General features: G+C 44.9%; 1 protein-coding gene and 1 pseudogene across 1 annotated transcript; one reads left to right on the plus strand and one right to left on the minus strand.

Moving 5' to 3' along the window:
* Positions 1–21,757: 21,757 nt before the first annotated feature.
* LOC144693323 (regulator of G-protein signaling 6-like) lies at positions 21,758–212,744 on the minus strand. The gene is made up of 16 exons (XM_078563120.1): positions 212,666–212,744; positions 119,053–119,103; positions 117,581–117,687; positions 112,551–112,602; positions 101,655–101,719; positions 101,414–101,490; positions 97,633–97,714; positions 95,786–95,860; positions 93,082–93,180; positions 92,679–92,740; positions 89,537–89,647; positions 82,665–82,790; positions 48,383–48,569; positions 43,794–43,883; positions 41,960–42,013; positions 21,758–27,587 (listed from the first exon to the last, which is right to left on the minus strand). Exons 1-16 carry the CDS (start codon positions 212,742–212,744, stop codon positions 27,537–27,539), a joined length of 1,368 nt encoding a protein of 455 aa, XP_078419246.1. The 3' UTR covers positions 21,758–27,536.
* LOC144693510 (small ribosomal subunit protein uS17 pseudogene) lies at positions 151,953–152,441 on the plus strand (annotated as a pseudogene).
* Positions 212,745–288,358: the final 75,614 nt, after the last annotated feature.

Below are 288,358 nucleotides of genomic sequence, written 5' to 3' on the forward strand. Positions count from 1 at the left end.
TTCATAAAGAAATTAAAGACTTTTGAATACAGCTATTTTTATAAGCAATTTATTATTTGAGTTTTACATTTTAATTGTTATATAGGTCAATGATTTATATTAATGGAGTATACAGAGTGAATATAAACCATATTGCTTGAACCATTAATGTATCAAATCATTGAATATGGAGTCAAGGCGAGTCTTTTCCAGGGTATGCATACCATGACGGTCCAATTTGTAGACTTTCTTAGATGTCAGCCATGGTTCAGTGGCAGCACTCCCCCCCCCACCCCCCCCAACCCCAAGTTAGAAGGTGTTGGGTTCAAGAAATTAAAGGAATCTAGACATCTTCAAAGATCGAGGAGGAGTTGGCATGACTTTAATACCCTCTATTTCATGTGGATCGGGATATCTGCCAGCGCTGGAATAAATAGCACTGAAGAAATTGATCTGCACATTGTTGCATTTCAGACCATTGAATACCAATCCTTCATTATGTGCCGCTTACATCAATAAGTACAGATTATAGTCATGTTCTTTCTTGCTTTGTTTTCCCACAACAGCTATATCATCTGCTTTGCAAATGCATCCTGGCACAGTGCATGTAATGTAGTCCATGTGAGCTTGAAAGAGATCCTGGATAACAGCCCAAAAAGGAAGTTGTTGAAAATAGTATCGTCCAAATGGAGTATGAAATGTAGTAAGCTCTTGGGACTTCTTTACTTAGATGAACTGACCAATACCACACTTGGCATCAAGCTTCGAGAAGAATCCTGCACCTGCAAATTTCGGATTTAACTCTTCTCATGTAGGTATTTTGTAAGAACGTTTCAAAGCTGCGTTTCAATGTCATGGATCATGACATACTCTCAATAATCCGTCCCTTATGACACACAATTGAGCTGCACCAACCTCTGTGCTTCTCTACTCTTCTAATGTTGCTGTCTTTCTCCATTTTGTCTAGTTTGACCTTTAGTTTGTCTTGTATATAGGTGCTGTACTTATGTGGGGGATCAATTTACTGACTTGCATTCTCCTGCAAGTATAATGTTGCACTCCCTTGAAACTGCCAATTTTGTCAAAACATTCTGGATATTTCGATATTAAGTCATGAACTGAGGTGGTAGGAATAGTTTCCAACATTATTTTGTCCTGTGATGTCTGACCAATTCAATGAATTATTACTAGTGTGTGGTCACGACACGCGGGTAGATCTGCAATCGCTGGGCCTTCAACTTCCATGATGTAGAACATCTGTGACATCCAGGAGGATTGATTATACTTACACTCCGGGACTATGGATCCTGTGGATGGAATTACTGAACAGTTGTACGCTGAAAGTTTCACAGTAGAAGGTTTCGCCATGGCCTTCCATGTCTGTGGATACATGTCTTTTAGAATTCAGAGGTAGTATGTTGGTACTTGCCCCTGTGTCAATCTTGGCCAATAATGAATTGTTACCAACTTTCTTAGGGAAAATAATTCAAATCTTGGCAAACACTTCAGACTGTGTGATGGTATCTGTGTTTACCACGAGATTGACGTTGTGAAACGTGCTCACTGCTCTTCATCTCATCATGCACGTTCATTATTTTCTGGTTTGTCAATCACCTTATGTATTTGTTTCTGATGGGATACCAGATGGCCATTCTTATTGCTTGAATGTGTACAGTCTATTTGGATCAGTGCGCAGCTCTTTGTAGCTGCATCAGCCTTTGCTCTACTGCCCTGCCGCTGCCAATGGCCCTTTCTGCCACATGCCTTGCAGAATTAATGAAAAGCTGGACATTTCCTTGGTGCATGCAGAAGACCACACCCACTACGTGTCTTGCTAGGTTTGGGTGTTCTAGTAAGTGTGTCAACAATTGGGTTTGTACTTAGGACCTGCAAGCTTCCTCAATTTGTAAGGATCGCTTCATACTTGCATCCTTAAGTAGGTCTTCAATGCTGTACATTTTGTGCTTGTCTAGTAGATCTCTCTGGAACGCTTGCCTAGGGGTGGATGAGATTGCCAACTCAACAATTCTGTCTCCCAGCTCTGCATTTGAAAAATCATAATATGTACCCTTTTCTCTGTAGGTTGCTGTCAAAATGACATGAGCTCTAGACGATGAATACAGAAGTTTTAACCTGATTCTGAACTGGTCTTCCAATGTAGTCCAAATCTTTTGGGGGATCCTTTAGCTCTTCTTCTGTCAATCCTGGCATGTTCAACCTGTGTAGACCTCCATTCCCAGTTGCTAGGTGAAATTTTTGTAGCTTGCTTGCTTGGTTCAGACACCTGAATCAATAAGACCTCTGTACGTTGTTTAAACTTTTCGAATTTGGATGGTAGGCCAGCTGCATCCCAATTCAAACTGGGGAATTTTGTGGACATTCCAATAATACCCCTTTGACCTACCTTCCTTCTATAATACCTGGGATGAGTGTTGCTTTTGTGCACTTTTCTGGAGCTCAGCCCACAAAGATGAGTTGTGGTGGGAATACACCACGGAGTAATGGCATCTTTACTTTCTATTCAATTTATTATTCAGCAACTCTGAAGTCTCCTGTTATAATCGCAACCTTCTCTGGCCTGATTTTTTAATTACCTCTTTTCTTTCTTTGACACTCCCTTGCTCTCTATTGATCCAGCCCACACCCTGGTCACTCGCCTTTTCTGACTGAGCTAACCCGGTGCTGGTCCTCTCGATGTGCTGTCTCACTTATGGAACTGACAGGCTATATGCTGCAATTTCACCATCAAGGATCAGTCTGCCTACCAGCTCTTGAGCACAAGCTCGAGAGTGACAGAATGAATCTACAATTGGAGAGGTAGGGATTAATCAAGGACAGGCAGCATGGTTTTGTTAAGGGGAAGTCATGTCTGACCAATTTGATTGAATTTTTCGAAGAGGTGACCAGGTGGGTGGATGAGGACAATGCATTTGACATAATCTACTTGGACTTCAGCAAGGCTTTTGATAAGGTCCCACGTGGGAGACTGATAACGATGATAATGAAGGTAAGAGCTCATGGGATCCAAGGCAATTTGGCAAATTGGATCTAGAATTGGCTGAGTGGCAGGAAGCAGAGGGTGATGGTCAAGGGATGTTTTTGTGACTGGATGCCTGTGTCCAGTGGGGTTCCACAGGGATCAGTGTTGGGTCCCTTGCTGTTTGTGGTATATATAAACAATTTAGACTTGAATGTAGGAGGGTTGATCGGATAGTTCGCAGATGACACGAGAATTGGTGGGGTGGTAAATAGTGAGGAGGATAGCCTTAGATTAAAGGAGGATATAGACGGGCTGGTCAGATGGGCTGATCAGTGGCAAATGGAACTTAATCCGGATAAGTGTGAGGTGATGCACTTGGGCAGGACAAACAAGGCGTGGGAATACACGATGAATGGTAGGGCCCTGGGAAGTACCGAGGATCAGAGGGACCTTGGTGTGCATGTCCACCAGTCCCTTAAGGTAATGGGACAGGTAGATAAGGTGGTTAAGAAGGCATATGGGATACTTGCCTTTATTAGCCAAGGCATAGAATATAAGAGCAGGGAGGTTATGCTGGAACTGTATAAAACGCTGGTTAGGCCACAGCTAGAGTACTATGTGCAGTTCTGGAATCTGCATTATAGGAAGAATGTGATTGCACTAGAGAGGGTGCAGAGGAGATTTACCAGGATGTTGCCTGGGCTGGAGAGTTTTAGTTGTGAGGAGATATTGGATAGACTGGGGTTATTTTCCCTGGAGCAGAGGAGATTGAGGGGGGACACGATTGAGGTGTATAAAATTATGAGGGGCATAGATAGGGTAGACAGGAAGGAACTTTTCCCCTTGGTGGAGGGATCAGCAACCAGGGGGCATAGATTTAAGGTAAGGGGCAGGAGGCTTAGAGGGAATGTGAGGAAGAATTTTTTCACCCAGAGGGTGGTGGGAATCTGGAACTCACTGCCTGAAAGGGTGGTAGAGGCAGAAAGCCTCATAACATTTAAGTATTTGGATGTGCACTTGTGATGCCATGGAATACAAGGCTATGGGCCTAGTGTTGGAAAATGGGATTAGAATAGTTATGGCGCAGACTTGATTATGTGATACAATTCCCTTCTAGTGATGTCGTGTTGCTATCTCTTAAAGGCATATTACAACAGATAGGATCCTTAATTTTTTTTAAACAAGGGCACAGAGTATAAAAACCAATGGATAATGCTCACCTTATGCCATTTCTTCACTGATGCTGGACCGAAATTCTGAAACTCCTTCCCTTACAGCACTGTGGGAGTAACTTCACCACACAGATTGCAGTGGTTCAAGAAGAGAGCTTATCACCACCTTCCCAACGTAACTAGAGATGGGCAATAACTCCTGGCCTTGCCAGCAATACTCAGCTCTTGAGAATGAATATTAGAAGATAAAATCCAAGGACACAAACTACTGTGCTGTCTATACATTACAACAGCTTGCATTCATGTAGCACCATTAATACGTTAGAATGTCACAGGCTGTTTCACAGGACAAAATGTGACACTAAGAAAAGGAAACATTAGAACAGATGACTGATGTAGCAGTTGAAATAAACTGCTTTCTTCTCGATCAAAATCACAAAGTTTATGATGATGATTGAAAACCTCGATTAGATTCTGGTCTGGAACTCACTCCCGGGCATCCATTATTCTATATATAAACCACCTGAACCCCTTGATTAGATTCTAGCCTGTAACTCGCTCTCTTTTTATATTTTGCTTGTATATTTATGCAGGACCACCTTTACGGAGTCCAAATTTGATTGATGTAACTGGACCAACTGCTGAGATATATTCGGTAGAAAAATATCTTTCAGATGTTGGAATTTTAATTATTGTGCCGGGATTTAAATATTCAACAGGAACTGGAGAGCTATCTGGATGTTTCGTTAAGTGCCTGAAGCGAGGACAGGAACAAACAAAAGTAGTAATTAGATATCCTGAATGGAAATAATTTCAAAACTAACTTCAGCAAAAGAAAAGAAGTTGTGTTGTGTTTCTGAAGTATTTGCTCTTAAACCTTTGGCCTGCTTACTGATTTTTTTGCAGTGCAAAAGTTTACTATTTAATTCACACTGGAACAGAGCTAGCTCTGAGTGAGTCCGTCACTTGCGAATACCACAAAACCCTGAAGCCAGGCGCACATAACTGTGCCATTGAGAAGAGCTGGCACATACTGACGTGATCAAAAGCTGCAAAAACGTTAGTTATGCTCAGTGGCAGCATCGATCAGAGTAAAAGCCCTACCTCAGCTCTTCTCTGTTCTGTCTTTTCCTTAAGTTACCAGGATAATCATGGCTGAGGTTTTAGTTTTACTGCCTTCTAACTTAACTTGGACAACTTGAACACAGGAAGATAGAATATATATTTAAAAAATCTACTACTTCCTTTCATGGGATGTGGGCATCACTGGCAAGGCCTGCCTTTGTTGCCCATCTAAATTTGCCCTTGAATGAAGTGGCTTGCCAGGAGGGTAGTTGAGAGTCAACCACATTGCTATGAATTTGGAGTCACATGTAGGCCAGACCAGATAATGATGACAGATTTCCTTCCCTAAAGGATATTAGTGAACCAGATGGGTTTTTAATGACAATTCATGGTTATTGTTGCTGATACTAATTTTTGTTGCCAGACTTTTGTTAATTAACTTTAAATTGTTGGGATTTGAACCCATTTCCCGAGAGCATTAGCCCAGGCTTCTGGATTACAGGTTGTCTCTGATGACATTATCATGGCGCCACTGCCTCCCTCCCTCCAACCTGCCCCATCATTCAATCAGATCATGACTGATCTGTATCTTAATTCTCTCTACCCGCCATGGCTCTGTAATACTGAATAACCAACAAAAATCTAACAATCTCAGACATAAAGTTCTCAGTTGACCACAAGCCTCAACAACTATTTTAGGGGGGGAAGAGTTCCAAAGTTTCACTAACCTTTGTGTAAATTAAGTGCTTCTCTGACATTGCCCCTGAATGGGCCCAACAACAATTTTAAGGTGAGCCACCTTGTTCTTGGTTTCCCCACCAGAGTTTTACTTTAGCTAACCTATCAAAATCCATTTTACCAATTTAAACACCTCAGCCAAATCACCTCTCAATCTTCTAAGCTCAAAGGAATGAAAGCCAAGCTGTAACCTGTCCTCATGAACCTTTTTAGCCTGGTTTTATTTCTGATATGGGCCCAATCACATTTGCTGCCACTTTTTATCCTGGCGCTCAAGTTGATGTTTCGTCCTATAGTGTGGTTCCTCTTCAGGAACTGGGTGACTCACATGAGTGGTTGTTCTTCATCCGCAGAACCCAGGTGTTACAGCCCATGTCTATCCCACCGCCCCCTCATACCATCGGGTGGTCTGTTTACAGCAGGCGCTATCTGATTGCAGTATAAGATGACAATCTTGTCTGAATTTTTATCATCCCCAGTCTCCTCAGGTTGACACATGAGGCCAATAACAAAATTACCATGGACCCCACCTCAGCCCTTGGGGAGGGATGGAGCCTGAGGCCCTCCTAGTATGTGTAGAGAACTCAACCCAAACCCAGCCTATGTATCTACCCTACTTCAGCACCTCTTTTGCTGGGTTCACTGCTTTCTGTCATTGCCCATGGTGGGGCACAGCAAGATCTGTTAAAACACACTGGTTACCTTAGCCATTGGCACTGAAAGAACTTACATTTATATAGCACCTCATGTTTGCAATGTAGGAAGTGCGGAAGCTAATTTGCACAGCAAACTCCCACAAATACCAATGAAATGTCCTACTGCTTGGCTGATAAATATTGGACTGGACACAACGGGCACTCCCCTGCTTGTTATTTTTGAGTCATTCACGGAATGTGGGTGTCGCTGGCTAGGCAAGCATTTATTGTCCATCCCTAATTGCTTTTGGGAAGGTGGTGGTGAGCTGCCTTCTTGAACCGCTGCAGCCCACGTGGTGTAGGTACACCCACAGTGCTGTTAGGGAGGGAGTTCCAGGATTTTGACCCAGCAACAGTGAAGGAACAAGGGTATATTTCCAAGTCAGTGTAACGTGTGGCTTGGAGGGAAGCTTCCAGGTGGTGGTGTTCCCATGCATCTGCTCTTTTCCTTTTAGATGATAGCAGTCATGGATTTGGAAGATGTTGCTGAAGGAGCCTTGGTGAGTTCCTGCAGTGCATCTTGTAGATGGTACACACTGCTGCTACTGTGCAGCAGTGGTGGAGGGAGTGAATGTTTGTGGATGGGGTGCCAATCAAGTGAGCTGTTTTGTCCTGGATCGTGTGTCGAGCTTCTTGACTGTTGTTGGAGCTGCATTCTTTAGGCAAGTGGAGAGTATTTCATCACACTCCTGATTTGTGCCCTGTAGATGGTGGACAGGCTTTGGGGAGCCAGGAGGTGAGTTACCCACTACAGGATTCCTAGCCTCTGACGTGCTCTTGTAGCCACAGTATTTATATGGTTAGTTCAGTTCAGTTTCTGGTCAATGGTAACCCCAAGGATGTTGATAGTGGGGTGTTCAGTGATGGTAATGTCATTGAACTTCAAGGGGCAATGGTTGGGATGTCTCTTGTTGGAGATGGTCATTGCCTGGCACTTGTCTGGTGCGCAAGTTACCTGCTACTTGCCAGTCCAAGCCTGGATGTTGTCCAGGTCTTGCTGCATTTGGACATGGACTGCTTCAGTATCTGAGGAGTGATGAATGGAGCTGAACATTGTGCAATCATCAGCGAACATCCCCACTTCCGACCTTATGATGGAAGGAAGGTCATTGATGAAGCAGCTGAAGATGGTTGGGCCGAGGACACTACTCTGAGGAACTCCTGCAGTGATGTCCTGGAACTGAGATGATTGATCTCCAACAACCACAACCATCTTTCTTTGTGCTAGGTATGACTCCAACTAATAGAGTTTTCTTCTGATTCCCATTGACTCCAGTTTTGCTAGGGCTCCTTGAAGTAACAATCGGTCAAAAGCTGCTGTGAAGTCAAGGGCAGTCACTCTTACCTCACCTCTGGAGTTCAGCTCTGTTTCCATGTTTGAACCAAGGCTGTAATGAGGTCAGGAGCTGAGTGATCCTGGCAGCACCCAAACTGGGCGTCAGTGAGCAGCTTGCTACTAAGCAAGTGGCGCTTGATAGCGCTGTTGATGACCTCTTCCATCACTTTACTGATGATCGAGAGTAGAGTGATGGTGACGTAATTGGTCAGGTTGGATTTTTGCCCTGCTTTTTGTACACTGGACATACTTGGGCAATTTTCCACATAGCCGGGTAGATGCCAGTGTTGTAGCTGTACTGGAACAGCTTGGCTAGGGGCGCAGCAAGTTCTGGAGCACAAGTCTTCAGTACTATTGTCGGAATACCGTCAGGGCCCATAGCCTTTGCAGTATCCAGTACCTTCAAGTTTTTCTTTATCACCTGGAGCGAAGTGAATTGGCTGAAGACTAACCTCTGTGATGCTGTGGGCTTCCGGAGCATGCCGAGATGGATCATCCACTTGGGACTTCTGGCTGAAGATTGTTGCAAATGCTTTAGCTTTATCTTTTGCACTAATGTGTTGGGCACCCCCATCATTGAGGATGGGATTATTTGTGGAGCCACCTCCTCCAGTGAGTTGTCTAATTGTCCATCACCATCACTGGATGTGGCAGGACTGCAGAGCTTAGATCTGGCCTATTGATTGTGGGATCGCTTACCTCTGCCTATCACTTATTGCTTATGCTGTTTGGCACGCAAATAGTCCTGTGTTGTAGCTTCACCAGGCTTGCATCTCATTTTTAGGTATGCCTGGTGCTGCTCCTGGCATGCCCTCCTGCACTCTTCATTGAACCAGGGTTGATCCCCTGGCTTGATGGTAATGGTAGAGTGGGGGATATGCCGGGCCATGAGGTCACAGGTTGTGTTCGAGTACAATTCTGCTGCTGCTGAAGGCCCACAGTGCCTCATGGATGCCCAGTCTTGAGTTGCTAGATCTGTTCTAAATCTACCCTATTTAACACGGCGGTAGTGCCACACAACACGATGGAGGGTACCCTCAGTGTGAAGATGGGATTTTGTCTCCACAAGAACTGTGCAGTCGTCACTCCGACTGATACATTCATGGTTAGATGCCTCTGCAGCAGGCAGATTGGTGAGAATGGGGCCAAGTGTGTTTTTCCCTCTTGTTGTTTCTCTCACCACCTGCTGCAGACCCAGTCTAGCAGCTTTGTCTTTTAGGACTCGGCCAGCTTGGTCTTTAGTGGTGTTCCTGAGCCACTCTTGCTGATGGACTTTGAAGTCCCCCACCCAGAGTATATTCTGCACCCTGGGGGTGGGCGGCAGTACGTGGTAATCAGCAGGGGGTTCCCTTGTCCATGTTTGACCTGATGCATTGAGACTTCATGGGATCCAGAGTCGAAGCTGAGGACTCCCAGGGCAGCTCCCTCCTGGCTGTATATAACTGTGCCACCAGCTCTGCAGGGTTTGTCCTGCTGGTGGGACAGGACATAGCCAGGGATGGTCATGGTGGTGGTGGTGGTGTCTGGAACATTATCTGTAATGTATGAGTATGTCAGCTCTCCCAATTTTAGCACAAGCCCCTAGATGTTTATATGGGGGACTTTGGAGGGTCAACAGGGTTGAGTTTGACAACGGTGCCTCTGTTGATGCTGGATGGTCCATCCCAATTCATTCCTTCTAGACTTCCTAGCAGTTTATTACAACTGAGTGGCTTGCTAGGCCAATTCAGAGGGCAATTAAGAGTCAACCACATTGCTGTGGGTCTGGAGTCAGATGTAGGTCAGACGGCAGATTTCCTTCCCTAAAGGACATTAGCGACCCAGATTTTATTTTTTCCCTGACAAGTAATGAATGGTTTCATGGTCAGCATTAGACTTTTAATTCCAGATTTTTATTGAATTCAAATTCCACCATCTGCTGTGGTGGGATTCGAGCCCAGGTCCCCAGAGCATTACCCCGTGTCTCTGGATTACTAGTGACAATGCCACCACATCACCGCCTCCCCTATTGTCTACAAATATTTCCCTGGGAAATTTTACGTCCGACTGAAAGGGTAGCTCGGGTCCCAGTTTAACATCTCACACAAAAGATGCCACCTCCAACCAGCAGGCCACTGCCTCAGACCTGCACTGGAGTGTCAGCCTAGATTTTGTGCTCTCAGATTCCAGTGTGAGGATTTGAACCCATAGCCCTTTGACTCGTAGGCAAGAGTGCTAACCACTGCGCCATGGCTGGCATCCAAGCCACATGCTGCTTGCAGCTAATCAAATCAACACTGACCGCCACTGATCATGAATCATTCAATTGTACAGTGCAAGAGGTGGTAAATGGAATCGAGGCAGAAACACTGAGCAGCTTTTAATGAATTGGATTTGTTTTAGCCTCGTTGATTTATAAAACTGAAAAGATATTTCCTTTGGCGCTAAACTTACTGCACCGGTGCCAGAGAAGCAAAATATGCAGACTGGCCATGATCTTTCTTTTAAAAAAGCTGCCGACGTTTGTAAACTTCAATGAATCCCACAAGACTGCAGGAAATGCGTAAAACAACATCAAAGGGAAGCCATGGAATGGGATTAAATCTGATTCCTGAAGGCACAGGGCAGGTTGAAGCAGTTCTCCTGCACCTAGAAGGGATTGGGGAAAACCTGAGGAAATTTGTATTTTGCTCGTGGTCGGCTACCGCTGTGGGCGGTGCCACCTTTTTGGATGAGACGTTGAATCTGAGACACCCTCTCGGGTGGATGTATAAGATTCCAGGCCACCATTTTAAAGAAGAGTGGGAATGTTTTCTCTGCTGTGCCAGCCATTATTTATTCCCTTCGTCAGAAGCACTAAAATGGATTATCTGGTCATTTACCACATCGGTATTTTTGCGATCATGCTGTGCACAAATGTTTTTTTCCCTTCTTCCCATCACAGTGTCTTTAAGGTTAAAAACACAAATGCCAGGTCAGGCCTCAGGCCTCGCACATTGCAGGGCACTAACTGAACTACGTAAGCAAATATTTGCAACCAAAAGCTCGATCAAAGAGGTAGTTTTTAAGGCGCATCATAAAGGAGGTGAGACATTTTGTGGCAAGTTTAGGGATGAAATCTCAGAGCTTAGAGCCTGTAACACCCAAAGCGAGACAGCCAAAGGCATAGCTGCCCGTGGTAGTGATAGAAATCGGTGATGCACAGAAGGCCAGAGTTGGAGAAGTGTAGACATCGGGGAGGGTTGTGGGGCTAACCAGAGCCTTATAATAACTGTAACATAACTTCCATCACTTTTTGTATTCTGGCCTCTTTAAGCCTTTACTCTGCAGTGGTTTAGATCTCTTTGGAGCACTGCTTCCAGTTCTGGGCAGCACACTTCACAAAAGATGCATTAGCCTTGGAGGGGGTGGCGTGCCAATTCATTAGAATTGTACTGGAGCCTAAAGGGTTAACTTAAGAAGGTAGATTGCATAGACATGACTTGTTTTCTCATGGATATAGAAGATTAAGGGGTGGACTAATTGAAGCGTTTAAGGTGATTAAAGGATTTGATAGGGCATCTCTAACTGGGAACATTCGCTCCTGTCACTGGCTGTCTCAACACTGGAAAGTGGCCTGTTCTGCTGACATGAAAATTCTTTCCCTAACAAGCAGGAGTGGACTATTCAACAAGAGGTAAGGGGTTTGTGGCTGGATCTGATGGGAAGAGGGGAGGAACGTTAATGCTTAGGGCTCCCAACTCAGATGGACAGGGCCGAGGACTCAAAACATTCGAACTGCAGAGAATGTTCCCTATTGTTGACATGGGGTTGGCAATGCGCTGACGTTTCATGGACTAACTTGACCTTCAAAAGATCGGACGCAAGTGGACCGTGGCTTGAGCCCATGGGTTGACATGGGGTGGGGGGAACTTGTTAGTAAACCTCCTTCATTCAAGGCACCATTGTCCCAGCACGATTAGAGTGAGGACGCATTCCACTGCAGATTCAGAAACACTATGCCATTGCTATGGCGACCAGAAAATATGGCTGGAAGCAGAGGGGAAAATAGGCCAGGAAACAAAGGAAAGCCACCCCACACACACTGATGGGGATACAATAATCATGCCCCAGCAATAGGGATCAGACATTGCTTCTCCACATGTTCTCAGCATCAGACCGAAGGCTGCATAAATAATAGTGCTGGTAGTAGAAAGTCTAGGAGCCAGGGGGTGATGAATGCATTAAACACTCTGATACAGAGGAAGCTAATGCATACTGAAAAGTGTGTCACTGAGCGAGAATTGGGTGTATTAAACAGTGTGTTACATAGGGCGAGCTGTGTGTACCAAAAAGTGTGTTACTGAGGTGCAACTGTGTGTACTGAACAGTATGTTCCACAGGGTGAGTTGTTCTGTACTGAACACTGTGTTCCACAGGGTGAGTTGTTCTGTACTGAACAATGTGTTACACAGGGAGAGAGAGAGAGCTGTGAGTACTGAATTATCTGTTGTGCAGTGAGATGTGAGGAGTCACACAATATGTTGGCCGACTAGAGGTTGTGGGTGCCATTATTTGCTTGTGAGAATGGTTGTAAAGAAGAAAGCCAGAAGCAAAGAAAGAATTTAAGCAGTTTAAAAGGGTGGTTTTGGAGTGAGGGTTTTTTTTAAAGCCTTATTTCATGGTTTTATTTTACATTACTGCATTCCCCACTGATTGCAGACTTTGCAAAATTTTGTTTTGTAAAAGGAAATGTTTCAAGAGAAGAGGGGGCTCGGTTTTGTGCCTGGTGCAGGTGCTTGATGTGTTAACTCAGCATTTGGTCCTAATGTTAGGCTGCCATCTGCAGTCTGCTGCTTCCACTCGTATGCAGTGTTAGAGGGGGAGTGTTGCAGACTGGTTATTTGTCTTCAGTTGAATAGATAAACCAAGGCCCCATTGCCCCTCTGAGGTGGAGATAAAAGATCCCGTGGGACTTTTCAAAGATGAGCAGGGAGTGTTCCTGATGGCCAATATTTAACCCTCAACAACACTGAAGCTCTTTATTCAGTTTATTTTATTGTTGCTTGTGGGAGGTTGCTGTGTGTTGATTGGCTGCTGTACTTCCTACCTTAGGAGTGACTAAAATTCAAAAGTACTGCATTGGCTGTAAAGTGCTTTGGGAAGTTCTGGCAGAAAAAGAGAGTTGCAAAGAGCAAGGGAGTCCTTATCCTGAGCCGGCAGGGGAAGCCCACTGGATTTCCCCGTGATCCAGGCCAGGTCAGCCATTCTCAGAGTCAGGAATTTAGATGCATCTGTCACCATGGGACCCACCTATCATTTAAATGTCCCCATCCTTCTGTCAAAGTGCCTGTGGAAATATGGTCATTTTAAAAAAATTATTGTTCATGGGATGTAGGTGTCGCTGGCTAGGCCAGTATTTATATTGTCCATCCCTAAGTGCCTTTGAGAAGGTGGTGGTGAGCTGCTGCCTTGAATCATTGCAGCCCCTGTGGTGTAGGTGCACCCACAGCGCTGCTATGAAGGGAGTTCCGGGATTTTGACCCAACGACAGTTGAGGGAACGGCGATATATTTCCAAGTCAGGATTGTGCGTGACTTGGAGGGGAACTTCCGGGTGGTGATGTTCCTATGCATCTGCTGCCCTTGCCCTTCTTGGTGGCAGAGGTTGTGGATTTGGAAGCTGCTGTCGAAGGAGCCTTGGTGAGTTGCTGCAGTGCATCTTGTAGATGGTACACACTGCTGCCACTGTGCGGCAGTAGTGGCGGAGGGAGTGAATGTTTAGGGTGGTGGATGGGGTGCCAATCAAGCGGGCTGCTTTGCCCTGGACGGTGTTGAGATGCTTGACTGTTGTTGGAGCCACACTCATCCAGGCAAGTAGAGAGTATTCCATCACACTCCTGACTTGTGCCTTGTAGATGGTGATAAGATCCTAAGGGGTCTTCACAGGGTCGATGTGGCAGGGATGTTTCCTCCTGTGGGCAAATCTAGTACTAGGGGCCACTGTTTAACAATAAGGGGTTGCCCATTTAGCACAGAGATGAGGAGAATATTTTTTCTTTCAGAGTTTGAGGAACACTCTTCCTCAAAAGGCAATGGAAGCAGAGACGGAATATTTTTAAGGCAGAGGTCAATAGATTCTTGATAAGCAAGGGGGTGAAAGGTCATTGGGGATAGGCAGGAATGTGGAGTTGAGGTTACAATCAGGTCAGCCATGATCTTATTGAATGGCGGAGCAGGGTCGCAGAGACCTACTCTCGCTCCTAATTTGGATATTTGAATGACTGAGCTTGGGAAGTCGGGAGGTGAGTTACTCGCTACAAAATTCCCAGCTTCTCACCTGCTCTTGTAACTACAGTATTTTATATGGTTGGTTCAGTTCAGTTTCTGGTCAATGGTAACCCACAGGATGTTTTCGCCAGGATGGGAAAGGAGGCAGGGTGCGAATCACACAGGCGGGAAACCCAAACTCAGCAGGGCCATTTGAACTCAGTGCTGAGCTTGAACAGACCCCATTTTTGCTGTAGCAATGGCCTTTAACTTACAGCGTAAGAGTTATGAATTATTAGAGTGGTCATAAATGCTCTTGAAGTGTGGATAAGGTCTGTAGAACTGTCAAGCTGTGAAATTATTTCAAAACCCCAGCCCTCTAAAAATGAAAAATGTTATCTGGGGCTGAGTTAGTAGCACTCTTGTCTCTGAATCGCTAGGTCCTGGATTTGAGTCCCGCCCCAGGGCTTCAGCACATAAAATCAAGGCTGACACTCCATTGCAGTAATGAGGGAGTGCTGCACTGTTGGATGAGACATTAAACCAAGGTCCCATCTGCCTGTTCAGGTGGATGTAAAAGATTCCATGGTACTATTTTTAAGAAGAGCAGGAGAGTTATCCCTGGCATCCTGGCCAATATTTATCCTTCAATCAACATCGCAAAAAGCAGATTATCTGGTCATTATCACACTGTTATTCACTTGCATAAAAAAACTGTTTGTGAAGTACTGAGGTTAGTCTGTGATGCCAACACAACCAAATCAGAAGCAGTAAAAAACAGCCTGCCTGTGTCAGTGAGAGGTTAAAAGTTAAAAGCTCTAAAGTTATTTAAATCCCCAGTCCTTAAAAAAAAAAGTCTGCTTATAAGAGTGAGATTTGGAAAAGAAAATCTGGTCTTGCAGTTACCATAGCTGTTTGTTGACATTACCTTAAGGGCTGTCATTAAGGCTTCGTTTCACAACCGTTTGATTGACAGCTCAAAGAAGTTATTAAAGGATTAGCTGCCTTTGATGTGGGGTCATGAATATAAGTCTGTTTATTTTTATAAGAGATTAAGCATTTGAGGCAATTTAACTGTTTTGAATGGGATTTCATGAATTGGAATTTTTTAACATAAAGTTTGTAATAGATATTTAGAACGTTAGTTTATTTCATCTCAGCATGACCCCTGAGTTCTGTCCATAGTGAATACTGGGTGAGTTGACATGGAGGGTGCAAGGGCAAAAAGTGCTGGGTGGATTGGCATGAGTTGACATTAAGTTGATATGGAGGCTATGAGGGGCCATTGGGATGGGTTGGGGCATGGGCTGGCATGAGTTAGAATAAAAAGGGTATGGGGAGAGTGTTAGGGAGTAAGGAGTGTTGTAATATGCCTTTAAAGGATATCAGCATCGCATCACTAGAAGGTAAATGTGTCATGCGATCCAGCCTTAGTTTCACTTTTGCTTTGAGTAGAGCATGCACACACAACTCTGATGCCTTCAAGCTTCACACTTACATATAACTGTTCTCATGTTACTAGTCTTAATAAATGAAACCACAACGTGTTTACCCAATCCTTTATGAGTGATTGTTGCCTTGTGTCTTGTACAGTAAATAAGATGAAGGTATTATGTCATTATAATAACACGACACGTGGGTGTGAGGGGTGAGGACTAGAGGACCTAATATTTAATAAAGCAACTCGGACAAAGAGCTGGGTGATTTCCCAGCTCTCACTACCCAACTCAGGAGCAAAAAACCAGGGCCACTGTGTCCATTACAGCTGGACGATTGGCAGTCAGAGTACACGGGTTTAAAATAATCACAAAAGAACCAGAAGGGAAATGAGGAAAATATTTTTTTTACACAACAACTTGTTACAATCTGGAATGCAATACCTGCAAGAGTTTTGGAGGCTGATTCAATAGTAACTTTCAAAAGGGAATTGGATAAAAACTTGAGGGAGAAAAATTTACAAGGTTATTGGGAAAGTGCAGGGCAGTGGGGCTACTTGGGCAGATCCTTCAAAGTGGCGGTACAAGCACGATGGGCTGAATGGGCTTCTGTGCTGTATAATTCGATTATGTACAATGGGCACTCAATCTGATAATGCCCCAAAATTCACATGGACCCTCAGTTTTTCTCTAGGCAAGTTATTTCCTACAATACCCCTTTTCTCTGTCACTTTTGGCAACTTGATCTTGCCCCTTGAGGACACCATTTAGGCAGATCTTGCTCTGCTACACTGCAGGGGGTGCCATTCTTCAGGTGAGATATCAAAACATTTGTTCTTTCAAACTAAAGACTTAGGAGTGGAGGGCATTGTGGAATGAAAATCTATGTGACTGATATCGAGGAGTGTCGCAGCTAGAGCCCTCTGGCACTGACCCCAACTCGATATGGGGTTGGGTCCCCCTTTAAACAGTATCTGTATCACAAGTACTGAGTGTAGCAGGCGCGGGGAGGAAATAGTAGCAGAGCACCACCATTACAACAACAATCTGCAGTTCTATAGTGCTTTTAATGTAGTAAAACATCCCAAGGTATTTCACAGAAGTGTAATCAAGCAAACCGTGACACCGTATGGAAGTAGATATTAGGACCAAGACTTGGTCAAAGCGGTAGTTTTAGGAAGAGTTTTAAAAGAAGTTTGAAAGGCAGACAGAGAGGTTTGGAGAACGAATTCCAGAGTTTAGGGTCTAGGCAGCTGAAGACATAGCTGTCAATGGTGGAAAGATGGAAATCGAGGATGTGCAAGGAGTCAGAATTGAAGGAGTACACCGATTTCAGAGGGTTGTAGGGCTAAAGGCAATCACAGGGATTGGGAGGGGTGATGAAAATTGGGAATGGATAAATGCCTGGACGCTCCATAAGTGGACTATAAATTCCTCCCAGAATAAGAGTGACTACACTTCAAAGTAACACACTGTGTATTATGTTCTTGAGAATGGTTTGACATGACTGTAAATGCATAAGAGCTTTGGAAATTGGAGCAGGATCAGGCAATTCAGCCCCTGGAGCCTACTCTGCCATTCAATCAAGTCATGACTGATCTGATCATGGGCTCAACTCTACTTTCTTGCCTCCTCCCACATCCCTTGACTCCCTTGTAGATCAAGAGCTTTCTGAGGCATAGAGTCCCAAAGTCGCACAACCCACTGAGAGAAAAAAATCCTCCTCAACTCTGTCTTAAAAGGGCAACCCCTAATTTTAAGACAGTGCTCCCCAGTTCTGGACTCACCCAAAAGAGGAAACATCCTTTCCATATCCACCTTGTCAATACCGTTCAGGATCTTATACACTTCAATCAAGTCACCCATCAGTCTTCTAAACTCCAATGGAAACAAGCCCAGTCTGTCTAACCTTTCCTTATAAAATAACCCACTCATTCCAGGTATCAATCTAGTAAACCTCCTCTGAACTGCCTCCAACACATTTACATCCTTCCTTAAATAAGGAGGCCAAAACTGCACACAACACTCGAGTTGGGGCCTCACTAATGCCCTGTATAACTGAAGCATAGAATCCTTACTTTTATATTCAATTACTCTCATAATAAAGGATAACATTCCATTGGCCTTCTTAATTACTTGCTACACCTGCATACTAACTTTTTGTGACTCATGCACTAGAATACCTAGATCCCGCTGCACCTCGGAACTCCCCAGTCATTCTCCATTTAAGTAATACTCTGCTTTTTTATTCTTCCTTCCAAAGTGAACAACTTCACATTTTCCCACATTATACTCCAACTGTCAGACTTTTGCCCACTCACTCAACCTATCTATAGCGGTCTGCAACCTCCTCACGTCCTCTCCACAACATACTTTCCTACCTATCTTTGTGTCATCTGCAAATTTAGCTACCATGCCTTTGCTCCCCTCATCTAAGTCATTGATATAAGTTGTAAAAAGTTGAGGCCCCAGCACAGACCCCTGCGGGACTCCACTCATCACATCCTGCCAGTCAGATAAAGACCCATTTATGCATATTCTCTGTTTTCTGCCAGCCAGCCAATCTTCTATCCATGCTAATATCTTACCCCCTACACCATAAGCTTTTATTTTCTGCAGTAACCTTTAATGTGGCACCTTATCAAATGCCTTCTGAAAATCCAAGTATAGCACATCTACAGCCTCTCCTTTATCCACAATGCATGTTACTACTTCAAAGAACCCCAATAAATTGGTTAAACATAATCCCGCTTTCACAAGACCATGCTGACTCTTCCCAATTACCTTGAGTTTCTCTAAGTGCACAGCTATAACCTCCTTAATGATCGATTCTAACACCTTCCCCGTGACCGACGTTAAGCTGACTGGCCTATAGCTTCCTGTTTTCTGCCTGCCTCCCTTCTTGATTAGAGGGGTTATATTTGCTACTTTCCAGTCTGATGGAACCTTTCCACAATTTACCGAAAGTTGGAAAATTAACACCAATGCATTAACTACTTCATTAGCCACCTCTTTTAAGATCCTCGGATGAAGTCCATCAGGATCCGGAGACCTATCAGTCTGCAGCACCATCAGTTTGCTCAGTACTGCTTCCCTAGTGATTGTAATTTCACCAAGTTCCCCTCTCCCTTCCACCTTCTGATTTATAGCTATTACTGGAATATTTTTAACATCCTCTATAGTGGAGACGGAAGCAAAATATTTGTTCATTTCATCCGCCATTTCCTTATTATCTACTATTAACTTCCCATTGTCACCCTTTAGAGGACCAACACTTAATTACTGCTTTCCTTTTTAGTTACCTATAAATGCTCTTGCTATGCATTCTTACATTTCCAGCTAGCTTACTTTCATACTCTAATTTCTTACTCTGATTAACCTTTTAGTCATTCTCTGCCGTTCTTTATATTATGACCAATCATCTGTCTTGCCACTCATCTTTGCTCAGTTATATGCTTTTTCCTTAAGTTTGATGCTTTCCCTTATTTAGTTAAACACGGATGGTGGGTCCTTTCTTCAGAATTTTTATTTATAGTAGAATATACTTATTCTGAGTTTTCTGAAATATCTCTCGCTTAGCATAGTATCCCAGTTCACTTCAGCTAGCTCAGCTTTCATGCCCACATAGTTGCCCTTATTTAGGTTTAAAATACTGGTCTTAGACTTAGACCCACTCTTCTCACCTAGGTGTGCCTTCACTCTGAGGTCATTAATTAATCCTGTCAGGTTACACAATACCAAATCCAATATAACCTGCTCTCTGGTTGGTTCCAGAACATGCTGCTCTAAGAAACTATCTTGAAAGCATTCTATGAACTCCTCATCCAGGCTACTACTGCCAAATCTGATTTTTCCAGTTTGTATGTAAATTAAAGCCACCCATGATTATTGCCATCCCTTTATCACCAGCACCCATTCTTCCTGCTAAAGCGCATTGCCTCACATTTTCCCACATTAAACTCGATTTGGTAATTTTATGCTACCAAATATTTACCAATTATTTACCAACCACTTATTCAACCAATCTATATTTCTTTGCAGTCTGTGTCATCCTTACAACTTGCTTTCCCTACCTATATTTGTATTGTCAGCAAATTTGGCCACAATGCACTCTGTCCCTTCATCCAGGTCATTAATGTAGATTGTAAACAGTCGAGGCCCCAGCACTGACCCCTGTGGCACTCCAGTCGTTATAGTTTGCCAACCTGAAAATGATCTATTTATCATGACTCTGTTTCTTGTTAATTAATCCTCTAATGCTAATATGTCACCCACAGCACCTTGGGCTCTTATCTTGTGTCATAACCTTTTAGGCGGCACGTTATTGAATGTCTTTTGGGAATCCAAATACACTACATCTACAGGTTCCCCTTTTACCAACCCTACTTCTTACATCCTCAAAGGACTCGAATAAGTTTGTCAAACATGATTTCCCTGACACAAAAACATATTGACTCTGTTTGATTTTATTATGAATTTCTAAATGTCCTGCTACTACATCCTTAATAATGGATTCCCAATGACAGGTGTTAGGCTAACTGACTTGTAGCTTTCTGCTTTCTTGCAAGTATGGATACTCAGTAATACATTGACAATCTGAAACCTACTGGTAATGGAATTCTCTTTGTAAACGACATGATTGCGAGGAAATTAATCTCCCTCTTCATTACTTATCACTATGTTTACCTCATTTTTATCTCTCTGCTCTTGTTCCTCAACACCCAGTTTAATTGGTGGTGCTTCCTATTTCTCACTGGTAAATGGGGGTAGTTTAGTCAACATGTAAAAAGCAAATATTTATGCCTCTAAACACTGAAGATGGTGAATATGGGAGAGAGTTTGATATATCTTGAATGGTGAGGCTTTATATTAGAAGATTGAGGTGTGGATCCACTCTGCAATAGAATGATAGTTTGAGGGATTAATCTGTTGAGCTACAGAATACTAGACTGAATGACAGATAGATTTGTTATAGACTGGCAGATCCATGTATTTTTCGAAAATAAAAGACAGAAGTAAACCAGAAGGAAGTCATTAACATCATTAACACCGCTGCCTGTCCAACCTTAAGGTTGGTGGGCAGGCAAAGAGCCCAGACGGCCTTCGTGTTTTCCAGGAAACCTCATCCACGGGAGGGATGAGGTTTCCTGAAGGTTTTATAAAATTAATAAATAAATTTGGTGAACTTGACAACCATGTCCCAGCTCATGTCACATGAGAGGACATGTTTAAATAATTTTTTGCTTGAATTTTTGCAAACTTTTATTGCCCATTCAATCTCCCTGAGGCAGCGCCATGCCTCACAAAAGAGCGCAGGCCCCCGACTCTCCCTCCTCCCCCCCCACCTGCACAGGTAGCGCTGAGCACTATGGAACACGTATTATGGTGGGCGGGCCTTAATTGGCCCACCCACATTAAATGGCAGTGCCCAGCCAATCGCGGGCGGCGATTGTCTCCGTGCCCATCCCCGCCCGTTCCCGCCCAGCCTGCCCGATGTAGGTAAGATTCAGCCCATGGTAGATGAGGTTGTTTCCACTGATTACTGAAGCCTTATACAATCCAATTGAAACTCAGAGCACAGTCACAATCATCTTAACTTGAACTCAAACTTCTGTACTGCAAATTCAGAGAAGCTCTTCTATTCGCCCCTTCACCTGAAGATGTTGACTCATGCAGGGTGATGATTCTATTGGGGTTGACCTCATGGCTATTCTTTACTCGTGAGCTAAGATTTCATTGCAAGGACCAACACAGCCAAATTCAATCCTGCCCTCATCTGACACCCTCTCGTGCACTTCCGAGTTCCAGTGGACAATGATCAGGTGCAGTAGCTCTCCTTAGCTCGACTCGACCATGACCAATTTTGGTGACCTGACGACTATCAAGGCTGACAGCGACTCACTCAGTACGGTCAACCCTAGTACCATTCTGGCTCAGTGCAACACTGGGTGCTACACTTACCCACTGAACCAACATGGGGAGAGACTACAACATAAATGCTGATGGATCACACTGGATGGTTGTAGGCCTCTCTCCTGAGCTAACTGGAGCTTCAACCAACTATGGGGAGGAGCCTATATTGTTCCAATAGGTTTGATGAGAAGAGTAAACAGTGAATCACATCATATATTGCCATTTGAGTCAAGTTTATTTATAAAAACATCACAGAGTGACACAGCAATTGCTCAGGTTTTGGTGCATTCCACTAAATTACCAAACAATCAGAAAGCTTTGAAGTGCCAAACCATTACAGTCTTTCCATCCAGCAGTAAACTGTTTTTCCAGAAAACTGGAAGAGCTACTGTACATATTTTACATGCATAGTTTTGTGCTAGCAATTTTGTGCTTTCAAATGGAGTGATAAACCCAGTGGGGAGGTAATGTTATGAATGAACGCTACATTTCCTAGCAGGAGTTTGGAATACAGGAATAAAGACAGAGCGTGGCTTCAATGCAAGGTTCAGTTGGTGAATTTTGCTGCTACATGGATAAGAGGCTCATCATTAGCATTACTGAAGTTCCCTCTCAGAACAAGGCATCCGTGCCCCTTGACAATTTTTTCTAAGCTTGTTCACAATGCAAACTATCGTACACTTATGAGGATCTTCCGGATTTCACTCAGGAACAGGCTCAGGCTTTGTGTACCTGTTCCACCATAGCTGACCTCAACTGTATTTACCTGCCCTTTCTCTCGATACCCTAACAAAAATCTGTCAATGTCGGTCTTGAAAATTTCAAGTGACCCCTGCATCCACAGCTTTGTGGGGAAGAGATTTCAACGCCTTCATGATCCCTTCTAATGTTGCTTTGAGCCTGTAGTAGGTGCACAACAGAATCCTGGGATCTTTCTACTGGGCAGGAAACCCTAGTCCCCATGCCCCTATAACAGCTGGAAGCTGGTATTCATGGGGTGAAAGGGTGGGGTGGGGCGATTGAGGGTGTAGTGCTTGACATTGCCCATGGCGTTCTAATGTACATTGTCACAATACCACTTATTGAGCCACTTAGTTCCTTCTCATCGGGACCTATCATGGCTACCAGTTCTGTGGGTCCTCAGAGACCACCTCGATTGTCACTCCAACAGCACCAATTTGCATTTGTATAGCACCTTTCACATACAAAAAAAACAGCCCAAAAGCAATTCACAGCAGAGTTATGAGTCAACATTTGACATAAGTCACAGAAGGGCACTTGCCTAAGTGTGCAGCTTGTGCCAAATTATTGAAAGATTTGGAACTGATTAAGACATTTGATTACAAGAGATTGAGTTGATAAACTGCTTCATGAAGACAAAAGTAACAACTGATGGGAACACCAGTTAATCTTTCCTAAAGCATTTTTATCAGATTTTCTTTGGAGTTAGTCTCTGCTATCAAATTGCCTAACTCCTTTTCAAGACCATGGTTACCTTAGGGCTCTATCTCAATGTTGCAGCAGCTTGCTGCTTTTGACAAAATATCCAGCACATCCTGCATTCATAACTCATTTTGCTACAGATATTAAAATCTAAAGGCAGATTTTTTACTGCCGGCGGGATTTTCCTGACCCGCTGAAGTCAGTGGACTTTTGAACTGCTCGCCACATTTTACAGCTCTGCCCGTAAAATTCCGCCCTAAGTTTCTGAAGATATATCCACTTAAAATAAAACATGTTTGTCTTTTCTTTGACTGGAATTTTGTTTTGTTTTAATTTTCTGAAAAACAGTTTGATGATGGAAAATTTTCCTGACTCCAGTTAATTGATGGCTGTGGCTCATTGCCAGGGTTAAAGGGCATGCTTCAGTATATCGAGGCGGGTTCCCTACATGACATGACACCGTCTCCCATGCGGCCTTCTCATGGTTATAATGCACATTGAGTGTTATAGATAAAATGTGCTAAAAAATATAATGACAGATTATCTCCATAACATACTTAACTGCAACAATGACTGTAGGACAAACCTTTAACATAGTTTTAATTAGAATTGCTAATTGTGCATTGAACTGTACAGCCCTATCTCCTGCTCCCTTAAATGACACAAGCAAGATGAAGCAAAGAATACAATTTTTTTTCCAGTTTTGTTATATGTACATGCTTCAATTTATAATTTTTTTTTTACATGTTTTTCTACATATATATGTAAGTGGAGATTTTGCTGCGATATAATTTTCAAGAACACAATCAGCTATAAAATGTTCTTCCTGGTCTGTCAGTGAGACTTAAAGCAGTTAGTTTCCTCTGTTTTATAAGATGCTGCATGTGCATCTAACCTTAAAAAGCTGCATTGACATACCGTTATAATATGTCTTTCTAAAGCGAATACTTATTGAAATGCAGTAATGATTAATTTTAATGGCATTGTCTGCTGGACCAACGTTGGGCAGGATGCTGCGAGAACTCACTCTCTTCAAATATTTGCGACGTTGCCTCAGTTTAAATCCAAGGGGGCACTAACAACAATGCTGCTCTCCCTCAGTGCCGCACAAGAGTATTAGCTTAGATTGTGTGCTGAAAGCTTGACCAGGTAGGTGGGTCCTCAGTTTATCATTTCTTGGGAGAAGTGTACAATACTAGAATGGCTATTTATTTTTTTCAAGATGGCTTCTACCTTCCCAATTATTGCCAGCCTCAAAAGCAAATCCTGAATGAAAATATCAAACCTAGGGTGCAAAAACTCCCTCTTCCAAAGAACTGGTATCACATTAACTGTGTTTCTCAGAAGTTTTATTGATCATAGCGAACCACTGGTAGTGGCTGTAAGTGTAAAAACAAACGTTTTAACCTTGTTGACTCTGAGTTTGGCGACTGACACAACAGAACAATGGATCTTCTCCAATCACACAAAAGTTTAATTTGTTTGAGTTAATTCATTGTTTAATTAAAATCATCCACTAGTAAGAAGAGGTAGGGAAAGGGAGTGGAGTTTTTACAGTGTGTACAGGAATCCTTTTTTACCCCAAATGTGAGAAGCCAATCAAGGGAGGAATCATTGATTAACCTAATAATGAATAGCGAACCAGAGCAGATAAGAAAAGAGAACATAATGGAACATTTAGGCAATAGTGATCACAACATAGTAGGGTTTAAAATAAAGGTTGAGAAAGACCTAAGTAAAACGAAGATCAAAACAATAGATTGGAAAATAGCTTGATTGTAAAGAATGAAAATAGTGTAAGGGAAGGTAAACTGGAAATAAAATGGACAAATAAAGAGAAAGAACAGCAGTGGGAAATATTTAAAATGATCAATAGTGTTGATGGGTAATATATTTCACTGAGAAACAAGAACAAACCAACTAATAATGACATATCATGGATGAATAAAGAAATAAGGGTAAAATTGAAACTGAAGAATAAGGTGTACATTAAGTCCATCGACAATAAAGGAGAGGATGACATTAGGGAATATGAAGATTAAGGAAATAAATTAATAAAAAACCAATGAAGAACACAAAGAGAAACTAAAAAATTAAACTATCAAGGAATATAAAAAGAAATAGGGAAAAGTGACATAAACAATCAAAGGTAAATACAGGTTAGGGATACAGCTACAAAGGTATGCACAAGGTACTCACACCTAAGGACAGGGAAATGATCAAAACATTGAATTGTTACTTTGTCTCTGTATTTACCTGGGACACTAATGACATTAGATGATACAAAGACATTGAAGAGAGGAAGAGGGAAGATAATTGATAAACTATTTAAACTTAGAGGGGTTAAAACCCAAGATCTGGAAGGAGGCATCTGCACATATTAAAAGAAGTTAGGGGAAGGAATAAATGCATTAGAAAACACAATAGTGCCAAAGGACTGGAGGACAGCTAATATAATTCCTATATTTAGAAAGAGAGATAGAACAAAGTCCAGGGAACTATAGACCACTTGGCTTAATACTGGCAATAGGGAAGATGATCAAATCTTTACTTAAAGTTGTAATTGGGAATCATCTAGGAACTGAAAATATAATAAATAGTCAGTCTGGCTTTCAGAGGGATTTCATGCTTGACCAACCCTCTTGAACCTCCTGAAGTGGTAGAAAATACAAGCGTAATATAGTAGATTCATTTTGAAAAGGCCGTTTGATAAGGTCATGGAATCACAGATTGGTTATGCTGCAGAAGGAGGCCATTCAGCTCATCATGTCTGTACCAGCTCTCCAAATGAGCATTACGACTTAGTGCCATTCTCCTGCCTTTTGCCCTGCCCTAGCACATTGCTTCTATTCAAATAATCATCCAATGCCCTCTTGAATGCCTCAAAGGTGCTGCACAGCAGACTCATGACTGAAGTCAGAGAATGCGGAGTCAGTGGACAAATAACAGACTAGAAAGCAAGCTAGCTACAAAACAGAAAACATGGGCTAAGGTAGTTCCTCATACTGGCGAAAGATGGGAAATGATGTTCCACAAGAATTGGTGTTGGAACCACAGTTGTTTCCAATTTACATAAACGACTCTGGAATCAGAAGTACGATTTCAAAATCTGAAAATCACGCCAAATTGGGAGTATAGTTAATACTGAGGAAGGTTGTGACAAAATACAAAAACATTTTAATAAACTTGCAGAATGGACATGTAAATGGCAAACGAATTTCAATATGGACAACTGAGAGATAATGCATTTTTGATAAGGCCTTTTCCTGCGCTATAAATTATATGCAATTCAAGTTTAATTCATTTATGTTCTGTTTTATTTAATTAAACATATCTGTGCTGGAGAATTTCCATCCCTATACCATTTAATGGAATAAAAGTTTGACAAGAAACAGGAGACCTCCCTGAGGTTCATAAGAAAAAAGAAAAAACTTGTATTTATTTAAAGGAGAGGATGACATAAGGGAATATTTAGCGCATTTCACGTCCTTAGAATGTCCCAAAGCGCTTCAAAGACAACAATGTACATTTGGAAGTGTGGTCCATATTGAGTCTGCAAACACAGCAGGTCCACCAGCAATAAGGTAATTGCCCATTTAATCTGTTTTGGTGATGTTAGTTGAGGAACTAACATTGGCCAGGATGCATATTTTCCTAGGGCCATTTTTATCTCTGCGTTCGTCAAGTTAGATTGCAGTCTGCCACAAAGTACTTACAACTATCAGATCAGTAAGATGTAACAATGTGATTATGAAGTCGGGCTGCAACATAGCTAGTTGGTGCCTTTGTATGCTGTGGCAATGTTCAAATGGCTCCTATGATTAATCCTGAGCTGACGGCTGATTCATGATTTTGCACGATTTCTCTCCTTGCCCCAGTCCTCATCCATTTAGATATTGCTTTACAGTCAGCCAACATTGAACAAAAGATCCTTTTAGCTCCAAAGTACTGTTAGTGCTGCTCCCTTTTGGCCAACAGAAGGTGTGTTAATTACCATCTACTCTGTTTCTTTGAGATGCTTGAAGACTGAGGAAGAAGCAACATCTATGATAGACAATTGAGTTGAAATGTGAAGCTGTCAGCAATCTACCTGCTGGAGATGGCTTGTCAGCTGTGAAGAAGAAGCAGTAAAGGAAATGACCTAAGCGCTAAGTCAGCATGCAATTCATAAATCTCTTGCTAACACGTATTTCTCGACTAAACGGCGACTGGCTACAATCAGAACCTAAGAATTTATGAGTGTTTCACTCTCCCGCCCCCATCCCTCCAATCAGATGGTCAGAAATTATTTTATAGTTTCACTGACAGCCAGCAATTCAATTTCTGTTCCGTCACACCTGGGACTAATCCATCGTTCCTAAAAATAGATTTTTCAATGACGTTTGCGGTAACTCAAATTCATTCTGCACAGAGGAAAGGTTAAAATGTTCAAAGATGATCTTTTTGTCTAATTGTACAGTGCGACCCTTCACAGTGGCTCCTTCAGATGGTGACTCCCAGGAGTGCAGGTACAAGCCCTTCCCTTTCTGCAGAAGGCAGCTCTGGACAGATGTCAGGAAGATTGCATGAGACCAGTAAGACGTTTAGCAGTCAGTGACTTACCCTAGAAAACATAAAATCAAGTTTAAATACATTTAACAAAGAGTACTAAGATTCATTTATTGCTGATGGATGCACCTATTAACCATTGATATTATCAGTGTTGTCACAGGTATTTAATGTGGGCACGTGAAATTTCCGTGCCATCCTCAATTCAAAAATCTACTGCACGACAGTCAGCTTTTCTCTTTGAATCTTGAGCTGTGTTGGAGGAAGGTTCGCTTTTTAGCTCTATAATAAGGTAGGATTGCATTTATGTTAAAACTTACCATATCTCTCTGCTTTTCACACAATGGGTTAATTTAAAATGCTGTCACTGTTGTGTAAATCACTCATTACGTGAACCACAGCATCTGTACAAGCAACAAATGATATGAAGGACGAGCTGCATCATGTTGGCCAAAACCCCAGAAGAACACATGGCTTTTCAGCTAATGACAAGGAACCTTTCACATTCACCTAAAACAGTAGACGTGGAAGACAGGGCCTCAAATAAACATCTCATCTAGGGAGTGGCATCTCCAACAATGCAGCACATTAACTTGCAATGAGATTCCAGTCTAGATTACAGCCGTGTGAACCAATGTGAATTGGAGTGAAGCCTGAACTCCCAAACTGTCACTATTGGTGAAAACATGGGAGACTTATAAAGAAGGCAAATGCACATGGGATACAGGGTAATTTGATAAGGTGGATTCAAAATTGGCTTAGTTGTAGGAGACAGAGGGTGATGACAGAAGGATGCTTTAGTGACTGGAAGCCAGTGTCCAGTGGCGTACCACAGGGATCTGTGCTCGGTCCCCTATATTTCATCATTTATATAAACGACATAGATGACTATGTGGGGGGTAGGATTAGTAAGTTTGTGGATGACACAAAGATTGGCCGGGTGGTTAACAGTGAGGTTGAGTGTTTTGGGCTACAGGAAGATATAGACAGGATGGTCAAATGGGTAGATAAGTGGCAGATGGAACTTAACCCTGAAAAGTGTGAGGTGATACACTTTGGAAGGAGTAATTTGACAAGGAAGTATTCAATGAACGGCATGGCACTAGGAAGTTCCGAGGAACAAAGGGACCGTGGCGTGTGTGTCCATCGATCTCTGAAAGCGGAGGGGCATGTTAGTGGGGTGGTGAAAAAGGCATATGGGACACTTGCCTTTATCAATCAAGGCATAGATTACAAAAGTAGGGAGGTCATGTTGGAGTTGTATAGAACCTTGGTGAGGCCACAGCTGGAGTACTGTTTGAGGTTCTGGTCGCCACATTATAGGAAGGATGTGATTACACTGGAGGGGGTGCAGAGGAGATTCACCAGGATGTTGCCTGGGATGAAACATTTAAGTTATGAAGAGAGGTTGGATAGACTTGGGTTGTTTTCATTGGGGCAGAGAAGACTGAGGGGTGACCTGTTCGAGGTGTACAAGATTATGAGGGGCATGGACAGGGTGGTTGGGGAGCAGCTGTTCCCCTTAGTTGAAGGGTCAGTCAAGAGGAGACATAAGTTCAAGGTGAGGGGCAGGAGGTTTAGAGGGGATGTGAGGAAAACCTTTTTTACCCAGAGGGTGGTGCCGGTCTGGAATGCACTGCCTGGGAGGGTGGTGGAGGCGGGTTGCCTCACACCCATTAAAAAGTACCTGGATGAGCACTCGGCACGTCATAACATTCAAGGCTATGGGCCAAGAGCAGGTAAATGGGATTAGGCAGGTAGGTCAGGTGTTTCTCACTTGTCGGTGCAGACTCAATGGGCCAAAGGGCCTCTTCTGCACTGTGATTCTGAAAATGCTGGATGTAGTCTAAGGGGCTGGATTAACCATGGTCAAGAGTTTTGGGATGGCAAGGTTTCTCTTCCCGCCGTCCGAGGAATTGGCGGAGAACACATTCATGCCGATACTGCCTGCCCCACAGCCGATCTGATTGGCTGGTTGCTCTCTAGTCCCCGCAGTGACTGAAGCTGCAGTGGACAGGACTGGGACTGCGAGCAGCCCCCAGAGCCTAAGCCCTGGGATTCCAGGGTGCGGTAACTATGGGGGTCTCAGGGCAGGATGGAGAGATGAGGTCTGAGGTGGCGGGCAGGGAGAAGTGGGGGCGTTGGTGGAGAGGCTGGGGGTAGGGAGCACCTGCAGGAACCAGGCCTCCTGGGGCCTGCGGCCGATGTTAAAGGGAGGCTGCTGATGGAGGTGCAATCCCCAAACCCCCCCTTCCTGCCCAAGGCCTGAACAGGTTACTTTTTGGGCTTCCTCCCTGCCCTGAACTCCTCCTGCCAGCCTGAAAATTGAGGCTGGGCTGAAAATGGCCCTTCAATGGTCAATAATCAGCCACTTAAGGGTCTCAATTGGGGCAAGGGTAGGCAGACTGGCCTGGGCCTTGCCTGTCCAGTGCAAAATAGCAGCGTGGTCGTGGTGGGTGGGTGCCCAATGGGAAGGCCACCTGAAAAATTTTACAGCCACTCCCCATCTACAAACATGTCAGCTGGGGAGTGTAAAATTCTGCCCCACAATATTAATGCACACTGACTTAACTAGTTTTCCAATGTTGTTATTTGTATCAATACACAAAATTCAGTCAAGATGGATATTAGAGGCTGAATGAACAAGCCTGTGAGGAATGCATAATAATGAAAATGCTGCTCACTTTTTCTCCGTGCATGGATTTTAAAACAGAAGGCCAGTCCTTCCACCCAGTGGATGGGCGGGAAGGTCATGGTGATACTGGAAGTTCCTGCTCACACTGTGGAGGCTTGGCTTCCAGTTGGATGGGGAGCCGGTTGGGTGAGGGCTGTAGGTTCAGGTGAGTCTGTGCCAAAGTGGGTGTACAAGGTGTGATGGCGTTTGGGTGGGGGTGGGGCAGGGCGGTGTCAGTGTGTGATCTCAAAATTGGGTTATGGAGGGTGGGGGTTCAATTCGGGGTAGGGGGATGCATCTAAACAGGGTCGATTGAGGATTGAGTGGGCAGCAGACCTTGGGCTTCCATTGGGTGCAAAATGGCAGCCTTGGGGCTGGAGAACTGAGGTCTGTGGTGCAGTTGGGATCAGAAGCCTGAAGGGAGTTGAGGACTGAGGAGGGAGGATTGGAGGTCTGGTAGTGGGTCGGCTGGGGACCTGGTTGAGGGGGGGGAACGGGGTTAATCAGTGGCCTGGAGGTGTGGAGGGTGGGGGGGAAACAAGGAGGGTCTCATGGTTGGGAAGAGTTTGGAGGGCTTGTGGTTGGGGGAGGACATGGAGGGTCTTGGGGAGGAGGGATGGTGAAGGCTTCTCAGGAAGGTACTGTATCTGGATCCAGGAGCGAGGTGCAAAGGCACTTACCTCCACCAAGTCCTGTCCTCGATGAAGGTGCCGGGTTCCCCAAAACTTGGGAAACCCGACTGACTAGAGTTAAAGATGAAAAATTAAATGACAGTGAGGCTCGCAACCTTATTATCATATTTAAATTTCCAACCCACCTCCTCAGTGTGGGTTAGCTGCCCATCTACATTCTGATCCCAGTTAAAGCCGGAAGTGGGCAGGTTTGGGCCAGGAAGCAGATTTTCCAGACTTTTACTCCTTACCTGACACAAAACTCTATAATTTTGGGTAAAAATTCACACCAATGGCTCCACACCCATTTTTCAGATGCGACATAGGTGCCTAAAACTCCAATAAGTGCACACTTGTTATGAGCTGGAAGTGAACTGCCCACTGTATCGGTGCCCAGAGACCCCACAAAATAACAGGTGTTCATTCCTGTGCATGTGCAAATAAGGAACCTAGCATTTGTTTGAGACCTACTGCAAGATTGGGTTGCCCTGAAAGCAGCCAGCATCAGGCACTCAAGGAAACCAAGTCTACATGCAGCTTAACCAATGGTCATCAATGGAAACACTGGAGGCCATCACCTGTCAAAAACACTTTCTTGACTGTGGAAGCAGGAGGGCTTCCCCTGGATTCACTGCAGTCCTACAGACCATCACCTTCTCTCTCAATCACCTTCCTAATCAATTCCTTCCCCACGCCTAGTTTCCTTCCCGGTCTCCATTCTCCTTCCCAGTGCAGAACTTCTTTTCTCCCCCTGGTTCCCCTCCCCACCCTGCTCTCTCCTTCTCCCCAATTTCCTTGCTTTCTGGTATTCTTCCTTCCCCGTGCTTTCTCTCCTTGGGTCTACCCGTTCAGGCATCGGGGTTGCATTCTGTACTCAGTTGATTCTGGCAGGCCAGCACAAACAAACTTCTAGGCCCTAGTCCTTTTGGCTGGAAAGCTGAAAACTGACTATTTGATGAAAGAGACTGGGCAGAGAAGTACAGTCCAAACACTTTTGAAATTATACTGCTGTATTTTCTTTATCTAGATTAAACATATGGCCAATGATTCACAATGGAATATGTTGGCTTTCCAAGTAAGCTTGGGATTTAATCCCTCAATACACTGTTTCCAATAATAAGTAACAGCGGGTTAATGCCAATTTGATTGCTGTCTGTACTCATTCAAAGGAAAATGGGTACCACATTAGCCTGCTTTTGAACCAATGTTCAGTCCTTGGGTGCTACTCTGTCATGGTAGCTGATCTGATCCCTCGTGTCTCTTATTATTCTAGGAGGGATACCATTCAATGTGGGAATCTGAGTGATATTTAATATCTCAAAGACAGGAATGGGCAACCTAGGCTAGTGAATGGGCTGCATGAGTGGCCCTCCTACATCTCAGTGGGCCGTGAGATTGAAATCGCACTAACCGTGACCCCATAAAAACTTGTGGGCCATGCCAATGGAACCACAGCAGTGCTTTGATTGGACGCAGAGGAAGTGCACGGCTCTCACAGTCAATGTTGTGTGCAATCAGCGTGCACCTCACTTCACGTTCCCTTGCTTTGCGTGTGCATCACTTTAGTAACACCAGTAGGAAAAAAGCTACGTGTTGAGAAACCAGTGGAATCTGGTGGCCCTGTGCGTGGGGAACGGTCAACAAAATGTCCCACGGGACTCACTCAGAACCCTAATAGGCCGCATGTGGCCCATGGGCAGCAAGTTGCCCACCTCTGGTCTAAGATGTCCATCTCATTGAAGTAAGTCTTTGGTTTTGAATTATTCCGGACATAGAGGACATATTACTGGGGTCCTCCCCAGGATGAAGCAAACATTCAATATTGTATCTTTAAAAAAAATGTTCAGCCCTGCTACTGTTCTTAAGAGTTCAGATCTCTTCTTTGACTGCCCCTTAACTGGTGTGGATTGAAGGAATATCTTGTTGTTGTGTTCAACATCCACAGCAATGCTTATTTTCACTATCCTTTATTCATTCCCTTCATTTTCTCACAAGACATTTGTAGATTATTTTCCTTGCTCAGTTTGGGGGAGAGACTTTGTGAAGTAATTTTTCAAAAACTGAAAGGAAGCATACGGTGGATATGGAATGCTGGAAGAGAATTAAGCAGTAACCAGAGAAAATGAATAGAAATTGAAGATTTGTAAGTAGCAGAAGAAGTCTAAAGGGTGCACCTTCTGTTCAATTTACATTAGTGCAAAATGCAATCATAAAAATATTTACATTATTCAGAAAAAAAACTAACCACCTGTGCCCTAAGTAGTCCAATTTATTTCTTTTCTTTTTTGATTTCACTGCTGGTAATCTGAAATAAAAACAGAAGAAGTGCTGGAAACACTCAGCTGGTCAGGCAGCACCTGTGGAGAGAACCAGAGTAAGCGATTCAGGTCAATGACCCTTCACCAGAACTGAGGAAAGATAGAATTGTAATAGGCTTTGAGCAAGTGAGTCCAGAAGGCTGCAGAATTCCGGATTGAAAGAGGAGGTGCTGTCCCTCGAGCTTGCGTTGAGCTTCATTGACATAATTGAACAATGAACAATGCAGGCCAAGGACAGAAAGGTCAGAGTAAGAGCAAGGTGAGGAATTGAAATGACAAATGACAGGAAGCTCAGGGGAAGCATATTCAGGTCGGCGTGCGGAGGCGGGTCCCACTCGCCGACGGGTAAAATGATGCACGGTGACGTCGGGCGTGCGTCCCGACATCACCGCGCGTCATTCCGATCCTCAGTTCGGCGGGCACACAGCGGAGTCGGCTGCACGCCTGCCGAACTGTCAAAGGCCTATTAAGGCCAATTAAAAGCTAATTAAAGTAATTAATTGAGCTGCCCGTCCAACCTTAAGGTTGGCGGGGGGGCAGGCGAAGAGCCCAGGCGGCCTTCATGCTGGCTGACCAATCACAGGCGGCAGACTGTTGCGTGGCCACTCCCGGGCCCGCCCCCTACGCCTGCCCGACAAGGGGAAAATCCTCCCTAATGTTTTGAGTCGAATATGACTCTTCTGTTCTGACGAAGTCATGTTTGACTTAATGTTTGACATACTTAACTCTGTTTCCCTCTCCACAGATGCTGCCAGACCTGCTGAGTATTTCCAGCACTTTCTGTTTTTATTTCAGATTTCCAGCATTCTCAATACTTTGCTTTTATCTACATTAAGAGTCTCTATACCTGCTGAATTTCTATCTTGATACAGAGGCCCAGATTTTCACCAAGATGGAGATGCTCTCTGTCTTGGCTAAATTCCTGGAAATGGCCGAATTTTCTAGAGAAGTAATGTACCCCTATGAATATAGTGTCCCAGGACACCTTTGGGAGAAGTAAGGAACCCTTTGGGATTGTAAGAATTAAACATGATTATGCACCCTGAGCCCAGCATTTCCCTCCTTCGCAGGGGTAGGATTGGAGTCAGGCTGGGGTTCACGTGTGCACAAATTGTGGAGGCAACTGGCCATTTAAATCACCAGCTGCCTCCACTGACTTCTGATTTTTGACTGCGTGAATCCTGGAGTGCACAGCGCAGACCAGGTAAGAGGAGGTCTGAACTTAGTAGATTCTTTGGATAGCCAGGGCACTGTTTTGTCTAGGGTCCCAGGACACCTTTGGGAGAGGTGAGGCATCCTTTGGGATTGTTAGAATCCACCATGATCATGCACCTTTTATGCACAAACTCATTGGAGCTGTCCAGCTGCCAAGGAACTGTCAAACTGTCAAGGGCCAGTCCAACTATCAAGGAACTGTCCAGTTGTCAAGGCACTGTGTAGCTGTCCAGGAAATGTCAAAGCTGCCCAGCAAGTGTCCACGGATGCTAGGCATAGCATGGAGGGGGTAAGGGCAAAGGGTGGTGTGTGCAGGTCATGGGTTGGCATTAGTTGGCATAGGGGGTATGAGGGGCCATGGGGTGGTTAGAGGGGCATGGACTGGCATAGGGGAATGAGGGGCCATGGGGATGGGTACAGGGTAATGTGTTGGCATAGGCTGGCATGGATTTTTTAAAAATTATTCATTCATGGAATGGTGGGCTTCGCTGGCTGGGCCAGCATTTATTGCCCACCCCTAGTTGCTCTTGAGAAGGTGGTGGTGAGCTGCCTTCTTGAACTGCTGCAGTCCACATGGTGTGGGTACAGCCACAGCGCTGTTTGGAAGGGAGTTCCAGGATTTTGACCCAGCGACAGTGAAGTCACTGTATATATATTTCCATGTCAGGATGGTGAGTGACTTGGAGGGGAGCTTCTAGGTGGTGGTGTTCCCATCTATCTGCTCCCTTGTCCTTCTAGATGGTAGTGGTAATGGATTTGGAAGGTGCTGTTTAAGAAGCTTTGATGATTCCTGCAGTGCATCTTGTAGATGATACACACTGCTGCTACTGTGCGTTGGGGGTGGAGGGAGTGAATGTTTGTGGATGTGGTGCCAATCAAGTGGGCTGCTTTGTCCTGGATGGTGTCGAGCTTCTTGAGTGTTGTGGGAGCTGCACTCATCCAGGCAAGTGGAGAGTATTCCATCACTTTCCTGACTTGTGTCTTGTAGATGGTGGACTGATGTTGGGGAATCAGGAGGTGGGTTACTCATCGTAGTATTCCTAGCCTCTGACCAGCTCTTGTAGGCACAGTATTTATATGTCTAGTCCAGTTCAGTTTCTGGTCAATAGTAACCCCCAGGATGTTGATAGTGGGGGATTCAGTGATGGTAATGCCATTGAACATCAAGGGGCGATTGTTGGATTCTGTCTTGTTGAGATGGTCATTGCCTGACACTTGTGTGGTGCGAATGTTACTTGCCACTTGTCAGCCCAAGCCTGGATATTGTCCAGGTCTTGTTGCATTTGGACATGGACTGCTTCAGAATCTGAGGAGTCACGAATGATGCTGAACATTGTGCAATCATCAGCGAACATCCTCACTTCTGACCTTATGGTGGAAGGAAGGTGGGAATATATAGGAAATATGTGGGGGGTGGGGTGAGGACTGGAGGGGTGTTTTTTCTTTTATTATTTATTTAAACACACTGCCGGAGCACAGGGGTAGTAGGCCTTGCGCCCAGCCCATTTCCCCACCCGACAGCCTCCGCATTCATTCAGGGGTCACACACCCCAACTCAAGGTTGGCTGGTTGATCATCAGCACTGCAGACCTGTCAGTTTAAAGCAAGTTACTTTAGAATCAGATTGACTCTAAAGAGGCTCCACTTACATGTGATGCACTAGGAGGACATTATATAATTAAGAACAATTCCAAATTAGTGCCTATTAATGTATTTATATCGGCTGCATCAAGCTGTGTGTAGAGCCTTGGTACGCAAACACCAAGTATCACTACATGCTGAGATTCTACCGGTCCCTGGTGTTGCGAAGGATGGGTCTGGCCACCCTGCTGCGGAACGCTCCAAGTAATTGTACCACCTGTCCCTCGTGGAAAAATCTATGCAGAGAAATATTTTTGACCACAAGTCCCTCAGGCAGTGGTTGGCACGTGACGTCCTAGGGGCCCTGCAGGAAAAGGAGATGGTGGATCCTGTCGGATGGTTCCCTGAGCAGACTGCCAAAGACATTTGGCAAAATGCCTCATCACCAGAACTTTCCAACAAATACCAAGATGTAAGTTGGCTGGTGGTGAGAAAGGCCCTCCCTGTCAGATCCTTCCTACATACCAGGTGTCTTAACCCCTCTGCATGTTGCCCTCGAGGTGGCTGTGGTGGGGAAGAGACCGTTGTTCACCTCCTTGTGGAATGTGCCTTTGCAAAGAAGGTCTGGAGAGAGGTGCAGTGGTTTTTGTCGAGGTTCATCCCGAGCAGTGCTGTGACACAGGACTCTGTACCCTATGGGCTGTTCCCAGGGACACACACCGAGACAAATATCAACTGCAGTTGGAGGATCATCGACCTGGTGAAAGATGCTCTTTGGTCTGCCTGAAATTTGTTGCACCCCGACCAAGTGTTGCAGACTGGCACATTCTAAGGTCCAGGCTTACGTACTGAAGGGTGCTTGGGGCAGCCATCGCAAAGGTGCAACGGGGAAGGGTCGCTGTCTAAGACCTTTCTGCCATAGTGCACCGAGGGGCTGGGAATTGTTTAGACCCCTTGGGCTATACGGCTCACAATGAATGTATGCATTGAATACTAAATGTATCATAATTGTATTGAAGCACCTCAGAGTGCAACATGATGTATGTTGATAACTCCAATCCCATTGCACTGTCTGACTGTCTGTAATGACCATATTAAAATGACTGTAATATTCATTGATTGTATTGAAGCACCTTGTGATCCACGTGTAAAAGTTGAATCTGATTCTACTTTTTGTGATGGCCATTTAGAAATGTTTTGTAATGTTCTTTCAGATATTTTATGAATAAAGTATATTTTTCCAAAAAAAAAAGTTTTTTATTCTCCTTTCCTTGGCAGATAGAATACAATGTGGCGAAGTGTGAATCCACTTGGGCTGGAAAAATAAAAAAAGCAGAATATATTTTGAATGACAAGAGACCGGGAAATGTTTGCATCCAGAGACTCCCGGGTGTTCTTGTACATGAATTGCAGAAAGTTAACATGTACGTACAGCAAGCAATGAGGAAGTCAAATTGGCATGTTCGTTTTTGTTGCAAAAGGATTGGGATGTTAGAATAAAAATGTCTCGCCACAATTATATAGGGCATTGGTGAGGCCACACCTGGAATGCTGTGTGTAATTTTACTCTCCTTACTTAAGGAAAGACATACTTGCCCTAGAGGGAATGCAAGAAGACTGGTTGTTGGGGTGTGGGGATTGTCCTGTGAGTAGAGGTTGAGTAGACTGGCCTATATTCCCTGGAGTTTAGAAGAATGGTGATCTAATTGAAAAATATAAAATTCTTAAAAGGCTCGTCAGGGTAGATGTGGAGAAATGTTTCCCCCTGGCTGGGGAATTTAGAGCATGGGGTCACAGTCTCAGAATAAGGGACTTGGCCATTTAGGACTGAGATGAGGAGAAATTTCTTCACTCAAAGGGTTGTGAATTTTTGGAATCCTCTACCTCAGAGAGCTGTGGATGCTCAGTCATTGAGCACTTTCACCACAGAAGTTGATATATTTTTGGGTACTAAGGGACGTATGGAACATGGGAATTGTCCAGGAAGGTGGAGTTGAAGTGGAAGTTCAGCCATGATCATATTGAATGGCGGAGCAGACTCAAAGGGCCAAATAACCTACTCCAGTTCCTATTATAAAAGCAAAATACTGTAGATGCTGGAAATCCAGAACAAAAACAAAAATACCTGGAAAAACTCAGCAGGTCTGACAGCATCTGCGGAGAGGGATACAGTTAACGTTTTGAGTCCGAATGACTCTTCATCAGAACTGCTGAGTTTTTCCAGGTATTTTTGTTTTTGTTCTAGATTTCCAGCATCCGCAGTTTTTTGCTTTTATCTTAATGTTTAATTTGACTACCACTTCTCTTCAAAGAATATCTACCTTAAAGAAGTATTGCTCTTCTCTCCGACAGGATTTCCGTCTCTCTCTTTTGCTCAATTCACCTTCATTGCTTTCCATTTCTCTCCTGGTGTTTGGCAAGGTGTTTACTAAAACTCGCTTTCACAGCCATATTTCCTTTCTCAGTGACTGTCTCCGTCTCCGACTTACCCCACGTGGATTCCAACTGAAGTACCATCCCTCATGTTTCGAACCCACCCAGGATTACATGTACCTCCGGGACATACAACGCTCCTCGGACTGCTGTTCTCGTCACATCCTGAGATCCACACTCAGTGCCATGCGCCTCCATATGAACACACTCGACCTCTCCCTCCAGCAGCACCGACGCACCCTATTTCTAAGCTGTCGTTGCCCCCGGTTTCATTTTATTCTTCGTTTCATTCGACACCTCAACAAGAAACTTTGTATCTTTCTTTCAGATGCAAAGCAACACAAGCTCCAACAACTCATTGACACCAACGCCCATCCAGGACCCTCCACCCCTGCCCGTCCCACTGTCCCCACCCCGTCTTCCAATCCCAGCCCCGGCTGTGTATTCACCACACCCCCTGACCTTCCCCTCTCTGATGCTGAATATTCAGTGCTCAGCAAAGGACTCAGTTTCATACCCTTACGCCCTCACCTCAATGAATTTTGGGCTTGGCACGATGCTGAACACTTCTTCCGCCGCCTTTGCCTCCATGATCACTTCTTTGGGCAGGAGTCCTCTCCCCGATCAACAGATCCTTTTACCTGCCTCCAATATTCTCCCTCCACTTGGACCCCTCCTTCTGGATTTTTACCTGCTCTTGATCTTTTCATTGAGAACTGTCGGCGTGTCATCAGTTGTCTCGATTTCTCTGTTCCTCTCACCCACTCTAATCTGTCTCTTTCTGAACTTGCTGCACTCTGTTCGCTCAGGTCCAATCCTGACATTGTCATCAAACCTGCTGACAAGGGTGGTGCTGCTGTTGTCTGGCGCACTGACCTCTACCTCGCAGAGGCTGAGCGTCAACTCGCAGACACTTCCTCCTACCTCCCCCTGGACCATGACCCCACCACTGAACATCAAGCCATTGTTTCCAACACTGTTACTGACCTCATCTCCTCTGGAGATCTTCCCTTCACAGCTTCCAACCTCATAGTCTCCCAACCTCAGACGGCCCGCTTCTACCTCCTACCCAAAATCCACAAACAGGACTGTCCCGGCAGACCGATCATGTCAGCCTGTTCCTGCCCCATGGAACTCATTTCTTGCTATCTTGACTCCATTCTCTCTCCCCTTGTCCAGTCTCTTCCCACCTACATCTGTGATTCCTTTCATGCCCTACATCATATCAACAATTTCCAGTTCCCTGGCCCCAACCACCTCCTCTTCACCATGGATGTCCAATCCCTCTACACCTCCATCCCCCACCGGGATGGTCTGAGGGCTCTCCGCTTCTTCCTCGAACAAAGGCCTGAACAATCCCCATCCACCACTACTCTCCTCTGTCTGGCTGAACTTGTTCTCTCACTGAACAATTTCTCCTTAAACTCGTTTCACTTCCTCCAAATAAAAGGTATGGCTATGGGTACCCGCATGGGCCCCAGTTATGCCTGTCTCTTTATGGGGTATGTGGAACATTCCTTGTTCCAGTCCTACTCAGGCCCCCTCCCACAACTCTTTCTCCGGCACACCGATGATTGCTTTGGTGCTGCTTCATGCTCTCATCTGGACCTGGAAAAACTTATTAATTTTGCTTCCAATTTCCACCCCTCCATCATTTTCACGTGGTCCATCACTGACACTTCCCTTCCCTTCCCTTCCTTGACCTCTCAGTCTCAATTTCTGGTGATAGACTGTCCACCAATATTCATTACAAGCCTACCGACTCCCACAGCTACCTCGACTACAGCTCCTCACACCCCGCTTCATGCCATTCCATCCCACTCCATCCCATTCTCTCAATTCCTTCGCCTCCATCGCATTTGTTCTGATGATGCCACTTTCAAAAATAGTTCCTCTGACATGTCTTCCTTCTTCCTCAACTGAGGTTTTTCACCCACGGTGGTTGACAGGGCCCTCAACCGTGTCCGGCCCATCTCCCGCGCATCCGCCCTCACACCTTCCTCTCCCTCCCAGAACCATGATAGGGTCCCCCTTGTCCTCACTTATCACCCCACCAGCCTCCGCATTCAAAAGATCATCCTCCACTATTTCTGCCAACTCCAGCATGATGCCACCAGCAAACACATCTTCCCTTCACCCCCCGGTGGCTTTCCACAGGGATCGTTCCCTCCGGGACACTCTGGTCCGCTCCTCCATCACCCCCTACACCTCAACCCCCTCTCACGGCACCTTCCCATGCAACCGCAGAAAGTGCAACACCTGCCCCTTTACTTCCCCCCTCCTCACCGTCCAAGGGCCCAAACACTCTTTTCAAGTGAAGCAGCGCTTCACTTGCACTTCCCTCAATTTAGTCTACTGCATTCGCTGCTCCCAATGCAGTTTCCTCTACATTGGAGAGACCAAACGCAGACTGGGTGACCGCTTTGTGGAACACCTTCGGTCTGTCCGCAAGCATGACCCAGACCTCCCTGTCGCTTGCCATTTCAACACTCCACCCTGCTCTCATGCCCACATGTCCGTCCTTGGCCTGCTGCAATGTTCCAGTGAAGCTCAACGCAAACTGGAGGAACAGCACCTCATCTTCCGACTAGGCACTTTACAGCCTTCCGGACTGAATATTGAGTTCAACATCTTTAGATCATGAACTCTCTCCTCCATCCCCACCCCCTTTCCGATCTCCCTTTTTCCAGTAATGTATATATATTTTTCTTTTCCCACCTACTTCCATTATTTTTAAATGTATTTCCATCCATTGTTTTATCTCTACCTTTTAGCCTATTTTGATCCCCCCCACCCCACCCCCACTAGGGCTATCTGTCCCTTGCTCGTCCTGCTTTCCACCCTTAATATCCCCATTTGCACATTTCTTAGCTAATATCACCACCGTCAACACCTCTTTCTCCTTTTGTCTATGACATCTTTTGGCAATGTCCACCTATCACTGGCCCTCTATCCAGCTCTACCTGTTCACCCCCCCACCCCCCGGGCCTTAAACCAGCTTATATTTCACCTCTTTTCTATTTTTTCTTAGTTCTGATGAAGAGTCATTCGGACTCGAAACGTTAACTGTATCCCTCTCCGCAGATGCTGTCAGACCTGCTGAATTTTTCCAGGTATTTTTGTTTTTGTTCCAGTTCCTATTATTATGTTCTCCTAAAAGTGCTAATGCTTACAAGAGTCCATGATTACTGGGAATGCTCTCCCAAGTGGTTATCCTTCACGTGTGGAGCTAGACAGTGAGTGCTGCCAGGTTATTGGACAATGGTGCTATTTGCCTATAGCTCGCAATGTAGAGCTCTGACTGCGATTACCTAATTCAGTGTACACAAGGCACGGTAATTACAGTTGTGCCTGGCCGAGTTCCACATTGAGTGGAATGTCTAGCATCTGAGCCATTAATCAAGCGTTGCTTTTTACAAAGAATACCATTTACATCTTATTTACACATCATTAAGCTTTTCCAGCTCAGAGGATGATTGTGGGCCCATCAGTACACACACTTTATGTCAACAGAGCTGTGAAACCCTTAACTTACCACACTGCGAGTGAATTTTTCCAGCGAGGTTCTGCGACCCTGCTCATTTTCAGGCTTGAGGGGAGGTGGCCGTGGTGGGGAGGTGGGGAAGAAAACAAAGCAGAAAGAATCACAACAGGAAGACCAGAATAATGTGTAGCAAAAGTGATACAAAGATAATCAGTGGAGGGAAGTTAAGCCTGAGATACAGGCAGCTCCAATGGAGCAGGGACACCAATTGATGTTTCAAATGAGGGGCTTACATTGCTTAAATCCCTGTTGGCCCGACAGGAATAACAAAGAGCAGTAAAAAAAATATCTACCATGAATAAAGAGGATGCTTTGTATCATAACTAGAAACATTTCTATGAGTTGAGTAGGGTAAAATGAGCCTTAGTTTCTCTCCCTGACCACCAGCCAGTCACATGCCAGAAGTGCACGTGTGGGCATGGCGATCCGTTGTGATGCCTCCTGCAGTTGAATAGTCTCTTATCACGGACTCTCAATGGTCACCCATGAACAATAACCAATTGGAAACTGGGCTACATGTTTGGCACCCAGGAAAAAAAGTTACCCTCACTAAGGGAGGGGAAGCATAGGCACAAAATACAAGATTAAAGCATTTTATTAAAAATTACTGATCTTAATAATTCCTGATGGCCTCATTCATGAGGCAACTTGAAATGCTTTTCAATTGTAGTTTGCTCTGCAGGCCCAAAAGTTAAATGTTCAGTTCTGATTTCTAGATGGTAATTAGCTGTTTTTAGGGGCCAGACAGGCAGAGTCCTGTTACCAGGCTGCTCAGTTTCTTTGCCTTCATTTTTGATCTCGCGGGTCATGCATCTCCTAAGGGATCATCTCCCCACTGAGGCCACATTGGAGCTCTGGGGATGAAGATCAACCCAACTCCTCTAGGATGATCCCTGAAAGCCAGCCAGCTAGTAGCACAGCTAAAAATGTGCCCTCTGCAGTGTTACAGATCATGCTTGGGCCACGGAGGACACATTCCACCAGATTCTACGTTGTTCAAATGAGTGTTTTTCCCTCTTGTTCCACCCCACTCTGTCCCAACTCTTGCTGAGGTGCAGTCCCACAGGCCCTCATGCTTTCACCCAGGTTTTTTTTCCTTTACTCCTTTATGGGATGTGGGCGTTGGGCTTTGCTGGCAAGGCCAGCATTTGTTGCCCATCCTTAATTGCCCTTGAATTGAGTGGCTTGCTAGGCTATTTTAGAGAGCAGTTAAGAGTCAACCACATTGCTGCGGGTCTGGGTCACATGCAGGCCAAACCAGGTAAGCATGGCATATTCTATTCCCTAACGGACATCAGTGAACAACCAATAATAGCTTCATAGTCAGCATTACTGAGACTAGCTTTTTAAATATATATTCCAGATTTTAATAATTGAATTTAAATTCCAACAACTACCGTAGTGGGATTTGAAACCCTTTCCCCAGCCTAGGCCTCTGAATACTACTTTAGCAACATTACTACAATGCCGTGATCTCCCCACAATCCCGATTGCTCTAATTTGTTTTGGACAATTCGATCATGAAGGGCAGCACAGTGTTCGGGTGCTATGCAGCCATTAAATTTGGAATGATTTGTTTTACCCCTTTCCTACAGGTTCCATGGCTCATTGTGACAACCCAATAGCTGCTCCTGCTGTGATGGCTTGGTGGGGAATCAAATGTGAGACCTCTGGCCTTTGAGCCTTAGTAACACATTAACACAGTGCATTTAACCAGTCAGCCAAAAATGAACTTTACTGGACAGCAAATCAAAGGATGTAATCACAAATAAGGATCAAAATATTACTTCCAAATGTCAGTAGGCACAGGATTCTTGGACAATACCTTCTTCTTAGCTTGTAAAAGCTCCTGATAACCATTGGAACGCAGAAAGCGAGCATAACTGTCACTTTTCATCAGTTTATAGATGTGTTCCTGAAAGGCAAGATTAACACTATTTAAACTGCTTCCACCCCATCACTGATCACATAACCGTCCATCTAGGATTTCTTGGTATTTAACAACATGTACCCACAGTAGAGTCAAACTCATTCCACGTTATCAGTGTGACATCTGAGGTATTTTAGTTCCTGGGGCTGAGGGAAGCTGGGGGAAGGGGGCAGTGGGCCAGCTTTATGTAGTTTAGAATTATGTGGTCATGGCTGCTTGCTAGCACCAAGGTAAATCGGGGGGAGGGAGGGGGGCAAGGGGAGGTGGGGGGAGGGGAAGGGTCATTAAAATGCAATGAGGGCCTGAACGACATCAGAGGACCTCGATTACCATGCATTGGCTGCATACAAAAGGACCTAGATAAGGTGTCAGTAGGCAGGAATCGAGCAGGAACGGGGCAGTATGTCTTGGCTTAACTATTTAAACTGAGTTCCTACTGCATTAAAATTCTCCCCATGTCATGCTTACAAACAGAGCTTAGACCAATGGACTGTAAGCAGTTAATCTGTTTTAATATAAAGCAACAGTATCGTATCTCTTTGGTCAGTGAACCATTTCATTTATAAATAGCTCTGGGACAGCATCATAAACTATAAAGTGGCCCAGCCCTGTGATAGGACCATAGAATAGTTACAGCACAGAAGGAGGCCCTTTAGCCTTTCATGTCCATGCCAGCTTTCCACAAGAGCAACTCAGCTAGTCTCACTCCCCCTGCCTTTTCCCCATTGTTTTAACCGTTGGGACACATATTTGACATCTTGTACATTCTGCCAAGCAATTTATCACAATCAATGTTCAATGTTACCTCAAGATTACATTAACCCAGAGAATAAAGCACAGTCAGTCAGTCAGTAAGGGTCACAGATTGTTTAAAGAAACAATCATTGAGCCTTTCACAGGCGAAAAATGGCGTTGAAAATATGTCTCAGCAGCAGCAAGTAGATCATCATTGCTTCAGGCGTCTCAAGAAGGGCCACACTAATATGTATAATTATGCCAACTCTTTGAGTGCTTCTATTAATTCAGAGTAAATGTACAACAGTACCAATATATAGAATCCTGAAAAATAATAACAAACATCTATCTCAACATTATCATTGCAATACCTTAAGATCGAATGCAACATTTGTCCAATTCTTCTCTTCTTACCCATTTCATTTTCACTATGATATACTTCAATGGCACATATGCAGTGGGAATAGTGGCCTGCATTCAAGCTACTGCACGGGTTGATGGGGGGAGGGGAGGGGTGGTGGTTGGCAGTGTGGTGAGCGCATGGAACAAAAGAATTGTTTAGTGAGACCATGGGGTTTTTTTGCTCTTATTTCCTTCCTGGAAACACAGGGAGGAGGGGGGGTGTAAAATGGTCGGCTTTGGTTTGGGAAGAAGGCTGAAAGGTTAAAAAAGCGAAGCAGAAACCCAACCCACCTCAAATTTTCCCACTTCCGGTTTTAACGGAGTTTGGACAAGAGGCAGTCAACCAGATTCTGGAATGCCCCTCGCAGTTTGCAAGTTAGCAAATATAACATTGCAATTCAAGAAAAGAGGGAGAGAGAAAACATGGAACTACAGCTCAGTTGGCCTGACATCAGTCGTCAGGAAAGTGCTGGAATCTATTATTTAGGAAGCCTTAACAAGGCACTTAGAAAAGCATAGCACAATTAGACAAAGTCAGCACGGTTTTATGAAAGGGAAATCCTGTTTGACAAATTTATTGGAGTTTTTTGAGGATGTTATTCATTGGGTCGGTAAAGGGGAACCAGTAGATGTAGTATACCTGGATTTCCAAAAGGCATGCAATAAGGTACACTGCTTCCAGACACTTCCAGACAATTTCCTATCCATGTTGCTTTCTCTTTTATTCCATGAGCTCCAACTTTTCTCACAAGTCTGTTGTGCAGTACTTTATCAAATGCCTTTTGGAAATCCATGTGCACCTCATCAGTAGCATTACCCTCATCAACACTCCCTGTTACCTCATCAAAAAGCTCAAACAAGTTAGTTAAGCATGGCTGCCCTTAATAAATCTGTGCTGGCTTTCCTTAATTAGCACATATTTGCCCAAACGACTATTAATTTTGTCCCAAATGATAATTTCTAAATGTTTCTGCACCACCAAGACTGGCCTGTAGTTGCTGGCCCTATCTTTACACCCTTTTTTGAATAAGGGTGCAACATTTGCAATTCTCCAGTCCTCTGGCACCTGAGTCTAGGGAAGATTGGAAAATTATCTCCACAACAGTCTCCACAGTTTCCAATCTCACTTCCTTCAGGATCCTTGGATGCATCTCATCTAGTCAACTTTAAGTACAGATAGCCTATCCAATTCCTCATTCTTATCAATTTTAAACCCTTCAGGTGTCTGAACTATCTCCTTTCACCATGACCTGGGCAACATCATCTTCCTTGGCAAAGACAGAGGCAACATATTCATTTAATACCTCAGCTTGCCACCTCCATGCTTAAAACCCTTTTCTGGCCCCTAATCGACCCACTTCTCTTACCACCCTTTCACCCTTTATATTCCTGTAAAACACTTCTAGATTCCCTTTTATGTTAGCTGTCAATCTCTTCTCATACTCTCTCTTTGCTTCTCTTGTTTGCTTCTTCAATTCCCCTCTGAATTTTTAATATTGAGCCTGGCTCTCAAATTGTGTAATCCGCCTGACAAATGTCATAAGCACATTTTTTCTACTTCATCTTAATTTTTCTCTCTGTCAACATCCAGGGAGCTCTGGATTTGGTTGCCCTTCCTTTCCCTTACGTGTGAATATGCTTTGACTGTATTTGAGCTTTCTCTTCTTTAAAGGCAGCCCATTGTTCAGTTACAGCTTTGCCTGCCAATCTTTGATTCCAATTTATCCTGATCTAATCCATTCTTACGCCACTGAAGTTGGCTTTCCCTCAGTTAATTATTCTTACACGGGACTACTCCTTGTCCATTTCCTTAGCCAATATGTACCTTATGGTATTATGATCACTGTTCCCTAAATGTTCCCCTATTGTCTCTTGATCCATTTGACCTACCCCAAAAACCAGGTCCAGCAGGACCTACTTTCTCATTGGGCTGGAAACATATTGCTACAGAAAATTCTGCTGAATACGCTTTAGGAACTCTTGCCCCCTCTGCCCTTTACACTATTACTATCCCAGTCTATCTTTGGATAATTAAAGCGCCCCCCACCACCCCCCCCCCACCCACCCACCCACCCCCCCCCCACCCACCCACCCACCCCCCACCCCACCCACCCCCCCCACCCACCCACCCCCCCCCACCCACCCACCCACCCCCCCCACCCACCCACCCACCCCCCCCACCCACCCACCCACCCCCCCCACCCACCCCCCCCCACCCACCCCCCCACCCCCCCCACCCCCCCCACCCCCCCCACCCACCCACCCACCCCCCCCACCCACCCACCCACCCCCCCCACCCACCCCCCCCCACCCACCCACCCCCCCCACCCACCCCCACCCCACCCCCCCACCCCCACCCCCATCCCACCCCCCCACCCACCCCCACCCCACCCCCCCACCCCCACCCCACCCCCCCACCCCCACCCCCATCCCATCCCACCCCCCCACCCCCACCCCCATCCCCACCCCCATCCCCACCCCCACCAATTCTATAATTCTCGCACTTTTCTGTAATTTCTTTGCAAATTTGTTTTTCTACATCTTTCCCACTAGTTGGCGGTCTATAGACTACACCAGGCAATGTAACTGCACCTTTTTTGTTCCTTGGCTCTAACCAGATAGATTCTATACTTCACTTCTCTGGGGAATTCTCTCTCTCCAGCCAATGCTAATCGAGCAATTCACTGGCTGCATGGCTATTTGATGGGGAGGAGGTGTTGGAATCAGGGGGCGTCTGTTCAGATGCATTTCCTTCCTTCTGTAGCTAGAGGTCACCTCCTGCTTAAGAGGTACTGGCTACCTTTAAGTGGTGCCAGGGGCACCTGATTTCCATTCCTTCCCACCAAATAGATTTGCAGTTAATGAATAGCTCAGTAGTGCACAGCAATTAACTTGCAGCATGAATATTACTTACTGTCTGAGCCAACACTAATAATAGTGTGCAGGGCACGAGTGACTCATCCTGTGAGCACCCCGCCCCTTGAGCAACCCCCTCTCATGATCACCCCACCCCTTGATCATCCTGCCACTATGGTGCCCACCCCTGTGCCCTGCCCAAGTGCCCCAGCCCCATCATTCCACCTCCTTGATCACCCCACTCCTACATGCCCCTCCTTCTGATTACCCTGCCTCTTTAGCACCTCACTGAGTGCCCCTCCCCATCCACCATCCCCCTTAACTAATTGAACAGCAGAACAGGCTCAAGGGGTTGAATGTCCAACGTTAAACACTCAGGCACAACCAGCTGTTGTTTTCTAACCAGCTCATGCTGTGTGTCCTTAAAAAAATACTCCTGTGTTTGTTTTGTCATTAGTGCCATTAAACCTAAAAAATAAACCTGAACAAACCTGTGCATCTTCAAAGGTGTACCTTCCTGGATCCTTGACATTCTGACTGGTTATCTCATACGAATGGGAATCCAGGTTGATGGCACTGGGTGCTCCTGGAGCAAGAAATTCCTGCCAGGTTTCTTGAACCTTGTCTGGGACTTCCAGCAGGGGGCGTTTCTTCAGATCCTCTGCTGCCAACCAAAACCTGCAGAGGGAAGGAAAGGACATGGATTAAAACTGAGCCAAAAAATAATAATCTAAAGCAATTGATGAATCCAATCTTTCAATAACGGACAAGCGATATTATCACTTCAACATGTTAATTTCCCAAAGATCCATGTCATTGACTAAACAGATTTAATCGCTGGCCTTACCATTTGATACCTGATTTAACTTAGTAAAAAGTTAATGGAGAGCTGGTAATATACAAACATAATTGACAGATGATATTAATAAATATTCCTGAGGAAATGTATTATATAAAGGATAGGCAATGAGTTAGCAGAATATTCAAGCAGAAAACCTGTAATAATTGAAAGCCAAGTGTCCGTATCTCCATATTATCTGGATTTAATTTCATGGACTGCAACTTCCAACTGTCCATGAACAAACTATGGCCTTTCATAGTCTGAGGATCAACCCTCTCTCACACAAATGTCCGCCCACAATTTACATATTGGCTTTATATATAGAAAAACTTGTCTATTGCCTCTTTTGCATCCCTGGGAAGGATAGAAGAGAAAGCTTACTGATCGCTAGATTCTACCTTCTCTCTCCAAATTCTGGTCTATCTCAGCTATCAAGTTTATCAGCACTTCAATGGTTGTTGCGACTCTGAAAATTTTGTTTTTAGTTCCAAACTTACATCTTCCTCTTTATGCTCCCATCCTCTTCCGCACTATCCTCTTTATCACATGCTCTTCCTCCTATCATCACTCGCAGGTTTATCCTCATCCCCACTTTTGTCACCTGCATTTCCTCACTGTTCTCACTAACATCACGTGTTCTCCTGAACCCTTGTCACACCACTTCTTCACCCAGCCCATCCTTTCTTAGCATCTCAAAGCCATCAAACTCCTGGCCACGCGTCCTCCTGTAATCTGCTACATGCAGCAGGCCACAGGCAGGTCAGCAGAGAGGCAGATAGGTGGCAGGTGCAGTTCGTTTTACAGAAACGTGAAGTAGTGCATTTTAGGATAAAGAGCGCAGGGGGTGAAATCGAGCTTTGAAAAATGGATGCAAATGGAGTGGAAAATCGGACGGGTGGTCAGTCCGCCATTGCTGCTTTTGCACACACACCAAAGTTACATTTCACTTTAGTGACAGGAATGCAAGAAAAAGTGGAATAAAAAGGGTTTCTGGATTTTCTATACAGGAGCATTAAATACAAAAGCAAGGAAGTGATATTGAATTTGTACTAGATATATACACTACAACTGTAGTACTGGATGCAATTCTTAATATAGGATGAATTAAAACCTTGGCAATGATGCAGGCAATAATACTAGGAGTAGGACGTTATAGTTATGAAGGAAAGCTTGAAAATTGAAGGGTTTTCAATGGAACAGAGAAGGCTGAATGGATGTTCATAAAATTCTGAAAGGTTTTGAGAAGAAAATTTAATTTTTTTTTTCACTGGTTGGCAGTTTGGCCACAAAGAGCCAGGATTATCATGAAGAAAGAGGGAAAACAAATCATTATTTTACACAGGCAGTTATTAGAACATGGAGGCCTAGAAATTGAGCCACAAAGCTCCCATTTTTCAGGAACTACCGAGTCTAAGTTCCCAAAACAGCCGACAGGAAACACATGCATATATCAGGCTGGAAGTGCACCAACTGCCACATCACTTAAGGACAAACAAGAACTGTCGCCTATATCTGAAGCAGGTGTAAGGCCCTTTGCATATGCAAACAAAGGCCCTAAAATCTGCTTGAGGTCCCTGCTCGAATATTGAACATAAAAACATAAGGGCATAACCTCATTATAAAATAAAAATACATCAGAGAAGAGAAGCAGCTGGTTGTTGAGTAGCTGTAGTAGCGATTTAGTACATGTTATTGTCTCATAAATAGAGCCATGGCAGGGCAGCTTAGGCCTGTGGAATAAACATCCTGTTCCATGTGGGAACTCCCGGATGCTTCCCATGTCCTGGATAACTATACGCGCAGGAAGCATTCTCAACTGCAGCAGCTCGAGCTCTGGGTTTGGGGGCTTGAGCAGCACTGGCGACATTGTGGTGCATCCGTGAGGTTGGGAGCACCACAGATAGCACATTTAGATGTAGTCACTATGCAGCTTAAGGGTATTCAGGGAGAGAGGGAATGAGTGACTACCAGGCAGTCAATAAGGACCAGGTAGGTAGTGCAGGAGCCCAAGTGCTTCTTACTTTCCAACCAGTATTTAGTTCCAAAGAAGAGTCATATTGGAATCTAAGTGGTAACTCTGCTTCTCTCTTCACTAGACCAGCTGAGTTTATCCAGTACTTGCTGTTTTTATTTCCAATCTCCAGCATCCGCAGTATTTTGTTTTTAATCAGTTCTGAATAATGGTGTGAGTGATGGTTCATCCAGAGAGTGCAGGCAGAGCTAGGTCCATGGCACCACAGCTGGCTCAGCTGTACAGGGGGGCATGAGGTGCTCCTGCCTCGTTGCTCTTCTCTCGAGCCCTCGCTCACAGCGAGGGTTCAGGAGAGGGAAGAAGTGAGTGAGAGCATTTGAAAAAAATAGGATTGTAGCAGCTCCAGCTTGGCATTTCTGCGCCATAAGGACGTGCACTTCCATAATACCAGAGCTCCAGCTCAGATCGGGCCTGGACCTTGAACAGGAACGCAAGCCTCAGAGAGGGAACTGGCGAGAGGGCGAGTCAGGAAGTGGGAGTTCTGACACGAGGGTGGGTTGGGGAGGAGGAAGAGGCCACAACTCAGAGGGTTGGGGAGGGGAAGGAACTGCAGCGATCAGGAGGATCAGGGAGTGAGAAGTTCAGGAAGCAGGATCGGCAGTGAGCAGAGAGCATTTTAAGTAGAAAGTTACACTTCTTTTAAAATAAGTTTAAAAATATAAAAGCTGTTTCATTTTCCAATGCAGGAATTTACAGAATTACAGAATTTTAATGGCACAGAAGGAGGCCATTCAGCCCATCGTGTCTGCACCAGCTCTCCAAATGAGCATTATGACCTAGTGCCATTGCCCTGTCTTTTCCTCATACCCCTGCACATTGTTTCTATTCAAATAATCATCTAATGCCCTCTTGAATGTCTTGATTGAACCTGCTTCCACCACACTTCCAGGCAGTGCATTCCAGACCTGAACCACTCGCTGTGTGAAGAAGTTTTTAATCACATCACATTTGTTTCTTTTGCAAATCACTTTAAATCTGTGCCCTCTTGTTCTTGATCCTTTTATTAGAAGGAACAGCTTCTCCCTATCTATTCTGTCCAGTCCCTCATGGTTTTGAACATTTCTATCAAATCTCTTCTTAGCCTTCTTCTCTTCTAGGGGGACAATCTCAACCTCTCCAATCTATCTTCGTAACTGAAGTTTCTCATCCCTGGAACATTTCTTGTAAACCTCTTCTGCATTCTCTCCAATGTGTTCACATCCTTCCTATAATATGGCGCCCAGGACTGCACACAATACTCCAGCTGAGGTCCAACAAGTGTCTTATATAAATTCAGCATAACCTCCTTGTACTCTTTGTCCCTATTAATAAGGCACAGGATACTTTCTGCTTTATTAACTGCTTTCGCCATCTGCCCTGCCACCTTCAATGATCTATGCACATATATACCCAGGTCTTTCTGCTCCTGCACCCCATTCAAAAGTTCACTCCTTATTTTATATTGTCTGTTCATGTTCTTCCTACAAAAATGCATTACCTCACACTTCTCTGCATTGAACTTCATCTGCCACCTATTTGCCCACTCCACCAATGTGTTTATGTCCTTTTGAAGTTCTACACTGTCCTCCTCACGGTTTACAACACTCCCAAGCTTTGTAGCATCCGCAAACTTTGAAATTGTCCCCTGCACATCATGATCTAGGTCATATATATCAGGAAAAGCAAGGGTCCCAATACCGACCCTGGGGAATTCTACTACAAACCTTCCTCCAGCCCAAAAAATATCCATTGACCATTACTCTCTGCTTCCTATTCTTCAGCCAATTTTGTATCCCCATTGTTACCGTCCCTTTTATTCCATTTAGCAATGTAAAATATTGCAACTTAGAGGGTATAAGGTAATATTTGTTTTTTCTGATAAGGGAACCTAACTATAGTTTAACATTGATTCCTATGGGAACCGATGTTTCACTTAAAGTCGTGATTCTCAGGAATGCAACCACAACTTTAAGTGAGGACTTACCGTCCTACCTTTAACTTTCTTAGTAAGCCATGGCTGAGTCTTTCTTGCTGAGTTTTTGTTTCTCAATTGACTTTATTTTTGTTGAACATGTTGTATTGGTTCTTTAAATGTTCCCCACTGTTAACTTACTGCCATAGCCTTTAGTCTATTTACCCAATCAACATTAACCTGCTCTCACCTCATATCTAAGCAATTGACGTTGTTTGAGATTGTTGTTTGGGACTGGGGTATGTCACTTTCAAACTTAATATGGAATTTAATTGCATTATGATCACTTCTTCCCAGTGCATCTTTCGCTGTGACAACTGCCCTACTACATAATACTAGATCTAAAATTTAGCTTTATCTCTTCAAAGCAAAATACGCCAGATGCTGGTGATCTGAAATAAAAACAGAAAATGCTGGAAATACTTGAAAGGTCTGGCAGCATCTGTGGAGACAGAAATAGCAGGTCAATGACCTTTCATTGGAATTTTATCACCAGTTGGTTCCGTAATGTATTCTTCCAGGAAACTGTTATGAAAGCATTCCACTCAATCATTTTCCAGGCCACCAATTTGATTGGTTCAGTCTATATGAAGATTGAAATCCCCCACAATTATTATATTTGCCTTTGTTACAAGCGCCAGTTATTTCTTGCTTAATGCTCTCTCCAATGGTGTAATGACTATTAGAGGGCCCATAAACCACTTCCACCAGTGTTTTCTGACAGTGGCTATTCATAATCTCCAGTCATACTGATTCTGCGCCCTGATTTGAGGAGCCAAGATCCTTTCTCCCTACTGCCCTTAACCTATCAGGGCTACTCCTCCTCCTTCTCCACTTTTTGAAATGTTGTGTACCCTGGAACATTTATTTCCCAACCTTGGTCACCTTTCTGTAATGGGGATTAAATTTAAACAATTTATCTCTATTTGTGCCACTAATTCATCTACCTTATTGCGAATGCTTCACACCTTCAGATAAAGAGCTTTTAATTTTATTTTTCACCACTATTATTTTCATGGACTTTATTCGCTGATGCACTATTACTATTAAACTCTCTGCCTCTTCCTCTCCTACTCTGCTTGTCTTTACCCAAATCGCTTTACTTATCTATTATCTCAACTTTCTCTTTAGATTTCTAAGTCTCTCTTCACCTGAAACCTCCCCAGCCTTTTGGTTTAAAGCCCTATATAGAGCCCTAGTTATACGATTTGCCAGGACACTGATCCCAGCTCAGTTCATTAAGCACTCTGTTCCCCGATCAAACTGTGCTCCCCTCTGTTATCCTGAGGCAGCTAACGCCATCATGGGCTGCATTCATGGGTCCCAACCCAACTAAATGCTTGCCAATCTAGAAGGTAAGTAACTTACCTGAATGTGGAGTCGAGAGGGGCAGGATTACAATGATACTTTTCTAATACCATAACCGCTTGGCCACTTCACCTTGTGAGTCAAACAAAAAGCCTCTCATTTTTGTGGTAGCTGTAGAGCCCATAACTGGCAATGTTAGAAATGCAGGACCCTTTAACAGTAAACCAGGACAAGCTTCAGGGTGAATTTATTTTTTTATATTCGTTCATGGTCTATGCCACCATTTATTGCCCATCCCCATCTGCCCTAGTTCAGAGGGCATTTAAGAGTCAACCACATGCAGGCCAGCAGATTTCCTTCCCTAAAGGACATTAGTGAACCAGATGGGTTTTTACAACAATCGACAATGGCTTCACGGTCATCATCAGACTTTTGATTCCAGATTTTTTTTAATCGAATTCAAATTTCACCAGCTGCTGTGGTGGGATTTGAACCCAGGTCCCCAGAGCATTACCCTGGGTTTCTGGAATACCAGCCCAGTGACATTACCACAATAACACTGCCTCCCCCAAATTGAGAGCAAATGATGCTCATTGAAGCCTGTACTTAAGAGACAGGTTCTTCCCTCGTAAGGGAGGGCGGGTTTGCTTCTAGACAGGGAAAGGATCCAGAAGGAAAGAGTGGAAACTGGTATTTGTACTGAAGTATAACTTAATAATAAAATAGCTGTGATTCTCAGAATGTCTTCTGATGTCTCATTTGGTAAATGAATATCCACCTGTTAAACAATAGCCTGAGACGCCTTACAATGAAGTTGAAAATTGCTATCCTGTGCTCAGTTCAGCAGCCACACTCCTTGTTGATAAGTTGCTTACAAAACTAATGGAAGAGGAGGAAATGACACCTGACATGCTAAACCATCATCAAAAAGAAGCCAGAATACCAGTACAAATTGAGACAGTGCCTACTCTGCCACCAGGTCCGCCTCAGCTTGTACAACATTGACAGTCTTTATTCACTAGACACTCAACTCTCCACAAATGTCAATTTAACAATTGGTGCTCAGAAATATCAGGAATAACAATAAATCAACACAACAGCAGCTGCACACAAAATAGGGGTCAAGGAAATGTTTTGCAAAAGTGACTTTGTGTAAAAAAACACTTGTAACTCTTAAGTGCAATGCTGATCATTGAGTATGACCATTTGGATCCATTTCTATCAAGGTCTGCAATTAATAGCAACTTGGGTTTCAAGTGCCATTACTAGCTATTACTATTGTGACTGCTGGACTACTTCGCGCTTTGAAAGTTTAGAATATACTTAGTGCACCGATCACTGAAAGATCGGTGTAAAGCTGTTCAGATAGGCGAATCCTGGATTATGAAAAGGGCAGAAGTGGAGGGTTGGGTGATGCACAGATTACCTCTGGGATTTAGGTCTGAATTTATCTGTGTCAGCCATGGCTTCACTGGTAACACTCTCCTCTCTAAATCACAAGGTTTCAGATTCAAGTCCCACCCTAGGGCTTGAGCACAAAAATCAAGGCTGACACTGACACTGCAGTATGAAGGAATGCGCTGCCCTCTTGGAGGTGATAACTTTCATGTGAGATATTAAACTACAGCACTATTTGCCTGCTTGAGTGGATGTAAAAGATCCCAGGCATTGTTTGGTAGAAGAGCAGGGGAGTTATCCCTGGTATTGTGGCCAATGTTTATCCCTTAATCAACAGCATAAAAACAGTAATTATCACACTGCTGTTCATGGAGCTTTGCTGTGCATGAATTGGCTGCTGCGCTTTCTACATTACAGCACTAGCTACACTTCAAGAGTATTTTATTAACTGTCAGCACTTTGGGACATCTGGTGCCTGTGAAAAGTGCTATATAAATGCAAGATTTTCTTTTTTCTGGTTGGATGCAAAAAGAAGTTATGCAAAATGAGTAACATTCGCGCCACACAAGTGCTAGGCGATAACCATCTCTAACAAAAGAGAGTCTAACCATCGCTCCTTGACATTCAATGGCATTACCATTGATGAGACCCCAATATCAACGTTCTGGGGGTTACTATTGACCAGAAACTGAACTGGGCTAACCATATAAATACAGTGGCTACAAGAGCAGGTCAGAGGCTAGGAATCCTGCGGCGAGTAGGATTCACCTCCTGATTCCCCAAAGCCTGTCTACCATCTACAAGGCACAAGTCAGGAGTGTGATGGAATACTCTCCACTTGCCTGGATGAGTGCAGCTTCCAACAACACTCAAGAAGCTCAACACCATCCAGGACAAAGCAGCCCGCTTGATTGGCACCCCATCCACAAACATTCACTCCCTCCGCCACTGACGCACAGTGTGTACCATCTACAAGATGCACTTCAGAAATTCACCAAGGCTCCTTAGGCAGCACCTTCCAAACTCACGGCTGCTACCACCTAGAAGGACAAAGGCAGCAGACAGATGGGAATGCCGCCGCCTGGAAGTTCCCATCCAAGGGCTGAATTTTGCCGTCGGCGAGCAGGGGGTGATGTCATCCCCCCCCATTTAAATCTTCAGGAAGGCGGGGGCGCAGCAAAATCAGCTGCGGGCCAATTGAGGCCATTAACAGGATCATTAAAGCAATTAAAGGACCTGCCCGTCCAACCTTAAGGTTGACGGGCAGGCCAGGAGCCCCGGCGGGGAATAGAAAAAACATGAAACCTCATCCACCGGCAGGATGAGGTTTCATGTAGGGATTTAAAAAGTTTAATAAAGATTTAGTGTAGATTATGAACATGTCCCATCTCATGTGACATTGTCACATGAGGGGGACATGTTAAGGATTTTTTTTCTCTATTTTTAATGTTTTTAGAAGCGTCAGCGATCTCCCTGAGGCTGCACTTAGTCTCAGGGAGATGTGCGCATGCGTGAAAGAGCGCACTCTCGCTTTTGGGGAATCCACCCCCCCCCCACCGCCGGACGTCACGCTGGGCGGGACTTAATTGGTCCGCCCATGTAAATGGTGGCGGGGCCCGCTTCTTCGGCGGGGATCGGCTCCCCGCCCGCCGGAGATTGGGTCGGGCCCGCCCGCCCACCCGGCGGGCAGAAAATTCTGCCCCAAGCCACTCATCATCTTGACTTCAAAATATGTCGCCGTTCCTTAATTGTCGCTGGGTCAAAATCCTGGAATTCTCTCCCGAGAAGCATTGTGTGTGTACCTACACCACATGGGCTGCAGCGGTTCAAGAAGGCAGCTCACCACCACCTTCTCAAGGGCAATTAGGGATCGGCAATAAATGCTGGTTTAGCCAGCGATGCCCACATTCCATCCATGGGTGGCTGAGTATGGTTGGCAATCATCATCAGTACCCTGGAGGACTGCAGTCCTTCCTGGCTCCAGAGGTCTGCTAGGTTCTAATCTCCCATCGCCAGACATCTCACCTTGGATCCAACATGACCCCATATGTTTACCTTCCCTTCAAGGAGGGAAGTTAATAGTTGGTCATTATAACTTTATAAACTCGTTTGAACCAATGATAAATGAGTGCATTACAAATGGCTTGAATGTGTCAGGGTGCTGCCAGCACTCCCCTGACTACAGCCTTTGGGATGCCAACTATGATTGGATAGCACCTTTGACACCGCGACCTCCCATCTCTAATCGTCCCAACCTGACAGTCTCACAATTGGCCCAGCACATCCCATGCCAATTGGACTGTGACCAGACTTCCTTATCCAATCATATGATTCTTGATTGCTGGCTAAATATTCCTTTTACCCTAACTTTGATATCGTTGTAACTAATAAATAAACATGTTCAAAGAATTTGAAAAACTACATCAGCTTTGGAATACCCCTTACGAGGTTTGTCCCAGGTTGCTTGCAGCAGTGTCAGTCTGATCTATTCCTTTTCCCACATCCTATGGTGTGTCAGGGAGATTGTTGATTTTCATGCCTGTCTGTGCCGTGGATGATTGGCCATGAAGGATTGCCTGGAGACTGCCCAAGTGCATTTTCATTTCAACCCACACAGCTGGAAGTTGTAGGATGCTGTTTCCATTCAATGAATCTGGCCTGGATTCAAAACTAGCTCTGAAATATGTGCTAATCCTCCCTGCGCTATCCAGACTGCTTTTAAGTATGCCTGCTATTGAAATAAACCGCGTCTGAAAATCAGCCGCTGTACTTCAGGACTCTTTGGCTGGGATTTTCCAGTCCCGTGGTGGTAGGACCTGCCGCGGGAGATTCGGCGACCCAGCCATTGACTTTTGGCAGGACCGGATGATCCCGGTGGCGGGCAGGGACAGAAAATCCCACCCTTTGGTTTTTTTTACACCGGTTTGAATCCTTGAGTATTTAGAAACATAGAAAATAGGAGCAGGAGTAACGTCATTCAGCTCTTCGAGCCTGCTCCACCATTCAGTATGATCATGGCTGTTCCTCTATCTCAACACTGTACTCCTGTGCTCTCTCCACACCCCTTGATACCTTTAGAGTCCAGAAATATTCAATGACTTGGCCTCCATAGTCTTCTGTGGTAGAGAATTCCATAGCTTCACCACCCTCTGAGTGAAGAAGTTTCTCCTCATCTCAGTCTTAAATGGTCTACCCTGTATCCTGAGGCTGTGACCCCTTGTTCTAGAACCCCCAGCCAGATGGAATATCACTCCCGCATCCAGTCTGTCCATCCTTGTCAGAATTTTATATGTTTCAATGAGATCTCCTCTCATTATTCTAAACTCCAGTGAATACAGACCTAGTCATCCCAATCTTTCCTCATACAACAATCCTGCCATCCCAGGAATCAGTCTGGTGAACCTTCACTGCATTCCCTCTATGGCAAGTATATCCTTTCTTAGGTAAGAAGACCAAAACTGTACACTATACTCCAGGTGTGGCCTCACTAAGGTCCCCTACAGCTGCAGTAAGACATCCTCACTCCTGTCCTCAAGTCCTCTCGCAATGAAGGCCAACATACTATTTGCCTTCTTAACTGCTTGCTGCACCTGCATGCTTGCTTTCAGTGATTGTTGTACAAGGACACCTAGTTCTCTTTGTACATCAACAATTCCCAATCTATCACCATTTAAATAATATTCTGCCATTCTGCTTTTCCAGTGGATAACTTCAGACTTATCCACATTATACTGCATCTACCATGTATTTGTCCACTTGCTCAACCTGTCTACGTCACCTTGAAGCCTCTTAACACCCTCCTCATTGCTCAAATTCCCACCAAGTTTTGTGTCATTAGCAAACTTGGAAACTTTATATTTGGTCCCCTCATCCAAATCATTGATGTATATTGTGAATAGCTGAGGCCCAAGCTCTGATCCCTGTGGTATCCCACTAGTCACCACCTGCCACTCTGAAAAAGACCCATTTATTCATACTGTTTCCTGTCTGCTAATCAATTCTCAATCCTTGCCAATATATTACCCCAAATCTCATCTGCTTTAATTTTACACACTAACCTCTTATGTGGGACTTTATCAAAAGCTTTCTGAAAATCCAAATACACCACATCCATTAGTTCTCCTTTATCTATTCTGCTAGTTACATCTTCAAAGAATTCCAGTAGGTTTGTCAAGCATGATTTCCCTTTCATAAATTCAATTTGACTTTGTCTAATCCCGCTGATCTTTTCTAAGTGTCCTGTTATCACATCCTTTATAACAGTCTCTAGCATTTTCCCTTCTACTGAGGTTAGGCTAGCTGGTCTGCAATTCTCTGTTTTCTCCCTCCCTCCTTTTTTAAATTGTGGGGTTACACTTACCACCCTCCAATTTGCTGGAGCTGTTCCAGAATCTACAGAATTTTGGAAGATGACAACCAATGCATCCACTATTTCCATGGCCACTTCCTTTGGTACCCTGGATGTAGATTATCGGGCCCTGGGGATTTATTGGCTTTCAGTTCCATTAATTTCTCCAGCACTATTGTTTTAGTAATTCTAATTTCCTTCAATCCCTCCTTCTCACTAGACCCTTGGTTCCTTAGTATTTCTGGGAAGTTATTTGTTCCTTCCTCCGTCAAGACAGAACTAAAGTAGTTATTTAATTGCTCTGCCATTTCCTTGTTTTCTATTATAAATTCTCCTGTTTCAGACTGTAAGGGACCTACATTTGTCATCACTAATCTTTTTCTTTTTACATATTTACAGAAGCTTTTACAGTCTGCTTTTTTGTTCCTTGCAAGTTTACTCTCATACTCTATTTTTCCCCTCTTAATCAATCTCTTGGTCCTCTTTTACTGAATTCTAAACTGCTCCCAATCCTCAGGCTTGCTCCTTTTTCTAGCAACTTTATATGACTCCTCTTTGGATCTAATACTATCCTTGATTTCTTTTGTTAGCCATGGTTGAGTCACTTTTCCTGTTGTGTTTTGGTACCAGGAAGGAATGTATAACTGTTGCAATGCATACATTCGTTCCTTAAATATTAGCCATTACACTGCCATCTCAGTTTTCTGTATCCTCTCATGCACATGTTAAGCAAGGAACCATATTGCACAATAAGACTCTGGGTGTTAAACTGAGCGTGGCAAACTTGATTTGCCAATTTCATGCTTGAGCAATGCACTGGGTTTATGGCATTAGAATTCCTTTTTTGCAAAGAACATACGGCATAGAAACAACCCATTCGCTTCAACCAGTCCTTGCTGGTGTTTAAGTTCCACCCAAGCCTCCTCAGATTCTCCTCATCAAACGCCTTTAGCGGAACCCTCTATTCCCTTCTCTCTCTCTCTCTCATCTGTTTGACAAGCTTCCCCTTAAATGCAACTATGCTATTCACCTCAACTACACCTTGTGGTAAAGAGTTCCACGTGTTCACCACACTTTGGGTTAAGCTGTTTCTTCTGAATTCCCTATTTGGTTTCTTGCTGACTATCTTCTATTGATAGCCTCTAGTTTTGCTCTTCTACGAGTGGAAATACTCTCACCATGCTCACTCTATCAAAACCTTTCGGAATTTTAAAGAAGTCCATTAGCCTTCAATTTTCTATTTTCAGGCAAAAGGAAACCCAGACTGTTCACCATTTCCTGATAGAAAAACCTCAACATTTCCAACGTCATTTGTGCAATTTTTCCCCCCTCCTCTCCAGTACCCCTTGGTGGAGGGATCAATAACCAGGGGGCATAGATTTTAGGTAAGGGGAAGGAGGTTTAGAGGGGATAAGAGGAAGAATTGTTTCACCCAGAGGGTGGTGGGAATCTGGAACTCACTGCCTGAAAGGGTGGTAGAGGCAGAAACCCTCATAACATTTAAGAAGTATTTGGACATGCACTTACGATGCCGTGGCATACAAGGCTATGGGCCTAGTGTTGGAAAATGGGATTAGAATAATTAGGTGCTTGTTTGGCCGACACAGACTCGATGGGCCAAAGGACCTTTTTCTGTGCTGTAGGCCTCTATGACTCTATGGGTCTATGACTCTACCTCCAGTATATATAATATGGTGACCAGAACTATGATTTAACCAGGCTTCAATATAAGTTTAACATAACAGGATCACAGAATCTTCAAGGTGCAGGAGGCCATTCGGCCTATTGAGTCTGCACTGGCTCACTGAAAGAGCATTCTACCAAATCCCCCTCCCCTGCCTTATCTCCATAACCTTGCACATTCTATACATTTCAATTCTATCCCATTAGAAATAAATGTTAGAGTTTAGTTTGTTTTTGTTGCCTTATTGACCTGCACCAAGAAGATGTGTGAGGGTTTAAGATGTGCAGACTAAATGATGAACAGAAATAGGTCCTCCAGCAAAAAGAATGAAATATGAAGCTAAAAGTCGTAACATTTGCTAACTAGTCAAATAACTGTGCTACAGCAAGGGAACTCAGTGAAAAACTGGTGTGAGAATGGAAGGAGGAGTCTGCCCTGAAAAAGATGCCAAGAACAAATCTGGCATGAGAACAGGGGTTAGCCACTTGCCTGGTCTTGAGAAGCATGTAGCAGAATGGGTCCTTGAAAATTCTCAAAAAGGTTACACTCTCATCAGAAATGCAATGCGTATATGTAGTGATTATGGTTTTATTTAGTGTGTAATGTACCTTTAAGAATAATACTTGTTAGGCAAGGTCACATGATCTGTAGTAACCCATAGGAGAGTAGCACGGGTTACCTCAGCAGTCAGTGTAGAGATAGAGTTGGAGCTGAAAGCACACATGTAGTTGCTGCTGAGTATATTGCAAATAAACTTAATGTTTCCACCTAAGAAGTGTCTGCTGATCACTCTATCATTAACAGTACAACTTTGCCATCCTACAACAAACTGGCGATGAGAATAAAACAGGATTGAACAGGAGAAATCAAGTTAAAAAGAAATTGGCACTGTACCCTGCCCAGTGATTGTAAGTAGCAAGCTCTGTTAGAATCGAAGAGGTTATCCTCTCTCAAAATGCCACAGTTTTGGAGAACTAATCCTTTTGAACCAGCCATGGACGATTGGTCTCAATACATAGAACAACTCACGTTCTTTTTTCAAGCGAATGAGATTACGGAGGAAGAGAAGAGGCGAGCAATCCTCTTGAGTACTTGTGGGAGCAAAGCCTATGGTTTGATTCGAAGTTTGATAGCATCCAGTGCCCCAGATTCGAAGAATTTTGATGAATTGGTGGACCTCATGAAGGGTCACTTTCAGCCCAAGCCCTCAGTAACGATGCAGAGGTTCAGGTTTAACTCACAAAATACAGCACCAGGTAAGACAATTGCATGCTACATGGCAAGTTTGAAGCAGCTAATGGAGCATTGTGAGTTTGGTACAACTCTGAACAGCATGCTCAGAGGTCGTTTAGTATGTGGTGTGAAAGAGGGCACTATTCAGAAAAGATTATCATCCCAAGTGAATCTGAATTTTAAGAAGATGCTAGAGATAGCACTGGCCATGGAAAGCATAGTAAGAGATTCAAAAGCAATACAGGGTGCGCAAAATGGTGCTGTCTTCCACATTGGGCGGGAAACGTCAGCTGAAAGAGGCACAAAAAAGCAAGGCTCTGCCAAGAAGCAGTATACAGCCCCCGTTAGCCAAAGAATAAAGGAAAATAACTTAGCAGTGAAATCAAATAATAATTTTAATAGAGGTGGAAACAATCAGTCTTTTAGCAATTGGCAGTTAAAAAAAATCGAATGCTACCATTATCATAGAAATGGACATATGATGAGGCAATGCAAGGAAAGATTCAAGCAGGCTTGTAATCAAAAGGAGAAGCCCAATGAAATCTACAATGTAGAAGAGCCTGAAACAACAAATTCAGACATTTACGCGTTGTTTAATCTGAAAGTTGGAAAGACAGAACCAATGTTTGTGACAGTGAAAGTAAATGGCAAACCTGTTAGAATGGAAGTAGACACGGGAACTTCCACTACAGTAACTGAGGGACATACCTTCAGATATCTGAATAATGGTGAACATCAATTGAATTTAGAAGAAACAGCCGCCAAACTACAAACATATACGGGTGAAGACATTCAAGTAAAAGGCATAAGCAGAGTAACTGTCCATTATAGAAGCCAATCGGCAAAGCTACCCTTGATGGTGGTAGCAGGTGAAGGGCCAAGCCTCCTGGGGTGAAATTGGTTAAAGGAGATTAAGTTAGAATGATCTGAAATTTTCCAGTTGAGAGCAAGTGGGCTACCAGAGCTACTTAGAAAGTATGTCACCATCTTCAGGGATGAATTGGGGAAAATCCAGGGCCTGCAGGCCAAGATTCATGTGGATCCATAAGCAACCCCTCGCTTCATGAAGGCAAGACTGGTGCCATATGCCCTGCGAGAAAAAGTCAACATTGAACTGAACAGACTAGAGAAACTGGGCGTTAACACAACCTGTTCAGTTCTTAGAATGGGCAGCACCCATAGTCCCCGTCCTTAAATCCGATCAAAGCGTCCGAATTTGTGGAGGCCACACACTGATGGTTCATAAAGTAGCTAAGCTAGACAGGCACCCCATTCCAAAAATGAAAGACCTGAATGCAAAGCTGGCAAGAGGCACAATGTACACAAAGCCTGACATGAAGTCATGCTTATCAACAACTAGAATTTGATAATGTCTCCTGGGAATTTGTCACAATTAATACCTACAACGGGTTGTACCAATATACATGATTGCCTTTCGGTGTCTCCTGCATTCTCTACTCAAAAAAAAAACGTTGATCTTGGGAGGCGCTCCAGAAAGAGGTTTTCATAAAGGTGAAACAATTGTTGCACTCGTCCAATCTACTAGTGCATCATGACCAGATGAAAGAATTGGTGCTGACGTGTGACGCATCTCCCTACAGAGTGGGAGCAGTGCTCTCTCACTGGATTGACGACGGCACAGAACGGCCAATAGGTTACGTATCAAGAACCCTCATCAAGTGGAAAAGGGATACTCGCAGATAAAAAAAGGCCTGTCCATCATCTTTGATGTCAAGAAATTACACCTGAATGTACACGGTCGCCATTTTACAATCATTTGTTTTACTGTTGGATTTCTTAGACTCCTCGTTGGTACGTACTTGACAGATCAGAGACTGGACAAGTCGGGACCCAGTCCTATCTCAGGTACGAGGACAGGTGCTACATGGTTGGTCACAGGAGCCCATATCTGACTAAATGAAACCATACTTCAACAGAAGACATGAAATAACCAGCCAGGATGGCATCTTATTACGGGGAGCATGAGTGATAGTCCCTCCAACGGGAAGGGAGCCACTTTTAATTGAACTACACAGTGCCCATCCAGGAATTTCCCGAATGAAGACCATAGCATGCAGCTATCTATGGTTGCCTGGGATGGATGTTAAAATGGAGAGTTTAGTAAAGCACTGTGTGCAATGTTAGCAACTGCAAAAGTTGCCAGTGACAGCTCCATTACACCCATGAGAGTGGCCGGGTAGACCCAGGGTGCGGTTACACATTGACCACACTGCACCTTTCCTAGGAACAATGTTTCTGCTCATTGTCGATGCCCATTCAAAACGGTTGGACGTATATGAGGTGAAGTCACCAATGTTGGCTGCTACAATTGAGAAACTATGTCAGAGTTTTGCCCTTCACAGACTACCAGAAGTAGTCGTTTCTGATAATGGCACAGCATTTACGAGGGCTGAGTTTCAAGAGTTTATCAGTCTCAACTCATGTGAAACCTGCACCGTACCACCCTTCCTCAAACGGACTGGCCGAAAGGACAGTTCAAACGTTCAAGGCCGGCATGGAAAAGCTAACTGGCCATTCTTTAGCAACCAACCTAGCATGCTTTCTTTTTCATTACAGGACTACCCTTCAAACAACAACAGGTGTCACATCTGCAGAGTTATTGCTGAGGCACCGTCTCAAGACGAGATTGAGCTTAATAATGCCAAATTTAGAGGGGAAGGTGGAGAGGAGTCAGGGAAGCCAGAAAACTAGACATGACTGGCATAGTCATGAGAGGAAATTTACTGTAGGAGAGTCGGTATACATGAAGAACTTTGGGGAAGGACCAAAGTGGTTACCGGGTGAAATAAGCGCGGTGACTGGACCTCTATCTTACCGCGTGGCGGTGGAAGGCCGATCATCCGTAACCATGTGGACCATTTAAGAAAGACAGAGACAAATCATCAAGATTTGGTTCCACCAGTGATCATGACCAGTTCTACGTTTCTTGTTAAGGATACACAACCCGGGACTGATATGTCTGATGTTCCTGTAAGAGTTGAGGATACAGAACTGCAAGTGACCACCAAAGCACCTGGTGTTCAGACAACTCCGGAAAAGGAGGTTCCTGACAAGGAACCTGAAGTTGTGGAGCTGCAATGTTCCACTTGTACCAAGAAACCACCTGAAAGACTGGACTTGTAAATTTGTTACCCAGTGTAAATATGTTGTCTTGAAAAATCTGTTTTTGTAAATATAGTACGTATAGACGAGTTAAAGGGGAAGAAATGTAATAATTATAGTTTTAATTAGTGTAATGTACCTTTAAGAATAATACTTGTTAAGGAAGATCACATGATCTGTAGTAACCAATAGGGGAGTAGCATGGGCTACCTCAGCAGTATAGAGTTAGAGTTAGAGTTGAAAGCACACGTGTAGTTGCTGCTGAGTATATTGTAAATAAACTTTAAGCTTCCATCCAAGAAGTGTCTGCTGATCAACTCTATCATTAATAGTATAACTCGTTCACCCTACAACAAATTTCTAATATTTAATCATGTTACTGGTGAAGTTGAATGTTCACGTTATGTTTTATTGTTTACAATTTTGGAAGCAAACCATTCAAGCATGCTATGCCACTCATTTACTAAGAAGGGGAGGGATGTAGTGTATTGAAAATTGCACTGTGCATTTTTTCCACTTAAGGCTACTATGCACACATCAGCAGAGGGATCTGGAAGGAGAATAACGAAATCCATGTTTTAACAGCAAGCACAGTTTTGATTCTGAATCTTTCTTACTCTTTCTTCCCAAGAGCTTCACAGTGAGGAAGATGATTGGCTGCAGAGGGATGTTTCTGAAACCAAAAGCACCAAATCTGATCTAGAGTGGGATCCTTACAATGATGCCATAGCCAAAGCGACTGTTGAACTCTTTGCGTTGGATGCCAAAAGTGATGAATTTGATGTTTTTTAAAACATTTAAAACCCTGCATGAAACCTTATCCCGCTGCTGGATGAGGTTTCAGGTTTTCTCTATTTGCCGCTGGGGCTTCTGGCCTGCCCGCCAACCTTAAGGTGTCCTAGTGCATGAATCACAAAAGGTTAGTATGCAGGTACAGTAGGTAATTAGGAAAGCTAATAGAATATTAGCATTTATTGTGAGGGGAATTGATTACAAAAGTAGGGAGGTTATGCTTCAGTTGTAAGGGCATTGGTGAGACCACATTTGGAGTATTGTGTACAGTACTGGTCTCCTTATTTAAAGAAAAATGTAAATGTGTTAGAAGCAGTTCAAAGGAGATTTACTAGACTGATACCAGGAATGGGCGGGTTGTCTTGTGAGGGAAGGCTGGACAGGTTAGGTTTGTATCCACTGGAATTTAAAAGAGTAAGAAGTGACTTAATTGAAACCTTTAAGATCCTGGGGGGTCTTGACAGGGTGAATGTGAAGAGGATATTTCCTCTTGTGGGAGAATCTAGAACTAGGGGTCACTGTTTAGCTCATTCAAGACAGAGATGAGGAGGAATTTTTCTCTCAGAGTGAGTCTTTGGAACTCTCTTCCTCAAAAGGTGGTGGAAGCAGGGTCTTTGAATATTTTTAAGGCAGAGCTAGATAGATTCTTGACCAACAAGGTGGTGAAAGGTTCCCAAGGGTAGGCAGGAATGTGGGGTTGAGGTTACATTCAGATCAGCCACGATCTTACTGAATGGCGGAGCAGGCTCTAGGGGCCGAGAGGCCTACCTTTACACCTAATTCATATGTTTGTATGCTCTTATGACATAACACTTTCAGTTGCTAAGCCCCGCTCTCTGACTTATAAACAGGAATGTTTGGCGATACTCAGCATTTCAGGCAGCATTTATTGTGAGGAGAATTGATTACAAAAGCAGGGAGTTGACAGAGTTAACATTTTAGATCGATGACCCTTTATCAGAACCTGCTTAGTTGCGCACGATTCTCTAGCACAGCAGACATTCCTCTCTCTCCAGGCACCTCACATTGCCATCTGAACAGCCAACACTCATACTCAGATCCTGTTTCACCTGAAAGGAGTCCGTGTCCTGTGCCTCCGCCCTCACACCTTCCTCTCCCTCCAAGAACCATGATAGGGTCCCGCTTGTCCTCACTTTTCACCCCACCAGCCTCCGCATTCAAAGGATCACCCTCCGCCATTTCCGTCAACTCCAGCATGATGCCACCACCATACACATCTTCCCTTATACTCCCCTGTCGGCATTCCATAGGGACCGTTCCCTCTGGGCCAGCCTGGTCCACTCCTCCATCACCCTCAACACCTCACCCCCTTCCCACAGCACCTTCCCATGCAATTGCAGGAGGTGCAACACCTGTCCCTTTACCTCCTCCTTCCTCACTGTCCAAGGGACCAAACACTCATTTCAGGTGAAGCAGCGCTTCACTTGCACTTCCTTCAATTTGGTCTATGGAATTTGCTGCTCCCAATGCGGTCTCCTCTACATTGGAGAGACCAAACGCAGACTGGGTGACCGCTTTGCGGAACACCTTCGGTCTGTCCGCAAGCATGAACCAGACCTCCCTGTCGCTTGCCATTTCAACACACCACCCTGCTCTCATGTCCACATGTCTGTCCTTGGCCTGCTTCAATGTTCCAGTGAAGCTCAGCGCAAACTGGAGGAACAGCACCTCATCTTCCGATTAGGCACTTTACAGCCTTTCAGACTTAACATTGAGTTCAACAACTTCAGACCATGAACTCTCTCCTCCATCCTCACCCCTTTTTTATCCCCTTTTTTCAATATTCATTTTTATTTTTTAATTTTTATTTTTTAATCAACTTATTTTTATTTATTTTCATTTTTATTCATTTTTTTATCCCCACCTTTTTTCCTATTTTCGATATTTTTCCCCCTCCCCCTCCCCACCCCCACTAGGTCCATCTGTCACTTGTTCATGTTGCTCTTTGCAGAGAGCTTACCCTTGTCCTGCTATTATCACATTCTGCTTTCTGACCTTAATGCCACCATCAGCACCTCCTTTAGCCAGTACCACTACCATTAACACCCCTTTGTCCTTATGTTCATGACATCTTTGTCAATCGCTCCTTTGCCTCCACCTATCGCTGGCCTTCTATCCAGCTTCACCTGCTCCAGCCCCCCGTTAAGCATCTTCCCATGCAACCACAGAAAGTGCAGCACCTTCCCCTTTACTTTCCCCCTCCTCATTGTCCAAGGGCCCAAACACCCATTTCAAATGAAACAGCACTTCACTTGCACTTCCCTCAATTTAGTCTACTGCATTCGTTGCTCCCAATGCGGTTTCCTCTACATTGGAGAGACCAAACGCAGACTGGGTGACCGCTTTGCAGAACACCTTCGGTCTGTCTGCAAGCATTACCCAGACCTCCCTGTCGCTTGCCATTTCAACACTCCACCCTGCTCTCATGCCCACATGTCAGTCCTTGGCTTGCTGCATTGTTCCAGTGAAGCTCAACGCAAACTGGAGGAACAGCACCTCATTTTCCGACTAGGCACTTTACAGCCTTCCGGACTGAACGTTGAGTTCAACAATTTTAGATCATGAACTCTCTCCTCCATCCCCACCCACTTTCCGATTCCCCTCCTTTTTTTTCCAATAATTTATATAGATTTTTCTTTTCCCACCTACTTCCATTATTTTTAAATGTATTTCCATCCATTGTTTTATCTCTACCTTTTAGCCTTTTTTGATTCCTTCACCCCAACCCACCCCACCTCCACTAGGGCCATCTGTACCTTGCTTGTCCTGCTTTCTACCCTTAATTAGCAACTCCTAAGATAATATCACCACCTTCAACACCTCTTTGTCGTTTTGTCTGCGACATCTTTTGGTTATCTCCACGTATCACTGGCCCTCTATCCTGCTCTACTTGTCCCTCCCCCCTTAAACCAGCTTATATTTCACCTCTCTTCTATTTTTACTTAGTTCCGTTGAAGGGTCATTCGGACTCGAAACGTTAACTGTGCTCCTCTCCGCAGATGCTGCCAGACCTGCTGAGTTTTTCCAGGTATTTTTGTTTTTGTTACAGACTGAACATACTTGCTTGGATTCATTAAAAGAATCCAGGTCAAGTCAAATACTTCGACTTTGCTGCAGTCAATGAAATAATTGTAAATGAAGGTAAGACTGCCCTCCAGTGGTCTAAAATGTACCAAACCTTTGGCAGAATGACAAAAACTAATGGCCCTCAATTTCCCCAAATTCTCAGGTGCCCCAAGTGCACCTGCAGTGCGGTGAGAACTCTGTTTAAATGGATCAATGTGGTTTGCACTGTACTGAGGCAAACGTTACAATGTAGTGGTGGAGAGTCTAATGAGATTCATGATCTTGGGGAGGTAATTTTAACGTTGGGGACCATTTGCCATTTTATATGCTGCTCAATTTGGCCAGGTGACTGGAAAGCTGTCTGCCAGTCTAATCCTGTTGAGTAGGTTAAGTTACAGCTCTACTGATTTCAATCTTTGTTTCAAAATAACAAGATCCCATGCGGCTGTAAAGAAGCATTGCTGTAGTATTAGGGGATGTCTTTAAGTGTGCTTAACTCTTGCAGCAGCTTAATTCAAACCTTGTAAGCTAGTTGGTTTCCAAATGGTGAATCATAGCTTATGTGGCCAGAGAACAACCAAAGTCTGTTTCTATTATGAACCATGAGGGTAAAATATTCATTTGAGATGGTGGCATCTCCTCCTTTGAAGGGGCTAGGGATACAATTGTAAATGTGAATAAAACACACAACCGGGCTTCATCTTATTGTCGTGCTGGTTTTAAAGGTACAGCATTACCTTGCCTCCCAGCCAATGTCTCAATCTTGTACATGATCGTAACCATCATGGCTGCCTTTTGGTGCACACTGTCCATAACATGGCACCAAAAGCAAAAAGGTTACCGCATTCACAAGGAAGACAGGAAATGTCATGGGTGCTCCTCATTTCCTTGAATTACTGGGCATTGCCGAGGAGATGAGTAGACTTCTCAACAAGGAAAGAATAATTATGGCCCACAGATCAGATACATGACTCCAGTACTGAATCTCTCCTGCCCTTGGCATCGCAAGTCAAGTCAAGTCAAGCCAAGCCAAGCTGTTCTAATGAATCTTCAGTTCCCTTTTGCATATAATTCCTCTTCACTTATACACCTTCAAGCCTCTTTTAGTCAGGTGGTATTACTTATGGAAGCTCAATGAAGGTACGTATACAGTTGCTGCTCACATGCCTTAATTTCAGCACACTTTAGTCAGTTCCTAATCTGCGTTTGCCAATTTCATCACCAAGAAGGTGGATAACTTTCCAATCCAGCGGAGCCAGAATGCAGGTGCTGAATTCCTTGGGTCAGCATCCAAGTTCATTAATTTTACTCAGAGCAGCAGGATAGGAACATAGGAGCAGGAGCAGGCCATTCGGCCCCTTGGGCCTCTTCCGCCATTCAACTAGATGTTCTTCTCCCTCAACGCCATCTTCCCGTGTTATCCCCGCATCCCTCAGCATCTTTAATATCGAGAAACCTATCGATCTCTGTCACGTACAGCAAGGAAAATTTAAAGTTTTACTGCAAACTTCGAAAAAATTCTAGAACTGTCTTTAGAGGGCAAAAGTCTCTTTTTTGAAGGCTCCAAATGCACCACTGTTCTGAAAATAGACCACCAATCTTCCAAGCTCACAATATGATCTGCACATTTCAAGGGATTCACATGATCCAGATAGGGTGGACAGCAAGAGACCAGCAAATGATACCACTGTTTTTATCCATCAATGACTAAATCCTGCTCAATTTGCCAGTAGTGAACCACTGAGAAGCTTTTAACCAAGTGGCACTTTAAAAGGCCCAGATTTAACTAATTAGATGGGATAGTGAGCAGAAAAGAGAAGAGATCCAGCCAAATCATCCCTTCCTACTTGGTATATAACCTCTCAGTTCTGGTATCACCCTTGTAAATCTTTTCTGCACCCTCTCTCGTGCCACTATTTCCATGTTTATAATGCAGCTGTAAGAAATTGGGGCCTTTAATGAACTGGTATTTTCTGTGTAGTATACTACCCTTATGAGCTCAGCTAAACAGAATTATTGTCTCTCTGAAACACTCCTACTTCTAAACCGTCTCCAGAAACGGCAAGGTCACTTGGTTCAGGCTGCCATGTTGACATTCCTAAGTCGGTAGGATGGCATTCTGTGCAGCCCATTATCTATGCAAGTCTTTAGAAAAAGCCAGGATATGACCCTCAGCATGATGTAAACCAAAAAGCTGACCTCGAGCAGGGTGACGAACAGGGGAGGAGATAATGCCCTGACAGTTTGGGAACCTATCCTGTATCCATTGGTCAGAAGGGTTTGACAGTGGGCAAGCTACCAGCTGCCAGAAGAAGGGTATATTAGCATGTGCTCAGGGACAGGGGGCAGTGCTGATGAGGCGGCAGTGCTCGTCAGGCAGCTGCCTTCTTCAAATGGAGGAGGAAGAGGAGGAGGGAGACCAAGGGAAGAGTTTCCTGACGCTTCCACTAGAGAGCGGAATGCCACTATCACCCCTTGTAAACCTTTTCTGCACCCTCTCCATTGCCACTATTTCCATTTGAGATCAACACACTCTCTGCCAACAGCCCGTTTATTCTCTGGGATCAGTAGACTGCTCTCAACTGCCACGGGTCGTATACTTTTTCTGTCTAATTAATTAGTGCATCATACCTAAACTGTTGCTGCTTAACAAACTATCTTAAAATTACTTACGAATAGTCAACTGCCTACCTTAGGTATCTGTGGCCCCAAATCCAAACATTTTACACAGTGACCAAAATTATACACAGTACTCCCAAGTCTGGTCTAACTAAGTTTCAATACAAGTTTAACGTAACTTCTCTATTTTTCAGTTCTATCCCTCTAGAAATAAACTTTAAAGCTTGGTTTGCTTTTGTTATGGCTTTATTGACCTGCCGTGCAACTTTCAATAATTTACCTGCTTGTAACTCCCAGATCTCTTTGCATCTCTGCGCCATTTAGATCCTTCGTTATCCACCTTATTTTTTCAAGTCAAAATGTAATAACTCTCATTTCTGTATGTTAAAATTCATTTGTCCGTTATGTGCCCATTCTACAGGTTTATTAATGTCTTCTTGTAGTTTGTTGCAGGCCTCCTCAGTGTTGATTATCCCAATTTGATATCGACCAGAATCTTGTGGAGGTGATGGGATTTTGACCACTGGCTGGAGGGCTGGCAAGACCCCTGCATCACCTCTTTTCGAGGAGGCCTGCTGTATCTTGTGCCCATCAGGAACTTGACAGGCAAGCAGTGGGCCTTCTCCTGGGATCAAGGACCCCTGGGACGAAAGTTCCGCCCGATGAAAGCTGCTGGCCGATCAGAAACTGGCAGCTCTTCCATACTGAGCAGCACTCAGGATGCCTTGGATTGAGGATGGACCCAGGCACAGCTGAGTGACGGTACAACGGGGGATCGCGGTGTGGGGGTCACAGGGGTTGGCATCAAGCTCTCAGCGGATGATGCCCCCCCCATTCCCAATGCCAGGTCCCTTGATCAGGCGCTGAGTGACAGACAATAAGGGACCACTCCTCTCCCCCAATCAAGAAGCCCACAAGCAAACATGCCAGGGTTTGCATCTCGTGCTCCCTGCATGGTGAGCCCCTCCACCTGCCACTGGTTTAATACACCCGGTGGCAAAATGAGGTCCTTAAGTGGGCATTAATTTCCCATTTAATAGCCTCAATTGGCAGTGGGGTGGGAAGGCCTTCCACGAGCCTTCCCTCGTTAAAAGAAGTTTTGTTTAAAATAAATTAATAATTCTGAGTTTTTTGAAAGAAGCCTGGTCAGAGTCTCTTTTCTTCTGGGTACTAGAGGTGTAGGTACACAAGTGGTCACTTTGGTGGGAAAATTTTTACATTAATGGTACAGCCTGCGGAGTAGTGGGTCTTGATAATTCGTGCACTCCTCCCATCCCGGTGGTAACAAGTTGTTTAATGGCAGGAACTTAACCCCCTGTCTTTCTGCAATTTTGACTCTGTTCACAGTATGAAGTATTTTGTTATTGTAAAATTCAAGTAATTATACTTTCAAAGAATAACGGGCAGAGGTGTTTAGCATGAATGGACAGAGCCTGTGCGGATTTTGCACTGATTGCTGTCATAGTTACTGTTGTGTTGATGCTGACAAGAAACCAATGGGGTTTTCAGTTAGTGACAAGCAGAGCTGATTGGCAGCTCGACTGAAGCATTCAGCAAAACTGCAAACAGCTCAGGCAGATCTGCACTGTATGCCTCTGCTGGATTCATCATGAAAGCGATTGATTGAAATTGCCATTGAAGTTCACAAAATAGAATTAGCAGCTCTTATCAAGGGGAGCGTTTTGTTACATCAAGGCCCTGGACTGAAATTTAGGCTCGCTAAAAAATCTTGAAGTGCACTCGTCTTTTAAAGCAATGGATGAAAGAAAACTATTGTAGTTATTAAATATTGAACACTATGACTCTGTAATAACATAAATGGAAATGCTGAATAGAGCAGCAATCACATACTTTCATGAATTAAATGTTGATTCTTTGATCTCTGTAGTCGTAACAATTATGAAATAAATCACCCCCACTAAAAAAAAGATAATAATTGGCTTAGTCTGGAAGCTCGGGGGTTAGTTCATGTCCAGATCAATGATAGTGCACAAAGCTGGTGTGGTAGAGGACACAGAGGAGATATGGAGGCAGGGGAAGCTGATAAAGGGAGATATGGAGGCGGGGGAAGCTGATGAAGGGAGATATGGAGGCGGGGGAAGCTGATGAAGGGAGATATGGAGGCGGGGGAAGCTGATGAAGGGAGATATGGAGGCGGGGGAAGCTGATGAAGGGAGATATGGAGGCGGGGGAAGCTGATAAAGGGAGATATGGAGGCGGGGGAAGCTGATAAAGGGAGATATGAAGGCGGGGGAAGCTGATGAAGGGAGATATGGAGGCGGGGGAAGCTGATGAAGGGAGATATGGAGGCGGGGGAAGCTGATGAAGGGAGATATGGAGGCGGGGGAAGCTGATGAAGGGAGATATGGAGGCGGGGGAAGCTGATAAAGGGAGATATGGAAACGGGGGAAGCTGATGAAGGGAGATATGGAGGCGGGGGAAGCTGATAAAGGGAGATATGGAGGCAGGGGAAGCTGATAAAGGGAGATATGAAGGCAGGGGAAGCTGATGAAGGGAGATATGGAGGCGGGGGAAGCTGATGAAGGGAGATATGGAGGCGGGGGTAGCTGATGAAAGGAGATATGGAGGCGGGGGAAGCTGATGAAGGGAGATATGGAGGCGGGGGAAGCTGATAAAGGGAGATATGGAAACGGGGGAAGCTGATGAAGGGAGATATGGAGGCGGGGGAAGCTGATAAAGGGAGATATGGAGGCAGGGGAAGCTGATAAAGGGAGATATGAAGGCAGGGGAAGCTGATGAAGGGAGATATGGAGGCGGGGGAAGCTGATGAAGGGAGATATGGAGGCGGGGGTAGCTGATGAAGGGAGATATGGAGGCGGGGGAAGCTGATGAAGAGAGATATGGAGGTGGGGGAAGCTGATGAAGACTGAGGAGAAAGGGTTTCTCAGAATATTCCAACACCTAAATCAGCTATTTCATACATTTGGTGCATGAGGACTTCATCTGACAAGAGATCAACAACCACACTTCATGACCAAAGCAATCAAGATAGTCAACAAAATGGGAGGCACTATCGTTAACAAAAGACTAATAATTTGGAGGTCAAACCCATGTACTTTAGTTGTTCAACAAGTTGGTCAAATGGATATGAAACATATAGCAGCACGCGGATTAGGCTAATCCAATTAAAGACCCTCCATAGATTCGATTCAGAACAGAATGGCTAAATTGGCCTCCTCAGAAGAGGTAAGTGTGTGAGCCCTTCTCATCATGCTGTCTACTGCCTTATAACCTCATTCTTAGGGAAGTGGAAGTGAGTACTGGAGTGAAGATAGATGGGAGTAGCCCTTCATACTGATGCTAAGATATGTCTGTTGGGATTACTATCGGGATATTAATGTTCCTCTGCATTCACACGAAGGTGGCATTGAGCAACGGAGCAAAAAAGTTCATAAATAGGAATCACATGCAATCTTACTTGCCTTCCATTTAGTCTGAACCCAGTTGTTGAACCCAGTTATCAGGTTGCTTGATCTGCGTGAATACAGTGAATACTGGCACTTGTTCAATGATGTTCTACCAGGTTCACTCGCTCCAAACCTCATTACAGCCTTGGTTTAAAAATACTCAGAAGAGCTGAATTCCAGAGATCAGGTGACTGCTCTTGATATCAGGCAGCGTTCAACCAAATATAGACCAAGGAGACCTAGTAACTGAAGCCAGTGGGAAAACTCTCCACAGGGTGGATTTATACCAAGCACAAAGGAAGATGGTTGTGGCTGTTGGAGGCCAATCATCTCAACCCCAGGACATCACTACAGGGGTTCCAGAGGGTAGTGTCCTGGGTCCAACCTGCAGGATAAGGTGTTCAGTAGGGCAAGGGTTAATGTGGGACTGGAGAACAGTACCACCCACTGTGGGATGTAGAGAGTCACAGGATGGTAGACTGTCCGTGAAGTAGAATCTGGAAGGAGCTGGCATGGAGACAGAACCTATGCATGGCAGTGCCTTGAATATGAACATAGTTATGGGTTACCAATAAGCGGTTTATGTTCAACCATACGAGCCTCCAATCCTCTCTGTGAAACATCAAACAACCTTTACAACATGGTGGCAGCGAAGGTTGGACCCCGAAATCCCAGAGAACCTGGGGAAGGAATCCAGAATCTCAAAGCATGAAGAAGTAAGGAAACTGAAGCCTGACCTGAGAGAAGGGCACCTAAATTAAAGACACAGTTAGAGATCGCCTAAAAAGAAATTGGAGACAAGGTTGGGAAGCGCCTAAATAAAAAGCTCCATTGCAGACATGGAGGCTGAAGGACTCCACCAGGGCACATGGAGATCCATTGCCAGACCTGATCGAAGGCAGAGTCAAGGGATCTGGCTAGATCTAAAAAGGCTGAGCAAAATTTAAAAGAAGATTTTTAAAAAGGCTGTAAAGCAGCAAAAGGATCCACTGCGCAGATGAAACGCCAGACCTGATCAAATGTAGAAGCAGAGTCAAAGGACCTGGCCTGATCACAAGAAGGATGAACAAAGTTCAAAAGAAAAAGAAAGGTTGAAAAATAAAATAATCCACTGTGCAAATGAAAAGCCAGACCTAAGCGATGGCAGAGTCAACAAGACCTAGCCAAATCACAAGAAGGGTGAGCAAAATGATGTAAAATCAGTAAAAATGTTGAACTTACCTTTTAAAATAGGCAGCCATCAGAATCAGCACCTGCAAAGTGCAGCTAGACTGTAGCAAAGGTCCCAGCCGGCACCATAACACGAGGTGGCCGAGCTGAACTGAAAAGTAAACTTCATGCAGAGTTAAAAATCACCATTAAGTTGAGTCCCAGGCTTAGAGATCCAGGACCTGGCCCAAAAAGACTATTTTAAAGGTTTCCTGTGCAGTTAATAAGTTTTAAATGAGGGAGAAAAACAAATGGCCCGTTGGTGCGGCGGGAACCCGCTGAAAGTAACAAAACACAGGAAGAACAGAGAGAGAGAGAGAGAAAATCCAACAGCTGCGGAGCCACTTTGAAGGGAAAAAACATTTAAAGTGGTACTCACCTGTTACAAAAAAACCCACCATGGATAGAAAATTAAAACTTCCAGGTCAGTTTAGGCTAAGACAAGGGCCAAACCAAGATTGGGAGTCTCGGAGAAGAAAATTTTAGATTACAGGAGTACATCAGGATTAAGTAAGAAATTGGAAGAAGTAGAAGTTAATACACTTCTATACTTGTTTGGCGTATTTGTGGATGAAGTAATCCTAACAGAAGGTATAGGTAAATCCACAACCACATTTGGCGAGATGTTAAAAGCCTTTGACAAGTATTTTAATCTCCAAGTTGTGGATAGCACAGACTTTAAAATAAGGTCTGGAAGACCCTGCATAAAGTACCGTGGGAGACAGAAGACCCCAGAGTGAGGGAGACAGAAGACCCAAGAGGCAGGAGACAGAAGATCTCAGAGCAAGAGGGATAAAGGATCCCTGAGCATGGGAGACGAAAGATCCCAGGCTAAGGGAGACAGGAGACCCCTGGCTGAGGAACACAATACTCAAGCAAACCACAAGATGGTCACAGACCGTGTCGGTGTAATGAAGTGCACGAGCCAAAGAGTTTAGTGTAAAAGAAAGAAGAGGCTGAGAACCAGTCGAGAGGCTTAAAAATGGAGCTTTTTGAAACTGCTGACACATCACTGAAACTGCAACAGCAGGTAGCTGTGTGAAGCGAGCAGCTGGCTGGGAATGAAGGAAGGCTATCTGAAATAACCCAAAAGAAACAAAACCTGCAAAAAGAAAATGAAGCTATTCCACGGGAAAATGTTCTTATCACAGCTGAGTTGAAAGAACTCAACCAGAAGTACAGCCAAGCACAACAGCAGGCAGAAAATGTACTCAAAGAAGTTGCTGTCCTGAAAGACTCTTTGAAGAATCAATATGTAGCCCTGGAGAAACATGAAGAACTTAAAGGATATGGAATTCTACTTCAGTAAAAACAGTGTTGGAGCTATCAGCAGCAACAAAGCAATGCTCTGAAGCACAGCGTGAGTTAACAAGAGGTTACTGGGAAAATAAACAGTTGAAAGAACAGTGATTCGTCCTTCAAGATCAAATGCAAAAGGAGTATGTGACCCTTCAGCAGCATGAAGAAATGAAGACTGTCTTGAACAGCAGAATGGAAGAACAGCAGAAGAAACTCGAGGAGACTTTATTGAATGACAAGAAAACGCAAGATGAAGCAAATGAGCTTCGTAAAGAAAAGGAAAACCTGATGAAGGATCTTCACACGCTACAAGTATCCCTTAGGTCCAAGTTTGTTCCTCTGGAAAATTACAGAAGAGAAACAAAATTAATTCAATGTCACTCTGAACATACTGAAGAACCAGTTGGCAGAGAAGACCCAGCCATATTCAATATTCCAGGAGGAAGCCAAGAAGTAGCAGTAAGAAACTGAAGGGCTGAAGAACTGGCTGAATGGAAAAGAGGAGGCATTGAAAGGAAAGGCTGTAGAACTTTCCAGTCTGCGAGCGGATAACAAAGCCACAAGTAGCACGATTACAGAACTGAAACAATTTTAGACTTTGCTGGAGACAGACCTGGCCAACAGTGAAATCGAAATGAAGGGCAAGGACAAAGTTCTGTTGCAGACAGAGAAAAAAAGTATAGAAATAAGGTTGGAAAATGTAAGTTCAAGGAACTAGAATAAAAAGCACTGGATGCCTTAAACTTACTGAGAAACTTTGAGTTGCTGAAAAATCAAATGGCTGAAATTGTGAAACAAGTGGAATGTAGGTTCCATCTTTGAAACGTCAATATCCAGCAAGATGGACCCCATTGAAAAACAAAATCTTAGACCACTCCAGGGATCAATGGAGTGCACGTTCCCTTTGGAAGAAACGGGTCAAGCCCACAGCGTCAGAACAAATCAGATGGATTGTTGATAAAGAAAAATGCCACTTGAAGGAGCACAAAACGTGAAGCAAATGTAGGCAACCAAGAACTGGAAACATAGAGTACTACAATTTCAACGCCAAACCAACAAAGCAACTGAGACTACCGTTCCTCCAAATGTGACAGAATGAGATCTGGCAGAAGTGTCAAGCCTCCAGACCATCAGAATTTATGAAGTCAGAGACTTAAGTGGGGGAGAAGGAGTAACAAATAAAGTAGAGATTATATTTGGGTAAGGATTTCAGGGTGAGGTATAGGAGAAGGGTGTTTTGCAGAGCAAAGGTTAATGTGGGGCTGGAGAAGAGTACCGCCCACAGCATGGTGTAGAGAGTCACAGGATCATAGACTGCCTGTGGGGTAGAATCTGGAAGGAGCCAGCATGGAGACAGCACCCATGCATAGCAGTACCTTGGATATGTATATAGTTATGGGTTCCCAAGAAATTGTTTATGTTCAACCATACAAGTCTCCAGACCTCTTTGTGAAATGCCAAACAACCTTTACAACACAACCATCTTCAGCTACTTCATCAATAACTATCCTCCCATCATAAGGTCAGGATTGGGGATGTTCATTGATGATTGCACAGTTTTCAGATCCACCCATTGTTCCTAAGATACTGAAGCGGTCTATGCCTGCATGAAGCAAGACCTGGACAATATTCAGACTTGGGCTGATAAGTAGCAAGTATCATTCATGCCAAGCAAGTGCCAGGGAATGACCATCTCCAACAAAACAGAGTCTAACCATCTCCCCTTGACATTCAATGACATTACCATCTGTGAATCCCTTAATTAACATCCTTGGGTAAAGTGGAGGCGAAGGGCGGGGTGCCACTATTAAAAATAAACTCAACTGGACAAGACATATTAATGATATGGCTACTAGAGTAGGTCAGTAGCTGGATATTCTGAAGCAAATGATTCACCTCCTGACTGAACAAAGATCTCTCCACCACAAGGCACAAGTGAGCAATGTGATGGAATACCTTCCATTTGTCTGGTTGTTGTAGCTGGCAAGAACCACAATGCCATTCAGGACAAGTGCAGTCTGCTTGATCAGCACTCTATCCACCACCTTAATCACCCACTCTTTCATAATCAGAACACCATGGCTGTGGTATACAATCTAAAAGGTGCATGGCAACAACTGTCGCTTTCTTTGATAGCAGTAGCCAAACCCATGACCTCCACCATCTAAAAGCTCAAAGGCTACAGGCACATGGGAACACCACCACCTCCAAGTTCCTCTCCAAGTCGCACGCCATCCTGACTTGAAAGTTCATTGTTGCTGGGTTAAAATCCTGGAACTCCCTACCTTAAAGCTCTGTGGAAGTACCTACACCACACAAACTGCTGGACTTCAAGAAGAAAGCCCACCATCACCTTCTCCAGGGCAACTAGTGATAGGCAATAAATGCTGACCTTGTTAACGGTGTCCCTTCCAGAAAGCCAATTTTTAAAAATTAGTGACATTCCATATATCTACCTACATTTACCTCTGCACTAAAGGGCTGCTGTTGGGGTAAATACACCCAATATCTGATAATTATCCCTAAAAGATGGTGCCTTGGTAATCTTAGTCAATCTTAGTGTCTCATTCTCTTCAATAGCCCTGAGCACAAATTAGCAAAATGACTGCTAATCACTGAAGAATTGTCAAAAGCAATTCCTCTGAGTAAGTGTCTCACTGTCAATGCGTGCGCTAATATGTGCCAGAACCAAATATTTGGTCAGTTTTTCATAACTTTCAGAATACTCCCTAATTTTCAGCGAGTATATTTTTAAAATGTTCTCCCTTCCTTGCAATAGAATAGTCTGAGCACGTATGGAGCTCCTTTGCTTCAGGAAGTCACTTACTTTGGGCCATTTACACCAGAATATTTTCGAATGCTCCTGCAAAGGACAGCACCATTGGCAGACAAAGTTTGTTAGCTGGAACAGTCTATTACCAATCAGTGCCTAACATTGTATCAGTCAGACAATTGGTTTGAAGCAGTGGAAGCTCCGGACAGTTAAACTGCAAACGGAGGTCGTTAGCAAAACGCTGATATACTGGTTATTGGCCCGAATTTTACGGTCAGTGACAAAGCGACAGCGCTCACTGCTGACCTTGTCCACAAAGGTCCAACAATCTCTGTGGTGTGGATTTCATCTTTCCCCAGGTGAATCTGAATCTAGCACCAAGTCAAAGGGATCTCCAGGCATCCAACAACAGTGATGTCATCAAGCATGGTAAGCAGCCAATCGCACTGAAGAATTCTCAGGGACAGCAAAGTTGCAAGTAAAATGGGCTGATTATCCTTCACTTATTATCAGTTTTACATTGAGCTTAATACAAATTAGAAGCTGAAATATCATAAACAACCTAAAAGAATATCTTATTATATTAGAAACATAATTTTTTCGATCATAATGGAAAAACTTGACATTCTGCGAATATAAAATTAGTTCATAAGGCTCAGAGAGCTGTTCAGTATAGTTATACCTTAGTACATAATTAAAAACAGTTACATCTCATTAGGAAAGCATAACTGTTCCAGGAGGATTTAGCAGCGATATTACAGCATAAAGGGGGACGTTCTCATCAATTCAGTGATTTCTAAAGAGATTGGGGACTTCTACAGCACACTTGTGGAGGAGCAGGGAACCTGCGACAACATGCGAGGGTGCCAAAAATAATTGTCGGTTTCACAGGGTAATGGCAGCAATCACTGACAGCTTCACCGTCATTACAACTGTAAAATCCTGCCCATTATGCTGATGTACATAGACTCATTTTAGTAGCCTTGGATTATAAGCGCCCAGAAATAAAAACACTTTTCCAGCGTACAGCTCGACAGGCACAAAAGTCTCTCTATCCGCCAGGCAACAGCCTTCACAGCGAGTGTAAACAGGGCTTCTCAGCTGTAAAGGAGTTCACACACAAGCCTGATCTGGCTTCCACCTGCTGTTCACAAATGACCCCTTTTCAGGAGGAGTCACTGGGTAACGAGGGTGTGGTAATTCTGTCACTGAGGCTCACTGAACTGTCCAGCTGACTGAGATCAGTTAGCTCAGCACAGGTCTGGAATCAAACCTGGGATTTCTCAGTCTGAAAGGCTTAGAATGGAGTTACAACATTGAAGCAGGCTGTTTGACTCAACCAGACGATGTTGGTGTTTATCACCACAGGAACAGTAATCCAAATACACTCATCATATTTCGACACCCTTTTATTTCTTCTTACTAACCTCCTATCTAGCATATTCTGAAATATAGATATTGTCACTGTTTCAATCACTACCTCTGGTAGAGTGTAACCGAACCTCGAAACCTCCAGTGTAAAAAAAATTCTCCTGTACGCTCTCTTAAATCTCTTAAATTTCACCTTAGGTCTTCTTACATATCAGGTTAATGGGGTGTTTGCATTTCCTAATCTAATGTTCCTTTAATGCAGTGATGACCACTTTACCTCAGATTCTCGGAGCTGAATTCGGATTCTAGAAACTTCAGAAATTGTTCCCGTCCCGCAGGATCCTTTAGTACCTCATTGAAGGAGAATCCCCATCTCTTCACACGCTGCTGGTTGAGCTCTTTGCTTAACACACAAAGGAAAGAGGAGGGAAATTCTTTAATGTATTAGCAAACGTATCAGTACATTGTTTCCAAAACGAGATTCAGTCAAGGTAAGTGAGGAAAGAATTTGGATTTATAGAGCACTGTATCACATTCCCGCAGGATATGTCCCCAAACTATTCACATACAATGAAGTGTAGTTTTTTAAAATTCATTTTTACAGGGTGTGGGCAGCACTGGCTGGGCCAACATTTATTCCCCATTCCTAATTGCCCTTGAGAAGGTGGTGGTGAACTGCCTTCTTGAACCACTTGAACCATCTTGAACAGAGTTATACAACCATCAGTATAATTTGCACATTTCCAGATAAAAATGAACTTTACAGGACATCCATAATCCTCCTTAAGATTACCATGCCCTATGAGGACGTTGGCAACTGTGGACTTCCATTGGATTGGTCCATGATGATGCTTGGCTGCAGTGGTTTGCCATTGCCTTCTGCAGCATGGCTGACCAGGAAACTCTCACTCATACTGCTTGCCATCAGGCATACTGGAAGGATTGACAAGCCGGTAATTAACCTGTTTGGCCACAATACAAATACACCTTCTGTGGCCATCAACTCCTGAAGTGGGACTCAAACTGGGAGCTTCTGGCCCAGAGGCAGGGATACTACACTGTGCCACAAGACCTCATGACCCATAAGGCTCCCCACAACTATATTGATTGTTACAATTGATCAGGTTTGACACATATCAATAACGTAAGAATATGCACAGCATATAGTTACAGCTCTCTGTATTTTATACTTTAACAATTGACAGAACAAAAATAAATTTGCAATTCAATATGCCACATCACCAATGGCTTGCACCACAGACTAATCCTTGCTCTACTGGGGTCCTGAACTCAGCTGTGCTCTTGTAGGCAAAAGCCAAACATAAGGCACATGCCTTCGCCTCAATCCCCGTTCCCAATTCCCACTGGAATGGGTCTGAAGTAAGGAGTGCACCACGTTATCAGAGTCAGCTAGAGGACCACTGGTATTGGGCTAACAAGACTGTCAGTGGGGAGAAAATTCTAGAAGGGTGGTTTATGATCCCAAAGAGCAAGATAGATGTTAAATTTAGTTAAGCTTGTATGGCCTATAAAGTCAGCCTATTAAACCTCCAGTCTGGTGGGCAGGAAGCCCGTGCATGTTTCCGGTTGAAAGTGTACTTCCCACCAGATTGGAGAATGAAAAAAATAATAGGTCAAACTTCAAGACTGGTTTGCCCTGAGGCAGCCTGCTCCTGACATCACCACAAAACACCACACTCACTAGCGCTGCTCTTAGCCCCCTGATTCCTGCCACTCCCAAATTCCCCACTGATTACCACCCCCTTAAACCTCCACCTCCCCCAATCGCTAGTCTCGATCCCTCCTAACCCTGCTACTCTCAACCCACTCCACCCTCGATCAACACTCTTGAACTCTCCCATCACCAATCGTCGCTGATGGAGCAGCAAAACTGTAGGCAAATTTCAGAAAGATGTAAAGACAAAATAGTGATAATGAGGGTCTTAAATTATTCAAACATAAACTGGGCAAAAAACAATGTAAAGGGCAAGGATGGGGCATAATTCCTGAAATGTGTACAAGGGAACTTTCTTGATCAGTGTGTTTCTAGCCTGTTGAAGAAGGAAGTAGTGTTGGATCTAGTTCTATGGAATGAAGTAGGAAGGGGAGCATGTTTCATTGAGGGAGCATTTGGGCAACAATGATCACAACATCATTAGATTTAGAGTAGTAATGGAAAGGACCGAGGAGCAATCAAAGACAAAATTCCTGAACTGGAAGAGGGCTAATTTCAGTGAGTTGAAAAGGGATTGCCCAGGTGGATTGGAAAGGTTGCCAGGTAAATGAGCAATGGGAGGCCTTCAAGGAGAAGATAATTTGGCTACAGGAAAAAACATGTTCCTTTGAGGGGGTAAGGAAGGACATCCAAAGCTAGGACTCCTTAGATGACTAAAAATGTTGAGATCAAAATCAAACATAAAGAAGGAGTCTTATTATACATATCAGGTTCATACCATGGTAAAGAGTCAAGCATAAATAGGCCTGAATTTCACATCCCTGTGGTGGAGGGTTTTTAGGCAGGAGGGGGGAAGGGTGAAATTGAAGGAGCGGGATTCCCTCTGAGTTCCCACCTGCCCCGGCCTGGCAGTGATTTTATGCTGGGGTGGGCAAGGCCTCTGATGGGCTGCCTGCCTTGCCCCAATTGAGGCCGTTTCCTGCCAAACCTCAACTTTTAGGCTGGCGGCAGGATTGACCTGGGGATGCCCAAAAATGAACAGGCTTAGGCCTTGGGCGGGAAGTGGTGGGGGTGGGGGGGCGGTGGGGGGGGAGGCGCCTCCATCAAAAGCTCCCCTCTGATTTTGGGCACCTCCCCTCCTTAAGGTCCTATAGCCAAAGGAACACCCTCCCCTCCCCTCAGCATCTCTGCCAACACTCCAATCGCCCGCTTTCCACCCCTGATGCCTTCCCTACCATCCCCGGTCTGAGACCCCCAAAACTTATTTTGCCGTTCAGTCCTGGGGCTTAGGCCCTGGCATGTTGAAGCACTTCCTCTTCTGCCCTCCTGCAACTCCTGTCGCTGAAGGACTAGAGAGCTGCTAGCCAATCAGATTGACCGGCAGCTCTCCAAGACGGGACTTCCTCCCCAGTGAAGGGTGGAAGTCCCGCCTGCAGCCAACTGATGCTCAATCAAGTGTGAAATAGCTGCAGGGCAGTTGGAGTCAGTGGGGATGTGTTCCACACCGACTCTTCGGTTGGCGGGGGGGGGGGGGGGGGGGAACTCCACTATCCGAAATATTCAGGCCATTGAAAGTACAGAGGAGAACCGAAACAGGGAATAAGAGAGAAAAAAAAGAGTTATGAGAAAGACTATTCTCCTTGGATATGGGGGTGGTGCCAGAGGACTGGAAGATTGTAAATGTAACAGTCCTGCTGAAAAGAGGAGTGAGGGATAAACCTGGTAAATACAGGCCAATCGGCCAGACATTTTGGTGGTGGGAAACTTTTAGAGACAATATTCCAGGACAAAAATAATCGTCACTTGGAAAATTGTGGTTTGACAAATGACAGCTGGCATGGATTGGTTTAAGGCACATCATTTCTGACAAACATGACTAAGTTATTTGATGAAATAATGGAGAGTGGAGATGAAGGTAATATGGTTGATGTAAAAATGGGCTTTCAAAATATGATTGGCAAAGTGCCACATAATAGGCTCAATAAAGGTAAAGTGATAGCATGAAAATTGTCTAAGGGGCAGAAAGCAGTGAGTTGTAGTGAGCAGCTTTTCAAACTGGAGGGAAGTATACAATGGTGTTCCCCAATGGTTGATATTAGGACCATCGTTCTTTTTGATATATAGTATTAACCTGGACTTGTGTATAAAGGGTATAATTTCAAAGTTTACAGGTGACACAAAACCCTGGAACTGTTGTAAACAGTGAGGATGACAGTAACAAACTTGAAGTATGCATAGAGAGACTGGTGAAATGAGTAGGCATAAGATTACATTTAATGCAGGGAAGTGTGAGGTGACACATTTTAGAAGGAAGAATGAGGAAACACAATACAAACCAAACAGCACAAACTTTGAACCCTGTCAAACTTTTCATGCCGAATTTTTTCTAATTATGAACATACATAGTTTTACATTTTGAACTTCCACCAAGTGCATATACAACCCGACTTTTGACTTGCCCCAGCAGAGTGTTACAAGTGTTGTGATATGCCTTTAAGGGATAGCAGCATGACATCACTAGAAGGGAAGCATGTCATGTGATCCAGTCTTAATTTTACTTTGGCCTGTGAGCAGGACACAGCACACACAACTCTGCTGCCTTCGAGCTTTCTATCCACATATAAATGTTTTCATGTGCCTAGTCTAAATAAATGAACCCACAATGGGTTTGCACTATCCCTTAAGAACGATTGGTGTTTATATGATTAAAACAACATGACAACAAGAATCACAGGAGCCTTGGCCAGATTCTTCTGCTTCTGCTTTAGTGTCAGTATCACAGACTAATAGCCATATTCAACCAACATTTCTATGGATAGCACCAACTAAATCAGGCATGACCTGCTAAGGTGGTAGTCCTGATAATGAAAGACTTAAAAATGGAAATGATCTAATGATGGGTCTTGAAGATTTCAAGTGATGGGGCTGTGACTATTTCCTTTGGCAGTTTGTTCCATTGTGGGATTGTCCTTGGGAAGAAACATTGTTGATACACTGTCTTGGAAACACATTTGGATCTTGGAAACAAATGGTCTTTGTAGTTTGTGTGGATGGCTACCTCATGTTTAGTCATTGACGGGGGGCTCCAGGTACTTGTTTCTGTAAATTCCCACCAGTCTATTCCATATTTTATGGAACATGCTCAGTCTGTTTTTCTCCCTCCTTTGCTGCAGCGATTCCCATTCCAAGTCTTTGATCGAGGATGTGACACTGGGGCATTTCCCACACTGATTCATGCAGAATCGTGTAGCACATTTTTGGATCACTTGAATCATAATTATATCACTTGCCATATAAGGAACCCACACTGCATACTCCAGGATCGGATGAATAAATGTTTGGTAAGCTATAACTCTGATATTTTTGTCACGATACCAAAGGTTCCTCCTCAGAAAATCAAGAACCCTGTTTGCTTTGGATGTTCTCTGCTGAATGTGGACTCCCCACTGAAGATTGTACTTAAGATGAACTGAATATACCATTGTGTATCTACTTGTTGGGGAATTAAATCACAGAACTTAAAGCTCTCTATTGGTGGATCCTTGTTGTTGGAGATTGCACATGACATAGCATATTTTGGCACTGAATGCCATCTCCCATTGGTCCTGCCATTTTTGCAATTACAGAAGATCATCTTGCAGTGAAATGATATGTTCTTGAGTTTTCCTTTATGTGTAAACCATGCAGTCACCTGCAAATAGTAGCATCTTGTTTTTTTAACTTATTGGGAAAGTTGTTTATGTATGTCAAGAAGAGCAAAGGACTCAGCACAGTTCCCTGGGGCACTCCAGAGAGGACACCTCTAGGACAGAATGATTCATCACACACCACTCTTTGGCCAGAATTTTACATCTCACTGGCAGAGCGCGCGCCCAACCCGAACTTATGTAAAATCGTGCGAGAAGATGCCAGGCCAGCGTCCTGACTTCATCGTGCACTCGCGCGATATTTCGCTTGGCGAGAGCACGCAGCAGTCAGAAGAGCACCCGCCAACAATTAAGTGGGCAATTCAGCTCGTTAATGGCCCAATTGTAAGCGATTTTTCGTGGGTAGGCGGGCATTACATTTTTGATGAAACCTCATCCAAAGGTGGGATATAAATAGAAAGAAATATCTGGGGGCAGCATTTTTATGAGGTATGCTTTCAGGTGCTTGATTGTGATGCATGGACATTTTCTGCAGCATTTTTGTGCTTTCTTTTATTATTTATAGGTCTGCAGCTCCCTGAGGCAGCTGTCTGCCTTCAGGGAGCTCAGTGGAAGTGCTCACCAGCACCCGTGGTGACATCAGCGCCTGCCCTCTTCCCGCCCCCACCGGCAGCGCTGAGCCTTTCTCCAGCTGTGTTTCACGCTGGCTGTCCGTTAATTGACCAACCAGCGTGAAATCACGGTCAGGAGATCGTTACCCGTTCGCCCCAGGGCCTGCGGATCGCGTGTGCCCGACAAGCGCAAAATTCAGGCCTTTGTCTTCTGCTGGTAAGGAAGTGCTGGATTCCATAGTAGTGAAGTTTGCTTTTCATGAAGAGCTTTGCCAAAAGCTTTTGAGGAATCTAGTATTACCATGTGAGTAGCTTCATCTTTTTTGAGACTTGAAGCTAGGTCATCAACAGTAAAGCTGTATTGCTATCTCATGGCCCGTATTTCCCGATCGGTGAGCGGGGTGGGGCGGGGCCCGCTAGCCGACGCGTAAAATGATGCTGGATGATGTCGGGCCGAACTTCCGACGTCACCGCGCCCCATTTCGATTTTCAGGAAGGCGAGGGCCCAGCCGAATCAGCTGTGCGCCCGCTGACCTGTCAATGGCCAATTGAGGCCATTGACAAAGTCATTGAAGTAATTAGTGGATCTGTCCGTCCAACCTTAAGGTTGGCGGGCAGGCCGGGAGCCCTGGCGGGCATTAGAAAAAGCGTGAAACCTCATCCATGGGCAGAATGAGGTTTCATGTAGGTTTTAAAAAATGTAATAAAAGTGTCTTTGAAAATGATGGACATGTCCCAACTCATGTGACAGTGTCACATGAGGGGACATGTCAGGAAATTTTTTTCTTTCTGTTTTTAACATTTTTTAATGGGGAGCCGATCTCCCTGAGGCAGCACTTAGTCTCAGGGAGATGAGTGTGATCTTTCCATGCATGCACGAAAGAGCGCACTCTTGGGTTTAGGGAGTCCCCCCCCTGCTCGCACAGAGAGCGCATAGCGCTTCCTGGTGGATGTCACGCTGGACGAGCCTTAATTGACCCACTCACGTAAAATGGCAGCGCGCCCCCGGTCGGGGGCACCGATCGGGGGCACGCCTCTACATGCCTGGTCCTCAACATCCTCCACCAATGGGGGGAGAATTCTGGCCGAAGAGTATGGTGCATTGATCCAGTGTGACGTACAATCCCTTTGTAATCGTTACTTTTCACTGATACCGTGTACAATCCACTTAATCACTTGTCTTTTTTAACAATAAACAAAAAACCTCCTTTCTTACCCGGCTTCCATGTCCCAGAATGTGCTATCGTCACTGGTCCATGGGTTAGATGGATCCTGTGGTGTCAGCAGTGGATCATATTCCAGGTACTGCTCTGAATAACTGACCAAACTGAAATGCAATGCACCAAGTATAAATACAAAGACAAAATGCTACAGATGTTGGAAATCTGAAATAAAAACAGGAAACGCTGCAAATATATAGCAGGTCTGGCATAATCTATTGAGAGTGGAACAAAGTTAATAGCTCAAGTCATCGAATTTTCAACAGAACTGGAAGAAGTTAAAGATCTAACATATTTTTAAACAAGTGCAGGACCAGGAAAGGGAGGGATGAAAGGAATAAAGGGAAGGCTGGCGATAGGGTGGAAAGCGGGACTGGTTTAATGACAAAAGGGATGATGGTCCACAGCAAAAGAGGGTGTTAATGAAACAAGCAAAGGAGCAAAACAGGGGTCTAGAGGAGGTGTAAATGGCAACAGCAGAATCATAACCAACAGCTACTGTCTGAAGAAATGGGACAATGGCTATGATCTGAAACTGCTGAACGCAATTTGGGCCTGGAAGATTGTAAAGCACCTGATTGAAAGTGAGGTACAGTTCTTCAAGCATTGGAACAGTGTAAGAGGCCAAGGCCAGAGAGGTCAAAGTGGGAAAGGGGTGGAGAATTAAAATCGAGGGCAACAGGGAGCTCATAGGTTCAGATTTGCGGACTGAATGGCGGTGTTTTATTTAGTATATGATATTTGCTGTTCACAATGTAATCTCCTTTACACCGGGCAGATGGAAAAACAGATTGGATGACTAATTTGCTGAACAGAGGAAGGTGGTGGGGGGGAGGGGGTGGAAGGGGGGGCGGGTGGGGTCAGTAGGGGAGGGGGTGGAAGGGGGGGCGGGTGGGGTCAGTAGGGTAGGGGGTGGATTAGCTTCTAAAAAATCGTGAAACAGAATTGCTGTGTACAAGCCTGTTACCATTTTTATGTTGATAGATAGCATGTTATGTGAGTGCATCATTTTGGAGAGGCAGGGCACTTCATTAGCATATTTAAAACAGGGTTCCCACAGCACATTTGGGAGCCCAAATTTAATTTAACCGTTGCTGACCAGGATTTCCTAGGCCCGGGAAGCACGACAGTGGAATGAAGGGCGGAATTTAATGGACCCCGGCAGAGAGTGCATGATGGCGGGGGATGGGGCCAGGAGAATGCAGCAGGTGTATGCACATCAGATTCCGTTGTCAGGAAAACCATTCCCGATTAACTTGGAGGGGGGAAGCGGCCTACACAAGAATCCTGCCCACCCGTAGTGAGATGTCAACTCAGCTCATTAATGAGCCACTTGCGAGCAAATATCCCTGAGTCCATCGGAATTTACTGGTGGCTCAGGGGTTTAATGACTCTTGCACAGCTCTCCCATGCCTCCTGAACACCACCCAGCAAATCCTGTCAGGTTTGCCTCCAGCCTTATGGGGTAGGGTGGGGTTGGGGGGGTGCATATCCTTGTTGTCAGGCATTCAGTGCCCAATCGGGAGACCCGGCATTGGGAAAGTGGGGAGGGGAACAAAAAGCCACCTTTTGCCCTTGCCTCTGACCACCCCCGCTCCCCTCACCAATGAACCCTCCCATCCCACCCCACTCACCTGTATCCAGGAATCTAGCTGCGATCCTCGGGCTGGGCCTTTGAGCATTACCGGCAGCAGCCACCGCTCCAAGAGGCGCTGTCGGCAATGGAGAATTGCCAGCCTCTAATTGGCTGACAGCTCTAGGGGGCGGGATTGCCACCTGACCCCGGGTTTGATCACGTGGAAGGCCCGATGTGGGTCAGTTAAGTACCTGAGGGCACTTTAACCACGTTGAGCCTCCCCTGCAGAAATGGCCTGGGGCTCCCACTGGTTCTCCAACTGGTGAGGGAATCCCCGTCGCTGGCACTAAATCTAGACTGAAGTCAGGATCAATCGGCTCCAGAAAGTGAGTGCTGTGGGCCAAAAAAGGAGTAGGAGTTCCCTCCTGAGCCCCTCAAGGTAGCTTCCCATCTACCTACTTCTCTAGCACTTGCCGTAATTGGGAACCTCAGTACCTGACACCCCAGGCCACACCCCCGCAACTACATTAACTCTTACTTTCTCACTCGATTATTTTTAACGCAAAAATGCCAGGTATAACTTGCTCATAGTTAAAATCATAAACTGCAGCAAAGAAGGTGGAAATTTGTCCCTCTCTCCTCCCCTGAGTTCATGCTTGTGTTGGATATCTTCCCCTGGATCGATTTACTCAGATCCCACTTCCTGCCATTTCCGGCGTTGGCCTGGTTTAGTGTTCCAACCTACTGGAATGAGCCACAGGCTCAAACCCTCACAACCATCTCTTACAGTAAAATGTGTGAAGGGGCAATTCAAATTCGGACACCGCACGCACGCTTGATTAAAGCAAGTCTTTGGTTCCCAACTCTGACTCAGTTAGTCACTCCAGACAGAATTCATTTCTGGCGTCCGGGTGAACATCCAGAAGCGGAGTGTGGACTGTTCCTGCTTCATTTTGAGCGAGCCTCATAGCATATAGGGCTAACTACCAAGTATTAAGATGGTGACGGTCATGGGAGAAGCTTTTCAGTCAAAAAATCCTTCAAATACATACATTGAACTTAAAGCATAGAAAGAGGCCATTCAGCCCAACTGGTCCATACTGGTATACTCTCATCTCATCTTATCAGCACATTCCCCTATTCCTTTCTCCCTCAGGTATTTATCCAGCTTCCCCTTAAATGTATCCATGCTCTCCATCTCAATCACTCCATGTGCTAATAAGTTCCACATTCACACTGGGTAATGAAGTTTCTCCTGAATTCCATGTTGGAATTATTAGTGACTATCTTATATTTATGGCCAATAGTTTTGGACTTCCCCACAAATAGAAACGTCTTCTCTACATCTACCCTATCAAATCCCTTCATAATTTTAAAGACCCGTCGTAGGTCACCGCTCAGCCTTTTCTTTTCTAGTGCAAACAGCCCCAGGTTGTTCAATCTTTCCTGATAGTTTAATCTGTCAGTATGGTATTGGGATCATCCTTCTCCAAGAATGTGAAAACATGAATACAAAACCCATTTTTGCATTTTACAGAATTTTTAATGAATGATACCCTTACCTTTCAGCTACTTTGGACATTTTTAAACAATGCCTGTCTAGCTGTATGTTTAATAAGGTTATCTGGAAATAGAAAGAAATAATGTTTAAGATGTGCGTAGGATGGAGTGCAGCTACATTACATTCCAGGAATGTACACATCATACTCAAAATGCATGTACCAAGTCACAATTCACAACAGTTTATAGTGGCATAATAAACTTGATCGATGTTGTACCACATATCATCTGCTACCAATGTATTCAGATTTTGGCTCAAAGTTCAATTTGTCTCAATTTGAGAGTTTGGCTAGCAGATGAGCCAGATAACTAAACAAAGACTATTAGGTTATAAAGTTTATTTAATGACCATGTTTACAATGCAGTATTACACAACGAATGGAAGCATCTCTGGCCTTATGTTACCTGTTTCTTCAGATCTTCTTTCGCAGGTTTTTTAGCTGTTGGTGCGAGTGTATGTACAGGACTGTGCATCTGTGAGTCTTCAGAAACCCCATACACTGACTGATTACATCAAAAAACACAGTGTCAGAAATGGCCTGATCGATCCCTGTTTCACATTCAAATTCTGCTACAAAACAAGTACTACATGGTCTAAACATGCACCTGAAAACTAGTGACCTAAGATAACACCGCATAAAGACTGCTCCTTATCAATGATACCTGCATTTAGAAAACAGGCCATCACAATGACTCATCTCAACATGAGTCACACAATGAATTACTAATGAAGGGCAGGACAATCTTTGTATGACCAAGGGCAGCAGCTATGACTGACCAGTTCAACTTTATTAGTTTGCTGTTGGTTGAGGGAGGAATGTTGGCCAGGACCTAGAGGAAATGCTTTGCACCTCTATGGTTCAACGAAATAAGAGGGTGGGAATTTGGTATAGCATCTCATCTGAGCAGCAACTCTAGCATTCAATATTGCATGGAGTGCCAGCCTAGAGTGTATACTCAAGTCCAGCACAGCTGAACAACGATACAAACCAACATGTAATCCATGCACCAACTCCTCTAGCTAGGACGGAGAGACTGGCATGCAGAAATATTGTGGGTGCAAAGTGGATGCACATTATTGGGATTCCAATGTTGATACGCCAATGCACCATGTCACTGATAATGCCAACTTGTCCCAGTTTATTCCTGATTCAAAGATTATACATCCTGAATTTGTGGTTAGCTAACTTGTGCTGTTCTTTTGTAACTCCAACTGCTTCCAAATAATGTTCAGCAAGAATCTCCTCTTCATTAAAGTGACTCTTGTGCATTCTTATCCCTATTGTTTTCAGAGGTTTCAGTAGGATTCCTTATCTGCCTAGATTTAATTGTACCCAATGCCACTTTTTTATTGTGAATCTTAATAACCCAAGAACCATCCATTTTTGAGAGAAATCTTCTCATTTCCTCTCTGGATTTTTCAATACCAACTGCACAAACATGGCCAAGTCAGAGCATTATTGCTTTTTACTTTACAACCGAAAGGTATTTTTATTTTAATACCAATTGTTGACTTCTTTGTAATAAGAAAATCAAGGGGCAGAATTTTCTGTTTGTTGAGCGGGCGGGCCTGACCCAATCGCCGGCGGGCGGGGAGCCGATCGCTGCCAGCGACCAGGGCTGCACCGCCATTTTACTTGGGCAGGCCAATTAAGGCCGCCCAGCATGACGTCCACTGGGAAGCACTATAGACTCACTGTGTGAGGAGGGGGGGAATCCCTAAAATCGAGAGTGCGCTCTTTTGTACATGCGCACGAAAGAACGCGCTCATCTCCCTAAGACTAAGTGCTGCCTCAAGGAGATCGCCTCTACTTTCAAAACTATTAAAAATAGATAAAAGAAAAATCCCTTACATGTCCCCTCATGTGACAATGTCACGAGTTGGGACATGTTCATAATTTACAGAACAACTTTATTACAATTTTTAAAACCCTACATGAAACCTCACCCCGCCGCTGGATGAGGTTTCATGTTTTCTCTAGTTGCTGCCGGGGCTCCTGGCCGACCCGCCAACCTTAAGGTTGGACGGGCAGGTCCTTTAATTGCTTAATTGATCCTGTCAATGGCCTCAATTGGCCATTGACAGGTCGGTGGGCCCGCAGCTGATTTTGCTGTGCCCCCGCTTTCCTGAAAATTTAAATGGGGCGCGGAGATGTCAGGGGTTCCGCCTGGCGTCATCCCGCGTCATTTTACGTGTCAGCGAGTGGGCCCCATCCCCTGCTCGGCGACTTTAAAATTCTGCCCAAGGTTTTCAAACACTTCCCTAAACCTCTTCGATGCTGAAAGCCACTGTCAATGCTGCAGTGCCGTTTCCATAGATGGCAGCAATCCTCCCAGTATTTAGGCCGGAAATTTCCAGCCCCTCAGGCCGGCGGGATCTTTGGGTCCCGCTGATGGGAACAGAGATTTCATTGTCTTGCTGGCCCCGCCTCACGGGAACCTGCCGAAGGGGTGGGGGGCGGGGGGGGGGTGGAAAATTGAAAATTCCAGCCTTAGTCTAAGTGGCCATTCTGCATGCTTGAACTTAGATTGCGAGCTTCATTAGGCTATTCTCCTGTGGAGTCATCACGCCTAATCTTATTATCGCCCCTCATCCACACACACAAACGCACACACACACACACACATGCAGGTACTTGTGATTGACTGTTACTGGAAAGCAACTAGCAGTGGGGGGTGGCAGCTGCTTTTCCCTTCTCAAGTCAGGGAGATGCTGAAGCACATTTTAATGCTAATTCAGCACAAACTGGAGGTTGAGTCGAGTGCCTTCCACGTCTGAATGACTCCGTTGTCTGCCGGGCAGCACACTTATCAACTGAGACTCTTTCATTCTTTTACAAAAACAAAAACAAGTTTTCTGAGGAGAATTCACCGTATTGTTTGGCAGGCTATTTCGTTATCGTTGTTCCATTTACATTTTAACCACCAGAATAAAGAAGCTGCTGTCTGTTTTCGTCGAGTTCTCCATTCTTTCTCGTCATCGACAGAGAACGAGTTAAAATGAAAACTGCTCTGAAGGCGCCACTACAGTGATTTGTTTTGCTAAATTTCTGTTATACATTGAACATTTCCCCTTGGAATCAGTTATGGGGGGATTACTTGTACACACCTTCTTCACTTTGTTAGGGTTTTTCATCCTGCGGCACTTCCTGATGTCCATCTCAGTGGTATTCACGCAGCCAGGCTGTAGAAAGGGCAACACAGGAGGATTTTAAAAAGGCGCAGTGAGAATCTCCATGGATTATTTGCCTTTTTCCGCTACTGCTCATCGCAGAGTTTACTTTCCGATTTTTGCCCTGCTCAGTCTGCTCTCTTCTACATACCTGAGACACAATATCATGGGTGAAGACCAGTCCCTCTCCTAATAGCCATTATTCACAGGTGAGGCTTGACAATGAGTGACAAGCTGGTCATTTGAGCATGAAGGGAGTGGTAGCTGATCCTGTCCTTACCCAGCGGTTTCAGTACAGGTAACCAAATGTTGATCATGTTGGTTTTCCTTCTCCTCAGCCAAGTGTGCTGAGGGCACTCCAGTGGAGACCTCTAGTAATATACAATTACAGGCAATCTCATTGGAGATTCCAAGATTACAAATGGAATTGACAATGTCGGTCTGGATAAAATTGTTCACCGTGCTGAAAAATTCAAATTTCAGGGGGGACATAAGTTAAATATTAGGAAATCAGAAGTAAGAAGTCAAGCGGATCTTTTTTAATCCAAGGACTAATACAGTGGTGTGGGTCACCAAGAAAGGTCGCTATGGCAGGCAGCGTAAATGCATGGAAGGTGCATTTAGATGAAGTCTTGTACAGAGGGATATAGTGAGAAAGCAGTAGATGAGGTAGTGCATGTTTGGGCTTTAAATAAATACTAATGGTGAAATGGATATCTGCCTTATTTCTATCTTTATTGCTGTTCAGAATTTGCAACTCCAATTAAATAATTTTCTACACTTATATGTGAATATGTATCCAGGCATTTTTGAATGAAATGGTTTATAAGATATTAAGACAAATAAACAAACGTATTAGTCTCCAGAAAAATGCATTCCCAATATCAGAATGCCAATGTACCAAAGCCTTGTAACTAGGAAGAATGAACTATTTGTTCATGGGATGTGGGCATCACTGGCTAGGCCAGCATTTATTGCCCATCCCTAACTGCCCTTGTTCAGAAGGCATTGCTATGGGTTTGGAGTCACATATAGGCCAGAGCAGGTAGAGGACATTAGTGAACCAGATGGGTTTTTATGACAATCAGCAATGGGTTTCATGGTCATCATCAGACTTTTAATTCCAGATTTTTATTGAATTCAAATTTCACCATCTGCCGTGGTGGGATTCAAACCCAGGCCTCCAGAGCATTACCCTGGGTCTCTGGAGTACAAGTCCAGTGGCAATACCACTATTCCACCACTGCCCCCTCACCTCTCATTACACGGGGTTCCTGATGGTGCTAAAACTCTTTGTTTAAAGTATAAAATGCTTCCCTGTTATCCATTATTACATTGCCCAATGTATCGGAGATTGTCACTTCACTGGCTTCAGTCATAACTTATGACTTTCACCTTAGATAAGATAGTGCTTTCATTTTGATTCACTTGCACTTCACAGACACAAACATTAAAACGTAGCCATTTCAGCAAAACATTTGAGAAATCATGGACCAAGGATCAGACTGCTAAACAAATTAATATTCACCGGGATTGCAGTGGAGTGAAAATCACTATTGGGACCATTTATGACTTCATCTCATTATGACTGCATATCGGAAATCTGAGCATGTGATTTTCTGGCCATTTTAATTAATGGTCAAAAAAATCATGTGCCGTGCAAGGCTGAATTTCTGATATGAGCTACTACAGGCGAGGCTCCCTGCTGGAGGCCGCAAGTTGGAAAGCCTTATGACTAAATCAAACATATTCTGGCTTACTCGGCAAAGTTTAATTACACTCACAACAGGTCGATGAACATCCCAAAAAGCTCTTTCTTGACTGTCCAGAATCTTCCGTTCTGTTTTGTCCTTTTTCCTGTCAATTCTAAAAGAAGATGATATCAACTTCCAAAGGAACACTGAATTTTCAGGGCTGTTACCTTCTCAGATGAACTTAAAACTATGCATTAGAAACAGTCTCTGAAGCTGCACTGGTGACTCTTCTTATAAAAGCATTTTATAGATGATGAGCAATGATGCAAAATCAGCATGATCTAGAACATGTATTATGTAATCCACTCCTTGTATTATGTAATCCACTCCTTGTATTATGTAATCCACTCCTTTCTGTGCGATACAAAGAAGGTACAAGATACAAGAATGAGCAATTCCATTGTTCTTTTTGCCTTGTTGAACTGGCAGCCACCAAATTAGCTACTTTACTAAATTAGGCGAGAGAGCACAGCAGGGCTGGCAAGTCCAAAGCCGAATATGGGCAGCATTGGCAAAGGTCAAGGCAATGGCTATTTGCTTGAGTTTTGCTGGTTGCTTTGCTAATCATGAAAATGAATTGAAAACCTTAACTAATAATAAGACTGGATTTTTTTTTTTAAATGTTAAAACCAGAGACTCTTCAGTCCAGAATCAGATGGGTGGCAAGCTTAAGTCTTGACTGAGTTTCCAAGCAAGATTAATGCATTTTTCTTTGATTCCTATAAACCAAATGGTGTTCCTCTGCTTAAACACTTTCTGTGGGGGAGTGTAATCTATCATCAGATTCACTATGGAGCAAAGCCTAAAGATTGAGTTGAGAGGGATCTGAGGGGAGGAGATTTGGGGAATTCTGCTTACATTGAAAGCTTGGGTCTGTCCCTCATTAGGGAGCATGGTTTGCATTTCCCACTTATATGCGATCTGAAATTAGGTGGTACCGTGGGAACGCGTGGTGGGCGGTGGATGTGTTGACAACATAGGGCAAGCGGCAGTTGAAAACCAACCCAATAATTTCACCAAAAAGGTTCTCATTGAGTGGGATCATGCAACGGATCATTGAAGAAACATTGGGCAATATTCGCCCACCATGCATTGCGAGTGGGAAATATTAGCTTCGCATTTTATGGCAGGCATCAAACACTCTATTAAACAATTTTCGATAACTATATATACAATAGATTCCTGTTCCAGTGCAATGATTGGGTTACTATTGACAGGGCAGAATTTTACGACAGTGGGATTTTATGTTCCCGCTGTCGTCAATTGCGCTTATAATGTCTCGCCGCATTTTACAGCCCCATCCCCGCTGAAACGGGGCTGTAAAATTGTGCCCACAATCCATTTATAGATGAAATGTGTGTTCTAGTGACTCTCAGGAAACTATTTCAACTATATTTTGAATGCCTGTCTTAAAATTAATGAAATGTATTTGAAAAAAGATCTTACTGGACTCAAGTCCCGAAGTCCAAGACCAGATCAGTGTGGGGGGATCTCACGGCAGCTTGGGGGTGGTGAGGCCTCTGGAGGGTCGGTGCAGAGAGAGGGGGTGGGGAGAGCCCTCCCAGGCAGCAGAACGTCGGGGGACGGGAGGGGACAGGGGTGGGGAGGAGTCCCCGATGCCGAAAGGGGGCCCTTGAGGAAGGCCCTCCATCCCACCCAAGGCTCAGTCAGGGTGACCGGCTGGGCCTGCCCCCTGCCCCTCACTCCCCCTGCCAGTCTCGCCCACCGCGCCTAAAATTACAGACAGGCCGGGGGCAGGTGGGAGGGCAGAGGGGAGGCCACCTGGGGAATTGGAATTTTACAGGCTGCACGCCCCCCGCACCATCAACTCCACCTGCAGGCTCACTTGCAGGGGACCGTAAAGTTGTGCCCAAGGGAAGGGGAAATGTAATTACAGTGGATGACCCGAGGCTCAGGCCAGACCAGCCCAGCCACATCAGGCAGCATGGTCTTCGATTCTGCTGCACATTCTATAATGCCAGGTTAAAGATTAGTGCATTCAAAATAAAGTCAACAACAGCCTAAAAGTAGCCTAAGTGGATTTAGTTGCTAAAAGGCTGCCTGAGACGATGGATACAGGCAGCATGGGCGAAACTAACATTTTCCATGCTGTGGTTACATTTTAAGGCTGCAAAAGCGTTTCGGCATATTTGATTATAATGGAGCCTGAATCAGCTCATATAAATGGTTACCATGGATACTGGGTCAGAAGAGTGAGAGAGCTTGGGATTCCTGGAGCACCTTTCATGACCTCAGGACTTTTCAAAAGTGCTTCACAGCCGATTAATGACTTTTGATGTGCAGTCACTGTTAGCAAGCGGCAGCAGCCAATTTGTGCACACTGCACAGTGAACGTCCACACACACAGCTGAGATACATTACCACCTGCGGCTTTCAAAAGAGAATTGGATCATTATCTGAAGGGGCAGAATTTGCAGGTCTACGGGGAAAGGTGGGGCAGTGGCATTAGGCGAATTGTTCTTGCAGAGAGCCGTCACAGATACGACAGGCCGAATGGCCTCCTTCTGTGCTGCATCCATTCTTTGATTATAATTCTATGAGCAATTAAAATGTTTTAATGATGTTACTTGAGGATTAAATATTGACCAGGAAACCAGGGAGAATACCCGGCCTCTTCTTCGAGGGATCAGACAGCGCAGCTCTGCCTCAGTACTGCACTGGATTGCCAAACAGCATCCAAATCTCTGGGCTGGGGCTTGAACCCACTTAATACCCACTGAACTGGGTTGCTGAAGTTATTGTGCAACCGTGACCTCAGTGCGAATGGTGCTAAAATGGTGCTTGTGCCTGCATTATGTAAATCGCAGATTACGGGACATTTGATGGTCATTAGCGTAGTGGTGGAGCCCTGTCTGAAATAAGTCACAGTAAAGTGGGCATTATGAAGTATTCTTCCACTTCATTTTCCATTTGGAAGTATCGCTTCGCTTTCTGAATCTTTAGGTTTTCCTTGTGGAATGCAGCAATTTCGGGTCAAAAAGATAGGAGACAATGTGCCATGGCTGCTCTTGGATTCAAGCTCAAAAAAGGACTCAAGGCCTTTCTAGTGACTCTTCCTTCCTCTAAACAGTTGAGGGTGGGACGCAGTGACATGGAGAACCCGGAAGAAAATAAAATATACCTTTTTTTTAGCAAATTGCCATCAGGAAAAATTGCAGTGCCCAAAAATATCAAATCTCACTGAAAATACTGCCCTTTCAAATTCAGCGGGGATACTTACATTATAAGGTCACCGTATTTTTCACAAACAACAAGCAAGATAATAAAATATTATCTGCGCTTATCTTAATATTGAGGAAAGAGCTCATTTCATGTAGCATCTAGCACAAGCTCAGCTGTTTGCCAGTGCTAAAATGATTTATTAACAGCTTTAAAATTATATTTTTCAATAAAGTTTTGGAAGTGTCCATCATTTTCCAGATATCCCTTTGCATAACTCACCAATAAATTGCAACCGTACAATCCTAAAAAGAAAAAGGCAGGTATCTCATGTTACGGTTTTTTTTAATATAAAAGGGAAAGGAATTAAGAACCTGCCAATCTAGAGACTTGTTCTAAAACAACAAATTAGGCTGTAATTAAGTTCAGAATGTGCGGAGAGGAATCCCGCTCAACGAGTAACTGGTCGCAGACCTGATTAGCAGCTAAGTATTACAATCATGCTCCAGATCCTGATCAGCTATAAGCAACGCCATGAGCGATCAGCTCCACACATATACAGAAAGAAAAAGTTCAGTTCTGTCCTAATGGTTTCTCAATTTATACATGCGTAAAGTTATTAGTTACGTACTTTACTTGAGCCTCTGCTTGCAAAAAGATGAACTCCCATTTTCGTGCAAATGCTCTTTGCAACCTGGCCAAATTTTCCTGCAGAATGAATAGTTTTATGTTAAAACAGAAAACAGGTTTCTGCTTTTTAATCACTGCTATATGATTAGTGCAAGTACTGACTGGAATCCATGCTGTAGCTTTCAAAATGACAGTATGGTATTACAATGGTATGCCGTTGATTATAAAATTAGTATACCTACGGCTTCATAATCTGCAAGTTCCAGTCTTGCTTTATTCTGCATGGTCCGCTTGCACAGGTAGATGGCTGTGATGGTGAAAAAGAGATTGAAGTAATTAACTACGCTGTTAGAATACCTAAGCCTCTCCCTTTCCAAGCAAAATTTTAATTCGTTGGCTTTGCACTTTACCAACACTGAGGACAAGGTGCACATCCCTGCTCCTTCCTACCCACTTAAACAAAGATATTGCATTCAATTTGCAAGAGAGTTCAATTCCTGACAAACTTCATGAACCTACAAAATAATTTTCATGGCGTATGACATGAATTATGTGACAAATGTCAGAAGCTGGGTTACCCCACTGAAAGGGGAGGGGGTCCTGCATCAGTTAGTGGGATTAGGTGTGATAATGCTCTTTGGCAGAAGACCTAGCTAAGAATGGGGGAGGTGTGAGAATGGGCGGAATCGTCCCAGATTTGCACTAAGTGCAGTAACGGGTGGTTAAAATTACATTTTACACGCCGGCCACGATGGTGGGTTTTCACACTGTATCGCCCCAAACCCACCACATTAATTATTAATTCCTGGGAAACATGCCGTTTCCATGGCTGGCAGGCCCTCATTCGTCTGTCACACCATCACCTCGCAGCTTCATCACGCTGGGCACCACATTTAAAATACAGCCACGCTCAGTGCTTCTAGCCCAGGACCGCAGCAAAGAAAACATGGCCCTGAAAGGCAAGAAGACTACAGCCCTCGAGCGTCTTTTGGACGCCGTGATATCCTCTACCCCCACTCTGGCCGCAGGAGGAGCAGCAACATTACCACTATGGCTTGGTAGGCGATAACAGTGGTGATCGGTCCCAATGCTGCTCAGAAGAGGTTGGCCATCCAATGCAGATAGAGGGTGTATAATCTCATCCATGCAGCCAGGGTATGGCAACCATCTCATCACTCTAAATTCACACACTCAAGCCCATCACACATTCACTGTCATCTCACTGGCTGCCAGCTCAAGGGACATTACCACCCATTCTCACAAACACACCCTCACATGATCATCTGGCCTCATCTCCTCTGGAAACTGCCCCCTCAGCCCTCACTATCTTGAGGTCACTTGCACAAATCAACATGTGCCCCCATTCTCACACCCTGGGATACCCTCCTTCCCCAGCAGAGCCCTCGTCCCGCAGTCTCTTCCCTTGCCTGAGGCCACTTCTCCCCTTTCGCCAAGCAAGACCTAGCCCCGCAGCCGTTGAAAAGCCACCCACATATGGCTGATCTAGTAGGTAGAGACCTACCCGTGAGTCCCCCTAAAAGTGATGTGGTGCTGTCTGTGAAGCCCGGCGCTGATGACTGCGAATGCTGCCTGAAGCAAGCTAGGCAAACAAATCTTGAAGTCCCGAGCGAAGTGCAGCTCGCCAAGTGCACGTCGCTTATGTGTTGTTGTGAAACCCGTCGGCGTGTTTTCCCGCTGACGTGGACGGACGATCCAGCGGCGGGGGGGGTGGGGGATGATTCCGGTGGGCTGGTCTATGATATGCTGATGTATTACAATGAGGTTACCACCATCTGATGGCGGGGAATACGGCCCACCATCGGCGGGCTGAGCGGATGGTCGCGAAGTGGTTTCACACCATCATGAAACCAATTGCGCCACAATGTTCGCTCACGCCACCGAACACGCCCGATGCCGGTGGGCACGGAAAATCCCGGCAATGTGTACGGGCAATAAGTGGGATAAGAATTTGGTGCAGGATGGAAGTGAAGAATTGATTGTGATTCAAGTACAAAAAGGCTGTTGCTTTTACTTTGATTAAATGGACCCAAAGATCAGAGGGGGGCCGGGGTGGGTCATATTCTTCTGACTAATTGTATGGAATAAATTGAAGTAGGTATCTAGGGAAGGTTCAGCGGTCCATGTCTTAACAAGAGTCCTAATTAGTCAATATACAGACAGGCAATATGTTCCAAAATTAAGTTGCATTTGGCTCTGGGCAAGTTGGCAGATTGACCCCGAGAAATTTCTTAATTTTGGCTACTTAAGTAACAAACAATCTGGCAGGACTGTAGAAAGGAATTAGCCCAGCAAATCGGACAGTGTGCTATTTCACCAGTATTTAAAATCTAGGATAGATTCCAAATGGGGAGGTTTTGTTTTATTTCCAACAGCGTGATATTAGATGCTGGAACTGGGAACATCAATGTCTTCAATCATTCACTGGCGTGCATCCAGTCGGAACTCATGCAGGAAGCTGATAGAGATGTCAGCCGGGATTTTCCGGTTCCGTCCACTGCGGGAATCATCACGGGCAGGACAGGAAATTGGACGGACCAGCAAAAAGTGGGTGGGAATTTCCGGTCCAGCGGCTTGTGGGACTGGAAAATCCCGGCCATCGTGTCTCCACATGAACTTCCTCCTAAAGAAATCCTCAACGTATATATACACTAAAAGTAGTATATACACTTTTAGACTATTTTGATCCCTTCCTCCCCACCCCACCCCCACTAGGGCTATCTGTCACTTGCTCGTCCTGCTTTCTACCCTTAATGTCATCATTAGCACATTCCTTAGCTAATATCACCACCGTCAACACCCCTTTGTCCTTTTGTTTATGACATCTTTGGCAATCTCTTCTTTGCCTCCACCTATCACTGGCCCCCGATCCAGCTCTACCTGTCCCACCCCCTCAAACAGCTTATATTTCACCACATTTCTATATTTCCTCAGTTCTGATGAAGAGTCATACGGACTCAAAACGTTAACTGTATTCCTCTCCGCAGACCTGCCGAGTTTTTCCAGCTATTTTTATTTTTGTTTCAGATTTCCAGCATCCGCAGTATTTTGCCTTTACACTAAAGTCTCGCCATTCACAGGGGGTTACGTTCCCGCGATATCTTGCAAACAGCGAAATCGCAAATGGGGAACATGTTTTTAAACAGGATTCAATTAGATCGGTTCCAGCCACGCAAGGGCAGTACCTGGACTCAAAGATAAAAACAAAAAACTGCGGATGCTGGAAATCCAAAACAAAAACAGAATTACCTGGAAAAACTCAGCAGGTCTGGCAGCATCGGCGGAGAAGAAAAGAGTTGACGTTTCGAGTCCTCATGACCCTTCGTCAAACGTCAACTCTTTTCTTCTCCGCAGATGCTGCCAGACCTGCTGAGTTTTTCCAGGTAATTCTGTTTTTGTGTTGTACCTGGATTCGCCAGATAAAATGTGGTGCAGTACCCGTAAAGGACAGACGGGGGAGCTTCTGTACAATACATCAGTGAAGTTTTAAAATTGAATAGAGTCCTTATTGCAGCTTCGGACCGAGCAAATATGACATTTATGGGCTAGCCCCTTCGTTCAGGTTGCACTTCAGCTGAAACCATTTCAGTTTCTGCTCTGTCATGGCTGCCATCTCCCCAAAAAAATGAGAGAGAGAGAGAGAGAGAAAAGAAACCACGGATAAGCGAGAATTTCTCACGTGATTGGCAATGCTGTCTACAAAGTAAAAAGCGCGGGTAAGTGGATTCGTGAACAAGGAAGTCGCGAACGGCGGGACTTTGCTGTATTAGAGAAGCCCTGAATACTGCAGGAACAGATTGAGAAGTGGATAGGCCAGCCTCAGCTGACCAATCCGGTAAGGAAATGAATGAACTCATCATCAACGAACGGGCAAGACTGAAAGGAAACATAGAAATAGGGAAGCTCACTAAAGATCAGGCTCCCTGAGATTAAAGACGATATAGACGAGGTGGATTATGCCTTTTTTAGGAAAAAGATGTGATATTTGGAAAGAGGGAAAATAGTGAAGTTATTGGTATGCCTGTTCAATGGGGGAGGTGGTGGCATAGTGGTATTGTCACTGGGCTAGTGTTCCAGCGACTTTGGGTAATGCTGTGGGGTCCTGGGTTTGAATCCCACCATGGCAGATGGTGAAATCAGAATTGTTATGGGGGAGGCAATGGTGTAGTGGTATTGTCACTGGGCTAGTAATCCAGAGACCCAGGATTAATCTTCTGGGGACCAGGGTTCAAATCCTGCCACAGCAGATGTGGAATTTAAGGGGAAGCAGTGGTATTATCACTGGACTGGTATTCAGACACTCTGGGGACCAGAGTTCAAATCCCACCATGGGCAGATGGTGGATTTGAATTCAAATAAGTATATATTTAAAAAAAAAATTATAATTATACCTGGATGAGCATTTGGCATGTCATAACATTCAAGGCTATGGGCCAAGTGCTGGTAAATGGGATTAGGTAGGTAGGTCAGGTGTTTCTCACGTGTCGGAGCAGACTCGATGGGCCGAAAGGCCTCTTCTGCACTGGGATTCTGTGACTCTGTGAACCTGCTGTCATGATTTATAGCTACTTCACAGCAGAGCTAGAGGCTTGGTAGGAATGAATTCTGTAAGTTTCCATCCATTCCAACGCAAAACGTCATAATTTCAAGCAGATTTATGTCTTGTCTATGTAATTTGTTAATTCAGAAGGAATGCAATGTAAGACACTGGAAACCATGTCAAGCTTATCAGAGAGAAAGCTATGATTTTAATTGATCTTTTCTGTTTTTGGGGATGGGGTTGGTGTTAAACAGGGTACAGAACGATTTTGCACAAAAAAAAATGATCGAGATAAGTTTCATTCATCATGCTATTAAACAAAACTGCGCTCAGTAGCTTGTTTCTTTCAAGGGAAAAATTGGGTGATGTTTAATGGTGTGTCATATATTTTATAACGAATGAATATAGCCCAAGATTTGATATTGAAAGTGAGCGGCTTCAATTCATTTCCTTAGCGAGTTAAGCTAACATGGACGTAAATTATAAAGGAGGGATGGTGTCTGGGTGCTGCAGTGCATTTATAAACCAACCTGTTGCACGGCAAGATTTGGCTTTGTGCCCATGAGAAATCTGCATGGCAGTAGGAGCGAGAATCACAAGTTGTTGTAACACTCTAATTGTAGGGCTTTGCCATCTGGCCTCTCGTTTCGTTAGGTCACCTTTGGATGATTTGTAACGTCCTCAATTTAATAGCCTAGAAATGGGGTGATTCACTTGGTGTCTGTCGTGTAGGGATGGTGGTAGCCTTTGATACTTCTACCATCTTTAAAAGGTTTTTGACACCCTCAGGTGCACTAGGAAACTGTCCTTTCTCAGCAGAGCTGTTCAACTAGGGAAGTGACATTCTCAGCAGGTTCGGACATCCGGGTGTAGAAATTTGACCATGCAACACTCTATTTTCTCTCGCACTAAGGGGAAGACTAAGCACCCAGTACAGCCGCCAGGAGGAAAATACAGATTTCCAGTCAGAATGCACATCAATTGGCCACTTAAGGGCCTCAATTGGGACTGAGCCTAGTCTGCCGCAGCCCCCACCCCGCATAAAACAGACAAGTTAGGGGTGGCTGGGAGGGTGGCAGGAAGGCCACCCGGGTAATTTTACAGGCAACATGCCTGGCCGGTGAGGCCCTGTAAAATTCTGCCCATTGGTATTGTACTCACTTCACTGTGAAGAGATACACTAGCATCGAATCCAGAAGGCCACCTTTCTGCACACCTTAGTCCTTGTCTTGTGTGCTTGTTAACTTATCCTGGTGCGCACTGTCCCTTGAGCGCTGCCTGGGCACTCCTAGTGCTCTGCTGGAGAACAGAGTGCAAGAGTAATGTGATGCTCTGGAAGTCCCGATGAGTAGCGGCTCCCAAAGCCAAGATGGCAGTCACCCGGTTTTCTATGGCAGAAGCTTGTGTTGCCAAGGAAACTGTCCTAAGATGCTCCATCATGGCAGGTTCTGCTGTGGTGTTGATGGGGCTGACTCATGTTAACCCAGAATAGTCTCCATGTTCTCCACAATGCTTTGAACTTGTTCATGCTCTGCAACATTGTGCACAAACTTGGTTGCCTGGTTGGCTGCCCAGTGCATCTAACATTTCATCATATCCAGCAGCCTTCTTGAGAACCTGGCCTCTCAAAGTCAGTATTTCTTTAAGGAGGGATATAGCTGCATTGGAAGCAATTCAAAGAAGGGTCACTAGAAGGGTGAGGGATCCGTGGTTAACTAAAGAAGTTAAGGAAAGCATCAAACTTCAGGAGAAAGCATATAACTGCGCAAAGATGAGTGGCAGATCAGTTGATTGGTCAGAATATAAAGAACGGCAGAGAATGACTAAAAGGCTAATCAGGAGAAAGAAATTAGAGTATGAGAGGAAGCTAGCTAGAAATGTAATAAAGGATAACATGAGTTTCTACAGGTACTTAAAAAGGAAAAGAGTCAGTAGAGTGTTGGTCCTCTAGAGGGTGAGAATGGAGAGTTAATCGTAGGTAATAGGAAATGGCGGAAGAAATGAACAAATATTTTGCTTCCGTCTTCACTACAGAAGGTACAAAAAACATTCCAGTAACAGCTGTAAATCAAGAAGTGGAAGAGAGAGAGGAACTTGGTGAAATTACAATCACTAGGGAAGCAGTACTGAGCAAACTGATGGAACTGCGAACTGACAAGTGTCCGGGTCCTGGTGGACTTCATCTTAGGGTCCTAATGAGGTAGTTGACGCGTTGGTGTTAATTTTCCAAAATTCACTAGATTCTGAAGAGGTTCCATCAGACTGGAAAGTAGCAAATATAGCCTCTCTATTCAAGAAAGAAGGCAGCAGAAAACAGGAACCTGTAGGCCAGTCAGCTTGGCTTTTGTCGTGGCGAATGAGTTAAAATTGATCATTAAGGAGGTTATAGCTGGGCACTTCGAAAAACTCAAGGTAATCAGGAAGAATCAGCATGATTTTATGAAAGGGAAATCATGTTTAAACAATTTATTGGAGTTTTTTGAAGGAGTAAAATGCGCTGTGGATAAAAGGGAGCCTGTAGACATACTGTACTTGGATTTCCGGAAGGCATTTGATAAGGTGCCACATCAAAGGTTACTGAAGAAAATATAAGCTCATGGTGTAGGGGGTAACATATTAGCATGGATGGAAGATTGGCTGGTTGGCAGAAAACAGAGAGTACACATAAATGGGCCTTTATCTGACTGGCAGGATGTGACGAGTGGAGTCCTGCAGGGTTTCTGTTGGGCCTCAACTTTTTATGATTTACATCAATGACTTAGATGAGGGGAGCGAAGACATGGTAGCTAAATTTGCAGATGACACAAAGATAGGTAGGAAAGTAGGTTGTGAAGGAGGTTGCAAATGGAAATAGATAGGTTGAGTGAGTGGGCAAAAATATGGCAAATGGAGGATAATGTGGGAACATGTGAAGTTGTTCACTTTGGCAGGAAGAATAAAAAAGCAGAGTATTACTTAAATGGAGAACGGCTGCAGATTTCCGAGGTGCAGCGGGATGTAGTTATTCTACTACACGAGTCACAAAAAGTTAGTATGCAGGTGCAGTAAGTAATTAAGAAGGCTAATGGAATGCTATCCTTTATTATGAGGGGAATTAAACATAAAAGTAAGGATGTTATGATTTACCTATACAGGGCATTGGCGAGACATCTTAAATACTGTGTGCAGTTTTGATTTCCTTATTTAAGGAAGGATGTAAATGCGTTGGACGCGGTTCAGAGGAGGTTTATTAGATTGATACCTGGAATGAGCAGGTTATCATATGAGGAAAGGTTAGACAGACTGGGCTTGTTTCCACTGGAGTCTAGAAGAGTGAGGGGAGACTTGACTAAAGTAAATAAGATCCTGAACAGTATTGACAAGGTGGACATGAAAAAGCTGTTTCCTCTTGTGGGTGAGTCCAGAACTAGGGGGGGGGACTGTTTTAAAATTAGGGGTCACCCTTTTAGGTCAGAGATGAGGAAAAATTTTATCTCAGATAACTTTGACTTATGCCTCAACCAGCAGAAACAACAGAGAAAGGAGACACTGTGGCGAGTCTGGCATTGCCGTCAGAGGAGCCTTTAGAAGCTTCGCCAAGAGGAAAGATGCCTTAGAGCAAGAAGTAAAAAAAACTTCAAGAGCTGCAATGGAGCAGATCAATCGTCTGTCTTGATGCTGTCATCTTTAGGTTTACAAGTCACGTACATTCCTCGGTACTGCCTTTATGCTTCTGTCAACTGTTTTAATGCTGTCCACAATGTTAAAACATTAAAGATAACTTTAATTGATTAATATACAGAGTAGTGCGACTTGATTTGGCTGGATACTGTCCAAGTACAGGAATCACTGGAACACAGGGGTCCCGACAAGCACCAGGATGCACCCATGGTTTTCGGTGAGCTGGCACCTATGTTGTCCTCTCCTCCTACCCTAGGTCCTGCACATTTATGCCCGGTGAGTACCACGCACACATCTCTTCTCTAAATTAGCCTCTAACATCCATTTAGTGTCAAATATCTGGTCTGGTGCTTGTGACAATCAGATTACATGATGGTGCATTTTCTGGAACATGTGTTCCTCTCCCCTTACTGGTTGAACAGTGCAGACATTTTCAGAAGCTTGTATGAAAGAGAGGGACAGGGGAAGTTTGTGACGGAGAGCGCACAGGGAGAGCGAAATGTTGATAGCCTTGACAGGTCATCATGTACATTATGTGGGGTGAGGGAAAAATAAGAAGAACCAAAAAGGATTCTTTATTAAGAAACACTGCATAGCATCTCCTCTAGCAATGCCCTTGGCCACTTCCTCCCCCCATGACAATGTGCAGGATGTTCCCTTCAAAAGTAGGGGCAGGGTGTGCAGACATTGTCTTCCTCCTCTGATAATAAGCTAGTGCCTGTTCTTGCGTGACCTTTGCCTGCAAGAAAGAGGGGAATGTACTTGTGAGACGCACAGAACCACAGAATTGTGACACTACAGGAGGCCACTTGGCCCATCATGCCTGCGCCAGCTCTCCAAATGAGCAATGCACCTAGTGCCATTCCGCACCTTGTGAGGTTTTGGAGAATATGGCTGTCATGGTGGAATTGCTGACAGTCTGTGATTGATTTGGGGACAAGTAAGATCTCCATTAGTGTTGAGTGTGTGGGCATGAGGAGAAGGATATGTAATTAAGTGTGCTGCAGTGATTGGCAGGACAGTCCAAGATGGTGGGAGAGAGCAAGTGTTGTAAGTAATGAGATTGTGATCAGAAAGAATTTGAGCAGTCTTCTTACCATATCAACTTTAGTTAAATCATTGAACTTTTTCCTACATTGCAGACATGTTCTGGTACAACACTCCCGACACTGATATACTCAGCAATCTCTTGCCAGTGCCTCCGGAGTAATTGTCAGGAGGGCTTCCTTCCCCTTGGAGGATAAAGGATGTTCCTCCTCCTCTCTGCTGCCTGCAGTGAGGCCTTCAGTGAAGCATCAGAAAACCTTGGTGCCCACTTACTCCCTCCTTCGCCATTTGTTACTCAAGTTGTTCCTTGTGTCTACAGCAAGAATGGACGTCCCCTGTAAGAGGCAGTGATTGCTACTGGGTGATAGCATGGACTTCCAAAATTGGCTACCTGCATAGGTATGCAGCCAATGAGCAGCGTAGGTAGTGCTGGCTGCACACACAGGCCATTATAATTAGCAGGCAGTACAAATATTGTGTGTTGACTCTATTGACATTAATTGGCTTGGGCGATGTGCATCATGCTGCACGCATACCAGTTTCTGGGGATGACAGGAGGAGGGGAGGGGAGGGGGTGGGGATACAGTTATTAGGTTCAGGTTTTGGTAAATAGTGAGGGCCTTTCACATTTCAATTTTTAAGATTCTTTACAAGGGAATTTAAATCTTAAAATTTGGAAAAAATATTTTTGTGACATGGCGTATTTTTTGAAAATAGTTTAAGGTGCTCTTCTGTGCTTAAGGTTAAGTTGGAGAAGAATAGGTAGGGGAGTGGGGAGCGGGGTTAAGCTAAAAATGTTGTGTAAATGTTATGTAAAGTCAAGGTCCAATATGAAAAGCAAAGTGAGACGTCCTGAGAAGGAAATTACATTTTGTTTTGTTCTGGAGTTTAGTCAGGCCCTGGCTCTGTCTTTACAGTGTAATATTTAAACAGCTCTGAAAAGCAAATCCACTTTATACCGATGCTACAGTGTTAATGTAAATGTAATCTTATTTTACGTTAAATGGCGCTAGGGGGTTTAGGGCATTGACACTGCCCACATGGAATATGAAAGTGTTGCAATTCCAATGACCAATTCTAGCATCTCTCAACTTATTGGGCACAAAATTCTTCATTTTGTTTTTAAAATGAGATCATGTCTACTAATCTTAATGGCTGCCTGTTCCAAATAATACCAGATAATTAGCAACTGCGCCTTCACCCATAGACTGGAAGCCATACAATACTGAAAAAAAAACAGAATGATAGAAGTAATTGCTGATATATCTATGAACCTCCTTCATCCTGCTTTGTAAAATTTCTGTCAGATTGACCTCATCTCAAGTTGTATGAGGAATTGACTTTTGACACTAAATTTCTCGAGACTGGTGGTCTACAATCTCATTTGTTGGGACTGCGGCTGGGAAGGCTGCATTCCCAATTTTTGATGTACCGGAATTTATGAATGTAATTTGATTAAGTGGGATATTGGGAGCACTGTGAATCAGGTGAGGGGGTCACCCAACCCAATCCTCTGATCTGTGCTCCTGTCAAGTGATTTTCCATGTTGGGAGACCGGTCTCCAAAAATATAGATTAATCGTTATCAGGTAGATGTGTCTTGGCACACAGAAACCATCAAACTCAATTCATGTAGACTACTGGTGGGGTAGGCAGGATACGTCACACTGTGTTCGCACTCTCTCCCGTGGAAAGGAAACAACTGGCAAAGCAAAAATTAGACAAGATGAATAGAATATAATTTAGCCAGTGGGAAGCTTACCACCCTATTTCTATTCTGTTCGTGCTTGGATAAACAATGTACAAGGAGTTAACAGACTGATGTGTTACATTTTTTTTACAGCACTGCAATAAATGAAATGAGATGTACTTACCATAGTCTGTGTTTTCTGGCTCCCAGCAGTTTGATGGCCAAAAGTATGGAGCCTGTAAGAAAGATTTATTTGTCACTGCACTGAATCTGACAACACTTAAAACACAAGGGCAGATATAGCAGCAAAGCCGGAAGAATATCCAAGGAGAGCTTTCCTTTTCAATTTATTATTGCTTCATCTGACAATTTTATTGCATTATAGTTCAATATAGTTCTGATATCACAGGAAGACAAATGCCAGGAAGTATGTATTAGACACGCTTCAACATTGTTAGGCTACTGAGTTTTCAGTTTGGTTTATTTTTCACTTAAGTTCTATCTATTCAGTTGTAGCCAGAGAAGTTCCTGCAGTGGTTTCTCTTCCAGCTCTCACAGCCTGGAGACCACCAAGGATCTATTCTTGGCTCCTTCCTATTTCTCATCTACATGCTGCCCCTCAACAACATCACTGGAGAACACCAAGCCAGTTTTCACATCCACACTGACAACATCCAGTTCTAGCTCACCGCCACTTATCTTGACCACTCCACTGTCTCCAGATAGTTAGACTGCTTGTTTGATATTTAGAGTTGGGTGAGCAGCTATTTCTTTCAACTAATTATTGGGAAGAGAGAAGCCACTGTCTTTGGTCCCTGCTAAAAACTCTGGTTCATAGCCACCAACTCCATCTTTCTCCTTGGTTACCGCACGAGCCTGAACCAGACAGTTCACAGCCCTGGTATCTAATTTGACTCTGAGCTGAGCTTCCAACTTTGCATCCACACCAGTACTAAGACTACTTGCTTCTAACTTTGTAACTGTCGCCACCCTTCTGCTGCTGAAAGACCTCATCCATGTCCTCATTGCCTCTAGACTCAACTCTTCCAATGCTTTCCTGACCAACCTCCTATCTTACACATCTTGTAAAAGCTCTGCTGCCTGTATCCTAATGCATGTAAGATAGAGCCTAGAATTGGGAACTATCCCAACATGTTTTTCCGGCAGGCTAAAAAGTCCTCGATTAGATTTAACAAGTTATCAATCTCCCACAATTGGCAGCTATCAAGCTCCCACCATAGCTCGTCTAAAAAGAACGTGAACAAGATAAGGGAAGGTATGAAGCAATATAACAAGTTCCGCTTGCTGAGGTAGGGTCCATTTTAACAAGGGGCAGAATTTTACGTCTCACAGATGGGCGCGCGCCCAACCCAGTCAGGAGTAAAATAGTGCGCGATGACATCAGGCAAGCATCCCAACGTCATCGTGCACTCACGCGATATTTCAGTCGGCGGGCACACGCGAGAGTTCGCAGCACGCCCGCTGACAATTATAAGGCCTATTAAGGCCCTTAAGCAAGTAATTAATTTGTATTTTTCGCTGCCTGTCCAACCTAACGGTTGGCGGGCAGGCGAATAGGCCAGGTGGCCCTTGCATTTTTTATGAAACCTCATCCAAGGGCAGGATGAGGTTTCCAACAGTAAATTTAAAAAAACAATAGAAATTTTTAACATCATTTTTAACATGTCCCTCTTCATGTGACTGAATCACATGTGGGGACATGTTTATGTTATTTGTAAAATCTTTATTTTTGTGTGTACAATTCTTCAGCTCCCTGAGGCAGCTCTGTGCTCTCAGAGGGAGCTTTCAGTGTGTGCCCCCCCCCCCCACCGCCACCATGTATCTGCGGACCTCACCGCTCGCACTCCTCCCGCCCCCACCCCGGTAGTGCTGAGTTCCTCAGCACGCCTTTCATGCTGGCTGGCTGTTAATTGGCCAGCCAGCGTGAATTCATGGTCACAGGCCAATCGTGGGTGGCGGAGCATTTCCCGGCCGCTCTCGGGCCCGCCCACTGCACCTGCCCGATGAAGGAAAATCCTGCCTAAGGTTTCCATTTTTAACTACTGTTGCATGGGCCAGAAGAAGCAGGAGTGTTTCCCAAAAAACTAACCTAAAAACTCCCTACCACCATCGTGAACTGTCCAACCAGCACCACCTCCACAATTTCATGGAGAAAGCAACAGGGAACAATAGGCTCCCCATGCTCCTAGGTAATTCAGGAAAGGAGTAAGACTTGAACATATTCCTTTTGTCTTCCTGACCCCCCCGAGATAGCCAACTCCGATCATCACTTTCCTCCCAAGATCTGTCAGCTTCCTTGTCCCCTACAATCATACCACCCGTCTCCCCCATCATGTTGCTTAGTATCAAATTTTAAATAATATTCGCTCCTGCGAAGCACCTTGGAACATTGTACTACCTTAAAGGCACTACATAAACACAAGTTATTGTGTTATTGTTGAGTGACTATTTTGCGGTTCATGTCAACTAAATTGTTATGGGTGCATATCTCACTCTCAGGTATCCACTTTCTAAGTCTTTGTTATGAGATTTGACCTCTAGTTTGTGCTGATGGATCAGCATGAACCTGGTAACGGGGAAAGGTGCTGGTAAAGTTGACCTCAGCAGTAACTTGCCAAGAGATAGAGGCTTGATTTTTAAACCTCACCACGGGCTTGGTTTGGAGATGGGCAGGTGCTAAAAATAGCACTGGTGGAGTGCGTGCTGAGCCCTGTGGTCCCAGGGACATTTATTTGGAGGTGATCTGGGGGAGGGGTGGGGGTTAGGGTTAGGCCGCACATGGCAGTTCAGGTTGGCCTGCAGTCACTGTTCCAGGCAGGCCGAGAACCCCTTCGTGTAGGGGGCTCAGCCTCTACAAGGCAGCCTGTGCAGCAGCCGCTACAGGCTACCTTGTAGAGGGGTTTCCACACCCCCCTCACCCCCGACAATGGTGACCTGGCTGCAAAACCCATTTTTTAAAATTGAAGTTTTAAAACATTGGAGAGAAGGCGCCTCAATTTTGAAGCCTTACTTAGCCAGCCGGACATCAAGCTGCCCCTTTCAGGCCGGACAGCCTCTGATTGGCACTCCAGCTTTGAAAGGCCACCCGCCATCCTTAATTGGATGGCGAGCGCACCCTCTGGCCATTAATTGGCCGTCCTGGGGAAAATCACATTGAGTGACAATACATACAAAATGAAAGTTCTGTGAGCACTCGGGCAGGCATAATGCATGGAGCAACACCTCTCTGATTATAAAGAGTTGAAATCAGGACCCAATGTACAGTCTTCTGCTCTAACTCTATCATTTCCAGGTCTCAAAACTGTGGGACTCCTCACCTTCCTTTAATCTATCCTCTACTATCTGCAAGTTTTTCATCTGCAAAGTTTTCCCCTTTCACTTTTCTCAACCTTGGACATGTCCAGGACTGAAGGACTTGGTCCTTTGCCTCAGTTACTGAAGTGAAGAAAACCACTCTATCTGGAACTGCATCAAGGTAGCATCCTTTACTGCTCATCTGTTTGAGATCAGCTAGTCCAGCTCAAGGTGAAGATTGCGTTTGGACCTTCATGACTTTGAATGATCTATGTACCCAAAAAAGCCACTTTCTCTTATGATCTTTAATTGTCTTTATTTAACATGAGGCTGAGCTGAACTTGCGTTGTGGTTATTGTAGGGTGTTGGTTACAGTTCGGTAGGCCTGAAGAAGTCTTCGTAGTCATACGTAGGCTAACTGTAAGTCTTTATCGTCTCTTAGAATTATTTACAAATATACAGAAAAGGGTACAAGCTAGGAGTTGTCTCCATGCTTGGGTCTGCATGCAGCTCTGTCCAACACCACACTGACCCTAGGTGTGGGTCATGTGCTCTCTTACATCATTGTATGGGTGGTACTGTACTCAGTCCCACACTAACTCTAATGTGCCAGATCCTTATGCTACAATGGTCCCCGGTGTTGACGAAGATACCTGATGGCTCAAGCCATCTCCCAGCTGTAGAATGGAAAGAAAGAATGAGACTGCTGACCAGCAACAGTTCAAATATTTCATGTAACCTTGCATCTTGCATCAATTGTGATTAAAGTTTGTGTCTGCCCTCCACAATGCCCCTGATATGTAGATTACTTAAAAGCAAAGAACAGAAGAACAATTGACTACAAGGTTCTAGATTAATGTTCAGCATCTATGAAAAATACAGTTTATGTTAAGAACGCATGTATAGGGATTTTCCTCTTTGCTGCCTCTGTTTAAGGTTTTTAGTGAATGTTTAGTGATAGTCAGAACCCGAACCGTCTGGGAAGCTGATAAGTGCTCTATTTCTACCATAGCTTGCAGGCTTTGGAAAGAGCTCATTGCATGGCCTGCTTATATTTTTAGCAGTTTAAAGCACAGAGGCCCTGAAAAATTCCAGGGGAGACCACATTCCGAGAGCATTTCCAGTGTCATCTCTATGATGCATCGGTGTGAGGTAGGGGCTCTGCCAAACAATCCTGCCCAAGTCCATGATATCAGAGGGATATTCCATCATTTCCATGGCGGTGATAGGTGCCTGCACCAGAAGAGAAGCAACTAGAGCTTCCCCCTCCACATATTGTGAAGGCCAGCAAGTCAACTTGATGTGTGCTGCCGAATGGGAACAGGATAACAAGCAACCTTCCTTTTAATTTATTTTTGTAGTGTGCAAACTGTGCACTTATGTGTGCAGGCCCTTTAATTTTTTTTTTTTTGCTTGGTCGCACGCCCAACTAACTGAAAGGGGTGGACTTGTGCTTGGCCTGCCTGCGAACTTCTGGGTTGCTGCATGGCTGCACAGCTTAGAGGGGACACAAACCTCTCCCCTGAGAACACCCAGGAGTTGTCCTGGCCAGAATCCCAGGTTATATACAAACATGTTTCTAATTAAGAAAAATCAATCCCATTCGGAGGTCCCAGACATGACACTAGCCTTGATGTCACAAGGTAGATCAGTCCCTGATCCTGCCCCTACCAGCTGAGAGGCCAGGGATGCGGAAACTCTTGACGCTGGTCTTGTCATGGTGGGTCGAATGGAATTCCCCATGTATCTGGATCCTGCCCTATTTTCCTGGCAGATTCACCAAAGTTACTCTGGAGGAACAGTGGAATGGTGTTTATCACTGACAGATGAACTTTTAAAGTTTTAGGTATCTTAGGTAGAGGGTTCTCTGGTTCTGGCAAAGGAGATTTGATGACTCACCTGAAACCTGTAAAATGTTCCATCATCCTTCAATGTCAGCACATGATCTGAGATAGGAAACAGGTATCCTTGCGCAGCGATGAGGCTCCCTAAGTGTATTGCTTCACCTGTGAACAGGTTAAAAAAATTATAATTTGAGTGCTGTTTCTATTACCAATACCATTTAAAGTTTTCCCCAAGGGGACCCCAATCACCCGCCCCATCTCTCATACCCATTTGTTTGGTTTGAAGGTTCGTCATTGTAACCCAGTGTTCCACTCCTCCGTTCAACGAAGTCTGCTATATGGCCCAACACCTTTCACCAGTCCAACTTGGTAAAATACAGACGATCGATATTCTATTTTGTTTCAGATTTCCAGCATCTGCAGTATTTTGCTTTTATCTTAGATTGGTATTCTATATGGATACGCGAGGTTCCAATCAGAACAATTCTTGCTGAACACAAGAGCAAATTTTGTTGTAATTTTCCGATTTATTTCCTTTCCTTCCAACGACTGACCATGATGGGACTTCAATCCAAACTGTCATTCTTTGATTAACAAGCCAAGGCAGTGATCCTGGATGCCATTAAGGTTGAAAGGAGCAAAAGAGATGAAGGGAGAGGTGACTATTAAGTGACGCAGGTTTGCTTAGCAGGAACTAAAGACTAAGGGAGGTAAGAGATTATGAGGTCCTAGGCCAGAATGACTTAGAATAGAAAACTGTGCCATGTGTCTTGATTCAACATAGTGGAGATTTAAGGGTGAGTCAGAGTAGGGCTTACGTTGAAGCAAGTTCAACATTCGAACCACTCTCTGAGTAAAGAAGTTTCTCCTGAATTCCTCAGTGCATTCGTTGATGACTATCTTATATTTGTATTCTCTAGTATTGGACTCCTGGCAAGTCAAATCATCTTCTCTATATCTAGCCTACCAAAGTCCTGTGAATTTTAACTTCCCGAGATAGAGGCCAACATTCCATTTGCCTCTTTCATCGCTCTCGGTACTGGTGCACTCACTTTCAGTGATTTGTGTACCTGAACACTTAAATCCTCTCCTCCTCCACAATTCCTACTCTCTCACCATCAAGAAATTATTAAGATGTTAAGCAATTATTTAATTAACTCTGATTGATGCGTCTTGGGACTTAAGCTTCCCACTGTCATTTTTTTAGTGGACCAATCATTTCACTCTTTTTTTTGCTTTGAATATATTTGAAAATCCATTCGTTGTTAACTGAGACGTTCTAGAAATCTTTCTGGCCATGTGGCACTTAGCTGGTCCTATTCACCAGGTCCCGCTCAGATTTATAATTCTTCCAATCTTGCTTCCCCTTCAAGCATCTAACATCCGCCAAAGAGTCAAGTCAGCACTATTGTCACAGGTTTGGAATGCTTAGTAAAAGCATTTGCAAGGTGACCTGTGAAAAGCAGATTGTAATTACAGAATTCTGCCTTTCCATAATTAAACTCATAATCACCACTCTTTCTTTACCTTGATCTTCAATGGTCAGGGTTTTCATCAGCCACTGCACAATGTCAGCACCTGAAATGGAAAGGCATTGAAAACAAATGATTGGGGGCTGAGAACCTAAGGCAAGTCAATAGTTATTAATAAATCTAGCAATGTGAGTCATCTGGGAGCTTTGATGAAAACTATTCTTACAGTGAGTCTGAGCCTGAGATCAAGTTCCGGGTTAGAAATAACACCAACATAATTTAAATCAAATCCAAACATGTCTGCACAATTGAATCCATGATCACTGCTGGACAATGGTAATCTCAAACAAACCCGGCACTGCTGTTTTAGAAACTTGTCTTAAGTCAACTTCCATGGCTTAATGTTGAACTGTGAAGGAAATGACAGGATAGGGAAAATTAGAGGCTATTTGCAGCAAGTGTGTTGCCAGTGTGTTTACTGTGCTACCCAGAAAATATGTTTTTAAATAGACTCTGAGGGCGAAATTTTACGTTCCCGCCGAAGCCAATGAGGTTTAGAATGTCTCGCCGCATTTTACGGCCCCGGCCCCGCCGAAATGGGGCCGTAAAATTCTGCCCTTAGGCTGGGATTTTGTGGCCACGCTGTGTTGGGAACCCCCCCCCCCCTCCCCCCCACCCCCCACCCCCCACTGTGGAGGATATGGCAGGCCAGCCAAAAATCCATTGACTTTGGGCAGGCCGGAAGATCCTGGCGGTGCGCAGGGCTGAAAAATCCCAGCCTCAGAGTCATAACAACACAGAAGGAGGCCATTCAGCTCATCAAGTCCATACCGGCTGCGTAGAGCAATCCAGACAGTCCCATTCTCCTGCTCTAACCCCATTGCCCTGCAAGTTTATTTCACTCAAATACCCATCCCATTTCCTCTTCAGATCCTGAAATGTCCCTGCTTCCACCACCATGGGCAGTGAGTTCCACGTTATTATCACTCACTGTGTAAAAAAGGTTCTTCCTCACATTCCCCTGCATCTCTTGCTCAAAATCTTAAATCTATATCCCTTATTTCATGTACCATCAGCTAATGGGAACAGCATTCATAGTCGACCTTATCTAAACCTGTCTTAATCTGTCATAAATATGTCAAAATAAAACCTTTGCCTTCAATGGGGCAGTCATACTTTGAAAGTTTTGCCTATTCAGCACAGGAAGCATTTTGGATTCATTTATGTTAAGATGATGCTATTCATTCAAATCCAACTCAACAAGGGAGTCACACAATCTGCTTCTGGAATATGGTTTAAATCCAGGTGAAGTGGCTAGCAAAAAGTTGTCCTTGAACTTGACCCTCCATGATTGGCAAGAGAAGGTTGGATTTAAAGACTTAAATGTGAGGAATGTGTTCCCAACCCGCACATTGCCATTTTTACAATGGAGATATTGGAGCATCCGAGTGTCCTGCTGTGGAGAGGTAGGGCACTTCATTAACATATTTGAATCTGGCTTCCACAGTGTGATTGGGAACTCAATCTATAATTCACTGCTGCTGCTCGGGCTTCAAGGTCAGGACACTCAGCAGTGAAAGTGAGAGGGGAGCTACCGTCTCCACAGAGTAGGTTCTTTTCCAGCACTCCTTGTGGGCCAGGGGGAGCAGGAGTGCTCCTCCTGCCCCTCGAGGGAGCCGTTGGCCTCTCCTCTGCTGATCGCAGCCTCTCTCACTCCATCCACAGACCTCGCCTTGATCGCTAACCTCTCGTTTCCTAACTTCTGGTCCTCTGACCTCAAGAGTCCCTAGCTTCTCCCAGCCACATGTTCAGCCTGACAGTTTGGCAGGCTGCTGGGTCAGAAATGGAGCAAACAAATGATAGCGGGGTCCTGGCATTAAACTCGTGTCCCCACCTTTTGCCGGGTCCTTCATTCACATCCAACCTCCTTGCATTTATTTGAATCTTTATCCCTTGCAGAGATTGTCAGTTTGTAACAATGGAATTCACTGAGCCATTCCAGTAGCATTCACTCCTGCTATGTTTGGATTGTTTCACTCATTGAAGAGCAGCATGGGGTCTGAATTGAAAAGATTATGTAGGCATGGTCTTTGATTCAAAATGGCAGGTTTGATTGTGAGCTTCACTAGGATGGGGTGGTCAGAGGTCCAGTCATTGGTTTCTTGTCCAGATAAAATGCAATGGCAGCTGGGAAAGCTGGACGGCAACAGAAGGAGAGAACTCTCTTCCTGGAACTAGAGAACATGATAGTCCATAAAGTGGATTTAGCCTGTTATTAGGAATAGTGCAATGTGTTTTGTTATTTCTCATTGGGAGATGTGTTACAAATTAAATTCACTGTATTTGGATCAATTGAAGAGTGCATATATATCACTTTGTTGTTCGCAATTGGTCTTACCTCACTTGAATAGCAATCTGTTCACCTTTTGGAAGATAAGAGAGCACTTAAGGGCACACGTGAGTTTATAGTTTCCACATGGAATTATTTGACCGGTTTTATTTAGAGGCTACATGCCTCTGATGTATATGTGAGGTAATGTTTTGCGAAGGCTTACTCTCGCTGTGGAACCTTGACCAACACGACCACAAATTTTTCACAAACGTCCAAATCGGGTGAGGCTGTGTGACAATCAGTATATTCTATGATGCGGATGACCAGTCTTCACTTGGGGCCATTACAGTCTGCACAATGAGGAGATTTTCACTCCATTACACTGCACTAGATTTCAATTTAGTCCCAAAATGAAAAGACAGAATTCAAATCCACTGCACAACTCAGCTCCAGTTCTACCGTTAAAGCTTTAACTACAGTTTTCTTCACTAGGTTTCACCAGTCTGGGCCCCATTCCTGCTGTTCCAGTTCAGGTCCTCACCCTGCTGTTCTAGACTAAGTGTAGAAGCTCTGCATTTTCTCTCTTCAATCGAGGGCATTAACTGAGATTAATTAATTCAGCAGAGACCAGGGATTGATGCTGGGATAACTCAGTGAGTTTTTCCAATATGTAGCTGAGACATCTAGATCAGGAATATCCCAGCATCGATCCCTGGTCTCTGCTGAATTAATTAATCTCAGTTAATGCCCTCAATTGGTGAGAGAAAATGCAGAGCTTCTACACTGAGACTGGAACAGCATGATTAGGGCTTGGACTGGAACAGCAGGAGCGGGACTTGGACTGGAACAGTCGGGAGAGGACCTGGACTGGAACAGATGGAGTAGAACCAGAGGATTAGTTATTTTACACACACTCAAAATGCAGGGAGAGGGAGTCGCTAACTAACCCCAGTAGCTTCAAACAATAAAAGAGGGATAAGGGAAAGAAAGAGTTACAGGGTAAAGCCTACAGACAAAATAAGAATTATTGTTTCATAAGAGTCCAGAGTCCAAAATCAAAAGTCCAATGGTGTATTCCTTCAGAGAGGTTTGCAGGCTGAAGCTTATAGGGGCCGGGGTTGGGGGGGGGGGTGTGGGGGGAGAGAGAGAGGGGCGGGGGGGGGGGTGGTAATTCACTTTTCCAGTAACATTGACTTCCACGATGGGAGAAGCAGGTAGAGATGAACTAGTCTAGCAGTAGGCTCTAGTACAGAAGTTCAGATGTTCCAGTAAAAACAGTGTAGATGAGAGCCAGGCAATTTAAACCTGGACAGAGCTCTGGTTCTGCTGCTGTTTGGTTGATAGATGATGGCAGACTGCCTTTGTTCATCTCCACAAGGCAATATTACAGGTTCTAGCAGTTTGGTGAGTAGGGGTGGTGGGGGGCATGCGACAAAACTCACACTTCTTCCCCTTGGTTTGGACAAAGGATGCATATTCCTGGTCTGGATTCTTGAGATGGTTAATGTTCCATCCATTAAAAAGTTTAACAGAGATTTTAGGGTCCCTTTGTCCTCATAGGCATATGATCTCTGTTGGCCAGAGGTCTGCCTTAGAAATGTAAAGGGTCTTTGTGCATTTCCTTGGAATTTGATTTCTGTAGTCACAGGGGGCATTAATGCCTCTTTAGAGATAACGAGGTCCCTGCTGTTTTCTGAAGGCTAGCAGTTCCTTTTGTGTGAGTCATAGCTAGTCAGGCTTGAGTCAATGTAAAGCCTTTGTCCATTTAAAAAAGAAATAATAATTTTATAATGTGGCCAGGGTGATATAATACATATTTTCCTTCATGTTTTTTGAGCATGACAATTCAATGCTCAATGTGTCCAGCTAATTCAGAAAAGCAATCTACACAGTCAACAGAATGTTGAACTACACCATTAACTTACTAGAATACAAGTCAGAGGATGTTGTGTGCAAACTGCAAAGTGCTCAGTTCAGACCACATCTTGAATGTTGGGTCTGGTTCTGATCAATCAGAAACAAGAGAGCTATTCACACATTGCAAGATGTGCAGGGAAGAGCAACGAGCAGATTCTTCATGCCAAGCAGTCTGAGCTATCAGGGAGGACTGGAGAGACTTGGGCTTTTCAGCTTGGTAAGGAGATGCCTGAGGGGTGATCTTATAAAGCTTGGTAAGATAGCGACTGGTAAGGAAAAGGTTAATCTGGAATATTATTTTAAATAGTGGGAGTGGGAAAAGGGAATACAAAATCAAACTTGTGACAGGTACATTTAGGAGTGATACCAGGAGGCTCTCCTTCATGCCAAGAGTAACCTACACTTGGAATGATCTTTGGACAGAGTGGTGGAAACCTTGGAATCATTTCAGGGACAATTGAATGCAGTGATAGGGGGAGTGTGGCATTATTCTGGTTGAATGGGCTCAATGGCCTCTCTTATCCCTATGTGTCTGATAACCTTGTGAGCAACAATAGTATTAAACTCGCTGCCAACGGGCTGCATTCAGAGCAAAGCTCCCCCTACTCAGCTTCAACAATTTACTTTGGCCCTGTCGCCTAGCTCTGTTGCACCAGGGAGTTTTAATTTCCACAAAAACTGTCAATTTAATCACCGAATCTTTTGGGTTATGCCCATTAGGGGCTGGAATTGCAACTCCCAAAATTCACTTCACTTATGGCTGCCAGGGACAGGCTTTGATCTCAGCAGCCTGGGTTGGTTTGGAGCTTGTAGTTCAATTGGGGCCCATTTTTTTAAGCATAAAGTGACAGCATTTTTAAGACATGCAAGTCTCTTTTTTGTTTAAAACACTCTGCAGGTTCTGCTTAAACTTCTGACTCTGCCAGCCAATTTTTTATAGTTTTGTTTTTTTTAACCTTTGATTTTTACTTGCGGCTCTCTTTCAGCTGCCCAATGGATGCTGAGCCTTCGGGACCATCACCTATTCTAAATGGAAGTACAGCTGCTTTTTTGTACTTTTGCTCGCAATTCGTGAACAGTGTCCCTCAGGTTCTTGCAATTTTCTGTAATGGACTTCCACACATTCTGGTAGACTCCTCACTTCCAAGTCTGTCGTGAAGCTTCTTCAACTTTTTCCTTTAAGTTTTTTTCTTAGGTCCATGTCTCTCTAGTTAGGTTTCAGTTGCTTTCAGTTTTTCATACCTTGGGATGCTGTTCTGGGTTCATACATTTAGCTGCCACATTTCATTTCGCAGCAGATCACCATGTCAGATTATGGTACTATTTATGATGTGATATCTTGTAGAACTGATCATCCCTGCCAACCATGTTGTAATATGGGGTGCGGTGGTGTCTCACCAATGAGATCTGAGGCTTGTATATTTAAACGTGAATCCTTTTTATTGTTAATCTTTAGCTATTTACAGATCCCAGGTTACTGTCGTGCTGTTACCTCCATGCAGGCTGGTTCCAGGGTTTAAATTCTAAGTTAAAAATGGGTTTTGCAGTCAGGTCACTCATTGTGGTGTGGAGTTGGGGCGGGGGGTTCCTCTCTACAGGGTGGTCTGTGGCAGCTGCTGCAGCACCCAGTAGGCAGGGAGGGCCTCTAGGCCTACCTGGAGCACTGGTCCATCAGTCTGCTGCTGGGAGGCTGCCTCCAGGTACCTAATTGGTTCCCTGCTCCTTGCAGGAATCCAGGCAGTCTTCTTTCATTGGCCTTAAATGGTCCTTAACAAGCTGTGTCAGCTACTGGTGGGCAGCCCTGCCACCTCCGCAAAAATGGCACTGGGACAGGATGGAATCAGGGAACTGGCAGACCGGTTGGCAGCAATATTTTTAGTTCCCGTCCACCTCCTATAAATATAATTGGCTGTAATATCACAATGGTAGTTGCTGATGAAAGGATTGAGAGACCAGCAAAGGCTGGAAAGAGGTGCAAGGAGTAACAAGTAAAAACTGCAAGTGGTGAAAATCTGAAATATAGCAATGTAGTTAACTCTTAACTGCTCTCTGAAATGGCCTAGCAAGCCATTCAGTTGTCAACAGAGTGGCTCACCACCACCTTCTCAAGTCTATTACCATGTGACTCTATACATCATACCATGGACAGTGCAATTTTCCAGTCCCACATTAACCCTTGCTCTGCCGAGCACCTTTACATTACAGTGGTATGCAGGCACATACAACATCATACAACAATTCATTCGTGGGATGTGGGCAGCACTGGCAGGGCATTTATTGTCCCTCCCTAATCCCCCTTGAGAAGGTGGTGGTGAGCCACTCTGTCGACAACCCATTTTTAAATTAGAATTTAAAAAGGTTGGAGAGAGGGCGTCTCCATTTTGAAGTGCCATCTTTCTTGCTTACCCACCATTGCAGCCTATTGCTCCTTTCAAGCTAGATGGCCTCTGATTGGCCCTTGAGCTTTGAGAGCCACCGCCATCTTAGTTTGACGGCGTGCACACCCTCAGGATATTAATTGGCCATTCCGGAGAAAATTACAAGCGACTGTTTCCCACATGGTCTGGGGAGCAGGGGGTGATTTTATGGAACCCACAAGGATGGCAAATGTGGCAAGAGAGGTGACCTAATTCGGTGGGATGGGAAATTTTGATTTCTCGATGTGGGTTAAGATGCAGAGATAAAGTCAGTGGTGTGTTGACAGCATATCGAGCCTCACGCTGGCCTGTGGCAGGTTTACGTTTCTAATACATTTGCATGCCATGAATACTCTTTAGTGTAAAACTTTTTTAACATACGTCCTACCTTCAAGGTAAAGTCAGCAGCGCACGAGAAACTCATGGCATCCGGTTTACATTTGCATAAAGGTGGTGTGCACCAGTTGGCTTTGTGCAGTTGTGTGTAAAGTTAGTGGTTTTCCTTGTTTAACTCTACGGCACCAGGGATGGGAGCAGGAAAATAGATTCTTGCATGGAATCTTGGGCCGGCAAGGATGAAGGAGTGGTGAGGGGGGTTGTGGAGGGGGTTTGTGGAGCAGGGTCGGAGCAGGGAGGAGTGGAAGAGAGATCAAGGGCAGGACAGAGGGTGGAGTCGAGTGCTTGAAGGAGTGAAGTGGGGAGGGCCTGGTATCCTGGATGTGGTGGGGGTGGTGGGAACAGTCAGTCAAGGCAAGAAAATGAGGGGTCTAAAGGGAAGGGTCAGTGCTGTCCACATGTGGATCCATCTCGGGGTGTTGGCTGGCAAAGTCCTTTCAGGGCTTTGAGTTCACCTACAACATCTCAATTATCGCCACAGAGAGTGATCTGGGACAATGTCCTTTGGGAAGGGAGTACAACACTGGACACCTACATGAACATTCAATGAACAGTGAACAAAAAAACACAACATTGTTTCTTCCACAATAGAGGAAGTGTCCCTAACTCCCTTGTAACCATAAATGTGTGCCAACCATGAGGTGTGCTAGTACATTTTCTGACTAAACTAGGCTCAACAAATAACGATAATGCACACATGAATAAAGTGAAGCCAACGTAATGTGAAATATTTACAAGTTAAATTTATTCTTTGTCTCATGTTAATGGTAATGGGGTTGGGCAGGGAAGTTGTGGCCATGATGCAGAGCCTCCCTCTTTGACCAGGAGACTCTTTAATAGGCTGCTCGTAGCTGCAGCATTGTCAGCTGACAGTGGGTTTCACCAGTGAAAAACATCCCCCGCCGCTAACCTGAACATATTTTGCATGCATGCCGCTGGCACTTAGAATTTTAATTATAATCGTGTGGGAAATGGCAGAAAGAGAGAAAGTCAAAGGGGCACATAGGATTATGATGTCGGGAACGGCACACTGTTGACAAAATCCTGACCAGTGGCTAGAATTTAATGCTCCCCAGTGATGATTTTGGAGGCAGGGGCATTTAATGGCCAGAGGGTGCAGGGTGGGGACCCTGGCGCCTTCCTGCCTCTGCCTAATTAATTCTAGGGCAGGGAGGATCGTGGGTAGCCTGCCCGCCCAGATACTAATTGGGGCCCTTAAGTGGGCAATTAATGTCCACTTACAGGCCTCATCCCACCACCGCTGGTATTCAATCAGCTGTGGGCAGGAGAGTCACCACTAAGGCAAACCCTGGTGTGATTGTTTGCAGGCTTCCGGGGAGAGGGGTGGGGTCACTCGTTCAAAGGCATTCAGTGCCTAATCGGGGGACCCGGCATTTGTAATGGGAGGGCCCCCTGAGAGCCAACCCCTGCCCTTTGTTCCGACCCTCTTCCCCACCTAGCTAGTGACCCCCTCTCCCTGTGACCCTCATCATGCCCTCACTCACCTGTGGCCATCCTGGATCCCTCAGCAATCCTAGACCTCTGGTGTGTGCATGATCACCAGCTGCCACCGCTCCAGGTGGCGCTGCCTGAAAGGGAGAGCTGCTGGCCTCTGATAGGCTGGCAGCTCTCAGGGGGCGGGATTTCCAGCCCCAGGGTCCTAAATCCTGGGAAAGCCTGCTGATGGCCTGATAAATGCCCGATTGGCATTTAATATGGTGGGTCTTCCCAAAGGAGTTGAGGTAGGGCTCTCGTTGACTCTTCAGCTGGTGGGCAAAACCCCCATCACCTGGATTAAATTCTGCCCATAGTTTATCATGGAACAAGATTTACGCATCACCTTCCAGGCTGCCAAGCGGACACACACACCCAAACATCTCAGTGGGAGCATTGTTGCTTTCCTTTTTTTTCACTTTTTAATTTTCACAAGAGGCAGGCCTACCTTTCAGTCTCTAGTTCTGAGGAAAATTTTTTCCCAGGACCTTTATTATCTTTGTGTAAATCTCTTTAGTTGGACCTGGTTTTTCGCTTCTGATTTCCAGCTTATTCAGTGTTTTTCTTTTTCTTGGTTCTTGACATCTTCTTATCTCTATTATTGAAAATCTTCATTTCTCCTGAAGCTAAACTAGCAAGAGGGAAAAAAAAAATTCCTCTGCTCTTTAGAGCTTGCTGAAGAAAAGTTCCGAAAGGTGAATATTCCAGGCTCTAATACCTGAGTGTAGTTTTGGAACTCATTTCATGGTAAAACGATAAAACTTCTGACAGGGAAACTCCACTCAAACAGAAGAAATGTTGTGGGGGGGGGACCTTGTGCAGGGGTCTTGGGCCGATGGCTGGAGAGCTGGCGAGAGTCCCGCACCACCTCTTTTCGGGAAGGCCTGTCAAATGTTGTGCCTCTCAGGCACTTGGCGGACCAGCAGTGGGCCAATCAAGGACCCCGGAGGCCGGAGTCTCGCCTGTTGAGAGCCGACGGCCAATCGGAGCAGGGGAGATTTTTTATTTTTCCCCTCTCACCAGTTAGATTTCAGCTCCAGGGGAAATGAAGATTTTCAATAATGGAGTAAAGAGGATATTAAGAAACAAGAAAAAGAAAATTTAGCTGGAAATTTGAAGTGCGACAGGAAGTGCCGAAAAGGCCCAACGATCTTCATAAAACGATAATAAAGGCTCTGGGTATAACATTTTCCTCAGAATTATTTAAGTGAAAGATAGGCCTGGCTCTTGTGAAGATTAAAAAGCCAATTAAAAAGCAATGCTCCCGCTGAGCTGTGCGAGTGTGTGTCCGCTTGGCGCAGCCTGGAAAGTGCCGTGCAGGCCTTGATCCATGATAAAGTATAGGCGGAATTGAATCCGGGCGACGGGGTTGCGCCCACCGACTGGAGAGCTGATGAGAGCCCCCGTGTCACCTCCTTCCAGGAAGGCCCACCCACCAATCAGAGGCCGGCAGCTCTTCTGTACTCAGCAGCGCCACTGGGGGGATGGTGGCTGTTGCGGGTATGACATTCACCCGACGCCTCAGATCGCGGAGGGACCCACACAGGTGAGTGATGGTGAAAAGTGGTTGTGGGAGAGCGGGTCACAGGGCAGGGGTGGCTCTCAGCAGGCAGACTTTCCTATGCCAGGTCCTCCGATCAGGCACTTAATATCTTTGAACAGGGGACCGGATTTGCTTGTCGTGCATCCTGCATGGCGAGTTCTTCATCCGCGGCTTGGTTAATGCTAGTGTCGGGGGGGGGGGGATGAGGTCCATCACTGTGCATTGATTGCCCACTAAAGGCCTCAGTTAGTGGTGGGGTGGGGTGGGGGGGGGGGGCGGTGGAGGGGGGAAAGGCATTCCAGGGGTATTCTTGCCACAGACTTAATTTGGATGAGGCAGGAAGGTGGCAGGTTCCCCAATGGGAATCGGGGGAAAAACTTTCCGCTGGTTGGAGTCATACCAAGCACAAAGGGAGATTGTTGTCGTTGGTGGAGGTCAATCATCTCAGCCCTGGGACATTGCTGCAGGAGTTTCTCAGGGTAGTGTCCTAGGCCCAACCTTCTTCAACTGCTTCATTAATGACCTTCCCTCCATCATAAGGTCAGAAGTGGGGTGTTTGCTCATGATTGCACAATGTTCAGCAGTATTCGTGACCCCACAGATACTGAAACAGTCCATGTCCTTATGCAGCAAGCTTGGGCTGATAAGTGACAGGTAACATTTGTGCCAGACAAGTGCCAGGCAATGACCATCTCCAACAAGAAAGAATCTAATCATCGTTCAATGGCATTACCATTGCTGAATCCCCCACTATCAACATCTTGGGGGTTACCATTGACCAGAAAATGAACTGGATTAGCCATATAAATGCTGTGGCTACAAGAGCAGGTCAGAATCTGGGAATTCTGCAGTGAATAACTCATCTCCTGACTGCCCAAAGCCTGTCCACCATCTACAAAGCACAATTCAGGAGTGTGATGAAATGCTCTCCACATGCCTGGATGAGTGCAGCTCCAACAACACTCAGTAAGCTCGACACTATCCAGGGCAAAGCAGCCCACTTGATTGGCACCCTCTCCACCACCTTAAACATCAACTCCTTTCAACACCGATGCACTGTGGCAGCAGTGTGTACCAGCTACCAGAGGCACTGCAGCAGCTCTCTAAGGTTCCTTCAACAGCACCTTCCAAATTCATGATCTCTACCATCTAGAAGGACAAGGGCAGCAGACAGATGGGAACACCATCATCTTCAAGTTCCCGTCCAAGTCACCCCCATTCTGACTTGGAACTATATCATTGTTCCTTCACTGCTGCTGGGTCAAAATCCTGGAACTCCCTTCCCTACACCACGCGGACGGCAGCGGTTCAAGGAGGCAGCTCACCACCACCTTCTCATGGGCAATTAGGGATGGGCAATAAATGCTGGCCTAGCCAACGATGCCCAGACCCCATGAAAGAATAAAAAGAAAATACATAGTATATTATACATATGTTGTATGTTTCTTGATAGTCTGTTACTGAGTAAATCTGGTGCCACCATTGTATTAAGAGCTGCATGATGCCAGCACCTTCAAAACTGCAATCATCATCGATGCCCAACTCCAAAAAGAATCAAAAATGAACTTTATTTAAATGAGAAAAAAACATCCCACAAATATAAGGGACAATAAATGCCTGGCAATAAGTTTGAGAGAGCAGTTCAACCGTGGGGTGCAGCAGATATTCAGAAACCATTTTCAGATTCACATTTGCAATTTTTCGAGAGCTGCTTGATTTGGCCGCTGACTCATCACTTGCTGCTAGCTGCGCAGAATCCTCTCATACAGGCAATATCTGCAGCTACTCCCACTGCCCACACAGAGAAAAAGGCCTTCAAACAAGGTTCTTTTCACGAGTGAGTTCATGCCACCAAGTCACTAGCGGTGCTTTATTATTGGTTGCCTTTGAAGCCAGAATGTCGGGACTCACGGCCCAGCCCACTGCTGAGCCTTTTATGCTGTTAAATCTGATCGACAGCAAGCCGGGCACCGAGCTTTCAGAATCCAACTTCAAGGACTACCTTCAAAGACCTTTCGGTCTCCCCTGTGAAAAGAAGTCGACAAACTGCATTTACAATAAACCAATGCAGAGTACTCGGCATTAAACAGTAGTGAAACAAAAGCACCCGCCAATCCTGAATCTATTTTTTTTTTCCCCCCGAAATATATACTTTATTCATAAAATATCTGAAAGAACGTTACAAAACATTTCAAAATGGCCATCACAAAAAGTGCAATCATATTCAGCTTTTCCGCATAGATCATGAGGTGTTTCACTACAATCAATGAATATTACAGACGTTCTGCTCCTCCCTGCTTATGACCCAAACAGCTTCAAAACATAGCAGAATCTCTGTGGAAAAGATCACCGCCCACTTATAATAGCTTTTCCCATGAAAGCCATTGTCGTGCCACAATGCTTGTCTATTTGGCTGGTTTGTAGCTTCCACCTCCTCTGCCTAATATTTGGGGAATCGTTGCATTTCCAACAGCCCAAGCTGTGAACAAGTAAAATCTTTCCTAATTTTTATCTATTTCACATACTACTAAGAATAAGTGATGAATCGATTCATCGAATTCGGAGGCTAGCAAATTAAAACCCGCTTCAAGCTGAGCTCACCAATATTTAATATTCTTTCAATGCTCTGACTGACATTTCATCTCGGCACTCTCTATTGACATGCAACGGCTGAGAGAGAATAAAACCATTTTGTGGCCGTAATTAAAAAGACGGATCACAGTAGATCCAATGCTCTAAGGTACTTTTATTATATGTAATCACTTGAAATCGCGTAATGATATTGTGGAAGTCAAAGCAAAGAACAATTAATTACTTCAGTCACGAAAAGAAATGCACAGACAATATTATCAACGTTTGCAAACTAGGCAAAATTAGCATGACTATAAGTGAACTAAAATTGCCACACGTTCCCTTGAATTTTCACCATGATGTGACTTTCATATCTTCCATTACAGGTACACTCTCTCAAAACTGGCAGCCTTGGGACTGACACTGTGCCGGATTTTGGATTTTGCCGGATTTTGGGTCAGGCGCTTTGGGCAGTAGGCGGTTTGAGCCAATCCAGGTGGGGTCAGGTGAAGGGTCAATTGGAGGGTGGGGATAGTCTGGCTTGCAAGTGGAGAAGCAGATAACAAGTCTGGCACCATGCAGTGCCTAGCCGAATTGTCCAGGTAAGTTCATTTTAATTGAGTAATAAAAAAAAAATGCATGGCACATTCTAAAAATGTTCGGTTTTCGGACAGCCGGTTTTGAGAGAGTGTACCTCATTAGGAAATATCTATTTTATGATCAGCTCAATTTGGATGTGTACATTGGGTTTGGTACCTATGGCTTAGCTGCTTTCTCTCTTAGCACCAACAATATTACCCGTTTATGAATTTATAATTAGAATAAAAGATGGATGGCACTGAGAATTAAATCTATCGGCTGAAGGACGATCAAATGCCTGACCCTAACTCCACTCAACTTCTAGGCTGAGCTGTGCTGAGTGTTGTTATAATGCACTGGTCATTCACAGAGTAAAGGAGGAATCTGGAGCCAGTCTTTCCTTAACATAGGTCTACTCACAAAAGCACAGGCTTTCTTTCCTTCCCCCATACAGGGGCAAACTCATCAGGACACTTTGCAAGAATACCAATACATGGGAAAACAACAATTTATACTGCATGAGAAGAGAGTGCTGGTTGGTTGGCAAGTAGATTCTGATTGATAGAGGTGTTCCCATGGAGGATGCACCAGTGATGGTGACTCACAGTTAACTGCCAAGCATTATTTGAAATTTAAACCAAGCAGTTTACCCTGATTGGTTAAGGCATTGCCCTGGGGAATGAGTCAGTGAATTGCTGTCACTTATTTTGTTTAGTTGAAACAGGCGCAATGTGTGTACATGTTCCTTCAGTTTGCAAAGAACAGGGCCCTGTGTATTAATATATATAGCTCCCTGTACACGCAAATGCATCACACTGCAAGCCTGACTGGCCATCTTAAATTGGTTGTCAGTGTAATTCTTAGCACACGGAGGATTATTTAGCAAATGTTCTTTTACCTCAACTTCACTTTCCCGCACTATCCCCATCATCCCTTGATTCCCTTAATATCCCAACATCTATCGATCTTAGTCTTGAATATACTAAACAACTGAGCATCCACTGCTCACTGGGGTTGAGAATGCTGAAGATCCACAACCCTCTGATTGAAGCAATTTCTCTTCATCTCAGTCCTAAGTAACTGACCCCTTATCTTGAGACTATGACTCCTAGTTCTAGACTCTCCAGCCAGGGGGAAAAATAACCTCTCTGCATCTGGCCTACTCTGTCAAGCCCTTTCTAAGTTTTATACACTTCAGTAAGTTCACCTCTCATTCTTCTGAACTAATTTTTCAAGAGAATATAGACCCATGCTACTCAATCTCTCCTTAAAGGATAGTCCTCTCATCCCATCAATCTAACGAACCTTTGTTGCATCCCTTCTAAAGAAAGTATATCCTTGGCACCACCTAGAAGGACAAGGGCAGCAGACACATGGAAACACCACCACCTGGAGGTTCCCCTCCAAGTCACTCACCATCCTGACTTGGAAATATATCGCCGTTCCTTCACTGTCACTGGGTCAAAATCCTGGAACTCCCTCCCGAACAGCACTGTGGGTGTACCTACACCACATGGACTGCAGAGGTTCAAGAAGGCAACTCACCACCACCACCTCCAGGGCAACTAGGGATGGGCAATAAATGCTGGCCCAGTCTGCGAAGCCCACATCCCATGAATGAATAAAAAAAATAAAAATGTTGTCCAATCGCAGAATCACATCTAATGTTAGATACTGAGTTTTGCAAGCACAGGCTGGTTGGGTACAGTTTGTACCTTGCCTGTTGTGAATAGGCTGGGACATGCTGTTTGATATGATCGCCAGTCTTTGGGACGTACGGCCTACAAAGCTAGCATCACACTGGCACTGAAATTCATATCCCACATTATTCATTTGTGTGATAGGCAGAATGTCTTTTTGGCTTGCCGGCAGCATCTTGTTAGTGGCGAATACCACTCGTGTTGCTGCTGCATAGTAGCAGTGTGAAACAGCTAGCTTCACCTGTTGCTCAAATCTTTGAGACACTTTACCCTTCTAGGGCAATCTGAGAATGACTGGGCTCTTTTTCAGTGCTGAAAGTGATAGCCGTAGTCCTGCTTATGAGTTTGCGTGATATATAGCTTGAAATGATCTGATCAGGGTAGCCATTATCCCACAGGATGCCTTTGATGGGCCCTATTTCAGCTTGCGTGGTGAGAAAATGGCTTGGGCCCTATTTACTTGGTTGCCAATAAGACCAATCTTATAGCATGTGGAACCGTAAGACTGCATATATTGACCAGTGGAGGTAGGCTTGTGGTAGGCCGTGGTAGAGAACCGCCTGGCAGATTTCTTAACGAGGATGTCAAGGAAGGGGAATTCATTTGACTGCTCCATTTTAAAGGTGCAATTGAACACAGGATGGAGCCCATTAAGACATGTAAGGAAATTATTATATGCAGCTGCGGATTTAAATATAGTGAACGTATCATCCACATAGAGGAAACATGTGAGGGGTAAGAGGTTAGGTGTCATTTCATCAAAGACATGTTTCTCATGGAACCCAAAAAAGATGCTTGTGAGAGCTGGACCTAGAGGGCATCCCTTGGCAACAGCATTTATTTGGGCATATATGGTGTCATTAAAACTGAACTCAACTGTGCGAGTTGCCGAGTTCATAAGTTCAATGAATACTGATTCACACAATGGTGGTGGATCTAGATTGATTGGCAGGTGGACTACTTGGGTTTAATACTTGCCAACCAATCACCACTCTCTTCTCATGCAGTATAAATTATTGTTTTCCCCTTTATTGGTGTTCTTACAAAGTGTCCTGATGAATGCAAGACGAAAAGCTTCGACATGTCTCTTTTCTCAGTAATACTCAATTTCTGTACTACCAAATGACTAAAAGCAAAAATCGGAATTGTGCCAGAGGGTCTGCAGCAATCTAAATGAGTACTAAAGAGACTGCAGCAATCTGAAGGAGTACTAAAAGGATGTAGCAATGTAAAGGAGTACTAAAGGGACTGCAGCAATCTAAAGGAGTACTAAAGGGACTGCAGCAATTTAAAGGAGTACCAAAGGGACTGTAGCAATCTAAGGAAGTACTAAAGGGACTGCAGCAATGTAAAGGAGTACTAAAAGGACATAGCAATGTAAAGGAGTACTAAAGGGATTGTAATAACTTAAAGGAGTACTAAAGGGACTGCAGCAATCTAACAGAGTACTAAAGGGACTGTAGCAATCTAACGGAGTATTAAAGGGGCTGTAGCAATTGAAAGGAGTACTAAAAGGATGCAGCAATATAAAGGAGTACTAAAGGGATTGTAGCAATCTAAAGCAGTACTAAAGGGACTGCAGCAATCTAAAGGAGTACGAAAAGGATGTAGCCATGTAAAGGAGTACTAAAGGGATTGCAGCATTCTAAAGGAGTACTAAAGGGACTGCAGCAATCTAAAGGAGTACTAAAGGGACTGCAGCAATCTATAGGAGTACGAAAGGGACTGCTGCATTTTAAAGGAGTACTAAAGGGGCAGTAGCAATCTAAGGAAGTACTAAAGGGACTGCAGCAATGTAAAGGAGTACTAAAAGGATATAGCAATGTAAAGGAGTACTAAAAGGATTGTAGGAATCTACAGGAGTACTAAAAGGATTATAACAACCTAAGAAAGTACTAAAGGGACTGCAGCAATCTAACAGAGTACTAAAGGGACTGTAGCAATCTAACGGAGTACTAAAGGGGCTGTAGCAATCGAAAGGAGTACTATGTCGTAAGAGGCTGATGCTGGGAATGGTTATGCTTTTTTAATGATATATTTCATTTTTAATGTTTGCAGGGAGCTATATCACTAAAGAAAGAAGTTTTAATAAAATATACTGTGTAAACAGACAGAGGCAGCCAAACACACAATGGCCACACAATCCAAGAGTAACGACGATTTCATACATTGCTTCTGGGTACCTCAAATGCCCTTAGGGTTCCAAAATGGCCTCCACATGGAGGACATCATCTTGACAAAGAGGGTAGCATGCTTGAACTTAAAGGCTGCTGGAGATACACATAGCAGGCAGATCATGCAATGCTGCTTTGATGCCAGTCCTGCCATTTTGGAGCTCCATATTCCAGCGGATGGCCTCTCTTAACCTCCCACATTACACACAACCTCCAACACACATGAAACAGTGTGAAGGAACACCCCCTGACCCCCACCCGCCGCTCCCACCGACCACACATCAGTGCTATTTAAAGGGACCATCAACTGCTTTCAAAGTTGCTGCTGATTGATTTCTGCTGGCTCTTTCAGCATTTTTGAAGTCTTTTAAGTGGTTTTCTGATTTGGTTAAAGTGGCTACAGCCTACATGGACTGCTGTAACATGCTCTTTAAGACTTTTCTATGGCTTGAAGGATTCTGCACAAACCACATCCACCCAGACGTGAGTGCAGTTTTATGCAGCCCTCTTGGACTACAGCATGACAGAAAGAAAGAGCAAGGGTGGTACAGAGCAGGACAGGCTGCTAGACAAGGGGAGGAGAAGGCGGAAGAAGAGCTCTCAGCAAGGGGCCATTGCCGCTCATGACGTTTTGGGAGAATTTCTTCTATCTGAACCTAAGCGAGGAACGACATTTACAATATCTGCGCTTCACTGAGGAGATTGTCCCTGAAATCTGGCAACCATAGTTTTAACTTCAGGTAGGGAAAGTGCCAGATTGCCAATGGCAATGAAGGTGATCGTGGCAATGCACCTTCATGCGTCTGGTTCCTTCCAGACCGCTGCTGTTGATATTAGCAAATCTCTCGGTTTGCAGTGCATTGTTGCATAAGGCACACTACTCTATTCAAAGAGAGAATTTTGCTACATTTCCTGTTGCCAGAGAGAAGCTTGTGGAGTGCGTATGAGGGTTTGCAAGAAAGGTAGGCTTCCTCATGCACACAGATTGCTTTACATGTGCTGCATGTTGACTCTGCCATGTACCGGAATTGAAGGGATTCCATTCCCTCAACATTCAGCTGGTGTGTAACCATACCAAATCATACAGATCAAAGCCAGGTATCCTGGCAAGAGTCATGATGGCTTCATTCAGTGCCAGTCTGCTCTGCCAGCTGCACTGATGCACCACAGGAACTCACCAAGGCTTCTCAGACAGCACCTTCCAAACCCACGATCGCTACCATCTAGAAGGTCAAGGGGCAGCAGACACATGGGAACACCACCACCTGGAAGTTCACCTCCAAGCCACTCATCATCCTGACTTGGAAATATATTGCCGTTCCTTCACTGTCGCTGGGTCAAAATCCTGGAACTCCCTCCCTAACAGCACTGTGGTGCTTTAGTAATTGCAAGTTAAACCATTTCTTACTGTTATGGGGATCATGTGACTGTATGGACGAACCAGTTCTAAGCGCGGGGAATCTTAGGGGCAGAGCTTTTTAGCCTTGGTCTAGGAACAAGCATGTAGCCTCACTAGGAGTCTGTAAACAAAGGCTACTGTTTCTTACAAGAAACCGATCCTGCACTCCAAGTTTATCACATGTACCTACGCCACATAGACTGCAGAGGTTCAAGAAGGCAGCTCACCACCATGTTCTCGAGGGCAATTAGGGATGGGCAATAAATGCTGGCCTGGCCAGCGATGCCCACATCCCACAAATGAATTTTAAAAATTGAGGCACTGTGGCAAACCAGAGGGTGACTACTGGGCAACAAGGGCTATCCACTGACCACAATGCTGATAATTTTGGTTGATAGTATGCATGTAATGAAAGCCATGCTCCCATAATAAATGTGTTGGAGCAAGCCATTAGCATCCTGAAGCAACATTTTCACTGCCTGGACCCCTCAGGAGGAGGCCTGCAGCACTTGGCTAAGCTGGTCTCAATATTTGTGGTAGCATGCTGCATGCTACACAACCTTGCCATCATGAGGGAATAGTTCTTACTACCACTTATCAGGTGGGAAGCTGAGGAGCAGGGACACAAGGAGGAGAAGAGAGAGAAGGAGGCAGAGTGGGAGGAGGATGAAGAGCTCCTTTCTTCCGAGACTGTACAAGAACTGATTCAAGCGTGGTACCAGTGACCTCAATCCCAATTCCCCATTCGCCAACAGTCCCACACTATCCCTTCCCTGTCACTGACCATCAGTGTCCATTTGGCCTCAATGCAACAATAAAAGTCACCACAAAATAAAACATTTGAAACCAAACATACAAATTAAATCATACCACATAACCATAGCACACAAAAGTCAACCAATCATCCTTGTGCATTCCCTTGATGCCTGTTTTCCACATGCCTTTGCCTATCCTAGTGCTCCTACCCAGCGCTACCCCAGTGACTGTGACAGTGATATGCCTTCATCATTATCCCCCGCTTTCCTGATGCTGAGTCCCTTGTTTGGGTACAGTGTCTGTGAACAAGGGACACCCCCCCCTACCCACTCCGCCCTCGTTGGGCCGAAGGCGAAGGGGTGGCAAAGGATGGCAAAGGATGCTGAGTCCTCCGACTGCCACAGGTAGAATAACAGCTGATTTGGAAGTTTGGACGAAAGCCATCATGGTTTTCTGGGCACAGCTTCCCTCTGATGGAGGGGCTGAGATCAGGAACTGCGGGACTTAAACTGTTCTTTTCTCCCTCTTTACGTACGTGCCAGCCATTCTGCCTACACTTCCTCCCTTTCAATGCCACGATGCAGCGGGTTCCTTTGTAGCCATCACTGCATCCTCAGTTTTGTCAACATTTTGCTGAAAATTCTTCTGTCTCTTCAATGTTGAAATGCCCCAATTCAATCCTGTTGTCTAATCTTCTAAATTAATTTTGTTTTTCCAAGTGACCGGCAGCAACTATTTGCCACTTCCGAGGAGTTAGTTAAAAGGAAATGATTCCCATTAATTCTTGGTTGTTGGAAGTCAACTATTGCTCCTAGTTAGACAATATATGCCATTATAGGAACAGAATGCATTTTCTCATTTTCATGCAGCATTATACTTTTGTAACAATTGAAGGTATAGCCTTCCCTACTGTCTATTAGCATTAGGTGATTGTTCTTGACAAGTGAACACTAAACAGGATAAAAGAGCATGAGGAAAGCGGCGGAGACACAGGGTAAAAGAGCGCGAGGAGAGCGGCGGAGACACAGGGTAAAAGAGCGCGAGGAGAGGGGAGACACAGGGTAAAAGAGCACTAGGAGACCGGTGGAGACACGGGGTAAAAGAGTGTGAGGAGAGCGGCGGAGACACGGGGTAAAAGAGCGCAAGGAGAGCGGAGACACAGGATAAAAGAGCACGAGGAGAGTTCCAGGGAGCTGAGTTGGAGGGCGGAGTTCAAGAGCGGTGAGTATAAAAACCTTACCTCGGGGATTTGCGGACCTCAGGTCTTAAAAAAAAATTAAAAGTAGCGTCACGTTAAATCTGTGACCTGATTGGCTGGTAGAGAATCTACACTGAATTTGAAACTAAAACATTGTTAAACTAATTAAATCAAATAAATTAATCACTTAATTAATAAGTAGAGGGTATCTAGACGAGAATCAGGGGATTACTGTTCTTAGAATTTAGCATTTATAGTAGAAATCTAGCCCTAGGGAACGTATAGTTAATAAGGAGTCAATAAGCAGTTATTAGATTTAAATTAATTTATTAAATAGTTCTAGAAATGGCAGATGCTGGGGTGAAGTGCTTCACCTGTGGGATGTGGGAAATCTGTAACGCTTCAAGTGTCCCGGACAACTACATCTGCAGGAAGTGTAGCTTTCTAATTGCAGCTCCTCACAGACCGCATGGATCGGTTGGAGCAGCAGTTGGATGCACTTAGGAGCATTCAGGTGGCGGAAAGCGTCATTGACAGGAGTTTTGGAGACATGGTCACACCCAAGGTACAGACAGATAGATGGCTGACCGCTAGAAGGGGCAGGCAGTCAGTGCAGAAATCCCCTGTGGCTGTCCCACTCTCCAACAGGTATACCATTTCGGATACTGCTGGGGGGGAATGGCCTATCAGGGGAAAACAACAGCAGTAGACAGAGCAGTGGCACCACGGCTGTCTGTTGTTCAGCAGGGGTGGGGTCAAAGCACAGAAGAGCAATTGTCACAGGGGACTCTATAGTCAGGGGCTCAGATAGGCGCTTCTGTGGTCGTGAAAGAGGCACCAGGATGGTATGTTGCCTCCCTGGTGCCAGGGTCCAGGATGTCTCTGATCGGGTACGGGACATTCTGAAGGGGGAGGGAGAACAGCCAGAGGTCATGGTACACGTTGGTACTAACGACATAGACAAGAAGAGTGATGAGGACCTGCAGCGGGAGTTCAGGGAGTTAGGCAGAAAGTTAAAAAACGGGACCTCTAGGGTTGTAATCTCAGGATTATTCCCTGTGCCACGTGCCAGTGGGGCTAGAAATAAGAAGATAGTGCAGCTGAACACGTGGCTGAACAGATGGTGTAGGAGGGAGGGTTTCCGATATCTGGATCAATGGGATCTCTTCCGGGGCAGGTGGGACCTGTACAAGAAGGACGGGTTGCATCTAAACTGGAGGGGCACCAATATCCTGGCTGCGAGGTTTGCTAGTGTCACTCGGGAGGATTTAAACTAGTATGGTAGGGGGGTGGGAAACAGAGCAATAGGTCAGCAGGTGAAATAAATGACTGGGAACCAGTGAATATGACCAGTAGGACTAAGAGGAAGGGCAGGCAGGGAGAAATTACTGAACACAGTGGGACTGGGGGTCTGAAATGCATTTGTTTCAATGCGAGAAGTATAACAGGCAAGGCAGATGAGCATGGAGCTTGGATTAGTACTTGGGACTATGATGTTATTGCTATTACAGAGACTTGGTTGAAGGATGGACAGGATTGGCAGATAAACGTTCCAGGATTTAGATGTTTCAGGCAGGATAGAGAGGGATGTAGAAGAGGTGGGGGAGTTGTACTGCTGGTTAAGGGGAATATCACAGCTGTACGACAGGAGGACACCTCAGTGGGCTCATGCAGCGAGGCAATATGGGTAGAGCTCCGGAATAGGAAGGGTGCAGTCACAATGTTGGGGGTTTACTATAGGCCTCCCAATTGCCAGCGGGAGATTGAGGAACAGTTATGTAGGCAGATTTTGGAAAGATGTAAAAGCAATAGGGTTGTTGTGGTGGGTGATTTTAACTTTCCCTATATTGACTAGGAATCACTTATGCTAGGGGTTTGGATGGTGCAGAATTTGTAAGGTGCATCCAGCAGAGCTTCCTGAGACAATATGTAGATAGTCCAACTAGGGAAGGGGCAATACTGGACCTGGTATTAGGGAATGAACCTGGCCAGGTGGTCGAAGTTTCAGTAGGGGAGCATTTCGGGAAAAGTGACCATAATTCAGTAAGTTTCAAGGTACTGGTGGATAAGGATAACAGGAGTCCTCGGGTTAAGGTGCTTAATTGGGGGAAGGCTAATTATAACAATATTAGGCAGGAACTGAGGGATCTAGACTGGAGGCGGATGTTTGAGGGCAAATCAACAACTGACATGTGGGGGGCTTTCAAGCGTCAGTTAATAAGAATTCAGGACTGGCATGTTCCTGCTAGGATGAAGGATAAGCATGGCAAGTTTCAGGAACCTTGGATAATGAAGGATATTGTGAGATTAGTCAAAAAGAAAAGGGAAGCATTCGTAAGGGCTAGAAGGCTGGGAACAGATGAAGCCCATGGAGAATATAAAGAAAGTAGGAAGAAACTTAAGCAAGAAGTCAGGAGAGCTAAAAGGGGTCATGAAAAGCCACTGGCAACCAGGATTAAGGAAAATCCCAAGGCCTTTTATACATATGTAAAAAGCAAGAGGGTAGCCAGGGAAAGGGTAGGCCCATTCAGGGACAGAGGTGGGAATCTGTGTGTGGAGCCAGAAGAAATGGGAGAGATACTGAATGAATACTTCTCATCAGTATTCACCAAAGAGAAGGACTTAGCGGTCAATTTGTCTAGGGAAGAATGTGTAAACAGCTTGGATCATGTTGAGATCAAAAAAGAGGTGTTAGGTGTTAGAATATTAAGGTGGGTAAGTCCCCAGGGCCAGATGGGATCTACCCCAGAGTACTTAGGGAGGCAAGGGAGGAGATTGCTGGGGCCTTGACAGAAATCTTTGTATCCTCACTGGCTGCGGGTGAGGTCCCAGAGGACTGGAGAATGGCCAATGTTGTTACATTGTTTAAGAAGGGTAGTAGAGATAATCCAGGAAATTACAGGCCGGTGAGCCTTACGTCAGTGGTAGGGAAATTATTGGAGAAGATTCTTCGTGACAGGATTTACTACCATTTGGAAGCAAATGGGCGTATCAGTGAGAGGCAGCATGGTTTTGTGAAGGGGAGGTCGTGTCTCACTAACTTGATCGAGTTTTTCGAGGAAGTGACAAAGATGATCGATGATGGAAGGGCAGTGGATGTTATATACATGGATTTCAGTAAGGCCTTTGACAAGGTCCCTCATGGCAGACTGTTACAGAAGGTAAAGTCGCATGGGATCAGAGGTGAGCTGGCAAGATGGATACAGAATTGGCTTGGTCATAGAAGACAGAGGGCAGCAGTGGAAGGGTGCTTTTGTGAATGGAGAGCTGTGACTAGTGGAGTTCCGCAGGGATCAGTGCTGGGACCTTTGCTGTTTGTAGTATACATAAATGATTTGGAGGAAAATGTAACTGGGCTAATTACTAAGTTTGCAGACGACACTAAGGTTGGAGGAGTTGCAGATAGTGAAGAGGATTGTCAAAGGATACAACGGGATATAGATCGGTTGGAGACTTGAGCGGAGAAATGGCAGATGGAATTTAATCCGGACAAATGCGAGGTAATGCATTTTGGAAGGTCTAATACAGGCAGGAATTATACAGTAAATGGCAGAACCCTTAAGTGCATTGACGGGCAGAGGGATCTGGGTGTACAGGTCCACAGGTCACTGAAAGTGGCAACGCAGGTGGATAAGGTAGTCAGGAAGGCATATGGCATGCTTGCCTTCATTGGCAGGGGTATTGGGTATAAAAGCTGGGAAGTCATGCTGCAGCTGTATAGAACCTTGGTTAGGCCACACTTGGAATATTGCGGGCAATTCTGGTCGCCACATTACCAGAAGGATATGGAGGCGCTGGAGAGGGTGCAGAGGAGGTTTACCAGGATGCTGCCTGGTTTGGAGGTTATTAGCTATGAGGAGAGGTTGGAGAAACTTGGATTGTTCTCACTGGAGCGACGGAGATTGAGGGGCGACTTGATAGAAGTTTACAAAATTATGAGTGGCATGGACAGAGTAGATAGTCAGAAGCTTTTTCCTAGGGTGGAAGAGTCAATTACTAGGGGACATAGATTTAAGGTGAGAGGAGAAAACTATAGACGAGATGTGCGGGGCAAGTTTTTTACGCAGAGGGTAGTGAGTGTCTGGAATTCGCTGCCAGAGGAGGTGGTGGAAGCAGGTACGATAGTGATGTTTAAGAGGCAGCTTGACAAATACATGAATAGGATGGGAATAGAGGGATACGGACCCCGGAAGTGCAAAATGTTTTAGTTGACAGGCAATATGATCGGTGCAGGCTTGGAGGGCCGAAGGGCCTGTTCCGGTGATGTACTTTTCTTTGTTCTTTGTTCTAAGCGCGGTTAATTCAGGGGAAGGAGCTTTCTAGTCGTGGACCAGGTTCAAGCACGTAGCTTCTTCACAACTTTATTCTATTTTCATATGGTATCATGAATTATTGGTCTTGTGGTTTGCAGTTTGTTCCATGTTGGTATTCATTAGCTATACTATGGAACTTCTCTTCTCATTTGTACCATGTATCATCATTTGGATTATGTTCAATTTTTTCCCCATCTGACTTTTTGATATTCAGGCTGGTTATCTGCCTCCTCAGGCCTAGTATGTGGCCAGACTCCTGATGTGAGGATTAAGCAAATGTGTTACTGCCCTTTTGTTGGCAGTTTTAATTTCTCAGTGTAGTTGAAGGGACACTCAAAGATCTGAGCAGTGTTGAAGCACAGCCTCCAAAGGTTTGCAATTTGTGTATAAAGCAAATATTCACTGATCAGGTTCCAACACAAATCAGAACTTACCTCCTCCAATTCAAGAATGGAGAAGGCAGCACAGGGCAAAGGAAATACTCAAGCACAAGCTGGGGAGGGTGGGGGTGGGGTGGGGGGTCAGGGGTGGGGTTGGTGGGGGGGGTGGGGGGAGCGCTCAAGCACTTGGAGAAGCTCATCGACAGTGAGCATTCTTTTGCAGCTGAGACTATTCAGCTGAAGCTCCATTGACATGTTTGGATTCGGGCTTCTGAAGCTTTTCTGCCCACTCAAGCAACGCAACAGCATGAAAGTGCCACCAAATGCTCCAGAACTTTTCACCCCTTGGGTGCAGACTGCAAATTAATGTGAGTTTTAGGGGGCAGCAGAACAATTGACTGACTGGGCAAGTTGTAGAATCCCCTTGCGAAAGGCGGCCATGGCGTAGTCACTGGTGGAGGCGCTCACAGCCCCTTACAATGTCTTTATTAAGGTTTAAACCAGTATCCGTAATGGCTCAAGCTAACAGCGCAGCCTGGCAGAGTGGTTTAGGGGAATGCCTGTGCCTGAGCTGAGAGCACAGCATGCAGTCCAGTGGCTAAAGCTGCCACCAATCGGTCAGGTGGAGTGGGGCGGAAGTGGGTGGGATTTCGGACATCCAATGAGTGCATTACACACTGGCCATCCAAATGGTGACCAGCACCTTCCTGCATTCAGACTTAACGAAGAGAGGTACACCCATGCTAACCCACACATCTTTCTCTTTGATCCTGCAGGAGGAGAACATCTGGATCATGGAGCCTGGTGATTTAACGGTGTGCCTCATGGTTTACAGGGAGCAGAGAAGAAGAAGAGCGGTGGAGGCACCTGGCTCGGCAAAGGGAGGAGCACCTCCCTCAAGAAGAGGCAGCTGGACCTGCTGTGCACGCAGCTGAAGATCCACTGTGAGCTGTGGCTCGTAGGTGCCTCACTAGGCTCTGGGTCTTTAGGTGGTGCCTGTCCTTCCTGTAGATGACCGAGAACCAATGTCACCGAAGATTGCGCAGTCGGTCACATATGCCACTTGCTGTAGGATTTTGTGTAATGGAAACATGGAGGGCATCCACTGCCAGTGGCCATGAAATTGACCACCAATTTTTACGCAGGTGGCGTCTCCCAGGGCTCCACAGGTGACCTGTGCGGGATCTCGCAAGACTCCACGTACAAGTGTATCCAGGAGGCCATGGATGACATCGGAAGGCACAGAACTTTGTGCATTTCACCCGGGATCAGGAAAGCCAGGAATCAAGAGCACTGGGATCTGCGCAGATCTCTGGTTTCCCACAGGTGCAGGTGCCATCGAATGCACTCACAAGGCACTTAGATCTCCGTGGCAACAAACAGTCAACTACGTCAACCGCAAAAGCTTCTACTTGCTAAATGTTCAGCTGGTGTGCGACCACCACAAACACATCCTACAGGTCTGCTCACAATTCCCAGGGAGCGTCCATGACTCCTACATTCTTAGCAGCTCTCAGATCCTTGACATTTTCCAGGATTGAGAGCGGCTGTAGGATTGGCTCCTCGGGGACAAGGGCTACCCAGAGAGGATGAGGCTGATGATGTCTATGCGGCGGCCTCAGACTGCAGCAGAGTGTTGGTACAACAAGGCTCATGCTGGGACAAGGGCTTTGGTGGAGCAAACGATAGGCATTTTGAAATGAGGTTCCAGTGCCTCGGCTGGTCCGGTGGGGCACTGCAATACAGTCCCCAGAGGGTGTCGCGCATCATCGTCACTGGCTGCGCGCTCCACAACCTGGTACTGCACAGGGGGAAGGACCTGGCTGAGGGGACGATGAAGGAGCTGTACATTATTCCCCCGTGAAGAGGGTGTTGAAGGGGATGACTATGATGAAGTGCTTGAAGGTGAGGATGCCTGCCATGAGGCCATCGCACTGGCCAAAGGAGGCAGGCGCACTCAGAAGGCCCTCACAGCCGCAAAATTCATGGAGGATGATGACGAGATGCAGTGAGGACAGTCCCGATACCCTCACCTTGCATCTGTCAAAGTTTGACTCCTGTGTGGCTAATGGTAGCGTACATATCCTCAGTGCTCACGCTCCTGTCACGGAGACACGGGGGGGTGCCCTAATAGTTGCTATATTCCAGGCGGATGATGATGACATACAGTGAGGACACTCCATAGATCTTCACATTGCCTCTGTGAATGTCTGACTCCTGCCTGGCTGAGGGCAGCTCAGATCATGGAAATGCAGCCATGAAACTTTAAGCGCACCTGATCCTTTGTCAGCCTTCAGCACCTGACCACTTCAGGAGCACAGAGTCACTGGTCACTGATGCTGAAGAGATGGGGGAACCAGTCCCAACTTAGAGGTGCTGAGAGCACACAGAGAGAATGACGGAACTCTGTGACACCTGCCCACAATATTCTGGCAGCAATGACAAACACCATCGAGGTGCAGGCATCAGTAATGTGTCCAGTGAATGTGAAGCTGGACCCTCACTTTGGTCTGAAGGTTACACACTGCACAGGGAAGAGGCCCTGGACTGAGACATCTGCCTTTATCTTGTGCAAAAATCAAGGTTTCACATCTGAGTGACATGAACACTGCTCATCATAACAAGGAGCCCTAGGCAGGGAGACATCATTGGGTGTTTATTTACAATAGTGAACATTAAATACAAGTGATTAACACCCATGCCCAGGCTGTACAACCACATCTTCTTAACCTTCCTAACTCTGCCGCTACATCTTGGTGCTCCCCCGACATCCATAGCGGAGATGGAGGCAGCCTGCTGACTGTGACGCCCTGTCTGTGATGACCTTGGTGGGCATCCTCTGGAGGGCCGATATTTGGAGGGCCCTGGCCTGCTTTCAGGGTCCTGCTGTGTTGCAGTGGCACCCTCCTCGGCCCGTGGAGCTGGAGCTGCTGGGGTCACAGGAAGAAGAGATTTGGATGGGCCAGGCACTCCCGGAGTCACCTGGGTGGATGGCTCCGGGGTGTGCACCTGCTGATCCTCCTCACTATGGGTGCCCTGGGGCTCCCCTGTCTGACTCCTTGAGTAGAAGAGGAAGCTGGAGTGAGATCGAGCTGGTCTGCACCCCTCTTGTTGGAGGAAAAATATGGTGTTAACGATGGAATGCAGCCTGCGCAGCAGTGCGGGACCGATGTCCATGGTTAAAAGGTCGCCATGGCAGCTGCCATCCTGCCAGTGTTGACTTTGGTGCATTGGCATGCTGGCGCGATCACCATAGACTGAAGGCGGATGGACTCCCCCATTGTGCTTTGCAACCTGAGGAGTGCAGCAGACATCCCTTCCTGACGTTCCCGAGTTTGCCTTTGCAGCTCCAGCAACTGAGTTATAACTGAGTCCAGAGGCTCGTCACCTGTCTCGGACTCAGCAGATTTCTGGCCTCCAGCAGTCCTCCACTGTGTCCAGTAGGCGCCCGAGGGAGGCGTTGCTAAATTTGGGGGCAACATGCTTCCACCCTTTGGCAGCCATGACTTTGGAGCAGCTTCCGATCCCTTAGAGGGTGCTGGCTCTGTGCAGGGGCGCCCTCTAAATATGGTGCCCGGATTACTGATGGCCTGAGGTGATGGCGGGGCAGGCGAATCAGGTGCCACCCCGCCAGTGATCCGGCATGTTTCCCGGGAATGCATTATTAATGAGGCAGGACGCGCCTGGAATGGGACGATATGGCGTGAAAAGCTGCCATTGTGGCTGACGGGTAAAATGCCCTTTTCCCTGCCCACTACCGCATTTTGTGCAAATCTGGGACGATTCCACCCAAAGTGATGGACAGGGCACCTGTCTCTTGGTAATTGGTCAGATGGGATTGAACAAGTGATTGATATGGGGGTAAACCACCAGACCCCAGAATTAAAGTATATATAGTGTATAATAAAGTATAAAGTGTATTGGTTTGTAATTTGAATTTAATTTTAATTCAATTTTATCTTTTTAACATTCCGTTCACCACTTCCCTGTCACCTGAATTTGTTTGTCCATTTTTGTTACTACACGATTGTGACCTGTTTGCATGATTACTTAACCTAAACATCGATTTCTCGGTGTGAGCTACACTGCATTTGAGCCTTCGGGCTTCTTGAATAAAATACCATTATTATATATGCGATGCCCGGAAGGGAAGTCTCCAGTCTTATTCAGGTGGAGGGAGACTGGGAGCGAGAGCTTCCTAACGCTTCATTTAGCTGGAGAAGGCAGAGGAGAAAAGAGAAGAAGACTGCGAACAGAATAGACAAGAGACTGCCACAACAAAAACAGAATTACCTGGAAAAACTCAGCAGGTCTGGCAGCATCGGTGGAGAAGAAATCAGTTAACGTTTCGAGCCTTCACGGCCCTTCGGCAGAACTGAAGCATAGTTAGGAGAAAGGAGAAATATAAGCTGGTTTAAGGTGGGGGGGGCGGGGGGGGAAGAGAGAAGTTGAGGGTGTGGTGATTGTGGAGATAAGCAAGCAGTGATAGGAGCAGATAATCAAAAGATGTCACAGACAAAAGGATCAAAGAGGTGTTGAAGGTGGTGATATTTGTCTAAGAAAAGTGCTAATTAAGAATGGAAGACAGGACACTCAAAGTACAGCTCTAGTGGGGGTGGGGTGGAAAAGACTAACAAGGTTTTAGTTTTAGATTTAAAAATAATGGAAATAGGTGGGGAAAGAAGAATCTATATAAATTATTGAAAAGAAAAAAAAAGGGGGGGGGTGGGGGAGAAACGGGGTGGGGATAGGGGGAGGGGGAGTTTAAGATCTAAAGTTGTTGAATTGTTGAATTCAATATTCAGCCCGGAAGGCTGTAAAGTGCCTAGTCGGAAGATGAGGTGCTGTTCCTCCAGTTTGCGTTGGGCTTCACTGGAACAATGCAGCAAGCCAAGGACAGACATGTGGGCAAGAGAACAGGGTGGAGTGTTAAAATGGCAAGCGACAGGGAGGTTTGGGTCTTTCTTGTGGACAGACCGCAGGTTTTCTGCAAAACGGTCGCCCAGTTTGCGTTTGGTCTCTGCAATGTAGAGGAGACCGCATTGGGAGCAACGAATGCAGTAGACTAAGTTAGGGGAAATGCAAGTGAAATGCTGCTTCACTTGAAAGGAGTGTTTGGGCCCTTGGACGGTGAGGAGAGAGGAAGTGAAGGGGCAGGTGTTGCATCTTCTACGTGGGCATGGGGAGGTGCCATAGGTAGGAGTTGAGGAGTAGGGGGTGATGGAGGAGTGGACCAGGGTGTCCCGGAGGGAACGATCCCTACGGAATGCCGTCAGGGGGGGTGAAGGGAAGATGTGTTTGGTGGTGGCATCATGCTGGAGTTGGCGGAAATGGCGGAGGATGATCCTTTGAATGCAGAGGCTGGTGGGGTGATAAGTGAGGACAAGGGGGACCCTATCATGTTTCTGGGAAGGAGGAAAAGGCGTGAGGGAGGATGCGCGGGATATGGGCCGGACATGGTTGAGGGCCCTGTCAATGACCGTTGACTGCCACCCCCAGCTGCAGCAATCGGCTTCATCCATTACTCTTCGCCCTCCAAGACTGGTAAACCGTTCTCACCTGTCACGGGGTTGTATGCTTTTCCTGTCTATTTAGCCTATGCATCATATTCAACCTGTTGCTTCTTAACAAACCTACTTAATAAATTACTCTAAAATCACTTATCAGCTCAAAGCCCATTTTTGGGTGATCTGTGGCTCCCAAACTCAAATCTCACGTCAATCACTTGTTAGACAGTCCGGTCCGATAATAGAACTAAATATCAGGCATGTTGTATTTTGGAGAGCTATAGCAATTCCGTCTGCATTGTGTCCGCACTTAGGTCCAATTTCACCACTGCTTTGCTCGAGCCATGAACCATCAGATGTCACCTGACCAATTGTTTAAATGGTAAGGTGGCTCATTGATTCTCCGTGGAATTCCATTCCCGATCTCCTCCAGGTGATGGATATCTACCAAGTGAAAAATCAAGTAGGGAGGTCTCCGGGGCCTTGATGCAGGAGATGGACCAAGTGGATTAAACATCCTAGGGGGAATGATTGAAACATATTTTGGTCGGTATGATATGCTATACACTGGTTGCTACGCGTCTAATGACAACGCAAAGTGATAGCTAATAAATTATACATTAGATCGTGGCTTTGTGCAGGCAGATTTAAATACCTTAGATCAATCTAAAGAATTCCCTAGGTGCTCTTTCAGTCCAATGTTATTTCCATGCAGTACATTCAGAAACATTAAAGATCTTTTTTGATTTTCAATGATACCCTAATGGTTGAGTACATTATCTTACTGGAAGCTGACAGCGCAGTTTGTAGAAATCAATTACAGAAAATGCCCGAGAAAAACAGCAACTTTGTCACATCAGTGAAGAGAAGGAGTCGGTTCACATTTTGAGCATAACCCTGAGTTAGAGCTGAGTTCTGGAAAAGTATGTTATTCCCAAAACATTAGCCAGTCTTTTCTCCTTATGGATGTTTGCCGAGGTTCTGCATCACTCCAGCAATTTGTGTTTCTTTCAGCTTTTGCAGATTTTTAACATTTTATTTGAGGGAACAATCGGTTCAATGTTAGGGCAACTATGAAGAAACCAAGAGAAAAGGGAGTTGAGGAACCAGAAGATATTAAAGAAGTTCAACAGTATGTGTGAGTAAAAAGGTTGTACATTGATTTAGAGCAAGTGAGAAATAATAGTTTTCTGAAAAACAGAATATGTCTTTGGGATAATTAAATCCACTTACTGACAAAATTGGAATTATAATGACCACTCCAGAGGTTTAACGCCAAATCTGAGAGGTTTTCTGAGAATCCTATAGCTCTTGTATGTTCTTCTTTGGAAGAAAAACAATGAGACTTTTTCAAGGAATTATAACTTTCAGTTTTATCAAGTGAAAAAGGAGAATATTAGTTACTCTTTATTCTGCCTCAAAGTTCGCCGAGATGGATGCAAGACAGCCTCGAGAGTCAGAAGGTCCTGGGTTCAAGGTCCCACTCCAGAGTCTGCAAGCATAATCCAGGCTGATACTTCCATGCAGTATTCAGAGAATGTTGTGTGGTTAGTATTTTGTTATGTGGTAGGGGTTTAGATGTGGTTTGGGGATTGTCTAGTCTCCCAAAAGCATGCCGCTCGAGTCCATGGTTTTTTTAACTAGAACTATTTACTTACAGCAAGTATTTACCAATATGGGCTTACACACGAGGTAAAAGCTTCTGCTCTCTTCAAGATCTCTCTTACTTCTCAGTCATATTCCATCAGCTTCATGTATGCTTCTGATGTTAACCCTTTACTCGACAGTCAGAAGTGCCATCTTTCAGATCAGGTCAGGTATCTGCCCTTTCAAATGGACACAAAATATTCCATGCCACAATTTGAAGGAGAGCAGCGGGAGCTTCCCAGTATCCTAGCCAACATCATCAAAACAGACTATTTGGCCATTAATATCAATGGTGTTTTGGGGATTTTATCTTGTACAAGTTCGCTGCTGCGCTTCCTCACATTTCAACAGTGAGTGCATTCTAAAAGGACTTCACTGGCTGCGAAACATCGATGGGAAAACATAAACATAAGTTTTCTTTATTCTTCCTTTCCAATCCTTAGCTCCTCTGCTGCTGAAACTCTCATCCAAATCTTTGTTACCTCTGGATTTTTATTCCTGGTCAGTGGCTCATATTCCACCCTCTAACTTGAGATCATCGAAAACTCTGTTGCCAAAATTCTAACTTGAGCCAACTCCTGTTTATCCAACACACCTGTGCTCATGATCTACCACTGGCTTCTGGTCCAGGGTTGACTGTGCGAGATGGCGGACATACAGACTGAGAGAGCTTGCCAAAAGCAGCCCACCATCTTCCAGAACAAGAAGTGGGAACTTGTGGGTGAAGGCAGCAAGGAAAAGCTTCCCCGCTACTATCGTAATGTAGGCCTGGGCTTCAAGACTCCACGAGAGGCCATTGATGGGACCTACATTGACAAGAAGTGTCCATTCACTGGGAACATATCAAACTGGGGGCGGATCCTGACAGGTGTAGTAACTAAGATGAAGATGCAATGGACCATTGTAATTCACAGAAACTACTTACACTACATCAGGAAGTACAATCGCTTTGAGAAGCGACATAACATGCCTGTCCATCTATAACCCTACTTCAGGGATGTACAGAATGGGGACAGCGTGACTGTGGGAGGGAATGTCGGCCTCTCAGTAAGACTGTGCGTTTCAATGTCCTCAAGGTCACTAAAGCCGCAGGAGCCAAGAAACAGTTCTAGAAATTTTGAATATGTTTGTGAAGTGAATCAGCCACAATAAAGCTTTTGTGAACAGATTTTAAAAAAAGCACCTTCAATCCTGGCCTTTTGTGCATTACTGATTTTCATTACTCCACCATTAGTGGACATGTCTTCAGCTGCCTAGGGCCTAAGCTCAAGAATTCCCACACTTAACATCACCGCCTCTGTATCTACTCTCTTCCTTGAAGACGCTCCTTCAAACCCACCTCTTTAACAGAACTTTTGGTCAACTGTTCTAAAGGCTCCTTATGTGGCTCTATGTCAAATTTTGCTCCTGTAAAGCACTTTGAGATCACATTAAAAGTGCTCTCTAAATGGAAACTATTGTTGATGGGCTATTTGGGGAGATCTTATCAAAACCATTCTCTATGGTTCAGACAACAACTCTTCCAAATGTAGGGAAAAGTCTAAAATAAAAAAACAAGACGCTGGAAATACTCAGCAATTCTGATGAAAGGTCATCGATCGGAAACATTAACTCTATTTCCCTCTCTGCAAATGCTGCCTGACCTGCTGTGGGTGGTCAGTCAGGGGATAGGGGAGGGGTGGGTCAGGGGGAGGGTGGGGGTCGGGTGGTCAGTGAGGATGCTACATTTGAGGGGGGAGGGGGGGGTTTGGGGTATAGTTGTGGGGGGGGTGGTTGGGATGAGTCCCGTAGAGGGTCAGGGGTGGTAGTCAGGGGGTGGTGGGGGGAGTTGTGTCGGGGGATCAATGTATGGTGGGGGGGGGTTGGCAGTGGTGGTCAGTATTATAGTTACCCAGGAGTTAAAAGTGAACTGTTTTATCCCACCCTTAAAATCCATGTTTTTGTGTGTCTTATGTGTCTTGCATGTGTGTGTGTAGGGATTTAAGAAGGGGTAGAGTTTAGGTTATAGAGTTAGAAATTAGCAGTTCATAACTTTTTCTTTTGCCACTGGTTAAAGTCAACTTGATCAATAAACAGTTATTTACTTATTACGTTTACAAACCTGGTGCTTGTATTCTGTCAGCCTAAATTAAACAATTAGGCGGGTTGATCAAACTTTTCACATATGTCACAGCTCGGAGAGCAGTGGGGCTTGATACCGCAGCGCACTATCCCCAGTGAGTCACGACACAGTGACTCCACTTTAATGTCCTCAGAGTGTGAAAAATGCTAAATAAATACAAGTTATTCTTCACTGCATCATACTGATGTTTGGTAGTGTGTAAAGAAAGACATTCAGTTGCTATGGGTGTTTTTATAGTAAGCCTTTTGGCAGCAAGAGGACCTCTGTTTCAGCATGTGGTATAACTCATGGCACTGCAAGGCCACAGCTGTGTGCTTTAAAAAATCCTGCATGAGCGGCTGACTAAATGGCTGCTTTATTTGGATTATGCAAAACTCGTGTTCATCATACATTTTGCTCGTACCGAGTGTGAGATCCCCTATACGTCTAAAGGTGGAAACAAAATATGAACAATGTCTTAACACATGGTCCTTGTTTCATCTGCGCTGCCACTACTCCCTGGATGCAATCCATTGTGACCTGAAAAGCATCCTCCAGGGAGATGAATAATTCATTTCATGAACTATTTTTGCTTTAAATCAAGAGTTACAGAGTTGGTGTGAATATTTAGCTCTGGGGCACGGAGGCACAACTATTAAATTCCCAGTTGAATGTGGTGTTACTCACAATGTTATCGCTATGTGATAAATTTTCCACCATATGTTAAGAATACCTTATTTATTGAACAGAGCCTCTCAAAACAGCAATTGCATAAAATCAAGGGGTTATTTTGGTGAAAGGGTGAAAACAGGCGCTTAGTGAGTATTTGTGCTAATAAGGATGTGCCTGTTTGAAAGGCTAAATTTAGCACACAACTCTGGTATGAATTGCTGATTTAAAAAAAAAAATTATTCATGGGATCTGGGCATTGCTGGCTAGGCCAGCATTTATTGCCCATCCCCGATTGCCCCTGAGGAGGTGATGGTGAGCTGCCTTCCTGAACCGCTGCAGTCCATGTGGTGTAGGTACACCCACAGTGCTGTTGGGGGGGGAGTTCCAAGATTTTGACCCAGCGACAGTGAAGGAATTAACAGGATTTGAACTTGTTTGGAGATGCTGAACAGATATATTCCTGCAGGTTTAAAGCACTCAAGTGCTGATTTCATGCCTTTCTTGCAGTTTTCGTGGAGCAGTATATATGGGCAGCTTGCGCTCATTTCCACGGCTGTCGACACCCTCCCCTGTTGAATGGTAACCCCCTCTTCCCTGGGAACCCAAAACTGCCCCACCTACCTGCCTCTGGAGGATCCAGCAACAATCCTCTGGGGAGGCCCCAGTGCAGTACCTGCAGTGGCCACCGCTCCAGAGGCGCTGCTGGTGCTACAGAGCTGCCGGTCTCTGATTGGCTTGCAGCTCTTGGCGGCAGGATATCTAGCTGTGCAGCAATTAAATGTCCCCAGGTGGGACAGAAGCCCCGGCGACAGGATTCCCGCTGCCAATTAGGGACTTTATTCCATCGGGGCTCCTGGAGATCAGGTCAGCAGGGGGTGCCACCAGATTTCATCGTGGTTGACAGCCACCCCCACTCCCCCAACCGACTACATTAAATTCCACACTTTTTGGTAATGCACAAGGGGTGTTTACGGGTTATGTACTGTAGTAAGAAAAGTATAGAGAGGACAAAAGATAAAGAAATAGGTTGAGTTAGAGTTAAACATAATATAGAAACAGAAAGGGGAATAAAGAGAGGGAAAGAGCGTCAATTGAGAGAGAGAGAAAAAAGACAGAAAAATAAGAAAAAAAACAGTGGATGAGGTCATGTATCCTGAATTTCCATATTGGCCTTTGCAATGTTACTGAGTAAAAGGCAGAGCAATGCTAAATCTACAAACGTTCTTCTTCCATGAATGTTGAACCAGAAGCTCAGGCCATGACTGGGAACAGTGGAATGCACGTTAGGCACACAATTACACTGTTTCCCCACCCTTTTCTTAAGTGTTGAAACAGTTTTGCATTCAAATAATGATTTCCTTCCAATACTTAACAGGAGTTAGTGGACAGCAAGAGGGCTCGAAAGAGATAAAAAGAATTTTAAAAATCCCTAGGAACCATTCCTGCCTGCTGGAGTGAGTTTCCACAGCTTCACTGGTCCTTTTATGGGCCCTCATGGTTCAGTGTCAGGCAAATACCATAATTCATGCTATTGACAGAGCCCTCTACAGCATTGATTGCCAGCCCTAAATGGCTACTGTGGGAATAATGCAAATTAATATCACATGAATAATTAGCATGCAGTTCAATGGTGAGCCTCACAGTGAGAACAAACCTGTATCAGCTTTGGCAAGGCTAGTGGTGGAGCGGAGCAAAACATCCAACAAATTGGGGCTGATCAGAACTCATTGCTTACCTCTTTTACTTGGCAAATTGCTGGATTTTTTTTTCATGAATTAGTAATGTTGAGTACTGTTGCTGCGCCAATAGCCTAGAATCTCCTGGAGACTTCTTGCACCATTATAAAGGTGCATCTATGCCGTAGGGCTAGTGTTATGGTGAAATTGTTCCTGTGTAGCTGACTTCATAATTCCATACAATCATTTCTAGGGAATCTTGTACTGTTCCACAGAGACGGAATCTTTAAAAATGTATCATCGTAACTCAACCAACAATTCCCGCTCCCACCCCCACCCCCCCAACCCTAAAATGAATGTTAATTGCAAACATTGAACACTGGTGCAGAATGGTGGATTAGTATAATCACAGAAATTGGAAAAAATCATGAAATGTAGAACGTTAACACTGTAAATAAACCTATATTAGAATTGCCTGGCTCAAATGTTGCATCCATAATTTGCAATCCATTGAACCGTCTTAAAGGAACTGCTTAAAGTAATCAATTATCTCCCAGACAAAAAAAAAAAGAAATTATCGTGCGCCAGCTGCTGTTTACAGCATCTGGCAAACCCCTGTATAAACTATCATGGGAATGAGCAACATCACTTTGACATCCCTAACCATGATCAGTCGCACAGTAAAATGCTCAGCACCATCTATCTAATTTCCCCCACATTTCATTGTGACATTTTATTTATACCACCAACTGCTCCCCTCCCAATTTTACAGATCTATCAGCCTTAAAGCCACATTCCGCTTGAGAAACCTGTCCTGTAGCAGTGAGCAAGGAGGTGAATCCAATTTAAAACCAAAGGCAGTGAACCTGTGCTCAGCTCTGTACCACAGCAACAGTTCAAGCTCCATTCCGTCTCCGCCACTGATCATATTTCTATACCCTTTCATTGCCTCACCACTATTAGGAATGCAGCAGACAGCATCAATAACTTGCATTTATATCAGAGTCTAGCATCATTCGCTGCCCCTTAACTGTACCCAGCGTTTTCCACTGTCCAATCACCTTTACTGAAATCCCTCCTTTTTACTGTGATAACTGTTTCCAAATCGTTTTGGTCTGATTTCACTTTTCATTGACCTTCACCTGACATATCCAAACATCGATACCAGCAACAATCCTCCTTACTGTTAGAGCAAAAAGGGGCAGTGGGGAGCCAGCTCTCTCCTGTAGTGTTCTTTCACACTTGTGCTGTTATATTCCTGGCAAAATCCCCACATTTCTTAGAATAATTCAATACTTTGATTTCTTTGATGAGCAACTGTATTTTCTTCAGTGGTTTACAGCTCTTAAATGTCTCTTGTTAAATCAGCCTTGCTCTTTTCAACCTTTCTTCCCACAGGTTGGATCTATATTTCTATAACATATAATAAGTATTCTGATTCTGCATCTGAAGAAGTCCCGCATGAATCTTTGATTTCTTTACAATTGAGTAAATCGGTCATGGGCAGTAAATAGCACTAAAACCCCCCCAATATCTGGTACAATAAAGTCAATAAAGTAAGAAAATGCAGCACACTAAATGCAGGAGCAGTTGTATCAGAATATATATTTACTTTTCTAATTCTCTAGTAGATGCAAGGGTTCAACAGGACAACATCAATTTCTGAATACTGTTATAGACTCAACTCAATAACCGTGGGAAGTAGTATGAACATACGAGCATAAGAATTAGGAGCAGGAGTAGGCCATTCGGCCCCTCTAGCCTGCTACGCAATTCAATACGATCTGATTATAACCTCCCCCCAGCCCCAGGTAACCTTTCACCCCCTTGTTTTTCAAGAATCTATCTACCTCTGCCTTAAAAATATTCAAAACTTTGCTTCCACCACCTTTTGAGGAAGGGAGTTCCAAAGACACAATACCCTCTGAAAGAAGAAAATTGCTCCTCATAGAGTCATGGAGGTCAACAGCACAGAAAAAGGCCCTTCGGCCCATCGAGTCTGTGCCGGTCAAACAAGTACCTAACTATTCTAATCCCATTTTCCAGCACTAGGCCCATAGCCTTGTATGCCATGGCATCGCAAGTGCACATCCAAATACTTCTTAAATGTTATGAGGGTTTCTGCCTCTACCACCCTTTCAGGCAGCGAGTTCCAAATTCCCACCACCCTCTGGGTGAAAAAATTCTTCCTCACATCCCCTCTAAACCTCCTGCCCCTTACCTTAAATCTATGCCCTTTGGTTATTGATCCCTGCACCAAGGGGAAAAGTTCCTTCCTGTCTACCCTATCTATGCTCCTCAATTTTATACACCTCAATCATGTCCCCCCTCAATCTCCTCTGCTCCAGGGAAAATAACGCCAGTCTATCCAATCTCTCCTCATAACTAAAACTCTCCAGCCCAGGCAACATCCTGGTAAATCTCCTCTGCACTCTCTCTAGTGCAATCACATCCTTCCTATAATGCAGATTCCAGAACTGCACACACTACTTTAGCTGTGGCCTAACCAGCGTTTTATACAGTTCCAGCATAACCTCCCTGCTCTTATATTCTATGCCTCAGCTAATAAAGGCAAGTATCTCATATGCCTTCTTAACCACCTAATCTACCTGTCCTACTACCTTAAGGGACCGGTGGACATGCACACCAAGGTCCCTCTCATCCTCGGTACTTCCCAGGGTCCTACCATTCATCGTGTATCCCGCGCCTTGTTTGTCCTGCCCAAGTGCATCACCTCACACTTATCCGGATTAAATTCCATTTGCCAATGATCAACCCATCTCACCAGCCCGTCTATATCCTCCTGTAATCTAAGGCTATTCTCCTCACTATTTACCACCCGACCAATTTTCGTGTCATCCGCGAACTTACTGATCAGCCCTCCTACATTCAAGTCTAAATCGTTTATATATACCACAGACAGCAAGCATTTCTGTCTTAAATGGATACCCCTTATTTTTAAACAGTGACCCCTAGTTCTAGATTCTCCCACAAGAGGAAACAACCTCTCCACATCCACCCTGTCAAAACCCCCAGAATCATATATGTTTCAATCATGTTGCCTCTTACTCTTTTAAACTCCAGTGATATAAGCCTAGCCTGTCCAATCTTTCCTCATAAGACAACCTGCCCATTTCTGGTATTAATCTCGTAAACCTTCTCTGAACTGCTTCCAACACATTTACGCCCTTCCTCAAATAAGGAGATCAATAATGTACACAGCAATCCAGATGTGGTCTCCCCAGTGTCCTGTACAACTGAAGCATAACCTCCCTACTTTTACATTCAATTCCCCTTGAAATAAACAATAATGAAAAAGGTAATTAATTAATAGGAAGGATAAAAGATAGAGTGTGTGCAGGGAGAAGGAAGAATGAATAAAGATGGCTGTGTGATGGCAAAATAAGAAAGCGAAGGTCATATCTGATACACTCATATAGACAGAACAATAAACAGAGATTTATGGTATTGTAAAGGCCTGTTTGCAAAAATGTCACTTGGCGTGGTGGCATGTTAGGTAAATGTATTTATATATTAATTAGATGTAGATAGGATGCACTGATGCAACAGCATCATATTAAGATGATGTAATTAATCCTAGTACCCAAGCCCTATAAGGACTTCTACCTAGTTTTGCTTAGACTGGTATGGGCAGTCAAGTTGATACGTTTACAACACTTGATGAATCTATTGTGCATGAATTACTTTCAGTACTAGTTTCATTATCACTGCATGTAACAGAATCATTGAATCTTTACAACACAGAAGAAGGCCAGTCAGCCCATCATGTCGTGCTGGCTCTCCTAAGGAGAAACTCACACACTGCCATTCCCCTTGCCCTCTCCCCACATCACTACACATCCCTTCTTTTCAGAGATTTCGAAAATGTGGGAAGATTTATGGCACAGGAGGGCCACTTTACACACGGTGTCTGCGCTGGCCGACAAATGAGCCCTCCAGCCTAATCCGATTTTCCTTGGTCTGTAGCCCCGGAGGGTTACAGGGCTTCAGGTGCATATCCAGGCACCTTTTAAATGAGCTGAGGGTTTCTGCCTCTACTACCCCTTCAGGCAGTGAGTTCCAGACCCCTGCCACCCTCTGGGTGAAAAGATTTTTCCTCATCTGCCCTCTAATTCTTCTATCAATCATTTTAAATCTATGCCCCTTCATCACTGACCTAGTTGGCAAATCAAAGATATTCCTCAAACTCCTTGCAATTTCCTCATCCTTGGGGAAAGATAAATGACTATTCCATAATCCCAAACACAAAAGTAGATTACCAATTGCATAACACTTAGTAGGAACTAATCCCAACAACCTTTTGTTGATAAGATACAGAACTCACGTTTCTCAATTCACAATTGTGAAGAATACGAGAGCTTCATATTTTAGCGATATTTAGTGAGGTTTGAAAATGTCACTTTCTGCTTGTCCAGGGACCACATCTTTGGTCAAAACTTAAATGTTATTCAACATATTGTTGCCTCCCAAATCCACACCCATCTTTCCTGGAACTCCATGTTTGAATCTCACTTATCAGCTTTCCATACTTGTCACGCCAATGAAATGGGTCAGCACTAACCAAAGTCACAAATAGTACTCTTCATGATTATTGACTGTGATGCTCTATCCTCTTCCACACCCTCGATGCCTCTGGAGCCTGTGATATGGTTGAACGCACCATCCTGTCTTCCTTTCTCCAGCTTAGTGAGACAACCATTAATACCGATCCGACTGTAGATGAAACATCTCAGCAATAGCTCATGTTCCCATCAATGCCATTGCCTCTGGATCTCCCCAACGATCTGTTCATAACACCTTTCCCTTCATCATCTGCATTTCACCTGGGAAACATCATCTTGAGACATAGGGTCACAAGTACACTGATGACACCGAACTCTAAACTTAGCCTGGCCTGCTTGCCATCCACAACTCTGCTGTTCATATCCTAACTCACACCAAAGGCAGAATTTTCCGGTCCTGTTGGAGGAGGGCATCATGGCTATTGGGGAGGGCAATTCAGCGTGAGGGGCAGAAATTGATTTCACGCCAGCTTGAAAGCACAGCGGGATCACCCGATGGTGCTCGCCATGGTGGATCGCGAATCCCGTGAACCTGATTTGCATCCCTCCGTTGAGGGCTTCCAACAGCTCTGCGTGATGTTCCTCCTGCCTTCTGCTGACTCTCCAGGATGAGTTGCAAGGCCGAATCCAGAGGCTCGTCGTCTGACTCGGACCCCACAGATGCCTCTTCCCCAGCAGACCTCCAAGTGCCGGGGGGCTCAGTTGAAACTGCCTCCTCCTGCTGTGGACATGTGTCTGTGTGGTGACCACCAGATTGTGAACCCGAGCCTGCTCTAGATCTAGGTCCCACCGAGGTGTGTGTCTCTGCGCTGGTGCAGGGTGTGGGTAAGTGCTGTGACGGGTCTTCCAGGCTGCTTATTTCCAGCTCTTCAATGGAGGAGGTGTCCTTTTGGCTGGAGGTGAGGATGTGGATGGAGCTGAGGGACTGGCTGGCTGAGGGATTCAGTCACTTGGCAGAGTTCCCTGTGAACCAAAGTAGAGATAGTTAGTGCACCGCAGCAGAGTCAAGGAGAGAGAGCACTCACAGTTGGATTGAGAAAGGGATGATGTGGTGCAGGATCCTCATGTGGGTGTTCGCCACCGACCTCACCGTCGCTGGAGGCACAGTCCATGTCCGCACCAGTCAGCGCGATGGCACGTTCCTCAAAGTCAGTGAGGGGCCTGGTCTTGGACCTCTCCCTGCTGTTGTGAGCCAGCTTCTCCTGCATGAAAACAAATGGAGAGTATGAGAGCAGGATGCATGACACTGCGTGGAATGTTTGTGTGGTGAGTGGGGCCATGGACAGGATGAGGATGCAAACTCGAGAAGGTATGTGCCTGATGGAGATGTGAGGGTGTGTGTGAGAGTTAGTGGTGTTGTCCCTTGAGGTGTGAGATCCCTGTGGATGTGTGATGGGTTTGTGAGTGTGTGAGTTGAGAGTGATGAGGTGGTTGACTTACCCTGGTGGAACTGATGAGACCATTCATCCTCTCCCTGTACTGAATGGCTGATCCCCTCTGTGCTCTGGTGGCTCTGACCGCCATTGCCACCACCTCCCAGGCCAGATTGGTGACTCTGGTGGGCCTCCTGCGGCCAGAGCGGGAGTAGAGGAAGTCTCGTTGGGCTTCCACTGTGTCCAGCAGGCGCTCCAGAGAGGCGTCACTAAATTTGGGGGCTGCCATCTTCTTTGCTTTCGGGGCCACCTGTCGCCAGGAGCAGTCCTGGTCTGGAGACATGGGGCAGATATTTTCGCTTGGCGGGCGGGTGCGCACCTGACCCGCTCGAGTGTGACCCGCAGTCGCATGATATTTCGGTCAGCGGGCGCGCCCACTGACAATTAAAGGCCTGTTAAGGCCATTAAGTAAACAATTAACTTAAATTTTTCGCTGCCCGTCCAACCTAATGGTTGGTGGGCAAGTGAAAAAGCCAAGCGGCCTTTGCATTTTTTTGGAAGCCTCATCCAAGGGCGAGATGAAGTTTCCAAATGCAAATAAAAATAAAATAAAAACTTTAATTTTTCATTAATAACATGTCCCTGCTCAGAGTTATAATGAGAGGACATGTTTCATGCCATTTTTATATATTTTTAAACATCTCTTCACCTCCCTGAGGCAGCTCCGTGCCTCAGGTAGATTATGAAGCACTCACTTGCACGGCATGTGTGAGGTTTGCGCTCGGCCCGCTCTCACTTCTCCCCCCCCACCCCACCTCCCGCACAGGCAGCGGTCAGCGCTGCTGCTCACGTTTGACGCTGGGTGGGCCTTAATTGGCCGTCCAGTGTGGAATCGCGGCTCAGCGTCGATCACGGGCGGCGGCTGGCTTCCCGATCGCCGCCACCTGCCCCCGCCAAGGGCAGAATTCTGCCCAGGAATAGGCTGCGCCCTGGTGTGCTTTAATTATGGCACCAGGAGCGAGGGAACGCTGAAGTTGCGGCGGGGCGGGCAAATCCAAGCCCGCCTGCCAGCGATCTGGAGCGTTTCCCATGAATGCCTCACTAATGAGGTGGGACGTGCTGGGAAGGGACCGATACGGCGCGAAAACATGCCACTGTGGCCAGCGGGTAAAACGACTTTTTTCACGCCCGCTGCTGTACTTAGTGCAATTCTGGGACGATGATCACCCATCGCCTCTGTGCCCATTGACTTGAAGTGGCTACTGGGCTGGTAATGCCTCGATGTTAAAAGTCTTGTCCTTGTTTTGAAATCCCTCTATTGTCTCACTCTTCCCTATCTCTGTAACCTCCTCCAGCCTTCAACTCTTTGAGATCATGTTCCTCCAGTTCTGGCCTCTTGTGCGCCACTAATTCTAAAGCTCTTTTATTGACAGCTGTGCCTTCAACAGTGTAAGCCTTAAGTTCTGGAATTCCTTCCCTAGACCTCTCTGCCTATTAAACCCTCCTTCCTGAAGACACTCCTCAAATCGTACCTCTTTGCTCAATGTTTTGGTCATAGGGATGTAGGTACAGGAGTAGGCCATTTAACCCCTCGAGCCTGCTCTGCCATTCTTCAGTCAGATCATGGTTGATCTATGACCTAACTCCACAAATCTGCCTTTGCCCCATGTCCCTTAATACCTTTGATGCACAAAAATCGATCAATCTCAAATTTAAAATTATCAATTGGTCTAGCATCAATTGCAATTTGGGGCAGAAAGTTCTAAACTTCTACCACCCTTTGTGTGTGGAAATGTTGCCTAATTTCACTCCTGAAAGGTCTAGTTCTAAATTTTGGACTCTGCCCCCTAGCCCTAGACTCCCCAAAAGCAGAAATCATTTCTCTTTATCTTCCCTATTTGCCCCCCCTTTATATCTCGAAAACTTTGGTCAAACCGACATTCTAAATTCAGGGAATATAACTTTAGTTTACTTAATCTCTCCTTCTCCCCTTGCAATTTAACCCTTGGATTTGCAAGTCTCATTCTAATAGTTCGGTGTCAAAATTTGTTTGATCATTTTTGCTGTAAAGTTCCTTGGGATACCTTGCCCTCCTCTATCTCTATAACTGCCTTCAATCCCTCACCATCCCCACCCACCATTAGCCTCCCCACCTTCCTCCTACACTGGCCTTTTGTGCAGCCCCCTTTCCTTTTGTCCAGTAATTTATGGCCATACCTTCAGCCTTAGGCCTTAAGCTCTGAATTTCGCTCTGTAAATCTCCCTGCCTCTCCACCGCCCCCTCCTTTTTTTTAGACCCTCCTTAAAATGCATCTCCTTGGTCAAGTTTCTGGTTCACCTTCTAGTACCTTCTTCTTTGTGATGTCTCCATGAAGCACCTTGGGACGTTTAATACATTGAAGATGTTTGCAAGTTGTTGCTGTCTCCATATCAGCTACCCGCTCCATATCTCTCCGTCACCTCCAGTGAACACTTCCTGCAACACCTTTATCACCTGAAAACATGATTTGTTTTAATGGTCTTTGAGTTGACCTCTCGAGATACTAACTACATTCCAATTCATCCAGAAGCACATCCTATCATGCACTGGATGGAACTCATTTATTGTCTCTTCCTTCATAAGCTGCCACTTGGCTCCTCATTTCCCACGCTTGTAGAACTTTAAAAACCTTATCCTCATTTATTGTATCCTCAGATGTGAAGCTCCATCGAACCTCCGCAATCATCCCCCAGCTAGATACAACGGCTGTACGCTTGCCGCCTGGGTACTATGCGTTCCTCCCCTGTTGGTATTCCTGGCAGAGCCTTCAGCTATCGTGCTCCTGTATTCTAGAATTCTCTCCCCAAACTTCAACAAAGGGATCCTCAAAAGCCGTATCTCATCCATCTCCTTTAACTCTGGTTTCTGAGAGGTATAACATCTTAATGGCACTCCATAGGTGCAGCCTGCTGTTGATGGGATTTTATTCTTAAAATACACACAAACACTTTAGAGTGCAGTTCAGTGGCACTAATCGCCTCAAAGCCTATATCATATCATGTCACAGGAATGTATTTTGGCTTCATTGACTGAAGGGAGAGCTGTACAAAGGGTAGCCTCCTACACTCCCTGCTCACCAATTAACCTTTCCTGCACCCCTCCAACACCTCCAGGGGCCTGCTGCTATTGAGACACCGAAAATACAAGTCTGCATCTGATGCATTGTCGTAGGTTAGATTGAAAGTAATCTGTTCGCCACTGATCATTTATACATTGTTAGCAACCCGGTTGAGAATTTGCTGTCACAGGTTTTTCTTTGCTGCTCAGTGTACAAGGAACCCTTCAAAGATTATTCTGGGGAGGCTTAAACTAGCTATTATTATGAGCCTCAACAAAGCTATTATAGCTGAATGTGAAATGCAGGTTAGTTTAGTTCCACATTTAGAGGTGGATGGCCTGTTCCAGCTCCTAATTCGTATGTTCGTATGTCATGCATTAGGATCTTGGTGGCAATGGGTTGATGGAGCATTGATATCAAACTCACATCCCCTCAGGTTGATCATTGAGCTGGGTTATAAATGTATAAACAAAAAAAAACGGAAAATGCTGGAAAAACTCAGCAGGTCTGGCAGCATCTGTGGAGAGAGAAACAAGGTTAACGTTTTGAGTCCCTGTGACTCTGTCAAAGCTGACAGAAGCCCAGCAGCTGACAACCCTTGTTTGACCTATTCCCTATAACTGATCAATAACTCAAGAGTTTGGGCATGTCAGCTTACAGGTTGATCATGTACAGGGGGAGATGGTGGCGTAGTGGTAGTGTCACTGAACTAGACTCTAAAGGTCCAGTCTAATGCTCTGGGGATGTGGGTTCAAATCCCACCATAGTAGCTGGTGGAATTTGAATTCAGTTAATTAAAAAAAAAAAATCTGGAATATAAAGCTAGTCTCAATAATGGTACCCTCCCCTGTGGTGTGTTTGAAGATGTGCTGGATGGGGGCCACACTACCTTCCTACCTCTGTCATTAATTGTTGTTAAAAAACCCATCACTAATGCCCTTTAGCAAAGGAAATCTGTCACCCTTACCTGTGGTTGCCTACATGTGGTTCTAGACCCAAGGTAATGAAGCTGACTCTTAACTGCCCTCTGAAATAGTTAATCAGTTCAAGGGCAATTAGGTGAGCAATTAATGCTGCCCTTGCCAGTGAAGCCTAATCCCATGAAAGAATAAACTAGTGTTTTCATTTCTCTGACATTTACCACAAATGAATCTCCTCTTAAAAATATTCTCCCTCATCTCCCAATAGCTTGCTTGAAAAGTGCACTATTCAGTGTTGAACTAAGTCACACTGATTGGAAGGTCCCAGACCTGAGTCTCCACTTTCTGCTGATGTAGCAATTGGCTGCTCCTATTGGCTCCCTGCCTTTGGCAGGAAGAACAGCCAGAGCTGCTGGTTCCTGTTCATTCCTCAGCAGCCCCTCCTGCAAAGTGCAAGAGAGGACATTAAGTGAGGATTGTGACACTGCCCCTCCTCCTTCCCCACGTTTCAGTGGTCTGTTGTCACTCATTGACTAGGCTCACATAAGAAACATGCCGAAGACCCGGAAGGCGGCAGCTGTAGTAAAAAGAGAAGCTCAGAACGATGTGAGTTATCACAGAAGCACAGTGCAGAAGAGGCCCTTCAGCCCATCGAGTCTGCACCAACATGTGAGAAACACCTGACCTACCTAATCCCATTTAACAGAATCAACAATAGTTTTCTGGTCATCATCAGACTTTTAATTCCAGATTTTTATTGAATTCAAATTCCACCATCTGCTGTGGTGGGATTTGAACCCAGGTCCCCAAGCATTACCCTTGGTCTCTGGATTACTAGTCCAGTGGCAACACCACTACACAACCTCCCGCAGTTATGTGGGGCAAATAAAAAGGAGCCAATCATTTTGTCCTTTCTCATCAACAAATACTGATAGTTTAGCCACTAGGTTTAAACCAACTAACACGGGTTCCTCGGGCAGAATTTTACCGCCCCCTTTCGGCGGGGACAGGGCTGTAAAACGCGGCGAGACATTCTGAACCTCATTGGCTTCGGCGGGAAGGTAAAATCCCGCGGCTGTAAAATTTCGCCCCTCTCGTGCAGCATTGTCCAATACGCTCAACACAAAAGGCAAATTCATGTCTTCACCAGGTGAGAGATTTTAATCAGGTGGACATCAGGGACCCTGCGGCAGCCCATTCGACTGAGGAGGCATTTCCAGGCCCCCGACACAATCTGCGGCCATGTCAAAAGTAATTAGAAGATCCTGCACGGTAATCAGTCCAAAGGCTGTAGCCTAGCTCCACTCAGGCATGTGGTGAAGAGGCCCCCACTGGATGGAGTGTGGAATATTTCAGTTGCGACACCACAACTGGACGCCGTGTGGTGATTCGTTTCCGCAGTTAGAAATATTCTGTGACAGGCCAGCTGTCACACCGCAGCTCCTCTAATCCCAGGTCATCTCCGGGAGGTTGCTCACCCATCCATCCTTTGGATATATTTTGTGTCATGCGGCGGACGTGACCGAGCGTCAAAATCCTCCTGAACAACGCTGCTCTAGAGGAATCATTTCCTTCTGTGTGTCCCAACCTTAACCGGGCATTACTCTCCAGAAATATTAATCGTCTTTGCAGGGCCAGTATATTTAATGTTTTCAGGAAACCAATTATTTCCTTTAACTGCTAATTCTGTAAAATGTTTCACTGCTGACCATTGATTTTTCAAAGTTGTGGCTATTTTTTTTACACGCATGGGCCGAATTTTACGTCCGCCCCCTCCTACCCCTCCTCCTCCATGCTGAGTTTGGAGGCGCAGGGGGTTGTTTGTGGGGGGGGGGGGGGCATTTAATCAGGTGAGAGGGTGCCGGGTGGGGACCCCATGACCTTCCCCATGCCTCTGCCCAAATTAAGGGTGGGATTTTCCAGCCCAGCCCCCACCGGGATCGGCTGGTCCCATCGAAAGTCAATGGGCTTTTGGCTGGGCCGCAGCACCCACCCGGCAGCGGATCCCACCAGGGCAAGGCCGGGAAATCCAGGCCTACGTCTGGAGGGGGAAAGCTTGTGGATGCCCTTCCCACCTCCACTGCCAGTTGAGGCCCATAGGTGGGTATTTAATGCTGGTATTGGGTTGGGTGGCGGGAGGGGGGTGCTTGCCATCTGGGAAGCCCAAGGAGCAAACCTCATCAGGGTTGCTTACAGGCTCCCGGGTGAAGGGGTAGGGGGAGGGAGGGGTGCCTGTCCCTCATTCAAAGGCAGCCAGTGTCTGACCGAGGGACCTAGCATCGGGAAGGAGGGGGGTGGGGGGGGACTTGCTGAGAGACAGCCCCTGCCTTTGCTGCGGGCTCCCTTCCCCACCCGTCCCCCATGACCTTGCGATCCCCCCTCTTGCCGCCACTCACCTGTGCCTGGGGCCCTCTGTGATCCTGGCCCTCGGGTGAGTGCAGTTCCAGCAGCAGCCAACGCCACCCTGGGGCACTGCCAATCAGTCAAGAGCTGAGAGCCTCTGATTGGCCGACAGCTCGGCGGGCGGGACTTCCCCTCCCAAGGTCCTTGATTCCTGGGGAAGCCCACCATGGAGTATTAGGGTTTGTAAGGGTTAATATGTGGGGCTGTGTAAATAGTAACTCCCAAATGATGAGGTAAGAGCACATACAGGGGAGGAGAGGGAAGATATTCATGGCTTCAGCAGTGTAACACGCACTCGTGGACAGCTGTACATAGTTAAATTGTATCAAATAAACCAGCTGCTGTTTGAACAAACCAACACCTCAGTAACCTTCCAAATCTACAGTAAATAAAGGTTTGACATGGTGGCCGCGGTGATGGGCCCCAATGCACTTAAAATTCAACTTTAAAGAAGATTAAATGTCAGACCTACAAAAGGTGGTGCAGAAACAGCAGAACTCTACTCCAAAGCTGCTCCATAGATGAAGTGGGGGCAGGAAGAGTCAGAAAATCAACTTTCAAAGTCACTCAGGTCTGCAGCACAGCACATGCTGGTTGGTGAAGAAAATCCCGATGCAGTGATCGTAGGATTTAAGTCGGGGAACCATGCAAAGGTCCTGGAACTGGTGAGCAATCCTTAAGAAAGGAGAAAAATCAATTTTAACGATGCACTGGGCAGGCAGCACTAGGAAAACCATATCCCTAGCCAGAGCAGGTTATGGAAAACTCTGCAGTCTGGGTCCAAGGTTGGCACCATTAAACATGATGACCGCAAGACAGGAAAGCGGCTGCTTAACCCTGGGTGCTCCAAGGGGAGGGACTTAAGAGATTATTTAAATGACTTTAAGCAAAGCAGTTTTTAACATATTTGTCATGTTCATGAAATAAATACCAAATCTAGCTGAGAGATCCCCTAAGGAGCGACTCGGGTCTCAGTGAAAGGCTGAACAGTGCGGGAAGAAAATCCTAAAACTTCGGGTAAATCACCTGAAAGCTTAGGAAAGCCATGGATCTTAAACTTATGCTAGCTGAGAGGAAGGGCCAGGTCAAACTCAAAACTGGGCACTTTGGAGGAAAAGATTCTTGAGGTTTTGAATTGGACAGCAAGTCTGAAGCTGAACAGGTGAACACGTTACTTTACTCCATAGGTACAATAGCAGATGACATTATTGCAAGAGAGGGCATCAGTGAGACCTCTGATAAATTTGAAGAAGGAAAGCAGACATTGAAAACAGTGTATGTTCTACAGAATCGGGAATTCTCTCTTTTTAGTAGGTGAGCTTGTATAGACCTCAATCTTATCAGGAAAGTGGAAGGAGTCAATCAGCAAGGATCCGAGGGTGACTTCAGAAAGAAAGAAAGAAATCCTTGGAACTATCCAACTCCAATGAAGATCCGGATTGCAACTTGAGTGCTAACTTTTTGATGCTCTTCACAGAGATTAATAATCCAGCCGTTTTACAGGAGGATGTCCAGAAGGGGGAAGTCCACTCACTCACAATAAATGCACAGCGAAGAAATTAAACCAGGAAGGAACACAAGAATGAGAGTAGCCACTCATCACTCGGCAGTATTGCTTCGAAAGTGGAAGATGGAAATCTGGTAACGGATTATGTTCAAATACCACATTCATCCAACAGTGGGGACCTTCTAGAAAGTATATCTGCACCTATCCATCCACCAAAAGTGGTCATCAAGAATACTAGCAGTCAAAGGAGTAAGAAAGCTAGACATGGAAGCAAGCCAGCAATTTCCTCCTTTTCGACCTGGGAAGGAAGTGAACTTATTAATAGACCAGGTTTGCTGGGTTTCGAGTGAAACCAGGGCATTGATCAGGTGGATTCCTCACAGCTTCCCATCCTACCCAAAGGATTACTCCCAAGGCTGGAAGTCCAGGACTATCCAAGAGTTCAAGGACAAGAGACTCCAAGGAGTCATCACTCCAGAAGCAAGGAAGGACAGAAGAAAACAAACAAAGGAAGGAGGGCAAACTCAAGGAGGATAGGGAACATGTGAAATGCAAACAGAGGGGATAAAACTGCAAAAATCAAATAAAGAGAGAAGGAAATGTGGTTGGGAAAAGTATAACAGTAGAGAGCGGAGGAAACAATCAAGTTCAGATCCAAAATTCAGACCAAGAGAAAGGAGGAGTAATAGTCCAGAGAGATGACAATCAACAGAGATCTTATTTAGTACATACTTCAGTAGGTACTATACGTAGAAATGGCAGGAATCTTATTTCTAGTCATCAAAAATGATAATCAGTCATACATTTGGAAGAACCAGACGTTTGAGTCAGAAATTAATAAAGAAACAGATGCTACAACTCTCGATGAAGACCAGCCAAGTCAAGAATAAGGAGTTCAAAGAGACACTGCTGATCCTCCAAGTCCGACAAGAGCATTATCAGGGAGAATTATGAAGCCTCCTGACAGGTTGAACCTGTGAGGTCAGAGATTTGGCGGGGAGGGGGGAGATGAGATAGTATGTAAATATGAATGTAGAAAATATGGACAAAGACTTGTGGGGAGACGTAGTGTTAGGGTTTGTAAGGGTTAATGTGTGAGACTGTGTAAATGGCACCTCCCATAATGATGCGGTAAGAGGACACATGACTAAGAAAGGAGAGGGAGAATGTTCATGGCTTCAGCAGTGTAACACCTAGTCATGGGTAGCTGTACTTCGGTTGTATAAAATAAACCAGTTATTATTTCAACATGCCAGCATCTCAGTAATCATTCTGAAACGAGACTATCTAGAATACAACACCCCCTGATTGACACTTAATTCCAGGGGCCTTGCCAAAAAGAGGCAACATGGAGCTCTTGCTTGCTCTCCAGATGGTGGGCAAGATGCCCATCGCTTCCATTAAATGCTGCCCATGGACAAACCTTCCTCTATTAGAATTAATATCCATTTGGCCAACATGTCACAGTAGTTAGTGATAAGGGTGATTACTACCTTAAAGTATATAGGAATTGGGGAATGAGTGGAAATGAAAGCAGAACACACACCATTTTAAATGTAAATACACCAACCTGATGGGTGATTTTAAATATGCTAAAATCACTGTACTGGGAAGAGAGGAAAATAGAGCGAGTTCCCCTTTTCAAAGAAAAAATGGTTATAAAACTGGGTTTTATCCCAAGACAGTGCTGAATAACCTGATCTCAGATGGGGCAGTGAGGGAGGGTATCTGTTACTGCAACTAGCTTCAGCGCTCTTGACTGAGGAGTGGGGAGTAGCAACATTTAGAGGCTTTACTCTTGAGCACTATCAAGTGCTCTCTTTTGGAAAGTGTACGTGTGGACATGAGGTCAGAATAGGATTGGGTTGTTCTTCATGGGTCAACAGCTAGCCAATATTCACTTTACGAATATATATAACAAGCCAAAAGAGGAGCCAGAGTGCCTCAAGCGCTTGTGTAACAATACTCCTGTGCTAATTAGACATTGTCACAAAGGACCATAGGCATCTCTCCATTAAATGGTTACATATAGCTTGAGGGACTGCACTTTGCACATCATCAGGACAAGTGGAGAGGGGATGAAGGAAAGGATATAACTCAGAATGCTAATGCCTCCCAATTAGACCAATGAAGGATTTCAGAAACAACGCTCTCCTACATTGCAAAATTCTCTCAATAATCATTGTAAAAAGTACACATTTTAAAACTGCTGAGTGGATCACAGAATTCCATTTCAAAATGTATCGAAAGCTCTTATTTCAGTATCTGTTTCTGGCAAAATCAATTATAACAGTGTTTACATTTAACTTCAGGCAGTGTTGTGATAGTTTTTTATTCCCCAATGTTAAATGTCACGTAACATTCATTCAGTTGTTTTCACCACAGCCTTAGTGGGGCCACTGGGCATCGTCTTGCTTCTTCTCTGGTTTCTTCAAATCTCCCTCAGTCCACGTCTCAATGTTATCCATCCATACGATTCTTCTTCTTCCTCTTCTGTTTTAACCCTCAATTTCTACTTCAATTGTTGCTAAGACAAGGCTGTCGGGTCTTCAGTTCCAATGTCCAGACCTGGTGATCTTTCTCTCTCTCTCTAACTGTACTGAGCAACCCTTTTGATCCTGAGCTTCTACTCTTGATCAAACACAATCATTTGTCTTTCTGTCCATCCAGCTGATTCTGAGCACCCTCCCTACCACATTTCAAAAGCTGTTCTCCTCTCAGCCTCTTTTTTCAGAGTCCAGCTCTCATATCCATAGAATGCAATTCTCCACACTACAGACTGTAGTAGATGTATTTTCACCTTCATGTCGATGCTTGATAAAGTGCCACATCAAAGGTTATTGCAGAAAATAAAAGCTCATGGTGTAGGTGGTAAGATATTGGCACACGGAAAGAAGATTGGCTGGCTAACAGGAAACGAGAATAGGCATAAGTGGGTCTTTTTCTGGTTGGCAGGGTGCAATGAGTGGAGTGTTACAGGGATCAGTGCTGGGGCCTCAACTTTTTACAATTTATATAAATGACTTGGATGAGGGGATGGATGGAATGGTTGCTAAATTTGCTGATGACACAAAGATAAGTAGGGAAGTAAGTTGTGAAGAGGACACAAGGAAGCTACAAAGGAATATAGATAGGTTAAGTGAGTGGGCAAAGATTTGGCAAATGGAGTATAATGTGGGCAAATGTGAACATGTCCATTTTGGCAAGAAGAATAAAAGAGAAGCATATTATCTAAATGGTGAGAGATTGCAGAGCTCTGAGATTCAGAGGGATCTGGGTGTCCTAGTGCATGAATCACAAAAGGCGAGCATGCAGGTACAGCAAGTAATTAGGAAAGCTAATATAATGTTATAGTTTATTGTGAGGAGAATTGATTACAAAAGTAGGGAGGTTATGTTTCAGTTGTACAGGACACTGGTGAGATCACATCTGGGGTACTGTCTACAGTATTGGTCACCTTATTTAAGGAAGGATGTAAATGCATTGGAAGCAGTTCAGAGAAGGTTTACCAGACTAATTCCTGGAATGGGTGCATTGTCTGATGAGGAAAGGTTGGACAGGCTAGGCTTGTATCCACTGGAGTTTAGAAGAGTAAGAGGCGACTTGATTGAAATATATAAAATCCTGAGGGGCCTTGACAGGGTGGATATGGAGAGGATGTTTCCTTTTGTGGGGGAATCTAGAACTAGGGGTCATTGTTTAAAAATAAGGGGTCGCCCATTTGAGACAGAAATGAGGAGAATTATTTTCTCTTAGGCAGCTGAGTGTCTTTGGAACTCTTACTCAAAAGGCAGCAGAAGCAGAGCCTTTGAATATTTTTAATGCAGAGGCAGGTAGATTCTTGATAAACAAGATGGGGGGAGTGCAAAACGTTATCGGGGGTTGATGGGAGGTTACAATCAGATCAGCCATGATTTTATTGAATGGCGGAGCAGGCTCGAGGGGCCAAGTGGCCTACTCCTGCTCCTAATTCGTATGTTTATATGCTTTTGGACTTCTAGGCGCAACTTAAGTCACTGGTCACTGGTCACCAGGTTGCCATAGCCAATCTAACTCGGATTTCATTCTTTCATTGGGGTTTATCATTGAGCCAAGGTACTTGTCACATAACGTTAGCTGCTAAAACACGAGCAACTCAATCAAGGAGTTTAAAGTTAATGGTCGCGCCTGCATGCAGTTGCAGAAAATGACCACTGAGTGTCACTATGGACCAGGCAAAGTCATTGAGCCTTTCTTTGCCAGCAAGTAACGAATGCAAGGCTAAAGGTACAAAAGTTACTTCTGAATTTTTCATAAATATTTTGCCCCTTCCAGTCCTGACTCATTCCCACCAGTTACTCCTTCTTCCCCTGTCTCATCTATAGCTCCACATGATCCCCTTACCCTGATCTCCTGCCATCGTGTCCAATGGCCCAAACACTTAACCCAATTCTCTTCTGTTGCTGTTGATGTTGGGAAGTAGCCCTCACACCCACCAGCCTGCGTTCCTGCTGGCACATCATTGGGCCACTTTCTTTCCTGCTTACATGTACTCAGCCAACCTGTCACTCCTCCAGGTAGCTCACAGCTACAGTTGATCCCGGCTGAACCACTGGCATCTGTGTTTTGCACCTAGGTGAGGTATGAGTGTCTGCCCCTGACATCAAGACAGCATTTGACTGAGTGTGACACCAAGGAGCCCTGGCCAAACTGAAGTCAATGGGAATTTTGGGGGGGTGGTGGGGGGGTGGAGCTCTCCACTGGTTGGAGTCATACCGAGCGCAAAGGAAGATGGTTGTGGTTGCTGGGGGTCAGTCACCTCAGCTCCAGGACATCACTGCAGGAGTTCCTCAGGGTAGTGTCCTCGGCCTAACCATCTTCAGCTGCTTCATCAATGTTGTTCCCTTCATCATAAGGTCAATGGGGGATGTTTGTTGATGGTTGCAAAGTGTTCAATAGCTTTCATGACTCCTCAGATACTGAAATAGTCCGTATCCACATGCAGCAAGACCTGTACAATATTCAGGCTTGGGCTGATAAGTGACAAGTAACATTTGCGCCACACAAGTGGCAGGCAATGATCATCCCCAAAAAAGAGAACCTAACCATCGCCCCCTTGACATTCAATGGCATTACCATCCCTGAAGCCCTCACCACCAACATCCAAGAGCTACCATTTAACAGAAACTTAAATGGACCAGTCAAAGAGACAAGAGCAGGTCCGAGGCTGGGAATCCTGAGGTGAGGAACTCACCCCTTGACTCCCCAAAGCCTGTCCACCATCTACAAGGCATAGTTCAGGAGTGTGATCGAAAACTCTCCACTTGCCTGGGTGAGTGCAGCTCCCACAATACTCAAGAAGTTTGCTATTGTGTTTCGCTATGTTGTTGAGTATTTTATATATCTCAGAGCAATGCAGAGATGACACTAGTTTCTAAGTGTGTAGGAGGTTTATTTACAGGAATTTTAAAATATCTCTGCAATCACGAAATGTCTGCAGTATGTACCATCTATGAGATGCACTGCAGAAACTCACCAAGGCTCCTTCGATAGCACCTTCCAAACCCACAAACTCTGCCACCTGGAAGGACAAGGGTAGCAGATAGATGGGAACACCACCACCTGGAAGCTCCCCTTCAAGCCACTCACCATCCTGACTTGGAAATATATCGCCGTTCCTTCAATGTCGCTGGGTCAAAATCCTGGAACTCTCTCCCTATCAGCACTGTGGGTGTACCTACACCTAATGGACTGCAGCGGTTCAAGAAGGCAGCTCACCATCACCTTCTCAAGGGCAATTAGGGATGGGCAATAAATGCTGGCCTAGCCAGCGATGCCCACATCCCATGAAAGATTAAAAAAACTCCCATCCAATATCCAAGAACTGATCATCAATTTCTCATTCCCATCCCTACATCAGAGCTTTAAAACCATTCCCAGTCGCCAATCTCAAATCAGTCGCATTGCCATTTTAGAAAGCTTGATTTGGAAAAACAGTCAAATGGTGATCACTGAAAGTTGAAAGGTTTGGCCTAAACGAAACCATTGGCCCAGATTTTCACCAGGGGGGAGGGACAGCCTCTCCGAAAACTGTAAGTCCCGCCCCCAAACACGGCAGTTCCTGTTATTGCGGGAATGAGTCTGGAGTCGGGCAGGGGTCCATGTGGACGTGGTTTACAGCTGGACATTTAAACCATCAGCTCCATCCACTGAAGTGGGATTTTGGTAGAGACAAGGAGTGTGAAACCCAGAGTGTGCAGATTAGACCAGGAGTGTGAAATCCAGAGTGTGCAGATTAGACCAGGAGTGTGAAATCCAGAGTGTGCAGATTAGACCAGGAGTGTGAAACCCAGAGTGTGCAGATTAGACCAGGAGTGTGAAACCCAGAGTGTGCAGATTAGACCAGGAGTGTGAAACCCAGAGTGTGCAGATTAGACCAGGAGTGTGAAACCCAGAGTGTGCAGATTAGACCAGGAGTGTGAAACCCAGAGTGTGCAGATTAGACCAGGAGTGTGAAACCCAGAGTGTGCAGATTAGACCAGGTAAGACCAGGTCTGAACCTGATAGATTTTTTTGGATATCCAGGGTACCTCTTTGGATATGGTCCCTTGGAGAGAGGTAAGGCACCCTTTGGGATTGTTAAAAGTAAACATGATTGTGTGTAAAAGGTGCCTAAACTTATTGGAACTGTCAAAGCTGTCAAAGAACTGTCAAAAGATACTAGATGAGTTGGCATGGTGGGGGTAAGGGCAAAGGCTGGTAGGTGGGGGGCTTATGTGGGCATGAGTTACCACTAAGTAGACACTGGGGCTATAAAGGGCCATGGGGATGTGGTGTGCATAGGTGGTGTAAGGGGCCATGAGGGGTGGGTAGAGGAGCATGGGTAGCAGCATGAGGGGCCATGGGGGTGGGTGGGGGGGCATGAGGTGGCTTAGGCTGGCATGGATGGGGCACGGGGAGCATGTAGAGGGGCGAGAGCTGGGCGGCTGTTTTTTGTTTTGATTTTTTTTATTACACTCAGCTAAGTTGCAGAGCACAGAGGCCTGCCCGCCTCTGCACCTGCCCCCCTCCTCACCTGGCAGCCTCCGCACCTGCCCCCCTCCTCCACACCTACCCCCCTCCACACCTACCCACCTCCACACCTGGCAGCCTCCGTACTCACTTCGGGGGCAGTGTGCCCGACTTCTAATCCAGCCCACCCTAACCCCCCCGGAATGAAAACCAGGGCTGCTGGGTTCACAGCGTCGGGAATTCTCCCATCTCCGCACACTTGACCCGGAGTGAAAATCCGTGCCCTTATTATTGCTCGTTCCTGACATTTATCAACAACATGTGTGGATTAGCCCGCTCGTCTTTGGTTTTAATGTTCTTAAATTATTAGTTCGCTCTCAGCTAAGTTATGTTGTATCTCCTCTGCCTCTCGTATGTAAATCCCTCCTAACAATGGCGTAATGGTGCATGACCAAAGTGACTTGCTCCATCTATTAGTGCTGTTCTGTAAGAGGCTACAGGAGCTTCCCTGAGAGCGCACAGGCTGAGTACACACTCAAGCGAGTAATACTTGGATTTTTTATAGCACATTATCATATTGAAGCATCTAAAAACACTAAAATAATTACTGTTAACTGGTATGGAAATACAGCGACATTGTGTGTAGTGGCACAAGCGCAGACAGCAATGAGGTTAGGGGCAGAATTTTGCCCTTGGCGTGTGGGCTGAGCGGGGGTGGGCAGGTAGCTGACCGCTGCCCACCATCGGGCCCGGAAGGCAATTTCATGCTGGCGGGCCAGTGAAGGCTCACCCGGAGTGAAACGCGAGTGGCAGCGCTCAGCGGTGCCCGCGCGGGTGGGGAGGGGGAGGAGTGCAAGCCGGAGGAGCGTGATCTTCACGCATGTGCGCGAGTGCGCGCTACATAATCTCCCTGAGGCAGAAAGCTGCCTTTGGGAAGTGAACTGATTCCAAAAAAAATATATATAATGATTTTATAAATGTTATGAAACATGCCCCCTCTGTCACATGAGCAGGGACATGTTATAAATTTAAAAATAAAGTTTTTATTTGATTTTTATTTGCTTTTGGAAACCTCATCCCGCCCATGTGTGAGGTTTCCAAAAAAGTGCAAAGGCCGCTTAGCCTTTTTGCCCACCCGCCAACCGTAAGGTTGGAAGGGCAGCGAAAAGTTTATTTTAATTAACTTTTTATTAGGCTTAACAGGCCTTTTAATTGTCGGCCGGGCGCGTTGCCGACTCCGGTGCGGGTGCGCCGACCGAAATATCGCACGGGTGCGCGATGACATCGGGACGAGCGCCCGACATCATCGCGCGTCATTTTACACTCGGTCGGGTCGGGTCGGGCGCCTGCTCACTGAGGCAAAAATTTCACCCTATCTTCAGGTGATATTTGAGAAAGGAACATGGCACTACACCATGAGAACGCCTTGAGGGTTTATTTGCAGGGTGGGCACTTCCAAAAATGCACAGCAAGCCCTTGTGCTGCACTGGACTACCAACTTCAATTATGAGCTTGGCATAATGTGCCATTTGGGTGGTACTCCCAACCCCCTGACCCAAAGGCAGGAGTGCTTTCCTATGAGGAGGGTCATGACTGCTTTATTTCCTGATGATGCAACTGAGATCAGAATCAAGTTCACCTTAAGTCCACAATACTTGTACTTCTTTCAAGTTAGTCCACTGCATTCACTGCTCACAATGCGCCCTCCTCTACAAATGCAGATTGAGTGACCCTTTTGCGGAACACCTCCGCTCAGTTCCCAAGCGTGACCCTGAGTGATGCCTGCCATTTCGATTCACCACCTCACTCTCACGCTGACATCTCTGTCCTCGGCCAGCTGCAGTGTTCCAGTGAGGCTCAACGTAAGCTGGAGGAACAGCACCTCATCTTCCCATTAGACATTTTACAGCTTTCTGGACTCAATATTGTGTCCAACAATTTCAGGCCATGAACTCTGTCTTCCATTTTGATTCTGGCTTGTTTCTTTTCACCCTGTGGCTAGTTTAAATCTTTTTTATGTTTTTGCTTTCGGGCAGGGCTGTTCAATATTCTGCCATTAGCACTCACTCTGGACCAACGCTTTGTTTCTTTGCTACAACCATTACCACTCCCTTAGCCTTTTGTTCCATGACATAGTTGTCATTTACCCTCTCCAGCCCTCTACCCTATTCCAGCCTTTCTCTTTTTATCTTCCTCCTCCTCCTCCCCGCTTTCGATGTCAAAAACCCATCACATTTCTACCCTCCTTCAGTTCTGATGAAGTCGACATTCAACGCGAAGCATTAACCCTGTTTCTCTCTCCATTGATGCTGCCAGATTTGCTGAGTATTTCCAGCACTTTTTGTTTTTATTATCTCAATTAAGCCCATGCACAGGCATTCAATAGTTCAGTTCAGGAGCTCCAGCTCGGTTCATGGCTGGTAGATATTTTCATTATGATTAATGAGGTCAGTGTTAAATAGGCTCCAATGCCTAATGAATTTTTCTGATAACATTTAACTGCGTTTTCAAAAGGATGTGCCAGAACATACAATGCCTGTCTCCCTATGCCTCTCAACATTCAATTTACACTTCATACCCACTGCAGATCTCTTTATTGAAATCACTGAGTGAAAATTAAATCATTTAATCCCATCTAAATGGCTCAGTAACATTCAAAGCTCGTTGTTAGTAAACAGGCAGTGGCCCCTGCTTGCCAACGCTCCTCTTTGTCACAGCAAAGGAAAAGCCAGAGTTGAAAAAGGCCATTCAGCCCATTGTAGCAGAATCCTGCAGTATTGTTACAAACTCATTATAGCATCCGGCAGCATTTTGAGCAACACAAATATTTCTGCCATTACTGGCAGGATCGTTCCAAAACTTTAACCTGATATATGTCAAATTCACCCTTTGTTAAATAAATAAAAGCAAAATACTGTGGATGCTGAAGATCTGAAATAAAAACAAAGTGCTGGAAAAACTCAGCAGGTCTGGCAGCATCTGTGGAGAGAGGAACAGAGTTAACAATGAGTCCAATATGACTCTCCTTCATCCTTCATTAACTTCCTTTAGTCTTATCTACCTTCCTAGCTTGCGTTGAAGCAGTAATTTCAGTTTACTTTATCTAAGCAATGTACTATATTCTAATCTTCATTCAGGTTTCCCTCTTCACTGCTTCCTTTCTAATTATAATGTTTGAACTTTTCTAATCTTTGCCTTCAAATCATCATCATCATCATGCTTTCTAAATAAGTAGAGTACAGTAGCTTATCCACATTCCAATTATTAGTCCTGCGTATTGCTGCCCAGGGCTTTTTTTGGACCAAGGCTTTGGATGAGTCATTGCCTTAGTACACAGCCCACAATTTTCTGAAAGGATAATCTATGTATACAATTTGTATAGTGCCTGCTCTATGCCTGATGTGTTCCTGCATCGCACATAATTCAAAAAAAATAATGACTCTCGATTTTCAGCCCAGTTTCATTATTTACTGGAAGAGGAGAGGTCCCTCCATTTGGACAAGTATCTCTCTTCAGGTGTGGTGACCAAAACTAAATGAGAACCTAACAGTTCCTCACTTGTGGCCATTTATATTAGCATTCCTGCAAGCTTGTGTGTTACCGCTCTGTCTATAGCTGGCATCCTAGTTTACACCACCTGTTTCAGAAAAAAGGAAAGTCTTTCACTTATATAGCACCTTTCAGAACCTCAGGACATCCTAAGGCACTTTACAGCTAAAGAAATACTTCTGAAGTTTAGTTGTGGTTATAATGTAGGCAACGCAGCAGCTAATACGTGCACAGCAAGCTCCTGCAAACAGCGGTGTGAGGACCACCAGATCATCTGTTTCTGTGATGTTGATTAGGAGATATATATTGGCCAAGCCACCAAGATAGTTCCCCTGCTCGTCTTCAAAATAGTGCCGTGGGATCCTTCATGTCGGCCTGAAAGGGAAGACAGGGCCTCGGTTTAACGTCTCAACGAAAAGAGGGCACCTCTGACTGTGCTGCATTCTCTCAGTTCTGTACTGGAGTGTAAGGCTAGATTTTTGTGCTCAGGTTACTGGAGAGGGGTTTGAACTTGCAAACTTCAGATTCTGAGGCAAGAGTGCTACCAACTGAGCCACGGCTGACATTTCAACAAGATAAAAACTACATTTTTGAATGTAGGCTTCTATTTACTTCAGTAGCCATGTCCTTGGGCTGACCTTTGTTCTGCTATTAACATATTCTGCTTTCTTCCCTTTATGCCACTATCAGCACCTTTTTTAGTCTTCATCACACCATTAACACCCCTTTTGTCTTGTGTCCATGACATCTTTGTCAATCTCTCCTTAGCCCCCACCTATTACTGACCTTCTATCCTGCTTTACCTGCTCCATCACCCTTAAACAGTATAAATTCCATCACATTTCTACCTCTCGTTAGCTCTGGGGAAGAGTCATATGGACTTGAAATGTTAACTCTGTTTCTCTCTCCACAGATGCTGTCAGACATGCTGAGTTTTTCCAGCATTTTCTGTTTTTACTTCATATTTCCAGCATCTGCAGTATTTTGCTTTTATCCTTCGGCTATACCCTAGCCAACAATGTGCTCCTCCCAAACACTAGTAGAAATAGATTAACTCATCATTCATTCATCTGAGGGGTCTTGCCAGGGTGGATGTGGAGAGAATGTTTCCTCTTGTGGGAGAATCTAGAACTAAGCGTCGCTGTTTAAAAATAAGGGGTCGCACATTTAAAACAGAGATGAGGAGAAACTTTTTCACTCAGGGGGTCGTGAGCCTTTGGAACTCTCTTCCTGAAAAGGTGATGGAAGCAGAGTATTTGAATATTTTTAAGGCAGAGGTGGATAGATTCTTGGTAAGCAAGGGGGCGATAGGTTATCGAGGGTAGGTGAGATGCAGATTTCAGGTTACTATCAGATCAGCCATGATCTTATTAAATGGCAGAGCAGGCTCAGGGGGCTGAATGGCCTACTGCTCCATGTTCTTATGTTTGTGGGATCTTGCTGTGCACAAAAAAGGACACCACATCTTCCGTGCCATAAGAGTTTCTGCATTTCACAGTATTCCATTGTGTATCAAACACTTTCAAACATTTCCAAGAGAAGTGATAAGGTATAATATAAATGTGGCTTTTTTGCATAACACTGTCTACATTGGCTGTAATTTTGCCCAAGGACGTGATAATTTATGCGGCCTTTTAAAAAGAAGTAATTCCGCCCATAACAGTCTTTCCTCTAATTCAACCTAATGGATGCTGGTAAAATCACACTGCAATCTAAAATGAGCCAAACACTTTTGTATTCTTGAATGCTTGTATGTACCAGCAGCTTCCTCCAGTAAAAATAAATCCAACTTTAATAGCAGCAGTTCAATCCATACATCTGCTCTCCCCTGAGAAAAGAATATTGACCACAATCATTGTTAGGTGGCTTCTTCCAACACACAAATTATCTGTGCTTTATCTGTTCTCTCATTCCTTCATCACTCATGCATCAATTCTCTCTACGCTCCCTCACAGATTCACCCTCACAGCACTTGGGTCTGAAGCAGTGATTACCCCAGTTGAAACTGGTAACAAGAGGCACGAGCAGTTAGGGAAATGCCTGTACCCATCGAGGGTGCTCTGCAACTCAGTGCGACACACTGAAGAGCCTTCGAGGTAGCCAAGACGTGGTCTCGAGCTGAGACGCTGCTTTAGCCCATGCACAAGACGCCATCTTGGAAAAGTAGTTGAAGCTTGCGCTAGGATTATTAACGGGCTGATGGCCACTTAAGTTGTCTGCACGTGCTCATTAACAAGGCTGCACAGCATTTTGGCAGATTGCACTTGGCCTCTCTTACCAGCTGATTGGTCATAAACAAGTTGTTGCAGAGGATTTCAAGTGCTACTTAAAGGTAAATCGCCTTTTCATTTACTGCTGGTGGTTAGAAGGGGATTTTTGAAATAGTGTGGGAGGCACTTTTTCAAGACTTCATCAACACACTGTCAATGTTTCTTCTGGAAATTCTCTGTGGACTTCATCCAGAACAGTAAGTGCTGTGGTACCCTCAGAGAAACCTTATAGGAGCCACCAGGAGAAAGGGAATGCTTGGTCATGGGTCTCCTGTTCAGAGTCTCCCCATGGTCTGGACAAGGAATGGGGGGAAGATGTGAGGCCAGGCAGAGCAGTGCCAGCAGCTGGATGAGAGGGGGACAGGAGGGTGAGGTGGATTCCATCTTCTCTGTGGGTACAGGATATCTCTCCTCCTCTGGACTTCTTCCACCAGGACCTCCGGTGCTGTGTCCGTGAGCTTGTGTGCAACCTCTCACCAGACCTAGGCCATCCTGAAACCTGTCCCTCTGTGTGTCATCCAAAGCACTCCACACCTTCAGTGGATGTGAACGTGTGAAGCCCAGTATGCTGCTCAAACAAAATTGGATCAAGTCAGGCCTTTAGTGCTAAACCTGCGAGCAAGTTCAAATTAGGGTAATCAGCTATGACTAAAACGAGAATTTCGAGCAGGCCTGTCTTATTAGCATAACACACGTTTTCACCCTTTCACCAAAATAACTACCACTGGGTTTAGAAGTGCTCAAAGTGTACCTCCATATGTGTGCCACCATTATTGGTGCATGTGACCAAATGGTCCTTCATACCTCTCAGTCCTACTTAGCCCAAAAATAACTGTATAGAAATAAGATGCCCTTTCTCTCGGTGCCATTCCTGTAAATTGACCTTCAAACCCAAAAACTGCAGCACCTCAGTTTTCAAACCACTGCAGAGATGTTATGACTAATGCACTCCTGACTTTAAGTGCCGACCGTGCGCGACCTCTAGCTCAGCGACTTTGACGATATCAGCGGATGAGCTCGGTCCATAGCCCAAATTAACCACGTAGGGTTATTTACAGGAACTTAACAACCAAGGGATTTCTTCTTCAGCAGAAAATCCACATAAAATCCACAAATTAGGCTTTGTGCCCAATCCAGTTTGGATACTTGCTGGCCCCATGAATTTTCTGGGTTCAAGCTTAATATGAATAGGTTAGCTGTGCTCCATGCTGCATTCCCATCTATCGTGGGGGACCTGCCCACTAATTAGGAGCAGGAGTGGGCCATTTGGCCCCTCGAGCCTGCTCCACCATTCAATAAGACCACGGCTGATCTGATTGTGGCCTCAATGCCATGTTCCTGCCTACCTCTTTGACTCCCTTGTTAGTCAAGAATCTATCTACCTCTGCATTAAAGATATTCAATGACCCTGCCACTACCACAGTCTGGGGAAACGAGTTCCACAAGCTCATGGCCTCAGAGAAAGAATTTCTCCTCGTCGCGATATTAAATGGGAGACCCCCTTAAACTGTGTCCCCTAGTTCTAGTCTCTCCCACAAAGGGAAACATCTTTTCAGCGTCCAACCTGTCAAGTCCCCTCAGGGTCTTATCATGTTTCAATAAGATCACCTCTCAATCTTCTAAACTCTAATGGACACAGGCCCAACCTTTCCTCATAAGATAACCCTCTCACCCCAGGAATCGGTCAAGTGAACCTTCTCTGGGAAAAATACTATGTGACATGGGTGGCTGTTGCAGTGCAACAGAATGGTTACTTCAGGGCAGCTGAAGAGGTGGGCCACATTTATCTAAAAAAAAACTGTTACAATGGCTTGAGCAATCGATCCCACTTAAGTTTGAAACACCATTCCTCCCATAAAAACAATATTGTAAAGCAGTTACATTTGCTTTTATTCATTCATGGGATGTGAGCATTACTGGTTAGGCCAGCATTTATTGCCCATCCCTAACTGCCTTTGAGAAGGTGGTGGTGATCTGCATTCTTAAACCACTGCATTCCATGTTGTGTAGGTACACCCACAGTGCTGTTAGGAAGGCAGTTCCAGGATTTTGACCCAGCGACAGTGAAGGAACGGCGATATAATTCCAAACCAGGATGGTGAGTGACTTGGAGGGGAACTTGCAGGTGGTGGTGTTCCCATGCATCTGCTGTCCTTGTCCTTTTAGATGGTAATGATCATGGGTTTGGAAGGTGCTGTCTAAGGAGCCTTGGTGAATTCCTGCAGTGCATCTTGTAGATGGTGCACACTGTTGCTACTGTGCGTTAGTAGTGGAAGGAGTGAATGCTTGTGAATGGGGTGACAATCAAGCGGGCTGCTTTGTCCTGGATGGTGTCAAGCTTCTTGAGTGATGTGGGAGCTGCACTCATCCAGGCAAGTGGTGAGTATTCCATCACATTCCTGACTTATGCCTTGTAGATGGTGGACAGGTTTTGGGGAGTCAGGAGATGAGTTACTCGCTGAGTTACATGTTGCCATATCCCCTCCATCCAGCATTGTTACCTCATCCATCATTACCACCATCACTCCTGATGGAAGTGAACACAATCGAAATAATGTGTACTCCTGGTCAATGAGCCACCGTAGACAAGAGTTGCAACTAACTGATTATTCAGGCAAGCTGCAAGTTGAACATGCTGAAGAGAGATGATATATGAAAAACACGTAGCCTGGTTTGACTTATCACCACCTGACGACAAAATGCATTTTATACAGATCCAGGAATAGCCAGAACATATCCAGGGAGTTGAAGAGAATACAGACCAGGACAATCCATCTTGTTGATCTGTGCTGACTTAGCCAGGGTTGGGGGGAGGGCTAGAATTGTACTCCGTGTTCCTGGTGAGGGAAAGGGGGGATAGGGCACAGTTACAATCATGGAATATTGCACCACAGGATGAGACCATTTGACCCAGTGTGTCTGCAATGACCCTCTGAAAAAGATATCCATTTCATCCCTCCCTGTTAAACAATATAAGGCCACATGGAATTGGATGCAACTGATTGGCTTAGATAAGGAGTTGCTTATGAGATAGGAGACAAAGTAGGGATAATGATCATAGACTCAAATTTCTAGGATCTGACAAGGGGTGTTCCCCACTGATTGAAGCCTTAGCTTCTCTCCACATTTATAAATGATTGGGATAAAGGAAGAGAGAGCTGGACATCCAAGTTTGCTGACACCAGGGCCAGAATTTTCCAGCCCCTCACACCGTTGGGATCTTCCAGTCCCGCTGATGTGAATGGAGATTTCAATGGATCGCCGGCCCTGCCATGGGGGGTGCTGGAAAATTCCGGCCCAAGTTGGGTGGCACAGTAAACAGTGCAGTTGGGAGCAGAAAGTTGCAAAGAGGCAGCGATAGGTTAAGCGAGTGGGGAAAACTGTGGCAGATGGAGTTCAACATGAGGGAGTGTGAGACCACCCACAATGAACCCAAGAAAGAAAGATCAGAGTATTTTAAATATCGAGAAGCGACAATCTGTGGATGAATAGATAGATTTAAGAGTCCAAGTACAAAAATCACTAAAAACTAATGGATAGGTGCAAAAAATAAATCTAAAAGGCTCATGGAATATTGGTCTTTATCGCAAGAGTGCTGAAATACAAAGGATGGAAGTAATGTTGCAGGTATATAAAGTTCTGGTTTAACCCCATCTGCAGTACTGCACTACGTTCAGATCTGGACAGCAACGTTAGGAAGGCTGTGCTTGCCTTAAAGAGCCTGCTGTGTAGATTCACCAGAATGTTACCAGGGTTAGAAGGATTAAATTGTATGCACAGATTGCACACAGAACCCCTGAATACAGAGGGTTAAGGGTTAATCTAATTGATGTGATTACAATGATTAAAGGATTTGAAAGTGTAGATGGAGAGAGGAACTATTTCACCTGGTGTGGGAGAATCGTGAACAAGGGGGATAACCTCAAATTGGAGCTAGGCGGTGTAGGGCTGATACCAGAAACCTCTTCTTCACACAAAGGGTAGTGGAAAACTGGAACTCGCTCCCTCAAAGCTAAGATTGATAGATTTTTGTCAAGCAATGGTTAAAATGTTGCATCGGCTCAGGCAATCGATACTATTTAAATTTGAAAGGCCATCCCTCCTGATAATAGCAATATTGCTTAGCAGTCACAGGCTGCGATCCCCTCCATCCAGGATTGCCACCTCATCCATCATTACCACCGTCACTTTGCATGGAAGGGACCACTGTAGAAGTGTGTTCTTGGTCAACAAGCCATCATACAGAGACAAACTCTGAATACCAAGAGCCAAGATGAATGAATTTAAGAATATAATCACAAAGAATAGGAGCAGTAGTACACCAAGGCACTCTGAGCCTGTTCCACCATTCAATATGGTCACGGCTGATCTTCAACCTCAATTCCACTTTCCTACCCGCTCCCCTCGATTCCCTGACAGACCAAAAATCTGTCTATCTTGGCCTTAATCATACTCAACGATGGAACTTTCCCAACCCTTTGAGTGATGAAATTTCACCTCATCTCAATCCTAAGTGATCATCCCCTTATGAGACTGATACTGGGCCCCCATATTCTAGATTCCCCAGCCCAGGGGATAAAAAAGAACCCTCGCAATGTTTATCCTGTCAAACCCCTTCAGAACCTTGTAGGTTTCAATTAGATTACCTCCTCATTCTTCTAAACCAATTCACTCAGCCTCTCATCAAAAGGACAACTCTCTCATCCTAGGGACCAAGCTAGTGAATATTTGCAGTGATGCCTCCAGGTTAAGTACATCCTTTCTTAGATGTGGAAACCAAAGTACTCCAGGGATAAACCCGGAAAATACTTGAAGTACTCAGCAGGTCAGATAGCATCGATGTAAAAAAAAAACAGAGTTAATGTTTCAGCTCGTGATGGTCCTTCACCAGAACTTCAGCAGAGTTGTTAGGAGTCAAATCGATGAAAATCTTTGCTGGAAAGGACATGGTATACCGACAGATTTTCATTGTCAGGCAAGAATACAAGAAAGAAAACTATTGAGTACATAGAAACTAATCATTAGGGAGGCTTAACTTAGCTTTAAATTATAACTCTGACTTTTGTTCCCCCACCTCAGGAGTTAAATGATAGATGTTTTACTGTAAATATGTAATTGTATTATATTGCTGAGGTAATTTGCTCATTGATTGTTTCGTTAATAAACTCTCTTAATATTTTAAATTAAAATTAAGTTTGGTGCTTGTACATTTTCAAAGATTGGGGAAATCCTATGGCAGCGTGAAGTAAATTTCAGTTACTTTAAACAAATTCCCATAAAGGATTTGCTGTCCATTATTCTGAACATGGCTTTGACAGTTTACTTCGATCTCAAAGCTATGATATACATTCTTGAAGGTACAAGGATTTGGAACCTGGACTGCAGCAACTAACTGAGGTATGAGAGACAAATAATCTAGAGTATGTGTTCTAAAGATCCAAAAATGTACTCAAGACAACAGCAACTTCCATTAACATAACTCCGTTATATAGATAAATATACCAAGAATCATTACAAAAATGGACACAATAGCCACTTATCTACCTTATCACTATTTGTCTTGGATTTTTTTTTCCAATTTTCACAATTGGCAGTCAGATTAAAAATTACTTGGGTTGTCATATCTTTAATTAAATTAATGACATTTGTTCACTTGTAGTTTTGACTCCTCCACTGAAGCCGACAGGTCACAAAAAAAACACGGTCTAGAACTACTTCACAATATCCCTATTGAGTTTGGTGTGGAGAAAGTATCTGTTAAACTGTAGTTACCTTGCCCAATGCCTCGCTGCTTAACGGAGTAAGGATTTGTTAGGGTTCAGGAGAGAGCAACTAGGAAGAATGCAAGCCTTAAACCGAAAAGCAATGATGAGCAGCCAAGAGAGCATAATCTGTTCTCATTAGATTAGAGGCGTAGGAGGGAAAGCGGTCCATCCCAAAGGAAATGAGTGAACTGGATGTGAAAGGATGCATCGCAATGATCCAGGAGCCAGCAATAAGAGATTATAAACCAAGGAAAGCTCGAGCTAAGTGTAAGATAAGGATTATTCTTTCTTATAATTAGAGAAAAATTGACAACCAAGTATTATGAAGAATGGAATACAGCTGACAATGGGGTAAATTCATGTTCAGTTCTAACTGACAGCTTTCACACAAACATTGGAGTTTTTAATAAAGGGGTATGTTCATACTGGCCACAATTGTAAGTAAGCACACCATTTAAGCTAAAACAAAAATTGCTGGAAAAACTCAGCAGGTTTGACAGCATCTGTGGAGAGAAAGACAGAGTTAATGTTTCAAGTTCATATGACTCTTCTTCAGAACTAAAGAGAAGTAGAAATGTGATGAAATATATACTGTTAAAGGGGGTGGGACAGGTGAAGCTGGATAGAAGGCCAGTGATAGGTGGAGGCAAAGGAGAGATTGCAAAAGATGTCATAAACTAAAGGTTGAAGGGGTGTTGACGGTGGTGATATTAGCTAAAGGAGGCGCTAATGGTGACATTAAGAATAAAAAGCAGGATGAGCAAGTGACAGATGGCCCTAGTGGGGCCTGGGGGGAGGGGACAGTGTGGGGAAAAAGGATCAAAATAGGCTAAAAGTTGGGAATAAAACAATGAATGGAAACAAATTTTTAAAATAATAGAAATAGGTAGGAAAAAAAAATATATAAAAATTTAAAAATAAATATTCAAAAAAGGGGATGAAAAAGGGGTGAGGATGGAGGAGAGAGTTCATGATCTAAAATTGTTGAACTCAATATTAAGTCCGGAAGGCTGTAAAGTGCTTAATCGGAAGATGAGGTGCTGTTCCTCCAGTTTGCGTTGAGCTTCACTGGAACATTGCAGCAGGCCAAGGACGGACATGTGGGCATGAGAGCAGGGTGGAGTGTTGAAATGGCAAGTGACAGGAAGGTCTGGGTCATGCTTGCGGACAAACGAAAGGTGTTCCGCAAAGCGGTCACCCAGTCTGCGTTTGGTCTCTCCAATGTAGAGGAGACCACGCTGCTTCACTTGAAAGGAGTGTTTGGGCTCTCGGACGGTGAGGAGGGGGGAAGTAAAGGGGCAGGTGTTGCACCTTCTGCGATTGCATGGGAAGGTGCCGTGGGAGGGGGTTGAGGTGTAGGGGGCGATGGAGGAATGGGCCAGGGTGTCCCGGAGGGAATGGTCCCTATGGAATGCTGACAGGGAGAGGTGAAGGGAAGATATGTTTGGTGGTGGCATCATGCTGGAGTTGGCGGAAATGGCGGAGGATGATCCTTTGAATGCGGAGACTGGTAGGGTGAAAAGTGGGGACAAGAGGGACCCTATCATGGTTCTGGGAGAGGGATGAAGGTGTGAGGGCAGAGGCGTGGGAGATGGGTCAGACACGGTTGAGGGCCCTGTCAACCACCGTGGGTGGAAAGCCTTGGTTAAGGAAGAAAGAAGACATGTAAGAAGCACTGTTTTGGAAAGTGGCATCATCAGAACTGATGCGACGGAGGCGAAGGAACTGAGGGAATGGGATGGAGTCCTTACAGAAAGCGGGGTGTGAGGATCTGTAGTCGAGGTAGCTGTGGGAGTCGGTAGGCTTGTAATGAATATTGGTGGACAGTCTATCACCAGAAATTGAGACAGAGAGGTCAAGGGAGGAAAGGGAAGTGTCAGTGATGGACCATGTGAAAATGATTGAGGGGTGGAAATTGGAAGCAAAATTAATAAATTTTTCAGGTCCAGATGAGAGCATGAAGCAGCACCGAAACAGAATTCGATGTACCGGAGAAAGAGTTGTGCCCTCCACACTACCTATTTCTATTATTATTTTTTAAAGTTATTTCCATTCATTGTTTTATCTCCACCTTTTAGCCTATTTCGATCTTTTTTCCGACACGGTCCCCTCCCCCCACCCCACCCCCACTAGGGCCATCTGTCACTTGCTCATCCTGCTTTCTACTCTTAATGTCACCATTAGCACCTCCTTTAGTCAGTATCAGCACCATCAACACCCCTTCGACCTTTTGTTTATGACCTCTTTTGCCATCTCTCCTTTGCCTCCGCCTATCACTGGCCTTCTATCCAGCTTCACCTGTCCCACCCCCTTTAACAGTATATATTTCACCACATTTCTACTTCTCTTTAGCTCTGAAGAAGAGTCATATGAGCTCGAAACGTTAACTCTGTCTTTCTCTCCACAGATGCTGCCAGACCTGCTGAGTTTTTCCAGCAATTTTTGTTTCTGTTTCAGATTTCCAGCATCCGCAGTTTTTTGTTTTTATCACCATTTAAACTACATTGTTTTAACTTTTATGGTACATTACTACAGAAACTTGTATGGCACAAGTAGAAAAGATGAGGCAATGTAATCCTTGAGTTCCAATATGTTGCACTGCAGAATTAATACAATCCGCCTCACAGCTGGTATCAAGCAATGGTCAAACGGGTCCCCATGGAGACACACAGGAAATCAGAGGAGCATAGAAGCTGTCTTTACTTAACTTGGGCTGTTAGATTCTGAGCAATATTCGTTTAGGCCAATTACCAGGGGCACTGCAAAACATAGCAGTGCTTCTAAAATATATTTTTAGATGGACTCCTAACAACACTGCCACAGAGTCAAACTAGAAACTGAACAAAGCAATCAAAGGTGACTCGATATTGCTTTAGCCATGTTGGTAAGTGGCTGATAAGCGGCAAGTAACACTTTTGCCACACAAGTGCCAGGGAGTGACCATCTCCAACAAAAAAAGAATCTAACCATCTTCCCTTGACATTCAGTGGCATTACCATCACTGAATCCCCCACTATCAACATCCTGGGTGTTACCATTGACCAGAAACTGAACTGAACCAGCCATATAAATACAATGGCTACAAGAGCAGATCAGAGGCTGGGAATTCTGCAGAGAGTAACTCACTCCTGACTCCCCAAAGCTTGTCCACCATCTACAAGGCACAAGTCAAGAGTGTGCTAGAATACTCACCACTTGCCTGGATGAGTGCAGCTCCAACAAAACAAGAAGCTTGACACGATCCAGGGCAAAACAGCCCACTTGATTGGCACCCCAAAACATTCACTCCTTCCACCACCAATGCACGGTGGCAGCAGTGTGTACCACCTACAAGATGCACTGCAGCAACTCACCAAGGCTCCTTTGACAGCACCTTTCAAACCTGTGACCTCTACCACCTAAAAGGACAAGGGCAGCAGATGCATGGAAACACCACCACCTCCAAGCCACTGGCCCCTCCCTTCCCACCGAGTCGTACGCCATCCTGACTTGGAACTATATCACCGTTCCTTCACTGTCACTGGGTCAAAATCCTGAATTCCCTTCCTAACATGACTGTGGTTGTGCCTACACTACATGGACTGCAGCGGTTTAAGGCGGCAGTACACCACCAACTTCTCAAGGGCACTTAGGGATGGTCAATTGGTGTTGGCCTGGCCTGCTTTTGGGACACAAACAGGTGCAAAGTAGCAGTAGGATGGCCAGCATTTGTTGCCCATCCCCAATTACCCTGGACTTGGGTTGCTAGGTCATTTCAGAGGGCAGTTAAGAGTCAACCACATTACTATGGATTTGGAGGCACATGTAGGCCAGACAAGAAAGGCAGATTTGCTTTAGAGACCCAGATGTATTTTTATGACAAATGATAGCAGTTTCATGGTCACTATTACTGAGACTAGCTTTTAATTCTAAATTTTATTATTTGAATTTAAATTCCACCAGCTGCCATGGTGGGATTTGAACCCACATCCCTGCAGCATTAGCCTGGGCCTATTGGATTACTAGCCCCCAGTGACATTACCACTCCGCCACCATCCCTTCCAAGTCATAAATAATGAGGTTGTGAGTGATGCAGCTACAATCAGAATGAATTCATTCAATCATCTTACCTTAACAACCCAGGTTAGGTCATTGAATTTTTTTCTTACATTTCAGCCATGCTCTTGGGCAATATTACAAGCATTGACATTTTTAGCAACCTTGTCCCATTTCTGTTTCTGCCATCTGTTTCACTGGTGTTTCCTAATCACTTATTCTACAACTGTTAAGTTTTGGGTGAAATCAGGGCTTGCATTCCACGGTTATTGAGAAATAGAGCACAGTGGATCTATAGGACACGCGATCAAGCTTTCTAACCTGTCATTCCTTCACTGGGTTTAGGAAAGGATCTGTAGCAGACAACATTCAAAATCAAGGTCTTTCACCATAGGGTAGAATTTGAATAAACATCTCTGAGATTACTCTTGTCTTTAGTATAGAGGCAGAAACTGATTGCACAACTTCTCCTTCCCACAAAGTGAAGGATCAAAGTCAGGATCTAGCAGCAGGTCACCTGTTTGATCTCTGAGTCAACTGATGGGGCAAAAATATCATATGTCAACACAAGGCAGTCCAAGATCAGGTATATTAGAGTTCAGCTCGAGCTCTTGCAATATCGTCAATGTTTCTTAAAGTGAATTGTTATCGTTTTATGGTGGCCTGATGAAAAACCCACCTGTAGGTCTATGGATTGTACCTACTACACAGTTCCCATATCCACGTAGCTCTGCCTGCCTATTGATGGGGTTAGCCCAAATCTTCCTGTCTCCGAATTGTCAGAAATGGAACGTATGTTGGGAGAAAGTCATCAGGACTCTGTGGAAGCCCTGACACGCGGATATATGCGGGAATTGCCCAGGAAGTTTAGACTTCCAAGGGGCTGATTTCCTGCTGCCCACGATCCTCCGTGAATGTCTCTGTGCCTGAGCTTAGGGCAGAGACTTGAGCCAGTTACGTGGGACTTACCCGCGCATTCCCTCACAAAATCGCTCCGTCTCGCTACCTTTCCTTTCTCCTTTAAGGTGCTCCTTAAAACCTACCCTATTTGACCAAGCTGTTGGTCATTTGACCTAATGTCTCCTTACGTGGCTCGGTGTCAAATTTTATTTGATAATGCTTGTAAAGTGCCTGGGGATGTGTTTGTTATATTAAAGGTACCACATAAATACAAGTTGTTGTTGTTGTTTCCACTTTATTGTCTTATGTTCTGAAACTATACCTCACTGTGTGGTGCAGGTGTGAGTGAAGGTAGCTTTGTGGATTAACATTTCATCTATCTTAACTACAGATAGGCATTAATGTAATAGAGGGCAGGACTTTGCCCTTGGCGGGGGTACTCGGTGGGGGCGGTCAGGAAGCTGACTGCTGCCCACGATCGACTCTGCACCGCGATTTTACGCGGGTGGGCCAATTAAGGTCCGTCCAGCATGGAATGCGAACGGCAGCTTTCAGTGCTGCCTGTGCGGGGGGGGGGGGGGGGGGGGGGGGGAGAGCAGGCCTAATGCATGCGCATGAAAAAGCGCTCCGATCTCCCTGAGGCAACTCCGTGCCTCAGGGAGATGAAGTACTGTTTAAAAAAAGGAAATAAAATTGTCATAAAACAAGTCCCCTCATGTGACTCTGTCACGTGAGCTGAGACATGTTTTTAAATTCAAAAATAACATTTTTATTCGATGTTTATTTGCTTTAGGAAACCTCATCCTGCCTGTGGGTCAGGTTTCCTAAAAAACGTAAAGGCTGTTTGGCCTTTTCACCTGTCCGCCGCCAACTGTTAAATTGGACGGGCAGCATAAGTTTGAATTTAAACAGCTTCTTAATGGCCTAAATAGGCCTTTCAATTGTCGGTAGGCGCGCAGCCGGCTCTGGTACGTGCCCGCCGAATGAAATATCATGAGACTTCGCGATGGCGTCGGGATGCTCGCCCAACGTCATCGCGCGTCATTTCACGCTCGGCTGGGTCAGGCACGCGCCCGCACGCCGAGCGTAATATTCTGCCCAGGGCGAAGTTGAGTAAGCTGGAACGCATCATTTTTGTGAGGGTGATGGTCATTGTGCTGATTACAGTGGGGAGCTGCCCTCTAAGACCATCGAGAACCCCTCCGCATTCCTACTGGCTGGCTTTCCAACTGAAATGTTCCTGGGTGAGTTGGAAGGATGTAGGTGGGTTTCCATGGTGACACGCTAAACATTTTTGCTGGCTTTCATCAACTTCTCCAAGTGGCTGGCATTAGTTTGACAATTAAATAGGGCATCTTCATTCCTAGAAAGAAATGTCATGAAAACATTAAAAAGAGTGGGTAGGATGAAACATTAAATGAAATTGGAGGAACAGGAGAAATCAAAGGGAAAGTACGAAAGCTTTTGTTAAGTTTTAATGATGGAATTGGAATTATTCTATAGAATAACAGAATACTGTAGTGAGCTGTAGTGTTTAGCGCCAAGGACAGGAGAAATTAGTGTCTGGTATCCCTGTGATCTCTATGAGTTAATAAAACGATGATGCGATCAGTGGAGTGTGTTTAAAATGATTTCTGTTGGATTTTGTCCACCAGTAAAACACCTTTTTTTTTCTCTAAATTGTTGCAATTTTTGAGCCAGTTTCTTCAGAAAAAAATCACTTTGTTTGACAATTACATTTTGGAAGTTGAGCCAGTATGGAGATCACCAATCAACAACAGGGTGCGGGAATGAGAGCGTACAGCTTAAATTTCATGCAAGGTGCAGGAATGTTTAAACAGTTTGAACTCCATGCTACATAGATCCAGAGATTTTGATGTGTTTTTTAAGCTTTTCTTGTTACGTTTCTATTGCTTTGTTGTGCCAGCTGTGCCTCAGTTGGTTGTACGCTCACCTTTGAATTACAAAATTCTGGGTTCAAGCCTCGCCTTACAGGGTACAAAACTCAAGCTTAACACTCCAGAGCAGCACTGAGGGTGCACTGCCCTGTTGGAGGTGCCCTCTTTTGGAAGAGACATTAAAGTGAGGGTCCAATTGCCTGCTTGGGTGGATGTCAAAGATCCAATACTATTTCGAAGAAGAACAATGGAGATCTCCCTGATCAATATTTATCCCTCAATCAACATCACACAAACAGATCATCTGGTCACTATCACATTGCTGTTTGTGAGATTTTGCGGAGTGCAAATTTGGCTGCTGTGTTTTCTACATTACAAAAGTGACTATACTTTGAAAGTGCCTCATTGACTGTAAAGCACGTTGAGGCTTCTGGTGGTTGTGAAAGACACTATATAAATGCAAGTTCTTTTTTAAAGTTGGCTATCACACCTCATCGAGACATTTTGAGAATATGACAAGGTGCTATATTAATGCAATATTTTCTTTCATTAGAAGCTTGTGATAATTCATAAATATTCTAGAAAATATTAATATTTGCATTTATATACCTCCTTATCATGTCATTCAAATGACTTTCAAATTACTTTTGGAGTGCAATGACTATTGTTATATAGGCAAATGTGGCAGAAGAAATGGCACACCAGAACCCCAAAGTCTTGCATGTAGTACACAATTCCTGTAAATGGAACACTTACTTCCTATAACACTTTCCTTTTACTCTATCTTGGTCATGTCTAAATAGGCTTATATATTGTGTTGACAGAAAATTGAATCCTGTTCATGGGAGGTGGCACTGTGGCCTGGCAGAGTCAGATCTCTGATGCAATTCAAGGTCAAACCTGCTTCTCACCGCTTCCCCCTCGCCACCTCTCCATTGGCCCAGAGCCAGAAGGAATCTTTTCCTTCTCAGCACTCCAGCCTTTCTCTCCTCCCATCCCAAATATGACTTTCTGATCATCTGCACATTATCACATAAGGTGTAATTATGTTGTTCAATGAGCGGTGGTGTTGATGACACTGGAGGGACACTCATGGGCTGCATGCCAATGGCTGTCTGAAATGCTTTGCATCTGAGTACTGCTCCCCATCTGGAGCTCAAATCACAGGGTTCTGAAGGTAATTTCAATCCAAAATGGCACAGGATCTTACCACACTCAGATGCAACAAAATTTTCCATAACATATTTAACTTATATACAGGTCATATCTCATTTGTAGATCCCACTCAGCCTCAGAGGAAAACAGCCCCCCTTCAAAAATGAATATATCTAAAAACTTGAAGATTTTTCTCTTTCCCTATTAGATGTATCACTGTAATATTTTGTAAAAAGAATTCAATGTCATTTATTAATTTACCTTAAATTGGGTGCCCTGATGATATATTACACATTATGTAGCACTAAACAACATACCTTTGTACATACAACAAGAAGTCTCGGAGGAATAGCTAATGTCATGGAGGGCCTTAAGCACAAAATCCTGACTAAAGCCCTAGTACCGTACTGAGGGAGTGCTGTAATGTCAGAGATGCCAGCTTTTGGATGAGATGTTGAAGCGAGGTCAAGCCTGTTCTAACTTAGATAATTGGCCTCTCAGTAGATATTTTTTCCTCTCATAACAGTTGAAAATTAGTCTCATATTTTATGTGAAATCACTTTTCGTCATATATGTTGCACCAAGAAGGTGTTTGTGATGTCAACGGTGAATCATCATAGTCCCAGGACACTGCTGGACAGCATTATTCACCAATCATCTTCACCATTCTGCAATGATCTTCTCTCCAAAGATCAGGAGTTGACTTGTGTGCTGATAATTCTACAAAGGGTAGGGGAATCTACAGCTCTCACCACTCCAACGCCCAAGAACAAATTTTTTAAAATCCTAATTTCCAATTTTCTCCATCCAGGACCCAAGTCCTTGTTGGTTCTGAGTTCTGGGGACTCCATACAGGTGAACTTCAGTTTCAGTTCTTACCACACAGTCACCCCCATTGTCATTCTCTTTCCTTCTATTTTCAGAGGACTTGATCGCTCCAAAGAGGCAATCTCAAATACAATGTGTGCCTACTTATGTTTGGAAGCTCAACTCTGTCACTTCCTCCAGTGGAGCCACGGAGACCAGTGTAATCTGATGCTTTCAACTTGACAAATGGAGCCTGTGCTGTAGCAGTATGGCTAGTGTGACAGGGAAAAGGACATCCTCAACTTTTTAAACCATGATTCTTAATTCGACTCTCTGCGTGGAAATGCGCCACAAATCAGTTAAACATTTAACTAAACCAAATCTGGCATCATTTGGTATATGAACATAGAAAGTAAATTTTGAAAAATTTCTCGGTGCAAAAATTTGCAATGACCGTCATTGCTTTGTTTTGCCCAATACCATGTGTACCTACTGTGCACCAGGTGCTTGACTTCGTGACATCAATTTATTCTTGGCTATAAGCACATTTATACGCTGCTTGCTTAAGAAGACATGTTCTCCCATAAAATACAGAGCTAATTTCCAGCTGCTAGAGAGAAAAATAAATCCACTGACAGGTCAAGCATCCAGGTGGAAAATTCAGCCAAACAATGTCACCACATATAAGACAAGCTGATATTGTAGCGGATTATAGTCTAATGTTATTTTTCAAAATCTTTTAAGTGTAGCCTGGAATATGAATGACCTGCTCTTCTGTGAAAGTGAATAATGAGGTTCTGATGAGGGAATACTGGTGCACTGGAAATCATCTCTGCTGCTTATTTGTTTGCTAACCTCAATGACCTATAGAAGGCAGAGACTTCAATTAGGAGCCTCTTAAGGAATGCAGGACATTATCTGCATTACCATTTTCAACCGTTGAGGTTCCAATTTCTCTTTCTCCACCTCAAATACGGCATTGTAAGAATACTGCCTCCCTCTACCCTTTCCCTAGCAGGGACTGTCTATCATTATATTCTTATAATAATGCAACCTTCATAGGCTTTCTAAGAGATTTTCTATAACTACAACCTTGGGTGGGAAACTCAAGCCCTTTACTTGAAGAACAAAATAATGAAGGCCTTTTTCTCTTTATGCTGCAACTCCAGTGGAATTTCTGATTTCATTTAATTATTTTACAAGCACTCGTTGAGCTCATTATTAATTTTCATGTGGAAAATTCTAGTCAGCTGAAAAACTTCAAAAAGGATTCTGAGAGAGTGCTTCTCAGGGTCTTATTTTGTTCAACATTTTCACATTCAGATTCTATAAGCATCCATCACTTCACGTCTCCACTTTTCAATCTTGAGCTGCTATAATCCTGACAAATATTCCCCCTCCTGACAAAAACGACACTGCATCATCTCAGAATAAACTTATTCATACAACCTTAACTTCCTGAGCATGGATTTATCTAGCTACGTCTTATAGTTAATCATCTCAAAGTGACACTGAAGCAGAATGCAAAATCGTCCTCAGCATTACAATAATCTGAAGAAAACAAATGATTTTATGATATATCTCTTGTAAAGCAAATTTCCATTACTCTATGGATAACTTTTCCAAATAAAAAACAATGAAAGCTTGACCCGCAAATAAGGTCTCGTATCCAAATAAAGGGATGAAGAAGTAGGGGGCTCAATTGTTCTGGGAGAATCAGCTATATTTTAAAGTTTGGAGGGATCCTGCCTCCTTTGGTCTAACAGAAGCTCCTGAGGTTGGTGACTGTGCTGTTGCTTCCACTTCCAATATCCAGCACGAGGTCCCAGCGGGAAACAAAGCCAACTCCAAGGACTTTGAACTTCCGGTGCTGGGAAGGTCATGAAAATGGGCAAGTCCATTAAATTTTGGCAAAGCTCAGTCTGGAAAGGCACCATGCACTTAAGTAAAAGCAAAATACTGCAGATGCTGGGAATCTGAAAGAAAAACAGAAAATGCTGGAAAAGCTCAGCAGGTCTGTCAGCATCTGTGGAGAGGAAAACAGAGTTAACATTTCGAGTCCATATGACCCTACTTCAGAGCTACAGAGAAGTAGAAATGTGTTGAAATTTATACTGCTTAAGGTGGGTGGAGCTTCACCCATTTTGTCCTTTTGTTCATGACATCTTTGTCAATCTCTCCTTTGCCCCCACCTATCGCTGGCCTTCTATCCAGCTTCACCTGCTCCACCCACCTTAAGCAGTATAAATTTCATCACATTTCTACTTCTCTGTAGCTCTGAAGTAGGGTCATATGGACTCGAAATGTTAACTCTGTTTTCCTCTCCACTGATGCTGTCAGACCTGCTGAGCTTTTCCAGTGTTTTCTGTTTATCTTCCATGTGCTTCAGTAATGCTGAACCCGACTAGCACTGGGGGATAGGGAGGTCAGGAAAACTGGTCCCAGTTTCTGTGTGAGACGTTTTCAAATAATTAAGGTCAAAGAACAACTTTATTTTAAAAGTGAGTCCAAATCCTTTTTTTTTTGTTGATGTAAAGGGTTAAGTTCTGTAGCAATTCTGCACTGGTGAATTCAGCCAAAAGATAGCAGTGCTTTATCCACTAACACTGTGAAGGATTAAGTGCTGTGAATGATGCTTTGTCCAGGATATCACTTGGCTGATAATGTCTCAGCTGTTAGATACCACATTATATGTTAAAGTGACCTTGAGACAAAGTCTACATTATTATTGAACATATGAGACTTAGTCAGATAGATCTAACTCACTATAGCAATTCATATTAATCTCTTTGATCTTTGTTTGCAACTATAAATGAGCTGAACTGTGAATCCTGCAATGGTGTTGACAAGGATTGAGTTTACAGTCACATATTTTTCGGATGCATGCCAATGCAAAAGAGAATCAGAGTCAATGCCTGACATTCCAGTTCCTCACTCCCTATCTACTGGATCCTCAGTACTACTGTTGTCTTCCTCTTTCAACGTCCCCAACCCCTGCCAATATGTAGATTTATCTGTGTATTTACAGGCTTGATAGTGTAGTCATTCTAGCGCTGAAAGTTACAGGACTGGATTTTCATCCTTGAGGCGGGTAGCAGGAGTCCGGAAAATCCCCAGTTCAGCCTGCCCACCTCGGGAGAAAGTGCCAGGAAAGACAGGATCTTCATTCCGTGTGGGCAAGTGAGGTGTGTCTTCGGGCCAGCCGACCTGAGGAGAAGTTCAGAGACAGCCACGGGGGCGGCTGGGTGCTGAGGTGGGCTTTTTAAAAGGCCTGCCTTGGCGCTGTGGGACTTAGTCCCGGTTATAATTTTAAAAATAAGGCTCTCTAGACCTCGCCCGTCACACCCCTTCACCCCCTCACACATTTCCCATGCTCCATCCATGCCACCTCATGTCCCCCCAACCAACCCCTAATGTCCCTCTTACTCCCCATGCCAAAACATGTCACTTTCTTGCCCGTTCGCACACTATACACTGTATAGTCAATGTACGCTATAGTGACAATGGGATGTGTAAATAAAGCGTCAATCATCCAGACCCTTGTAAAGTATCAATGGCAGAAACTGTAAGCACTTGAAACCTCTTTATCTTGAGTAAGCAAACATTGTGCAATTGACAGAAAATATCAGAGCGCCAGAGCTGTCAATCAATAATTGTTTTCCCTGGGGTGCGGTTGTTTGAACACAATGGATTTCTGGGCTCTCAGCCAAGAATACATAATGAGGCTTTGCTGAGAGCCCAGAAATCCTTTAGATTACTGAAACACCTGAGCCCCAGGGAAAACATTGCTTGATTGACAGCTCTGGCTCTCTGATCTCTTCTATCAATTGCACAATGTTTGTTTATTTACACAAGATAAAGAGTTTCAAGCGCTTGCAGTTTCTGGTATTGGTACTTTAAAGGGTCTGGCTGATTGACACTTTTCTTGGCCTGGAGTAAAAAGGAGTTTTTTTTAATGAAAGTTATCAATGAATGAATGACTGTTTGTTTTAAAAGCTTTATTTACACATCCCATTGTCACTATAGGGTACATTGGTTCTATACAGTGTATAATGGGTGAATGGGCATGGAAGTGCCAAAGATTGGGATGGAGAAGCAAGCGGGATCATAGGGGATGGGTGGGGGGTGTGGTGGTGGTGGTGGGGGGGGGCACGTGTTGGCATGGATGGGGCATGAGAAATACCTTTTGAACTTACCTTCTGAAAGGTCCCCTCATGCAGACTATGGTTCATGACATCTCTGTGCACAAGTCTTTCAAAAAGCTGGACCAACTCATGAAACTATGGAAGACTAGAACATGCCTATCCCAGCAATGGAGCTGGCCAGGTTGGGAGTGCAGGGTGTGGGCTTGCAACCTGAACCAGCCACCCCACCCTTAAAAGACACTCCTGAAAATCAGAAACCCCAAGACTGGGGTCAGGGATCCCAGAATCAGGTTCATGCCACCATTTTTTATCCCTCCTTGGATTCTCCCTGACTCCATGAAAATCCAGACCCTAAAATTAAATTCAGGTTAAAGCAGGATGGCATGAGTGTCAACCATGGCTCAGTTGGTAGCATCCTTGCCTCTGAGTCACAAGGTCCTGGGTTTAAGTTCCATTCCTGGGCTTAAGCACAATAATCAAGACTCACACTCCCGTGTAGTACTGAGGGAGTGCTGCACTGTTGGAGGTGCCGTCTTGCAGGTGAGATGTTAAACTGAGGCCCGATCTGCCTGCTTAGGTGGATGTAAAAGATTCCGTGGTGCTGTTTTTGGAGAACAGCAGGGGAGTTATCCTCGGTGGCCTGACCAATATTCATCCCTCAATCAACATCACAACGGATTATCTGGTTATTTACACATTGCTGTTTGTGGGAGTTTGCTGTGGGCTTATTGGCTGCTGCGTTTTCTACATTACAACAGTGACTTCACTTTAAAAGCGCTTCATTGGCTGTAATGCACTTTGAGACCTCCGGTGGCTGTGAAAAGTGTTATATACGTTTCTTAAAATTAGGTCAAATCCAAGCAGCAAGAAGTGAAACAGAATGCAATAAACCTGGCAATCTGCAGACTGGCATGAGAGAAACAATTATGAAAATTGATAGATTGGTATAAAAATCCAATCGTTTCACAAATGTCTTTCAGGGAAAGGAACTTGCCATCCCAAACTGTTCTGGCCTACATGTGGCTCTAGCCCCACACTACATCGCTGACTTTTAACACCCTGAATTAGCCTAGGCAGCTGTTATCACTACAATGCATGAGAAATATGGTACAGCCAATGTTGCCCATATCCTGAGGACAAATAGAAAGCACCTATAATGTGTGCATAAAAGGTTTGGATGCAAGCACCATGCACATGTAGTATTTATTAATGCAGGGGAAAGTAATCCATGAAGGAGATGGCCTGCAGCATTAAACCTGGCAGCAGTTCCAATTGGAGATAGAAGTTGCCTGTCTCAATTAAAAAAAACTTCCCATTCTTACAGACTAACATTTCAAGGCAGTGCTGAGGGAATGTCAGAAATTCTGCCCATTGGATGAGATATGATGCTGTTTTTGACGCTATTCGAGGAAGCTCTCCTGCTTTCACCGGCCAAAAGAAAAAATCTCTGGAAATTAATGCCACCAAACACTGATGAACTGGTTATTTATTGTCATACATAGGGAACAAAGTGACTGCTATATTTAACAATATTGCAACAATCACTGCATTTCAAGGTAACATATTGATTATCAAGTGTTCTGATGCATTTTTTTTATTTGTTCATGGGATGTGGGCATTGCTGGCTAGGCCAGAATTTATTGTCCATTCCTATTTGCCCTTTTTTAAGAGTCAACCGCATTGCTGTGGGTCTGGAGTCACATGTAGGCCAGACCAGGTGAGGACAGCAGATTTCCTTCCCTAAAGGGGATGAGTGAATCAGATGGGTTTTTACAGCAATGGTTTCATGGTCATCATTAGACTTTTAATTCCAGATATTTATTGAATTCAAATTCCACCATGGTGGGATTTGAACCCAGGTCCCCAGAGTGTTACCCTGGCTCTCTGGATTACCAGTCCAGTGATAATACCACTACGCCACCACCTCCCCTAAAGGGCCTAAGAGACACTATATAAAGAAAAGTCTTTTACATTTTATTGCTTCTTAAAATCCCTGATGTGCACCAGTATAGATCCACAGGTACAGTAACCCCAAGTGGCTAGTGCTCATGTATCAGCCTCAGTGCTGAATGCTAATAGACCACTCAGCTGTGAAAAGAAACTGCAGCCTACCCAGTCCTCACTTCTTATTCACACTTACCAGCAGAAACCAACTGATAGTGATTAGCAGCAGAATCCAGTGCTAATTTAGTATTTGCTAGGTGAGGTGGCCAATTGTGGTATCTCTGCTGTCACCCACGTTGAGGTCAGTTAACTCAGCACAGTTCGAGATTAAACCTGCGCCGCTCCCAGTTTACATTATTCAGTGCCATGGGACTGCATATATGGTACTAAGCCAAAGGAAAAAGCTTGCTGTAGGGTTTTAATCCTTATGCCAAGTTCAAAGTATACAAAGCAATGAACAACCCAGTATCTCAACATGAAAATTGATAACGTAACACTCAGGTATCAGTCTATATGATAGCATATCATGTATCTTACAATGCCTGAAAACGACACTTATTGTGATCTTTTGAAATCATGAACCTCGCCATTTTTCCACAGCACACACCTTTGAAAGATCATCAATATATTTTAACGAAAACAACTATTTAAATGTATTATCTTGGTTATAAAATAATAAGGGAACAAGGAAGGAACTGTGAATGAGAGAACAACTTTGGTAGGGATTCGAATGACTTGTAAACGACACCCATTTTTCTCTCTCAGCTTTTACTCTCTGAACCCAGTGATTGTGTTACTGCCTCTTGTGTTGCTATATTTCTGTCCCATGTCCATCACTGCACTTAAAGAGGGTTTCTCACTAAGGGTGAGAATCATCCATGCCCGCTAGCATTGGGCGTGCTCGGCGGCTGGCGAGAAGGCCAAAAATCGATTTCATGATGTTGCGAAACCAGTTTGCGATCGTCTGCTCAGTCCGTCAATTGTGGGCTGCATTTCCCGCCATCGGACGTCGGGAACCTCATTGTAATACATCTTAATATTATTATAAGGCCAGACTGCCGGTGTCATTCCACCACCCCCCCTCCCCCCCCCGCGCCCCCCACCGCCCCCCTGCTGGATTGTCCACCCATGTCAGCATACAACAGGATATATAAGGCCTGTACTTGGTGGGGTGCACTTTGAGGGGAACTCGGAGGTGAGTAACATTGCGCAGCACTGGCCCAGGTTGCCTGTTGGACTTCAAGGTTGAGGCATGGGGCAAGGGTTGCCCTGCAGTTGAGGCGACTTGGGGTTGTGGGCAAGGGCTGCCCTGTGGTTGAAGGTAGTGCTTCACGTGTAGGGTAGGGGAAAGGAAAGTGGCCACCCATTAAGTGACCATTCCTCTGCAGATGAGACAGTTCAGATGCAGCCACATTGACATGCGTGGTGTCAAGGCTCTAGCTTATCAGCCCAGTCAAGCAAAGCAAATGCATGAAAGTGCCACCAAGTGCTCCAGAGGTTTTCGCCCCTCGGGTACAGACTGCAAACTAATGAGCGTTTTAGTGGACTGCAAAACAATTGGATGACTGGGCATGTTGTACAGTCTCCTTGCTAACGCTGGCCATGGAGCAGTCATGGACGGAGATGCTCACAGCCCCTCGCAATGTCATCATCCCGATTTGGACCAGCTTCCACCATGGTTCAAGCTAACAGTGCAGCCTTGCGGTGCAGGTAAGGAGAATGCCTGCACCTGAGCTGATAGCACAGCATGCAGTCCAGTCGGCAAAGCTGCTGCCAATCGATCAGATGGAGTGAGGCAGAGGTGGTTAGGGTTTCAGGCAGCCATGCAGCGCAGTACACTCTGACCGTCCAAGTGGTGGCCCACACTCTCCAGGATGCGAGAAGGGGCCTTCAGACTTAACAATAGTACACCCAAGCTAACCCACGTGCCTCTCTGTTTCATCTTGCAGGAGGAGTATGTCAGGAGCATGGAGCCTGGTAAATTTGCTGTACGCCTCATGCCCCTAGAAAGTGGAGATGTCAGAGAAGAGAGAGATGGAAGGACCTGGCTGCGCAGAGGGAGGAGCAGCACCCCCAGGAAGAAGGGGCGGCTGGGGCTCCCGCACACGCTGCCGAAGAGCCTCGGCGATCTGTCACTGGTTGGCACCTAGCTAGACCCAGGGTTTATAGACGCCGCCATTCATTCTTGCAATTGACTAAGAACCAGTGTCACTGAAGACTGCGCATGTCTAGGGAACTGGTTGGTCACATCAGCCAGCTACTGCAGGATTTGGCACCACGGGGACATCGAGGGGATCCATTGCCACTGACCGTGAAAGTGGCCATGGCGCTCAACTTCTATGCCAGTGGCTCCTTTCAGGGCTCCACAGGTGACCTCTGTGGGATATCACAAGCTTCCACCCACTAATGTACCCATGAGGTCACAGATGCCATCTTTACGAGGGCACACAACTTTGTGCATTTCGCCTGGGACCAGGAAAGCCAGGATGCAAGAGCGATTAGATTTACCCAGATCTCGGGATTCTCACAGGTGCAGGGTGCCATCAAATGCTCTCAAGTGGCACTCAGATCTCTGTTGCAACAAGTAGTCATCTATGTTAACCTTATGGGCTTTCATTCACTGAATGTGCAGCTGGTGTGCAACCACCACAAACGCATCCTGCAGGTGTGCGCACAGTTCCCAGGGAGTGTCCATGACTCCTACATCCTCAGTTGGTCACAGATCCATGATGTCTTCCAGGGGCCACAGAGGCTGCAGGGATGGCTCCTCAGAGTCAATGGCTACCCACAGAGGCCGTGGCTGATGACACCCGTGCGGCGGCCTCAGACTGCAGCAGAGCAAAGGTATAATGAGGCTTATGCTGCAACTCGCAACTTGGTAGAGCAAACCATTAGGATACTGAAAATGAGGTTCCAGTGCCTGGACCGGTCTGGTGGAACCCTGCAATATAATCCACAGAAGGTATCACGCATTGTCATCGCCTGCTGTGCCCTTTACAACCTGGCACTGCAAGAGGGAGAGGAGCTGGCTGAGGAGGAGGTGCAAGAGTTGGAGGTCTCCTCCGATGAGGAGGACGTCAACAGTGATGAGGGCGAGGAGGTCCTTGAAGATGACGATGATGGCGATGAGGCCCTTGCACTGGTCAGACAAGGCAAGCATGCTCGGGAGGCCCACATAGCTGCTAGGTTTGTGGAGGATGATGACGACATGCAGTGAGGAGACACCATAGATCCTCACATTGCATCTATGAACATTTGGTATTGTCGCTGGACTAGTGATCCAGAGACCCAGGGTAATGCTCTGGGAACCCGGGTTTGAATCCCATCATGTCAGATGGTGAAATTTGAATTCAATTCAAATCTTTAATTAAAAGTCTAATGATGACCATGAAACCATTGTCGATTGTCATAAAAACCCCCATCTGGTTCACTAACGCCCTTTAGAGAAGGAAATGTGCTGTTCTTACCTGGCCTGGCCTACATGTGACTCCAAACCCACAGCAACGTGGTTGACTCTTAAACGCCCTCTGAAATGGCCTAGCAAGCCACTCAGTTGTATCAAACTGCTAAAAAAATCCCAAAGGAAAGAAACCAGATGGAGCATCCCACATCAACTTAGGCACCGAAAATGGCAATGGCAAACTCAACCCTGTCAACCCTGCAAAGTCCTCTTTACTAACAGCTGGGGGCTTGTGCCAAAATTGGGAGAGCTGTCTCACAGACTAGTCAAGCAACAGCCTGACAAAGTAGTACCTACGGAATCATACCTTACAATGTCCCAGACACCACCATCACGATCCCTGGGTAGCCGACAGGACGTCCCACCAGCAGGACAGACCCCGCAGAGATGGCGGCACGGTGATATACAGTTGGGAGGGAGTTGCCCTGGGAGTCCTCAACGTGGACTCTGGACCTCATTAAGTCTCATGGCATCAGGTCAAACATGGGCAACGAAACTTCCTGCTGATTACCATGTATCATCCCCACCCCCCACCTCAGCTGATGAATCAGTACTCCTCCATGTTTAATGCTACTTGGAGGAATCACTGAGGGTGGCAAGGGTGCAGAATGTACTGTGGGTGAGAGACTTCAATGTCCATCACCAGGAGTGGCTCAGTAGCACCACTACTGACCAAGCTGGTGGAGTCCTAAAGGACATAGCTGCTAGACTGGGTCTGCAGCAGGTGGTGAGGGAACCAACAAGAGGGAAAAACATACTTGACCTCATCCTCACCAACCTGCCTGCTGCAGATACATCTGTCCATGACAGTATCAGTAGGAGTGAGCACCGGACAGTCCCTGTATAGACAAAATCCAGTCTTCACACTGAGGATACCCTCCATTGTGCTGTGTGGCACTACTTTGGTGCTAAATGGGATAGATTTCGAACAGATCTAGCAACTCAGGACTGGGTAACCATGAGGCATTGTGGCATCACTAATATGCCGGGCCATCACTTTGGTCTGAAGGCTGCACAGAGTACAGGGAAGAGACTCTGGGCTGAGACACCTGCCTTTATCTTATGCAGAAAGGTTTCACATCTGAGTGTCATGAACACTGATCATCAGAACAAGGAGCCATAGGCAGGGAGACATTCTTGGGGGTTTATTGACAATGGTGAACATTATGTACAACTGATTAACACCTGTACCCAGGTTGTGCAACTACATCTTCTTATCTTTCCTAACTGTGCCGCTACATCTTGGTGCTCCTCAGGCATCCACAGCGGAGGTGGAGGCAGCCTGCTGACTGCTACGCCCTGTCTGTGATGTCCTTGGTGGGCACCCTCTGGAGGGCTGAGACTTTGAGGGCCCTGGCCTGCTTTTGGGATCCTGCTGTGTGGCAGTGGCACCCTCCTCTGCATGTGGAGCTGAAGCTGCTGGGGTCACAGGAAGAGGGGGTTTGGTTGGGCCAGACACTCCCATTAGTGGCCTGGATGGATGGCCTCAGGGTGTGCACCTGCTGATCCTCCTCCCTTTGGGCTGAATTTTCTGCCTGTCGGGCGGGCAGGCCTGATCCAATCTCCGGTGGGTGGGGAGCCGATCCCTGCCAGAGAAGCGGGCCCCGCCGCCATTTTACGTGGGCGGGCCAATTAAGGGGGGTGTTTCCCCAAATGTGAGACTGCGCTCTTTCACGCATGTGCACGAAAGAGTGCACATCTCCCTGAGGCTAAGTGCTGCCTCAGGGAGATCATGGAAAGATTTTCAAACTTCAAAAATAGAAACATAAAAAAATCATTAACATGTCCCCCTCATGTGACAATGTCACACGAGATGGGACATGTTAATAAAACTCACAAAATCTTTAATAAACTTTTAAAAAACTGACATGAAACCTCATCCCGCTGGTGGATGAAGTTTCGTGTTTTTTCAGAAGCCCGCTGGGGCTCCTGGCCTGCCCGCCAACCTTAAGGTTGGACGGGCAGGTCCTTTAATTGTTTTAATTATCCTGTCAATGGTCTCAATTGGCCATTGACAGGTCGGCGGGCGGACAGCTGATTGCGCTGTGTCCCCGCCTTCCTGAATATTTAAATGGGGTGGGATGACGTCGGGGATTTCCTCCGATGTCATCCCACGTCAGCGAGCGGGCCCCGCCCCCTTCTCGCCGACTGGAAAATTCAGCCCTATGAGTGTCTAAGGGCCTCTGGCTTACACCTTGAGGAGAATGGGAAGCTGGAGTGAGATCGAGTTGTCCCACACCCCTCTCACATACATACTGTTGGAGGCCAACTGTTGCATCAGCGACGGAGTTCAGCCCAGGCTGCAGTGCAAGAATGGGGTCCTGGAGCAAGGTCTCCATGGGGGGTGCATTCGTATCAGGATTGACCTCGGTGCGTTGGCATGCCGGCGCTATCACCTCAGCCTGAAAGTGGATGGACTCCTCCATCGTGCCTTGCAATCCGAGGAGTGCAGCGGACATCCCTTCCTGATGTTCCCGAGTTGCCTTTGCAGCTCCAGAAGCTTTGATATGACCGAGTCCAGAGGCTCGTCACCTGACTCGGACTCAGCAAATCTCTGGCCTCCAGCAGTCCTCCGAGTGCCGGAGACCTGGGAAGACCCTGCCACTGCCTACTGTGGATCAGACAGTGCGATGTGCTCACCAGATTGTGATCCCGAGGCTACTCTAAAGCTAGGTCCCACTGAGGTGTGTGTCTCTGCCCTGTTGGAGAGTGCGGGTGAGCTCTGTGACAGGACTTCAAGGAGAGTTTCAGCAGATTCCTCTTCTGAGCTTCCCTCAGTGCTTGATTGGAAGCCTGGGTCGTGGACTTTGGCTGTCTCCCAGATGCAGTGCCGACCTCACCGTCAGCACAGGAACAGTCCATCCTTGTTGGCCAGCTGGTTAGCTCTGTTTTCAAAATCTGTTAGGACCTTGATTTCAGGCATTCCTCCACCAGTCTGTAACCTCTCCCTCTTCTTGTGTGCTAGTTTATCCCGCATGAATAGAGATGGAGAGAGTGTAAGCAGGACGCCTGCCGGACCAGATGATAAGTATGCCCGGCATGTGTGGGTGGTGAGTGGTCCAATGGACAGAATGAGGACAATGAAGGTGTGTGTGAGAGAGTGAACAGTGATATCCCTTGAACTGGCAGTAAGTGAGGGCCTTGTGGTTGTGTGATGGGTGTGTGAGTTGAGAATGATGAGAAGAGTGACTTACCCTGGTGAAACAAAGGAGATCACTCATCCTCTTGTGGCACTGGATGGCTGTCCTCTTTTTCAGGGCATTGGCACTGATCACCGCTGCCACCACCTCCAAAGTAGGAGAGGTGATGTTGCTACCCATCCTGCATCCAGGGCCGCGGTAGAGTACATCACGGCAAGCCTCCACTACATCCAAAAGGTGCTCGAGGGACGCGTGATTGAACCTGGGAGCTGCAGTCTTCTTTCCTTTCGGGGCCTTGTCTTCCCTGCAGCAGTCGTGGGCCGGAAGCGCTGAGAGGTGTGCATGTGGCTGCACGTTCAATATGGCGCCCGGCGTGATGAAGCAGCGAGGTGATGGCGTGGCGGGTGAATGACAGGCTGCCCCGCCATGGAAACAGCGCGTTTCCCAGGAATGCATAATTAATGCGGCAGGTTTGGGACGAAACACCATGAGAAGCTGCCATCACGCCCACTACCACACACAGTGCAAATCTGTGAGATTCTGCCCTGAGGGATGAGATCTGATATGCATCTCCACAAGGACAGATGTTTCGACAGCACACAGGTGGTAAAGCAGTCAGTGAACTAGGTCTAGTCAGCTCTTCAAGCTGCGATGCTGATCTTATGCCACTGCTGCCCACGACACATTCAAGTAAATCACCTCTCAACATATTTGTGGCTTCAACTGATCAATGAACAAATATTTCTGTATCTTTGTCCGTTTTTGTGTTGAAAGAAATAAGGGAGTATTATTTGGAGATGCTACTTTGTCATTGGTGGGAATCTGATTTTGCTGTTATTTCCCATGTGAGTTTTACAATGCACAATCAAAAGCACAGCTTTTGGCAACCAGCTTTTTCCTTTTAGGTGTATTTTATGTTCATTTAGGTGATGGGTGTCAATCCTGCAAAATGAGACACACGTTTCATTCCAGAGTACCCAGTGTCAGCATCACACACTCTCAGCTCGAGTGCTGCTTGGCCAGAGCAGAGTGCTGCAGGTCCCAACTGCACCAGTTTGAGGTTTTCCACTCCAGCTACCCTTGCGATTTCTCTGAGCGAGATTGTCCAATTTGTGAACAGTTTTGGGTCTTTGGGCCTGTGCCCCCAAGTGGCTTAGTTGAAATGGCCCAAATTCATATCACATCGAACCCATACAGTCATCCATCAATGTGCACCAGATTCAAACCAGATGCCAGAATTAATAGATGAGTGTATTAAGCCACTGCACCAACTGTTGCAAACAGAGCACTCAAACTCTGATATAACTATTAACCAAAATCTGCGCATATTAAACTAGTCCACCCAGCAGCCTTCCATGGAAAGCAATAGTGAGCAGGTTGCAAAAAGTGTTGCTGACTGAACCTGTCTGTTTCCTATAGTTGGGTTGATTTAAAATTACCCCTGTGTACTTTGTTTCTTAAAAGCATTGCTGCAGTAAGATTTGTCACCTTCTCTAATGAGCTACAGAGCCTTATGAAAACAAACACACAAAGAACTATAAGACGGCAATGAAGGAATAGTAAAACTTCAGTCAGCTATTATTTTCGATGTTCAGTTATGAATTATGAAGCCAAACAGTTTTATTTATATTGATGCTCAGGTTCAGAACAATACTACTTGTCTAGCTTCACTTTCTCTCATGATAGACCCAACAGTACAAATCATGCTTGGCTGCACGATTTAAATATTCAGAAACTAGCAACTTCCATAGCACTTTTCTCACACATCTCCCAATGCATTTCACATTTAATGAAGTGCGGTATTTGTGGTTACCTGGGTAAATGTGGCAGGCATTTTGGATGCAGCAGGGCCCCATAAAAAGCAGTAAGGCTAATGATTTATTTTAGCGTATGTTGACCAGTCACCGGGAGAATTGCCCGCAACAATGATAGATGTCAAGGAGTTGATCAGCTACAACCTGAAAACTTTGTTTAATGAAGAAAAGACTGCCTAGAAAATGGGAGTGTTATAGTTATCAGTGAGTAAAAGACAGACAGGAGATATTGTTAGAGCACGAAACAGAAAAAAACGTGCTTGAGCATACAGGGCAAAGCAACAGTTCTATTATCCAAGTTGAATAAAATAGTTCTATACATCCTAGGATAAATGTATATGGGCACAGTAGAAACACAGCTACACAGGGGACCAGGGGTTGAGCTTTACAAGGGAGTGGGAGTTGGGGTGGGGTGTATTGCTCATTGCACTCTCCCTACTCACCTCCCCCACCCTCTCAGCGGGAGGAAATACCACCCTCGAGAGCTGCTGGCCAATCTGATTGGCCGGCAGCTCTAGCAGTCCCAGCAGCGCTCAGTAGTGGGCGCTGCTGGGACTGCAAGCAGGCCTGGGGATGAAGACAACCATGGCCTCCAGATCCAGATAAGTCCTAGGGTTTTGATGGTGAGTCATCTGGGGGCTTAGGGAGGGGGACAAAGGGGTTGATGGGTGCATATAGGCTGGTGGGTGAGGAACAAAGTGGGGTATCACCTTGGAGGGGGTGACCCCGATACACACAGGGCACCCCTCCCCCTTCCTTCCTGCCTTTGCATATTATGGGGTGGGCAGCATATCATTCAGGTCAATTGGCTTGGTAAAAAGCTCAATTGACTGTTGATTATTTATTTTAAAATGGTGGGTGGGCTGCTGATTTCGGCATCCTCCCCCCTACTGCATTATGAGGGGCAGCTCAGGGGTGGGCGGGAAGGTGGTGGGCTAGCCAATCCTCGTAATTTACATGATCACCCCCCACCCCTCCTCTCACTGCCAAAAACACAAAAATACATCTGGTGGGCAGGGGGGGGGGTATAAAATCCAGCCCCAGGACTCGCATAGAAACAATTCTGACAAACACTGATGGCTGCACCAATTTTAAGGAAATTTAGTCCGGGGTCTCCAGACAATTGAAATATAGACTTGCCTGTGATGACGCTGGGAATCTTTGACAGGAAGCTCTTCACTGTTCGGATTGGCACCCCACCAGCTTTGTCATCTTGCATTCGTGTGATGATATTTTCTATCTGTCAGAGAAAGAAAAGTCTGTGTTTATTACTTATTTTTTCCGGTAAAATCTTTTTGTGCTTGTCAAGACAAGGGGCATCAGTCCTACTGAACTGTGGCGACATCAACTTCTCCCAGGTGATCTACAGAATAAACCTTTTTATTTGCAGACCAGAGTTCCCCCCCCCACCCCGCCCGCCCACTCAGGAAAACACTCCTCTTGCACCATTTTCATTTCTCACACCAGCTGTCCAAGATTGTGATTGTCAACTTTAGTGCCTATTAGTTTCAAATCAGAGCCACTTTGTGCTTTGTGCTGATACTCGAAAGAGTTACAATCTGTGACTGTTGATAACTCGAAAGAGTTACAAGTTAGGAGGAGACAGCCCAAACTCATGTCACTTTAAGACCTTCACAAATGTTGTGATCATCAGCTGCTGCTCAGTTAGTAGCACTCATGCCTCTGAAGCTTCAAGTCCTACCCCAGGGCTTAAGCACAAAAATCAAGGCTGACACTCCCGCATATTACTGAGGGAGTGCTGCACTGTCAGAGGTGCCATCTCTCAGATGAGATGATGAAACAAGGCCCTTCCTAACTGCTTAGGTGATGTAAAAGATCTCATGGCACTCGTTTGAAGAAGAGCAGGGGAAATTATTCTCCGGTGCCCTGGTCAATATTTACCCGTCAATCAACATCACAGAAAAAAATTATTTGGTCATTGTCATGTTGCTATTTGTGGGATCTTGCTGTGCGCAAATTGGCTGCTGTACTTCCTACATTACAACAGTGATTACACTTAAAAGTGCTTCATTGGCTGCAACATGTTTTGAGGCATCCAGTGGTTCTGAAAAGCGCCACAAAAATGCAAACCTTTCTTTTACGAGTATAGGAGTAAGTGTGTGTGAGTAAGCGAGTGAGTGTATATGAGTAACTTAAACAGAATAAAATCAAAGAAGAGTTATCCCTTTAACATGATCACTGTGCCCACACTTGTTACTATTTCAATTTTTATTTCAGCAACAATGGGCAGAATTTTCACCTCAGCGGGCGGGCACACACCCGACCCAATCAAGAGTGAAACGATGCGTGATGATGTGGGGCAAGCATCCCGACGTCAACGCGCAGTCGCACCATAGTTCGGTCAGCGGGCATGTGCGGGAATCGGCAGGCACCAGCCAACAATTAGAAGGCCTTTTAAGGCCATTAAAGTATTAATTAACTTAAATTTTTCGCTGCCCATCCAACCTTTATGGCTGGCGGGCAGGCGAAAAGGCCAAGCGGCCTTTGCATTTTTTAGGAAACCTCATCCACGGGCCAGATGAGGCTTCCAACAGCAAATAACTCAGAACTCCTCATCTCCCTGAGGCAGCTCTGTGCCTCAGGGAGCTTTTCCTGCGCGCACCCACGTGCATGCACAAAGTCTGCACTCGCCCTGCTCGCCCTCCTCCCCTCCCAACACAGGCAGCGCTGAGCGCTGCAGCACACATTTCACACTGGGTGGGCCTTAATTGACCCGCCAGCATGAGATCGCGGTCCGGCCCCGAACGTGGGCGGCGGTCACTTTCCGATCACCCCCGCCCGCCCCCACCAAGCCCACCCGTCAAGCACAAAATTCTGCCCAATAAGTTAACAACTTATTGATCGTCTAAGTCTCAGCCAGAAGGTTTTTGTCACTAGCCATGTCTGCCGGATGCATTTGTGATTAGGTGAAACAGTCTTCAACAGGGCAGCAGCCAGCAGAGTAAGGAGGTCTTCCCTCAGCCTGAGCAGGATTCAAACCCAGCTGCCAGAGGGAAAGGACAGGTTTCTTCTCTGCTGAACCACCTAGCTCCTGCTATTACTTGAAACTGGCACCATTCCACAGTGAAAATTCCAAATACGCTGTCATTTCAAAACTGCAGTGCTGTAGTTTTATTCAGGAGTGAACTGTATATAGGAAAACCAGGAGGACTCATATCTAAATTTCAGTGATGCTCAAAAATGTCCCAGAGCTACTCAAAAGGCCTTTGCTGAGCCAACAACTGCAGGCAATGTTGACATTATTGAAATTCAGCACTGTTTGGTCTTCAATTCTGGTTTTGTCAAAAAAAAGCAAGGGAGTGAGCCCTGTACCCACAGAACCAATAGAAATGGAGCTAGCCCAGTATCAACAGAACCAATAGAAATGGAGCAGCCCAGTATCCACAGAACCAATGGAAATGGAGCTAGCCCAGTATCATGGAACCAATGGAAATGGAGCTAGCCCAGTAACCACGGAAGCAATGGGAATGGAGCTAGCCCAGTCCCCAAAGAACCAATGGGAATGGAGCTAGCCCAGTACCCAAAGAACCAATGGGAATGGAGCTAGCCCAGTACCCAAAGAACCAATGGGGATGGAGTTGGCCCAGTGTCATGGAACCAATGGTCTTTGCTGAAATGTCAGAAGAACAATTGTTCAGCTAATAGCAAAAGCTGCTATTTAAGTACATGATAATTTGCAGCAAAACTATCAAAGTTGGGCCATCTGTATTTCTTCACATACGTCCTGTCAGAACGTGCCTGTCGTGGAATGCAATAATGGTGACTAAACAGCATTAGACAACAGGATTTCAAGTGAGCGTTACAGTATGGATCTTCATTCACAATTAGCACACTAGCGTCTGTAATTGCCTCCATTTATTTTCTGGCTGAATCAGAGTGGCAGTCTGCCCATGAGATACATTAATACATAGAGGAATGTCTAGTCAACAAGTATAGCAACTATAGAAATTCCTGAACCTTTTTTATTCCACACTCTTATTTCAACAGATGTCACAGGAAGATAGATTGGGCGAAGGGTGCCAATTTCAGAATCTGAATCTTTGACAGAAAATTACTTGCAATAAGAATCGACAAATGTCGCCACAAATACAAAATGTCAGTCCTTCAGTATAAATGGTTATCACTCAAGTGAATATAACCTGCTAAACAGCATCTTATTTACTAGGTTAGTTTAAAGTCTATGCATACTGTAAATGCTTCTATGAGTTCATTGAATTTCAGTGGTATGGAAACACTCAGTGGAATTGTTTTATCACAGCATAGAAGGAGGGCAATGGTGAGTGTTATAGCAAATACTGAACTCCTCAAATAACAATACTGATTGAGGCTTACTGTATACAGATTTAAAATACCACCTAGTAAACAAATTCTACGGTTTCAGACATGTGATGCAGGAGGAATTTCAGCAGCATGGATGTGAACTTGGCTGATGGACAGGAGACAAAGGGTTAATTGGTGTTCCTTAACAGGTGGAAGGTGTGCCATCCAAGCAGAAATCAATACACACACAACATCATATATAGAGAGATAAATTTGGAATATAAAGCCAGTTTCAGTAATGTTATTATGACAACTAACATCAATTGTTGTAAAAACCCATCTGGTTCACTAATGTCCTTTAGGGAAGGAAATCTGCCGTCCTTACCTGGTCTAGCTCCAGATGACTCCAGACCCACAGCAATGTGGTTGACTCTTAACTGCCCTCTGAAATAGCCTAGCAAGCCATTCAGTTCAAACGCAACGAGGGATGGGTAACAAAATCTGGCCTTGCCAACGACACCCACATTCCATGAAAAAAATATATATTCAAAGGACCGATACAGATATGTAACTTGGACTTGAACACGGTGTCAAAAGCAAGGGCGAGACAAACTATACAAGACTTCAGAGGGATATAGGCAGCAACAAAAACAATTTGTATTTATATAGCACCTTTATCACGATAAAGCATTCCAGGCCACTTCACAGAGCAATTCTGAACAAAATATGGTGAATTCTTTAAGGACCATATTAGGGCAGATAACCGAACGTTTAGTAAGTTTTAGTGAGTGTCTTAAAGGGAGAGAGAGCGAGAGAGAGAGGTGGAGAGGTTTAGAGTGGGAATTCTAAAGCTTGCGACCTTGTGGCTGAAGGCAAAGCCACTCGTGAAGCGATTAAAATTGAGGATGCTCAAGAAGCCAGAATTACATGATCGCAGATATCTTGCAGGGGTTGTAGGGCTGGAGGAGATTACAGAGATCAGTTAGACAAACCAGCAGTACTTGCAGGGGTTGTAGGGCTGGAGGAGATTACAGAGATCAGTTAGACAAACCAGCAGTACTTGCAGGGGTTGTAGGGCTGGAGGAGATTACAGAGATCAGTTAGACAAACCAGCAGTACTTGCAGGGGTTGTAGGGCTGGAGGAGATTACAGAGATCAGTTAGACAAACCAGCAGTACTTGCAGGCAGCTGGCAGGTCCAATCAATGCGGAAAATTGTAAGGTAGAATATTTTGGGAAAAAAGGAAAGAACCTGAGGATTTTAATTAATAGAGAGACTGGAAGTTAAAAGATATCATTTCCTGGAAGTACAAGTGCAGGTAGATAAAGGCTTAAAAAAATGCTAACAGAGTTCTTGCTTTTTAGTTTTGAGTGTCCCATTAAATGAAGAAAATTGGTGACACTGAGGTGAACAAATTTGTCTATGTGTGTTTGGAAGTGCCAACTCGTTGTAAGAAGCATTACGAGCACACGAAGATGGAGGCTGAAAAAACACAACAAATTGGTACTCGCACCTTGGCCGAATAACTGCAACAAATTACCGGTGCCTGCCTTGCAATATCCGGCAGCTTGTCTGACTGAAGAATGAGATTTCAGGCTGTCTGTCTTGAGGGCAGTGGATTCTCTGCTAAGTCTCAGGAGGTGGAGGGGACAGCAGGGGTGGGGTCAATCACAGCTGCCTGTGACCATCATCACTGAGTGCTGCAGAGCCGGGAGAAGCACTATTGGTTCTCTTGCTTCCACACAGTTTAAGGAAACAATTCAGTAACAGCTACTTTAATAGGATGCACCTGCATCTAGAACATCTGAATGGAGCAAAACCCAGGCCCAATCTACTCAGGGCAGCCTAAATTCCCGGAACGGTCCTGAACAGGTCCCACCATTAGCAAATACAAAGATAAAAGCAAAATACTGCGGATGCTGGAAATCTAGAACAAAAACAAAAATAGCTGGAAAAACTCAGCAGGTCTGACAGCATCTGAGGAGAGGGATACAGTTGACATTTCGAGTCCGTATGACTCTTCATCAGAACTCTGATGAAGGGTCATACGGACTCGAAATGTCAACTGTATCCCTCTCTGCAGATGCTGTCAGATCTGCTGAGTTTTTCCAGGTATTTTTGTTTTTGTATTAGCAAATACAAGTCGTGTTGTCAAGACCAAGTGCAAGAGTATTAGGTGCCCTAAGTGAACCTTCAGCACTGGCCACCCACCTACCCCGCCCCCTGAAATTAACTTTCAAAAATGAATATTGGGCTTTAGTATGAATAAAAATTCTCCATTTTTAATGAGATTTATTTTACATTAAAAAATGGAAGACTATAATACTGACTGTCCATTCTCATTGTTCTACACTTTTCACAGGATATGTACTAGAAGAAATGCACAGTATAATATGTGAAGTGGCTCACACGATGTAATATTATGTGTTCCTGCAACAGTTACTAGATGATTTTATGCACAATTTACATAATCAATATCATTACGATAGAGCGGGCTAATTAAATTACGTTCATTGATATATTTGATGATAAGAGGCCCAGAATGTTGCATTTTTGTCGGGTGGGAGAGGTTTGCAGGCTGAATTAGAAGTAGGGCCTGCTGCCAGAAGGAGTGCGGAGGCTGGTGGGTGGTGAGGTGAGTTGGATGGAAGGCCTGCCTCTGTTCTGGCACTTTGCTCAATTTATCTAAAAAAAAATTAAAACAAAAATCAGCTCTCCAGTTCTCACCCCTCACCCACCCTCACACCACCCGCCCCACTCAACCCCCATGGCCTGTCGTACCCTCCATGCACTCCTATGCCCCTCTACTCACCCGCTATGGACACTCATACTCCCAATGCTAACCCATGCCCCTCGCACACCCAATGGCCTTTTATAGCCCCTTTGCCAACTTAACACCAACTCATGCTCCCACATTCACCATCCTTTGCGTTTACCCCCTCCATGCCAATTCACCTAGTATCCACCAGGGACAAACCTCAGGGGCCATACTGACATCAAATAAGGTTATGTGTCTATTGATAATGTCACTATTTTAAAAAAAGTACTCTAGTTGATAAAAAAAATCGATATCTTGAAATTCCTTCACCTAATCTCTTATGAAAGCAAAAATTTATATTATATAACTACTTGGAGCTGTCAATTAAACTGCTCACTTAATAGGCACCTGACTGTGATAATGTTAGGTTGTAAAATCAGTAATGCAGCACAAATCCTATCATGGTAGCTCTCAAGGCTTATGTTAACAGACAGAGTGAAATATCAAGCACTGAGTTTTTTTCAAATTTCACACTTTTTAAAAAATTTAAAGCCCAGCAGAGTTAAATCCCTTAACACTTTTGACAGTTCTAATGAGCTTATACCTGTCCTTTGACAACTTTGATATTTTTTTGACAGCTTTGACAGTTCTTTTACAGCATTGATAGTTCTTTGACAGCATTGACAGTTCTTTCACAGATTGACAGTTCTTTACAACTTTGACAGTTCTTTGACAGCTTGACAATTCTTTGACAACTTGGACCATTCCAATGAGTTTATGTACTTTTTACGTACAACCATGTCCACTTTTAACAATCCCAAAGGGTGCCTTACCTCATCCAAAGGTGTTCCGGGACCATATACAAAGGGGTACCTTAGCTCTCCATAAGGCTACCATGGCTATTCAAACAAATCCAGAAGGTTCAGACTTGCTTCTACCAGTTCTAATCTGCATACTTTCGATTTTAGATACCTACCTCACCAAAATCATACATGAGTGAAGGTAGCTGTTGATTTATTTGGCAGCTGCCTCTGTAAACCATGAATGTGTGAATTACAATCCGTCCCTGTTCCTTGCCACAGCCCCCCGCCCCCCTCCCCCCACCACATGAAAATGGCATAGGCCGGGTTCAGGGGTGGGGATTTGCAGATTCGGGCCTCTGTCAGCAGTTTTGCACAGGCAGAGAGGCTCTCCATCTGCGTGAAAATTCCGGCCTATATGTATGTCAGTATATGTGGATGTATATCAGTAGACCTGGACCTTTCATTCCCACTGCTGAAGCCTGTTTGTTTGCTTATGTAGTTTCATCATGGGGCATTACAACATTGTGAAAGATGCGATATAAATGTAAGTCACTCTATTCCTTCTGCAGGGAATATCTTTCCCTTCTAATTGCACCATGGCTTTGATATGGAAACTTGAGGACTATCTGTTAAATTCTCTATAGCACAAACCCATATGGTGTCATCACTGGGAGTTTCCAATGTCAATAATTAGGGCCACTAAATGTGTGAAATAAACGGAATCAGTCCAGGAGCAACATTACCCCAACATATTGGAACTTCTCACAGGTAATCAAATCAGAATTCCGTATCCATCAGCTAATCAATCACCGCCCCGCCTACGTGAACAGACTCAGTTACATCGATTGGACAAATTGATAATCTTCTTTCTCATGGCAGTTTTGAGTTCCACATTTACTCAGAATTCCAAGTCCTTTCATGTACAGAATTAAAACTATTTATCCCAGTAATGACAATGCATCATGTCAATACAAAGCAGTTTCAATTTTGATTTGGTGTCGTATTTGAAGTTATGCTGGCAATGGGAGAAAGCCTTTCTAGGAGATATTTTCACACTGCCTCAGTTTTGTAACCTTTGTGACAAAGAGATTCCAAGAAGCATGGACAGCATATCCACTTCTATATCTGTCACTACACCAGTGTCTGAAAGCTACTGCAAATTTATTTCAGACGGCTTCACTTGACTGAAAGTGATTGTTTATTTTAAATGGTCAATACTTGGGTTCACCATAGGTTCAAACAGGCCTGGTTGGGCCAGGGGGGTTGAGGATCTTTGGGACGGGAGAAAGGCTTTGTAGAATTATTGAAATATGTCAACAAGCACAGAGGCCAGACACAAAGAGTGATTTTATTTCAATATGAAGAGGAGTAAGTATACAATGTGAAGTCAACAGTTTTCATTTACTCTTGAAGTATTTTGTCATTTCTTAATACTTAAGAATACACACACAGCTATCTGCTTCTGAACCCCAGCTTCCTGTGTGAAAAACAGAAGGCTTCTTTATTCCTTATTCTACAACAGAGGGCGGTACATCCGGGATTTAGCACATCCTACTGGCATGCTTTTCCTATAATGCTTCTTTTTAACTAAAATGTCCTTTTACAAAAAATCATAAATGTTAAGCACAAACATCACAGCTCCTCCCCCTCTGGCAGGAACAAATCGGCCAGGCGGTTTGCAGATTCACTTTGGTCTAGAGAGGAGTGTTGACTTAGGTATCTCAGTTTGTTTGCTTTGAAATGGAAGGTTCTGCTGTTCCACTTGTTTCTGTTCAGGTTCAACAGCTGTACCTACAGGTGCTACAGGTTTGTCAGTTGAATCAAGTCGAGTTTCACCAACTAGAGCAGATGTTTCCCAAAAATCTTCCACTGCGACTGGAGATCCCTGGAAATTTGGTTCCTTGGACTTGGCTTCTCTTCTAGGTTCCACAGGAAGATTCAACATCAAAGGTCAGTGGTCCTTGAGGCTTGATGATTCTTCCCAGCAGCCGCTTTGGTGTTCCACAGTAATTTTGGACCCAAACAGACTGATCGAGATTAAACTCACGTACTGATTTACTTGTGCCATGTCACCTTTTCTGATCAAGTTGCCTTGAACCAATCTTTCCTTTCAAATTCGGACACAGCAAATCCATTCTGGTATGGAGTCATCTTCCAAGCGTCAGCTCAGCAGGAGATACACCAGTTGAATGTAGAGTTATACGATACATCATCAAAAAGTTCTTCATCTTCAACTTCCCATCTGTTTGCGTCCTCCCCTTTGATATGGCTGTTTTGAATGTCTGGACAAAGCGCTCCGCTTCACCATTTGAGGATGGGTGGTAAGGCAAGATGAGAATCTGCTTGATCGCATTGTTTTTCAGGAATGTTTGAAATTCACATGATCTGAACTGTGTGCCATTGTCAGGCACAATCTGCTCCGGCAATCCAAAAGTAGTGAACATGTTCTGGAGAGAATCAATGGTCTTTGTGAAGTCGTCGACTTCATGGGAATAACATGGGGCCACTTTGTGTGGGCATCCACCACAATCAGGAACATATGTCCGAGAAGTGGTCCAGCAAAGTCCACAGGAAGTCTCTGCCATGGGTGGTCAGTAGTCACTTCTTGAGGTACACACCAACCCTTCTCTGTGCATGGGTAAACTTTGGAAAGCACAGCATTCCTCTGCGTTTCAAGTCGAATTTGATCCGTTTTAACAGGTAACATGGCTATCCGGTTCATATCGAAAGCAGTGACTTCACTTTGGGTTGTGGAGTTGTGGTGTAATGGAAGTCTGGAAAGTGCGTCTGCACTTCCATGATTCTCAATAGAGCGAAATGTAATTTTGTACTGGTAAGCAGATAAGACCAATGCCCACCTTTGCAGGCGTGCAGTGGCAAATGGCGGGATTTGTGACTTTGGGCTAAGCAACCAGGTCAAAGGCTTGTGGTCTGTAATTAACATGAATTTACACCCATGCAAATATTGGTGGAACTTCTTGACTCCATGGATTAGTCCAAGAGCTTCCTTCTCAATTTGCGCATAATTTTGTTCTGTCTTGGACAATGCACATGAGGCGTATGCAATGGGTCTTTCACTGCCATCAGGAAATGTGTGGGAGATGACAGCTCCAACACCATAACCAGGTGTAGCACAAACCAGGCTGACAGGCAACTTGTCATTGAAATGTGCTCAGACTTCAGCAGAAGTGAGCTCTTGCTTGAATTCCTTTAAACTTTCATGACAGGCTTGTGATCAATCCCATTTTGCATTTTTCTTCAACAGATTATTCAGTGGCATTGCCTTGGTAGCCAAACTGGAAATGAACTTGCCATAGTAATTCACAAGTCCCAAAAACGAACGAAGCTCCTTAACATTTTTGGGCTGTGGTGCATTCACCACTGCCTCCACCTTCCTGGGTGAGGTTGAGAGGCCAGTTTCGTCAATCACATGTCCCAGGTGCTCCACTGAGGGCTTCACAAACGAACATTTGGATTTCTTACAGCTGGTGCTGTATTTTTCCAGTCTACGCAGGACCCTGCCTAGGTTCTCTAAATGAGTTGGGAGGTTTTTCCTGGAGATGAGCACCTCATCTTGGAGGCAGATTACACTAGGGAGGCCCTGCAGTATTTTGTCCATGGCCTGCTAGAATAAGACTGGAGATGATGCGATTCCAAATGGTAGTTGTTCATATTGGTATAGACTCCTGATGTTTGTATACTTACTGGAATCGTCACTCAGCTGCATTTGCAAAAATTCCTGCGATAGGTCAATAATTCACCTCCATTCAGAGCAGCGAACAGGTCCTCAATTTTCAGGAGGAGGTACTGATGCACTTAGGATTAATGTTGATTTTATAGTCACCACATATTCTGATAGACCCATCATCCTTCGCTACTGGGACTATTGAAGCCGCCCACCCTGCATCATCAACTTTCTCAATTATCTGAAAGTTTTCAAGGCGTCTTAATTCCTGCTTGATCTTCTGTCGCATTGAGTAGGGGCCTGAACGTGGTTTGAAGAACCTTGGAGAAGCTTCAGTCTTCACAGCAAGTTTGGCTCCAATGTCTTTAATGACTCCAAGACCTTCTTTGAAGACATCAGCATGCTTGTCTAACAAGGACTACAACATGGGGTTGCAATGCACTTTATCATTTTATTCCAGTACAGCCAAATTTCTTTTAGTCAGTTCCTGCCCATAAGCGATAGACAATCACCTTTCACAATGGTAAGTGGCAACCTTGCTATTTGATCTCCATATTTAGCTTGAGCGGACATTTTTCCAAGTATATTCATAGGCTCACCAGGTGCTAAGCTGGAGGAGGGTTTTCTCCAATGGACATTGCTTGAAATTTTCTCCCATGTCTTCTCTGAAGCAATAGAAACTGATGCTCCATTGCAACCATTTTACCATTTAAGGCGATACCAACTTTTAGTCCTTCATCTAGTTTCAGACCATACTGAATGCAATACAATTGCTCTTCTGCATTGTCACTGTTAGTTTCACTTTGTCTTGTCTGGACTCGCAGTACTTTTGTATTTCGTTTCCAAGTAATGTGTCTTTTTAAACTGCCTGTACTTTCAGGTGTGACTTGTCTGTGTGCTTCTTGTGATGCCCCTTTTTTTGGTAGTGCTGCTTTACTGTGATCAGCCTTTGACCTACATGCATGCTGTATGTGTCCCTTTTTTCCAAAGTAGTGACAATCAGCGGTTTTCCACTTACAGACTTCTGCATTATGCCTTATTCCATTACAGCGGTAACATGTTTGAAAGTGAGTATACCTTGACTTTACTATTTTAACTTTGGCACTTTCAAATCTCCAGCTTGTTTCTCTGCCATTTCTATGCTTTACGCAATCTCAAACGCTTTCTTCAGTGTCAACTCTTGCTCTGCTGACAATCTCCACTGAATTCTTTCACTTCTTAATCCACAAACCAAGTGATCACACAACGCTTCTTCCAGGTAACCTTTAATGTCAGAATGTTCCGCTAATTTTCTCATCTCAGCCAGGAACTGGGAAACTGGCTCACTCGCATGCTGTTCTCTTCGCTGAAACTTGAATCTCTCGGCAATAGTTGCTGGTGTGGGATCGGAGTGCTTTTTATAAACGTCTACAAGCTCTTTAAATCTTTTATCTGCTGGCTTGTCAGGAGCAATGAGATTTCTCGGTAAAGAGAATTTTTTCATTCTGGATGACTGTAACAAACACTGAAGCCTACTTTTCCTCTTCAATCTCATTTGCAATGAAAAACTGTTCCATTTGCTTGAAACATAAACTACAAAGTCTATAGTAGCTGGATCAAAAGCCCCTAATAATGATGATCCCATCCTCATCGCCCTTCACTTCTTAGCAATTAAGAATACACACATAGCTAGCTGCTTCTGAATTCCAGCTTCCCTGTATGAAAACAGAGGGTTCCTTTATTCCTTATTCTACATCAGAGGGCAATACATCCGGGACTTAGCACACCCTACTGGCAGGATTTTTATATAACACTTTTTTTTAACTAAAATGTCCTTCTCCAAAAAATCATAAACGTTAAGCACAAACATCACAACTCATTATTATTTAAGAGGGAAATCAATAGGGTAGTCATATTGGACGGCATTCAGAAGTGAGTGGAAGGAGTGGATCAAACACTGGGACCCTCAATGAGCTGGGGTCACCTGTTTATTGACCACATGGTCGGATAACTGACTGATGATATCGCCTGTTGCAGCCTGGAATGAGCCTGTAACATAAAAGCTGAGAGTCACAGTGAACTTCAGAGCAAAAGACAGTGTAATGATGCAGTGGCGATTGGTTCCAGTTCCTGCTCCAACGGTGATAGAGATGATTGACTATTTGCCTGCTAAAGCTGGGCATACGATTGATATTAATGAGCTTTGTCGGTAATGGATGTTGGACAGGTGGTCTGACAATTTAGAGACAGTAGAAGGGTCAAGAGAGGTGGCGGTGAGGTAGAGCGGGGTGTCATCAGCGTACATGTGGAAACTGAGGTTGTTGTTTCAGGTGATGCCACTGAGGGGCAGCATGTAGAAGGGGGACAAGCATAGATAGAGAGACACCAGAGGCACGGTGCTCTCCTTGTACATACACATGTGGTTTTGGTAGAGTACATGCATGAGCTTTAGACATGTTCACGTCACCAAGTCAGACATGTGCACTGCTCTTTGACATAAATATTGTCCTCACTAGGTGTTGCGAAATAGATACCAGGAGCAGGAATCGGACTGATTTTCAGCTGTGCCAGCCTCATGCTCACGTCGATTATGGTGCTGCTGCAACTGCTATCTGGGCTAGGATGGCTTAACTAGGGACAGCAGCTAGAACCATTATTGGCTTGGATCAGTCTTACACTGGGTGGGACATTTACCAACTAATGACTATCTGAACAATGTGTAAAATTACCCAAGTTCATCCTGTCTACAAAGAGCAGGGCAAATTCAATTACAGTCCTATCAGGGTGCTCCCAATTATTAGCAAAGCGATGGAAGGAATCATCAACAAGTTGTACTTATTCACAAATAATATGCCCATTAACTCTCAATTGGGTTCCATCCAGACTATTAGGCCCCAAATTTAATTACAACTTTGGTCCAAACATACAAACTTAAGAGCATAAGAGGTAGTAGCAGGAGTAGACCATATGGTCCCTCGAGCCTATGCTGCCATTTGTCATGAAGAAGTTAATGTCTATAATGCTATTGGAAATTATTTTTAAAAATAGTGGTGTCTGTGTCTATGTGTGTGTGTGTGTGTGTGTGTGTGTCTTAATTGGATTAAAACCAGTTAGCCTGGGTGCTTTGATGTATAAAGAGGTAAGTTCGAAATGGTAATCAGGTAAACATGGGCAAGTTTAGAAACATAGGTGTCAAGGGAGCAATTTGCATTTTTAAATAAAGCATTCAAAAGAATGAGTGAAATCTTGCACCTAGCTAGAAGACGTCAAGCAATGTGTTTATTTTTTTCAGTTTACTAATAAAATTGGTGGAATGAAAGGATATTATTATTAGATATAATGTTAAAAGCCTAATGATACAATGGAAAATTTGCATTCAAAGGAAAAGCTAGGTATAAACAGAAAGGAGCTTGTGTGTGTAAGGGAGAGGCATTTAAGATCTAACCAGCCGGTAAGCCTACAACTGTGTCTACAAGGAGCCTCATTTTGAATTTGTAAGGTCATATGTGCTTTGCCTGGGGGTCTTTTTAAATCTATGAGTTCTACTGTTGCCTTAATAGGGCTGTAACTGAGGGTCAGATTAATTAGGGGATTTTTGTAGTTATTATAGTAGTAATTTTGTAGACATGTGTATGTGCTTACAATTTTTTTTGTATTAATAAATGTTTAATTTGGTTTTATAAAAAAACCTCTTGAGACTCAGAGGTCTTATTACTACTGAATTCAAAGCCTCCACCTCGAAACAAACAAATTGTAAAAATGAATTATGACAGTTGTTTCAAGTTTCCCTCTGGGATTTGAACAACTCAGCCCTTAACATCGGCTGTGTCATAATACATTCAATGTGATCATACCTGATATTTGCCTCAACTCCACTTTCCTGCCCATTCCCATTTCCCTTGATTCCCTGAAAGATCAAAAGTCAATCTGTTCCAGCCTTGAACATAAGAGGCAAAGTGAGCTTGATAGCCCTTGATATCAAGGCAGAATTTAGCTGGCTGGGTAGCTGATGAACCATAGTTAAGCCGAAGTCAAAGGGAATCAGGCGGAACACTGCCATCTGGCGGAAGCTATACCTAACACAATGGAAAATAGTTGTGGTTGTTGCAGGACAATTATATCACCCCATCACTGAAGTCACTGCAGGAGTTCCACAGGGCAGCGTTTTAGGCCCAACCATTTTCAGCAGCTTCATTAATGACTTTCCTCAGTGTTAGATATGGGGATGTCCATTGAAGATTCCACAGTGTTTATCTCCACTCACAACTCCTTAGATAATGAAGCAGCCCATGCCATATGCAGCAAGACTTGGACAACATTCAAGTTTGGGTAAATAGCATTGTGCCAAACAAGTGTCAGGCAATAACCACCTCCAACAAGAGAGAGCATACCTGCTCCCCTTGACATTCAATGACATTGCCATTGTCAATTTTAAAATATTTCTTTGGGTGTCAGCGTTGCTGTTGAGGTCAGCATTTATTACCCATCCCTAGTTGCGCTTGAGAAGGTAATGGTGAGCTGCCTTCTTGAGCCACCACAGTTCATACACCTACAGTGCTGTTAGGGTGAGAATTCTAGGATTTTGACCCAATGATGATGAAGGCATGGTGATATATTTCTAATCCAGGAAGTGCGTTACTTGGAGGAGAATTTGGAGGTGGTGATGTTCTCTTGCAACTGCTGTCCTTGTTCCTCTAGGTGGTAGATCCTAAGGGTCACCATTAATCAGAAACTTTACTGGACCAGCCACATAAATACTGTGGCTGCAGGAGCAGGTCAGGGACTGGGCGTTTTGCAGTGAGTAACTCACCTTCTGACTCCCCAAAGCCTGTCCACCATCTACAAGTAACACATCAGGAATACTCTCCATTTGCCTAGATGAGTGCAACTACACCCAAGAAACTCAACACAGCAGCCTGCTTGATTAGCAGCCCATCCATTGACTTAAACATCCACTTTCCCCACCTTCGACATATTATGGCAATTCAGCTTTTATGGTAATCTCTCTGGTGCAAGCCCATTATTAACATAATTATTAGATTCAATTCAAATCTTTCAAAAGTAGGATGCGAACTCACTAACATTCCTGATGATGTCATATTGTCACTCTCCAGTTTACTGTGACACATGCATTCGAAGCATCTTTTAGAGAACTGTCAACATTGGGCAAATCATCGGTTTGCGATTTCAGTTGCAGGTCAGCCACATCCATAAGGGACGTGCTTAAAAGTGGTTAATAGTGGCAAGCTGTGTCCATCACATATAGTCACTCTCCAGTTTACTGAGACACACGCATTCGAAGCATCTTTTAGAGAACTGTCAACATTGGGCAAATCATCGGTTTGCGATTTCAGTTGCAGGTCAGCCACATCCATAAGGGATGTGCTTAAAGTGGTTAATAGTGGCAAGCTGTGTCCATCACATAGGTCTCCGGGGGGCAGTTTGTGCAACCCATAATCACAGGCTGCTGAGTTTTTTTTAGCCGTTCTGAGGCTGCTATTTTTCCACTATAATTAGATCAACCAAGAAGTGTCTAACTTGCAAGAAGTGTTTTCATTCATCACTGTCATGTGTTGTGATCTCTTAACCATTTTTCCCAGAGGAGGGATTTGGAAAAAGAGCTAAGCAAAATGTCTTATTTTAAAGTATGATGTGTTCATACAAGTTTGAGGAAGGAGCTCTGAGTCAACAGTTAGTTAAGGTGCTCACAAGCTAGCTTTGATGTTTCTTCAAAGGCTGTGTGTATCAGAAATTTGTTACTTTGTGTATACGCTCAATAAACACAGCACACTTATTGTCTTGAGTAGTTGCCGGTGCAAGCACTCAGCAGGAGGTCTGGTACATCCTTACATTCTGGCAGGTTACAGTGAAAGATAAATCACTGAGCTACCAATAGCTGTAGTCAGTTTAATTGGCAGTCATTTGGCATGGGCAGCAAGGAGGATGATATGCAGAAGAGACAATTTAGGAATTATCTTGTTTCATCAAAGCCAGACAACCTGCTTTTGTGGGGGCAGCCAGCATATTTGTTATTTTGTGTTATTATGCAGTGTCAAATTGAACTAAGTGGGTCTGATCATAATGGTTGGTCTGTATGTTCGTTGACTGTGAAACAAAATACTTTTTGGTTTGAATCTGGTTTCATTTCACCAAGCGTTTGTACAGGCGCTTGAAGGGATTGAAGAAATACACAACTGAAAGTACGAATATCCAGTTAAGGTCACAAGGAGGACCTGTTGATGTGAACAAGTATATGCAGGACCATGTGAGTCAGTCTCCACATGCTTAGACTGCTTATGTGAGTTGACTGATGCTCCTGAGCCTAAGAAAGAGGTTAAGATTCCATGAAAGTTTTCTCAATTATTCACTGTAACGATAGGGTTCCCTTGTCCTTCCATCCCACCAGCCTTTGAATTCAATGGATCATCCTCTGACATTTCTGCCACCCCCCCATCGTGGAGTCAAACCAAAAACATCTCTTGCCCTCTCCTTTTAGCATTCCGAAGGGACCATTCCCTCCGCCACACCTTGGTCCACTCCTCAGTTGCTCCCTTCCTACAATACCTTTCCCTGCAAACACAGGAGATGCAACAACTACCCTTCCCTTCTCAGCATCCAGGGGACAAATTTTCTTTCCAGTTGGAACACTGTTTGACTTAAACTTCTGTCAACTGAGCACACTGTACTGTATTCGCGGCTCACAGTGTGGTCACCTCTACTTTGGGGAGACCAAACACAGACTGGGCGACCTCTTCTAGTCGCCTGTCATTTCAGTTCTCCACTTTGCTCCCACTCTGACCTTTCTATTCTCAGTTTCATGCAGTGTTCCAATGAAGTGCAATGCATGTTCCAGGAACAGCACACCCATCTTAGGACTGGGCATTTTACAGCCTTCTGGATGCAACAATGAGTTCAACAATTTTCGATTGTAACCTCGGCTCTCATTTTGTTTCATTTATTTTTACTGGTTTGGCTCTTTCTCTCTCGTGTTTCTCTCATTTCCTTTTCTGTGTTTTTGGACGGTAGCTATTCAGGATCATGCCATTGCTACCTTCTTCAGACACATCTTTTGTTTCGTTACTTGTCCTATTACCATTCCCTTTGGTCTTGTACCATGAGGCTTTTTGTCATTTAATCTCTCCAGCCCTCCACCCTATCATAGACCTTCCCTTTTGTTCTTCTTCCCACACTCCCCTTGCTCAAAACCTATTATATTTTTAATTTTTCCCACTTCTGACACAAAGTCACACACCTGTAACGTTAACTCTGTTTCTCTCGCCACAGATGCTGCCAGACCTCTGAGCATTCCCAGCATTTTCTGTTTTTATTCCGGATTCCCACCACACTTTGTGTGAAGATTGTATCCTGATATCGCTTCCTGACAGCCCAACTCAAATTTTGAGGTTATGCTCCCCTTATTCCGGACATCAGTGTCAACAAGAAGCTCCAAAGCATCCCATTGTTCCCGGGCTCTGTTTATCGAGGACACTGATTTTGGCACCACTGTTGCCCTCTTTCAGGATGACACCCGACCTCCTAGTCCGCCACCCATCTGCAGGTGCCCTTGACACTGACACCCAGCCAGCTGGAGCAGAAAGTCTGACTCAGGCTGAGATGGTACAGTCTGAAGCCCTCCAGACCCAGAGCTACTCGAGATTGTCTTCCAGGGCCATCAGAAGTGACCTCAATGAAAACTCAGCAGCCTTCAACCTCTCAATCTTTGGGGAAACTCCTTTGGGGAGCACTAGGTTAGGGTGATAGAGCACACAAGAAAGGTATTTAGGAGTGGCTCAAAGGTAATTTTTAAATATTTCTGTTAACCAATATATAGAGTTCTAATTGAGTCGACCAATAAATCTGATTTTTCTTTTAAATTTGGTGTTGCTGTTTTCTCTGTAATGAAGTAAGGGCAGGAACAATGGCCGGCTTTTTTCCCCCCATTCTTTCTTGGGATATGGGCGTTGCTGGCAAGGCCTTCCCTGAGCAATTGCCCCTCCCTAAATTGCCCTTGAGAAGGTGGTGGTGAACCACATTCTATTGCCGCTGCAGTCCATGTGGTGTACATGCACCCACAATGCTGTTAGGGAGGGAGTTCCAGGGCTTTGACCCAGCGACAGTGAAGGAACGGCGATATTGTTTCAGGTCAGGATGGTGAGTGACTTGGAGGGGGACTTGCAGTTGGCGATGCTGCCGTGCATTTGCTGCCCCTGTCCTACTAGGTGGTAGAGGTCACGGGTTTGGAAGGTGCTGTTGATGGAGCCTTGGTGAGTTGAAGGAAGGAAGGCAATCAGATAGTGGATGTAAGGAAGGTAGGAAGGATCAGGATTCCTCAGGAGGATTAAAGGTGTTTATTCCTGTACTGGGTGCGATTCTCCATGAGGGACAGGGAGTGTATTTCTGGACTGTGTGGGATTATGTTCACTAGGTTAAGCATTGGTCTGCTTGTGCTTGAACATCTTGAATTATTAATGGCATCTGTCCACTGGCTTGTTACTGGGAATGCTTCAATAGCTGTGGAGTTTAACCGGCAATACAGAAGGCTTCACCTTGTCAGAATCATATGAAAAGACATGCTTCAGATCATCTGAGTAAATGCCTCAGACAGAAACATTAGACAATAGTGCACGAGTGGGAACAGACGTATGAGAATGTTAAATAAGGACAGTTAGTGACAGGCGTTGGGGGTTTGTGTTGCAGAAGGAGTAGAGGCCAGACTTTTGTTGACAGATATTAATATCTCCTCAATGGCTGGGGACAGTGACAAGGAAATAAATTACAGAAAAGCTGACCTTGTGGAACAGGAGGGAGACCTAGAAATATTTTGATATTCTGCATTTAAGTGAATGCTGCTCTTACTTCTCTACTATAAAAAGCTTTCAATTTGGATAGTGTATATCTTGTTCATTAAACAAACCTTTTGATCCCTCAACCCTATTCCCGCTAAACTGCTGACTTCTCCGCCTGGTCCCCATGTTAGCTAATATTGTTAATGGTTCTCTCTTCAGGAGCTGTCTCTGTCTCCTTTAAATCTGCCATCACCAGCCCTCTTCTAAAAAAAATCCTTGACCCCAACATCCTTGCAAACTACTGCCTCATCTCCAACCTCCCATTCCTCTCCAAGGTCCTTGAATGTGTTGTTGCCTCCCAAATCCATGCCCATCTTTCCTGGAACTGGAAAGACCCAGCCAGGTTCCCAACCCCCACCCCACAATACAGTACCCAAACAGCTCTTATCAAAGTCATAAATGATATTCTATGTGACTGTGATGTAGATAAACTTTTCATTCTCGTCCATCTCGACCTGTCTGAAGCCTTTGACAAGGTTGACCACCCCATCCTCCTCCAATCCCTATCTGATGTCATTCAGCTGGCTGGGACTGTTCTCACCTGGTTCCATTCTTATCTATCTAATCATAGCCACGGAATTACTTACAATGCCATCTCTTCCCATTCCCACACTGTTACCTCTGGTGTCGCCCAAGGATCTATCCTTAAACTCCTCCTATTTCTCACAACATTAGCTCTCACATGTACCCTGATGACACTGAGCTCTATATCACACCCACCGCCCTCGGCTGTCCTACTGTCGCTAAATTATCAGATTGCTTATCTGACATCCAGTACTGGATGAGCAGAAATTCCCTTCAATTAAATATTAGGGAGACTGAAGTCATTGTTTTCAGCCCCTGCTCCAAACTCTATTCCCTAGCTACCAACTCCACCCCTCCCCCCTTCAACTGTCTGAGACTAAACCAGGCTGTGCACAATCTTAATTTCATATTTGACTCTGAGATGATCTCATATTTGCACCATCATTAAGACTGCTCTTTTCCACCTCTGTAACATTGCCTGTGCTGAAACCCTCATTCATTAACTTTTACCTCTAAACTCAACTATTCCAACACATTCCTAGCTGGTCTCCCACATTCTACCCTCCATAAACTTGCAGTCATCAGAAATGCTGCCCCCAGTGTCCTAACTCACACCAAGTTCCACTCACCTATCACCCCTGTGCTCACTGACCTACATCGGCTCCTAGTCAAGCAACATCTTAATTTTAAAATTCTCATCCTTGTTTTCAAATCCCTCCATATCCTCACCCCTCCCTATCTCTATAATCTTCTCCAACCCCACAAACCTTTGGGATTTCTGAGCTCATCTAATTCTGATCTTTTCAACAGCCCCATTGGTGGCCGTGCCTTCAATTGCCTAGGCTCCAAGTTCTGGAATTCCCTCCCTACACCCCTCTCCGCCTCTCAACCTCATGGTCTTCCTTCAAGACACTCCTTAAAACCTACCTCTTTGACAAAACTTTTTGTCATCTGGCTAACATCTCCTTAAGTGGCTCAGTGTCATTCTTCGCGTTATAATGCCCCTGTGAAGTGTCTTGGGACATCTTATGTTAAAAGTGCTAAATAAATATAAGTTGTTCTTGCAGACGTATATCTGCTTGTGTGTGTGTGTGTCTGTGTATATATATATTTTATATGTATATATGCATTGTAGCTGGGTGATTGAGGCCTGGTATGCCTGCCAAAGTCAATGAGGCCCCCTGATCAATGAGTGCGTTTTTAAAAATTATTTTCCCGGCACATGGGCGTCACTGGCTAGGCCAGCATTTTTATTCCTCATCCCTTTTTGCCCTTGAGAAGGTGGTGGTGAGCTGCCTTCTTGAACCGCTGCAGTGGTGTAGATATACCCACAGTGCTGTTAAGTTCCTGGATTTTGACCCAGTGACAGTGAAGGAACACTGATATAGTTCCAACTCAGGATGATGTGTAATTTGGAGGGGAACTTCCAGGTGGTGGTGTTCCCATGCATCTGCTGCCCCTGTCCTTCTAGGTGGTAGAGATCATGGATTTGTCACAGGAGCCTTAGTGAGTTGCTGCAGTGGATCTTGTAGATGGTACACACTGCTGTCATGGTGTATTGGTGGCAGAAGGAATTTATGTTGGAAGTGATGGATGGGGTGTCAATCAGGCGGGCTGTTTTGTCCTGGATGGTGTCAAGCTTCTTGGGTGTTGTTGGAGTTGCACTGAACCAGGCAAATGGAGAGTATTCTATCACACATCTGAATTGTGCCTTGTAGATGGTGGACAGGCTTTGGGGAGTCAGGAGGTGAGTTACTCGCTGCAGGATTCCCCGCCTCTGATGTGCTCTTGTAGCCGCAGTATTTATATGGCTATGTTTATGCAAAAAAAGGCAAAAAGAAAGACTTGGATTTATATAATGCCTTTTACAACCGTGGGATGTCCCATACACTTTACAGTCAATGAAAGACTTTTGTTGTAATGTGGAAAACTCACGAACCCATAGAGATCTCCAGCAGAGCAGGAGAGGATTCAGCCCAACCTGCCTGTGCAAGTTCATAATTAGGGCAATCCATAACCAATTCCCATAATGTTGCCTCTTCCGCTGCTTCAAATATTGTTCTATTAATTCCATTTAAAAGATGCAGTGATCCCTGCTGCAATCACTCCCTGTGGCAAAACATTCAACGCTTCAACAATGCTTGCTAAAGACATTTCTCCACACCTTTGTATTCAGTAGCTGTCTCCTCTTCTCATCCCACCCATTACCCACCACCTGGTCTCTGAGAGTTGGGGGAGATAGGGGCTCTAGTGCTCAACCTCTTCTCCTCCTGGATACCCACAGAGGGATGAAGCACACCGATTGTCTGGAATGGTGCAGACTGTGTAAATATTGCTTGATCTCAGCAGTTATCTGCCCAGTGTACAATAGCTAGCCTGTAACTTGATGGCCTGACTGGTATAGAGGCTTCACAGAGGACTGGCACAGGATGGAAGAGTCATTACTCCTGCTGGGAAAGTGGGCACATGATATACTGCATAATACACTGCCTGTGGACCCAAATAGGCTTATGTTGAGGGAGTGAAGTCCATTTTGATTGATACAAAGTCCACACTAGTGATGAGGAACCCCCAGGGCAAAATGTGTGCAATATATGGCACCTTGGACCCTGGGGAAGCCTGCAAAGCATGAGAAAACTGCTGCGTTCTCATCCGGCTTCATTTTGTCAATAGGGAAAGAGAGATGTGGGTACTCCACCTGGTGTAGAGGCCTTCACTGTCCTCCCTGATACACTGGTGCATGACCAATTATGAGATGTCACCTGCTGCGGCCTGAAAGGGCCCATGGTATCAAAGTTCATGGTCCCCACATGCCTGTTAGCCACAGACAGTGCTGTTCACACACTCTATCAACATAAATTCTAATCCTTCCTCCACGTACTTATCAAGCTTCCCTTGAAATACATCTATACCATACACCTCAACTGTGCCAGCTGTGCTTCAGCTGGTAGCACCTGTGCCCTGAATCACAAGGTCCCAGATTCAAGCCCAACTCCAAAGCACCAAAATCAAGTCTGACATTCCAATGCAGGAGTGAGGTGCCGTCTTTTGGTTAGATTTTAAACTGAGCTCTCGGGGGAGAATGTAAAAATTCCCATGATTCCCCTTTGAAGAAGAGCAAAGGACCCTCGATGCCCTAGCCAATATTTATCCCTCAATCAACATAACAAAAACAGATCATCTGGTCATTGCATTCCTGTTTGTGGGAGCTTGCTGTGCGCAAATTGGCTGCCGTGTTTCCTACATTACAACAGTGACTACACTTCCAAAGCAAGTCATTGGCTGTAAAGTGCTTTGAGAAGTCCGATGGTGGTGAAAAGCGCTATATATTTCAACAGGTTATAAGTTTCACATTCTAACCACTCTCTTAGTAAAGGAGTGTCTTCTAAATACCCTATGGGATTTATTAACGACTATCTTATACTTACGGATCCTAATTCTATTTTTGCCTGCAGGTGGAAGCAGCCTCTCCACAACTAGTCTAATCAAACTCGTTCATCATTTAAAGACCTCTATCAGATCACCCCTCAGTCTTTTCTTGATTGGAATGGTGAGCTGCAACCAGGAGCTGCTAAAGGCCACTCCAGAAAAAGCCTGCAATGTTTTATGAGGGACATTTTACAAGATCTAACAAGCGGGAACACTGTTGGTGTGCCCTTCCCCACACCCCCGCATTTCCTTGTCGTGTCAACCCATGGCTTGGCTCATTCATGGAGCTGCTGGAACTTTCACCTCCTGCTGTAGCAAGCTATCTGCCAGTGGTCACTGAGCACTCAATAGCTCATTCAAATTAAGCTAAGCTGAAGTTGGTTCAAGTCTTCAAATGCTGGGTTTGACCAGGCGGCCGTGCCACTCTGCTGACCAAACCTGCTTTGAACAGAAGTTACCACTAGTAGATTCTAGAAGGGAGAAATAGAGGGGTATGTCAATAAAAGGCAAGGAAATTAGGCACAAATACTCCTCCCAGTTGCACAGCAATACTGTGGGCTACTGCTGCCTTGGCGCTCTGTCCTCCACTTTCCTTCATGCCCATGAGTTAACTTGGCATTGTTAAGGCCCCAACAGATGAGCAGCATCGTGTCACAGATTGGTGTCCACAACTTGCCATTTTCTTTTGTAAATGAGGGCCAATGCCTGGTGTTGATCAGTCCTTATAGGTTGATATCTTCAGGAGTGGGTTTGGATCTTGCTGGTCAGTTGTATTGATGCCCCCAGGCATTCTGTCCTGGTGTTGGCAGTGGCATGTGGAGATCAGTATGTAGAAAAAGGAATGGCAGAGTAAAACTTGCTCCATCTAGGGCTCTCCATGATAGCAGCAACACAATAACTAACAGAAGGGCTCCAGGTCTATTATTAACATTTGAGTTTCATAAAAAAAATTGGGAAAACAGTCAATATAAATATTTAATGAAACAAAAAAACTAGAGGGAAAGAGTATCAAGTGCTGCTGTAATAGAGAATGCCAGGTTTGGCAGTAGGGTTGCCAACTGTGATTAAATGGATTCCTTATCACATGACTTGCCCCCATACTCCATCCATTAGTTGGCCAACACATCCACCCTTATGATGCACTGCCTTTCGATGACAACTGAAAAGCAAAAAGACTCATTACCTGATTGGATGATGCTTGACTGTCAACCAAACAGTCATGTCTTCCAATCTTCAATATTTTTATATCTGGTAAAAAGAAATGTTCAAAGCAAATGACAAAAAGAAGCAATCTTTTTCAATGTCCTGATGATTTCTGTCCAGGGATGCACACAAAAGTGTCCTAGAGACTGATCTTCAGTTCCTGGAGACTCCAGGCCAACTCTGGAGGGTTGGCAACCCTGCTTGGCAGGGTTATATCTTCAGGAACTAAAGGCCCATAACTGCACAATAGTTGAGGCTGTAATCTTGGCCGACAAGGAGAGGAGTTCAGAATGTGAATAAACTCAAGATGCTTTAGTGCATCTTAAAGCAGTCAGTGGCAGAGTATTATATTGACAAAGGTTTAGGACAATACAAGCTCTCGAAGCTGATAATCAGTGCATGACCGGTGTAGACCAAAAAAATACCTTGAAAGAGGGAGACATGAGATATAATTCCTAAATAGAGAAGATTCCAAACACTTGGAAAATATTTTCGGCTCTGAAGTCTCATTGATCTAGTCTTATAAAGCACTTCAGTTTCAATGTATTAAGCTGTGGTTCTGTTTCACTTACTAGCTGAGGAACTGTTCTCCTCTTCTCGCTGTTTCTCCCCATGCACCCCTGCCCTCCCTCCCCACCAATGAAAGATTACTCATTCTTGCACATTTGTCTTCTGAACTCCTGGTCTGAGTGAGATTCAAGTACAACAGGTCTGAGTATTTTGGGAAGCAGGCCTGTTTTTGTTGTACACCATTGTCGTGCTTTAGATTGTACGTTCACGGCAAGCGGTTACCACGAGGGCGGAGGAAACAGTTTAGGGACGTTCTCAAAGCCTCCCTGAAAAAATGCAACATCCCTACCGATTTGTGGGAATGTCTTGCTTGAGACCGCCCACACTGGGGATGAAGCATCCGCGAAGGTGCCAATCATTTCGAACATCTCCGACAGTCCCTAGTGGAGGCCAAGTGCAAACAGCGGAAGGAGCATCCCAAAGTCCGAGCATCCCACCCACCCATCTCATCAAACCACTACCTGCCCCACGTGTGGCAGGGCGTGCGGATCCCGCTTTGGACTTTTTATTCACCTCAGGACCCACAACCCCGGAGTGGAAGGAAGTCATCCTGGATCCCGAAGGACTGCCTCAGAAGAAGCAGAACACTCAGAACCTGAGTTCTGAACAAGTCATGTTGGACTCGAAACGGTAACTCTGTTTCTGCCTTCACAGAAGCTGCCAGACCTGATGTATGTTTCCAGCACTTTGCTTTTATTTCAGATTTCCAGCGTTTGCACCATTTTGCTTTTATTTTACTATAGCACCAGATATATCAGTTTGGAGTGATATGCCACATCTTCATTGTTGCCTACTTCTCTATGAAATGTTATGCTCCAAGAGATGACAGATCGAATGGAAATTTCTTTCACTTTTTGGACTAATCACCAGCAGCAAACATTCCCCGAGCAGGAACATTAGGGGCCAAATGCAAATTAAAACTCCCAGCACGTGTGGATGACAACCTTGGAATTAATGTAACATTGACATCTCCCCGCACCAGCCAGCCTTATTGCCTTTCTATGCCAAGTGATTCCCCTAATAGGGCCGGTTTTAAGCCATGGCCGCTCACACACTGGATTGGGCGATGCTGTGGAAATTAATTTTCTTCAGGCCTGTTATATCCTATGAGCGCACACTGGATTTGAGCCCAAGTCCAAATGATAAGGGATGACTGCTGTAGCACACTGTGCTACCCAGTAAAGTTATAGCTACAAGCCACTGATGCATTAACACGTTACAAACTAGTTCTCTATGGTCTGCATAAGTACTTGAAACTGTTGTTTCTCAATGGAGCCACAGGCTCCATTGAATAGTTCTCAGCCACTGTCAAGTTTTGAGTCCGTGAGCATTCTGTTGATTGACATGTGTCATGGAAGCTTTTGATCCTTTGTACTTTCATTTATTTACCATAACGATCTCAATTACAGTGAGGTTCAATGAGCTGACAAAAAAATCAATACCAGTAACTTCCCATGTTTGCAGTTTTTAAAAATTAATTCATGGGGTGTGGGTGTCACTAGCTAGGTTAGCATTTATTGCCCATCCCTACTTGCCCTGCAGCTGTGCAGTTGTGAATTAAGCTAATGATTGTCACAAAGAGGAAGTCCCATTACTTGAATCTCTTTCAAAAATCAAAACATTTGCAAAGTAACATCCCTTCTTTAGCACTTCCCAGTTGATTACCATTGAAAAAATTGAGACTTAACCTCACTGCAAGTTTATTATCTCGGAAGGATTAATGAGCCTGACACTGATCAGGAATTGGACTAACATGCAAAACTGATGATGAAGAAAGACTGGAAACTCTTTTGAGTTACCAACAGTCACAGATTGCAACTTCTTTCGAGTACAATCACAGTTCTTGGTTTTCCAGGAGTGGGACATGAACCCACAACCCTCTGATTCAAAGGTGAGGGTGCTATGAACTGAGCCACAGCTGACACCTCTAAGAAAGACTGGAAGAATGATTGTGTTTCTAATTAAATAAGTAGTTCCGCCTCATCACACAGTTAGACTCAGTAGCCATGGATTGAACCATTTGGGTGAGGGTGGAGGGAACGCATAGCTCCACCCCCTCAGTTTGCTTTGCATGGGCTATGCACCTGTCATCTATCAGGATGATTTTATTTCATTGTGAGGCCCTCACCCTGCAGTCTCTTCCCTGGCCTGAGGCGACTTCTCCCCCTTCCCCAATCAAGCAAGCCCTAGTCCTGCAGCCTTTGAAAAGCCACCCCTGCCTTATGGCTGGTCTGGTAGGTACAAACCTGCCCGTGAGCCCCCCTAAAAGTGATGTGGTGCTGCCTGTGAAGCCTGGCGCTGATGACCATGAGTGCTGCCCAAAGCAAGATAGGCAAACGAACCTCAAAGTCCCTGCGAAGTGCTGCTCGCCAGGCGCACACCGCTTATGTTCAGTTGTGAAACATGTTGGTGTGCAATCACACCGATGTGTCCAGATGATTCAGCCTGGGGGGATGATACCGGAGAGCTGGGTTTATAATGAGATGTAGATGTATTACAATGAAGTTCCCGGCAGGAAACTTGACAGGCAGAGCAGACAATTGCAAACTGGTTTCACAACGTTGTGAAGCCGATTTTTGGCCTTCTTGCCTTATTGTCTGCTCATGCCACCGATTACACCCGCCACCAACAGGCATGGAATATTCTGACCTAAGTTTCCACTTTGCAACCTTGCTGGCATCTTGCACCATGCTGCTTGTCCCTCCACCTTGGTTTTGCTTTTCTCAAACTTCCTAACACTAGTGATCTAGCTGTAAGGCCTGTGTCATCAGCATAACTTTAATGCCAGAAGTATCCACTTTGACACTGTACAAAAAGAATCTGGAATAGATCTCTGCAGAGTTCCACTAGACAGTGAGGTTGCCAACTCTCCTGGGATGGCTGGGAGACTACCTGATTCGATCTCAGCAGCTAGTAAAAGCAATCTGGGAGATTTTGAAAAGATAGGGGGCAGGAACTTGCACTGAGCAGGTGGGTGCGTGCCCGACCTGCTCGAGGGTAAAAACGACACGCGGTGACATCGGGCGAGCTTCCCGACGTCACCAGGCGATATTTTGGTCGGCGGGAGAGGGGGAGTTGGCAGCGTGCCCTCCAACAATTGACAGGCCTATTAAAGTTCTCAGTGAAATGAAATTTTTCACTGCCCGTCCGATCTTACAGTTGGCGGGCAGGCAAAAAGGCCAGGCAGCCTTTGGATTTTTCAGGAAACCTCATCCACGGGCGGGATGAGGTTTCCAACAGCAATTAAAAACTAAATAAAACTTATAAAATTTAACTTATGACATGTCCCAGCTCATGTGACAGAGTCACATGAGGTGACATGTTTTTAATATTTTTAAAGACTTTGTTATGTTTTTAAACATCTTCAGCTTTACTGGGGCAGCTCTGTGCCTTCAGGGAGCTTTCAGTGCCCGCACACGCACACATGCGCTGGCTTCCACACGCGCCCTCCTCCCGCCCCCCACCCTGGCAGCACTCAGCATTGCAGTGCGCGTTTCCCGCTGGCCGGCTGTTAATTCACCAGCCAGCGTGAAATCGCGGTCGGGGCCCGATCGCTGGCAGCGGTTGGTTTTGCGACCTCTCTCGGGCCCGTCCGCTGCGCCCGCCCGACGAGGTAAAACCCCTGCCCCGGGTTCCATGAATCGACTCCTGGTGGCCACAGGGTCCACTGAACTGAAAGGTGATGGACGATTGCGTTTACAGGCGGCACTGCTACGCAGGCGCGGCATGATGAAATAGAACGTCTGCGTCACGGCCGCGCACGCGTTCTGCGCTCACAAACATCGCTGCTTGCTGCTCGGCCTGTTTTTCTCCCGCCAGTTGCCGGCGCTGAGCCTGAGAGTGAGCAAACCTCGAGTCGAGCCTGAGGGAGAGAAGTTAATGAGCGAAGGAGCCAGCCCGGCCAGGAGGTAAAGGAGCAGGCGATTAATGGCAACTGCCTGAACTTTCAACTGCCCCTGCCTGCCTGGGAAATCCATACCCACCAGTCCAGCCCAGCCTAAAAAGCTTTAGCAGCTCCCCAGAGCCCGGCTGAAAAGAAAGACCCAAGAGGCCGAGGGGCAAAAGGGAGCAGCACTGCTTCCAGCTTCCTGCTTCACTACTGGGCTAGAAAAATGGCATTGAATAAAAAGGCCTAAAATCCAAACTTAGAAAGCTTTCTGAGAGACTGGACTCAGGTCTTACATTAAAATTATAAAAAATGATGGCTTTACTGTGCACGGGTTTGGAAATGACAGATCAATGGTCAATCACCATCATGTTTGGAGAAAGAAAACTCCCGCAAAAACTTCACTCTTGAGTTGGCAACACTACTAGACAGTGCACTCAGACAGAACATTGTCACTGTCTGTTTTATTTTCCCAAACTTGTTTTCAACCCAATTAGCCTTTTGACATTAATTCCATGATCCTTAATTGTCTTATAAGTTTCAAATGCAACATTCAAAATCCAGGTAAAGTTGAATCCATCGGTTAGCCCCTGCCCATTAGTTTAATTGGCACCTCAAGGGATCCCTGCAAATCTAGTAGGTACACAGCTCATTGCTTCTAAGACTATTGAGACTGTTCCTAAGGGCTTTGAATTAATGCCAATAAAAGATAATAGATTAAAGTACAGTATTTTTACAAGTGCCAAGTGCTTTCTTCATTCAGCACAGATGGTAAAATTAAGCTGGCGCCAATCTCCCTGAAAGTGACTGCGCTTTTCTCTGTTGTGGTCTCGTGGTGCATTAGGTTTCATTTACTACCATTTTATATCACAAACAACCAACAGAAAAAAAGCATTTTCACTCTAAGCAGCAAGTCAAGTAAAAGCAATGCTCCAGAACAAGTGCTTTATGGTATCAGGATTATAACTGAATTGCAAAGACTTTGCACTAAAACCACTGTCAAAGCAGATTCACGGAATCATTGTTTCCATAGTCACTATAACAAATGGATGGATTTTGTGACCCAGTGTCTAATGAGTGGATGGCAAACTACCTTATTTGGGATTGAACACTGTCACTAGTGGGAAAATAGGACAGGTTAGGAACAGAAAAATGCCATTTGACCCACCTGGTTCACACATTTCTCACTGATTTAGAGTATATTAACTGTACCTCAACCATCATCTTTACAGCATCTCAACCCTCACATAACAGACCTGTCAACAAAATTGAAACTTACAGAACAAAAGGGACAGAGGCTGCATGAATACAAAATGGGCTAAGGGGCAGATCGCAAAGAGCAGTGCTGAATGGCTTATTTTTCAGACAGGGAAGTATGCACTGGTATTCGTCAGAGATCAGGTTCAAGATCCCAGCAGAGACATTAGGGAGAGGCAGAGAACCGAAGATGGTTCTCCACAGATTTCCCAGTTAATAGTGCTTCCTGTCGGGCAGGCCGCTGGGCAGGCCTTAATTCGCCCACCCACTTAAAATGGCGGCGGGCCCCGTTTTGGCGGTGAGGGTCGGCTGTCCGCCCGCCGCCGAGCCGGTGGGGCCCGCACGCCCACCAAGGGCAAAATTCTGCCCTATAAATGTAATCACATTTCTACTTCTCTTTAGCTCTGAAGAAGAGTCATACGGATGGAAACATTAACTTTGTTTCTCTCTCCACAGATGCTGTCAGAGCTGCTGAGTTTTTCCAGCATTTTCTGTTCTTATTTTACTACAGTACTGTGCCTCATTTGGTTCTACTTTCAAAGTTAATCTTGCAGCTACTCATTCAGGTAAATATGTTTGTTAAAATTACTTTTTTGGGTGGCTATGGATCATGGTTAAGACCTGGTTTTCCGGAACAAAGCTGACCAAGCAACAGCTGTGTGCAATTTTGCACAGGGGCCTCAAACAGGCATTCAGCTTCCGAAAGAGCCTAGTGTCCGCTTCAGGTGCAGGCCTTGGATGCCTGTTTCTTTTCCACTGTTGCAGGCGGTAACTTCTGCCCATTATATGGAGGCTCAGATGCTCATTTAATGCCTCATAAATGTGCACAGCACCATCAAATATCTGCACAATATCAGTCCAACACCAATTGTGTTGGGGCACCATCACCTTCCACACATTGCTCCAAGTCACACACCATCCTGCCTTGGAGAGTTATCATTGGGGGGAATTTTTCCTATGGCGGGCAGGCTGGGCGGGAATGGGCGGGGGCCGGCACAGAGCTGATTGCCGCCTGCGATCGGCCGCGTGCCGCCATTTTACGTGGGCGGGCCAATTAAGGCCCGCCCACTGTAACGCGCAGCCAGTAGCGCTCAGCGCTACCTGTGCAGGTGGGGGGAGGAGGGAGGGATGGGGCCTGCGCTCTTTCGCGCATGCGTGTGAAAGAGCGCAGCGATCTCTCTGAGGCACGGAGCTGTCTCAGGGAGATTGAATAGGTCACAAAACTTTTTAATAAATAAAGTAATAATTTATTTAAACATGTCCCCGCTCATGTGATAATGTCACATGAGCTGGGACATGTTTGTGAAGTTAGGAAAATTTATTTATTGATTTTATTAAACCTTCAGGAAACCTCATCCCGCCTGTGGATGAGGTTTCCTGAAAAACGTGAAGGCCGCTTGGGCTCTTCGCCTGCCTGTCAACATTAAGGTTGGACGGGCAGCATTGTTAACAAGTTTAATTATTTTTTTAATGGCCTTACTAGGCCGTTGACAGTTCAGCAGGAGCACAGCCACCTCCAGCGCGCGTCCGCCGAGCGAAATATCGAAATGACGTGCGATGATGTCGGGACGTTGGGCTCACCTCCACACGCCGACAACAATATTCTGCCCATTTTTCCTACACATTTGGTGGGTCAAAACCCTGAAACTTCCAGCTTAACAGCACTGTGGGAGCATCTTTACCACATGGGGCAGAATTTTCTGCCTATCGGGCAGGCGGGCCCAACCCAATCTCCGGCAGGCAGGGAGACGATCCCCACCGGAGAAGCAGGCCCCGCCGCCATTTTACATGGGTAGGCCAATTAAGGCCCGCTCAGTGTGACGCCCGGCAGGAAGCGCTATGCGCTTCCTGTGCGGGCCAGGGGGATTCCCCAAAAGTGAGAGTGTGCTCTTTCACGCATGCGCACAAAAGAGCTCACATCTCCCTGAGGCTGCACTTAGCCTTCCTGAAAATTTAAATGGGGAGGGATGATGTTGGGGGTTCCGCCCAGCAACATCCCGCGTCATTTTACGCATCGGTGAGCAGGCCCCATCCCCTGCTCGCCAACGGCAAAATTCTGCCCATGGACTGCAGCACTTGAAGAAGGTTCACCACTACCTCCTAAAGGACAATGAGGAATGGGCAATAAATGATGGCCTTCTCAATGACACCCGTATTCTGAGAGTACATTAAAAAATGCTGCTTTCTGGGATATTAAAAGCATTTCTGGAGCAAAATAGAACAGCTTCGACAGGAAATAATATACTTGCCAAATTCCTCAAATCAATCAGTGGAGGGCAGAAGGAAATAATTAATCTGTTACTGAGCATCAACATCATAAATGCATTAAAAATGAAGAATAAAAGGGACTCGAGCCTGCTAAGTTCCACTAAAGTCTATAATTTCTGACATCCACAAACCATGATCAATTATTTTCAGCCTTTCAAAGTGGAATTACAGTGGACTTCAAAGTATTAAAGGATGCAGCTAAATGATGTCTCAAAAATCAAAATTCTCTGGTGGTGGCTGGTAGATAGACACCAGTAAGATCCCATCCCGCCGACACTTGGAAATAAATTTCACTAAACGGCCGATACTATAAAATGCGTTCACAGTTAACGGACTCATAGCTTTAAGCTATTTGTTTGGATCTCTTTGTCAGCTTTTATCACTTTTCTAGATTGGTCTGTGGAGCCTTCTATTAAGCTAATACGAGATATAGGAACAGGAGTAGACCATATGGCCCCTACAGTGTAGTTCCACCATTCAAGACAATCGTGGCTGATCCTCTGCCTCAACTCCACTTTCCCGCCAGCTCCCCATATCCCTTGATTCCCTGAGAGACCAATGATCTGCCTATCTCAGCCTTAAATATGCTCAACAATGGAGCATCCACAATCCTCTGGGGTAAACAGTGACATAGATTCTGAGTGAAGAAATGTCTCCCCCATCTCAGTTCTAAATGATCTTCCTCTTGCCCTAAGACTGTGTCCCCGGGTTCTAGATTCACCAGCCAGGGGAAACAACCTCAGTGTCTACCCTGTCAAGCCCTTTCAGAATCTTGTGTCTTCCAAGGGATCACCTCTCACCATTGACAGAACTGAAGTTGTATCTAACATACCTATGGAAGAGTCTAGTTCTTGTCATGTAAGATTTGTCGATAACCAGGTAATGAGCATGTTGTTGAGGAATCCAAACCACCCCTAAGCTCAGTCTGCTTATTCAACAATGTAAGAAAGCAGTTTGGTAAAATGCAGTTTAAAGAAAAACTTAATTCTAGGTTTTGCAAAGATCATAAACAGTATAATAACTAAATATCACACATAGTTTACTCTCAAAATTAATATCCTACTTGCTCACTTGTCACCCTTTCTAAGCTGTTTGTTAAGATGTATTGTAGGAGGGTTATAAAACTATTTCTCTGGGATGCATATACCTAATAACCCAGCCTGGCTGAGGATAAGTATCTACTAACTAAACATAGATTAGCTTTGTCTTTGGCTTTGTTCATGCTAATTTAATAACTGTATGATTGGGTTGTTGATTGGGTTTGCCTAGTAACAGTCTGGAAAGCAACTGCTAGATCTTGCCATCAAGGTAACAATGTACAAATGCATGAGAGAACATGACAATTGCCTTTTTCCATGTAACAACTTGGTGAATTATAGAGAAAGGCAGATTTGGGATAATTATCTAGCATGACGACAGCGGGTTACCATTGCCCAGAAACTGAACTGGATTAGCCGTATAAATACTGTGGCAACAAGGTCAGGTCAGAGGCTGGGAATCCTGTGGTGAGTAACTCACCTCCTGACTGCCCACAGCCTGACCATCATCTACAAGGCACAAGTTAGGAGTCGGAAGGAATACTCTCCACTTGCCTGGATGAGTGCAGCTCCAAAACACTCTAGAAGCTTGACACCATCTAGGACAAAGCAGCCCACTTGATTGGCACCCCTTCCACAAACATTCATCCCCTCCACCACTGACAAACATTGGCAGCAGTGTGTACCATCTACAAGATGCACTGCAAAAACTCACCAAGGCTCCTGAGGCCGCACCTTCCAAACCCATGACCACTATCATCTAGAAGGGCAAGGGGAGCAGATGCATGGGAACACCACCACCTGGAAGTTCCCCTCCAAGCCACTCACTATCCTGACTTGGAAATATATCGCCGTTCCTTCATTGTCGCTGGGTCAAAATCCTGGAACTTCCTCCCTAACAGCACTGTGGGTGTACCCACACCACATGGACTGCAGCGGTTCAAGAAGGCAGCTCATCGCCACCTTCTCAAGGGCAACTAGGGATGGGGAATAAATGCTGGCCAAGCCAGCAACGTCCACATCCCATAAATGAATTTTTAAAAAGTTAAGTAATTAGAAAAAGAAAATGGAGGAAAAGCATTTAACAGGTTCTAATATGCCCTAAGAGGAAAAATAATTACAAATGCTGGAAATTTGAAATGAAAATTCTGGTTAAAGGTTGGTAGTCATGTGTGCAATTGGAGGGGGAAAGGAAGTTGGGTGAAAATTGAGGGATTGTGGAAGGCTTGGGGCGGGGGGTTTGGGTGTGGCTGTTGCCTGAAGGTCAGAGATTTCACCAGAGAGGTGAATGAGGGCTAACCTTTTTCTTTTATTCCATACCGCTTAACAGTTTTCCCGGAGGCAATCATCACTGGTGCTGGCTGCTTCAGGCACAAACCAAAATTGCAGGAGGGAGCAGAAGCACATGTTGGGGCCCCTTATTTGTAATTGCTTGTGTCTGATTTGGGTAGAGGATGCCTCTTGTTTTCCCTTTACCAAAACGGTGCCTGTAGTGTTCAATGGTTTGATTGATCAGTGTTTCATTATGTTATCCTGTTCTCTGATTTTTGTAACTCTGCTGCATTTCGGTGGAGCTAGGAAATCTGAGGAGGTTCCAGCTAGGTCCTGGGGTCTGAGCTGTGACCATGTGTATATAGAAAATCCTGTAAATTCTGAGTTGTTTTAAAGTAATGTAAATAAACCTGTTGTGTCGCTGCATTGTTCTGAGGTAAATTAGACATCTAAGATATACAGAAAGCTGGTGAATGCATAATAACGTTCTTCACAGCCCACATGAGAATTGTGTATGCACAGTGCGGATGTCATTTTGGCCACAAAACAACATGCAAAATGCTAAAAAAATGGGTGCTAATGAGGTGAATTTCTAGCCCCTCAAGTTTGTCGGGTTTTTTTTATAAGGAGAAGTCTGCCATCCCTATTTTGCTTTCGTGTCCTACGACATACTGGTCTTATTTATCAATTTCATTAAGACCTTCAATTAATTTACATCAACAGCAAAACAAACATCAGGACTTGATCTATGACTCTGCCCAAAGGTATCAAATGAGGCCAAGTGAAATAGTTTGAGCTTTGGCAGAATCATAATGTTTCAAGAGCAGGACAAGAGTTCCACTTGCTCCAATGGTCCATCCCTGATTACTTTAGGTGGGCACCCAGAGAGGGAGTCCAGCTTCCATTACTGTAGCGCTGGCTGGGGTGGGGTGGGAGGGTACAGGTGCAGATGGTAAATGGCTACATCAGACCATGGACAGCTACACAAACTCTTCAGTTGCCTGCTGGCCAACAGCAGCAGGGCACAGTTTAAATATTTGGGACAAAAATATAAATTTTGTAGGACTGAGACTGAATTCCTGTAGGTTATATAAAATCAAATCTGCATTCCTCACCTGTACACCTTAGTGTTATACATCTTCAATCACTTCTGGCCGAAAATCGTGGAAGTGGGTGGGGAAGAGTGTGGCCCAATGGAAAACCCCTGGACTAATCTCCCACGCATGTCCATTCAAGCAATGACTGGGACCCATTCGAAGTCCAGCAGGGAACCTGCCTACTATTTTCATCCCAGCCACAAGAGCCACATTCAGCTGCTGGCACCACTGAGCCACTGTATGATTGCCCTCAGTGATACAATAAAGAGGAGAATATTTAAAAGAAAACAAAATCGTTTACTTGTTGTAGAAACACAACATTGCACAGATGCCAGACCGATGCCTTATTTAAATGAGTCGTGCACTTGGTCTGACAACTTGAGGGCAGAACGCTCATTGTTTGAATGTGTTATACTCAATGCACACAGTGAGTCTGTGGGATTGTGTATATCTCAGCATATCAACTGGGCTAGGTGTACGTCCACAGCAGCAGAGGAGTGGGTGTTCAACAGCAGGGCTGTTGATGGAAGAACTGGTATTATTGTATAAAGCTATGATTATCTGAACAAATGCTCTTGCTCTCCAGCATAGATTTTTGCCGGAATTTGTATTCCAGTTTCAGTCTTTTGTGTAGTGGAGACCATGCATAGAGAACTCCCTTCACTCTTGACAAAGGTCACCTTGAAGAAGGAATAAGCTCCTCGCCCACAGCTCAGAGTCAAGTGTCTTGAGCAGCCACACAGTGGGCCATTTGGCGATTGCAATAGATACGATCATTCTGATTACTGCAGTGAATCTTACATCAAAGGAGGTGGTAATGCTCTTCTCCTTCCTTGGACCTGAATAACTCAGATCGCCGGCTCTAGGCTACATTCTCAGGAATTTGGTTGTGAAGATAAGACAGCATGTCAAGACTGATAGACGTCACTGTGCACATGTTTATGACATTTCTGTTTCTGCACTCTAAATAGAAACAGAAATTACTGAGCATCTCCTTGTAAGATACTACAGTCTGTGCCTCTCACAGCAACTGGTACTTGAATTATTTACAAGGATTAAAAGAGCACAAAAATATAAGGACACTTTGGGCTTCAGGACCCAGACGTAGGAGTGAAAAGTGGTTCCCAAGCCCACACCTGCCAGCAGTGAGACCGGCTTGGTGCTATTCCTGGAGCTGGCCTCCCTGCCATCCAATTAGGAATGATGAGCTGCTGGCCCAGTCAAAGGGCTGGCAGCTCTGAAGCGTCAGCAGTACCAATGGGGGAGGTAGGAACTGCTGAGGCAGGTCGGGAATCTCAGGGCCCCTCCAGTAAGTAAATTCAAAATAAAAAAAATTCAAGGGACTGAAGGTCAGAGGGGAAATCCCTCTGGAGGGAGTATTGGGATCTAGTGGGGGCTGCTTCCCTGCCTGCAGCCCCCTCTGTGTGCCATGAAGCCTCTGGTTCCAATAGATCCCCAGGCTACTGCAGGAGGGCCACCTCCATGAAGCTGATGGCTTCCACACACAGCAGGGGGGCTGGCCCTAGGCTGGCAAGATGCTGGTGGACCCTTTTAATAGCCCCTAATTGGGGCCTTAATTATGCAAACTGGCTGCCCACCTCTGTGGAGCGCCCTGCAATTTCACCACCTCCTCCATCCCACCTCTGTTCCTGCCACATGGTGTGGGGTGGTGTGGAGGAGGAGGGGGGCTGGGGGTGAGGGAATGGGGGGGTGAGGTGCTGATGGCAGTAAAATTTTGGCTGCAAAAACAAATTTCCCCTGTCTTCCCAACCCCACAGTACTTTTGTCTGACCTTTTCATGGGTCAGGAAGGCCTTGGGTGCAAAGCACTCATGCACCTCTTCTGAGGTCAGGATCGCCATTGTGGGCACCACAGGAAATTTGTATTTTTTTTCTCATGCTATTTTTGCATGCTGATGCAGATTTTGGAAGCCCTAAAATATCCACCTCCTTGCTGAGTTTGTGACAATTGCGGGAGGCCTGCTGAAGAGTCAGGAACTTTCTGAGAGGTTAGTGCTAAATGTTTTGACACCTTCAGGTATCCCTATTAGAGGCTATATTGTAACGTAGATGTGTTTTTAGTGAGTAATGGGGGGGCATGAGGGGGCATGGAGATTGATTATAGGGCTCTGTCCTGCAAAGGTAAGTTGACCATAACACTGACCAGCATTATGTAAGCATTGACATGCATTACAGTACTTTTCCCAATGGGGAAAGTGCTTTAATGCATTCAAAACAATGGAAAAATGTGCTGGAAATCACTCCTGTCATGTTTTGGACTGAAACTTAAATGTCTAGATATCTTTTATTTTGAAAAAAAAAATGTCCTGCAGTTGATCAGTTAAAAAAACCTAACCACCTACACGTTTCCATTAATTGACAAGCAATTTGCTTTGAAATGGAAAAGACACCATCTATTCTTTTGCATAGGGGGGCGGGAGCTAAAAGCTAATGTTTTGATAGTGGTGGCCATGATGAATGTTTGGATGAGTTCCATTGCCGCTGCAGTACTCAACTCCGTTGATACAAGTGCTCAGACAGTGGTTGATGGTTCTAAGAGGATGTAATAACAATCAGCACTTGATGTGGTTCCTGAATACACAGTTGTCTGTTCACACAGCTTAATGGTCACTTAAGCAATTAAACTTCTTTTCAATGGGACTACGGGTCTTTTGCAGTGACAGGGGTTTACACGAGAGTTTTATTAGATTGTTATAGATTTGATTTTTTTCACCTGCATCCATTGCAATTGCCTGGCTTTTGAGGACTGTACATAATGAATATTGGGTGCGTGGCTGTGGAGGATACATGGGCATGGAGGAGACATGGGGTGGCCTGGGGGGTGTGGGGGCATGGAGGTAGCATAGCAGATATAAGAGGGCATGGAGGGGCCATGCGGAGTATAAGGGTGCATGGAGGGGAAAGGAGAGTAAGTGAGTAAGGCGGGCGGCTGTCCCCAAGATCTCGAGTGGGCCTTCTAACTAGCCCACCTCTGCACCCACACTCCTCCTGCACTGCATTGTGGCTTTCAAACTGCACATGAAACCCACCCCTTGCTTGAAAGAACTAAATTCATGGGCAAAGTCAGTCATTAGTCGGGTGTGCATTTTGAAAGCTGCAAAAGGGCCCAAGTCACATTTTGCGAGCCCAAGGGGAAAATCTGGGCTTAGGTATCCAATTACACGGATCACTATAACCTACTACACAGGTATAAAAAGTACTCAAAAAGCGAATTCAAAGATGGCCTTTCCCTCAAAGGGGTAACTCTCTACACAGGTATAAAAAGTACTCAAAAAGCGAATTCAATGATGGCCTTTACCTCAAAGGGGTTAAAAGACAAAAGCAACAGTAACTGTGCTCCAGTTGTACAGAGCATTTGTCAGGCCCTGACTGGAATACTGCATTCAGTTTGGGTGTCAAACTTCAGGAGAGATATAGAAATACCTGGAAAAACTCAGCAGGTCTGGCAGCATCGGCGGAGAAGAGTACAGTTGACGTTTCGAGTCCTCATGACCCTTCGAAGTGACATGAGGACTCGAAACGTCAACTGTACTCTTCTCCGCCGATGCTGCCAGACCTGCTGAGTTTTTCCAGGTTTTTCTGTTTCTGTTTTTGTTTTGGATTTCCAGCATCTGCAGTTTTTTGTTTTTAATTCAGGAGAGATATACTGGCCTTGGAGGGCAAAGCACAGATGGACCAAAATTAAAAAGCAGGATATTGAGGGTAGTCATCTCATATTACCTGAACCAAGTGCTAAAGTTCATCTACTTCTGAAGCCTTCATCCATGCCTTTTTGTTATTTCTGGACTTGATTAATGCATCCCTGGCTGGCCTCACACGTTCAAAGCAAGTCCTGTATCCCCGTCACCTCCATGCTGACTGATTTACATTGGCTTCTGATCAAGCAACGCCTCGATTTTAAAATTCTCATCCTTGTTTTCAAACCCCTCCATGGTCTCACCCTTCCCTAGCCTTGTAATATCCTGCCCTAAAATCCCCTGAGGTAGCTGCACTCCTTCAGTTCTGGCCTCTTGAGCATCATTCATAAGCTTCAGCTTCCAGGGCCCTATGCCCTGGAATTCCCACCATAAACCTCTCCACCTCTGGGCCTCCCTTTCCTCCTTTAAGCAGCTCCTTAAGTCCTCCCCATTTTGGCCATCTGTCCTAATATCTCCTGTGCCTTGATGTCAAAGTTTGTTTGAAAAGGCCTCTTTGGAGCAGCATGTTTTACAATGCTAAAGGCGCTACATCAGGGGTAGGGAACCTATGGCCTGTAGGCCAGATCTGGCCGGTTGCTCAATTTCATCTAGCCCAGAGCAAGATTTCTAGAAATATAGACCTATGACAGTAGCGCCTTCAAAATAGCATTTATCATTATCATTACGACTTTGCACCCAAACTGAGCAGGCACATGTTATAAATGAGATTTCAACATTTTTATTTTATTTTTAATTCCTGTTGGAAAGCTCACCCCGCCCGTGGATGAGGTTTCATAATAAACCCAAAGGCCACTTGGCCTTCTCGCCCGCCCGTCAACCGAACATTTGGACGGGCAGCGAAAAATCAGATTCAATTAATCGATTAAGTGCCTTTATAGGCCTCTTAATTGTCGGCGGGCGCGCTGCCACCTCGCATGTGCACCTGTCGAGCGAAATATTGCGCACTAATTTTCTCTCATTCGAATCGGGCGCATGCCCGCCCAACGAGAGAAAAATTCCACCCTACGTATGTGCGTGGCCCACGACCGATTTTATCTATGTGTGAATGGCCCCGTGATAACAAAATGCTCTCCACCCCTGCACTATATAAATACAAGTTGTTGTTATTGAACTAGTAGGATGGCGAGTTGGTGGAGAGGTGGGAGGGTGAGGAAAGCAATATTTCCCTCTGCTTAGCTGCAGCCCTGAGCATTCTGAAAATCTTCCCTCATCCCATGATCCAACGGGAATCAAGCCAGCCTTCTGGTAGGACAACATGACAGCCGCAGTGGGACTCTTACAATGTGTGATTAAAAAAGATCCATCAAAAAAAAGACACAGTCTGAGGTCCTCTCTTTAATTTCCTTTTTATTACCCCCTGCTGTAATTAATTTGCACATTTCTCTCTTCACACAGAGGCTCCTCTAGAGCTGCCAGTGCTTCTCCTATTGCATGTTACATTATTAACAGGTACTTTTAATTTTTAACTAATTTGTAGATTTAAGTAACATTTGACTCAATACAAGCACCCTCAATAGTTCAGTTGTAAATTATGTTGCCTGGTGCGCAGCCACACTGACCAAGAAGTTCCAACAAAAGTCTACGCTAGGGGCTTTCAATTGAGGCAGCAGTAGAGTTGCGTCAATTGGACTCAGCTTCCCTGGTCTAGGGAATGAGAAACAAAATCAGTCAGTACTCCCCATTTTTGATCACTATCCAGTGACCCCGACTGCTTCTCTTCCTGAGTTAGTGAATGTCAGGTAGAAGATAGCTTTGGGCTTGGCTGCAATTGTTTTTACAGTCAGAGAGCCTTCTGGCACTCACCATTTAATCTCATATATAAACACTGGCCACAATGGGTAAGCAACTGGAGGGCAGCCAGCGGATGTAGAATCATAGCTCAGCATAAGTCAGCAACCTTGGGAGAGGCTGAGGTTGGGAAAAAACTGGAGTAGTGATGGCACCTATAGCACATTGACCTCATCTCAAAAGATAGAGTGAGCAGGATGATTCAGGGGAGCAATCATGAATCATAAAAATTAAACCAACCATGCCTAAGTAACTTCATATCAAGAGACACTTGTGCTGGAATTTCCTGGAGCAATGAGTATGGGGGAGGTGGGAAGGTAGGGAGGGGGGGGGATTTTAGAGCTTAGGGCAAAGGGAATGGAGGCATGCAGTAATGGTCAGAGTCAGAGAAATTGAGATTTTGGTGGGGGCCAGAACAGATTATAGGGATAGGAAGAGCCAAGAGCATGAAGAGGTTTGAACAGGAGGATTAGTATTTTAAATTTGAAGCACTGGGGCACTGGGAGCCATGTAGCTCAGTGAGCACAGATGTAATGAGCTGGATTTATTGTGGAACTAGATATGGACAGCAGAGTTTTGGATGAGCTGAAGGCTATAGAGAATGGAGGATGTCAGGTCAGCCCAGAAGAGCATTGGAATACTAGTCGAGCCCAGTGATGACAAAGGAACAAATGAGGGCATCAGCAGCAGATAAGTCGAGGCAGAGTCAGAGGTGGGCTATGTTATGGGACAGAAGTAGGTTGCCTTTATAATAGAAGGGATATAAGGGTCACAAGCTCAGCTCTGGATCAAATAAGATACCAAGGCTGCAAACGAGCTGGTTCAGCCTTAGCAAGTGGCCGGGAATGGAGAATGACATCAATGTCTAGGATATGGAGTTTGTGGTGTAGGCCCAAGACAATGGTTTCAGTCTTCCCAATGTTCAGCTACAGGAAATTGTGGCTCATCCAACATCAAAGTCTTGAAAAGCAGAAATCTGCAGATGCTGGAAATCCAAAATAAAAACAGAAAGAGCTGGAAATACTCAGCAAGTCAGGCAGCATCTGTGGAGAGAGAAACAGAGTTAACGTTTCTGGTCGATTGACTTTTCATCAGAACTAGGGGCAGGATTTTCCCCCGGTCGGGGGTGAAGTTGAAGGGCGGGCGCGCACAGGCGCGCTTCTGATCGGCACCCCCCCGATTGGGGGCGCGGTGCCATTTTACATGGGCGGGCCAATTAAGGCCTACCCAGCGCGACGTCCGCATGGAAGTGCTATGCGCTTCCTGTGAGGGCGGGGGTGGAATCCCTAAACTCGAGAGTGCGCTCTTTCGCGCATGCGCATGAAAGAGCGCACTCATCTCCCTGAGGCTAAGTGCTGCCTCAGGGAGATCGGCTGTTCTGTGACAAATATGTAAAATAGAGAAAAAAAAATTCGTGACATGTCCCCTCGTGTGACACTGTCACATGAGTTGGGACATGTCCATAATTTTTACAAAAACTTTAATAAAATTTTAAAAAACCTACATGAAACCTCATTCCGCCCATGGATGAGGTTTCATTGCTTTTTCTAATGCCTGCCAGGGCTCCCGGCCTGCCCACCAACCATAAGGTTGGACGGGCAGGTCCATTAATTAGTTTAATTGCTCTGTCAATGGCCTCAATTGGCCATTGACAGGTCGGTGTGCACACAGCTGATTTTGCTGAGCCCCTGCCTACTGGAAAATTTAAATGAGGCGTGGTGACGTCGGGAGTTCCGCCCGAGGAAAAGTTAGAGGTGCAATAGGTTTTGAGCAAAGGGTGGGTAGGATAAGGACAAAGGAAGGTCTGTAATGGTGTGGAAGAGAGATTCAATAACAGAAGAGTTAGTCTTACAGGGCTAAAGGGACTGGTGATGGGGAAAGAAAAGAAATAAAGAAACTAAAGATGTGCTTAGAGGAGGTGTGCTGCTGTCTGAAAGCAACAATAAGAGAAAAAAACTGAAACATGCCAAATAATGGAAACAAAATTGGTGGATAGTCTGAAAGTGTTGAACTCAGTGATGATTCTGGAAGGCTGTAAAGTGCCTAATTGAAAGATGAGGCACTGTTCCTCAAGCTTATGTTGGGCTTCAATGGAACAGTGCAGCAGGCCAAGGACAGAGATGTCAGTGGGTGAGTAAGGTGGAGATTTAAAATGACAGACCACCGGAAGCTCGGGGTCATGCTTGTGGATTGAACGGATGTGTTCCGCAAAGCGGTCACCCAATCTGCGTTTTGTCTGCCAGTGTAGAGGAGACCATATTGTGAGCAGCGAATACAGTATACTAAATTGAAAGAAGTACACATAAATCATAGCTTCAGCTGGAAGATGTGTTTGGGGCCTCAGACAGTGAGGAGAGAGGAGGTAAAAATCTTGATATTGGACAAGCAGTCTGACAACCCAAAGGCAGGAGAGAGGCCAAGACAACTGGTGGAGGGGTGGAGTTGGACATTGTCAATGCATAAGTTGAAGCTTATTGCTTGTCTATGAATGATCTTGTCGAAGGCAGCATGTAGCTGAGAAAGAGGCCAAGGATAGATCCTTGATGGATTCCAGAGATAATGGTGAAAAGACAAACGATTTGTACAGGTCCTGTGGTGGATAGTGATTATAGACCAGACAATCCAGTTACATTGTACTCCTCTTACCCAAAGGAAAGACAAAAGCAATAAAATATTCCCAGAGAATGGAACAACATGGAGAAAGCAACAGGGAATTATAGTCTCCGCAAGCACCCGGGTAATTCAAAAAAGGTGCAACGTCTGAACATATTCCTTTTATTTGCAGAGAACGGGTCCGTGTATATGAACGTATGTCACTTCTCGTAAGTGTAAATGAGCCACATTATGAGCTTGACAGATTATCCTAAATTGGTTAGTAATGTAGCTATTAGCGCACTCAGGATTATCCAAAAGTGCTGCTTAATCACAGAATTACATCTAACAGCAGATGTTTTGTTTTGGGTTTAGCAAGCACAGATTTGTTGTACATGGTCTGGATTCTGCCTATTACGAACAACCAAGGGAGCATGCCACAACAAAAACAGAAAATGCTGGAAAAACTCAGCAGATCTAACAGCATCTGTGGAGAAAAAGACAGAGCTAATGTTTCCAGTCCGTATTACTCTTCTTCAGAGTGGACTCAAAACATTAACTCTGTCTTTCTCTCCACAACAGATGCTGTTAGACCTGCTGAGTTTTTCTAGTATTTTCTGTTTTTGTTTCAGATTTCCAGCATCTGCAGTATTTTGCTTTTATCTGAGGGAACATGCTGTTTGATTCAATCAGCCAATCGTTGGGAGATATGGCTTATGTAACTGGCATCACACTAATACTGAAATTCATACGTGGTGTTGCTCAATTATGTGGAGAATGTGTTTTTGGATGGTGGCAGCATCCTTTTTTTGGAAGTAGCCACTGCATAGTAGCATCATGAAAAGGGCTATCTTTTCCTGTTGTTCAAATTTTTGAGATACTTTGCTTTTCCAGTGTAACTTGAGGTAGGCCGGCACTTTTCAAGTCTGAAAGCAGGGGGCCTTAGGCCCACTTGTGAGTTTGCACAATGCATAGTGAACAATGAACTGATCAGGATAGCCATTGCCTCAGCCAATCAGTGTCGACTTGCCAACAATCAGCACCTTTTTCTCCTGTAGTATAAATTGTAGTGATTGTTTGAAATTTGGCATTCTTGCATTTGTCCCAATGAGTGCAAGATGAAAACCTTCAGCAATATGTCTCTCTTATCAATAATCAACTTCTGTACTACCATGAATGGAATGAATGGGATTCAGGACTGTTATACGCTCCAGGTCATGGGTCATTACACTAGCCTTTATTGCCTGTGGTTTATTGCCTGAAAGGGGGTATATCAACTATGAACAAGCTACTGCCAAACAAGGTACTAAGTAGTAAATAGCACTGGGTAGCTCTCAGCTGCAATAATGCTGTGTAGAATTCACAACCTGCCATGAATGAGGCCTCAGTTTAAGGTATGGACTGCAACTATAAAATAATCTCCTTTTTGTCTTTAATTCACTGCCCGCCACTTAGGCCAATTATCTAAAGTGTGCCAGCAATAAAAAAATTCACCCCCACTGTGCAAAGTTTGAAAATTCAGAAGACAAGGCTCGGATTTTGTTCAATGCTGCCCCTGGTTTCAGTAAGGTTGAGCCACCGAATCTCAGGCATAATCCTTGCAATCAACAGGCAGACCAGTGGACATTAATCACCCTGGGTTTAGGAAGGGGCAAATGAAGTAAGGTTTTAGCTTCTAATGATGACAACACCAACTGAGTAGTGTTCATTCTCCATCCAGTGAAAAAAAATGATCAAAAACAGGGAAGCAACATAAAGCTATCAACAAAGCTGATTCCATTTCAGGAATATGAAGAGTGGGTTTTAATGGATCTCTTATTCCTCTAAATATACTTCTGACATTTACTTTAGGCAACAGCTAAACTTTTTTTTCTTTTCCCCTCAAGATTTGTCCCGTTTCTCCCATTTCTTTCCTGAAGGTTCTGACTCAAATAGTTTTATAGTACTGGCAGGCTACTGATGCCTCACACAAGGCTTCATACTTCACACGCAGACTAAATGTTGGCAAGTTATTTGTCTTCGGGGAGCAGTTGACCTCAATTCTATCATAGCCTAATGAATACTTAGGCACATAGGAGCGAGTGGAGGCCATTCATCCCATCGAGCCTGCTCCACCATTCAATTAGATTCATTGCTGATCATCTACCTCAGTGCCAATTGCCCACGCTGTCCCCATATCCCTTGATGTCATTAGTATCGATTTCTGTCTTGAACATGCTCAATGATTGAGCTTCCACAGTCTTCTGGGGTAGAGAATTCCAAACATTCACCACCTTCGGAGTGAAGAAATTTCTCCTTATCTCAGTTTTAAATGGCCTGCTCCTTATTTTGAGATTGTGTTCTAGACTCACCAGCCAGGGGAAATATCCTATCCACGTCCACCCTGTCATGCCCAGTAAAAATTTTATAAGTTTCAATGAGATCACCTCTCATTCTTTGAAACTCTAGAGAATACAGGCCAAGTTTCCTCAATCTCTTCTCATAAGACAATCCTGCCATCCCAGGAATCAGTCTGGTGAACCTCCAGTGCACTCCCTCTATGGAAAGTATATCCTTCCTTAGATAAGGAGACCAAAACTGTACACAATAGACCAGGTGTGCTCTCACCAAGGCTATACAATTGCAGCAAGACATCTTTATTCCTGTACTCAAATCCCATTGCGATGAAGGCCAACATACCATTTGCCTTCCTAATTGCTTTCTGTACCTGAAGGCTAGCTTTTAGTGACTCATGAACAAGGACACTCAGGTCCCTTTGGACACCAATCTCAGTAGGTGTCATCGTTATTAGAAGGTAGAACCTTACTTAATTTCCCTCTTCATAAACCCAGGTTGATTAAGGCCAACTGTGGTACTACCCCCATCCTGTACTAACAACACTGTGGGTGTACCTACATCACATGGACTGCAGCAGTTCAAGAAGGCAGCTCACCACCACCTTCTCAAGGGCAACTAGGGATAGGCAATAAATGCTGGCCCAGCTAGCGAAGCCCACATCCCAGGAATGAATTAAAAAAAGAAAACCACCCTCATATCAATTCAACCTAATTTGTATAACACAATACCATGCCAAGAGGTATATTAAAGCACCAGGCTATTACAAAACTCTCACTGCATTTTAAAGGAGAATGAGAGCATTGGAGCAGGTACTGCAAGTGGAAAGTCTTAACCCAAAAGAGTGGCAGCCTGTGATAATAAACAAAAACACCTACATTTGTTTTATTCATTCACAGGATGTGAGCATTGCTGGCAAGACCAGCATTTATTGTTTGTTCCCAATTGCCCTTGAGAAGGTGGTGGTGGGCTACTTTATTGGATTGCCGCAATCTGTGTGGTGATATGACTCTCACTGTGCTGTTATTGGGGGGTTGGGGGAGTGAGGGGTTGGAGGTGGGGGGGGGGTGGGGTTCCAAGGTTTTGACCTAGTAACAGTGAAGGAAGGGCAGCAGGTCAGGAGGGTGTGGGACCTGGAGGGGAACTTGCAAGCGGTGATGTTCCCATGCACCTGCTGCCCATATTTTTCTAGGTGGTAGAGGTTACAGGTTTGGGAGGTGCTGCAAAGGGAGCCTTGGTGTGTTGCTGCAATACATCTTGTAGATGGTACACAATGCAGCCAGGTGGTGAAGGGAATGAGTGCATAAAGTGGTGGATGGGATTGAGCTTTTTGAATGTTGTTGGAGCTGCCTTTACACAGGTAAGTGGAGAGTATTCCATCACATTCTTGACTTGTGCCTTGTAGATGGTGGAAATATTTTGGGAGTAAGGAGGCGAGTTAGTCACTGCAGAACTCCCAGCCTTCTCTTGTAGCCATAGTACTTTTGCAACTAGCCCAGGAAAGTTTGTGGTCAATGGTAACCCCCCCCAGATGTTGATACTGGGGGATTTGATGATAGTAATGTTGTTGAATGTCAAGAAGGAATGGTTGAATTCTCCCTTATTGGAGAAGGTCATTGCTTGGCACTTGTAGGGAGCAAATATTACTTACCACTTAGTAGCTCAAGCCTGAATGTTGGTTAGATCTTATTGTAGGCAGGCATGGACTGCTTTGGTATCTGAGGAGCTGCAAGTAATATTGAAGGATGAGCCATCATCAACAAATCTCCCACTTCTGACCTTATGATGGGGGGCAGGTCATTGATGAAGCAGCTGAAGATGGTTAGGCCTAGAACACTACCCTGAGGAACTCCTGCAGTGATGTCCTAGGGCTGAAATGATTGGTCCCCAATAACCATAAACATCTTCCTTTCAGCTAGGTATGACTCCAACCAGTGAAGAGTTTTCCCTATGAGCCCCATTGGCATCAACTTAGTTAAGGCTCCTTGATGCCACACTTGGTCAAATGTTGCCTTGATGTCAAGGGCAGTCACTCTCATCTCACCTCTGGAATTCAGTGCTTTTGTCCACTTTTGGACTGGAGCCAAGTGGTCCTGGCAGAACCCAAGCTAAGCATTAGTGAGCAGGTTACTGGTGTGTAAGTGCTGCTTGATAGCACAGTTGACAACACCTTCCATCATTTGATGATCAAGGTGCTGATAGGACAATAACTGCATGGAGTGGATCTGTCCTGCATTTTGTGGACAGGACAGACCTGGACAATTTTCCATATTGTTGGGTAGATGCCAGTGTTGTAGCTGTGCTGGAACAGCTTGACTAGGAGTGTGGCTAGTTCTAAAGCACATGTCTTCAACACCACAGCCAGATGTTGTCAGGGCCCATACTCTGCTGTATCCAGTGCACTCAGCCATTTCTTGATATCATGCGGGATGAATCAAATTGCTTGGAGATTGACATCTAAAATGCTGGGAACCTCAGAAGGAGAACTAGGTGGATCATCCACTCTGCACTTCTGGTTGAAGATGGCTGAAAATGCTTCAGCATTGTCTTTGGCACTGATGTGCTGGGCTCCCCCATCATTGAGGATTGGGATGTTCATTGAGCCTCCTCCTCTGGTTAGTTGTTTAATTGTGGCAGGTCTGCAGAATTTTGATCTGATCCATTGGTTGTAGGATTGCTTTGCTCTGTCTTTGGCATGTAGATCCACTGTTTAGGACGCATGTAGCCCTGTGTTGAAACACCTCATTTTTAGGCAATGCTGGTGCTGTTCCTGACATGCTTTCCGAAGCTCCTCATTGACCAAAGGTTGCTCTCCTGGCTTGATGGTAATGGTAGACTGAGGCATAAACTGGGCCATTAGGTTGCAGGTGGTGGTGGAATACAATTCTGCTTTTTCTGGCGACCCACGGCATCCAATGGATGCCCAGTTTTGAGCTGCTGGGTCTGTTCTAAATCTTTCCCATTTTGCATAGTTATGGTGCCATACAACAGGATGGAGGGTGTCCTCAGTGTGAAGTCAGGACTTTATCTCCAAAAGCACTGTGCGATGGTCACTCCTACCAATACAGTGATGGACAGATGCAACTGTGACAGATAGATTGGTCAGGGTGCAGTCAGTTAGGCTTTTTCCCTTGTGTTTCCTGCATTACAAGAGTGACTACACTGCAAAAAGTTCTTCATTGGCTGTAAAGCACTTTGAGATGTCCAGTGGTTGTGAAAAGTGCTATATAAATGCAACTCTTTCCTTTTTGTTGGTTATTTCACCACCTGCCTAAAAACTCTGACTGGCCACTGAAAGAACATTCTGTGCCCTTGCTGTATTCAATGCTTCTTCCAAATAGTGTACCACATGGAGGAGTGCTAAATTATCAGCTGTGGGAGTGTGCTAGATGGTAATCAGCATGAGGTTTCCTTGTCCTTGATTGACCTGATGCCATGAGTTTACACGGGGTCCAGGCTTAGACCATGTTCTACATCTCTGGTGAGTCTGTCCTGCTGGTGAAATAGAATATATCCAGGATGGTGATGGAAAAGTCTGAGGCATTGGCTGTAAGGTATGGTTCTATGGTATGACTATGTCAGGCTGTTGCTTGACGAGTCTGTGGGACAGCTTTCCAAATTTTGGCACAAGTCCCCAGATGTTAGTGAAGAGAGATTTGCAATGTGGGCAGGGTATGCCTTTGTTGTGTCCGAATCCAATGCCCATGGCAGGTGGTCCAGCTGGTTTGACTCATTCCACACTTTGTTGTAGTCATTTGGTATAACTGAGAGGCTTGCTAGGCCATTTCAGAGGGCAGTTAAGAGTCAACCACATTGCTGTGGGTCTGGAGAAACATATAGGCCAGAACAAGTAAGGGTGGCAGATCTCCTTCCCTATAGGACATTAGTGAACCAGGTGGCAATCTGATAGTTACATGGTGACCATTACCAATGCTGGCTTTTTATTCCAGTTATTTAACTAGCTGAACTTAAATTCCCCAGCTCTCATGGTGGGATTGATGTATTGTCTCTGAATCATTAGTTTAGATCACTAGATTACTAGGCCAGTAATATACGCTTCCCAATTATCATTATTGTTAAAATGAATCTAATTATCAGGCTCCTCAGGGGAGTAGCATGTGCTGATGTAAAGCCGGAGTACTCCCTTCCAGCACTTGTGCAACAAAGCCATTAAGGGCAGACTTAAAAACAGGAAAAACAAATCACAACCAGTGAGCAAACAGAACAGTTCCACCATCCAGTAACACCCAGACTACAGGAGCTGCATTGTAATAGAACCGCCTTAAATAGTGAGCAGCAGCTTATCTGAGGATAATTATTTACAATACTCAGCATTTGCTGTGGAATACAGGTACCTGAACTTTGGAAGAGATACAACATTGCTTTTGAATCTAGAGTGGCCAACATGTATGCTTTATTCAAAAGGTTCTCTCCGCCGCATCCTGTCCATCTCTGGCCCACTCCCTCCTCTGCCCCGAGACCTCACTGGCCCACTCCCTCCTCTGCCCCGAGACCTCACTGGCCCACTCCCTCCTCTGCCCCAAGACCTCACTGGCCCACTCCCTCCTCTGCCCCGAGACCTCACTGGCCCACTCCCTCCTCTACCCCGAGCCCTTGCAGGTCGTCTCCTGAGCTTTCACCTCCTTTCTGCCACTGCCTTAAGCCCTAGTTGCCGGCCCTGTCCTGAGCCTTCTATCTGGTAGTGGCAATGATCTCGCTCCCCCTTCTCCTGAGCCCTTACCGCGTGGTGTTCCCCTCTCCAGTTGTTAGCAGCCATGGCCTATCTGGCAGTGGTGATGATCGGTTACTTAAGGGTGCCAAAACAACACTGGATCTCACTGGATTGCAGGGTGATCTCAGTATCTTTCACACCATAATCAGCTTTTGCAAAATTCTAATGTAGGAATTTATATAGCAAAAGCACATGTGAACATGTTTGCAGTCTGGGAAGTAATGTGCGGCAAAGTATAACCTTATAAGTAGAGTTTATGGACTGTCATTTAGGTTGTTTCAACTGAAACTAACATAGCACTCCTAATTCAGAGAGAATACCATAGATCTGCTTTGGCTTTTGATCTGCTGTGTTTTAATATTCAGAGCTCTTGAGTCGCTGCCTTTGACGTCTCAGGCAGTGCAAATACATGCGCGGGAAGTTAGCCCTCTGCAGTTGTGGCATCACCAAATTCAGCCATTAGATTTATCTGGGAGAGCAGGAAGGGCCTCAGTTTAATGCCTTTATTCCAAAAACAGCACCTCCAGCAACATAGCACTCCCTCAGTGAGTACCAGGCATGTGCCAGTTTAGATTAATATGCAAAAAGCACTTTGCCTTCCCCTGAACAATTTTTACTAATCTTCATTCCTCGCACGCAGTCCAACATGTGCTGGTAACTTGCTTTTCGTTCATAATAAGTTATTTATTGTGCAGTTGGGGAGTTTCACAGATTAATTCATTTAAATATAAAGATAAATATTCTGCACATGGATGACCAGAATGTGAGAGATGCAGTTGTGTTCCAAGTGGGATTAACTCTTAGCCTGAACTGTTCTTACTGGGATAATAACATGCACATTCGGGAGGGCAATCGAAGGCTGTTGCTCAGATCAAGAGATCAATACTACACCATAAAGCCTAGTAGTAGAAGCCTATGCGTGTGATAACTGGTAGCTGCACGAAGCAAGGAACAGGGTTTAACAATCCGCAGAGCACTGACCCTGCACTTTACAGAGATTATTGCGTTGCCTTCTGGCTTTAGCAATGGGAGTTCTTTCAGAAGATCACTGATGAATAATACATTAAAATGCTTGCTTCCTTCTGTAGAGTGCTGATGGCAAACAGGTCCTGTATCATTTCATGCCTCACCAACAGTGAAGTTGTAACCTTTGTTACCAAGTCTTTTTTAATGCCAGTAAACATTTTGAAACAAGCCGAATAAAACAGCTGGACAACATTAATGGATTCCCAGTATAACTAACGGGGTAAACTTTACCCTTTTTACACCCAGGACTGTCCCCTCTCCTGTTACACTGAACCAGTTAATCATTTTTCTGAATGTTAGCTTGAAAAGAATATATTTCCTAAATTTTGGCGAATTGATCGAAGGGAAATTTAACCCCCAAAAAAAACAGGTTTGAGTTTGGAGGGACGTAAAAATGTTTTAAACCTCAAACCCAAAACCCACCTCGAACCTGCCCAGTTTCGGTTCCAATAGAGACAGGGCAAACAACCCACTCCCTAGAGGATGATTGCTCCTTTCGGTATTTTAATGAGGCTGCGTGTCTCAAATTTGATCTCGTTTTAAATTTAAGCCTAGTGTTACAATATTTTTGCGATGATTTAAATGGTCAAGGTATCCCAGCATTCATTCCCTTAGCATTTTTTTGAGATACACCAAATGCGGAGGAAAGGAAACTTGAATCTTGTCTCTATGTGTGAACAAACGATAGTTCATAAATGCAAAGACAGAGAGTGATAAACGCCCAGATCAAGAAAAAGCTGATACTGTGATAAGATAGTAACTGCTAAGACATCACATGCCATAATAAACGATAAAGATTGGCCCCACGCACTTACAGTACAAAAGCTTGAAGAACAGAGCTTAAAACTGAAAATATGCAGTAAAGAACTAAACATATGGCCTCAAAGACATGCACCTATTTATTGTGGTGTGCAGGCACAGCCCAGGATATCCAACAATGTAAGAATTGGACTTAGTCATCCTCAAAGTTCTTGGGATGTTTACAGGCCAGAGGGCTGGAGCTGCTTGCTCCAGATCTTAGGAAACAGGCTGTATTGTTCTCTTTGGGATTTCTGTGCTCTCAGGGCCAGTCACACAGGAAGGCTGGAGAGCTGAAAGTGATCGCTCTGGGCCTGCAAACGAGGTTATATTATTTGCATATCACCTTGTCATTCAATATTGTATCATAGTTATATAAGACCCAATAGTCAATGTAAAGAGATACATTATTATAAATATCACTGGGCTGGAATCATGAGTGGGGTAATTGTCACTGGACTAACAGTCCTTTGCGGCGACTGTTACCATGGAAAATTGCGCTAAGACCTGGCCAGCCAACTTTCCTGAGTTTCAGAAAACCTGGCAGCTGAAGTGGGGTGGGGATGGGGGGGCGGGGTGGGTGGAGGACCAGGATCATTGTATGGAATACGTAAGTGCCTTTCCAACATTGCATGTGAGCATAAAGGAGCAAGAGTGTTTTCCCCCAGCCCTCCCTAGTTAACCTGCTTTCACCCCCACAATAAAACTGGCCCCACAATTGGACCACCCCATGGCATCACTAACCCACCCCTACATGATTGGACCACCCTCCACTTGCCATTTCTGTCCCCGATCTGTGTATGTCCAACTATGCGATCAATACCCCTCAATGCTACAAGCCACCCTTTATCCATCACCCCCCTCGCCACCCACAAACAGAACCTGCCATTCCCAGGCTGCACTTAGGCTGCAGCCTCCGCTGCAGAATTTTCTGGCCAACAGGGAGCCAAGTCCGACAAGCAGGCTGGTTTCTGGGCAGGGAACCTGTTCAAAAAAAAACATGCACATTGTGGAATCAAAACTCCAAGGCACTCAGACCTGGGATTCCAGGTGTCCTGATCAGAACTCTCCCTCCCACTTGGAGGAAGTACACAGTAAATATCAGGGCCATTGAGTCAGACAGACTATCTAAGCTGCTTTACCTCAGTGAGTTGCTTTCTTCCGTAATACAGGAAAGCAAATATGTTAAAAACCAATGTCAACTGGACTTTTTCAGTTGACCTACAGGCCTCCACGGTGTTGGGAGGAGGCCAGCTGCCTGGAGATGGACTTGCAGCACTGCAGCTAGGCTTTGAGGCCCTCCCTGTCTACTTGGCCACAGATGTGGCTGCAGGCCGTCCTGTGAAGGGGTAAATTGGATGGCGAGCGCACACCCTGGCTACTACTACAGGGAACACCACTGTGGGTGACTGCTCCCGACACAGTGCACGGTTGGGACCTCCCATATGACTCTGACGTCAGGATCCCAACCCAAACCCAAATTCCTGCCCCTCAAGTCTGCTAGCGTTGCCGGAATTTAAACCCCATCAGGGCCATCTGAGGATAGGAATTCAGTTTAAAAATAACTGGAAATCAAAGTAAAAGTGACCTTGACATTGTGGTTAAAAACCCAACAGGTTCACTAATGCCCTTCACTCCTTACCTAGTCTGACCTATACATGGCTCCATTCCACATAAAATATGGTTGGTTCTTAAATTCTCTCTCAAGTATCCTAGCAAGACGCTGAGTTTTACCCTCAGCAGCTATGGGCAATCAATGGCCAATGATGCCTTCATTCTGAGAATGAAGTAAAAGATTAATCTCTGTGTTAAATCAAGCAACCTTTCCAATACACGCTTGTCAGTAGCTCAGCTAGAATTCTCAGTTAGAAGTGATTGAGCTGCTGGTCCCTGCGGCAACTTAAAGAATATCACTGTATTCCATTTCTAATGTTCTCTGAGCCACAAGCTCAAAATAAGCTCATGTGAATTAAGCTGTCCATCAATGCCAACACTAAGATTCAGCTGATCCTTTTAAGCATGCACAGGGAATGCACACATTGGTCTGGACGGGGAAAGATGGTGGGGTCGCTTTTCCCTTTTCTCCTCACCTCTCGGTTGTCCGCAACGAGATGTGTTTCAGAGGGACTTTCTTAAACCTTTTGAGTGTTGCGATTTCATCAGGAGTAAACATGAACCAGCCTTTTGGGTAAATTTAAATCAAAAGAAGGGACAATGTTTACTTACACATCCCGAAATGTAGGCAACAAAACACACTCACTCCCTCAAGCGCTAGTTAGTTCTGTCTGAAAATTGACCAGTACTTGGGTGAGCACCAGACACAAGCTAGCACCTCAACGCTCCCAACTCAATAAGACTACCGTAGTTTAAACAAGAGCTTCCAAAACTCACGAGGTACAGTTTACTTTCATGGCACACAACTGGCACTGACATATTCCAGAAAATAATAAATTAAGCTACAAAATGTTTACATGATGCATCACTTAGGCCATGCTTTCTATTTCATATCATAAGCCAGGAGGATAGTAGCAAACTTCAGGGGTACGTTGACAAACTGGTGAAATGGGCAGAAACCTGGCAGATGACGTTTACTGCAGAGAAGTATAAAGTGATGAATTTTGGAAGAATACATGCTAAATGGTACCCCTCTAAAGGAGGTGGCAAGTGGCATTCCAACAGGGATCAGTGCAGGGACAAGGTTGATTATTTACATAAATTATTTGGACTCAAAAACTGGGGAAGTGTAAAAATCAAAATTTTGCGGACTACGCCAAAGTGATGGGGGCAGGGCGGCAATATCGCTAAATCTGAGGAAGACTGTGAAAAATTATAAGAAGGCATTAACAAACTTGCAGATGCGTCATGCTTCCACAGATGGCTAATTCATTTCTATAAAGGTAGGTTTAAGCTGGTACCTCTTGGTAGGAGGAAAAGGAGGCCACCTACTCATGCTAAATGGGATAGTGCAAAGCGATAGGAACTTAGGAACGTAGGACTTAGGAGCAAGAGTAGGCCATTCTGCCCTTTTAGCCTGCTCCGCCATTCAATAAGATCATGGCTGATCTGCTGGTGGTCTCAGCTCCACTTTGCCGTCTGTCCCCCATAACCCTTGATCTTGTCTATTGTAAATCTGTCTAACTCTGCCTTGAATAATTTCACTGCTTTCTGGGGGAGAGAATCCCACATACTACCTTTGAGGGAAGAAAATTCTCCTCATCTCTGTCTTAGAGATCATTAGAAATCATTAAAAGCAGAAGCATTGGTTAATAAAGCCATAAGAATGCAAACTAAGCAATGGAGCTCATTTCTAGAGGAATAGAATTCAAAAGCAAATAGCTTATGTTAAAGCGATATAAAACCTTGGTTAGATTACACTTAAGAGTGGTGTGCACAGTTCTGGTCTGTATATTACAAGAATAATATAGAAACACTAGAGAAAGAACTATAAATATTGACAAGAATAACACCAGTACTGACAGGGTACAACCGTCAGGAATATCTGCACAGGCTGGGCCTCTTTTTTTGAGAAAATAGAAGACTAAGATAAGGTTGAGGGAAAGAAGTTGCTTTTATTCGACGGGAAGTCCAAAACTAAGGGCTCCAAGAGAAGAAGGGACTAGGTGGATATGGTGAGACAAAGTGAAGTTGGAGGAAGCTTGCGTGGAGCACAAATGCCAGCATTGACCTTTTGGGCTGAATGGCCTGTTTTTGTGTTGCAAGTTCTATGAAGGAATAGACAGACCTGGGAGCTCACACTGACAAATCTTTGAAGGTGGTGGGACAAGTTCATATGGCTGTTTAAAAAAAGGTTTACCAGATTCTGGGCTCTATATGGGGGTGAGGTGGGAGAACACATCTGTGTGGCACCTGCTTCAAAGCGGTGCTATACCGATTACGTAGATTCCCTGCATGGGTTTCCTCCATGATATCAATGGATAAGGCCATATAGTTAATGGATTGTGATGCTATTTGCCCCTGGGGAATCTATGCAGTCTGCTTATGCCACTCTGAAGTGTCGCTATGTGAATAGATTTCTCCCCCAGCGAGTAGAAATGCAAGGAAGTAATGCTAAACCTTTACAGATCACTTGTTAGGCCTCTACAGCAGAGTTCAATTCTGAGCACCAGAATTTAGGACAGATATCAGGGCCTTGGAGAGTGTCTAGGACTAGGGGACATGGTTTAAAATAAGCAGTCTCCATTTGAAATGGAGATGAAGAAAATTTTTTTTCTCTCAGAGGGTCGTGAATCTGTGGGACTCTCTTCCCCAGAGAATGGTGGAGGCAGGGTCACAGAATATTTTCAAGGAAGTCAAAGGTTATCGGTGGTAGGCAGGGTAGTGGCATTGACTCCGCAATCAGACCTTATCGAATGGTGGCCAGGCTCGAGGGACTGAATGGCCTACTCCTGCTTCTAATTTGTATATTCGTTTGCACTAGAATGGTACCAGAGATGGCGGGCTTCAATTATGTGGAGAGATTACAGAAGCATTGTTTGTTTTCTTCAGAGCAGGGAAAATTAATGGGGAGTTTAACAGTGCTGTTCAAAGTTTTGAGGGGTTTTTGAAAGACTACTTTGTGAGAAACAGGTCCCCCGATGAGGGGTAGATCGGAGACTCAACAGTCAACAGCATTGCATGCCAGATAGTCAGCAATAGTCTGATTTGGCCCTATCGCTAATCTGCTTTCCTTTTGACAGTAACTTCCCTCTTGGGTTGACCCCAATGTTGGGCTGGATGTTACAATTGCAAATGGGGCGGGCCGCCCCTCACGCCCACCCCCACCCCCTTCCCCAAAGCTTAATGAAAATATGGCATGATGACCTTGTGTTGGCAATCTGATGGCATCTTGCCAGTCCTCAGTAATATGGAAGACGAGCGAGTGCCAAAATCGGAAGACCCCTCACCCTTTTGAAATAAACACCAAGCTACCAAAGTTATTAAAAGCCAATCGACTGCAATTTTTCATTGCCCACTCACGTTTTTGCTAGCCACACGGGAAAATCATTGGGAGTGAGTTATGCAACGTACGAGGCGGCGGCACAAGGGCAGATGAAAAGACCTGCAAACAGGACCATGGCTGCATGTAGCAACAGATTCTGTAGCTGAAGGTGGCAGCATTTGGCTGTTAGCAGATCTTATTGGTTCAGTTTTTGTAGGCTGACATAACCATTAAGGAGACAGTGAAAGGGCAGAGGGTCTTTAAATTGGTGGCCTGAACCGACTTCTGGTTCACGGCCTAACAGCTCTCCCGCTGGACGTCCCGCCCTAGATGCCTGATTGGGCACGGAGCCCTTCTTCACAACCTAATTGGCTGGCCTTCCTGCTGACCGGTTGCTAATTGCCCAGCCGACGCGTGATTCGATGTGCTGAAACAGCAGGTTCGGGAGCGAGCGGATGGCGCAATTCCCATTCCGCCCATCTTACCCTGTCGGAAACCGTAAAATCCAGCTCGTTTACACTGAAGTAATTAGTTTCACATATTGAATTTCTGTCTCTCAATTAAATGGTTTTGAGTCCAACAATTGGTTGAATCCATGTGACCAGCATTGTTTTGCCATACACTCCACATCGAATAAAATTATATACAACAGCTCTGAAACTATACTGGCAGAGACATCTTCATTTAAATGCAGGCACTAAATGAATCATGACAGCCATGTCAGACAAAGCTAATTTTTCTGTGATTCACAACAAATCTACTCCACGCTGCTTTTGTTTCACACAACTGGGGATCAGAACTCTTTCCAAAAGAAATTTACATTTTCTTAGCACTTTGTTTTATACCAACAACCTGCAATGCACAAACTTAATATCACTGTGCTTTTCATTTTCTGTTAATCATGATACATGAGTGATGGTGGGGTGGCCAAAGTACAGAGAGGAGGAAAAAAGGAAGGCGTACAGAATAGGGTGATAGAAAGAGGAGGAAACAGAGAAAAGAGTGCAAGAGGATTCAGGAAACAAAAAAGCGAGTTATGGAATCGGGTTTGGAGAAGCAGCCTAACATTCGAACAGAGACTGATGGAATTCAGGTTACACATGAGCAACAACAGGGAGCTTGGTCATAAATGGAGGACAGAAGAGAGAGGCAATATGAGGGAGTTCAAATCTGTTGCATGAGGTCCAGTGATGGGATAAAGTTGCCTTGTAGACAGGGTGGAGTCAGCTTGAAGCATCAACAAACCACTGTCCAGGCTCTCAGAGCATCCTGAGAGGGGGTGAACCTCAGAGTTGTTCAAAGGCCAATGAGATGGCACGACGCTACAGGTTGTTCTGTTGAAATAAGGGGCCAAGGAGGCGTGCAGAGTCCATGAGCTATCAGAGGTCAACCTAGGGGTCCAGCAAGTGGCCACAGACATCAGCAGTGTTCACAAGTGGATCTGGTATACTAGTCACCGAGCCTGCAGCAATGGAGCAGGGAGCCTGGGACAGCAGTTATATACACAGAATCAGTGCCAGTGAGTGAGGACCAGTAGTAGAGAGGTGAGCAAGAGACAAGATTTGGAGCCGCAGCAGCAAGGCAGTTTGGTGAAACATGTGGGAAGAGTTAAATGGAGTCTGCAGCACAGAAACAGGCCATTCCGCCTAACTTCCTTAAGTCCCCCATGAGCTTCTTCACATCCCACTGCATCTCATCCCATCAACATATTCTTTGATTCCTTTCTTCCTCAAATGCTCATCTATCTTCTCCTTTCTTTCTCAAATGCTCATCTATCTTCTCCTTTCTTCCTCAAATGCTCATCTATCTTCTCCTTTCTTCCTCAAATGCTCATCTAGCTACTCCTTTAATACATCTGCTTTTCACCTCAGCTGCTGAAGGATGAGTAGAATCAGAGCTCAGAGGAAGCAAGCAACAAACTGCAAAGGGGAGATCATTCAACAGCAAGTGAACAGCATCTGAAGTAGGATAGGAACTTGCGGCAGAAGATCAGAGCTAGCTCGGTGTAGAGTGAAAGGTTCGCGAAAGAGGAACAGAAAACTGGGCCTGCAGAAAAAAGGCCAGTGACTAGAATAGAGGTGAGGGGAGAGCGACTGTCCTCGATGCCAAGGCAGCATTTGACCAAGTGTGACGTCAAGGAGCCCTAGTAAAATTGAAGTCAATGGCATTTGTGAGAAAGGCTCTGCACTGGTTGGAGTCATACCTAGCATAAAGGAAGATGGTTGTGGTTGCTGGAAGCCAATCATCTCAGTCCCAGGACATTGCTGCAGGAATTCCTCAGGGAAATGTACTAGGCCCAACCATCTTCATCTCCTTCATCAATCACGTTCCCTCCATCATAAAGGTTAGAAGTGGGGTGTTTGTTTATGATTGCATAGTGCTCAGTTCCATTTACATCTCCTCAGATAATGAAGCATGTCTGGGCCCACATATAGCAAGACCTGGACAACATTCAATGGCATATAAGATTTGTGCCACTTAAGTGCCAAGAAATTACCATCTCCAACAAAAGAGAGTCTAACCACACCCTTGACATTCAACGGTGTTACCATCTCTGAATTCCTAACATTAACATCTTGTGGGTCGTCACTGACTAGAAACTTAGCAGACACTGCCATATAAATACTGTGGCTACAAGAGCAGGTCAGAGGCTGGGAATCCTGTGGGGACCAACTCACCTCTTGACTCCCTAAAACCTGTCCACCAACTACAAGGCACAAGTTAGGAATGAGACGGAATATACTCTCCACTTGCCTGGGTGATTGCAGTTCCAATACTCGGGAAGCTCAACACCACCCAGGGCAAAGCAACCTGCGTGATTGGGCCCTCCTCCCATCCACCTCCTTAAACATTTCTACCCTTCACAAGCACCCCACAGTGGCAGCAGTGTGTACCATCTACAAGGTGCACTGCAACACTTGTCATGGCTCCTTCGACCGCCCCATCTAACCCCGCAACCTCTATTGCCTAGAAGGACAAGGCTAGGGAACATCACCATCTGCAAGTTGCTCTCATGGTATCATACCGTTCTGACTTGGAAGTATATCACCGTTCCTTCACTGTCACTGGGTCAAAATTTGAGAACAGATAAAAGCACTGTGGATGTACCTACACCACATGGGCTGCAATGGTTCAAAAAGGCAGCTCACCACCACCTCCTCAAGGGCATTTGGGGATGGGCAGAAAAAGGTTGGTCTAGGCAGCAATGCTCAAATCCCATGGGCAAACAGCAAAGTCCAGCCTGGAATGGTCTCAATAGAAGATGGCAGTGGAAGGCGGAGTTCTCAGTAAAGCCCAGAAAACTGCAGAGAAAAGGCTTTCAGTCCAGGAAATGGCAGATTTCTATCTGGAATCAAGATGGTGCTGAGAAGTCAGCCGTGCTCAAAGGTACACAGCCTTATGAAAGTTCTCTGTGAAACCACAATCCCAATAGGGATCTTGAACCTCAGACAGCTAACAATTTCACCTTCTATTGTTAAAAAGCATATCACTTTACACAAAATTATTGGATTTCAGAGAACTTGTTCCAAAATGAAAGTCATTGCTTTCCTTAATAAATTATGCCTCTTGCGCGGTATATAAAATTCCTTCAGTGGACAAAATAGGGGTAGGACTTGTGAGGTAATAAATTGGCAGCCTGTTTGGCATTGTTCCCAATTTTTATTTCTGTTGACTAGCTTTCAGTGGGAATAAAGATGGGAAGAGATATAAACACTGATTCACGATCAGCCATTTACACTTGGCAAAATGTCAGAATTTCTCCTATTGTCTTGGGGATTAAATGAAGTCATATTTTCATGCTAAATGACACTTCACCAGCGGAGCCCCACGCCATCACATCATGACAGGGGTCACAAGTGAAATGCTCCCTCACAATCTAAACCTAGCCTCTTGTGGATACGATTTGACAGTATACCATCAATCCCAGAAATAAGATTCTCTATGTGACATTATTAATGCCCCAACATTCCTGCAACCACTCAGTACCTGCTGTCACTTAGATTTCCCCTGCCTGTTCAACTTCCATGAGATCTTGCACTAGAAGTAGCCAAATAAGGGAGATGGAAATGATGCAGCATCCTCTATTGGGCATCTGGGATCTGACAAGCACTGTGTATCTCCTTAACCAATCAGATAGAAAGATTATGAAATAAACAGTGTAAGTCTCAAGCAGGAAGTGTAATTCAGAGTGGGTGAATTCAATGTTACATCAGGTACAGAAAGAGAAATAAAGAGAGGGAAAGTAAAATCCGATTGAGGGCGGGATTTTAAAATACAGAGAGAAAAAAATAAAGAAAGTAATGCATAAAAAGCTATTTTCTTGTTTATATCTCCAATTATAATTAGTCATAGAGTCATAGGGCTGGATTTCCAATGTGGGATTGGAAACCCAATATTAAGATGAATTTTGGTTCTGCGCCAAGCCCAAGCTGTGTCGCTAATGCATTTTAAAAAATGTAAATGGCGCTAAATTAAAGGCACTGAGTGCCTTCAGGAGACGGGAGCTGTCTGCCTGGCACCAGCAGCAAAGGCAGGCAGCAGCCATGTTGGTGACTGCCGTTGCCATGCCAATTAGAGTAGGTAGCTCCCTAGATGGTTGGCAGTGCCCATGGCAATGTAAGAGGGCCATGCAAGTGAGATTATGGGGGAGCACTGGAAGCAGTGCAAGGAGATGCAGGAGAGGTCAGCGCTGAATCAATGTGGAGAAAGTTTCTGGTGATCTGGCAGTGAACCCCACAGCTGAGCACTAGCATACACCAGACTGTTCAGGTTCACTGAACTGAGCTTTAACAATTCCAATGGCGAACTGACAGGCTCCTTAATGAGCTCATTAATGAGCTTGAGGGGCTGTTAATTGGCAATGAACACGTTTTCCCCTGCTGACCTTTAAAAATACAAAACTGTCCCAGAGGTGTCAGGATTCCAAGACGACTTCCTGGACTGTGATTTTTAATTCTCACTCACACTGGTTCCTGACTCCCCTCAGCCCATTGAAATTCCACCCCATGTAGTCCTTACAGCACTGAAGGAGGCCATTCAGCCCACCGAGACCATGTCAGCTCTCTTTAGAGCAATCCAGTCAGCCCATTCCTTTGCTCTCCCTCCATAGCCCTGCAAGTTTACTTCCTTCAAGTGTCCATTCAATTTCCTTTTGAAATCATTGATTCTCTCTGCTTTCACCACCCTTATAAGCAGTGAATTCCAGGTCACTGCCGTTTGCTGCATAAAAATGTTCTTCTTGCCCTTCTTCTGTGGTTACATTTGCATCCATGTGTCCTTGGAGAGGGAGCACGCAAAAATCTGCTGGCACACAAGAGGCCTTCTGCAACCGGTGGGCACTGCAAGAGCTGGTGTACCCAAAGTATTATGTTTATTTAAATACATTTCCTTTTAAAGTTTTGATTTTTGTTACTGTGCCCCTTTAAGGGGTGTTATTTAGTTAATTGGTTTATTTGTTTCTCATTTACTCAAAAGTATATCAAGAAAGACTTTAAGGAGACACTGAGGTATCAGCTGTGGCTCAGTTCATAGCACCCTCGCCTTTGAATCAGAGGGTTGTGGGTTCATGTCCCACTCCCGGAAACCAAGAACTGTGATTGTACTTGAAAGAGTTGCAATCTGTGACTGTTGATAACTCGAAAGAGTTTAAAGAGACACTGGGTGGTTAGTTAGTTAATTTTATTATATTGATGCTCAAAAGAGTATTACGAGGGACTTTTGGGACTCTGGGTGTTGGTTAGGATGGAGACAGACATATGTAATGCTGCATTCTGTAAATAAATCTAGTATTACCTAACAAGATATGCGTCTGATTTCCTACGTCACTATCTGGCTTCAGAATGAATTAACACCATCTGCCACTTAACTGCCCATTCCAGTACATCCTTCCTATCAATTTTCATCCCATCGATTGACTCTACCATCCTCGTTTCTACTCATACTTTGCCACATTCCTCTTCCTTATTAAATACCAATACAAAGTACTCATCAAAAATTCCAGCCTTGCTTTGAGCCTCTAAACATATAACACCCTCTTTGACCCGAATGGACCCCACCTCTTACTACCTATTCACTGTTTAACATGCTGGTAGAAGATTTCTGGATTCCCTTTTATGTTAGCTGTCATTCTATTCTCACATTCTCTCTTTGCCAGTCTTATTTTCCTCTTCATTTCCCCTGTCAACCTATTGTATTTGGTCTGGATCTCATTGAAGAATTCACCAGACATGCATCATACACCCTCATATTCCCTATCTCCCTCATTATCCAAGGGGCTCAGGCTTTGGTTCCATTACCTTTGACCCTTGTTGGAATGTGCCTAGCTTGCACTTGAAACATTTCCTCCTTAAAGATCATCCATTGTTCTGTTACAGCTTTTCCTGTTAAATTAAAAACTGAAGTGATGAGATTCCATGCTTGTAATATTTAATTGTTGACATACACCCTCTCCTGATTTATACATTGCTCAGAGCAATTCACATACCAACAGATTCACACAACAGTTGATTAGCACCCCAGCTGACCCACCCACACAACTCTCATCTGCCCAGCCCGACATGCACACACTTGACTCTCACCTATCCCTAACACACCCCCTTCCAACTCGTGCCCCCACCAATTTCCATCTGCCCCAACCTGCTCGACTCACCACTACCCAACTTGCACCGCCGCCCAACTTATGCCCCCTCCTGACTCATGCCCACCAGATTCACACCTGCTTTATCGACATACCGCGCAATTCATACCAAACTCTATAGAGAGTCTGCCTAATTTTCAGCTCCATTAAAGCCAATGAGGCATAAGACACAGGGTGGTATAAATTAGGTGGCTGACCCAATAGCACCCATTCTTGCCAGGCAGGTTAAGTTGACATTAACCCAACATCTTATTTTGGAAATATGGAAAACCACAGCCGAGGGCAAGAAATAATGGGCTGAGTTTTGCCGTCGGTGAGCAGGGGGCGGGGTCCGCTCGCCGACGTGTAAAATGACTCAGGATGATGTTGGGCAGAACCCCCAACGTCATCCCTCCCCATTTAAATTTTCGGGAAGGCGGGCCCGCCGACCTGTCAATGGCCAATTAAGGCCATTGACAGGATCATTGAAACAATTAAAGGACCTGCCCGTCCAACCTTAAGGTTGGTGGGCAGGCCAGGAGCCCCGGTGGGCAATAGAAAAAACATGAAACCTCATCCACCGGCGGGATGAGGTTTCATGTAGGGATTTAAAAAGTTTACTAAAGTTTTAGTGTAAATTATGAACATAATTTAAGGACTTGTTAAGGATTTTGTTTTCTATTTTTAATGTTCTTAGAATTGTCAGCGATCTCCCTGAGGCTGCACTTAGCCTCAGGGAGATATGCGCTCTTTCATGCGCATGCGCAAAAGAGCACACTCTTGCTTTTGGGGAATCCCCCACCCTGCCCGCACAGGAAGCACATAGCGCTTCCTGCTGGACGTCACGCTGGGTGCGCCTTAATTGGCCCGTCCACGTAAAATGGCGGCAGGGCCCGCTTCTCCTGCGGGGATCGGCTCCCCGCCCACCGGAGATTGGGTCGGGCCCGCCCGCCCGACAGGCAGAAAATTCTGCCCAATAGCTGTGACTCTAAGGATGAATCACTGAATCACTGGGGAACACTACTGCACTAACTACCTCCACATTATTTTCCTGGCAGTGGGCCGCTCTTTCTCTGCAGTGGAGGATTGGATTGATGTCTGAGTAAAGCATAATATTTACTTACGATATTTACTGCAGCAGTCACAATGTTCCTGTCACTGGCTGTTTCACTCACTTGGAAAGAGTGGGTTTTCTCGAAAATCAGTCAGGCGCAAAAGAAAGTAAATGCGCAGCTTCCACTGTCAACTGAGGAGACACAAGTCTCAAAGAATTGCAGTCCACTGACTTTAGGTCAACCCAATGCTGAGCCTCGCTGATTAGTCGCTGGATTGCATTTTCAGTTGGAAGTAGCATGAAAGAAAGACTTGCATCTATAGCGCAGCCTTCATGCCCCCCAGAATGTACCAAAGTGCTTCATGCCAACATAGTGGCCCGAACCTTTCAGTCAGTGGCGAGGATATGATGCTCACCACTGACTGTGGTTAAAACTGCAGCTTTAACTTTGTACACTGGAGCTTTAGGGATTCCTGTCCCAGCTGCAAGACACAGCCATCAGTTTAGAGAGCCACGAGGGGTCGTCACAAGGTGCAGAAGTGCTGAGGCCACACCCGCACAAGGAATGCCCCATTAGGCAGTGTTTTGGTGAAATTTTTAAAGTGCTTAAATGTATTTTTTAACAACTATTTTTAATCTTTCAAAGACTTTTAATTGCTTTTATGAGTTTGTACAACCTTAATGCATGTAAACAAGGAAAATTCTTGACATGAATTGAAAAAGTACTTCAAATGAAATAATTGGTAAAGTGTATTAGGTCTCTGAGTGCATTGATTTTTTTTTTGTATTTATTTACCCAATGGGATTACAAGCAGACACAGCTGCTGCCTATACATTCGGGCTTTGAATGCACTGATTTTTTTAATTACAGAAGGCAATAGCAGTGGACAAGGGCTGTTTATATGTGGGGTGGTAGGTGGGGATGTTTGGTGGGGCTCGGGGCTGGTTGGGGAAAGATGCGGAGGTGGAAAGAGGGTGGGGTGAAGAATCGGGAGGTGGGGTAGAGGCTGGTGGCTGGGTGATGGTTGGGGGTTGGGTGGAGGGTTAGAGTGCGTGGGAGTTGGGTTGCGGGTTGTTTGAGAGTGGATGTGTGGGTGGGGGCAGGGGTTTGGGTCGGTGAGCAGGGTGTTAATTGTTCAGCAAGTGTAGTCTTAAATACATTTTGAGGCCTTTCTGATACAGCTTTTGCAGTTAATCACTTTCAACCCAGGTCCTACATCTGCGATTAACACCATGAGTCTACAATGCCGGGGTGAGTGTCAAAGGAATCCATGCAGGGTTCCAGGCACTGTATCTCTGCCCATTGGAAGTTCGTAATCATTGGATAAGAGCCATGAATGTACATGTGTTGGGGCTTGCTCTGGGTCCCGACATTCAATGGCAGTGAATGCTTGAATATTCACCGCTTATTCCATCTGTAGGCGTGGGCCAGTGCTTTTTGAAGTGTAGCCACTGTTGCAATGTTCAGACACACAGCAGCACAGCAAGCTCCCACACACAGCAATGTGATAACGATCAGATAACTTGCTTTTAATGCTGTTGGTTAGGGATGAATAATGGTCAGGACAGTGAAGGGAACCCCTGTGTCCTCCTTCAAAATAATACCGTTCAATTGGGAGAGTCTAGAAGCAGGGAACACAGTTTAAGAATAAGAGATCTACCATTTAAGATGGAGATGAGGAGAGTTTTTTTCTCTCAGAGGGTAGTTAGTATGTGGAATTATCTTCCCTAGAAAGCAGTAGAGGCTGGTCATTGGATTTATTCAAGGCAGAGTTAGACAGATATTTGATAGACAAGGGAATCATGGCTTATGGGCGGGGGAGACAGCAAAGGGGAATTGAGACCACAACCAGATCAGCCATGATCTTATTGAATGGTGGAACAGGCTCAAAGGGTTGAATGGCCTACTCCTGCTCCTAAGTTCTATGTTCCTATCTTTACAACCACCTGTGATGGTTTAACATCTCACTAAAAGACAGCATCTCAGGGAGCGCAGCGCTCCCTGATTATTGCACTGAAATTAAATTACATGGCGTTAATCTCCTCATTCCAATCCCCAACCTTGTCCCTTCCCCATGAATAGCTAGTTATCACTCAAAACTACGTCTGCATACCAGGACCACAGGTCCTACTTTGACTTGTTTATTTAGTCACTTTTGATTCCTATCTGTACAAAGAACTATCTGTACACTGGTGATTATTCATTCTGCACCCACAGAGTATTAACTGGAGAGATGAATCATTTGGAAATTAAAAATAGTAAATGCTTATGATGCACACAAGGGTAAGCAAATTCTAAAAGAGAAAGAATTAACATGTTAAGTGCTTTCTCTTGGCCGGTCAGGTGTGCTTGCAATTCTCTGGGCTGAACTGGTGAGGTCAAGTTTGTGTTTGTTTGCTACGGAGTCCACATCCTCTCTCTGTAGGGACATGTCCCACTTCCCTAAATACAATCAACTAAGCTGCAGGTGAGTAGAATCAAGGCTTAGGCACTCCTCTGCGTTGAAGCAGCAAAAACAACACTTGAAAATACAAAGACTTGGCAAAATCCCCCGACTTGTTGAGTCAGACTCACCCTTCCCATTTAGGGCACTGACTTGTCAGGTTGTCTTGAGGCTAAAGAAAGAATTCCATTGCCCAGTAAAAGGACCAACCCTCCAAACCCCACCAATGAGCCAAGCTGGTTAACATCAACCAGGCCATGAAATGCTATGCTTGCCTGGCTCAGGGATCGGATTGTAGTCTGCCACAAAGGCTTCAATGGTTCCAGTTTCCTGTCACCATTAAAGTCACCTTGAAATCAATTAAAGCCTGAAGATTCCCTGCTTATCTGGTTCCTCCTGTCCTATCATGAAGAATCGTCACTCGAGTTCTAATGAAGTGTCCCACTTGAAAAGTGACCGTATCTTTCTTTTTCAGATGCTGACTGGGAGTTTCATGCATTTTCTGTTTTCTGTACGCTCAACATTTCTGAGCTGTGAAAGGGGTTAGGCATACGTATTAATATGTATGTCGTACAAAGAAGGTTTGCTTTGACAACTCCAGCTGTTGAAAACTCAAAAGCCAGTCATCTTATATGATGCAGCATTGGCCAAGTGTCCATCAGTCAGAAGGTTGTGGGTTCATGTACCTCTCCAAGACTTGAGCACATATTGTAGAGTTCCATTGTTCTGTGTTCCAATATGTGAGTCTGGTAACTATCTATGCTCACTATGCTTGACTGGTTAAGCTTGGATGTGGACTCAGAGCAAAGTAAACAGGCACGACAGGAGCTACTAGAAGCTGAGCTGTAAGCATAAGTGCAGACATTTTGTGATTGCAGATACATTTTAAAACTCTTGTAAATAAATCTGTTGCACATTTAGAAACTAGTGTCATCTCTGCATAGCTCTAAGATACATCAAATACACAACACATATGACACACCCATGTAGCACTGAGGGGTCAACATTATTTGAAGAAGATGAAGGGATATCCTGGTCAATACTAAGTCCTCAACTAATATCATTTCAAAACCAATTTAACTGGTCATTATCCCAATACATTTACAGAACATTGCTGTATGCAAACTGGTTGCCACTTCAAAAGTACTTCAATGACTGGGCAGTACTTTAGGACATCCAGAGGATTGTGAGAAAGAATGCAGGGACATGGAGTTGCATCTGCACTTCTTTATCAGGAGTCCATGTTCTTGGCAATGTTCCTAAGGGACATAATAATAGAAGTGATAATAAGGGACTAAGGACTTCCATATAGGAGAATTCTGCTCTCCCTAAGGCGGTTTATGTATAACACATAATAGATTAGATATCTAATATCTAAAAAGTTACTTTATAATTCTCTCACAACAACAATGGCTCCATTAATAAGACCACTGTTCAGTGAAGAACAGAACCAGCCCCAACAGCAGGCACCAGGGTCAATCTGCAGTCATTAAACATTTCCATCAATGTAGTTTTCTAAGATATCTCCGTGCCATACATGTTTGAGTGCTGCTTGATGTCAAGGGCAGACACACTCACTTCACCTGCAACATTCAGCTGAGGTGGTCTGGGTTTGGCACCACCCACACTCAGCACTGGTGAGCAGCTCATGGCACAGTTAGTGCCACTTCATGGTACGAGTCATCAGGAGCAAAGTCTGGGACCCCCAGTGCTGGGTGCTTACACTACCCACAAATGTCCAAGAAACCCCCTGAACATTGAGCCTCAGAATTCACTTCAATTAAGATGGCAACTGCGGGAGATGGCAGAACAAGGTAAATGATCGAGTTTTAGGAGTGTGGTCGGAGGTTCAGAGAGGGTCAGAGGGTTGGGGGAGTCAGAAAGTGATCAGGGAGTCGGAAATGTCTCAGCAGCCAGGAAGCAATCGGAAAATCAGGGAATAACTGGGGGTTTTGGATTGGGGCTCGGGATCAGAGGGCCATTGGATTGTTGGGATCAGGTGGTTAGGGGGTGATCGGGAGTATGGGTCATGGATCAAGGAGCTGGGGTGGATTGAAAGGATCAGGGGATCAAGGAGTGGTCGGGGATCTGGGAGCAATTGATTACAGGAAGGGATTGGGAAATCGGGGTGGGATTGGAGGTCAAGGAGTAATTGGAGAAGGATAAGGGGCTTGGAGAGGTATTAGAGGCCTTAGATTTGGGATGAGAGGCATCTGTGAAGGTTGCAGGGGGTCAGGGAAGGGTTGTGGGAGTTAAGAAGGGATTGGGGCCCTAGGATTTGGAATTGCAAGGGGGTTGAACTTGGGATTCGAAGTTGAGGTCAGGGTTGAGCATTGGGAGTCTTAGAGAGGCCTGGAAGTTCCATATAAAGCCTGCAAGTTGGAGGTTGGGGATCTCGAGACCACCCTGGCAATCATGATGGTAATGAGAATGCTTAACTTATTTTTATGTATTTTCTGTTTAAGGTTGGTTTTCCTTAGGGCGCTGGTTACCTTAGGGAAAAGAATGGTGGAATGGGAACCTGACGTAAGCATTTGGTTTTTGCATTGGTCCTAATGCTAGCTTCGGACAAGGGTAAAAATCCTGTCTTGTTTGTCCTTAATCAACAAGGCGGGCAGCGCACTTGTAGTCAGACACCTACACACAATTCCTGCCTGCAACTTTGAGACCTTAGGAAACTGCACAGCGCCTGAAAAATGGGAGTTTACATGACCCAGCTTACCCTCATCAACTCCACCCCCCTGCCCCCCTACCCGCACCACCCCCTCCCCAACCTACCATCTTTTTTTTTTTGTACAGTATGTATACCTGGGCCAGAATCTCACTCACCTAGTTGGAATCAGCAGAGAGCTGCACTGGAATGGATGCAGGACCTGATGTGCTGGTCTTCAGCACACCAGCCTGTATGTTATCAAGGTCCTTCTTATCTCAAATTGAATGTTGCAGCACTCTTGGAGCTTAGGAGGGCAAAAATCAGACACTCCCAATCCCTATCTAGTGACCTCTTCTGGAAGGTGCAGAGTGTCTGCTCCAGCCAGACTTGATCCATCTCCCATGCACATCAGAAAACCATTGGCATGGTGCCCACAATTTTCCACCTTTTAATTTTAATCATGGGCAACATGCCCACAGTCTCCTGATACCTATAGCTAGTGAGTGAGTCCCATTCAGAAAGCCTTAAATCTTGGCTAATGTTCTGGTGTGATATTGAGGGAGCTCTGCACTGCTGGAAGTGCTGTTTTTCAGAGGAGATGTTAAACTAAGACTCTGTTTGCCCTCTCAGGGGGATGCAAAAGTTTCTGTAACACTATGACAAATAGAAGGAAGTGATCTCCACTGTCCTGGTCAACATTTATCCCTCAATTAACATCACTAAAAGTATTGAGTGGGATTTTCCACTCCCACTCGCCTGAAGTCAATGGACCTTTTGCTGGTCCATCAAACTTTCCGTCCTGTTCGTGATGATTCTCACGGCAGGCAGGACTGGAAAATCCAGCCCGTTGCTGTTTGGGGAAGTTTCCTGCATGCAAGTTGGCTGCAGCATTTGGGCATTGCAAAAATATTTCATTGGTTGTGTCACGACAGCGAATCACAGCCCCAAATTATTTTTGGGCATATTGAGCCTTTTAAGGACAGCGAGTTTTTTTTTTAAGCAAAAGCTGGTTGAGACTGTAAAGTAACCACTTTCTGGGAAATTCCTGTGTGGATTATACTTGACCAACAAGTCCAGGGAGAACATGGAATGTCGCACATAAAAATGTGTAAAGGCCCACTTCAGACAGAGACACTTGAAAGGAAGAGATGCAATGCAAAAGCCTGAACTTTAATCTCCTGAGGTTGTAGAGGCAATGGAGACTGATTACCACAGTTCAGCAGAAACCATCTCCGGGTGAGTTATAGCTCAGAATGTAGAAATGGTCTGAGTTGAAAGAAAGCAGATTCTGGGCGAAAGACATGTTTGTTTTTTCACTTCCAGGAATACACAAGGAAAAGGGTTAAAAAGCCAGCTGCAAACCTGATCTATGTGTTCTAGTTCTGGTGTGCTTGTGTACGCTGTGAGGATCACAGCAGAAGAACATCAATTAGGCATCCCTGCAATTTGCAGGTAATAGTTTCTATCTCTCTTTCTCTGTTGCTGGAGCCAAGTCAGCAAAGCCACAGTCAAAAGGGAAATAGGACAGTTCCTTCAGCTAACCTGCAAAACCCAGTGTCTCCAAATCAACTGCTCAACTGCCAAAGTCAGCTCTACCGGAATCACCCAACTTAACAGCCACAACATTTCGCCATCTACTCCTCATGGACAAGCCAAAGATTGATTCATATATATTTATTAAACTTTTATTTTTGGACTCAGCTTCTCATTTCTGATCTGTGTGTATGTGTGTTGTGTTTTTATTATTTTTCTGGGGTTTTTAGTAACTAATAAACTTACTCTTTCTTTGACTCAAGAAAGCCTGGTTAAATTGGCTCCTTCTAAGACATAAATACATTTGGACTGGGAAAAGGTATCCACAGGGGAAGGGATCCTTTCCAAAACTAACCTTGTTGTGACCAACCGAGGGGGTTGAATAAAGAAATGGAGCCTGCTCATTCTTTCCTCACCCAGGAGCACATCAAAATTGGGGATCCATTCGGGAAGTTAATAATTTGGGGTATCTCATCCGGGACCATTAACAAAATTGGAGGACCTCGCCCGGAGAGCGGTCATAACAAATTGGGGGCTCAGGGCCAGAATAGTTCCCAAAGATGAAACAAAAGAATTAGAGTGGGGGGGGGGGTAAAATTGTTCTTTTGAAACCAATTTTAAAGACTGCAAAGCGATTTTCTTGAGTCTGTACTACTAAAGAGTGGAAGTGTCCACATTTGATGCCAGTGTTTTTCTAGGAGAAGGGATGTCACTTTTGAGAATTTAAGAGTTCTGTCCCTCGAACAGTTAAAAGAGCTGACGCAACATTTAGGATTAGAATTTCACCTGAAAGCCAGAAAACCTGAAATTTTAAAAGGGGTGGCCAACAGTCTACAGGTGGAAATTGAGGATGATGAAACGGATGGTGTGGTGGTAAAGAGATTAAAATTGGAGCAGCCAAAATTAGAATTTCAGGAAAGGGAAAGAGAAAAAGAGAGAGAGAGAGGAAAGAAGAGAAAGAGAGAAAGAGGAAACGCAGGAAAGGGCACGGAGAGAAGAGAGAGAATTTCAGGACAGAGAGAGGGAAAGGGAGTTTAAACTAAACGGCTTGAGCTGAGGGATGGGAATCCCACTGTATCCCTTGAAGACTAGCTCAGACTTTAGGGGTGAGGGAATCCGATTAATTAATTTGATCCCTAGGTTTGATGAAAGCAGAGGTGGAAGCTTTCTTTATCTATTTTGAGCAGTTAGCAGTTAAAGTGGCCAGTCCAACATCAGTCCCTATTACTGCAGAGTAAACTTTTGGGGAAAGCTCACGAGGTTTATTCCATCTTGCCTGAGGAAAGTGCCTGAGGCAGTGAAAAGGGCTATTTTAAGCGTGTACCAGTTAGTGCTGGAGGTGTGCCATCAGTAATTCCCCACCTTCAGGAAACAGCCTGACCAGATGTATCTGGAATTTGAAAAACTGAAGCAACTTTCTTTTGACCAGGGCACTTAAAACAGAAGCTACTTATGAAAACCTCCATGAAATAATTCTCCTCGAGGAGTTTAAAAGCGCCCTACCCTTCCCAGTAAGAACAGGCCAAGAGGAACTGAAGGTAACAGGGGCCAGGCAGGTACTGGCTGTGATTACGGGCTGATCCGCAAACCCTTGTCCCAAAAGACACCCACCCCCAACCACTTGGAAAGGTTAGAGGTGGAGAGAGTGATAGAACACTGAGCACCCGTGAGAGAGAGGGAAAATGCTGGGGGCCCTCCTCATGACAGAAAGGGTGGTGCTGAGATGAAAAGTAAGGCCAAGAAGCCCGTGTGTTTTAACTGCCGAAAGGTAGGGCATCTCTGAGCCAACTGCTGGAGGTTATGGGAAAAACCAGCTGGATTTATCAGGGCACATACACCCCGGGCAGAGAATGGGAGTCAGTCAGAGAGCACAGCAGACCAAGCTATGGCTCTGACTGCAGCTGCAAATCCCTGTAGGGCACTCCTGAGAGTGCGGGTGAGGTTAAACAAATCTCTGAGAGTTACAAGGATTTTGTATCGAAAGGAAGAGTGGCCACATTTCCCCAGGGTGAGGCGAGTAAGCCTGTAGTGATACTGAGAGATACAGAGGCCAGCCAAACTGTACTCCAGGGTAAAGGCATGACCTTTCCACCAGAGAGTGCAGTGAGCGCCAAGGTGTTGGTAAAAGGGATTGAAGGAGGCTATGTGTCCATCCCCTTATACTGGGTGCATCTGGAGTGTGACCTTGTGTCATGACCGGTGACCGTGGGAGTCATCCCCAGTTTGCCTGTGGACAGGGTCAACCTGCTCCTCGACAATGACCCGGCGGGATCAAATGTAATAGCATCTCCAGTGGTCTCAGTGAAGCCCACTGAGGTCAGGGAGACAGAACAGCTGCAGGAGAAAGTGCCTGGTATTTTCCCTGATTGTGTGGTAACGTGGTTTATGGCCAGACAAGCTCTGTCAGTGGAGGCTGAGATGGCACTGAAGACATAAGACCCTATGGTCTAGTTATCTGAAGCATTTTTCGGGAGTCTAGAAGACCATAAGAAGGTAATAAATCTTCCTTGGTAGCGGCCCAGTAAACTGACCCACTGTTAAAAACATTGGCTCAGACTATATGCATTGAGGCTGGGGCAGAAGCAGTCCCTGAATGCTACTACAATAAAAATTAGGCGCTAATGAGGAATTGGAGACCTCCTCACAGACCTGCAAATCAGGGGTGGACAGTGACCCACCAGGTAGTGGTGCCGCTGAGGTAGCTCACGAAATCCCGATGACTGAGCATGTCAGTATATGCAAAACCCAAGCCCGCATCAGTCAGCATTTTTACTGGCCACACCTCCACAGGAATGTAGTACAGTTTTGCAGAACCTGCCACACCTGCCAGGTTGTGGGGAAACCCCAGCCTGCAATAAATCCTGCACCTAGGATTCCCATGATGGCTTTTGGGGAACCATTCAGCAAGGCGTTAGTGGACCGTGCGGGGCCCCTGCCAAAAACAAAAGGGGGCTACCAGCATATCCTTACCATCCTGGACGTGGCTACCCGCTTCCCAGAGGCTGTTCCCCTGGGAACCTTTTCTGCCAAAAGAGTGGTGAGGGAATTAATCTAATTCTTCACCAGGTATGGTCTGCCCACCGAGATCCAGTCGGATCAGGGCTCAAATTTCATGTCCAAAATATTCCAGTAAGTCATGGGTAACCTGGGCGTGACCCAGCTGAGGTCTTCAGCGTATCATGCGTAGTTGCAGGGAATGCTAGAATGGTACCACCAGACCCTAAAAACAATCACAGAATCACAGAATTGCTATGGCACAGAAGGCCATTCAGCCCATCGTGTCTGCACCAGCTCTCCAAATGAGTACAATGACTTAGTGCCATTCTCTTACCTTTTCCCCATACCCTTGCACTTTGTTTCTATTCAAATAATCACCTAATGCCCTCTTGAATGCTCGATTGAACCTGCCTCCACCACACTTCCAAGCAGTGCATTCCAGACTTGAACCACTCGCTGTGTGAAAAAGCTTTTTTCTGACATCACATTTGCTTCTTTTGCAAATCACTTTAAATCTGTGCCCACTCGTTCTCGATCCATAGACGAGCAGGAACAATTTCTCCCTATCTGCTCTATCCAGCCCCATCACGATTTTGAACATCTCTATCAAATCTCCTCTTAGCCATCTCCTCTCCAAGGAGAACTGTCCCAACCTCTCCAATCTGTCTTCATAACTCAAGTTTGTCATTCCTGGAACCATTCTGGTGAACCTC

This window comes from Cetorhinus maximus, chromosome 18 (assembly GCF_964194155.1).
Source record: "Cetorhinus maximus chromosome 18, sCetMax3.hap1.1, whole genome shotgun sequence".
Lineage (NCBI taxonomy): Eukaryota > Metazoa > Chordata > Chondrichthyes > Lamniformes > Cetorhinidae > Cetorhinus > Cetorhinus maximus.

What these genes read in the sequence shown, in the direction of transcription:
- LOC144693323 (XM_078563120.1), bottom strand. Translation starts at nt 212,744, where the DNA reads ATGCAAGATGACAAAGCTGGTGGGGTGCCAATCCGAACAGTGAAGAGC. An exon ending in GATTCCCAGCGTCATCACAG is followed by an intron (nt 119,104 to 212,665) that starts GCAAGTCTATAT and finishes TTTCCATTTCAG; the next exon opens with GTGCTGACATTGTGCAGTGG. An exon ending in CCTGACCATTGAAGATCAAG is followed by an intron (nt 117,688 to 119,052) that starts GTAAAGAAAGAG and finishes ACCTGTTCACAG; the next exon opens with GTGAAGCAATACACTTAGGG.